Source organism: Sorex fumeus, unplaced genomic scaffold, assembly GCF_029834395.1.
Source record: "Sorex fumeus unplaced genomic scaffold, SorFum_2.1 ptg000009l, whole genome shotgun sequence".
Classification (NCBI taxonomy): Eukaryota; Metazoa; Chordata; class Mammalia; order Eulipotyphla; family Soricidae; genus Sorex; species Sorex fumeus.
The window spans coordinates 30,359,498-30,645,606 of NW_026606066.1; the positions used below are offsets into that span (position 1 = coordinate 30,359,498).

The 286,109-nt window shown below is 40.1% G+C and overlaps 3 protein-coding genes across 3 annotated transcripts in view; 1 reads left to right on the forward strand and 2 right to left on the reverse strand.

Moving 5' to 3' along the window:
- The first annotated feature begins 81,559 nt into the window (after positions 1–81,559).
- Positions 81,560–214,061, forward strand: AGPS (alkylglycerone phosphate synthase). Its single transcript, XM_056110156.1, has 20 exons — positions 81,560–81,926; positions 122,639–122,728; positions 125,494–125,584; positions 128,071–128,191; positions 128,284–128,358; positions 133,434–133,505; positions 135,816–135,895; positions 140,232–140,312; positions 150,293–150,418; positions 154,076–154,184; positions 163,322–163,449; positions 172,901–172,952; positions 178,316–178,392; positions 181,070–181,182; positions 185,892–185,961; positions 188,464–188,525; positions 189,316–189,405; positions 192,926–193,025; positions 195,339–195,396; positions 208,436–214,061. Exons 1-20 carry the CDS (start codon positions 81,592–81,594, stop codon positions 208,555–208,557), a joined length of 2,052 nt encoding a protein of 683 aa, XP_055966131.1. The 5' UTR covers positions 81,560–81,591; the 3' UTR covers positions 208,558–214,061.
- Positions 214,062–222,626: 8,565 nt separating this feature from the next.
- Positions 222,627–225,324, reverse strand: IFT70B (intraflagellar transport 70B). The gene has a single exon (XM_056110239.1). It carries the CDS (start codon positions 225,157–225,159, stop codon positions 223,162–223,164), a length of 1,998 nt encoding a protein of 665 aa, XP_055966214.1. The 5' UTR covers positions 225,160–225,324; the 3' UTR covers positions 222,627–223,161.
- Positions 225,325–285,496: 60,172 nt separating this feature from the next.
- The window catches only part of LOC130019702 (tetratricopeptide repeat protein 30B-like), a 2,659-nt gene continuing 2,046 nt past the window's right edge, over positions 285,497–286,109 (reverse strand). Inside the window, exon 1 of the mRNA XM_056110317.1 lies at positions 285,497–286,109. This exon is cut by the window's right edge and continues 2,046 nt beyond it. The gene's annotated coding sequence lies outside the window, so the exon portion shown is untranslated.

Sequence of the window (286,109 nt, forward strand, 5' to 3'; positions counted from 1 at the left end):
GAGCAATAGCACAGCGGGTAGGGCATTTGCCTTGCACGTGGCTGACCTGGGTTCGGTTTCTCCACCCCTCTCGGAGAGCCCGGAAAGCTACCTAGAGTATCTTTCCTGCACGCAAAGGCTGGAAAACGACCTGTGATGTATTCCATATGCCAAAAACAGTAACAAGTCTCACAATAAAGACGTTACTGATACCCGCTCGAGAAAATCGATGAACAATGGGAGGACAGCGCTACAGTGCTATAATACTAGAAACTGAGGCTCATCTATTAATTAGATTTTTAGTCAGTGCTCTTACTACACAAGGTGTGACTTTCAGACCAGCAGCTTTAATGTCACCTGAGAGCTTGTGAGAAATTCACATTTCAGGGGTCATAGAGAGAGCTCCCTACTATCATGCTTTTCATGCAGGAGGCCATGGTCTCTTAAGCACTGGGGAAGTGACCCACAAACACAGAGCCAGGAGGCACTCCTGAGGAACACTGGTGTGGCACCCAAACAAAAAATAAATAAGCGAATGAAATCAGGTTCTTGTTCTAAAATTGTGGGCCAGAGAGAATGCACAAGGAGCAAGTGTACATTTTCTGCATTCAGGAAGCCCAGATTGTATCCTCAACACCACTGAAAACTATGAAAGAGCATTGGAGAGGGAGATGGAGAGAAAGAGAGAGAGAGAGAGAGAGAGAGAGAGAGAGACAGAGAGGGAGAGAAAAAGAGAGAGAAATCTTGCATAGATTATATTAGAAAAAAAATCTGATCTCTTTGGGCAAGACCCATGTCATTACAGGTCTAGTCTAATAGATTAGTTGTCTAGGTTGACTAAGGAAGAAGAAAAACTCTCTAATGATCTTTGCAAAAAAAGAGGACATCTATTTGAGCTGTGCTATTTTCTAATGTACCCATTTAGATTTTAATCCACTAGAAAAACGAGTAGCCTTTTTGGTGGAAGCAAGCATGTCCTACAAAAATAAGTGCAATAAAATGAACGTATTTAAATGGATATTTAAACTATGCAGTCATCAGTGATTTAGTTTTCAATTACACAAAGGTAATTACACTAGAATCCACTTCATTCACCCTCTCGTGAGAAAATGCTGGCGTACGTGTTGTAATAAGCCGGTGCTTTCAGGCAACGACTGATCTCCACTCCTTGCTGGCCAGGAGCTGAATCCATTCACTTTCAGCAGGTTAGGGTGTATGCTTGGAATATCAATGATGGAAATGCCCTTTGTGACCCTTCTCACAATGGAAGTTACATTTTTACTAAGTTCATGTGAGGCCGCAGGCCCAGCCTCTGATGTGGGGATTGCTCAGCAGGGTGCAGATGGAAGGGCAGAACCCGGGAAGTAGGGCACCCTGCGGGGCACCTCCCTGAACAGTTCTCAAAGTTTGTGCAGAGGATTACTGGGTGATATTCTGTTCCTAGAGCTGGGTGTGTCCGGGTTATGAAAGATTGCTAATAAGTTTACTTAAAAAACAAACTTTCTTTTTTTAAAATTTTTAAATTTTATTTTCATAAAGTTGTTCACAACAACTGATTTTATAAAGTTGTTCACAATAATTGATTACATTCAGTTTTTCAACACCAACCCCACCATCTGGAGCAACAGCACAGCGGGTAGGGCATTTGCCTTGCACGTGGCTGACCTGACCGACCTAGGGTTCGATTCCTCTGCCCTTCTCGGAGAGCCCGGGAAGCTACCAAGAGTATCTCACCTGCACGGCAAAGCCTGGCAAACTACCCGTGATGTATTCGATATGCCAAACACACTAATAACACGTATCACAATGGAGATGTTACTGAGCCTGCTCAAGTAAATCACAATGGGAGGACAGTGGGAGGACAGTGCTACAGTGCTATCCCACCACTATTATACCTTCCCACGACCATTATTTTGTATTGCTTATTATAAAAATAGTAAGTGATGTTGTGTGGCTGCAAAAGCTCCTGGAATTCTAAAATTTTAAATAATTGGGGTCCGGAGACATCTCTGTAGCAAACTGCTCTATTCCAAGATTCATTAGTGAGTCTCTGGATCATAGTCGTTAATGCGCTTAAAAACAAACTTTCTATATGTAGGTGATTATGCGGTAAACACTTTTTAAAGTAAAAAGTTGGACTTGCACAGAACAGATTTCTGTCCTCTCTAGTCTCTATTCAGATACAGTGGCTGTGTGTTCCTTACCTTGAGAAATATTGCCCAGGGAAGTGTAGGGAGCTACAACCAGTGTAAATATGATGAGCTTGGTTAAATCCAAGTAGCACAAAGATGATCTAATACAGCTAGATAATAATGCCTAATTGCAAGTACCTTGCATCCTAGGAGCTATACAGACACATTCTTCTGTCTCTCTGACATCCTTGGGGTAAGTGGGGGGAGCATTCTTATCTCCCTTTCACAGAGGAGGCAAATGGCATTCCTGACAGAGGTTGAATCAGCAGTCCATGTTAGATCTATCAGACCAAAGTCTCATTTTCACCAGTGCTACTGAAAGGCAGCTTATCAGATATATCACAAGGGACATCCTGAGCAAGAGAGAGTGGATTAAGACAGAGCATAGGATTGCCAAGATAGGCCAAGATAGTAGGTGGTCATTAAGGGCAAATTCCAAACTACCACCTCTGCTCATTCTAGAATCTTCTAGCAAGTGATGGTAGTTTCTCAGAGGCAATGCCCTTACTTTGGTCAAACCCTTGAGACATCCAAGCACCTAAGGGAGTCCTGTTCTTAAACTTCGCTGAACAGCAAAATCATTAGGAGAAGACTTCAAATATACCGATTTGGTAGCTCCAAGTCTAGAAAATCTAGTTTCAGTGGATTTGAGGAGAAGCCTGAAAAGCACTTTAAGAGCCGCACCCCATGGGTGCGAGAGGGAGAGTAACAGGCTGGAGTGAAGCTCTGTGAAGTGGTTGAGTCCTTTGACACACGTGGCTTTGCTCGGAGTCTGTGAAAGTTACCCAATTTATACCAAGATAAAGCTGTGACAGGTTCCGGGCCTCTTTGGCCTAACTGCATGGAGAGGATGGCAGTGAACAGAGCACCTTCAGCAGCAAAATCCCAGGCATGTGAGACCCCGAGCACAGGGTCCCTATTTAGTCACTGGGAAAACCCCAAGCGTGAAACCCCAAACACATAGCAATGGTCCCAAAATAAAACTTCTTCAGGGGCTGGAGTTTTAGTACAGTGGGGAAGGCATTTGCCTGGCACGTGGTCAATCCAGGTTCAATCCCCAGGAACCCCATATAGTCTCCCAAGGGCTGTCAGGAGTAATTCCTGAGCACAGAGGAGTAGTACCCCCAAACCTAAGTAGACTGAGATTCCCTCTTCTACTCTCGCCATGTCTCTCACTGAGCAGTGGATTCTTTACTAAACTTTTCTTTCTCTTGCCTAAGATTCACTCAAGAGCAAGTCCTTTCACCAAGCCTGTGCTTGGGCCCCGGTTCTGGGTCTTAGGGTCCCCACTTCATTTTGCCTACAGAAGTCTTGGTCCCTTGAGTACTACTCAGTGGTGGCCCCCAAACAAAAGAAAACCTGAAAGAAACTGATTCCTGGAGGTTCCCTCCCCTGCCCCCAACACCAGTAGGATGATCCTGTGGTTGCTCCCTGAGTCTGACCAACCAAGTACCACAAGGAGTGACCCTGCCTGCACCTCTCTGAACACCTCCTGGAATGCCCCTTTCCTGAAAAATGACTTGAGAACCACTACTGGTGTTATGCTAATCGCATAAAAGAATTTTACCTGGGCTCTACTCAGCAGTAACTCTTCTTAAGTCAACCAGAGGAGAGGGAAGGGCTTCCATGGGGAAGTCTTCAAACTGGAAGCAAAGCAGAACAAAAGGAAATGTGCTATATCAGGAGATGGAAACACTGGTCCCCAAATTAAAAAAAGGGGGGTTGTGCCTATTGTATTCTAGACTAAACACTTAAGAATTCTTCCCTCTAGTCTGTATACAAAAACATTTTTTAAAAAGTGTAAAAATCAAATGCACAGTAAAACAATTTAGTGTCTCAGATCTCAGTATGAAATCCTTGGTCTAGGGTGTTCTCAGTGTAGTAGTTTCAGAATTTTAAACAAAGGAAATATTATGAATTTTGAAAAGTCTCAGGAGACAATGCTGCAAAGGTAACAAGACTCAAGGACATCATCCCCCACTCCCATCAGCTTAACTGGATTATTCTAGACTTAAACTATGACCTTGAAGAGCCTACACTTCCACTTGAAACCACCCCCCTTCCCATTCTGTGTTGGGGAGAGGACAGAGGCGGTTATGTACAGTCAATAACTTTCCTATCTGTCAGTGAGAATAAATAGCTAAAACTGATAAGTTGATAAAGTGCTTTACTTTTTTTATTAGAGAGTTAATAACTTACTTTAAAGCAGACTTTAATTACTGGACCTTGGTAACAACCGACATTTGAATTAATCACCTTAAATCACTGCCAATTTAATTCCTTACAACTTTAAAGAAGAACTTTATACCACTTAATTCTATAAGAAATATTAATGATACAAATAATAGAACACAATTCAATTTATTGTCCATCAGTATAAATGAGGAGAGAATACAATGAGCAATGAAAAATAAGTCTAAAATGGAAGATAATTTGGTTTACAAAGACGATCTCAAATCAAGACATGTTTTATCTGAAATCCTCTTATTTGAGGAAATAATCCCTAAGCCTCATTTATGAGAGTAAAATTTTTATTTAGGGGCCAGAGAACTATCTCAATGGCTGACATGCAATCCAGGTTTGATAGTCCCTAGAGCACTGTCAGGAGCATTTCCCAAGCACAGAGCCAGAAATAGGCCCGGACAGCAGTGAGTGTGACCTGAAAACAAAGCAAGTGAAAATTTCATATATTGTTTCTTTCAATATGTGGACATAAAGTAAAGAGATATTTTGCCTAAGACATAGTCTAGGGCCAAACACATAGATAGTCAACCTTTATGAATTTTATTAAAAGTTTATGATGTAGCACTGTATCACTGTCCTCCCATTATTCATCAATTTGCTCGAGCAGGCCCAGTAACCTCTCCATTGTGAGCCTTGTTGTTACTGTGTTTGGCATATCGAATACGTCACGGGTAGCTTGCCAGGCTTTGCCGTGCAGGCGAGATACTCTTGGTAGCTTGCTGGGCTCTCTGAGAGGGGCAGAGAAATCGAACCCAGGACATCCGGCCCGGCCGCATGCAAGGCAAACACCCTACCGCTGTGCTATTGCTCCAGCCCAAAGTTTATGATAAAGGAAAAAAACAGACAAAGGGGAAAATCAAAAAACATTCCCAGAAGTTAAAGAAATTCTATATGTATTTCAGTTTTCCAGCTTACTTAGATTTTTTTAAATGAGTGATTTAATTAATTATTTTTTAAAAAGGGAATTAGGCCATAAAAAAACTGTACTCAGGCTTACTCTAGGTTCTGTGCTCAGAGATCACTCCTGGCAGTGCTCCAGGGACCACAAGCAAAGACAGAAATGGAACCGGGTAGGTTACATGCAACACAAGTGCCTTACCCTCTATACTATCTCTCTGGACACAATTACTTAGATATTTTTCTTCCTATCTGAATAAAATATTAAATAGAATTTTCCAAGTGGTTCTGGAGAACGAAACAATTAAAAATAAGCTTTTATCTTGAACTTAAAAAGTTTATAAAATTTTTATTCACAAAAGTTGAGACATGGAAACAACTTTACATGCCCACTATAGATGACTGGACAAAGAAATTGTGGTATCTATCTTCAATGAAATATCACTCTGCCATTAAAAAGGCACAACTTTACCTTTTGTGATAATGTGACTGGAACTTGAAGTGATTATACTATATAAAGTAAGTCAGAAAGTAAAAGACAATTGCTTGATGGTTAAAATCAGATAATCAGACATAGGACATAAATAACTAAAGCAAGTGTACTAACAAAACACAACAGAAATGTTAGATTCTGAAAAATATGGTGATTATCTAAGGTGGAAGGGAAAAAAATTGGGAGCAATGAATAAAGAAATCAATTTGACAGTGTGATGAGAATTGAACTTTGATGGTGGGTGCTGTGAAACGCGAGCACACACACAAATACACATTGAGGTATGAAGTTGTACTCTTGAAATTTACATAGTATTATAAACCAATGTTTAATAAATAAAATTTATCTAAATCAAAAACAGGTCATTTGGGCAAACAATGAAAATAGACATTTTCCTGGAAAAGATACACAAATGGCAGATGAACACATGAAAGATGCTCTACTTCATTAGATTTCATAAAAATCAAAATGACAGTGGAGAGGGCTGGAGCAATGATAGCACAGCGGGTAGGGCATTTGCCTTGCCTGCGGCCGACCCGGGTTCGATTCCCAGCATCCCATATGGTCCCCCAAGCACTGCCAGGAGTAATTCCTGAGTGCATGAGTCAGGAGTAACCCCTGTGCATTGCCGGGTGTGACCCAAAAAGCAAAAATAAATAAATAAATAAATCACAGTGGAATACCACTTCACAGCTGTTTGAATGGTTAGAATTAAAAAGATAGAATGAGAGTTGTCCAGGAGGTAGAGAAGTTGTAATCCAAATACATTTCTGGGATAAATGTAAAATGGTACAGTTACTCTGGAAAACTGCCTGGCAACTTCTCAAAGGGCTAATCATAGAGTTGCTATATGACCCAGCAATTTTTCTTTTAGGTGCATAACTCAAGAGAAATGAAAAAAATGAAAACATTCACACAAAAATGTATGATTTGCAAATATTTATAGTGTTTAAGAGAAAAACTTCCAAGTTCTTATCAACAGATGAATGGATAAATAAAACGTGTTTTAACTAGACAACGGGATATTATTTAATAATAAAAAGGAAATAGAGATGCATACAGAAACACAGATGAATCTTGGAAAGATGATGCTGAGTGAAAAAATTTAGATTCAAGTGAGCAGATATTGGATGATTCCATTTGAAATGTCCAAAATAGGCAAATTCTTAGATATAGTAAATAAAAGATCAGTGGTTTCTTAGAGCAGACCATGAGTGGTGGTTTTTTTTTTTCTGTTTGTTCGGGGGAGGGGAATTGTTTGTGACTGCTAATGGGGTATATGATTTCTTTGTACTATTACACAGTTGATTGTGGTGATGGTGGCACATACCTGTGCCTACACTAAAATTGTTGAATTTTTAACTTTTTTTTTTCAGTAGTGCTGATGATGGGACGTAGGGCCTTACGTATATAAGGCTCCATTTCTGGTCCCTATCCCTGGTCTCCTGAATTTTTGCTTTGAATGAGTGAATTGCGTGTTATATGGTAAAGATGCTTATGAGGAAAAAGTAGAAAACATCTTTATCATATTGAAGTAGAAACATTTCGGATCCAAGGCCTGGTTTTTTTCATGCTTTCTCTTTCTCTGCTGAGGTCACCAGAGGAAGTTGCCATTAAAACAGTTTAAACATGAAACCAACACATGAAAAAACTGTCCTGGAGGTTCACCAACACCTCCAGGTTGAAAAGGGAAAAAAAATGTTTAAAAAGAGGAAGGCATTGCTTGAGCTTACCTGGGAGGAAGGGAATGGAGAAGACCTTGGGACAGCAATGGAGGGAAGTAAGCACCCCTCATCAATTTATACGTACATAGGTGATGTATGCACAAAACTATCATTAACAGTGTTGTAAAGCATGGTTCCACAATGAAAATGGAAGAGAAAGAAAAAAGATTTGAAAAATATGCTCTTCATTTGGAGTTTATTGAATTTGGATTCATTGTAGCTTGTCCTGGGAACAGAGAGATAGTACATCAGGCAGGACCTTGCATCTTGCATATGCCCATTTTTAATCTTCAGTACCACATACAACTTCCTGAGTATCACCAGGAAGGACTCTTGAGCACAGAGTCAGGAGTAAACCCTGAGCACTACTGGCATTCCCCCTCCCCCCCCAAAAAAAGTACAAAGACAGTTTGTACTGTCATCGAGTACAGGTTTCTCAAATCCTTGACATCATTCATAGTTTGCACTGAGCAATTAATTAATTGCATGGGGAACAGCCTAATGTATTGCAGGATGTTTAGCAGGATCCCTGGCGTTCCCAGTTGTGACAGCCAAAAATGACTCTAGACATTGCCAAATGTCTCCTGGGAAGCAAAAATCTTTCCTCCGGCCTATTTCCCAGAGTGGTTCTTAGAATATTAGATTTTACCCAATGTTGTGCAACAAATGGATCCATCCACAGTTTAATACATTTGAAAAAATCAGCAACCTAAACAAATATAGTCCCCTCATACTCTTTTATTGAAGTGAGAACACAGGAACAAAATTCTGTCACTGAAGCAACAATCTTATCAAAAGTGCACCCAAAAGGAGAGAAAGAACAAAAGGGAGTGCCCTGCCACAGAGGCAGGGTGGGATGGGGGGATGGGGGGTAGGAGGGATAATGGAATTAGTGGTGGTGGAGAATGGGCACTGGTGGAGGGATGGGTACTCGATCACTGTCTAACTGAAAGCCAAGCACAAAAACTTGTAAGTCTAAAAAAAAATTAAAAATAAAAAAAATTTAAAAAAAGAATGCCACCTCTAAAAAAAAATGTGTCTTCTTGAGCCCCCATCAATGTACTTTTTTTTTTTTTTTTAGTTACTAAAGCTTGAATTACTGGAACTTGAGCCTCCCAAGTCTCAACTTGATATCTACTAAGTAGATTTGGGGTTTGTTTGTGGACTGCAAACTTTGGAAGGTCCCAGTGTAAACTCTCCAGGACATCATCTTCCATCCAGAGATGTGAGGGGTCCTAGAGAGCTCGTCAAGGTGCGCTTGGCATGTTAACCAGAATCAGTGGGCCAAAACAGACAACCCAGCGGCCATGTAAACTCCCTTCTTTGTTTTAATGACTCAATTTGTTATCTGATCCTATTCCCTACATGAAGATAGGCTAATGAGTGAATGAAATACAATGCTGTGAATTTGCAGGTCAGGCCTTAACTCTAGCATTAGTCAGATGGAATCTCTGTCAGCATCTGGACCAAATAAAAAAGGTGTGATAAATAATATCCTCGAGATCAAAGGGAGGCACAAAAGCTATGTGCCAACGAGAGGGCGGGCGGGCACACACCCGAGGCTCAGTTGTGTACCTGGACTGTCACAGCAGACTAAAAACATTCCCGTTTCTTAAAAAATTCAGGTTAAGTTCGGCATTCACAAAATAGGGAAGTGTGTGTGCAGGCGCGCACACACACACGATTAAATGACATTCAATAATATCTCAGAATTTTTAATTTTATCATTGTGGAACACAATTTGAATCTTTTATATTAAATAAACAAAAGTAAATTGGAAGAGTTGCTCCTCATGACACATAAACAAGACATTGAAGGAGCCAAAACAGTCGCCTATGTTTGTGGGGACATCAGTCAAGGAACAATGGAGGTCTGTAATCATATATCCAGGCAAGTACAAATATTGAACAATGAAGTAAAACAGTACAATTTTTATTTTAAAATACATGCCCAACAATTCAACATAATAGATTCTATTTTCCTAACTTGATAACTCTATCTTCCTAATGACCTAATGGCCAAGTTTGAGTGTTAATTCGTGGACTCTTGGAGTTCTGACTGGGACATGGATGCAGGTGCAAGCCAGACCCCAGCCTGAAGCTGGATCTTTTCTCTTCCCATGTTTGGCTCTGATCCAGATGGGTCCCTCAGACATGAAAGTGGCCCCTTTCCCCCCCTCCTCCCGGCCCACAAGTCCATGCTCACCCATGTGCATTCCTCTACAAACAGCCTCATTATGGCCGTCTTTAGGCTGAACACACAGGTGACATGGATAGCCATTGGGTAGATGGAAGCGAAGGAATGCTTGGGAAAGGGCTTTGGTAAAGGAATTCTAAGGTGGTTCAAAGTATCCACGTGCAGTTCAAAAGGGATTAATGTGGGTTCTGGGTAGACATATCCCCTTAAATATGCCCCTCCTGCCAGTCTCTGCACCCAGTGCCAGGGGCCACAGCTAGTGAGAGCCAGAGCAGGCCCCTCTAAAAAGCCTTGTGGTGATATCAGCATTTTCTGGAATGCAGTGATTAGTATAAGAAGTGAATTCCTGGCACATACCTTAGGCCTGCTTCGGCAGGAGAAGGACGCCAGACCAAGCTTGTTCAGGCAGGGAAGATGGATCATGCCTCACTTGCCCTAAAGGGTTCGCAGAAGTTTATCAATTCTTGGCACAGCCAAACTGCCTAACCTGGGAAAGTCTGCACGGATTCGAATGCCAGTTTAGTTAATGATTTAAAGGGGCACTTAGCTTTTTATTTTACGAAGAATATGTCTGGAAGATATGGGCTTTTTTTTTTTATCAAGGCCACTAAACTCTGTCTTCACTGTGAACCCTGCTCCTTCACCTACCTCTGTGAGGTTAAAGACAGCCCTGCCCAACCCTCCCCAGCTCCCTTGCTTGCCCAGCTCTCAGCATCAGGGATTTCAGTAGTTATCCTGATCAGTGCCCTCATTCCCTTGGACTTTCATCTGTTCCTATTTTCCTAATTCCCACCCTGAATGCAATCCACTGTGTACTTTCTATTTCTTGTTCCTACTAGAGAATGTGGATGGAGAAAATTTAGAAATCGGATCCAAGCCAATGTAAACTAGTCCTAGCTGAGCTCTTAGCCTTAAGAGGAAATTCTCTGATTTTTCAGTCAAGGTAGGTGTCTAGAGAACGTACTGATTCCTGGCCCTTTTCCAAAATCTTTCTTACTCCCTCAAGCCCCATCAAAATTCTGCATATCATTTCCCCAAATTAATAAAAGAAATAAAGATTCTACAATATAAGCTCCCACTTGCTCTGTAAAAAAATATTTCAGGGACTTGGGGATCTTAGATGTCATTGCTCAATGCATGGAACACTTGAAAAATGACATCACTCGTCTCTTAGCTTCTAGGTCCTACTGACCCGTCTTCTGTTTCAGTGCTAAATTAACCTGCCTTGCAAATGTGAGGCCATGAACATCCCCAGTGTCTTGCACATATGCTAAATGCAGTCATTGTGGCACTGCTGTCTGGGATCCCTAGCACCCCAACAGGATGTGTGATCCCTAGTAAGCACATATGTGAGCCCCAGTGAGCACTATAACCAGCATGTGTACGAGTACTACAACAAAATGTATGCAACCCCCAGTTATTACAATAACAAGAGCAACAATAGGAAGGAAGGGGAAATATCTTATGTACCAGAGATAGATCAAGAAGCTGGAGCACCGAATTTGCATGCTGGAGCCCAGGTTTCAATCCCTGAACACTGCCAGGAATGAGCTGCAAGCACCAGGCGGGAAGTGGCACCAGAGCACTGCCATATGAGACCCCTAAACCAAAACTCAGAACCAAACCTCAAACAAAAAGAAGTATCATCAGAAGATGCATCCTCTCCTTTTCCTCTGTCTTTTCAAAGAAGAGGTTTGCTTCTCTCTGAGTCCTGGAGTTGTCAAACTCTACCTGCTACGAACAAGCCCCTTCTCTGTCCTACATCTCCTCTCTGTTATTAAAATAGGTGTCGCACTTGCTCTTCACAACCTCAAAACATTACATTTCCTGATCATTTTTACTTACCCCCTCAGTCTATCAGGTATCACCATTAAGATCACCAGCCAGTGCTCACCATTTTCAAGATTTCTTTTTGTAGGGCTGGAGAGATAACATAGTGGGCAGGGAGCTTGCCTTGCACACAGCTGACCTGGGTTCAAGCCCCAACATCCCATATGGTTTCCTGAACACTGCCAGGAATGATCTCTGAGAGCAGAGCCAGGAGTAACCCTTGAGCACCATTGGGTGTGGCCCAACCATTCCCCCCACACCCCTAGTCTGTCAAAGATTTCTTTTGGGGAAGGGGGAATGAGACCACATCCTGGGGTGCTCAGGTATTATTCCTAGCTCTGTGCTCAGGAGTGACCCCTGGCAGTATTCAGGGGACAATATCTGCTGGAAATCAAGCCTGTCACGGCCAAGTGCAAGGCAAATACCCTACCTACTGTACTATCTCTCTGGCCCCATTCCAAGGTTTTTGCCTGTTTGTTTCTGAGTCACACTTGGCAGTGCCCAGGGTTTACTCCTGGCTTAAGGCATCTCTCCTGGTGTACTTGCAGAATATCTGTGGTGGGTGCAGGGATTGAACCCAGGCCCTTTGAAGATACACTAAGCACTTTGAACTATTTCACTGGCTCAAGATCTTTTTTTAAAAACAAAATATAATTAACCCAGAATTGATGTGTGATACTTCTGTAAAAGGGACTCTGAAAATCTTCTCATATTCTGCATTATCTTTTGCTCAGTCGTTTTGCCAGTGTAGGCTTCCTTAATCTTCATCTCCATCTTCTCAGCAAATCACAGGTCTTAGATTAGTCTATAATCCATTTTCTTAGCTCTTACTGCCAATAACCCAAGTTATAAAAGAAAATTACATAGACAACTGACGACACCAATTTTGCTATTTTTTTTTTTTTTTTTTTGCTTTTTGGGTCACACCTGGTGATGCACAGGGGTTACTCCTGGCTCTGCACTCAGGAGTTACTCCTGGCGGTGCTCAGGGGACCATATGGGATGCTGGAAATCGAACCTGGGTCGGCCGCGTGCAAGGCAAACGCCCTACCCACTGTGCTATCTTTCTAGCCCCTGACGTCACCAATTTTGGTTTCTAATCTCAGTCAGATTTCAAATAGTAATAGTCCTTGTACTTGCGCTTCTTTGCTTAATCCTCTTTACTACTTTCCTTGGCAATAATTCTAATCCTGTGGCACTCTGTCCTTATGCTTTCATTCACGATCTTCATTTCACCTCACCTTTACCCTTAAATTTCCCTCCTTTTCTTTCTTCTCTTTCTTCCTCTCTTCTGAAACCTGTGATACACCCTAAATTCCTTTTTTGTTCTACTTTAATCCAATCAGCAGCAGCTTCCTGCTGATACTCTCGTAAACTACCTCCTTTTCATCTCATCATTTTCTTATTTAAGGCCTTCATCACCGCTGCCTGATCTCAGTCTGTTGTCTCCTAAGTTGCACTCACTGAAACTATTCTCATCTCTCTTTTATTCTTCTCTCTCTCTCTCTCTCTCTCTCTCTCTCTCTCTCTCTCTCTCTCATACAGCCTTCACAGTTTCATAGAGGGATCTTTACTCAGGTAAGGGAATAGAAAGCTGGAAGGAAGGAAAATTTAAAAGAAAGATAGACCAAGTTGGAAGCCAAAAAGGGATGATGAAGAGAAAAATAAAGATACGTGCCATTTAACCCTCTCCTATGTCTTTTCAATTATTTTTGTCATTGATTTTTTGTTTCTAAATTAGACCTAGACTCAGTGCTCTGGGGTCACTGTTGGTGATGCTCAGGGGATTGTGGTGCCAGGGTCTGAATACAAGCCTTTCACTTGGGCCGCCCAGTCCTTTGCAATCTTCCTAACTTCTGTCTCTTAAATTCTTAAACAAATCTATGTTGCTCACATTTGCATGTGGAACTGATTTGAATTTGAAGAACTGATTTTGCTTTAAGATGGGCAATGGTACACAGGAAGTCATCAAGTATTTGACTGATATGTTCACTTCATTCTTTCTTTATTTATTTATTTCTCACTTAACAAATATTTATTGAGCATCTATCAGCAGGTACAGGCTAGGTGCTGGATATGAATAGTGATCAAGACAGATACAATCTTGCCTTAAAAGCATATGTAGCTTACAGGAAAAGCAGACAAAGCAAATGAAAATATGATAAGAAGTTTGACAGGAGAAAGTTATAAGAGTATGCAGAAAGAACACCTCCAGTCTTTGGGCACATGACACTTAATCTGAAGTCAGAGGAATTAGCCAGGTATGGGGATAAAGGAGAGAAATTCTTCTAGGAATGCCAGCAATTCCAGAGGCAGCAGAGAACACATAGAGCAGGAAATTGAAAGTAGAGGGGAAAATTGTGAGAGATGATGGAGGATAGGTGAACTGGGTTAACAAAACTTAATAGGTTAACAAAACTTAACTTGCTGGGCAAGTTGAAAAGTTTAGACTTTATCCTAGAGGCAAAGGGAAGCTATAGATAGGTTTGAGCACTTGAGTGACCTGATAAGATTTATGAGATTTTGAAAGACCATGTGACATGGTAGTATGGGAAGTATCAAAGGAATGTACTCTCTCCACTTAGTCTCTTTGGCTGTTGGCTTGCAACCTGACCTTGTCTCAGCATCAACACATACACCAGTGCCAGCATCACCACGATCACCTCTGCTACTACTGGACACTTGTCATTGTCATCTCACCACTTTGGCATTGTGGTGAGAGCCTGCCACCATTATTGAATCAAACACAAAGGGACCTGCATTTTAATTCTGAGATTAGACCAGTAGGATGGTGGGATTCATACTAATGTGTCAGTGTGAATTGAGAAGTAACCTGTGCTGGATGAAACAGGAGAGAAGTGGTCTTGGATTGCTTACTGCAGTTGTGGGTGCTTTTCTGAGACAGTAAGATACAGGGGACCTGACAGTTTTTTGCCCCATCCTACCCCTCCATCAGAAGAAACAGGCTTTCAGAACTTGGAGGGCACAATGGAACCTGTCTGAACTGAGAGGATAGGCAGCAGTGACCTTTGCAGCTTATGACAGCATTAGGACTAGCCCTGATGAGACTAAATGAAGAGCTCTTACTTCATCACAGCCAGCCACACATGATCCATCCCCCTCTTCTTTGCTTCTCTTGGAGTGTCAACCCAAGGAGACACAAATGGTAAGAGGCATAAGGAAGATCTGGAATTGAATTCTGAACAGAAATACTAATGCAGTCTCAGTTGACAGAAAAATCACTGACTTCACTTGATAGAATCTAGATTAAGTTGTGTGCTAGGAAGCACAGATCCACATATTAAGCTGATTTCGTGAAAAGTGTTGTACTTTTTGCATTCCTGAGTGCCCAGGCACTTGTGTATCCATGGAATTCCAATCACAGGGATACTGTATGGCGCATGGGGTGAGAGGAAGAATGGAACCAGGGAATCCAGAGATTTGGCTAAGTTTGATGGTGGCAGAGAGGAAGAAAATAGGTAAAAGAAAAAAGAGAAACTAAACTAATAGTTTATAATGATGCAAATTTACTGAGAGATGATGAAAAAAATGGTTGGGAATGATATACAAAGTTATGACTGTGCCAACCAACCCATGTTAGTGCTTGCCAATCATCAAGGAGGTGAGCAGGAGTGTGTACAGTTTCGATGGGGGAAATGTTCCAAGTTTTTTTTTTTTGTTTGAGTTTAAGATGCCATGAAACATATGGTGGAGTTGGCTAAAGGTAGCTCTCTGAAGTTGAAGCTCAAGGGAAAGGTCTGATCTACTGAAAGATATCAGGGAGCATGTAGACATTATTATAGATGTTCAAGAAAGAGAAAGGAGGATGTGTGAAATGCCTTAAGATATCAAATAAAGAGAGAATGTAAAAGTGTCCCTTGAATTTAGTTGGTGATTTTTCGTGGTTATAAGAAAGAAATTTCAAGGTTGAAATGATGGACAAAGATATTAGTAAGTTTGTAGAATGACCAGGGAAACTGATATGCTAATCATAAAACTTCTGTTTTCTCCTCTATTTTTTTAAAAAAATTATTTTGATAAGGTTGTTCACATTAATTGATTACATTCAATATTTTTATATCTATCCACCACCATTATACTTTCCCACCACCATTACTTCGACTTTTTCCACCACCATTCAAGCCTGCCTGCCAGGCGTAGATGCTAGATAATTTATTTTCTATTGCTTAGTTTGAATATCGAACCCGGGTCGGTTGGGTCGGCTGCAAGCAAGGCAAATGCCCGGCGTTTGCCTTGCACGCAGCCAACATGGCCGACCCGAGTTTGATTCCTCCACCCTTCTCAGAGCCCGGCAAGCTACTGAGAGTATCTCGCCTGCATGGCAAAGCCTGGCAAGCTACCCGTAACGTATTCGATATGTCAAACACAGTAACAAGTCTCACAATGTTACTGGGCCCGCTCAAGCAAATTGATGAACAGCAGGAGGACAGCGACACTGACAGTGACAGTATAAATATCATGAAAGATTGCTCAGCTGCAAAAGTGTTCACGAACATCTGGAATTCTAAAGTTTTAAATGGTTGGGGTCCAGAGACATCTCTGTAGGGAACTAATCCATTTTGAGATTGATTTGGGAGTCTCTGGATCAAGGCTGTTGATGTGCTGAGATGGCTCCCAGGGGCAGATGGTGGGCATGACAGCCAGGACCCCAACTGGGTAGGGAGGCGGGAAGGGCCAGCTTGTCTCTGCTGCTGCCATGTGGCCTGAACCTGCAAACCTGGGTTTTGCTTCTGGAAGCTCATGGCCATTGATTGGGCTTTCATCTAGACCGGGCAGAGAGGGCACACCTGTTCCATCTGAGGTGCCCTGGTGGAATTGGCTTGGTACAGGGTCCAGAGAGAGCTCCAGCAAGCTGCTGTCTTCCAGGATTCACTGCTGTGTCTCTGGATCAAGGCCGTCGATCTGTTTTCTCCTCTTGGTAAGTGGAAAATAAGATCCATTATGGAGAATTAAAAGGGTAGGAGCAAGCATGGAAATTGAGAGAGAAGGATTCTTGAAATAGCCCCTCTGAAGAGCGAAAAGAAAGAACAATCAGCTCAGAAGAATGTGGTAGGATTCCTGGCATCACTGAAGTCCCACTTGAGTTATTGAGCACAAAGTTCAGGCAGACCCTTGGGGCAGAAGCAATGGTATAGGTTGAGTACAGCAATAGCCTGTAGAGCTTTTGCCTTGCATATGGCCAACCCAGGCTTGACTCCTGTCACCATATATGGTCCCCCATGCAACACCAAAAGTAATTCCTGAGTGCAGAGCCAGGAATAAGCCCTGAGCACAGCTGGGTGTGGCCTACAAACAAACAAACAAAATAAGTTCAGGCAGCCCTTATCTGAGAGCCTATTTCTCTAACAGTGTCTGGCTTTCCAGGTGAAAGGTTGGCCAAGCTAGATAATTACTTTTATGGTACATGTTCCAAATTTTGCTAGCACATGAAAATGAAGAATAATGAAACAATAAAGTTGAGCGTGGGACAGAGGCTAATGATATATTGAATGTTATGACTTCTACCGAGGTAGAGAAGAAAATGGAGAGAGCAAACAATGAAAAATAAGAAAGAAGAAAACAAACTACAGGAGCTAATATGCTTGGAATACTGAGAGCAATAATAACCAAATGAGGAAAACTGCAGAAATACAAAGATGGATTCAGAAGAATTGTAGTTTTATTTGTTTTTCTTTTCCTTTTAAGTATTGGGCCACATCCAGTGATGTTCAGGGACTACTCCCAGTTCAGTGTTGGGGTTCACTGCCAGAAGTGCTTTGGGGATCATTGGTATCAGGAATGAATCTGGTCCTCTTTCATGAAAAGCTTGTATTACTGCCTCTCTAACCTGAAGAACTGTTAATTCTTGATGATAAAATGTGTGGGTGTCAGGGCTGGAGCAATGGCACAGTGGGGTAGGGCATTTGCCTTGCGTGCGGCTGACCTGGGTTTGATTCTCAGCATCCCTGAGCACCACCAGGAGCTGAGTGCAAAGCTAGGAGTAACCCCTGTGCATCGCCGGGTGTGACCCAAAAAGCAAAAAAAAAAAAAAAAAAAAAAAGTGTGGGTATTATGGGATTGAGTGATTAAAGTAGAATGGAGAAGCTAATTGGAGATGGAGAATGATAGGAACCAAGAGTTCAAGTATTTTTCACGAATATACCAAGTGGTCCAGAAAAAAGTGGCAAAATTTGAAATATAAAGGGATACTGTGTGCCCACTGCAATATCAATATCAATGCAATATCAATTCAATGCACCTATTCTGATAATTGACAAAGTCAAACAATCTTGGGCATGGCCAGGCAGTCAGCAGAGGACAGCTGGAGTAGTGAGTGTGGTGAAGGACTATGTGGTCTTTGTCCCAGAGGGCAGAGAACTGAGAACCACCGACGGGGTAGCTTGTGATGGAAGGGTGCCAAGAACACTGTGTGCTTGATAGGAAAGTCTAGATTTGTGGGGCTAGAAAGCTAAAGATGAACCTGGAGGCATCTGGGTCCTTGATGATGAAGTGGCTTCCTGAGGTCACAGAGGAAAGGTTTAGAAGGAAAAGACATAAGTAACAATGAATGACAGTTCCTAACAGAGCTTACTCTGCTGGGCATACTTGAAAGACATAAGGGTGGGAAGAGATGCTGAGTTTGAAAGTTGCACTGATACAAGAGGTTGAATCGCCTAAGAAGCTGGGCCTTTCAGGTTTCAGCTCCACCATAGGTGTGCCATTCTTCCCAAACTCCCTAGGCTCTGGAAAAAAAGAGGTAAGTCTTAACTCCAGGACAAGGGTTAGAGCAGAGGAGTGCCTGACTGCAGCTCTTAATCATGTGGGGCAGAATGACTCTTAAGACACCGGCAAGAAGCCAAAGGGTTGGGAAGAGAAAGAATGAACCTTAGGATAATAAAGGATGAACTATGACACTGATTGTGGAGTGTGTGTGTGTGTGTGTGTTTGTGTGTGTGTGTGTGTGTGTGTGGAGACTGTCATGCTAATGGCTGGGGCATCCACATAGCCATCCACATAAGCCAGCTCCCTGTAGCATTAACTCAGTGCCCCTTTGCCTAATAATTTTAGGGCTGAGTTTCGTCTATAAACTTAGAGTCCAGGAGAAGGCATTCAGTAACTCTAGATGCCAGAAATTGTTGGAAAAGGCAAATAGTCTGACTCACCATGGAAATAGCTAATTTCAACTTAAGGAACATCAAAAGGCACCCCTTCAAGGAAAGATGTGGTGTCCAGAATGATATCCTGAAATATTTGCTTTCATTAGGAAAAAAAAAGTAGAATAAAAATTTAAAAAGATTCTAATACATTCCAAATGGATTTTTTAAATAATGAACGACATCCACTAGGCCTCAGGTTGGCGTATTTTTATATGTTTTTTTTTTTCATTTCTCATGCCGAATTTTGTTATGCTCATTGTTTTTTGTTTCAAAGGCAGGCTGCATTTTAAGCTTCTAGCCCATTGGCAGCACATGAACAAATCAGATTTTTTTTTGCAGGACTCCTGAATCCTTGAGTTGGCACAAATAGATGAATATTCTCCATGTCTGTAGATTTAGTTGAGAACCTCTTGCTTGTTCGCCATAAGTTACTGCTTAATGAAGAGTTTCAGTGAAACTATGAAGAGTGAAGTTTTACAATTACTTATTGGGATTTTGATGCAATGAATATAGGACTTCTCAGATTGTTAGATTCCTTTTCTTTTACATTGTTAACTCAGCTCTAAGTTACATGCTTTGCATGGAGTGTGAAACCTTCAAAGGAATTTCTAGAGCCTCAGAGCAGCATCTGTGACATGGTGATGACTTTACATCAAGTTCAAAACAGTGGTGGACAAAAGGAACAGTAAACAGCATCATGAAATATGTTATGTGCCTTACATGGTCCCAGCATATATAGAAAACCAGGTGGCGTTGATGGTACCAGATGCCTAGTGTAATGATATTCTTGACCATGCTTTCAAGCTGGGTGTATGAGTTTGGAACACTGATAATCTGTAAAAGTAAAGGCTGGAGAGATAGCACAGCGGTAGGGCGTTCGCCTTATAAGCGGCCAACAAGGCCGACCCAGGTTCGATTCCTCCGCCCCTCTCGGAGAGCCCGGCAAGCTACCGAGAGTATTCGATATGCCAGACACAGTAACTGATAATCTGTAAGACATAAGAAACGCAACTAGGTGCTAAGTGATCAGTTTACTCATTCACAATCAGTTTGTCACTAATGCCTCATCTCTCTAAAAAAATTAAAAAGAAGTGTTGAGTTTCATACTTTTTAAAAAGGAAGCTGGATAGAATTGGTTGTTCAATGCTGTTGAAGCCTGCTTGCTCCATGGTTTTCCAACATTTTTTTCATCTGTGCTGCCATCTAGAGAGGAAAACTAGAAACACACACACAAAAAAACCTTGAAGTCCCAAGATGGAGTAAGGGAAAATGGTTCCTGTGTGCGCTGGTTTATCACCAGTGAGATGTGTTGATTTTATGCGCCCTTTCCACTGTGACTGTACAAAACAGGACATTCTCTGTTTATCCACTTTTGAAAAGACATTACAGACATTACCAGGAGCCATTTCCTGGATTCAAATTGATCTCTTCTTAAATATATGTGATTCAATTCTGTTGATAACTTTTTGGTAACCCCCACATAGTATCATCTTTTCACAGTGAAAACATTGCTAAAAATATGACTCTCTTGGTTGGGAGAGATAGCACAGGCAGCAAGGCATTTGCCTTGCATGTGGCTGTGTAGTTGTGACCCTGGTTTGACCACATAAAGCTCCTGAGCACTGTCAGGGATCAATCCTGAGCACAGAGCCAGAAGCAGTCCATGAAAACCACCAGGTGTGTCCAGCCCCACCCCACCCACCCCCATCCAAAACAAAACAAAACAAACAACAAAAAAACCCCTCACATCCTCAGTATGGCAGAATTTGGACATAAAAGGGTGGCCTGGTGGTGGTGGTGGTAGTGGTGGTGGGGTGTCTGTGTGTGTGTGTGTGTGTGTGTGTGTGTGTGTGTGTGTGTGTGTGTATGCAAGAAGTCCTTTGAATACACGAGGGCAGTTTCTTGAAATTAGTGTGTTGCATGGAATATGGTAGTTCTATAGGGTGTTCTAGGCGAAATGAAGTGATGGTCAAATACATTTTGTAAATACCCAATAGGACAATGTTCAAACATTGTTCTTTATTACAGACAGAATTTCTGTTACTTTTTAGTTTACTCAAGTACACAATGAACTTTTTTTTTTGTAGGAGTACTGCTATTTATTCAGCCACTGATTAGCTGATTGAATTGGGCATGAACTCCACCTTAATTTTTTTTCTTTTTTTTCTTTTTATATTTATTTATTGAATCACTGTGGGAAAAGTCACTAAGCTTTCAGGTTTAAGTCTAGGACATACAATGATCAAACACCTTTCCCTTCACCAGTACTCGTTTTTCACCACCAAGAACCCCAGTATACCCCACTTCCCACCCCTCCAAATGCCTGTGAGGCAGATGATTTCCACTTAACTCTTCTCTACATTGTTTACATTCATTATTTTGACAAAAGATGCACCATTATTGTTTAGAATTTCCCCCCAATCAGAATTGCTGAAAAGGCATTGTGAAGTATTTTGTTTTCTATAGCTGGTTATGAGAATCATATAATGTCACGCAGCCACGATTTTGGATTTCTGCTAAGAGCCAGATAATTACAATATTGGTTTCTGTGTATCTGGTGTTATGGGCATGCCGGAGAGCTGCTCATGGGGGGTAACTTGTGACCTCGGTAGGGCGTGAAGGACATGCTGGTACCGCCCCCCTTCCCATGAGACTGCAGTTGCCCCATCACTGCTGGCTCGTACCTGGCTTTCCTATAAGCTCTGAGGCGGCAGCCACCTTTCTGCCAAGGGGGACAAAGGTGGAAGGGAGAAACACTCTTTCCCTCCTGGGGAGGCATGGTGCCATAGTTTAATGCATGGTCTATTCACTTTTCTGCTGCAAGCTTCTGGGCTCTGGATTAAGTCCTTTTGCCTCTGAAGCCATGGCCGTGCCAGAGAGCCGCTTGTCGGGGGCAACCCGTGACCTTGGTAGGGTGTGAATGACAAGCCGATACTGCCCCCCCTCCCCCCCGCTTCCCATGAAACTGCAGTTGCCTCATCACCGCCGGCTCATACCTGGCTTTCCAATAAGCTCTGAGCCGGCGGCCACCCTGTATGCAGTCCAGATGCATTTCTGCCAAAAGCCACTGGGTTTCAAGATTCGTTTCTGAGTCTCCAGTATCATGGCTATTAATCAGCTTGACCAGGAGCCAGAGAGGCCATTTGTAGGCAGCGACTCGGGGTCTCAATGGGATGGGGAAAAGAATTGGCTCCACCCCCATGTGGTGAGGCCCCGTGTGTCTCGTCACTGCAGGCCCAAACCTGACTGTCCAGTGGCCTCTGGAGGATGGTGGTCACCAGGCTGCCAGAGGGAACAGGCCAAGGCATGAAACCTATTCCCACCTGGAGTGGCCCAGCGCCAGTAACCTACTGCAGAAACAGGACGCATTTCTGCCAAAAGCCATTGGGTTCTGAGATTCGTTTCTGAGACTCTGGGATCTTGGCCATTAAGCAGTTCGATCAGGAACCAAAGAGGCTATGCCTCCAATTATATAGCTGAGCCAGAGGTGGTTTGTGGGTATGTCTCCCACGTACCTAACTTTTGGCCGTTTACTTTCTTGGTAAACTTTGCCCCAAGTTTTTGAGGTCTGGCCAGAGGCACAGCAGCAATTTTGGGGTATCTGAAAGTATGATGTTGCCATCAGGCTGCTGATGTATTCACCTCACAGGTACAGATTGACCTGCTGGCAGCACACAATGAACTTTAAGAGAGCAAAATAATGGACAAGCTCTCACAAACTCATTTGACCTTGAAATTCTGAATTCAAAGAACTAGTGCTGTGTATATGTTTAGGGAATAATACAAGAGGGCAAGAAGTTAGTCTGCTGTATGCTCCCCCACTCTGTTCTATTCTTTCTCTTTGTGTCTACATATTTTTGAAGTTTAGTTTAGCCTTGGTCAGAGATTGGGGAACTTAAATACTTCGACTCCCCTCCCCCCAACAATAATGCCACAGGAGTAAGATTTATTTAATTTCTACTTCCAGGTTAAAAAAATAAATCTGGTATTACTTGGGTCAGATCCTCTCTCTCATATCAAACAGCACACCATGAGACATTCTTTTCACTCAGCACGCCTTTAGCTTGCTTTAGCTCCATGTAAGGTGCTGTTGGATGGAACAACAGAACTAAGTAGAGCATGACTCTTGACTTTGTCAAACTATGAAATAGGTGGAGTGATAAATTTATACACATTTACAAAGGATCCTCTTTATTTATGTAAATAAATAATGGCTGAACCAGATTCATTAAAACTAATATAATAGAATTTTGTAAAGCAAGCCTATGTTCACTTATGGAAAAGAACACCCTTAAAAAAAGAGTTTTTTTTGGCTACACCAAGGTTTACTCTGACTCTGAGCTCAGGGATCACTCCAGTCAGGATCTGGAGGACTATATCGGGTGGTGGGGATTGAACCGAGGTCAGTCATGAGCAAAGGCAAGGACCCTACCCACTGTACTCTCTCTGGTCCTGAAATGTTCTCTTGTAAGTAGCACCATTATTAAAATATTTCACCCTATTAAAAAATTAAAATGTCAATAGTCATGGTATATATATATATATATATATATACATATATATATATTGAATCACTGTGAATTACAAAGTTACAAAGTTACTTAATCTTGAGTTTTAGGCATATAATGTTCCAACACCAGTCGCTTCACCAGTGTCCTCTATCTTTTACCAATGTCCCCAGCTACCCTCTCTCCACCCTCCAGCCTGCCTCTTGTCCGAATATTCCTTTCCCTAACTTATCCCTCCCCCCGCACCCCTCCCGCATTGCAGCTTCCTTCTGAGGACCAGTTCTCCTGCATTTAATTTCTGTTGCCTTTGCATGAATACTTTTTTTCTTAATTAATTCTAGAAAATGACATTCTTGGTGAAACTAAGTGAGGGATATTTACACTTCTGTTTTAATAATTTTTCTGCACTTTAAGAAAAGGAACATGTAATTCATGCTTATGACTCAAGAAGTAATGGTTGGGTATAAATAAAAATAATGATAAAACATTATCCCTCATAAAGGCTACATATTAATATCATTTTATGGAAGCAATGGGCTCAGAAAAGTCAATTCATATTTTAATAGCTTGTAAATAGTGGGGATGGGATTCAAATCCAGTCCCGCCTGGCTCTAAATACTTGTTATTTATTTCCCTTATGGTGGGGGTGGTTAATATTATAACATATACAAATATGTTACATTCTCTGGTTTCTACAACCTAAAATTATGACTTATTGAAGTGAAATAGGAAAATGTTTTCCTTAAATTTAGAGGATTATATACACATTTGTAGGACTCTGGAGGTTTTATGAAAGCTGTGGGAACAAATCTATTCTCTTAAACATATTAAATCTATTGCCTAGCACATGAATTCTCAATAAAGATTTGCTTAGGGACCAGAGAAATAGTGCAGGGACCTTGCACACTGCCAACTGTGGTTTACCACATGGTTTCCAGAGCATTGCTGGGTGTGACCCTGGCACCGAGGTCCTAGCAGCACTACATCTTTGGGCCCTTGAACTTTCTCTGTTGGAGGAGAATTCCTGGATCTTCTGACCATTACTTAGGAGACCCTACACCAGAAAAGATTTGCTCAATGAAGTACACAAGTGATAATATGTACAATTCGGTGGTGGGCACTTCAACGATAGTGGTGGTGATGCTTTTATAATGTTATTTTAGTTTGGGGGGGCACATCTGAACGTGTTCAAGTGCTATTCCTGGTTTGCTGCTGCCCAATGCATGTGTGCATGTCTGAGTGCCTGCGAGATGGCAGGGGGTGGGATGGGGGGGGGGGGGGAGTTAACATCGGATGCCAGTGTATTGCAAACCGTAATGCCCAAAAGTAGAGAGGATATGGGGGGAATTGTCTGCCATGGAGGCAGTGGGAGGGTGGGAAGGGAGGAGGGGTTTATACTGGGGAGATTGGTAGTGGGAATGTGCCCTGGTGGAGGGATGGGTGTTTGATCATTGTGTGACTGTAAATCAAACATGAAAGCTTATAACTATATCTCACGGTGATTCAGTAAAATTAAAAACTACAAAAATAATGAAAAAAAATCCATCGGATGCCAGGGATTGAACCCAGGCCTCCTGTAAGCATGTGGATGTATGGATGTGTTCTGGCCCTTGAACTATGTCCCAGCCCCCTACCGGTAATCTTTGGTAAGACAAACCGTTTTAGAATCTGTAAGAGTGTGGGAAGGTAAAGATGACGTAGGTTACTTGAAAGGTAAGTCTTCTCTCTTTATGAAATGGCTTCTAAAGCAAATGAATTTCCCAGTCAAATCTTAACAATGAATTGATACGTTGCATATCAATTTTTGGAAGACCGAGAACCTTCTCCAGTGCAATTATTTGGTAATCTCAAGGAACTCATTCCTTGAAAACAGATAAAAGAAGTGATTCAAAAAATTAAACTCGAAAACAAAGACATATTTTCTAGCACCCTGTTGCATAACAACGTTTAGAAAGAAGGAATAAAAATGAATAAAAAATAAAAAATAAAATTAAGCTAGAATTTTTACCTTAAATTGGCAACATGAACTTAGCCATTCGTATCACCTTTTTGTTCCTCATTTTCCTTATACGGAAGGCAGAGACGGTGATTTAGATCGTCATGAAGGCCCCTCCAGATTCCAAAAGCCTGTGGAAGAGAATGGACTTGTTTTTGGCATTCAAAAACAAAAACAAAAACAAAAAAACCCCATGCTGTTTTGTCCACTAGGGGGTATTGTAGTACTAATGCAGTGGCCACCGTATTCCAGTTTATCTCAATCTGCTGATTTCCACTCCGTCCCTTCCCTTCCCCGCCCCCTGCCAACCCCGAATTGGCTCCCAATTCGAGGAAAAGAGGAGCCAATTCAGGGGGAGAGTCCTGGGCGGGGCCAGGAGGGAGAGCAGGAGAAAAGGAAGTCACTTGGGGGACCAGGAGATATTGGGTTCATATCTGGGATTTCCACGTACAAAGCAAATGCTCCAGCCAATTGAACCATCAGCCAGGTGCTGAAAGACACTGCTTAAACTTTCAAAGTCAACAACACCAGAAACGTATAAAATTTAAATTATCAAAAGGATCTGGATAAAGCTAGGATAAATTTAAACTCGGACTGGAGAGATGGTACAGGGGGTAGGGCGTTTGCCTTGCACGCGACCGACCGGGGTTCGATTCCCAGCATCCCATATGGTCCCCTGAGCACTGCCAGGAGTAATTCCTGAGTGCATGAGCCAGGAGTAACCCCTGTGCATCGCCAGGTGTGACCCGAAAAGGCAAAAAAAAAAAAAAAAGAATTTAAACTCAACAAGTCATCTATCTGGAATCCTAGGACCGTGTGTATGGTAAGGTTATGAGATGTCATAATTTTGCTTGTATCAAAAGGAGGATCTTCAACACCAGGAGGATTACCCCATAGCTTAGAGGCCAGCCGGGTATTCTAGGGGAAAGGGCAGCTCAGATAGAGAAGGGAGCACCAAATAAAGGGTGTTTGGAGGATCCTCCCAGGAGGAGAGTTGCATGTTGAAAGTAGACTATGGACTGAACACACACACCACACATGCCACTCAAAGCCTCTTTTGCAGACCACAACACCCAAAAGGAGAGAGAGAACAAAAAGGAATGCCCTGCCACAGAGGCAGGGTGAGATGGGAGGGATGGGGGTGGGAGGGATATTATCCATGGTGGTGGAAAATGGGCACTGGTGGAGGGATGGGTATTTGATCATTGTATAATCGAAACCCAAGCACAAAAAATTGTAAATCTACAACTGTACCTCATGGTGTTTCACTAAAAATAATAATAAAAAAAGAATAAAAAAAGGAGGATCTTGAAACTGTTCTAAAGGGAAATAAATATCTAACATCAAAAGTATAAACTTGAACATGTGCAAAATTTCTGTGAAACAATTATGTAATAAAGCCTTTCTTCCTAAGATGTTCAGAAAAAACACTGCCAAGGTGTTTAGAATAGAACTCACCAATAAAACCCCCTTGGGCATGTGGATTCTTTTGAACTGAGGTCAATAGAGTTCCAGCAGACTCGCAAGAAACTTACCACTCCCTTCACTAACTGAAAGAATGAAAAGTGTGTGTCTGTGTGTGGTATATAGTGTGGTGGTGGTGGTGGTGGTGGTGGTGGTGGTGGTGGTGGTGTGTGTGTGTGTGTGTGTGTTACCCAGAACTGAGCTTACAATCACAAATCACAAATCATCCTGTTAATCGTCGATTGCCTCGAGCAGGCCCCAGTAACGTCTCCTTCATCCTAGCCCTGAGTTTATATTCAAGGCTCTTTAGGAGAATGAGACCCATCATTGTTACTGGTATTTGGCATATTGGGTACGCCACAGGGAGTTTGCCAGACTCTGCCCTGTGGGCAGGCTACGTTTGGTAGCCTGACAGTTTGTCCAAAGTAGGAATGAGATAATAGTAAAAGTAAAGGCCCTCCCATTGATCATCGATTTGCTCGAGCAGGCCCAGTAACGTCTCCATTGGAGACTTTGGTGTTACTGTGTCTGGCATATCGAATACTCTCGGTAGCTTGCCAGAATGAGATAATAAGATGTCATAAGATGCATTCGCGGCCGCGCGGTTCCGGGAGCTGGTTTTTATAGTCTCTGAGTCTTGGCCGCTGATGGGATTACACTGCGCCAGGGGGCCAGTTGGTGGGTGTGACCCCCGCCTTCTGGAATTTGGAGGATCTGGGTGGAGGATGCTCAGCCCCAATCCGAGTAGGCTTGGAGATCTCGGCCCCGGAACCCGCGTGACTTTGTCCCTCTGCCAATACCTTCATGTGTGCGGAGAGTGGTCTCAGCATGGTGGTGGCTGGTCCTGGAGGTCTTTGGCTGCCGGATCCCTGGTCGGGGCGGGGAGGAAAGCTCAACCCGCTCCCCTCCAAGGGGCCCTGGCGGCGAGGACAGTCAGGCGTGGGGGCAGGAGACTGCAGAACTGAGCTAATTATCAGAAATCATCTTTTCGTTGGGCGGGGGGTGGGGGGGAATCTATCTCTATGGTAGGGGAAAACGTCTGTGCTTCAATTGCATGAAAAGCTAACTCTTGCCTTTTTCTAATCAGGTGAGCCCTTCCTCTTTCCTTAAAGTCCCAGGTCCCCACTCAGTTCCTCAGTTCAAGATTTTACCCCTCTTTGCTTCATTGGCATTGGAATCCACATGTCTATATAGATTACCTGTAGGAATGTGATTAAGTTAGTATCTTCCTCCTATTAATCTGTCTGTTATAGATTAGATTATTTAGCCAACTCAAAAACTACTCAGAAGGGAAGGGGGACAGTGTCTTTCTTCCCTGATGATATCTACACACAGTTTGAAAAAGGAGTTAAGGGCTGGGGAGATAATTCAAAGGGCTAGTGTGCCTGCTTTGCATGCAGGAGGTCACAGATCTCCTGTCCCACAAGTCCTTCAGCACTATCAGATGTGGTTCGAAAACAAAGAATGAGGATTTAGATAAAAAGCGAGATATGCCATGTTTTCGAATCAGAAGACTCAATATGGTGAGGTTTTCTAATGATTTCTCTTGTTATCATAAATGCTATACAACGCCAATCAAAATTACATTGGCATATTCTTAGAACTAAAATTTCTAAGAGTTTTAAAATTTCTTGAAATAATTAGTTAAATAAAAAGCAAGAAAAAAATTGCAATCTTTGAGGGGAAAAAAGGATTAAACTATCAGATTTTTCTGCAGTGCCCAGGGGCTCTCACCCAGCCATACTCAGTAAACTAGACTAGATAGGTGGGTGTGTATGTGTGTGTGTGTGCGCGTGTGTGTTCGTGTGTGTGTGTGTGTGTGTGTGTGTGTGTGTGTGTGTGTGGTGCCAGAGACTGAACGCTGTGCTTTGCATGTGCAACACATGTGCTCTGGCGGCTGAGCTATCTCTTCATTTCCTGAACTATAAGATCTAAAAAGAAATTATAATATTATATCTCCTTTTTATTTTTTTCTGGGTCACACCCTGCTGTATTTAGCACCATATGGGATTCAGATATTAAACTGTGCATTGGTTGTGTTCAAGGCAAGCACCCTACCCACTGTACCATCTCTACAACCCTTTTATTCTATTCTTTGAGAAATCGGTATCCTGACTTACCACTTTTTGCTTGATTTTAGTGTCCTACTCTTTCCCACGGCAGTTTTTCTCTCTCCTCCTAAGGCTACCACATGTAAGTCTCCTGTTCCTGTTCTGAAGCACGACATATACAAAGTAAAATATTTAAGAATAAACTGGGATGTCTCATTCCAATCTCTTTTTCAATGTTTGGTCTGATTCACAATTAATGTAAAGTTGACGGACATTTTCATGCCGAAATTTAACATCTTCCCTCAAAAATAAAATAATAAAATGCTTTTTAACAGAGAAAAAATAATCATAAAATAATTGAAATTAAAACAGTATCATAGTCATAAAAATGAATAAACAGACCAATAAAAATAGCAAGTCCATAAACGAACATAAATATGGTGCACCAGGCAATTGTGTGTGTGTGTGTGTGTATACAGTCATGTATACAAATGTGTTCTTCTTATTTTGTACCCCAACAATTTTCCAAGAACATAAACTGAAGAATAAACCTTCCCTCTTCTAAACAGAAAGGACATCAACCATCAACCTCATGTTTGTCCAGCGGGATTGTGACCTTGAATCCAGAAAGAGTGATGCCAATGTATAGACACCAGCAAGTTATTTATTAGAGTGGTGACGATGGTCCCAGAGAAGAGAGTATCTTAGCAGCTGTGCTGCTGTAACACTGACTTGACTTTTCCTTTATGGCTCTAGGCTAAATCCAGGGAACATTGTAACGAAACTGCTCCTACCAAAATGGCTTGGCCGACTTCTGCGGCTAATCTCCTTTATAACTTTTTCTTTCTATTTGTCTCAGATTTTCTGAGCTATTTGACCAACTGGCTCCAACAAATTCCATTTTGTTTAAGCTACCCAGAGTTGATTACAAAAGCATACAACTATGAATCCTGACAAGCGTTGTGTGGGGCTGGAGAGATAGTACAGTGGGTAGGGCGCTTGCCTTGTGTGCAGCTGACCCAGGTTTGATTTCCCAGTACCACATATGGTTGCCCAAGTTCTGCTAGGAGAGATCCCTGAGTACAGAGCTGGAAGTAAGAGGATCAGTGTCAGTGTCCTTTGGTAGCCGTGGGATTGAATCTCCTTGATTCCAGTTTGGAAAATCCTAAAGGAAAAGCCTATGGCTAGACTGGCTTAGGCTGGAGGCCTTCCATAGACTCCTCAGGTAGGACCAGGGACCTGGCCATTTGACCTGCAGCCACATGCATGGTAACACCAGCTCTTCAGAAGGAGAGCTTCTGGAAAGGCAGTATCATAGCCATTACATAGTAAGAAATTAAAAATGTGGGAGGAAATTCCATCTGGACTAGGGGCTCCTGCCTTGAGATTGTCCCTTGCCTACCTCTCCACAGTTCAACAACTAAAGGGCTACATGATGGCAGAGTAGGGGTGGGCAGATTGAGTCAAGCTGGTTGTTTAACTTCAACTGGGGTATACCTTCATTCAGCACAAATGAATAGTCTGCCAAAAAAGATCTTAAATTATTATTTTTTAAAATTTTTATTAGTGAGACACCATGAGGTACAGTTGTAGACTTACAAATTTTTGTGCTTGGTTTTCAATATTCAATGATCAAATACCCATCCCTCCACCAGTGCCCATTTCCCACCACCACGGATCCCAGTATCCTACCCCCCCCACCCTCCCCCCCGCCTCTGTTTATCTTTTTAAATTTTTTTTTGCTTTTTGGATCACACCCAGTGATGCTCAAGGGTTACTTCTGGCTCTGCACTCAGGAATTACTCCTGGAAGTGCTGGGGGGACTATATGGGATGCCAGGGATCAAACCTGGGTCGGTCATATGCAAGGCAAACAACCTACCCTCTGTACTATTGTTCCGGCCCATTAAATTATCTTTAGTCACCAAAATGTCAGTAAAAATTATGAAAATATAAAGTATTCTAAAAGAAGGAACCAAGATTTTCAATGAAAAGAAATATAGTTACAAAATCAAAGAAGTAGAAAACTATAGGGCTATGAATGAAAAATTCCACCGCGAACTCCCACAAATTCTCTCTCTCTTTCTCTCTCCCCCCTTCCTCCCCACTCCCTCTTGCGGTGGGAGATCTAACTCAAGGCCTCAGACATGGAAGGTGTGCATTCTACCACTGAGCTCCATCGCCAGCCCTACAAGATCGAGTTTCTCACCAGCCTGCATCCTTCCCCAACATCACAAATGATCCCACGTGGACTGGTTTAAATGAAGGACAAGTTCTTTAAAAGACTTTCTACTTTTTCTGTCTGTACACAACACTCTGGATGTGATAGCCTAACTTGCTCAAGTTCACCTTTCTAGATAGGGTTAGAAAAGGAATTAGAACATAAATTTTCAGGTTTATCCCCTTGGTTGGGGTAAATATATCATTTTTTAGATGTTAACACATTAGGGAGAATGACTTTTATGTACAAAGCGTACAATGCATAGTATTGTCCTCCTATGAATCAAGGTAAAGGTAAGGTAAGGTAAAGGCCCTCCCGTTGATCATCGATTTGCTCGAGCGGGCCCAGTAACGTCTCCATTGGAGACTTTTGTTACTGTGTTTGGCATATCGAATACGTCATGGGGAGCTTGCCAGGCTCTGCCGTGCAGGCGAGATACTCTCAGTAGCTTGCCGGGCTCTCCGAGAGGGGCGGAGGAATCGAACTCGGGTGGGCCATGTTGGCTGCGTGCAAGGCAAACGCCCTACCGCTGTGCTATCGCTCTATGAATCAACAATAAGGCATATTCAATTTATCAACACATGAACTTTTCCTTATTATTTGTTTTAGCTTTTAGCTCCAGGAGATGTTCTTTCACCAGATGCCCTGGTATTTTAATTTATCTTACTTGCAGAAGAGTTGTGGCACTTTACACACCCAGTTCACCCAGTGTCTTAATTTACTGACTTACTTGGCTTCCTCTATATTTTTATATGCCTCTCTTTTCTTCCACTCCAGTGATTTTATAGGAAAGGCTCTGGGGAGGGAGAAAAGGCCATGGCAGAAGCAGCAGAAGGTTTTGGGCTGAGCCAGGCTGCCTCTCCAGAGGCCCCGCACCAACCCAGTACGTCCAGGTCTCCAAGCACTGCTGGCAGTCCCAGTCCATCCCTGGGTGTAGTCCCAAACAGAACAAACAGATTAAAATGGTAATGGCCAGGACAGGGTGCTTGAGGACCATGGTGTTGGGCGGTGTCTCACACTTGAGCAGATAGTTTCTCAGACTGCTGGTGTTTGCTCCCGCGAGGATATGAGTGCTTGGGACTAGTGTGTCATACCCGCCCCCCGCCCACCCCCCCCCCCCCCCCCACCGCTGCCAGTGGTGGCTGCTAGTGCTTCTCGCATCCAGAGTGTCCAACAGGTTGCTCTCTGGCTCATGCCCAGTGTAGTGGCTTGCCAAGGTCACAGGTACCCTCATGAGCGAGTCTGATTGTGGGGGGCAGAGGAAAGAGCCGCTGGGGCTACCATCACAGCCACACATGTCCCTCCCACACATCCAGGCTTACCTAGGAGGCAGCCAGAGCTCCAGGGCCATGGGCACTAGCAGGCAGAAGAGGGAGGAGATGGATTCAATTAGGGAAGATCTTAAGGGCCAATTGTAATATTTCATCACTTCATCATCTTCTTACCTTATTTGAGACTCTGAAGGGTAAGTTCCTCCACAACATCTTTTCAAAAATAGGAAATTATTTCAGAGAAACAGCAAGCATAATTCTCAAAGAGGAGTGTGTGTGTGTGTGTGTGTGTGTGTGTGTGTGTGTGTTCATGTGTGCCATGAATTGCCCAGGGCCTCATAACCTGTGAAGTCTGGGCCATACCCCTGAGCGGTATTTCCCTGGTCCAAGAGGAGATTTTTTTTCAAAGACCCCTAAGACAAAAACTTTATCAAGAAAATTGTTCAGCAAATGCCTTTATAAAATGTATACTTCTTCTTCCTCATAGCATATGTTCAAAGTACTTCTTAGAGGGACCCAAAAATCTTGCCTAAAAACAACACAAAATAGTCATGGCCTTCTAATTCTACTGGGTGGGGAAGGAAATGTGTGTGTGCGGGGGGTGTGGTGAGGGGAAGGAGGAAGAATTAGTGGTTTCAGGGAATTGGTGGATTTTCAAGGTATTTTATATCAATGGATAGCATAGAAACAGAAGAAAAATATCAATAGAAACAAAAAGCAGGAAACATAAAGACCATTAAGTTGGTGTTATTTGGATTACTTTGAGGGATAGGCTAGATTTATATGAGTTTAGCAAAATAACAATATACTGGTTAGCCCTGTTTCCTTCAATAGAGTTTCCAAGGCAATTCTACAGACTTTCTGGTTTGTCAAGAGCCATTACCTTTACTTGGTAACTAGGGCAATTAACAATAGCCCTGAAATTTCCTATCCATAGACCTGAAGTTTCCTGCTCAGGATCAGGAGAGTGTGTCTAGCACTTATCCAGTTTCACAAATAGTCACTAAGAACTGTGCTCACATCACAGTCACAAGCCAATGTCTCTTTTGCAGACAACAATACCCAAAAGGAGAGAGAGAACACAAGGGATTGCCCTGCCACAGAGGCAGGGTGGGATGGGGGGGATGGGGGTGGGGGGGATATTATCCATGGCGGTGGAAAATGGGCACTGGTGGAGGGATGGGTATTTGATCATTGTATAATCGAAACCCAAGCACAAAAAATTGTAAATCTACAACTGTGCCTCATGGTGTTTCACTAATAATAATAAAAAAAAATTAAAAAAAAAAAAAAGAAAATTCCTGCCTCTCGTCCTTGGTCCCCAGCAAAAAGATAATGCCTTATGTTCATAAAACTGTTGAGTTACAAGTTTTTATTTTAAAGATGAAGAAAACAAAGCTCTGAGCAAGAAACTTATTTTCCTAAGGGTATGGACTAAGACCCAGAAAGAATCCTCTGTGTGTTCTTTCCACTCCCCTCTGCTGATTTACACAACAGCTTGCTTTCTTTGAATACTGAGTTCCAGAGGCTGGTGCTGCTTTCCACAGTTTAAATGGCTGCAATGATTGTTTCTCTTTTGTTATTGTATTTTTTATTCATTTATTGCAGAGAGCATCAAATGACAGTGTTTTTCTTGTATTGAACAAGAATAGCCAAGTATTAAAGAAAAACAATTACTAGGAAGAAATAGAGTCCAATATTATCAGCACCTCTAGCTTGTTAGAGGAATTATAAATTATTTTTACTTTATTCCTTTAATCTTTTGAGGTTCTGTTTCAATTTTTCTACAGTCAATGTAAGTGAAAAAAGCTTGTATTATTTTTTGCATGACTTACTTTATAATCAGAAGAATCACTATCACTGTCACTGTCCTCCAGTTGTTCATCGATTTGCTCGAGCAGGCCCAGTAACGTCTCCATTGTGACACTTGTTATTGTGTTTGGCATATTGAATACATCATGGGTAGCTTGCCAGGCTTTGTCGTTCAGGCGAGATACTCTCGGTAGCTAGACAGGCTCCCTGAGAGGGGCGCACAAATCGGACCTGGGTTAGCCGCGTGCAAGGCAAACTCCCTACCCGCTGTGCTATCGCTCCAGCCCAATCAGAAGAATATATATGCATATGTGTTTGTATGTTTGAAATCTCCTTGCCCTCTCCTGTTTGAAAGGATTCAGGCTTCATTTAAATAGAGAGGAACAGTTGGCTCCCATTAAACAAAGAGAATATTAATTGTCCTGCACATATTTGGGACAGTCAAGAAGGGCACTCATTTGTGCTATTCCATTACCCATGTTTTTAGGGAAGGACGGATTGCTTGCTGAAGCAATGACCAGCACTTTATTCTACTTCCTTTGCATGTTCAGGCCAGAATTTTGGCTTTCTATAAATGTGCAGTTTTGCTTCTTTGTCATCCCCTATTGATGTTCATATGCAGAAATTTTAAAGAAAAATAGCTTCCTCATCTACTCAGATAATTCAAGAAAATTAAAAGTATAAATAATTTGGGGTGAAACTTTTAATTTCATTTGGTAAGTAAGATATTCATTTAACTTCCTTAAAAAGCACCTAAATCTTCAATAATACACACAGTAGAGAAGCAGAATATTAGACTTTTATACATGAAAAATAAGAATTAATTGAAAATAAGCCTCAGCAACAACTAATGATATATATTAATTATATATATGACATATATATATATATATATTTACTCCAGGATGGAGCAATAACACAGTGGTAGGGTGTTTGCCTTGTGTGCAGCCAGTCTGGCCAAGCCGGATTCAATTCCTCTGCCCCTCTCGGAGAGCCCGGGAAGCTACCAAGAGTATCTCACCCACACGGCAAAGACTGGCAAGCTCCCCGTGACATATTCGCTATGCCAGACACAGTAACAACAAGTCTCACGATGGAGACGTTACTGGGCCTGCTTGAACAAATCGATGAACAACGGGAGGACTGTGACCGTGGACCGTGATATTTACTCCATTATAAGTCAGACTGGCTATGTAAAAATTTCCCCATCTATCAACAAAATCCGCCCCCCACCCCAAGTAGAGCTCCAGCAGCTGAGGACCTCTGGAGCCAGCCACAGCCATGCTGGGACCACTCTCCACACATCCGGACGGACCTCCTGCATGAAAGAACTGGCAGAGGAACCCAGGCATGCGGGTCCCGGGGCTGAGGTCTTCAAGCCTACTCGGATCGGGACTGGGCCTTCTCCACCCAGACCACCCCCCCCCCATCTTCCAGTAGGTAGGCATCACACCCACCAGCTGCTGCCAGCGCCAGGTTGGTCCCATCAACGGCCAAGACACAGAGACTATAAAACCCAGCTCCCGGAGGAGAAAAGCACAGAGTCTCCTGCCCCTGTGCCTGGCTGTCCTCACTGGGGCCCCTTGGAGGGGGGAGGATTGAGTTTCTCTGAGACTAAAAACTCAGAAACTAAAAATCCCAGCTCCCGGAAGCTTGTGGCCACATTGGTGGCTGCGCAACATCTTATTTTTTCCTTTGGAGAACCTGGGAGGCTACCAAAAGTATCCTGCCTGCACGGCAGAGTCTGGCAAACTTCCCGTGTCGTACTCAATATGCCAAATACCAGTAACAATGATGGGTCTCAGCCTCCTAATCCTGAAAGAGCATTGAAATGGCTCTTTTAAAATCTCAGGGCTAGGTAGAAGGAGACGTTACTGGTGCCTGCTCGAGGAAATCGACGAACAACAGGATGATCGTGATCGTGATCAACAAAATCAAATGAAAGTTAAACCTTTAGTTTTACTAAAAAGAGAACAAATATGCCACACTTAAATTTTATAATAGTTAATTTATTTCTTTTTCCTCTTAGTTTTTGAATCTCAGCCACACTAGTTACCCTATGATGCTAATTAAAACAAGAACCAATCTCAAAAACTATATATATTTTGCTATACTTTGCTTGTGCCTAGATAGTAACAAGGGCCTAAGAAATGATGCCCAAGTGCCCATTAGTAGTATATTTTACACACACACAAAATAGGCTTCCTCCCCAAGACTTAAAGACTTAATAGAAGAAAAATATTTCATTTAAAACTTGAAAAAAATTACAATCATACACACTTTTAGCCCAATTTGGCCTTATTAAAAATAGTGGTTGGCAATGGAGCAATAGTACAGAAGAACTTTGCACGTGACCCACCCGGGTTCAATCCTTAGCATTCCATATGGTTCCCTGAGCAACATCAGTAGTAATTCCTGAATGCAGAGCAGGAGTAACCTCTGAGAATGAGCATTGTCGGTGTGACCCAAAAAAAACAAAAAGAAAAATGTGATTGTCCTCAAAGTCATATTATTTTCTTTTATTAAAAAAATTGTTATTGTTATGGCTTTGGTCACTAAAACTGATTCTTTGTTATCTCCTTCTTTAGATGCCATGAGTAAAATGCAGTACCTATCCCAGATATGATGCCTTACTCAGTCTAATGATTTTAATGACCTCCTATGGAAAAATCCTTTCTGAAAACACCTATCAGTAATTCTTAAGAAAGGGCTTTTAGGAGCTCAAAGGAAGCCATTCCATGAAGATGGTTTTTACCTTCCCATTCTCCCTACTTGTCTTTTTTTGCGGGGCGGGGGGGTCCTTTCTTACCATTTACCCTGTCTCCTTTCTTCATTCTCTTTCCCCTCCTCTATCCTCCCCTCCCCTCTCCTCTCCTCTGTCCCTCTCTTCTCTCCCTCCTCCTCCTCCTCCTCTCCTCCCTCTCCCCTTTTCCTCCTCTTTTTCCTCCTCCTCTTCCTCCCCCTCCTCTTCCTGCCCCTCCTCTCCCCTCTCCCTTCCCTCTCCCTTCCCCTTCTTCTTCCCTCTCCCTTTTTCCTCTCCCCCTTTACCCTCCTTCCCCATTTTCCTCCTCCTACCCCTCTATCCCTCCCCTTCTCTTCCTTCCCCTCTCTCCCACCCCCTCTCTCCCTCTCCCTCCTTAGGTTCTGAGCTGCACCCAGCACTCTTCCGAAACTACGCCTAATTCAGGTTCAGGGGTTGCTTCTAATTGTTCTGAAGACCAGGAGGTGTCTGGACACTTAAATTTGGGTCTCCTGCAAGCAAAGCATGTGATCAAACCTGTTGAGATCTCTCTGGCTGTTTTATTTAAGAAAATTTATTTTGCATAGGGGCACTCTGGGTCTGGGGGCAGGAGTCACTCTTTGTAATGCAGGCCTGGTTTAGTGCTCAGCTCTACAATGTAACCAGAGCAAAAATTTAATGGAGATGTAGGGAGCTGGGGGAGAGGGAACCCAGGGCCCCAAATATGCTGTGAATGTGTTCTATTATTTGAACCATCTCCTGGGACTTCTGTTTCTTTTTATCTTTTTATCACTTCTTTTATCTTTTTATCGCTTCCCTGGTTCTGTGGGGCTTCACTCATGCGTGCGTGAGTCTCGGCCCCAGTGTCCGAAAAGCGTTCTGGAACGTGGTGGTGGCAGGGTACTGGAGGTAGTGGAGGTAGAATCATCATAAAACACTTAATACAAGATTACTGCACCATATTTGATGGGATTCAAATATGGTTTGAACCTTGGGAACTCCTGCAAGGACGATTAAAGGCCACCCTAAAAGCCTCTATCCCTCTCGAAGAGCCTGGCAAGCTACCAAGAGTGTTCTGCCTGCATGGCAGAGCCTGGCAAGCTATCCATGGTGTATTCGATATGCCAAAACCAGTAAATACAATGGGTCTCATTCCCCTGTCCCTGAAAGAGCCACCAATATGGCAGCGTTAAGAAGGATGAGGAAGGAGAGGCTGATAAAATCTCAGGGCCAAAGTAGGCTGCCAAAACCAATGACAAAAATGACTGTCTGTACTTTCAATGCACGTATGCTGGTATCAGATGCATCCATCGAGGACTTGATGGTGCAAGTGCAAAAGATCAAGTATGACATCATTGGTCTGACTGAGACGAGAAGGCATCAATCACATCATGCCATTTTCAACACTGGGGAAGAACTGTTCCTCAGAACATGCGACAAAAGAGGCATCGGTTGTGTCAGTGTCCTTGTCAACACGAACTTGGCCATAAACATTGATTCATTAGAATGCCTAACAACCCGAATCAGATGACTACACTTGAATAGATGTGGCTCACTGCCGGCAGTTTCTATCTTCATTGTCTACGCACCAACATCCAATTATGATGGAGGAGAAATCGAGAAGTTTTACATGGAGCTGGAGAAGTTCTATAAAGAAAACCACACCTTCTACAAGATCATTGTCGGTGATTTTAATGCCACGATAGGATGGTCTAGAATGGAACGAACAAGGGGAGTGACTGTCTGAGTTCATCATGTTGACCAAGACCATCCATGGTAACTCACAATTCCAAAAGGCCAAATCTAAATGTTGGACATGGGAGTCTCCCAGGGGAGGGTTCCACAACAAAACCGACCACATCATATTCAATCGATGGTCTTGCCTGACCAATGTCACTGTTGTCCCAAAATTCCAAATGGGATCAGACCACCGTCTCCTTCATGCAAAATTCTGCTTCACAGAGTGGGGAGAAAGGGCTGCAAAGTTCAAGAAGAAAACTCCCAGAACAACCAGCAACTGGGAGCTCTTTGGCACTATTGTGGCAACATGGGAAGATGCTGTCATTGACAACATTGACAAGGAATACGAACGACTGGTTAAGCACCTCCATGATTGTGCAAAGAACACTGAGAGATAGCCACAAAAAAATGCCTGTCGTTGAAAACTCTCTAGCTCATTCACCAACATGGCTTGGTGTAAGCCTCAGGTAACCGTAAGCGAACGTCCGAACTCACAAAGCAGTGCAGAGAAGCAATAAAGGAAGACCTCAAAGAGAGAAGAGCAGCAGTGCTGACAGATGCAGCAGAAGTTGGGAAAAGCATTCGCAATGCCCGCCTGTCCTTTGCCAACTAGTAGACCAAGATGACTGCCCTCCGATGTCCTGATGGATCTATCACATCTTCTAGAAGGGCAATGGAGAAGATTATCCATGACTTCTACTTGGATCTCTTAGATAGCCACGTCTACCTGTCCACATACCAAATTCCGCAGGATGGATATGTCATTCCCAATGTTCACCCTTCCGAAATCCAACATGCCATTTCATTGGTAAAGAAGCAAAGAGCACCCGACCCAGACAAGGTCAGACCGAAACACCTGAAGAACCTGCCGTCAGTACTCATCAATACACTGGCTCAGCTTTTCACATGCTACCTGTGGAGCGATAGCACAGCGGGTAGGGCGTTTGCCTTACACGCGGCCAACATGGCCGACCCGAGTTCGATTCCTCTGCCCCTCTCGGAGAGCCCGGCAAGCTACCGAGAGTATTCGATATGCCAGACACAGTAACAACAAAGTCTCCAATGGAGACATTACTGGGCCCGCTCGAGCAAATCGACGATCAACGGGAGGGCCTTTACCTTTACCTTTTACCTGTCTAAATGCAAGGTTCTGTCCCAGTGGAAAACCAGCAGGACTGTACTACTCTACAAGAAGGGAGACATCCACGACATTGGCAACTATCGCCCCATCTGCCTGTTGTCTGTTGTCTACAAGCTGTTCACTCGAGTCATCCTGAACAGGATTGGCAGAACACTAGATGAGGGACAACCATGAGAGCAAGCCGGTTTCCGAAAAAGATTCAGCATAATTGACCATATCCACACAATAACCAACACTGGTAAAGAAGCAAAGGTTTCTTGGGGTTCAAGATGCCGCTCTGTCTAACGTTCATTGATTTAAAGGCCTTTGATTCTGTTGAGACTGAAGCGGTCATTGAAGCCCTAGCCAAACGGGGTGTTCAAACTCAATTCATCAGGATCCTCCGTGTGCTGTATTGTGGATTCACTACCAGAATCTCACCATTCTACAGGGAGGTGATCATTGACGTCAAGAGAGGGGTTCGGCAGGGTGATACCATTTCACCAAAACTCTTCAGTGCCACCCTTGAGAACATCATGCGACAACTGGAATGGGAAGGAATGGGAGTTAAGATAGACGGTTGACAACTACACCACCTCTGCTTTGCTGATGACATTGTTCTAATAACACCAAACATTAGCCAAGCAGCACAAATGCTTGCCGACTTCGACCGTGAGTGTGGAAAGGTCAGACTACAGCTGAATCTCATGAAGGCAATGTTTATGAGAAACGGTCTCGTTCCTGACATTCCATTTGTTCTCAATGGAACAAACATCTCCGAATCCATCAGCTATGTGTACCTAGGTCAAGAATTCAACATGATGAATGACCTAGCACCTGGGTCGCACAGGAGGAAGAGAGTGGCTTGGAACGCCTTCAGGAGTGTCGAAGAAATAGCTAAGAGGATGAAGAACCTCCAGCTCCAGGCACATCTCTTCGATTCCACTGTTCTTCCTGCATTAACATATGCCTCAGACACTTGGGCCCTACGAAAACAGGATGAGAATTCTATTCGGGTCTCCCAAAGAGGAATCGAAAGAGCTATTCTTGGAGTATCACGCTTCACTCAAAAGAGAGAAAGAATCCGGAGTTCTGACCTCTGTGGATGGTCAAGAATCAGGGATGCTGTCTCTTTGCCAAGGCGTCAAAAATTAGATGGGCTGGACACGTAATGAGATTTGGAGACGACTGCTGGACTAGAGCCGTTATGGATTCCATGGGATATCAAAAGATTGCGTGACTGCCCACCTATGAGATGGTCAGACTTCTTGTCAAGACCCTGAACCATCGGTTTGAGGCTCCTCATGTTACTAGAACAAGCAGACGCCATTGGGCTACACTAGCACGTGACAGGGATGAATGGAGACATTACTGGTGCCTGCTTGAGCAAAGTAATGAGTAACAGATGTCAAGTGATCAAGTGATCAAGTGATCACTTCTATTTCTTTTTAGCATCTAGTCAAGAGATGCGAAGAAATATAGGTGAGAGTGGTAGGGAAAGGTTTGTAGAAACAGCAGAAGAGGTTAGGGAAGGAGAAAAAAAAAGATAGCATTGGAGCTTCAGGGCATTGCCCAATTATTTTGGCCATGTCACAGAAACCATAGTTTTTACTATTATCTCCTGAAAATCTGGGTCCAAAGAATCTTGTGAAATAAGTGAACTTTGTTTTTGTGATTTATCCAGGTGCCATGTAGCTCTTAAGTACTTGGAATCTCCTTTTGCAATCTCCTAATCTCTCTTAAGTTCTATAGTATCAGTAACATTTTCCAGTATACCATGTCCTAGAAATAATTGTTGACCGGTTTTGTCCCCTCCTTTGCATCTTGGTTTCATTGCCAATGAACTCTGCTCTGGTGCCTTGTGGTACCATTGCATTTATCATGATAATGATAATAAAGATTTACTTGATATTGCAACTCACTACATAACAGAACTACTGGAGTAAGGTACTTTACAGAAGCAAATTATTACGCTTAAAACACCCACACATAGTTTAAAAGTAATGTAAGTGAGATCTGGCTTTGCTGGAAACTTAGGCCTTAAGAATCGTGAATTGTATCATAGGAATAATCTGACTTTGTGCTAATCTTTTAAGCTTCTTTATCATCATTTGTTGAATATACCCAGGATGTTTACACCCAGTCAGAAGGCCATTTTCAAAACAATATATATAACCCTTAGGTTAAAAAAAAAGCTAAAAATAGATCTTGAGATTTTTTTCATTGAATTTAGGGCAGGAGATAATTTGTCATTTAACACATTCACTTTTGAGCCCTATTATACTAACAATGTTGCTGCCAATTGATTCAGGTCAGGGGTTGCTTCTAACAGTATTGAGAAGACCAGGAGGTATCTGGGCTTGAATTTGGACCTGCTACAAGCAAGTTTTGATCAAGATTTTATTTGATTAAGAAGACTATCATTTTGATTTAGCTTTGGTATCATCTTAATATGTTAAGGTTATTTGGGACTGAACAGATAGTACAGTGGACAGGGCACTTGCCTTGCATATACCCAACCTGGATTTGATCCCTGGCAGCCTATATGGCCCCCCAGAGCACAACCAGGAATGATCCCTAAGTGCAGAGCCAAGAGTAAGCCTTGAGAACAATTGAACATGGCCAACAAAACAAAACAAAACAAAACAAAGGTTAAGAATATGTTCCCATGACAATCATCAAAGATAGTAATAACTTAAACTTCAGACTAACACCTTTGAACTACCATTTACAAAATGATTTATCAGTGACCACTAGTCTTTGGCTATTGGCTTTGGTTATTCAGATCTTAAGTGCTTGCTTTGTAGGAATTTATAAGTTAAGCCAATCCATCTTCTAAAAATATAAATTAGTGTTATGGGAACTCATTCAATGAGTAAATACATTATATTATGTAAAGTCACAAACATTTTTCAGAAGCTTCAGTATGCTAATTTAGGGAAATATAACTTTTTCAAAGGGGTAGAGTTATAGTGAAAAGTATTGTTTTGTTTTGTTTTGCTTTGCTCTTTGGGTCACACCCAGTGATGCTCAGGGGTTACTCCTGGCTCATGCACTCAGGAATTACTCCTGGCAGTGCTCAGGGGACCATAGAGGATGCTGGAAATAGAAACCGGATCGGCCACGTGAAAGGCAAACACACTACCTGCTGTGCTCTCGCTCCAGCCCCAGAACTTTTTTTTTTTAATTTTTATTAGTGAAACACCATGAGGTACAGTTGTAGACTTACAGATTTTTGTGCTTGGGTTTCAGTTATACAATGGTTGAACACCCATCCCTCCACCAGTGCCCATTCTCCACCACCACTGATCCTAGTATCCCTCCCACGCCCCATCCCAAAGTTTATGGCAGCAGAACTGCAGAAACATATCCTGTCAGACAAACTAGAGAATTTTTTTTAGGGGGAAACTAGAGAATTTTTAATGAGAAAATGAAACTAGCTATATTTTCAGAGTAGCAGATTTCTGAAATTTGTATTCTTCTTTTATCTCTTCCCCAAGGGGAAAAGTGCAGAGTAATTCACAGTCCTTTGGAAAATGCTTACTTGTTGTTTGAGTTTGGACTAATTCTCAATAGAACATTAGAACCAAAAATATAACTACCAAACAAGAAACTGGTCACTTAACTAGTTCTTAATGGAAATAAGGAATTCTGACTCCTAATGTCAAAAGTTCTTCCTATGATTATATTGTATTTGATTTCATGTGTGTGTTTTATAGTTGTATTGAATTTCAGCTTTTAAAAACTTTTATATTTAAAAAAATTTATATTTTACTTCTCATTTATATTCTAAATAAGAGACCCTAATGCCTCAGCAATTTTAATTATAGAATGAATGAAAATGTTAAATAGGCTAAAAACTTTAATAGTTTTCTCTAATGTTAAATGTTTGTGAGTGTTTGTACTGATATGCAGACTTACCCTCTATTTTTATCTTATGTGACTAGCCTGTCATTATGCATAAAATGAACTAATTTCTTATTATTTCTCTTCCAGTCATATTAAGGCTGTGGAGATAGCATAGGGATTAAGGCACATGCCTTGTATGTGACTGACTTGATTCATTACACTAAGGAGACTGGAAGGAGCTCTGGAGGCCCCTGAGCTTTTGGGGTGTCCCATGTGACCCTTACAACACAGGACCCAAGTAGCACTGTACTGAATTGCCAGCCTCATCGACTCAATCACTGGGAGGCTCCCCACCCTCTGAACCCACTTCACCTGCAACAGAAACCATAAGAATTGCTGAGGCAAGAACAGGTGATTCTTTGAAATATTAATATATTATTTGGTGGATATACTCTTGTATTTTTATGCATGTCAAAGCTAAATTGAGGTTGTCATTTTCTTTCTACCTAATGCTGGGTGTTGCTTTTAGCCTTTTGGTATTTCAGGGAAGTTTTGTTTTATCTTTCAAGATATATAAGAAAATGGCAACGTACTTTGGAATACTGATGATTTCATAGAACTCAACTTTGAACAGAACTCACCCCCCCCCCCCAGTGTGGTATTTCATTTAGTCCTAGTAATATCTAACAGGTGAATTAAGCAAGGATTAAGATTTAAAAGGTGACAGAGATTATGATAAACAAGATGAGCAAGATAAGGAAAAGGGAGAAATGGGGTAAAAGTTTTACCTGTTTGGAGAGATGGTGCAAAGGGCTGGAGCACATGCTTTGCATACAGGAGTCTGGAGATTCAATCCCTCGTGCTACAGGGTCTCCCCAGACACTGCCTGGTATGGCCCCCAAAATTTAAAAAAAAAAATGTTTTTCCTGAGGTCACATACTTGTTAAATGACATGATAAGAACTTCAATCTAAAGTTCTTGACTTAGGTTGGAGTTGTGAGTACTGGAAGTTTTTTTTTTTAAACCTCTCTCTAGTTTTATGCAGTGTAGACCATTAGGTCCTCACTGCTAAATATGATCATCAGTTAAAAAATAGGCAGAGGCCATTCTCATCTCTGCTATAATGTATTTGGTTTTCTCCTCTACTTCATGAAGAGCTACTGTTGTATTTACCTAAATTATTTCATAAAATGTGGGCATACAAGTCAGAAATCATTTTAAAAAGAAAAAGTTATGTTTTATATCAACTGTAATCACTTTTCCTTCCAAGTTTAGGAGTAGCACTGTAGCACTGTCTTCCCATTGTTTATCGATTTGCTCAAGTGGACACCAGTAACATCACACAACAAATTGTGAGACTTGTTGTTACTGTTTTTGGCATATTGAATACCAGGCTTTGCCGTGTGGGTGAGATACTCTCGGTAGCTTGCCGGGCTCTCCAGAGGGGCGGAGGAATCCAACTCAAGTCAGCCATGTCCGTCGTGTGCAAGGCAAATGCCTTTCCCATTGTGCTATTGCTCCAGCGATAGGAGTATGTGTGATATTCTTTTTTTTTTGCTTGGCAAAAATTATTTTTATTGCTATTTATATGAGAATAGATTTTCTGTTTCACAAAATATTGCCATAAATAATTATTTGAAAGCTACACTTATGTAAAAATATTTGCAGGCTAGGAAACAACTGATCTCAGATATTTTATCTTTCACTGTTGGATTTACATTATTTTCTCACTTATTTTTCTTGAGTATGTATGATATTTTCCTTCCTTATTAATATGTATAATTGAAGAATGCTTTTTTTATTAACCTCTATTTTCATTTTCAGTTACCTCTCATTGCTCATTTATTTATTTATTTTTCTCATTTTGTCTCTATACAGTGAAGATTATCTGTCATATTACTCTTAGGTGTTCAGGCTTAACTAGCCTTGTTTGCGTATCAGGGGTAATTTCCTGAAACACATGAACAATTATGAAATGAATTATTTTATATATAAAAAAGGAAAGAAAAGAAAAGGCATACATCTGAAAATAGTTTTGTGACCATGGATTTAAAGTCATAGATCAAGGATGCATTAATTTTAATTCCTTTGATAGTCTTTGGGGGAGTCTGCCCTTTTGCTGAACTTGCTAGTAGGACCGATGACTGATCTTGGATGGAGATAGGTTCTACTGGATCTCCTTACCCGCTTTGAAGTGACTGGTGATGTTGTGTTATCTCTATTCTTACACTATCAAAACTCATTATTAAGAAAGAATCTGATATTAATAATTTACTCTTTGTGGAATATTATCTACATTATTTGCAGGTTCTTTTACATTTTTTATGAAGAACAATTTATCCTTACACTGATCCTGCTGTCCCCTATTTCATACATACAAATGTACACACATAAATCATACAGAATAAATTTCTGTCTGTGGTTAAGGTCAAGTCAGTCTGTGTGAGTTCCTCAAAAAATAAACATGTGAGAAAGGAATTAGACCTACTGCTATGAACAACAACGCTTTTTCCCTGGGAAAAAGTGTTTGTTAAATTGAACCTAAACAGAAACCCCACAACATTTGGTTATATAAACATAATAACTCATAAAGAATGAAACAAAGGGGCTAATCTCTTCATTCTAAGCTATCAATCATGTTAAAGAAAAAAATTCAAATTTATGTATAGGTTTAGTATAGGTGCTTTAATCTTTAAAGCAGAATAGTAATAATAATGATTATAATAATAATAATAATACTTATTTAGAAGAGACAATAGTGAATTATCTCGACAAGAAGAATATACTCAATATGTTCCACATGATTCCACATGCTCTGATAGCATTAAGAATGATCTCAAAAACAACTGAGTACTGAATGCAGGTGAAGAGATATACATGAAAACCTTTCAGTACTTGTTTTGTAAACCATAATGCCCAAAAGGAAAGAGAGGAGAGGAAGAGAGAGAGAGAGAGAGAGAGAGAAAGAGAGAGAGAGAGAAGTGGCTGCCTTTATGGGTCTTGTGGGTGGGAGAGTGGGCAGGAGGGAAACTGGAGACATTAATGGTGGGAAATGTACACTGGCGAAGAGACAAGTGTTGGAACAGTGTATAACTCAAACCCAATGTGAATAACTTTCTAACTGTGTATTTCATGGTGATTCAGTTAAAGAAAATAAAAAAGATCTTAAAAAGGAATCAGAATTACAGTATACTGAGAGTCTCAATAAAGGCTATAAGAATCAATGGGTTTGCTATGCCGAAGGCCTGGGTTTGGTCCCTGACACCACATAGTAGTGAGCACCACTACTTATCTTAATTTAAAAAGTAGGATTCTCTGGATACACTGTGGAATTAATCTATTATAACAAAAGTCTACCAGTATCAGTTACTCTTAAGTTATTGGGTTGAACTATTTGGAGGGAAGATTTGTATTCTTCAGTTTTGGTAGGAAACCCTGAAATAATTGTAGAACAACTGGTGGAAGAAATCAACACATAAGTATTGACTACAGAGAAGGAGATGAAAGCATAACATTTTGTTTTTTTTGGATGGGTCAAGGAAGAGCTTCATTTATAACATGTGACCAGGTGGGAAGATGACAGAGTAATGTACTCAAAACAATCATCTTGTCTGCTCAGTCACAGAAAGGTAGAGATGAAGTATATCTTTATATATGAGCCACAGAATCCACAAAATTGAAAGCATGAGATCCAAACTACAATGTCCGAACTAAAAAATGTCCCCATGGAGCTGGAACAAATAGCACAGCAGCTAGGATGTTTGCCTTGCATGTGGCCGACCCGGGTTCGATTCCCAGCATCCCATATGGTACCCTGAGCACCGCCAGGAGTAATTCCTAAGTGCAGAGCCAGGAGTAAGCCCTGTGCATCATCAGGTATGACCCAAAAAAGCAAAAATAAAATAAAATAAAATAATGTCCTTTTCAAGGAGGCAGGAGTAGGAGGGGTAACTGGAGATATAGGTGGAGGAAAGTTGACACTGGTGGTGGGATTGTTGTTGGGATATTGTATTCCTGAAACTCTGTTATGAATAAATTTGTAAATCGCAGTGCTTTAATAAAAATTCAAACACATTTTTGTAGGAAAATAACATGAAAAAAAAGAGTGAGTTGCAGATGGGTGGATTCCAGAACAAATAACGAATTCCTCGTGACCTGGTCCCCTGGTACAGGTTGCCTCTTATTTGAAAACCCAAACCCAGTCAGACAAACTGTAGAACACTGTCCTTATTGTTAGGCTTTGGGGCAAAGGGGAGAGTTAGGCAAGGACAAGTGTCCACGAGTTGGACGTTTAGATTTTAATTTGGTATGCATAAACTGAGCCCGGGGGCAGCAGCAATGAACCATGTTTATAAAGTCTCATGCTTTTGCTTAAGATCTCTTATTGCAAAGATATGAAAATTCTTATTTTTCCTTTTGTTGAGATTTTAAGTCAGTTTAAGGTGAAAATCATATGCTGCACTTCCCCCTCTATTGTCACAATTCCTTGATTGTGTTAAGATTAGAAATAAATTATTGCCAGGTTATATGGAAGTCCGAGGGAATGGGACTAGAAGCCTGAACTAAGCTTTGACAGAGATGGGAGCAACCACATCTGGGGGCAGTTGGGGCAGAACAGAATTAAGCAGCAATTGCTATCGTTATTCTCTTCTGTTCTGAATGTGGATTCGCTCAGTAATCCTATGGTTTGAATGTTTGGTAGGGGGACTGTGTTTATATACAAACTAAGCAGATTTAAGTTTCTTAAGAGATTTAAGACATTGAGGTATTTTGAAAGTTGTATATGACTACAAGTTATGGTTTGACCACTTTATGTTTTAGTAACAAGACCATCCCAAAATTTGGATCCAAATATTTCTCACTTAAAAATGATTGTTGCAAATACATTTAAATGTTAATATTTAAGCATTATTTCTCCTTTTCTATCTCACATATTACAACCAGCCTCTAAAGTGACACCTAATGCTCCCTCCCTCCAGGTATTTACATCCTGGTTTTCCTCCCAGAATGTACAAGTCAGACGTATCAACAGAATAAAGGAGAAATTCTCTTTTCCCTTACTTCCTCCTTCCTCTTGTTTCACCCTCACTTTTCATTTATGCTGTGGGAAACCATCTGCCTTATCTTGAGAACATGCAGGCAGCTATGGAACAATCCTCAGCTAAGGAACTAAGGCCCACTAACAATCTTTAATTTTTTAAAATTAATTTTGTCAGGGGTAGAAAGCCCACACTGTGTTTAGAGGGCCTGAGGATTCACTTCAGGCATTTCTTGGCCAAGCAGGATGGAGGGTCAATGTCAGGATCCCAAGATGCTATGCTTCTCTGCTGGCTTGTGAGTGAACTTGAGAGTACCATTTTCCAGATCCAGTTAATGCAGATCTAGCTCATAGCTTGATTGCTCTCTCTTAAGAGATCTTTAGTCAAAACCACCTACCCAAGTCACATCTGGTTTTCGACCCTCAAAAATGCTGTAAGAATTTTTTTTAAGTTTCTAAATTTTGTGTTTTTTAACCAGCAATATAAAAATATTGAAATGTGAAATATTGGCTTTCTATTCTAGTAAGGAAATGAACATACTTGCCGTTTCTGCAGATGTCAGTTAATTTATCACCTTTTTCAAGGGGCTTTACAAAGCTGCTGCAGACAATTGACTTGATAATGCCTTAACTTCCTAAGCATCCAAATTGCTGAGGATAAATGCTTGATTCTAAGGCTGTGTCTCTCAACTTTATTTCTGACCTTATTTCCATCCCGTCCTCCTTGTCTACTGGTTGGCCCCAGTCTTATACCATGTCCCTACCCCCATTTACACAATTTTCTCCTGTGGCTCCCTTGGAATATCTGAGCGATGTACAGAGGAACATATGGCCCTTGATGAGAAAAGCAGTTCTAATATATCTGTTTACTCACACTGGCTAACCAGGGGAACTACTTGAACATGACTGTATCTATTGATTTGTGTTTAATAATGTAAGGTTTTTTTTTTAATCAACTCTCACTTTTACAAAGGTTTGGTAATGGCAGAATCAACCAATACTAGAGAAACAAGACATACCATGGCACTAAAGTTAAGGACTTGCTGAGACTACTAAGTTCACTGATTAATTTACGATTATGGAGTGACATTATTGGCATTTTTGAAATTTTAATATTGGGAAACTAAATGTATGCTAAGATAAATTTCTTTATACTTTACTGTTATTTCCAGACAATTTAAAAATCTTCATACTGGCTTTAAAAATAGTAATGAAAAAGACTATGTTAAAATTTCACGTACAGGGGCCAGAGAGATAGCAGAGAGTCAAGGTGCTTACTTTCTATGCAGCTGGGTTCAATCCCATATGCATATGGTACTTTGAGTCCCACCAGGAGTAATCCCTAAGCACAGAATAAGGAGTCAGTTTTAAGCAGGTTGAATAAAAGTAATCCCATGCCCATTAAAAAAGCACAATTTGTAACCTTTTATGGAAAATCTGAAACACACATATGGTGCACATAAAGAGTATTATACAAAAGTAGAAAGTATGTTGCCATTACACCTGTTTAACATGGTCAACTTTCATCAATTTTCCAATTCCCTCACTGTCTTCCAAGCTTACCACCTGAACTGGATTATTTGGATGCAAATCCCAAATTATCCTAATATTCTGGAGAGTAGTTAATTTTATAATCTCATTTGAAAGTAACAGCATACTGTACATTGTTCTTACCAAAATGGAAAAGTATGAGTTAGTTGGAATATGGATTTATTTTATACAAGTTGCTTAATTGGTCATCAACCTATTTTTATGATTCCTTATAAGTTAAAACTGAAATTTTACACACTTTCATTATGATTTTATATCTCACCATCCTAAATTCTGGATTTTTTTTGCTGGGGAGCTGGAAGGTTGATAGAGCGAATAATGAACAAACCCAGTCTATATACATTTTGATAAGAACTTGGAATGGTTATGAACACAAGTATACATGGAGTAAAGGTTCAAAAAGGCAGGCCAGTGGGTAGCCACTAAGGGCTGATATTCTTGACCCTTAGTGTTTTATAAATACCACTCAGAACTATCACACAAAGTGGTCCATTCACTCAAGAATCCACCCCTCCCTTTTGTAGACTCCCTGGCTGCTGTGGGACCTACCTCTCTTCATGATTATTATTGCACCTGGTATCATGTTTTTCCAGCTGGCTGAGCGCTTCCCTCTAGGAGGCATCTTGATGTTCACCTCTGTCCCAGACTCCTCTTTGCTCTCTGGGAGCTCAATGACCCTACTCTTCACAGGCAATCTCTGCTAGCTAGAACCATAATTAAAGGGATGGATTTAAAAACTGTGTATACATCTTACGAGTGTCAGAAATGACTAAAATTGGAACTTCAGTTATGTCAATTTCAACTCTCCTCCCTCCAGTGGCTTTGGTTTTATTTGTTTATTCTCCAAGAAACACAAAATGTGACCCAGAGATTCCACTCTTTAGCTTCCACTCTCTAACAATAAAACTGTAATTTGAAAAGATATATGCATACCTATGTTCATGGCAATGCTTACTATAAAAGACAAGATACGAAAACAATTCAAATGTCCAATGACAGATAAAGAAATTGTGGTATAGATATACAATGAAACATTATACAGCTGTAGGAAAAGATGAAATTATGCAGATCAGTGCCACTTGAGTGGAACTGGAGGGCATCTTATTAAGTGAGATAAGTCAGAGAGGACAAATCCTGGATGGACTCTTTCATTTCTGGTATGTAGAAAACAAAACAAGGCAATGAAAATATCAAATGACAACCAACCTTTGGCCCTGTATTACAGAACTGGGAACACCAAGTAAGGGGTAATGATGAGGTAGACTGGAAGAAACAAGACAACACTGGTGGAGGAAATACTTTGTTGGTGGTGAGGTTATAAAGGGGTATACATTAAAAATATAAACCCCAATTCTTTTGTAAACATGCAACCTTAACTATAAATTCTAAAAAGAGACAAAAATTTAAACAAAACTAATATGGAAGGAACAGGATCACAGTCCCTGATATGCCTTCATGACAGAAATGAAAAGTATCTGACTGCCTCATATATACCACTATTAGGGTGTTCTATTGTATTATTAGGGCTAAGTCTTTATTTTATTTTATTTTATTGAATCACTGTGAGATACAGTTACAAAGCTTTCATGTTTGAGTTTCAGTCATACAATGATCAAACACCCATCCCTCCACCAGTGCACATTCTCCACCACCAATGTCCCCAATATACACCTCCCTTTTCGATCCTTCCCTTGCCACCATGGCAGACAATTTCCCCCATAATCTCTCTCTACTTCTGGGTATTATGGTTTGCAATACAGATACCGAGAGGTTATCTCTGTCTTAGTAACCCCTTCTCTATTTCAGTTGACTTCTCCCCCGGCTCATGAGACAGGCTTCCAACTATGGGGAAATATTCCTGATCCTTGTGTCTATTGTTGTTGGGTGTCAGTCTCATATTGTGTTATTTTATATTCAACAAATGAGTGTAGTCATTCTATGTCTGTTCCTCTCTTTCTAACTCATTTCACTTAGCATGATACTCTCCATAATCATCCACTTATAAGAAAATTTTATGATTTCATCTTTCCTATTCTACTGTTCCAAAGTTTCTTTAATCAGTCATCTGTTCTCGGGCACACAGGTTGTTTCCAGATTCTGGATATTATGAACAGTGTTGCAATGAACAAACAGGAGCAGATATCATTTCAACTGTGCATTTTTGCACCCTCAGGATATATTCCCAGGAGTGATATTTCTGGGTCATATGAAAGCTCAATTTCTAGTGTTTGAAGGAATGTCCATATTGTTTTTCAAAAAGGCTGGACTAGTCGGCATTCCCACCAACAGTGAAAGAGCGTCTCTTTCCCCCCACATCCAAGCCAACACTGGCTGCTTTTGTTCTTTTGAATGTGTGCCAGTCTCTATGGTGTGAGATGATATCTCATTGTTATTCTGATTTGTATTTCCCTGATGATTTGTGATGTAGAGTATTTTTCATATGCCATTCGGCCATTTGTATTTCTTTTTTTGAGGAAGTTTCAGTTCATTTCTTATCCCCATTTTTTGATGTAGTTGGAGGTTTTTTCTTGTACAATTTTACTAATGTCTTGTATATCCTGAATAATAATGCTTTATCAGATTGGTATTGGGTAAATATTCTTTTATTAGGGCTAAGTCTTACTGAGCGATAAATCCCTTGATGTGTATATAAAGTCAATCCCTATTTCATTAGGTTGTTAAGTATGAATGCTGTTATATCTAAGTATAACTGTTTTTGCTTTTTTTCTAAAGTCTATCATTTGCCTCTATGATGGATGGATTTTTATTCTCTTATTTTGAGTCTGTATTTATCATGAGAGTTTAAGTGTGTAAGTAGCAAGAGATTGGGGTTTATTTCTGATCTATCCAGTCACTCTATGGCTTTTGATAGGGGAGTTCAATCTATTTACAGAGAAATTACTGAAAGGAATTTATTGCCATTTTTCTCTGAGGATTTTAGGTGTCTGTGAAGTTTGATGTTGTTACTTTGATGTTTCCTTGTTTTCTTGTCTTGCATTTTGATACTGACCTTTAATATAATGACCTGATCCCATTTGGCTCTTATTCTAAGTATTTTTGCTTTGAGATTACCATGTAGTTTTCATCTAAAGTTATAAGCTTATTTCCCTTTCATGTTTAAAGCATATATGTCTAGCACTCAGATTGAATCTACATAAATACTTTGCCTTTCCCCCTTTACATGCTTTTTTTTAATGTACCTTTTCACTTCTGATTTTGGCTTCTTTGTTTTTAATGGAGGCTATTTGGTATTTATTACAGAAATATCTTAGAGACTACAAAGATTCTCAGCTGTTACTTGTGTGAGAATTTTTTAAAAAATCACTCTCTTAAACCTGCACCGATAGTCTGGTAGGGTAAAGGATTCTTGGTTGGAGGGTCTTTTTATTCAGTACTTTAGAATCTATTATTCTACTTCCTTTTAAATTTGAATTCATATTTTTGTTTGTTTAAAAATATCGGTTGAGTGATTTTAAAATTGTTTTTAACTTAAACATGATTTACACGGTTGTTCATAACAGAATTGTTTCAGGCAATCAAGCATTCAGTATTTCAACACCAGTCTACCACCAGTATGACCTTGCCTCCACCAATGCTCCAGTTTCTTATTCACCCCCTAAGACTTCCTTCTTAGTAGGCACAGACAAATTTACTTTATGTTGCTTATTACAACAAAGTGGCAAATGGAATTATCAGAAAATAGATCAATAAAAGTCAATTTGTGATCATTGTTATATCTCACAATGGTGTAACAAAACTCTGAGGAATTACTTAGTTGGTTGGTGTTTGTTAAGACTTTTGTGTTATTTTCAGTTGGGCTTTCCCATAAAATTTGTTGTGTTCCTACTGGGCTGTTAGTACTGTGAAATAGGAAAGAGGGGGGTATGTGGCAGTGCACTCCAGGAGTTGTAGAACTGGGCTGTTGATGTATGTTGAAGAAGACCAGGAGTGATGACTGCTTGGCCTCTCTGGAAGGGTGGGGAATCTGCTTGCTCCTATTCAAGAAGGCCTGAAGAGTTTTCAGCCCAGCAATCAATCTAACTGGATGATTTGGTGGTGGCTTGACTCCTTTTCTTCAGTCTCTTCTTGCTTGTAGAGCTTTAGTTGAAAAACCTGACGTGATTTTTATGGGAAGTTTCTTGTACATGAGTTTTTGGCTCTCTTTTCCTGTTTTAAGGAGTCTATCTCTGATTCTTTCCGTGTTGATTATGGTATGTCTTATTCTGTGTGATTTCAATTTTTTGGAACTCTTTGACCCTCCTGTATCAGTGCACATGCTTCCCTCCTTAGATTGGAGAAGTTCTCAATAACTATTTCTTGCACCAGAAATTCTTCCCTGTTCTTTCTTTTCCTTTGCATTCCTATATGCAGATGCTGCTCCTCTTAATTTTGTCAAATATATTTTTTAAATTGTCTTCAATTTAAAAAATTATCTTGGGCAGTGGGTAGGGCATCTGCTTTGCAAGTGGTCAACCCAAGTTTGATTTCGGGCATCACTGGTGGTACTCGGGTATACCTGAGTACCACTAAGAGTAATTCCTGAGTGCAGGACCAGGAGTAACCTCTGAGCATCACCAGGCATGGTTCAAAAGCAAACAAACAAAAAAAAAAACAATTATTTTTCCTATTACTTATTCTGGCAGAGTCTGGCAAGCTCCCCGTGGCGTATTTGATATGCCAAAAAAAATAACACAAGTCTCACAATGGCGATGTTACTGGTGCCCGCTGGAGCAAATAGATGAACAACAGGAGGATAGTGCTACAGTGTTACAGTGTTGTTACTTCACGAATCACGACCATCCTGTTATTCGTCGATTGCCTCGAGCAGGCCCCAGTAACGTCTCCTTCATCCTAGTCCTGACATTTTTAAGAAAGTGCTATATTCAAGGCTCTTTAGGAGAATGAGACCCATCATTGTTACTGGTATTTGGCATATTGGGTAAGCCATGGAGAGTTTGCCAGACTCTGCCGTGTGGGCAGGTTACATTTGGTAGCTTGCCAGTTTGTCCAAAGTAGGAATGAGATAATAAGATGTCATAATAAGATGTTCCGGTTCCAGGAGCTGCTTTTCATAGTCTCTGAGTCTTGGCCGTTGATGGGATTACATGGCGCCAGGGGGCCAGTTGGTGGGTGTGACCCCCGCCTACTGGAATTTGGAGGATCTGGGTGGCTGGATGCTCAGCCCCGATCCGAGTAGGCTTGGAGATCTCAGCCCCGGAACCTGCTTGCCTTTGTTCCTCTGCCGGTACCTTCAGGTGTGCAGAAAGTGGTCTCAGCATGGTGGTGGCTGGTCCTGGAGGTCTTCAGCTGCCGGAGCACTGGTCGGGGCAGGGAGGAAAGCTCAACCCGCTCCCCTCTAAGGGGCACTGGTGAGGACAGCCAGGTGCGGGGGCAGGAGACTGCACTGTTCTCTTCCTGAAACTGAGACTATGAAAAGCAACTCCCGGAAAAGTGCTGTTACTTATTCACTATTTATGTTGTGTACCTTGACGTTGTGTACAATGAATCAGGTCAGTGATTCAAGTTTCTGCTTCTTCCTTTCTGTTGTCCTTTCTGTTGTCAAATCCTACTGCCATATTCTTCACTTCGTTTCTACTTAAATAAGTTCTTTCATTTTTCTCAACCAACCTTTCCTTAAGCTCTTTAGTGATCTTCTCCAATAATTTCCTCATTTCACTCAAAGATTGAATGTTTACTTTGCTTTATAATCTTCCCTGGATAGATTTGAAAGTAGTTGAGGACTTTCCTGAACTTTTGTCCCCACCCATGGAATGTGGTTGAATTCTTCAGTTTTTCAACAGTACTGATGTTATCAACAGCTTGTTACTGTGTTTGGCATATCCAATACATCATGGGTAGGTTGCCAGGCTTTGCCCTGAGGGCAAGATTCTCTTGGTAGCCTGCTGGGCTCTCTGAGAGGGGCGGAAGAATTGAACCTGGGTCGGCCAGGCCAGTGGCTTGCAAGGCAAATGTCCTACCAGCTGAGTTATCGATAGCACTGTTTTAAGTCAACCCAGGAAGCATTTACTACCTCATTTTCCTCCAAATCTTCAAATATGCCCCGCCATGGGGAATAATTATTAGGGGAAGTGGCCAATATGCCAATCTGCCACTGCAACTTTTACATCCTCAAGATGTCATGGTAGATGCATGGTGCCCCCAGCTACCCATTGGCTCACTGGGCACCACCAATGCACAAATGCAAGCTTTGCACTTGGCCCCGTGTCTCCCTTAGTTCCACTCCACGTCTATATCTGGGGGGTGCTCTGGTCTCGGCTCTCTTCCTTGGCTCCCTGGGAATGAGGGTACAACTCCTCCACTGGGTACCCAAATGCTGTTCTACCACGTTCTCTGTCAGATAGACTTCCGTAGATGGTTATAGATTTCTTTGGTTTACTTTCTGGGTGAGGCACTTTACAAACTTCTGTATGTAAGTGACTTTTTCTGTGTTGACCCAGAGAGTTTTCTCACTTCGCTACCCTTTTTTGCCTCTTGGCCCCACCTTCTAAAAAGCATATTTAATTAAAGAATCCTTTAGGGCTAGAGAGGTAGTATAGGAGTAAAGGCGTATGTTTTGCATGTGGCTGACCTGTGTTTGATCCCCAGCACTGCATATGGTTCTCTGAGCACCACCATGAGTAATCGTTAAGCCAAGAGCCAGGACTATGCCCTGAGTACTGTGGGTGTGACCCAACCTCTTCACACCCAAAAGAAACCAAACAAAGAATCCCTTTAGCCATCAGCTTTCAGTTAGCCATTCATAACACCCAGCCCCACATTCCTGTCTTGCAGACTGGCTATTTGTAGTAGCTCTGTATAGAATTTTATTTTGAGATACATTTCCTGCTTTGAATTCTCCTAGGGAAATTTAAGTTCTCCAAACAGTAGTCTCTGCTCTCCTTCCATGCTTATCACCTAGCTCATGGGCAGGTTATACTGCACATTTTGTTGACTGTAAATACTTTCTCTTTTCACCTCTCTCTAGCTTCAAATTATAATGACTCAAATGAAAACATAGACAATTAAAAATATTTAAAATAAAATTAGAAAAAAATTAAAATAAAATAAAATTAGGAAGTAAAAAGGAGAGAGAGAACAAAAGGGAATGACCTGCCACAGAGTCAGGGTGGGATGTGGGGGATGGGGGGGGAGGGATGCTGGGACCCGTGGTGATGGAGGATGGGCGCTGGTGGAGGGATGGGTACTTGATCATTGTATAACTGAAACCCAAGCACCAAAATTTGTAAGTCTATAACTGTACCTCGTAGTGTTTCACTAAAAAAAAAAATTGTGAATGCAAGAAAGGCCCTCCCGTTGATCATCGATTTGCTCGAGCGGGCCCAGTAACGTCTCCATTGGAGACTTTGTTGTTACTGTGTCTGGCATATCGAATACTCTCGGTAGCTTGCCGGGCTCTCCGAGAGGGGCGGAGGAATCGAACTCGGGTCGGCCATGTTGGCTGCGTGCAAGGCAAACACCCTACCGAAAAAAAAAAAGCAATGGTGGAGGGGAGCAGAAATTTGGTGGAGAGTGTGGTGTGGGAGTGTTGCATGTCTAAAACCCTATCATTAACTGCATTATAAACCAAGTGCTCCAAATTAAAAATAAGAAAAATACATGTACGATAAAAAAGAGAAGTAAATGTAAGATAGTATGAATATAGTCATATATTATGTACAAAGGTTTTTTTTTTAAATAGGTTTCAAAAGGATCAAGTATTGTTCCTTTAAGCAGCAAATTTAGGAGTGTAATGGAATATATGGGTGATTAACACATCATTTAGTTTAATTATGTATTTATTGGGGGTAGGCCACACTTGGCAGTATTCAGGAGATATTCCTGGCTCCGTGCTCAGAAGTGATCCCTGGCAGTGCTCAGGGGACCATAGGCAATGCTAGGGACTGAATCGGGGTTAACCCCAAGGAAGAACTTTATCTTCTGCCCTATTTAGCCAGTCCCATGACACATAACTTTATTTACTTATTTATTTTGGAGGTCACACCCAATTGTGTTCAGGGCTTACTCCTGGCTCTGCAGTCAGAGATTGGTCCTGGAAGGCTTGGAGGAACTATATAGAGTGTTGAGGATTGAATCTGGGTCAGCCATATGCAAGGCAAATGCCCTACCCACTGTGCTATCTCTCTGACCCCTTGGCACATTATTTTAAACATTTTACTCAAAGTAGTTTTTATATAACTTCATGGTATAAAAGATGTGATTACTGGTAATAGAAGTAGTGTCATGGTTCAGTTACATTAGAGAGAAAACTTCTTTGCCTATAAAGAATAAGGGTAAGATGACCATATGATGAATGTGTATTCCTATGATGTTCATAGTAGCTTTCATATCACACAAGAAATCTAAGCCGGAGGGGTGAAAAGTGACACCCGCCTTTCAGTAAAGAAAAACAAGAGACTGGCTTTGCAATAAGCATTAGATGATCTTTAAAAAACATGACAAATTTCACACTCACAATATTCTTTTGCTTTTAAAATTTCCCTTTCTTTTTGAATTCTTTTATTATTTTTTCTATTAAACATTGGAGCGATAGCACAGCTGTAGGGCGTTTGCCTTGCACGCAGCCAACATGACCGACCCGAGTTCGATTCCTCCGCCCCTCTCGGAGAGCCCGGCAAGCTACCGAGAGTATCTCGCCTGCACGGCAGAGCCTGGCAAGCTCCCCGTGATGTATTCGATATGCCAGACACAGTAACAACAAAGTCTCCAATGGAGACGTTACTGGGCCCGCTCGAGCAAATCGATGAACAACGGGAGGGCATTTACCTTTTCTATAAAATTATGGCAATAAATTCTGTCATCTGAATTATCTTACTTGATGTCAATGCCTAAACTCAACAGTCATGAGATACAGATCTGTAGTATGGATTAGAAAACTACACCAAATTTTCTCCTGCCTACAAAAGGCACATCTAAATAGTCATGATAAACATAGGTTCTCTGTCAAAGCCAGGAAAACAATTTACAGGCAAACAATTGCTTTCAGAAGGCTGGTAAGGACAGGAGTAGGCATTCTCTCCTCTTTTGCTTCCTATGAATCCCGGAGTCCGCAAACTTCCAGAATTCAATGAAAAACCCAGGTATGTGGGACTAGTGACTGCAAACTCCAGGCCTCAAAGGCTCGTGGATGAGCTGGTCCTTCCTTTTTCCCTGCCCCTTCAGGGTCCTGGCTATCATGTCCACAAATTGCCTCCGGATGATCGGTCATGATCCTCCAAAGATTCACAAATGAATCTTGGAACCAAGCAACTCACTGTAGAAATGCCTCTGGACCCTAATTATTTAAAATTTTAGAATTCCAGGAGCACTAAAACAGCCATGCAATCTCTCATGCTATTCATTACAAGCAATACAAAATAAATCATCTAGCATCTGCCTGTTGGACAGCTTGAGTGGTGGGAAAATTCAAAATCATGGCTGGAGTGATAGCACAGTGATAGGGTGTTTGCCTTGTGCACAGCCAACCCAGTCAAGCTGGGTTCAATTCCTCTGTCCCTCTCGGAGAGCTCAGCAAGCTACTGAGAGTATTCAATGTGCACAGCAAAGCCTGGCAAGCTACCCTTGACGTATTCAATATGCCAAACACAGTAACAAGTCTCAAAAAGAATGGAGACGTTACAGGGCCCGCTTGAGCAAATCGATGAACAATGGGAGAACAATGTTTTGACAGTGGTGGTGGGAAGGTGTAATGGTGATTGGAATGGTGTTGAAATATTGAATGTAATTTATTATTGTAAACAACTTTATGAAAATAAAATTTTAAAAAAGTCTGGTAAGGCCATATTTATATTAGACAACATAGACTTCAAATTACAAAAGGGTTTAAGGACAGGGATCATCATTACTTCAAGTGTCTACATATTAGGAAGAATTTATTCCCTTAAGCATATACACTACTGATGTTGAACCACCTAAATGTTTAAAGCATGAAAAAGATACTGACAAAAGCATAACATAATGAGTGAATTTTAAAAGTCATCTCTCACAGCTGGATAGAGCAAAAAGGTAAAATCTCAATGAGGAAACATTGATTTCAAGAAGAAATGGAATAGATGGGCTAACAGACATGTATAGGCATTTTCACCACCAAAAAGTAGAGTACACATTCTTTTCCAGTATATATCAGAGATTCTCTGAGATAGGCCATATTCTGGGACAAAACATGTCTTCATAAAATCAAGGATCAAAATTGTATCAATTACCTTCTTGAATAAAGTGCTTTGAAAGTAGAAATTAATAATCACGAGGAGAACTGGGGAAAAACTTGAACATTTGTAAAATAAACAATTTAACTACTGAACAACCAGTGTGACTGTTGTTCATCAATTGCCTCGAGCAGGCCCCAGTAACGTCTCCTTCGTCCTAGCCCTGATATTTTTTAAAAAGTGCTGTATTAAAGGCTCTTCCAGGGTTAGGAGAATGAGACCCATCATTGTTACTGGTATTTGGCATATTCGGTACACCACAGGGAGTTTGCCAGACTCTGCCATGTGGGCAGGTTACATTTGGTAGCCTGCCATTTTGTTCAAAGTAAGAATGAGATAATAAGGATAATTCCGGGAGCTGGGTTTTATAGTCTCTGGGTTCTTGGCTGTTGATTGGATTACACGGCGCTAGGGGGCCAGTTGGTGGGTGTGACCCCTCCCTGCCTACTGGAATTTGGAGGATCTGGGTGGAGGATGCTCAGTATCTATCCGAGCAGGCTTGGAGATCTCAGCCCCGGGACCCGTATGCCTTTGTTCCTCTGCTGGTACCTTCATGCGTGTGGACAGCGGTCTCAGCATGGTGGTAGCTGGTTCTGGAGGTCTTCAGCTGCCGGAGCCCTGGTCGGGGTGGGGAGGGAAACTCAACCCGCTCCCCTCCAAGGGGCCCCGGTGAGGACAGTCAGGCACGGGGGCAGGAGACTCTGCACTGTTCTCTTCTGGGAGCTGGGTTTTATAGTCTTTGGGTTCTTGGTCATTGACGGGATTACATGGCGCTAGGGGGCCAGTTGGTGGGTGTGACCCCTGCCTACTGGAATTTGGAGGATCTGGGTGGAGGATGCTCAGCCCCAATCTGAGCAGGCTTGGAGATCTCAGCCCCGGGACCCGCATGCCTTTGTTCCTCTGCTGGTACCTTCATGCATGTGGACAGCGGTCTCAGCATGGTGGTGGCTGGTTCTGGAGGTCTTCAGCTGCCGGAGCCCTGGTCGGGGCGGGGAGGGAAACTCAACCCGATCCCCTCCAAGGGGCCCCGGTGAGGACAGTCAGGCGCGGGGGCAGGAGACTTCTTGAATAAAGTGCTTTGAAAGTAGAAATTAATAATCACAGGGAGAAACTGGGGAAAAACTTGAATATTTGTAAAATAAACAATTTAACTACTGAACAACCAGTGTAACTAAGAGGAAATAAAAGAATAAATAAAAAGATTCATAAGCAAATGAGAATTAAGACATTAGTTATTGGAACATATGGTATAGAGAAAAGTGGTGTTAACAGAGAATTTCATAGCAATGCAAATGTTCACCAGTAAATAAGAAAGGCTCTAAATAATGTAACTGCACAGCTTAAACTACTAGTAAAAGACCAACGAAGGAAACTCAAAGGAGGAAAATAATAAAACTTAGAGCATAAATCAATGAAAAAGAGAAAAAATTTAAAAAAGGTCAATGAAGGGCTAGAGCAATAGCACAGTGGGTAGGGCGTTTGCCTTGCACGTGGCTGACCCAGGTTCGATTCCTAAGCATCCCATATGGTCCCCTGAGCACCACCAGGAGTTATTCCTGAGTACAGAGCCAGGAGTAACCCCTAAGTAATGCCGGATGTGATCCAAAAAGAAAAAAATTCAATGAAACCAAAAGTTTTTTTTTTAAAGAATAAATGAGATTAACAGAACATTAGATAGACTCACAAAGAAGAGAAAATTCTAATAAATCAATCAGGAATGAAAGGGAATATGTAACAGCAAATATAATAGAAATTCAAAGGAGCAACATAGATTACTATGAAAAACATTATACCATGAAAGTGGAGAACCTAAAAAGGAAGAGACATGTTGTTCAACTTATAAAATTTTTCAAGACTGAGGAACAGCAAGGAAATAGAAATGGCAATCAAAAGTCTATCCCAAAACAAAATTCTGAACCAAAATTGGTTTACTAGTGAACTAGTAAACCCAAATGGGTTTACTACTTCCAAACCTTAAAAAATATTTACTTTCAATCCTTCTCATACTCTTCCAGAAAGTCAGGAAACTGAACCCTTCCAAGAAGTCTATTATTCTGATACCAAAAGAAGACAGACATTACTGAAAAAGATTATAGTCTAGTATCTTTCATGACTATAGAAGCAAAGATGCTCAACAAAATATTAGTGAACCAAATTCAACAATACATCAAAATAATCCTATACCGTTATTAACTATGATTGAATCCAGGGATTCAAGAATGACTTAATTCATGCAAATCAATCAACATATTATGCCATATGAATACACGGAAAGATTAAATGATTTATATGATCATATAATTGATACACAGAAAGCATAACAAGATTTAAGACCCATTTGCAATTAAAAGTTTCAATAAAATGAGGATACAAGTAACTTTCCTCAGTATAATTAAAGTCATTTACCATGAACCCAGAGCTAAGATCATCCTCAACAGTGAGGCAGGCACAAATTCAAAAGAACCATTAAGGGCTGGCATGTATGTGGGGGAAAAGGAACCCTCATCCACTTCTAGTGGGAATATTGATTGGTTCAACCTTATAGGGAAAAGATTATGGAGTTGCCTCAGAAAACTAATTGAGCTTCCATAAGATAAAGTAATAACACTTCTTGGCATGTACCCCAAGGGTCCCAGAAAATTGTTTCAAAATGATGTTTGTGCTCCTATGTTCACCTTAGCATTATAGCAATAACCAAAATTGGAGAAAACAAACCCAAATATCCAATACATACATAGTGGAATTCTACTCAGTTATTGGAAAAGATAAGATACACAAGAAGGCATTATGTGGTTGGACCTGGATAGTACCATGCTGAGTGAAATCAGCTAGAAGGAGAGAGACAACACAGAATGATCTTTCAAATATAGAATATAAAGAAATATAAAGAAATAAAGTAAGGGAATAACAAATGATTAAAGGCAACAGAATCTGAGAACTTGCCTATGAGAAGTGAATTTACTAAGGAGTGCAAGGGCAGAGGATTGGAGGAGATCATGGGACATTGGTGGAGGGAAGTGGATACTTCCTTTTCCCTTTACTGAATCAGACAATTAATCATAGTTTAATACTTTCCTGGCATTCACAAACATTGTGAACTTCTTTTGCAGAAGTTCTGTAGGTCTTCATTTGCTGGTACAACTTCTTTTTATGGCTGCCAACAAGTCTTACAGTATACCTTACGGGCTGACTATGAGATGATAATTTCAAAGCTCTTTCTAGGTTTCTAATACTTATTCTCTACTCAATAACTTAGAATAGGTTAACCAGAAACACTTTTTTTGGGGGGGTGAATACTTGGCAGTGCTTACAAGATATTCCTGGTTTCTATATTCAAGAATCATTCCTGGTGGTGCTTGAGGGGACCATATGGTGACAGCACTGAAACCTGGGCTTCCCAGATGTAAAACAAGGAGTAAGTTTATTGAGCCACCTCTCTAACCCAACCAGAACCAATTTTCACTCTCCTATATTTTCAGTGGTCCTGTGATCTTGTGTATATTATCAATTTAACCTTCTTTTAATTTTCTTAAAAATTAAATCACAAGATCAATGAAACCAAGAGCTGGTTCCTCGAGAAAATTAACAAGATCGATAAGCCTCTAGCAAAACTCACAAAGAAAGGGAGAGAGAAAACACTAATAAACCGAATCATAAATGAAAAGGGGGTCATCACAACAGAAACTACAGAAATTCAAAGGATCCTCAGGGGGTACTTAGAGAAGCTTTATGCCACGGAACATCAAAACCTCGAGGAAATGGATAAATTCCTAGATTCCTACAGACTCCCAAGGCTGAACCAAGAAGACCTGGAATACCTGAACAGACCTATCACCATCAAGGAAATTAAAATGGTAATAAAAAGTCTCCCCAAGCACAAAAGTCCTGGCCCAGATGGATTCACTAGTGAATTCTTCCAAATCTTTAAAGAGGACTTACTCCCAATCCTCTTTAAGCTTTTCCACGAAATTGAAATATCAAAAACACTTCCGAACAGTTTCTACGAAGCAAATATCACCCTGATACCAAAGGCAGACAGAGATACCACAAAGAAAGAGAATTACAGGCCGATATCCCTGATGAACACAGATGCAAAGATCCTCAACAAACTACTAGCAAATAGAATCCAACTACTCATCAAAAAGATCATACACCATGACCAAGTAGGATTCATCCCAGGGATGCAAGGATGGTTTAACATTTGGAAATCAATCAACATAATCCATCATATCAACAAAAGAAAAGATAGAAAGCATATGATCATATCAATAGATGCAGAGAAAGCATTCGACAAGATCCAGCACCCCTTTATGATGAAAACCCTAGCCAAAATGGGTATAGAGGGGACTTTCCTCAACATAATTAAAGCCATCTACCACAAGCCTACAGCAAGCATCATCCTCAATGGGGAAAAACTGAGAGCCTTCCCTCTAAGATCAGGGACGAGACAAGGATGCCTACTCTCTCCACTGCTGTTCAATATAGTACTGGAAGTACTTGCAATAGTGATTAGGCAAGAAAAAGATATTAAAGGCATTCAGGTAGGAAAGGAAGAAATCAAGCTCTCACTATTCGCAGATGATATGATAATGTACTTAGAGAACCCAATAACCTCCACCAAAAAAACTCCTAGAACCAATAGACTTGTATAGTAAAGTTGCAGGCTATAAAATCAATACCCAAAAGTCCATGGCTTTCCTATACGCAAACAGCGAGAGAGAAGAAAGCGACATGAAAAAAAAATTCCATTCACAATTGTGCCCCAGAAAAATCAAGAACCTAGGAATCAGCTTAACTAAGGAGGTAAAGGACCTGTACAAAGAAAACTACAAAATGTTACTTCAGGAAATAAAAGAGGACATGAGGAAATGGAAAGATATCCCCTGCTCATGGGTCGGGAGACTTAACAGTGTCAAAATGGCAACACTACCGAAAGCATTGTATAAATTCAATGCAATCCCTATAAGGATACCCATGACATTCTTCAAAGAAATGGAGCAAACACTCCTGAAATTTATATGGAACAATAAGCCCCCACGAGTAGCTAAAGCAGTTCTTGGGAAAAAGAAAATGGGAGGAATCAGCCTCCCTAACTTCAAGCTCTACTACAAAGCAGTAATAATTAAAACAGCATGGTGCTGGAACAAAGTCGGAACTGCAGACCAATGGAACAGGGTTGAATACACTGACATCTCCCCTCAATCATATGATCATCTAATCTTTGGGGCTGGAGCGATAGCACAGCGGTAAGGCGTTTGCCTTGCATGCAGCCAACATGGCCGACCCGAGTTCGATTCCTCCGCCCCTCTCGGAGAGCCCAGCAAGCTACCGAGAGTATCTCGCCCGCACGGCAGAGCCTGGCAAGCCCCCCGTGACGTATTCGATATGCCAAACACAGTAACAACAAAGTCTCCAATGGAGACGTTACTGGGCCCGCTCGAGCAAATCGATGATCAACGGGAGGGCCTTTACTTTACTTACTTTTTAATCTTTGATAAAGGTGCAAGTAATGTGAAGTGGAGCAAGGAAAGCCTCTTTAACAAATTGTGCTGGCAAAACTGGAGGGCTACATGCAAAAAAATGGGCTCAGAACTCTGCCTAACACCGTGTTCAAAAGTAAGATCAAAATGGATTAAAGACCTCAACATCAGACCAGAAACCATAAGGTACATTGAAGACAAAGTTGGCAAAACCCTCCATGACATTGAAGCTAATGGTATCTTCAAAGATGCCACGCCACTGTCTGAGCAAGTGAAAACAGAGATAGATAAATGGGACTATCTTAAACTAAGAAGCTTCTGCACCTCCAAAGAAACAGTGACCAAAATACAAAGACAGTCTACAGAATGGGAAAGAATATTCGCCGAATACACATCTGACAAGGGGTTGATATCAAGGATATATAAAGTACTGGTTAAACTCCACAAGAAGAAAACATCCAACCCCATCCAAAAATGGGGCAATGAAATGGACAGAAACTTTCTCAAAGAAGAAATCCGAATGGCAAAAAAGCACATGAGAAAATGCTCTACATCATTAATCATCAGGGAGATGCGGATCAAAATCACAATGAGATAACATCTCACACCTCAGAGACTGGCCCACATTCAAAAGAACAAAAGCAACCGATGCTGGCGCGGATGTGGCGAGAAAGGGACACTCCTTCACTGTTGGTGGGACTGTCGACTGATTCAGCCCTTCTGGAAAACAGTATGGACGATTCTCAAAAAATTAGAATTTGAGCTCCCATTTGACCCAGCAATAGCACTCCTGGGAATATATCCCAGAGAGGCAAAAATGTATAGTCGAAGTGACATCTGCACTTGTTTGTTCATTGCAGCACTCTTTACAATAGCCAGAAACTGGAAGAAATCTGAATGCCCGAGAACAGATGACTGGTTAAAGAAACTTTGGTACATCTACACAATGGAGTACTATGTAGCTGTTAGAAAAGATGAAGTCATAAAATTTACATACAAGTGGTACAACATGGAAAGTATCATGCTAAGCGAAATGAATCAGAAAGAGAGGGATAGACATAGAAAGATTGCATTCATCTGGGGGATATAAAGTAACAAAATATGAGATTAATACCCAAGAATAGCTGAGATCAGCACCAGGAGGATTACTCCATAGCTTAGAGGCCAGCCGGGCATTCTAGGGGAAAGGGCAGCTCAGATAGAGAAGGGAGCACCAAATAAAGTGTGTTTGGAGGATCCTCCCAGGAGGGGAGATGCATGTGCTAAAATAAAAAAAAAAAAGTAAGGTGGAGTTCATGCTCAATTCAATCAGCTAATCAGTGGCTGAATAAATGGCAGTACGCCTACATAAATAAATAAATAAATAAATAAATAAATAAAATGAGCCAATGAGCCAAGATTTTACTTATACTGCTTAAAAGAGAACAATCAAATTACTTACAAAAGCCAAAGCCAATGTATATGATATACAAATATTAAAATTTATAAGGTAAAGGTAAAGGCCCTCCCGTTGATCGTCGATTTGCTCGAGCGGGCCCAGTAACGTCTCCATTGGAGACTTTGTTGTTACTGTGTTTGGCATATCGAATAGTCTCGGTAGCTTGCCGGGCTCTCCGAGAGGGGCGGAGGAATCGAACTCGGGTCGGCCATGTTGGCCGCTTGTAAGGCAAACGCCCTACCGCTGTGCTATCGCTCCAGCCCATTAAAATTTATAGCGCAAGAGAAATAGTAGAGTGGGTAAGCCACTTGCCTTGCTTGTAGATGACCCAGTTTCAATCCTTTGCACCACACATAATACCTTAAGAGCTGTCAGGAATGACCCCCTAAGCACAGAGTCAGGAGTAAGCCCCAAGTATCACTCAGTGTGGCACAAAAATAAAAACAAAACAAACCAATAAAAAAATTACAGAATAGGAAACTACATACTCAAACACACAACAAAAATTTCACAGAAATTATTATTAGAGACCATTTGGTTATTATTTAAAAAATCATACAAAATAGGTTGAGAAATCAATGAGCTAAGCATTTAAGGAATTAGAAGAGGAAAAAGACAGGAGATTAAAAACAACAGATTAGCAGAAATTAATAAAAAATATACTATTCATATAATAGGATCAATAAAGTAAAAGTTTACTCTTTTAGAAGTAATACAATTGGTGGTCCAGGAGGTCAGGATTAGGTTACGTGTAGGATGACATTGCTTTGTCCTTCCTCCACAAGGAGCTTAGTTTTATCTGGTTACAATCTATGATTTTATATGTATGAGTGAAATATTGACTTTCTCCTCTCCTTATGCCTTATGAACAGTTTATTTTAAAGCAATGCCCTTTTTGTATACGTACAGGAAGACCGTTAACATTATGCTTTGTAACTTAGGATTTGATTGGCTCTGAATATTATTCACTCCCGGGCATCTGCTTTCTCGACTTAAGCCTCAGTTGCCCTTAGTTCCTAACACCCCAAAAGCAGGGTCCCCACGAGGGACTGAATGGACCCAGGGCAAGCGGTGAGCTACCCTGGCATCGAAATGGGCCAGGTCGAAGGGCCACGATTCTTTTTTTTTTTTTAGTGCCACGATTCTTAACTATAAGTTAAGAGTTTGATCATAGACAAATGCTGTCATGATCCAAAAGTAACGATGAGACTAGGATCCTGCTAGGAGTGGGAAAGACTATCTGACCTGAGCCCTGCAGTCCGAGATCGAGATGGCCCTAGGAGGGCAATTCTACAAGTTTAAGATATTTCTTACTGTATCCATACAAAATGATTTATATTATATATGCTTATATGCTTGTCGGACAAGGAGAGGAGAAACACACCCACAGGATTCTGCTCTAGGGTGGGTCATCCTGCTGAGAGAGGATCTGTCCTAGGAGCGGCTTTCCCTGAGGGAAAGAATTCTACCCCTATTGATTGTGACCGCACCTATGTGTAATTGTTCCCCCAATCCCTCATGGAGAGAGATATAATGAGACTGTAGAATGGGCAAAGGAAGGAGAGGCAGAGAAGAGAGATTGGTGTGGATGGAGAGAGGATTGGAATAAACTGCGACTAAGACCAACCGGTCTGGTCCTCGTTCCTTCCTTTGCCTGCCCATCTCCATCGACCTCCCCGGGGTGGGGGAAGAAGGGTGAGACTACCGAACGCAGGCGGCAGGAGAGATAGAGCCACCGCTGCTGTGTGCTGTGCCCCTTTTTGAGTTTACACAGTTATGGATCCTGACGCTGATTAGATCCCTGATTCCACATGGACTCACAGTATCTGCTGGTACGGGGAGCTCTGGAGACTCCTGAGCATCACTAAGAATCACCAAAACTGAACCCTGGGGCTGTGAGAACTGCTTAGGCATCACCCCCCCCCCCCACTGTCCCCTCCATGCCTCCCACTGCCAAAGGAATAATAAAGTCGATAAATATTTGGCAAATTAAAGGGGGAAAAAAGAGCAAAACATAGATGTTGCGAATAAAAAATGGGGCATTATCACTAATATTATAGATATTAAAATAGAAGATACTATGGAAAAACTTTGTCAACACATAAATGTCTTGGGGCCACTACTGGGATGCCCAAGACTTACTCGTAGCTTGGCACTCAGCTCAGGAATCACTCCTGGTAGTGCTCAGAGGACCATATGGGATGCTAGGGATAAAACCTGGGATGGCCTTGTGCCAGGTAAGTGCTTTATCTGCTGTACTGTCTCTCTAGCCCCATTTGTCAGAATATTTGTCAGAATATTTGCAAAGTAAATAAGATATGTAATTTGATAGAAAAACACTGTCAAAATGGAAACAAGCAGAAACAGAATATTTGCTATTTAATTTGAAAATAAAACTCTTCCCATAGCAGAAACTTTAGCTTTAGATCATTTCTGTGGTGAATTCTAACAAATATTTAAGGAAGAAGTAATGATCAAACTTACACAAATTATAGAAATAGAATAGAAAACAAAGGACTACTCACTTAATTGATTCATGCAAATTCACCAAAACCTGTTATGTTCCCATTAGGAAAGTAATAGATCAACTTTATCAAACGTAAATCTAAAGTCTTTTGTTTTTTAGTGAAACAAGATAGTTTTTATTGAAGAAAATTTACTAAGAATGATGTGAGGGAGACAAAGAGAAAAATAATTGTTCAAAAGAGAACATGGGCTTGAGAGAGTAGGCCCAAAATCTTAAAAATTTGAATACTCTTCTTCAGGAATAGATAAAATGGTCAATGCATCATGACCAAGTTGGGATTAGGTTATATATATCAGCCCTGCAAGGTTAGCTGAACAATGAAAATAAACCCACATAATTTACCATACTAACAAAATAAAAGAGGAAAATCATGATTATTGCAACAGATGCAGAAAAAAATAGTTGAGGAAATCCAATATTCATCCTGAGCATCACTGTTGTAACCCTGGAAACCCCAAAGCACCACTAGGTGTGATTTTTATGGCCACCAAAGATTGTTGGGGTGGCCCTGGGGACCCTGCTGGTTCCTGGCATCAGAGTCTGAACAGCACAGCATTTTCTGGTATTCACTCTCAACCACGGGCCTGGCTGTTTGACTAGGATAGCCCTTGGGTCCCCAGAGGACTGCTTGGGAGCTACTCCTCTTCTCAAAAAACAAAACCAGAAACAACCTCTCAGTAAACAAGGATTAGAAGAGAAGTTTCTTAATTTTCTAAAAGCTTATTAAAGTAAACAGCAACCCACTTTGAACTGAAATGTTGAAATGCTGAAAGACTTCTTTTTTTTTTGCTTTTTGGGTCACACCTGGCGATGCACAGGGGTTACTCCTGGCTCTGCACTCAGAAGTTACTCCTGGCAGTGCTCCTGGGACCATATGGGATGCTGGGAATCGAACCTGGGTCGGCCGCATGCAAGGCAAATGCCCTACCCGCTGTGCTATCTCTCCAGCCCCAAGACTTCTTTTGAAATAAGGAACAAGACAAGGGTTCGAAGGAATAAACCATCTCTTGAAAAAGCTCATATTATCTGCCATGGAGGCAAGGGGAGAGTGTGGAAGGGGGGTAAACTGGGGAGGTTGGTGGTGGGGAATGTGCACTGGTGGAGGGATGGGTGTTTGATCATTGTGTGATTATTACCCAAACATGAAAGCTTGTAACTTTCTCACGGTGATTCAGTAAAATTTAAAAAAGAAAAAAAAAGGGGTGGGGGGTATACTGGGGTTCTTGGTGGTGAAATGAGTACTAGTGAAGGGAAAGGTGTTTGATCATTGTATGACCGAGACTTAAACCTGAAAGCTTAGTAACTTTTCCCACAGTGATTTAATAAATAAATATAAAAAGAAAAAAATAAATAAATAAATAAAGGTGGAATTCACGCTCAATTCAATCAGCTAATCAGTGGCTGAATAAATAGCAGTTCTCCTACAAGAAAAAAAAGAAAAGAAAAAGCTCAGATCAACTAGTATTCAGTTGGTACGTAAGACATTCAATAGTTAGATTATGTGATAGGGTCTACATAAGGTAGACAACAGATCCATGAAATAGACAATTGCTATATGGGCTTTATGACAAAGATGGCGATATAAAACAATACCTTTCCAACAAATGGTCCTGAGACAAATGAATACTCTTGTAGCACTGTAGCACTGTCCTCCCATTGTTCATCGATTTGCTCTAGCGGGCCCAGTAACGTCTCCCTTGTGGGACTTCTTGTTACTGTTTTTTTTTTTTTGGCATATCGAATATGTCATGGGTAGCTTGCCAGGCTTTACCGTGCGGGCGAGATATTCTCAGTAGCTTGCCGGACTCTTTGAGAGGGGTTGAGGAATCGAACCCGGGTCGGCCAGGCTGGGCGCGTGCAAGGCAAATGCTCTACCACTGTGCTATCACTCCAGCCCTACTCTTGTAGAAATAAAAGAAACATACCTCTACCATAAAACAAAATCAGTTGCATGAAAAATGTTGGCATATATAAATAAATGGATGGACTTGGAGAGTATCATGCTGAGTGAAATGAGTCAGAAGGAGAGGGATAGATATAGAATGACTGCATTCATTTGTAGCATATAAAAATATATAGTAGAAGACTAATATACATGGCCAGAGACAATAGGGCATCAACCACAAGTGTGTGTGTGGTGGAGGGTAGGTAAGATAGACAAGAGACCAGTATGAAAGTAATAGCTGGGAATGATCACGCTAAACAAGAACAATGTTAAAGTCAAAGTAGAAGTGAAGTAAAAGGGATATTCCTGATAACCTTTCAGCATCTGTATTGCAAACCACAATGCCCAAAAGGAGGGGGGCAGGGGAGAGAGAGAGAGAGAGAGAGAGAGAGAGAGAGAGAGAGAGAGAGAGAGAGAGAGAGAGAGAGAGAGAGAAGAAAAAGCACCTACCACAGAGGCAGAAGACTAGGGGTGGGGTTGGGGGGTGATGGGAAGGAAGCTGGGCACACTAGTGCTGGGAAATGTACACTGGTAAAAGATAGGTGTTGGAACATTGTATGACTGAAACCTAATCATGAATAGCTTTGAAAGAATCTATCTCACAGTGATTCAATAAAAAATATTTTTTAATGTTGACATATACGAATGGAAAAACAATGAGATTTCTAGAAGGTCATGGAAGATTTATCTTCTTTTAAGTAGTGGTGATACACAAATGGTCAACAAACATTAAAAAGAGGCACTAGTTGTTATCAATAATCATGAAAATGCAAACAAAAACACAAAGCACTATAGCACTGTTCTCCCATTGTTTATTGATCTGCTCAGGCTCCATGGAAACCAGTAACATCTCCATTGTGAGACTTATTGTTACTGGTTTTGGCATATTGAATACGCCACGGGTAGCTTGCCAGTCTTTGCCATGCGGGCGGGATACTCTCGGTGGCTTGCCGGGCTCTCGAGAGGGAGAGATAACATAAAGGTTAAAACTAACTCTATTGACAAAGTGTTACAGCAACTGGAATTCTCAAACTCTCTGAGATAGTAGATTTTGTACTTTATTATTATTTTTTAATTGTATCACCATGAGATACATTTACAAACTTTTATGATTGTTTCATACAATGATGGAATACTCATCCCTCCACCAGTGCACATTTTCCACCATCATTGTTCCCAGTGTCCTTCCCACCATCCCCCACCCCATACCCTCCCCTGCTTCTGTGACAGGTACATTCCTTCTTTCTCTCTGATTTTGGGCATTATGATTTGCAATATAGATACTAAGAGGCCATCATATTTGGTTCTTAGTCTACTTTCTTTCTTTTTCTTCTTATATTTATTTATTGAATCACTGTGGGAAAAGTTACAAAGCTTTCAGGTTTAAGTCTTGGTCATACATGATCAAACACCTTTCCCTTCACCAGTACTCATTTTTCATCACCAAGAACCCCAATATACCCCCTCCCAACCTTTCCAATGCCTGTGAGGAAGATGATTTCTACTTAACTCTTCTGTACATTGATTACAATCATTATTTCGACAAAAGATGCACCATTGTTGTTTAGAATTCCCCCCCCCCCAACAATAAGAATTGCTGAAAAGACATTGTGAAATACTTTGTTTTCTATAGCTGGTTATGAGAATCATATAATGTCATGCGGCCGCAGTAGCGGCCCCGCGATTTTGGATTTCTGCAAAGAGCCAGAAAATTATGATACTGGTTTCTGTGCATCTGGTGTTATGGCTGTGCCAGAGAGCTGCTTGTGGGGGGCAACTCGTGACCTCAGTAGGGCATGAAGAACGAGCCAGGAATGACCCCCTTTGCCATGAGACTGCAGTTGCCCCATCACCGCCTGCTCATACCTGGCTTTCCTATAAGTTCTGAGGCGGTAGCCACCTTGCTGCGGGGAGGGGAGGGGAAGGCGGAAGGGAGCAACACCCTTCCCCTCCCAGGGAGGCATGGTGCTGTAGTTTAATGCATGGTCCATTCACTTTTCTGCTGCAAGCTGCCGGGCTCTGGATTAAGTCGTTTTGCCTCTGGAGCCATGGCCGTGCTGGAGAGCTGCTCGTGGGGGGTAACTCGTGACCTCGGTAGGGCGTGAAGGATGAGCCGGTACCGCCCCCCTTCCCATGAGACTGCAGTTGTCCTGTCACTGCTGGCTCATACCTGGCTTTCCAAAGGCTCTGAGGCAGCGGCCACCTTGTATGCAGTCCAGATGCATTTCTGCCAAAAGCCGCTGGGTTTAAAGATTTGTTTCTGAGGCTCTGGGATCATGGCCATTAATCAGCTTGATCAGGAGCCAGAGAGGCCATTTGTATGCAGCAACCCGGGGTCTTGTTGGGATGGGGAGGAAAGGGCCGGTTCTACCCCCATCCCGTGAGGTCCCGCGTGTCTCGTCACTGCAGGCCCAAACCTGACTGTCCAGTGGCCTCTGGAGATGGCGGTCACCGGGCTGCCAGGGGGAACAGGCCAAGGCACGAAACCTATTCTCACCTGGAGTGGCCCAGTGCCAGTAACCTACTACAGGAACAGAACACATTTCTGCCAAAAGCCTTTGGGTTCTGAGATTCGTTTGTGAGTCTCTGGGATCATGGCTGTTAAGCAGTTCGATCAGGAACCAGAGAGGCCATGCCTCCAATTATATAGCTGAGCCAGAGGTGGTTTGTGGGTGTGTCTCCCACATACCTAACTTATGGCCGTTTACTTTCTTGGTAAACTTTGCCCCAAGTTTTTGGGGTCTGGCCAGAAGCACAGTAGCAATTTTAGGGTATCTGAAAGTCTGATGGTGCCATCAAGCTGCTGATGCACTTGCCTCACAGGTACAGATTGACCTGCTGGCGGCACCATACCCCCGGGTCCTTAGTCTATTTCAGCACACATCTCCCATCCTGAATAATCCCTCCAACCATCATTTACTTAGTGGTCCATGCTCCATCCCAACTGCCTTTTCCCCCAGCATGTGAGGCCAGCTTCCAAACAGTGGAGTGATCCTCCTGGCTCTTACCTCTACTGTTCCTAGGTGTTAGTCTCATATTATGCTACTTTATATTTCACAAATGAGTGCAGTCATTCTATGCTGTCCCTCACTTTCTAATTTCACTAACCATGATATCTCCATATCCATCCACATATATGAAAATTTCATGATTTCATCTCTTCTAATAGTTGCATAGTATTTCATTGTGTAGATTTACCAATGTTTCTTTAACCAGTCATCTGTTCTCGGGCACTCGGGTTTTTCCAAATTCTGGCTATTGTGAACAGTGCTGCAACAAACATACAAGTGCAGATGGCATTTTTATTATGTTGTTTTTTGCATCTCCAGGATATTTTCCCAGGAGTGGTATTGCTGGGTTATATGGAAGCTCAATTTCTAGTTTTTGGAGGAATGTCCATATTTTCCAAAAAGGCTGGACCCACTGGCATTGCCACCAACAATGAATGAGAGTCCCTTTCTCCCCACATCCGCACCAGCACTGTTGTTCTTGTTGATGTGTGCCAACTTCTGTGGTGTAAGATGATAACTCATTGCTGTTTTGATTTGCATCCCCCTGATGATTAGTGATGTAGAGCATTTTGATTTTTCACACTTTGAAAGTTTAGCATTTCATTATCTATTAAACATGCATTCTTGGTGATGGGACTGATGTATGCCTAAAACTCAACTATAAGTAGTTTTGCAAATCATGGTGCCTTCATTCAAAAATTGGATTAAAAAAACATGCATTCTCTATGACCTTCTATTCTTAATTCTTAATCCTTAGTTTGTGATAGATACACCATAAACAAAAATAAATTGCATGAAAAATGTTGGCATATATTTGAATGGAAAAACAATGAGGTTTCTAGAAGGTCATACAGATTTGTCTTCATTTAAACACTGAGAAATGGGCAGGGAGCCGGCGAGCATGGGGGTGGGGACAAATAAAAAAACACTGAGAAATGATACACAAATGACCAACAAACATATCTTTGTAGGACCTTGGTAGAAGGACAGTGGATGGGGTACTTGCTTTGGATGTGGCCACACCAGGTTCCATCCCTACCACCCCATATAGTGTCCTGAGCACCACAAGGAGTGATCCCTGAGTGTAAAGGCAGGAGCAAGCCCTGAACAATGTTGGGTTTGCCCCACCCCCACCAAAAGAGGAGTCACATTTGTAGAGAATGTTAATTTTAATTCTATAATAATTCCAAATTGAAAACAACCCAAATGTCCAATAATCGTGGATACATAAACTCTGGGTATGTGCATTTGGTGAAATATTATATAGCAAAAAATGTGTCCTGGAGCCATATGTAATGATATACATGATTTCATGAACAAAATGTTGAGTGAAAAAAATAAGACACAAAAGAATATACCAGAAGATTCCATTTGTATAACTGCCACTAAGCAGCAAAGAATTTTAAATTGCTAAAACCATAATTGAAACAAGGAAATGAGTATCATAAAATAGGACAGTGGTTACTTTTGGCAAGGAGGGAGGGTGAAAGAGTTGGTTAGAAGGCATAAGAGGACTTCTGGGAAGTTCTATTTCTCAATCTACACTGAAGTTGCATGATGTTTGATCTCAGTAATGTATTTCACAATAAAAATACATAAGGGTTCAAGAATTCCTTTATTTAAGCGTCACCAAGCAGCCCTGAGGGTGACTAATGAAATCAAGTTTGGTGAAGAAATTTAGCACACTTCAGGAATTGATTTATTCTATCTAGAATGTCTCAAGTTAAAAAAGACATCATAAATGTAAACAAAGGACATTTTGTTTTAAATTTCACACATCATGGATTCACCCTTTGTCTTTGTGCCTGTGGTTTACTCTCCATTGGGATCTATGTTATCAAGGCCCAGATTTTCCAGGACTCAGAAGAAAATGAACTGAGATGTGATATTCACTGAGGTTTTGCTTTTTGTGGGAATCATCAGAATCTCAATGGGCCATACTTCCTGTGACATTTGTTTCTCTGAAACAAATGTCATTTTTTGGCATTCTTTTTGGGCTTTGCTCTTGTTGGAAACATCTTAGGTTGTCTACATCACAATATTTCACCCAGTAGTATCCTCAGTTTTCCCACATCCCATTTAGGTGAATGCTTAATCAGTCTAGTTATGCTATTTAGATATGGCGTAAGTTTAAATGCTTCTACATCTCATTGCACTTAGTGATGAATTATACACACAGCAGGTTCACAGGAAAATTATTTTATTGCCTCCAAATATTGTATCACTATATATAGCATATATAACATGTATCTGAAATATTTATAACCAAAATTTTAATTTTATTTATTTTTTAGCCAAATTAATAAAAGATTTTATTTAAAAGGATAGAAAGAATGGAGAAAGTTCAAGAAGGTTCCCATAGAATGGGAGGAGTTTTCCTAATCAGGATTCTTATAACCAGGAATTTTTCCCATTGGTACATAAGTTTGGTTTATGTAAAGGTCATCATCAAGAAGAAAAGGTTCTTAAAAATTTTGATATCTGGTGCTGGAGAGATAGTGTAGGGGGTTTGTCTTGTACCTGCTGGCCTGGATTCGATCCCCAGCATCCCATATGGTTACCAGGAGTAATTAACAAGTGTAAAGCCAGGAGTAACCCTTGAGCATTGCCAGATGTGTCCCCCAAGACAATTTTTTTTTATTAGTGAAACACCATGAGGTACAGTTGTAGATTTACAATTTTTGTGCTTGGGTTTCAATTATACAATGATCAGATACCCATCCCTCCACCAGTGCCCATTTTTCACCACCATGGATAATATCCCCCCACCCCCATCCCCCCATCCCCCCCCTGCCTCTGTGGCAGGGGGGCAATCCCTTGCATTCTCTCTCTCCTTTTGGGTGTTGTGGTCTACAAACGAGGCATTGAGTGGTAAACATGTTCAGTCCATAGTCTACTTTCGACATGCACCTCCCCTCCTGGGAGGATCCTCCAAACACCCTTTATTTGGTGCTCCCTTCTCTATCTGAGCTGCCCTCTCCTCCAGAATGCCCGGATGGCCACCAAGCTATGGAGTAATCCTCTTGGTGCTGATCTCAGCTATTCTTGGGTATTAATCTCATATTTTGTTACTTTATATCCCCCAGATGAATGCAATCTTTCTATGTCTATCCCTCTCTTTCTGACTCATTTCGCTTAGCATGATACTTTCCATGTTGTACCACTTGTATGTAGACAATTTTTTAAATAGATGCATGATTTAGACATTTTACTTGGGTTGGAAAGGAGCACCTCTATATATCAGTTTGGACAAAACTGAAGAAATTAGTTAACTACATTTATGTTTAAAGCATGCCAGTATGGTTGATTGAGCTCTCTGGGAAACAAAAATTATCACACTCATAAATATTAAGGAATAATTGATATTTGGCAAGTAGTGTATGAATTTTACATGACTGCAAGCCAATGTGAGCTGCCATTATAATATCATTCTAATGCCATCTAGAAAGGGTGTGAGAAGCTCTACAACTAGCATTGCTTAACTCAAGCTTGAGGAGTCCGTTTCCTTAGAGTACTCAACAAGTCCTTCCTTTTCCTGTTCCTCTTCTTCACCCCTCATCTCTCTGAAAGAGACAGTACAGTGTTAGAAGCACCAATAAACAGCATTTTGACTTTGTGATTCTAGAACTAGACTGAATATTTAATAAACTGAATATTTAGTAATAAAATATTTCTTACGATCTGGCTTACAAAACATGTCCTTCACACTTCTGCCTGACTTTTCTCTGAATTATTAAACAACTTTTGGAATATCTTAACTCCTTTCGCAGTATGCATTAGAAAAAAGATGAATTTAGAAAGAAGATTTCACTGGGCTTGGACATTTTTTTGGGGGGGGATCTTTTTGGGCCATAACCAGCAATGTTCAGGGATTACTTCTGGCTATGCACTTAAGAATTACTCTTGGGGCTGGAGAGATAGCACAGCAGGTAGGGCGTTTGCCTTGCACGCGGCCAACCTGAGTTCGATTCCCAGCGTCCCATAAGGTCCCCTGAGCACTGCCAGGAGTAATTCCTGAGTGCAGAGCCAGGAACAACCCCTGTGCATTGCCGGGTGTAACCCAAAAAGCAAAAAAAAAAAAAAGAATTACTCTTGGCAGTGCTCAGGGAACCATATGGGATGCTGTGGATTGAAACTGGGTTGGCCGCATTCAAGGCGAACGCTCTCTGTACTATCACTCTGACCCCTGGACATTTTCTTTCTCCATTTCCAAGGCTTAACTATGAAATGCCTGTTATGTGAAAAATAACTTTACTTCTCTTGCTAGGTCTGCAAAATGACTTATTGGGCATGGACCCATGAGAGCCCTTTAATTTCACCAAATGCTATTTCCTAGAAATAAAGTTGATTTATTTCTGAGTAGCTTGAAAGGACATCTTTGTTTCATTATATTTGCAGCAAAGTTTTTGTTTGTTTGTTTGGTTAGGGCCTCCAGTGGGCTAAAGGAAGGGCACCATCTGGTAAGGAATGGTGAGAACTCAGGTTGCAACTCAATCTAGCCTATACTAGCTGCATGTTCTCAGGCCACTCAGGGTTTCTGAGCCTCAGTTTCTCTACCTGTAAGATGGAGATGTTGTTAAGCATTAAGCATAGTGCCGGGCACCAGGCATAGGCAACACGAGAAGGATCTCTATTTGCTGTAATGGTGACAGGCAATCAAGCCATTTTGAGTTGCTATTTTTTAAATTTAAATATTTTTATATTTTTATTATGGCCTAGTGATTTACAAAGTTGTTCCACAAAAGAGCTTCAGCCATACAGTGTCTCAACACCAATCTCACCACCAGTGTCAACTTCTCTCCACCAATGTCTCTAGGTTCCCTCCTCAACAGACACATTTTTATAGCTTGGTTATTGAAAGGGAGCAGAGGTAAGCAGAAGGGGGCACACTTAGGTAAATGTTGGTTGCTGGTTGGCCCACAGATCTAGCAGCACTGCTCATGCCTTAATTAAAAAAATTATTTACTTTTATTGAATCACCATGAGATACACAGTTAAAAGTTGTTCATGGTTGGGTTTCAGTATACAATGTTCCAACACCCATCCCTCCACCAGTGTATATTTCCCACCACCAATATTTCACCAATAGTTTCCCTCCCACAGCCCACTCTGCACCTGCTCCCACCCTGCTCCCCCCCAGCCTACCTCTATGGCGGGCTCTTCTTCTCTTCCTCCTCTTCCTCCTCCTCCTCCTCCTCCTCCTCCTCCTCCTTCTTCTTCTTCCTCTCTCTCTCTCTCTCTCTCTCTCTCTCCTTTTGGGTATAATTATGTTTTGCAGTATAGGTACTAAGAAGTTTCATGTTTTTTCCTTTACCTCCTTTCAGCACACCGTTCTTATCCAGAGCGATCATTTCCAACTATCATTGTCTTAGTGGTCCCTTTTCTATCTCATCTACCTCTTCTCCCCAGCACTTTTTTTTTTTTTTTTTTTTTTTTTGCTTTTTGAGTCACACCCGGCAATGCTCAGAGGTTACTTCTGGCTTTACACTCAGGAATTACTCCTGGCGGTGCTCAGGGGACCATATGGGATGCTGGGAATTGAACCCGTGTTGGCCACGTGCAAGGCAAATGCCCTACCCTGTGCTATCACTCCAGCCCCTCTCCCCAGCACTTGAGGCCACATGCCTTAATTTAATATTTTGGGCACCGTGGGTTACAAACTGTTATTAGTTGGATTTCATACAGAACCATTCCAACGCCACGCCCTCCACCCAAATGTCTGCTTTCCTTCACCATTATTTGTCCCAGGTTCCTTGACACCCCCACCCCACCCCCAAGTTTCCTGGGAAGTCTACTTCTCAGTTTCTGTTGCTTGTGGGCATCTGTTATCCCCCTATTCTGTTTCTTCATATCCCACAGAAGGGAGAGATCATTCTATTTTAATTTTCATTTTTTTCAATTGAGTCACCGTGAGATACATAGTTACAAAGCTATTCAAGATCAGTAAAGGATCAAACGTGATCCAACACCCACCCCTCCACCAGTGTCCATTTCCCACTACCAATGCCCCCAGTTTCCCTCCCACCCCCAGACTGCCTCTACGGTTCTGTGGCAGGCACTTTCCTTCTCTGTCTCTCTCTGAGAGATCATTCTCAGTCTGTTCTGTTCCTCTCCCTCTAAGTAACCACTGCAGCAAGATAGTTTTTAGATCTAATAGCAAATTGAGCGATTTCATCTTTTCTTACAGGCGAGTAGTATTCCACTGTGTATTACCTGCCACAGTTTCTTTACCCAACCCTTTGGGGGAAATCATATGAACACGTTTCAAAGACCTAGGAATTGAGCTTCCAGCAATTCCCCATCTGGAAATCTACCTCCACGGGCCCCCCAAAACTCAGTTGAGTGAAAAGGCACCTGCACTCCTACGTTCCTTTGCAGCGCTATTCTCCACAGCCCCAAATCTGAGCACATCCCCGGTGTGCTGGATCAGATGAATGGACATCCCAGGTGTGCTGGATCAGATGAATGGACATCCCCGGTGTGCTGGATCAGATGATTGGACATCCCAGGTGTGCTGGATCAGATGCATGGACATCCCAGGTGTGCTGGATCAGATGCATGGACAAGCAAACTGGGGATACACAGGCCCTTCCCCTGCTCCCCTAAAGCTACTCCAAGAGACCCAGGCCACTCGGACGCCTCTGCAGGCGGCTGGAGTGCGGCCCTCCAGATCCAGTCCAAGTGCCTGGCGAGGCTGGGGCAACCCCGGTTCCAACTCACCTGCTAAGCAGGTGCCCGTCCGCGCGCGAGGCGTGGCCCCGCCGAGAGCCGGCGCGCGGGCGGGCGGGCGGGCGCGGGGGGTGGGGGGGGGCGGGCGCAGAGAGAAAGTGAAGCTCCAGGCGCATGGCACCCGCCGCCCAGTCGCCGCGGTGGCTGCCGGGATGCGCCGCAGCGAATGGTCGCGCCGGGCGCCGCTCTGAGTGACCTTTCACCCGCGCCCAGCGGTCCCGGGCGGCGGCACAAGGCGGAAGCCATGGCGGAGGCGGCGGCGGCGGCTGCAGCGGGCGGGACGGGCGCGGGCTGCGGCTGTGCGGCGGCCCCCGAGCCGGAGCCGGAGCGCGACCGCGCGGGGCGGAGGCTGCGGGTGCTCGCGGGCCATCTGCTGGGCCGGCCGCAGGAGGCTCTGAGCGCCCCGGAGTGCAAAGCGCGCAGAGCCGCCTCGGCGGCCGCCTCGGAACCCACGGCCCCCGCCGCGGCGCCGCACGAGTCGGGCACCATCCCCAAGAAGCGGTGAGCAGCGGCCGCGCCGGGCGGGCCTGTGGCGCGGGCGGGCCGGCCGAGTGCCGGGGGCCGAGCGCGGGGTGGGCGGAAGGCATCCCCGTGCCTGGAAGCGCGGACCCATCCCCGGGCCCGGGGGTGGGGTGGGTGAGAGAGCCGAGGCGCCCGAGCGCGGCCGGGGAGGGGGCGGCGTGGGAGGGCGGGCTCGGTGATGAGCCCTCCGGGAGCTCGTGCCTGGGCACCGCTTGGCCCGGGCGCCTGGTGCTTGGAGCCTCGACGCCGGGCTCGGGGCCCGTTTCTCTCCGCCCCACCCGCGAGCGTCTAGTTTGAGGACTCAGCTTCTTGGAGCGGGCCAGGAGGGGTTCTGATGTGGCCCTCGGAGGAGGTGGAAGTTTGTATCAGCTGGTGGCGCGGACAGATGTTTCCTGAGGCGCTCTGGCTTGGCCGCGGCCGCAGGGGTGGGGTGGGGTGGGGTGGGGTGGGGGTGGGTTCCTGGCAAAAAAAAAAACCACGCTCTGGGCTGGGTGGTTTTGCGGGGCGCGGTGTTGGACCCGGAGGCAAGGAAAGCGAGGGGGTAGGCGAGCAGCTTTCTACAGCGGACACTGGTTTGTGATTTGAGGTGTGGGTGGTCGCTGCCAAGCTCGGATGGAAACAGAGGCGGGGTGGGGGGGTGATGTGGGGCGGGGGGGGCGGGGAGAAGAGAAATATCCTTCTCCGTGGACTAGGGTGTTTGTAAAAGGAATTTTGATTTCAGACTTTTTTTTTTTGGGGGGGGGAGGTTTTAAAACTCTGATAGAAGCAACTCGGAGAAACTCTCTTCTGAGTCGTGCATGAATGAACTTGGGGAAAGAAATGTTGGTGTTCATCGTGTACATCATATACATTGATTTAGTAGCCAGAGATGCTTCTAAATCTGGCCTTTCGCTCTGCCCTGACTTGAGGTAATCGCTTATATGACAGATAGGACTAGGTGCAAAACATTTGGAAGCCTGATGCATTGACGCATGGCTGCCAGGCACACTTGACAGGTTAGAGCTGACAGGTACATCAGAGTGACACCAGGTCCAAGGGCTGAAGTTGGCCTGCTTATGACAGATCGGTTCATTACACTCACTTTGCTGTGTCCAGAGCCTATACTCAGGGATCATGCCTGACTTTGCTGGGAGATCCGTTTGGGTTGGATCGAACCTGGATCTGCTGCGTGCAAGGCAAGAGCTTATCTGCTGTATTACCTCTCTGTCCAGAATAAATTCATTTTTTTTCCCCTTTCTGGGTCACACGCGGAGGTGTTCAGGGGTTACTCCTGGCTCTGCACCCAGGAGTTACTCCTGGCGGTGCTCAGGGGACCATGCTCAGGGATGCTGGGAATCGAACCCAGGTTGGCCACGTGCAAGGCAAACGCCCTACCCGCTGTATTATCACTCCAGCCCCATCAGTTCATTTTCTAATCAGCATTTCTGATTTTGTCCTTTCCTTCTCTCTCTTTCTCTTTCCTCCCTCCCCTCTCTCTTTTAGAAGTAAGGAGATTTTAAAGCAGCATGGTTTCCTCTTTCAAAACTGATTTCCTCTTAAGGAAAAGTTGTATGACAAGAAACCTGGCTGGTGAGCCCAGCAAATGGTCACTTAAAAGCAGTTTTGGATTACTTAGTGGGAAGGCTTTCCAGAATAAAGATTGAGTAAATCTTGATCCTGGTGTTGGAAGTAGCTGGCCAAGGGGGAATAGTATTCTTGGCAGGAAGTAGTGTAGTCATAGGTAAAGCAGTGAGAGACTAGCCAGGAGCTATATGTGCTAGAAGGGGTGAGAATTGATAGTGAGAGATAGTGTTCTTGTTAGTAAAATTTTTTTGTAGGACAAAATCTAAATTTATTTACCTTTTGCGAAGGACATGTTAAGAACTGAGTTGAAGAAGTTTAAGAAGTTTAGCTTATAAAGACAAGGAATATATGAGTTTGAGTTTCTGTTATACTATTCCAGTTGCATGACCTTGAACATTAGCACCTCAGTTCCCTCATCTGTGAAAATGAGGACAATAATTCTTGCTCTGCACTGTTAATGTGAGAATCAAAAAATAGAGTTAAATTAAAATCGAAAAATAGACCAGTTGGTTAAGCCTAGTGCCCATTATATATCCCCGCCCCCCCACCAACAAATGGTAAATGATTTTCCATTGTGTTCACAGGTGGACACCAACTAGGAGACTGTTCTCTCATTGAGAAATGCTGTGAGTCTGAACGGAGACATAATATTGGGAGTGCGCAAAAGATTTAAAAAATATTAGCGGTGAATTTTCCATCACTCCATCCCTGAGTTCTTGATGGGGCCCTGAAGAGTCAGATCTTGGTTTCTAGCTTCATTTGATATTATAGAAACTGTCCTTGACTTTGTCGTTTACCTTTAAAAACTGCTGTATGTACTGTCATGTCTTTGTATGCATTGGTGTGTGATTGTCTCTTAGAACTAAGTAGGGAGTAGAGGTGCTCCTTATGACTGAATTTAAGGACCTTGGTCTGTTGCAATGGTTTTCAGCTGTTTACTTCAGCAGACAAGTGAAAATGTAAATATTTCGTGGACCACCAAGGCAGAAATCACACATTAAAATAGGGTTGTTTTTTCCGTATTTGTTTTAAATTCTAGCATCATAAAATAAAAACTTTGTCCAGGCACACAATATATAAGTAGCAATAGCTTTTTTTCTGTGGGCCTGCAGGAAATTTATGCAGATTGGTGTGAGTCTCAGAGAAAAACAGTTATGAGTTTTCAAAGAAAAAGTATGGGGATGCAGGGGACTTGAGCATTCAGTGGCCGAGAAACTATTTCCCCTGGCCGGCCCTTGGCGATGGATGGACGAAGGACCAGGGGAATGGAGAAACTGGGACCAGCCCCGGGCTGGTCAATAGTCAGTTTATTTCTCTCTTCCCCAACGTAGTCTGATCTCTCCTTTTATGGCACAGTCATAGTCATTTACAATTGATTGTAGTCCCGATCATCAGAATTCCATCATCCTAGTCTCCTCATAGACCTCAAAGTCCTCTGCCTCACTACATTTTCTTCCTTGTCTCATTATAGTCCCATAGTCGTCTACTTCCAGTTATCATCGTTATCTAGTCTTCCTAGTTTCACAAACCCTCTATTCCTCAAAGACCTCAAAGTCCCAAAGTCTTTGTAGTCTCAGTTCTAATCCTCTAGTTTTCAGCATCTAGTCTTCACTTTCTAGTCCCTCTTACCCCTTATAACATAGTTATATAGAAATCGTGAAGGGTGGGGATACAAAGGGTGGGGTTGAACATTATCATAACAACAAACTGATGTAAAGTCAATCCTTCAGGAGATTAACTCAGGGACAGAATCTTTTCTGTGGGTTCAGCACTCCAGATTACTAGGAGATCTGCTCAAATCCAGATACGATCCAGGGTGTATTGCTTTCTCATTTCCTCAGCTAGTAAATTTACTTCTTATAATATTTCTAGTCATTTTGTAGGAACACAGTAAGAGATACGGTAAGCTTAAAGGTTGACTCTTCCTGGGGACATCTCGCTATATATTCCAGACCACAGTCCTCAGGCCAGGTTAGTGTTTCCTAACCCCAGCAGGGTCCTTATTCAGTTACTTCTGTTTGGGTCATGACAGAGTTTGTCCCATGACCATGCTCTTAACAACTTATACTTGTGGTCCTCAGCTTGTCTCCTTTTGATGCCAGGGTAGCTCACAGCTTGCCCTACGTCCATCCAGTCCCGTCGTTGGGACCCTGCTCTTGGAGTTCTAGGGACTAAGGGCAAATGAGACTTAAGTCAAGTAAATATAATGGATGCCCAGTGGTAAATATTATTTTGGAGTCAGTTAACTCCCATGTTACAAAGCATAGCATGAGCTGTCTTCCTGTGTCTATACAAAAAGGAAATTACTAAATAGACCATGCAAATGACATAAAGGAAAGAGAAAAGCAATATAGATCATTAGTGCCTGATGGAATTGGGTGTGCCTCAGGGGCACTGTTGTGGGAGTAACCCAATAAACCTAAGCTCCCTAGGGAGGAGCAAGGACAACCCAGTGTTATCCAACAGCAGTAATATATGTAAGGCATGTGGGGGTAGTGGCTGAAGGTGACTGGTCTGTGAGTGAAAATATGTTTGCGGCATCTTCAAAAACTGAAGAAACAAACAGTGACTTGTTGATGGCGGAAAACTGGCCTTTAGTTCAGGATTAGGTGCACTTAGTGATAAAATCTGTTCCTATAGCCCTAATTGAACTTTGATTCAAAGCATGAGGAAACAAAAAACTTGAATCAGAGGAACATTAGAAACTTCCTTAGAGATGATCTATGTAATGTGTTGCTGATGGGAAGCCAAGGATCTCCTTCCCCCTCCTCCCCCATACATGTTGCTGTTTAGTTGGGCTGCAAAACAATAGCAGAGCTGAGCCTCAAGAGGAGGAAAATGATGAAATGAAGAGGAGCAAGTGTAGTGATTTTCTGGTGTGAGTGTGTCTGTCGCTTATATTTTAACTGTTAGCTGTGTCGAGTATTCATATAGTTCTTTCATTATTTTGGATGAAGTCCTTTTTTGGGGCCACAATTGTGGTGATCAGGGCTTACTTCTGATTTTGCACTCAAGAATCACTCTTGGCAGGCTGGTAAACCATCTGGGGTCCTAGGGATTGAACCAGGTTGGCTGTGTGCAAGGTCAGTGCCCTACCCACTATTCTCTTGCTCAGGTGCCAGAATGCTGTCTTTAGATATAATTCTTTTATCTCATGGCTGCTAATTTATTGTCAGGGGATTGGCGGTGTAGCTTATTGAAACTCCATGTTTTCATTCCTCTTACAAGACCCTTACATATATTAATTTGTTAAACATTTACAAAATAATTGTTTTATGGTTGTAGAGTCCTAGGAACTAAAGGAGGAGATATAAAGAGCACTTGGCCTTGAAAAATTGAGAGTCTAGTTTAAGAGATATACATACTAATGCAATTTGAATGGCGCTACTGTAATACAGGTAGTATAGAAAGAAAAAGTGACAGACTCTAGGAGATCAAAGGAAGCTTTCTGGAGATGGCTTTAAAATAGCCATCTGTTTTCCATGCGAGCTTGATTGTTTGAGTAGCACTGTAGCACTGTCCTCACGTTGTTCATCGATTTTCTCGAGCGGGCACCAGTAATGTCTCCATTGTGAGACTTGATGTTACTGTTTTTGGCATATCGAATATGTCATGGGGAGCTAGCCAGGCTTTGCCATGTGGGCAAGATATTTGTCTTCAAATCAGTGGGAATAGCAAAGCATTGGATATGAAAGTACTTATTATTTTGGTTATATTACTTATTATTAATTAACTTATATTAATTTTGGCTATATTAATTATTCTATTATATATTAATATATATTAATTATTATATATTATATTATATTAATTATTATTAATATAACCAAACAATTTATTATTGATGGAGGTGGAAAAAAGTGAAGAGGAGGGCCTGGCTGGTCGTGGAGACCTTTGGCATGTAGGTTGTTAGTTCATACATGCATTCACTTTCATACACTTGTGCTTGCTTCAAGTGTGCATGTTTAAGTGCTCACTGTGTAGTAATAAGGAAAAACCCTGACGCATTGGATTTTATATTCTCCTTAGAGTGGAGATCATGAACAGACAAGTCTTCAGTATGTCAAACGATGATACAGTGAGGAAAAATGAAGCAACTGAGAGTGCTAGGTGATGGAGAAGCCTTGAAGGAATTAAGTTGGAAGATGTGATTGGATTGCTGACTTAGGTTTGGAAGAAATCACTCCAGTGGCAGTGTTTAGAATGGATTGGCAAAAGGTGAAGATGAACATAGGGAGGTCAGTTAGGATAGTGGTATTGACCTGGTACCAGCTCGTAGGTGTAAAAAGGCTGCAAACCACTGAAATAGTTTGCTTTTGTTGAACAGGTGAGAAATAAGGTGATGGCAGTGAGAATGGAGAGGAAAGGGTCCATTTGAGTTTTGGAAGTTAATGTGTTGCTGATACTCAAAATAATGCAACTGAATACCACTAGAATTTGAAGGCAATAAAATAGAAATGGGGCCAGAGAGATAGTACAGGAGTACTTGTCTTGCACGTGGCTGCTTCAACCTGGTTTCTTTCTTGGCAATTGCATATGGTCCCCTAGCCACTGCCAAGGGTCAGTACTTTTCCTGACAAAAGTACAGTAATGGCCCCTGAGCATCTCCAGGTGTTGGGGTCTCAGTAGCCGGCCTGAGACTTTGACTAAATCCCCTGCCCCTGAGGGAAAGAGCTGGCCCTGTTTGCAGGGGCCCAGGGGCTTGCTTCAATCTAAGTGGGAGAGCCCCCTCTCCCACCGAGCCCCTACAGAAACAGATAAATCGAAACAGGGTGACAGAAGTTTGAAGAATATGAACATTTAAGGTGCTAACAGACCTAAGTTGTTGGTTGTATTTGACTTATGAGTTGGTTTGTATCGCTTCTATTCAGGAACATATAATCTCATTATTTGAAGTTACTGAACAGAGTTTTAAGGGTGACAGCTTGCTTTTGAACCCTTCTGTTTCTTTAAATGCATGTTTTGACATGAGCAATTTCTTTTTGATCTTGCATCTGAGTGCAGTTCTAGATTCTGAAAAACAAAATTGCATTGAATATAATATTTTATATCTTACATTTGGATTTCTAAAAAGACTATTAGGAAAAGAGAAGGGAAAAAAATCCTTTGACAGCTATCCCTCCACACTGATGAACAGTTTTCCAGTTGTAATTGTTTTTGACAATAACCTCATGATGATTTGCATTAGTTAGAACTATTCTTTGGCAGCTTTTATAGGGTTACAATTTTTTTCTGGTTCAGAACAAAGGATATATGTATAATAATTGTTTAAATTGCTTTATTATACTGTCATTTATACAATAAAAACAGCATTTATCAGAAATTTGGAAAGATTTTCCAGAAGGAAAAAAAACTGAATTAACTTCTTTTTCTTTTTCTTTCTCTTTCTTTCATTTTTTTTTTTTTGTGTGTGTGTGTGTGTTCTGCACCCAGGGGTGATCAGGGCTTACTTCTGGCTTTGTGCTCAGGGATCTTCGTGGTGGGACTCAAGGACCATATGTGGTGTTGGGGATCAAACCAGAGTCAGCTGACATGCAAAGCAAACCCCTTATCCCCTGAACTGTTTCTCCAACCTTCTCCAACCCCTGAATTAATTTTTTATAAATATTTCATAGGAGGGTACCCGGAAACACTTATGCATTTATGCAGCAAGGTTTTTGCACAAGTTACTTGGGATCTAATTTATGACTTGCAGACCTTTTGGTAAAATTAGAGCTTATTTTTGTATTTATGCTAAATGAAGTGCTACTCTGAGTTGCTACTATGACTTTTGGTAATAACATAAATAGAAATTTATATTTGTTAAAAGTATAAGCGTACCAAGCACATTTCAGTTTAATTCTTACACTGGTTTTGAAAATAAGATGATATCTTATGTGTCAGAGAAATTAATTTTTTTAATTTCATGCAACTTCAGAATAAAAAGAACTGCATTTCCCTAATTTTTTTTGTCTTTAGAACCCATGGTCTTTTCCTATGCAATATTTATGTTCTGAGGTGTGTGTGTGGGGGTGGGGTGGGGGGGGGTGGTAGGAATGGAGGGAGAGTATAGTGGATTGTCTACTTAGTATTCAGCAAGTTTTATTTTTGCCATGTCAAGTTTCAAGCCTTTTGTGATTAAGTGGATCATGATCAGATACAATGGCATATAATTATGAAGGTTTTAGTTTGTATTATACTTCACGGTCACGGCCCTCCTGTTGTTCATTGATTTGGTTGAGCGGGCCCAGTAACATTGTGAGACTTGTTACTGTGTTTGGCATATAGAATACGTCATGGGCAGCTTGCCAGGCTCTGCCCTGCGGGCGAGATACTCTCGGTAGCTTGCCGAGCTCTCCGAGAGGGGCAGAGGAATCGAACTCGGGTCAGCCATGTTGGCTGCGTGTAAGGCAAACGCCCTACCCACTGTGCTATCGCTCCAGCCCTGTATTATACTTATGGAGTGAATTATAAAATATATGATTTTTGTCTAGATAATTCATAATTTGCTCTGCATGGAGCAGTAGCACAGAGCGCAGGGCAATAGCACAGCAGGTAGGGCGTTTGCCTTGCACACAGCCAACCCTGGTTTGATTCTTCTGTCCCTCTCTGAGAGCCCCGAGAGAGAGAACCCAGCAAGCTACCGAGAGTATCCTGCCCACATGGCAGAGCCTGGCAAGCTCCCTGTGGCATATTCAATATGCCAAAAACAGTAACAAGAAGTCTTTCAATGGAGACGTTACTGGAGCCTGCTCGAGCAAATCGATGAACCACGAGAGGACAGTGCTACAGTGCTACAATTCATAATTTGAAGAAATAGTCACTTTAAAATATAGACCACCTTATTTAATTAATGTGTGTGTGTGTGTGTGTGTGTGTGAATTTTGCCATTTGACTTGTGGGGGAGGAACATATTGAAAATAAAAGGTAAAAGAGAATGAGAACTGTAGAAGATCCAAGGTCAGAAGAGACAGGAGTGACCAAGAAGAGTCATTGAGGATTTCTAGCTGTGATTGGGTAGGAAACCACGTAGACTAATCTCTGTTTGATCTTGTACTTGTCTTAGATTCCAAGTATGATCTTGAGATAGATCATGCTCTCCTGCAAATAAGAGTTTTTTATGTTGGATAGTTATTTGCTCTGGAGCTATCTACTCTGGTCACTTAATACAAAGCTTCCGGTAGGTAGGTGTCATACCCACCAACTGTCCCTGGTGCCAGGTAATCCCATCAATGGCCAAGACCCAGAGACTATGAAACCCAGCTCCTGGAAGAGAACAGCGCAGAGTCTCCTGCCCCCGCGCCTGGCAGTCCTCACCGGGGCCCCTTGGAAGGGGGCGGGTTGAGTTTCCCTCCCCGCCCTGAGCAGAGCCCCGGCAGCCAAAGACCTCCAGAACCAGCCACAGCCATGCTGAGACCATTCTCCACACGCATGAAGGAATTGGCAGAGGAACCCAGGCATGCGGGTCCCAGGGCTGAGATCTCCAAGCCACCTCGGATCAGGACTGGGTCTCCTCCACCCAGATCCCCCAATCTTCCAGTAGGTAGGCGCCAAACCCACCAACTGCCCCTGGCACCAGGTAATCCCATCAACGGCCAAGACCCAGAGAGTATAAAACCCAGCTCCTGGAAGTATGCGGCTGTATTTGGGGCCGCACAACATCTTTTGGAGAACCCGGCAGGCTATCGAATGTTTCCTGCCCACATGGCAGAGTCTGACAAACTCCCTGTGGCATACTCAATATGCCAAATACCAGTAACAATGATGGGTCTCATTCTCCTAACCCTGAAAGAGCCTTGAATATGGCACTTTTTAAAATCTCAGTTCTAGGATGAAGGAGACGTTACTGGTGCCTGCTCGAGGCAATCGACGAACAACAGGATGATCGTGATCGTGATCATCTACTCTGGTCGCTTAATACAAATATATGGGAATTGAGTGAGTGATCTGTTTTTTGGCTGCAGAAAAATAGAGTGCTGTTGTAGTCAGATGAGATACTTTATGGAACACTTTAAGAGTGTGTGCTGGGCTATGAGTGAGAGCTCACTGGGCTGAAAGCATGTTTGTAGGAGGCCCAGGTTTGATCCATGGCATTGTATGATCCCCTAAGCAATGCCAGGAATGATCTTATATCACAGAAACTGGAGTAACCCCCTAGCACTACCAGGTTTTGTCGTCCCCCCCCCCCCCCCAGCACAAAACAAAAGGATTACTGGATTACTAAGTATTACTCCTTTCAGTTTTATTACCTTGTTATACAGATGACTCCTGTTATTCAGTAGATTAATGGGTTAATTTTAACCCCAAACCAAATAAATCATCCTGAGTTTGCTCTTTTGTCATAAAGAGGTAATTGCCTCCCCACACCTCCTGCCCCCACAGCTGGAGCGATAGCGCAGCAGGTAGGGCATTTGCCTTTCACATTGCTGACCCAGCGGACTCGAGTTCAATTCCTCTGCCCCTCTCGGAAAGCCCGGTAAGCTACCGAGAGTATCCCGCCCGCACGGCAAAGCCTGGCAAGCTACCTGTGGCATATTCAATATGCCAAACACAGTAACAAGTCTCACAATGGAGACGTTACTGGGCCTGCTCAAGCAAATCGATGAACAATGGGAGGACAGTGCTACAGTGCTTTTTTTCCCATTTGCACTCTCACTGTTTAACTTTAGGAAGCTAATATTTCCTTTTTTTTTTCCTTTTTGGGTCACACCCAGCAGTGCACAGGGGTTACTCCTAGCTCTGCACTCAGGAATTACTCCTCGAGGTGCTCTGGGGATCATATGGGATGCTGGGAATCGAACCCAGGTCAGCTGTGTGCAAGGCAAACACGCCCTACCTGCTGTGCTATTGCTCCAGCCCCAGGAGGGTAATATTTCTATATATTAGCTTTGTTACTGATAATGCTAATTGGAGACTATGGCTTAGATTTGGATTCTTATGTAGACTCAGATCCCTAGGTAGTGAATATGACCCATAAAATGCCTCTTCTCCAAGAGCAGAGCCTGATTCTTAAAGCCTCCTACAAAGGTACTAAGATACCACAGCGTAATGTTTCTGTAGTAGATTGACTTGAGAGGGAGAAATAGCTACCTGAGTGTTTGGTGCCTTCTTTCAGAATTCACTGGCTTTTTATTTATTTATTTTTTGCTTTTTGGGTCACACCCGGCGATGCCCAGGGGTTACTCCTGGCTCATGCACTCAGGAATTGCTCCTGGTGGTGCTCGGGGGACCATATGGATGCTGGGAAGTGAACCTGTGTTGGCCATGTTGGCGGCATGCAAGGCAAACGCCCTACCTGCTGTGCAATCGCTCCAGCCCCTCATTAGCCGTTTAAATCACTCTTTCCATGAGAAAGGAAGTTTGTATGAGAATTGGGACTCTTGCTCTGCTGAAGACACTCCACATTAGAATTTATAGCCAGAGAATGTAGTTGTTGTGAGAATGTTTTTTGGAGTTTAAGAGAGAAGGCTGAGAACTTGATGGGTCTGTGGGTCAACAGTCTTTTTCCTGTATCATTAGCATGTATTATCCCCATTGTTTACTGAATACACTGATTCCTTTGTAGCACACTTAAGGTCTTCCAGGAGAATCTTGTATACTCTATCTTTGCAGGCCTATGTCTTATTTCCTTTACCTTATTTCCTACACCTGTAATCACATAATGAAATCATATAGCATATACTTTTTTTTCTGACTTCTTTTTTTCTGTATTGTGTCTTTGATTATTTTTCATTCATATTGTTGCATCTAGCTAAATTTTGGTAATCCTCATTACTATTGCCCACTTAATGTTGTCTATTAGTTCTTAGAAACAGCAGCCTTACGTGGAGTGATGCATTAAAAAAACAGTTTTACTGAGACAAATTCTTAAAAACGAGAGGCAAGTTCTCATAGCACATTTCTGGTGACAAAAACATCCCTAAACTTCTGAAGACCCAAGCCATTTCTGGTATTAAGCAATCATATCTGTGCATTCATTTTCCCATCATATTGCAGTCTAGAACTGCAGGTGTCACTGTCACTGTCACTGTCCTCCCGTTGTTCGTCGATTTGCTTGAGCGGGCCCAGTAACGTCTCCATTGTGACAATTGTTACTGTGTTTGGCATATTGAATACCTCACGGGTAGCTTGCCAGGCTTTGCCATGTGGGCGAGATACTCTTGGTAGCTTGCCGGGCTCTCCAAGAGGGGCGGAGGAATCGAACTCGGGTCGGCCATGTTGACTGAGTGCAAGGTAAACGCCCTATCCACTGTGCTATCGCTCCAGCCCAAACTGCAGGTGACTGGAGTTTATTGTGGTAGTGTAGGTGCATGGCAGGAGCCAGCCCTGGGTAGATCCCTTTCCATGGCAGGGCTCACTCATAAACACCCACACATGGACTTGTACCGTTGGACACACCACTGAATCTAATATGCATGTGCATAGGATATGGGAAGAAACTGGAGTACCCAGCTGAAACCCACACAGATTTGAGGAGAATTGGCGAATGATGCAGGCCAAGAATTGGTCTTTTTTTTTTTTTCTCCCTACTTATCATTTTATAAAGAGTCAGTGGTCCCACCGAGCCAGCCAGGAGACTATAAAAACCAGCTCCCGGAACCGCGCAGCCGCGCGACATCTTATTATGACATCTTATTATCTCACTACTACTTTGGACAAACTGGCAGGCTACTGAATGTAGCCTGTCCACATGGCAGAGTCTGGCAAACTCCCCGTGGCGTACCCAATATGCCAAATACCAGTAACAATGATGGGTCTCATTCTCCTAAAGAGCCTTGAATATCATCTCAGGGCTAGGATGAAAGAGACGTTACTGGGGCCTGCCCGAGGCAATCGACGAATAACAGGATGATTTATGATTCGATTGTGATTGATCAATGTTATAACAAAATGGCATTGGATGAAAAGCTGTTATTTAAGGACCAGTTGTATTCCAGTGGATGGATAAGCATTTTATTATTGATGGGTATTTAGGTGATTGCCAGTTTTAGGTTTAAATATTTAATAGGAAGTATATGTAAAACCAGTACCTTTTGCAGATGTTACTGCACAGGATTAGTCTAAAGTAATTAAAATACTATTTTATTTTAGTTGACTGTCACAACTGTCCTCCCGTTGTTCATCAATTTGCTCGAGCGGGCCCAGTAACATCTCCATTGTGAGACTTCTTGTTACTTTGTTTGGCATATTGAATACTCTCAGTAGCTTGCCAGGCTCTCTGAGAGGGGCAGAGGAATCGAACCTGGGCTTGGCCAGGCTGGCTGCGCGCAAGGCAAACGCCCTACCACTGTGCTATAGTTTTATTATTTTCTTATATTAGTTATTTGAGATCAATAACAAGGTATCTTATGTACTAAGTAATTCTTCTTTTTCCTTTTGTGCCACACAGGTATCTTATGTACTAAGTAATTCTTCTTTTTCCTTTTGTGCTCAGAGATGGCACATGCTGAGATGGCTCTACACTTGGGTCCCTCCTGGCAGGGTTGGGGAACCACATGTGGTGCTAGGAACTAAACCTGGGTCAGAGTGTTCAAAGCAAGTGCTTTACTTGCTGTGCTATCTCTCTGGCCACAGATCATTCTGTTATATAATTATAATTATTTTTTTCCTGGTGCCAAGAACCATGTCCAGAGCCTCATTTAAATTTAAGTGCAAGACAAGTGCTCTGTCTCTTTGGGTCAGTGAAGTAACTGCTAAGTGCTGAATGACATTTCTGGACCATAAATAGGTGTATTAAATTGAATTTATAAAGATAATGATTTTCATTTTTTTGGTGCTGCTTAAATGTTACTTATAAACTTCTAAAATTGCAGTTTAAAATTTCAAGTATAAGTCCTTTGTTCAGTTATATATTTAAATTTGTTGGAGTTATTTTTACTGGCCAGATTCTCTCAAATTTTGTAAGTATAAGAAATTTTTGCATACTTCCCTAGAATAAAAACATGAACGTCTTTGATTTTTCTCCTAAGCGGCATACTGTTCCCCACTGAATTATATTCATCTTTCCTTCACAGTGTCTCTTACATTCATTTTGTGCCCCTAACAGGTATTTATTACCTGGTTATTTGTGTTTCAAGTGTTTGGGCTTCAGCAGTGAATAAACTAGACAGATCTCTGCCATCGTGGGGTGTACATTCTAATGTGTGAAACAGCTAGTTAATTAAATGTAAGCACATGATGTTAAAAGTGTGTTAGAAGGTGCTAGACTATAGAAAAAGGAATAATGCAACAGAATATAGCAGCATGTTTTAGATTTTATAGATGTACCTAGAGTATGACAGTTGAGCGAAAAGTGTGACTGTTCTATGAGTATCTCGTTGAATGAGCAATAGTGTATGCAAATATTCTAAGACTGGACACACATGGAGCATATTGGAAAAGTCAAATGGAAACTTGTGTAGCTAGAGTTAATTCAAATTCCTGTGTAAACTATGTACATTTTAAAACCCCAGCTTCTAATTTATTTGTTTGTAGTGTTTTAGGCCAAGTCTCTGATTCAGCCTATATTTTTTGGGAATACCTTTGCTTGCTTGATGCTAGCCTAAGGTCTACTGACTTGGGATCATGTCTTTTTCTTTTGCAAGTTGGGATTAGGGTTATTGGTCTGTTGCCACTTTCCTTTCCACCATGATTTGGCATGAATGGAAGGTCTAAAATCATACTGCTAGGTATCATGTCATATAATATCTAGGCTTGGAGCCTTGAAATCGTTCAAGTCAGCTAGATACTCTCCCCATCTTCTCACCTGTTTGAAACTTCATCTGTAAAGTTCCCTGGCAATTTATTCATTATTTTCTATGTGCTAAACACTGGAAGATAGTCTTGCCTTCTGGGACATGCAGATCTGCTGAAAAAAACTAATGGGTCTTTCCTTAATGCAAGGTGCCAAGTATTCTTAACAGGTATGGGAAGGGAATGGTGACAGGCTCAGTAATGGAAGAATGGTTTTATTTATTCTTTTTTAAAGAGTAGTTTCTCGAGAGTATTACTTTGTTTTTTTTTTTTGGTGGGTACACTGCCTGTGATGCTCAAGGATTACTCCTGACTATTCACTTAGGTATTACTCCTGGTGGTACTCAGGGGACCATATGGGATCACAAATCACAACTCACAAATCATCCTGTTATTCGTTGATTGCCTAGAGCAGGCCCCAGTAACGTTTCCTTCATCCTAGCCCTGAGATGATATTCAAGGCTCTTTAGGAGAATGAGACCCAACATTGTTACTGGTATTTGGCATATTGGGTACGCCAAGGAGAGTTTGCCAGACTCTGCCCTGTGGGCAGGCTATATTCGGTAGCCTGCCAGTTTGTCCAAAGTAGGAATGAGATAATAAGATGTCATAATAAGATGTCGCGGCTGCGCGGTTCCAGGATCTGGTTTTTATAGTCTCTGAGTCTTGGCCGCTGATGGGATTACACAGCGCCAGGGGGCCAGTTGGTGGGTGTGACCCCCGCCTACTGGAATTTGGAGGATCTGGGTGGAGGATGTTCGGCCCAAATCCGAGTAGGCTTGGAGATCTCGGCCCCGGAACCTGCATGACTTTGTCCCTCTGCTAGTACCTTCATGTGTGCGGAGAGTGGTCTCAGCATGGTGGTGGCTGGTTCTGGAGGTCTTTGGCTGCCGGATCCCTGGTCGGGGCGGGGAGGAAAGCTCAACCCGCTCCCCTCCAAAGGGTCCCGGAGAGCGAGGACAGTCAGGCGCGGGGGCAGAAGATGCACTCTTCTCCTCCGGGATCTGTTTTTTATAGTCTCTGATATGGGATCCATATGGGATGCTGGTGTTCAAACCCGGTTGGCCACATGCAAGGCACGAGCCCTACCTGCTGTACTATCTCTCCAGCCCCACAAAAGTATTATTAGGACACCATGATCTCCATATTCATAGTTGAATTTCTGGCATACAATGTTCTAGAACCAATCCCACCACCGTTTTCAGTTTTCTTCCTCTAGAGTCCCCTGGTAACCTTCCACCCAATAGCCTGATTCCTGAATGAGCACATTTCTAAATTTGGTTGTTGATGTTATTCAAGAGTATTTAAAATTTTTTTGTAAGTTTGTTTGTTTTGGGACCACACCCAGCAGTGCTCAGGGTTTACTCCTGACTCTGCATTCAAGATCACTCCTTGTGGACTCAACAGACCACCTGGGATGCTAGGGATTGAACCCAGGTCAGTCTTGTGCAAGGCAGCTGTTGTACCCACTGTGCTATTGCTTTGGCCCCAAGAGAGTGATTTTTGTTTTTTTGTTTGTTTTTTGTATAGTTGTATTAGAATTCTTAATCTGAAGGGAATTAAACAATCCCAAAGTAAACTAATCCCAAAACAGAATCAAGAGAACTTGGAAGGTGGGGTGAGAGCATGGGGAGAGACTGGGATAATGGTAGAGGGATCTTAAAACACTGGTAGAGGGATTAGTGTAGTAGCTCAGCAGGAAATATAAGTAGCTCAGATGTAAAAGTAAAAGTAATACTTCAATACTAGTGTAAATTATGATACTAAAATTTGAAAAAAAAATCAACTGGTGCCAGAGAGATATAGTACAGGGGTTAAAACACGTGGCTTACAAGTGGGTGACCCTGGTTTGCTCCCTAGTACTGCATATCCCCCCCTCCCCATTATAGGTAGGAGTGGACAGATCAAAGAGTAAGCCCTGTGCAATGGCAGGTGTGACCCCACAAACAAGTATTGTATTGTATTTTATTCTGAAGGTGAAAATGATGAGAAAATCTGAATGAGAGTAGAATCAGAAGTGTCAGGGTAAGGTATAACTGGTATGGTATTTGACAGTAGTGAAGATGGGACTGTTCAGCTTTCTGTGTACCTTTTAAGAAGTTTTATTTTGATTGCTGCAGAATACCTAGCAGTTATTTTTAGTTACAGTACATTGGAGGAATAAATAATTTAATTCTGAAATGTTACTTATTTCAGCGGTAGGAGAATAAGGAATGAGTAGTTAAAAAAATTGAAGACAAAGACCCAAAATAGAGATAAGAGATAATCTTATTGTGTCAGGACAGCTTTCAAATGTCACATGTATGTGTAATTTTCTCTAGTTTGCTGTTTTGTTTTTCGCTATTTTGTGTTACACTTTTACAATGAAAACTGTAGCATTTTTCTTAAGGCATATTTGGAAAAAACTTTAATGACTCAAAGAGCTTTGGAATGTGTCATTCATTCACCTCACTCAGTTGGCAGAGGCAGAAATAAAAGATAATTTCTTGTTTGAACTTGTATCTCCTTTCAGAGAAAGAATTGAAAAATGATTGGAATATTCAGAGAAAGATTTCCATGGTGTTTGTGTAGACTTGTATCTTACATTTTAAGAAAGTAGCTTTCCAGGTGTAGGGTGGAAACACAGCCAACCCGGTTCAATCCCCAGCATGCCCTGCATGCCATAAGGTTCCCCTGAGCCCTGCGAGGAGGAATTCCTGAGTGCAGAGCCAGGAGTAACTCCTGAGCATCTCTGGGTGTGACCTTCTCATCTCTTCTTGCCCAGCGGCCCCCCCCCCCCCCCAAAAAAAAAGTAGCTTTCCAGAAATTCTGGTTAAAAAGGAGTTGTTTGAACCTGACTTGTTACAGTGAAACCAGTGTGGGAACTGTGGAAACTATTTAAACCCTGCTGGACCAGAGGGGTTGAGAAGGAGGGAGAGTTGAGGGAATTGATTTAGATTTTCAATTTTGACAGTGACTGTTATCAGAGATGAAGCACACTCCACACTTATTTATATGACTCCTACTTAATGTTGGGACAAATCCCTTTATGTGATGTGATGTGTTTTTAGTTTTGTTTTTTTTTTGCTTTTTGGGTCATGCCCGGTGATGCACAGGGGTTACTCCTGGCTCTGCACCCAGGAATTACCCCTGGCGGTGCTCAGGGGACCATATGGAATGCTGGGAATCGAACCCAGCTTGGCCGCGTGCAAGGCAAACGCCCTACCGGCTGTGCTATCGCTCCGGCCCCAGCTTTTTAACTCTTAAAACTGTATTTTCAGATTTTTCCTAAATGGACAGTTAATTTTACTATTTTGGTGTTTTTGACATGGTGATAATCTCTTTGAAGTAAAAGTTAAAGCTAAAGTTGAAGTTTTTGTTTGGTGGTGCACAGGGGTTATGACAGGGTATTATTTAGGGGATTGTATGCAATGCTGGGGATTGGACCCAGACCTCCCACACGCAGAACATGCACTTAGCCTGTTGAACTATTTCTCCAGTCCCAGTAGTATATATATATATATATATATATATATATATATATACACACATATATATGTATATATATGTAACACTTTCTGCTTTTATTTTTGGTATTAATCATCTTAATGTCAGTAATATTTGGTTTGTTTTGTCTTCACAAAGTATATGTGGCTAAGCAACATAAGTATTAAACTGGTAGTGTGAGTTTTGTTTTTATTTCCAAGTTTTTACCTGCTACCTGCCATTATTTTCAGAGCATACATTCTGGTTTTCTGTGTTTGCCTTCAGATTTTATATACATGGTAACATAAAGGAGTTTCTGTTTTTCAGTATTTTTCAAAGGATGTTTCGTTATACAGATAAATTAAGTCAAGCTAAAACCTGCCAAGCTACCCGTGACGTATTCAGTATGCCAAACACAGTAACAACACGTCTCACAATGGAGATGTTACTGGGCCCACTCGACAAATCGATGAACAAACGGGAGGACAGTGACAGTAAACTAAAGTTGAAAAGAATACAGGTGATCCGAAATGGAGGTTGGTTTCAGGATGGAATTGAGAATAAGACTTAGAGAGCTAAATTTCTTATTCATGTCTACTGTGTGTTTTTCTAAGCAAATCTGCCTTTCCTGCCCTTCTGTCCAAATGGTAAAATTTGGCCACCCTACTGCCTCAAGAGATATAATATCAGAGAATAATTGATTTCCTGAAAAACTGGGTCACACATCTGCATTATTTCAGTTGGTTAGTGTTTGAAAGAAGTGTTGATCTTTGTACAAAATGCTGCCCCGGTAGCTATAAAAGTGACATCAACTTTGGCAGTCTGCTTCATAAGGTGTCATAACCAGATCATTCCAGTCCACGCTATTAATGATTCCTTTTCCAGAATCATGAATGATTCTGGTAATCATTGATGATTCCATAATTTTCCTCTTGGTTTTTACTCTGCTTGCTTAAAAGTATTCTCAAAAAAAAAACAAACTGTTTCTTTCTCTTTTGAAATAGCCTCTTAAAGTCGATCAATAATCAAATCATAAAATCTTCAGTCATTTTCTTGGCTAGTTCCCAGTACTTGGCAGATAATCTCTTTTCTAAGCTTCCATGTAATTACACAATCCTGGCTTTCTTCCTATCCTCTCTGCTTTTTTGACTATATCTTTGCTGACATTTGTTTTCTAATTTGCAAATCCTTAGGATAAGTTTTTTTTTTCATTCCGTTTTTCTTTCATTATAATCTCATCATCCAGACTTAATTTTTCCCACCATTGGGGAACTTCCCCCGCCGCCTCCCCAAGTTTAATTGAGAAAGTATTATTCTGTATCACTATTTGAGTTTAAGGCATACAGAATTACAGTTTGCTTTACATATATTGTGATATGATTGCCACAATAGGCTTAGCTGAACATCCTCCTTGACTTATAAAAATAATAAAAAGAAAAGAAGGGGAGAAGAAAAAATTTTTTTGATGAGAACTTTTCGGATTTATTTTTTTAACAGTTTCGCTATATAACATACAGCTATGTAACTTCTTTGTCTTGTAATTGGAAGTCTGTACCTTTTGATAGCTTTAAAGTTCATCATCTCAGTCAGAAGATCTGCTATCCATTTTCCTTTTCTCTTATACAGTTGTTCCATTGACAGAACAGGTAGATTCCACCTTGTGATTTCCATATTTCACTAACATCAGCCAAAATGAAATCTCACTCATCTCACATCTTGTCTGATCCACCGTATTTTCTCTTCTTCTCTTTTTTATTCAGATAAATATGAGTATCTGTTGGTACCTGTTACATGCTAAGGCTACATGTTAGCATTGCAAAAATAATTGACAGTCCAACATAGATATGCATAGAAGATGGAATGTAGTGAAATGCTGTAACCAGTGTATGCCAAAGGAGACATACATTTCTTTTGAGGAAGATAAAAACCTTATAAGAAAAGTAATTTTTAGGGACTGGAGCAATAGTACAGTGGGTAAGGCTTTGACTTGCATGAGGAAGGCCTTTCTTCATTCCTTAGCACCCCATATGCTTCCCCAAGCCCACCAGGAGTGATCCCTGAGCCATGCAGTGTTGGTCCAAAAAACCAAAACAAAAAAAAAAAGTCATTTTGAACTGATTCTTCATGGATAAATTGGGATTCTCTAGAAAGTGAGAAGGGCATTTGGAATAGGAGATTTGTAGCAAATACAAGACAGACAGACATAAAATGACATGGTGAGTCTATAAAATTATGAAATTATGATAACTTCAGTGAGACTTGAAGACTAGTTAAGGGACTAGTTAAGGAAGATGAAAATGTACTTTGGAGCCAGAATGTAAAGGACATTATGTGTAAAAGAATTGGGATTTTTATGCACATTTTAAAAGCAGGTACTTGTTAGAATTTTATTTTCGTGACACTGGAGGACATGGAAAATACATGTCTTGATTGTTTTTTTTTCCATTGAAGTAATAAAACTTAATCCCTTTAGTTTTTAGATTCAGACTTTTGCTTTTTTTCTGAGTTTCTTGCATATGGTCTGTGCTTCAGTCAGTTTGGTTTATTAACATGGGAAAGTCTTGGGGCTTTTTTCCCTCTGCTTAATTATTGAATTTCTGTTAATGTCCAGAAACACATAAGTTTAGATTGAAGTGAAGTCTTTTGTTGCTGAACACGAGCAGAGCCACCTCAACTGTGTTCTGGGAGCTTAGGAAATACTTAATGCTCTTTATGTGGCAATTAGTGAATATTGGAATCATAGCTTCAAGGTTAAGGAATGTTGGAGTTAGGAGACCAAAAGATTTTTTTTTTAATTACTTTAAGAGGATTAGGTTTTTGGCACTATATTTGTAGAAATAGTAACAGTATTATTTCCCCTACCAGGAATACTCTTAAATCTTTGAAGTTCATAGATCAGTTCAGAAAGCAGTAAGAGTCCATGGACACGGCAAAGGGTTATTACTTCCCCACAGTTTTTTCTTACAGATCTTGCTCTGATACCGTTAGACACAAGTAATTTCATTTTTTGCAGCCTGAGTTGTATTTAAGCCAGGCTACTTGCTAATTTTTTACTATTAGAAGATTCATAAATAAAGCCATGTTTATACTATGACAAGTTAAGTTCACACCATAGCTTCAGAGCTGAAAGTTTTTACACAGTTGGTTTAGTCTTTTTTTTTTTTTTTCAGAAAATAACAGACAAATATAAAAAAGATGATTTGAATGTCTAGCCTCATACTTAACAGAGCCCAGATGGGTCTGTAAATGAGCGCTGGGCTGGTTAGAAGATACAGGTGCTGCTCCTGAGTCTTTTACTTACTCTTTTACTTACTTTACATAATTGAATAAGAACTTCTCCTGGACCTTAGTTTGTTATTACAAAGATAGTAAATAGGACAAGCTGTCACTAAAGTCCATTCTAACCTTAAATGTTAAATTATTTAAAAAGGGATTAGAGAGAACATCTCTAGTTTGTTCGATCAGGTAACACCCAGTTATTGTGCACTTAAGTTTAAGGGGGTTCTATTAGCTTCATCTTATGTCACAGATAGGAGACCTCGATTTAAATCCTAGCTATATCATATCCTGTTTATGTGATCCTGGACACATTACTGAATCTTTCTGAACCAGTTTTTCATATTTTAAATAGTATTAATAACAGGATTACTATGAGAAGGAAATGAGATAATAATTACACATCCCTTGGTTTTATGGTATCACACAGTCCTATTAAAATTGCAGTAAACTTTATAGAAAGGACTACTAAGGATCCAGAGCTATTACAGTAACTGAAGCTGAAGACATCGCTAGGAGATACAGGACATATTCAGCAGTTACCTTGGCATTTCAATATTGAAAATTTAAGGAAGAGTGAAAAACCTCAGAGAATGAGGAGAAAGAGTATTAACAGTTTTCTCATGGTTTCTCTTTTTCCTACACACACACACACACACACACACACACACACACACACACACCAGTGGTGTGGTAGTACCCATTTGCAACTCTTTGTGGTGCTCCGAGGAGTCATCCATGTAACAGTCTGCTTGCTCTGTTGTCTTGGTGACACTTATCTAAACATTGACTAAGTGCATTCTTGTGTTATATGTTGTAAGATTTTCTTGCTTCCCAGAGGCGGCCCATGTGGCCCATTTGTAAGATTTTTAACATTTGCAAATTTGAAAACATTCCCTAAGAAAAGAAAAAATTGTGTGTAGACCTGTGCTACTGTACCCTGTCTTGCTACTGAAACTCCATTTCTGTGTAAACTCAAAAAGACAGCAGCAGTGGTCTATCTCTCCCGCCGCCAGACTTCAGTAGTCTCACGCTGGTTCCCCCACCCCGGGGAGGTCTATGGCGATGGGCAAGCGAAGGAAGGAAACGAGGGCCAGGCTCGTTGGTGTCAGCTGCAGTTTATTTCATGCCCATCTCCATTCTCCTCTGACTCTCCTCCTGCTTCTTCCTCCCCCATGCTACTTCATTCTCCTCCTCAATCTCCCTTCATTCTCCTTCTGGCTCTGGAATCTGCCTTTCTCCTTTTCCTTCTGGAGTCTGGATTCCGATCCCCTGGCCCACTCTTCCTGTCTAGTAAAATCCCAAAACCATGAGGGGTTGGGGTAACAATTACACATAGGTGTGGACACAATTAATAGGGGTAACTTTCTTTCCTTTGGGGAAAGCAGCTTCTAGGACAGATACTCTCTCAGCAGGACGACCCACCCTAGAATGGAATCCCATTTGTCGTGTTTCTCCTCTCCTTGTCCAACAAATATATCTGTCACTGTCACTGTCCTCCTGTTGTTCATCAATTTGCTCAAGCGGGCCCAGTAACGTCTCCATTGGAGACTTTGTTGTTACTGTGTTTGGCATATCGAATACATCACGGGTAGCTTGCCAGGCTCTGCCGTGCGGGCGAGATACTCTCCGTAGCTTGCTGGGCTCTCCGAGAGGGGCAGAGGAATCGAACTAGGGTCGGCCATGTTGGCTGCATGCAAGGCAAACGCCCTGCTGCTGTGCTATCACTCCAGCCCAACAAATATATAAACATTGATGATATTGATCATTTTGTATGGACACAGTAAGAAATACATTAAGCTTATAGAATTGCTCTCCTAGGGCCATCTCAATCTCAGACTACAGTGCTTAGGCTAGGTAGTCTTTCCTATCCCTAGCAGGGTCCTAATCTTGTCGTTACTTTTGGATCATGACAGCATTTGCCTGTGATCAAGCTCTTAACTTATAGTTAAGAATCATGGAACTTTGGCCTGGCCCATTTCGATGCCAGGGTAGCTCACCACTTGCCCTTTCAGTCCCTCGTCGGGACCCTGCTTTTGGGGTTCTAGAAACTAAGGCAACTGAGGCTTAAGTCGAGAAAGCAGATACCCGGTAATGAATAATATTCAAAGCCAATTAAATCCTAAGTTACAAAAGCATAATATTAACTGTCTCCCTGTATCTATACAAAAAGGACATTTCTTTAAAGTAAACTATTCATAAGACATAAAGAGAGGAGAAAGACAATATTTCACTCATACATATAAAATCATAGATTTCTGAGGAATCTGACCTTACAAGTCAACAGATTCTGATTAGGGGAAAAGCTGATTAACTGGTTGGGGAGGAGAGCACAGGGAAGGGTTTACAGATAAACACAGTGGGATGGAAGTGCTTCAGGAGCACTGTAATAAACCTGAGTTCCTTGTGGCAAGGGAGAAAGGACAAAGCAATGCCATCCTACACATTTCCTTTTCATTTTTGGGTTTTTGGTCACACTCGGCAGTAGTGAGGGCTTACTCCTAGTTCTACGCTCAGGTATCACTCCTGGAACAGAATGTATGGATTTTATTCACAGGGGCACAGGGGTATTGGGGATCTAACCTGAATCGACTGTGTGCAAGGCAGGTGCCATATCCTTTGTACTATCTCTCAGGTTCCACCTGTACCTTTTTGTACCTGTCTTCCTGGTGACTTCTCTTTGCCCTTCTGCTGCACTTTTATTCTGATTCAGAACTTGGGGCTGGAGCAATAGCACAGCGCTAGGGCATTTGCCTTGCACGCAGCCAACATGGCCGACCCTAGTTCGATTCCTCTGCCCCTCTCGGAGAGCCCGGCAAGGTACCGGGAGTATCTCGCCCGCACGGCAGAGCCTGGCAAGCTCCCCGTGATGTATTTGATATGCCAGACACAGTAACAACAAAGTCTCCAATGGAGACGTTACTGGGCCCGCTCGAGCAAATCGATGAACAACGGGAGGACAGTGTCAGTGACAGTGACAGAACTTGGCTCAGGGTTAGTGGGTGTGACGGTTTCTTACTCCTCTTCCCCCCCTTTCCTTAAGCTTCAGTTCCTACTAATTTTGATTGGTCCAGGTGGGCGCAACTTCTTCCCGACTTTTCAGTAGGTGTGGATTCTGTTTTCAACTTTTCCTAGTGTTCGAAGACAGTGCTTCCTTGAGTGTCGTCTGTGGATGACCTGCCATGGAGTTTTCTAGGTGCTTTAGTACTTTTTGCATTTGTTGCCTTGCATATGCTTGACCCGGGTTTGATCCCTGGCATCCCGTATGGTCTCCTGAGCACCGCCAAGGATAATTCCTGAGCACAGATCCCAGGTGCAACTCCCAAAACAGAAACAAAAAGAAGAAAAAAAGAGAAAAAAGTAGATCCCAAGATTCCATTGCCAGAGATTTCAACTACTGTCTGGGCTTAGAAAGGCATTCAAAATGCTACTTTGCTTCTTGTTTGCTTGCTAGTGTTGTGGGAGTCAGATTCTGATGCTCAGCCAGTCTGAGTGATGCAGTGTCATCACTAGGTCTTTGTGTGAGAAGTTGGTAATCTATCAATGAGCCACATTCTGGCCCTAAGACTAAGGTGTCTTTTGTACTCTTAGGGACGTTGGGAATCAGTGTTACTGTGATTAGTTAGGTCTCGATTTTAATATTTCTTTTATTTTTCCCTATACTCTTTGCAGTTCACTTTTTCCCCAGCGGGTTTGCCAGAAGCAAAGGCAGTAATTCCAAATACCTGTCATTAGAAGCAGAAGCTCTACTGCCACTTATCCTAGTTCTTTCCTTAAATTAAAACAGTAGCACTTGTTACATCAAGAGTAGTGTGTATATCACACATGTATGGGTTTTATTCTTAACTTTCTAAAGTTTGTCGAGGATTTTCATATGGCTACCCCTGGAAGAAATGGAACTTTTTTTTTTTTTTTGTGGTAAAATAACAAACAGGTTTTTTTTTTTATTATTTATTTATTGAATCACTGTGGGAAAAGTTACAAAGCTTTCAGGTTTAGGTCTCAGTCATGCAAATATCAAACACATTTCCCTTTACCAAAACTTATTTTTAACCGCGAACCCCAATAGAACCCCACCTCCCACCCCTCCCAATTCCTGTGAGGCAGATGAGTTCTAGTTAACACTCTATTTTAACTAGATTCATTGTTTTCGATAAAAGATGCACCATTATTATTTAGAGTTTACCTCCCCCCCCGCCATTAGACATGCTGAAAAAGTGTTGTGAAATGATTTGCTTTCTACAGCTGGGTTTAAGGACTAAATATTGTCATGCGGCCGCTATTGCGGCTGCGTGGTTTTGGATTTCTACTATTTTACTTATTAACCCTGGAAGTATTTCTACTAAAAGTCAGATAATTAAGAGATTGGTTTCTGTGCTCTGGAGCTGCTGGTTTTTTGCATTAAGTCCTTGTGCTTCTGGGGCCGTGGCCGTGCCGGAGAGCCACTTGTGGGGGGCAACTGGTGACCTCGGTAGGGCGTGAAAGACGGGCCGGAATGCCCCCCTTCCCATGAGGTTTTTGTCACCCCCGACCCCCGGCTCATACCTGCTGTCCACAAGGCTCCCATGCGGCTGCCATCTTTCTTTCCAGAGAGGAGAGGGCGAATGGGGCAACACCCTTTCCCCTCTGGGCAGGCATGATGGCGTGGATTAACGCATACTCCATTTGCTTTTCTGCTCCAAGCTGCTGGTTTTCTGCATTAAGTCCTTGTGCTTCTGGGGCCGTGGTCGTGCCAGAGAGCCGCTCGTGGGGGGCAACTGGTGACCTCGGTAGGGCGTGAAGGACGGGCCGGAACGCCCCCTTCCCATGAGGGACAAACAGGTTTTTGTAGACATTCACATAATCTTTGTTCTGTTGAGTTTTATAGTTTTTACATAAAGGTAATTTTATACCTAAAATGACCTTTGGCCTTCTTCAGATTGGTCAGTATAATCATTTCAGTTTATTAGCAGATGGGGTAGGAACAATGAAAGGAAATTGACATTCTCCCAGGGGGTGGTAGAGAAAGCCTGGAATTGGTTGCCTAAATGGTCATGCTGATTAGATTACAGGTGGACAGTTAAGGGAACAAATGGAATTTAAACTATAATCTGGGGGATACAAATGGTCAAGGGAAACTTACATTCTTTTTATTTGCATTTTGCAGAGACAACTTCTTTATATAGATTAAAAACTTTTTTTTTATTGATTCACTGTGAGGTACAATAACAAAGCTTTCATGTTTGAGTTTTGATCATACAGTCATCCAACACCCATCCCTTCACCAGTGCACATTATCCACCACCAAAATCTCCAGTATCCCTCCCCCTCCCTCACTCCACACCTCCCTCTGCCTTTGTGGCAGACAATTTGCAGCACAATACTCTCTTTCTGTACTTTAGTTACCTTCACTATTTAGTTACCCTCACTATATGAGACTACCACTCATACCTGCCGAAAAGGCAATGCTGTAAATGTTAAGACTGTAAAATCTTTCTGAAGGTTGTGTGTTCGCGGGCTCTCTGGATGTCTCTATCTCACCACCCGCATTCGGTGCTCTTGAGCCGCCCTTAGTCTGGATCAGGACGACTGTTGGTCAAGGGCATACGAAGGAAGAAACGAGGGCCAGGCTGGTCGATATCAGTTGTAGTTTATTCCAATCCTCTTCACTCCTGTCTCTCCCTCTGCCTCCTTCTCTCCTGTGCCCTAATCTGGAACCCTTTCTCCTTCTGGCTCTGACTCTGGGTCTCTGGAGCCTGAGCTCCTTCCTGTCTTACAGTCTTAGTTTATATAGCAGTCACTTAAGATGGTGACACAAAGGTGGGTTGAACATTAACAAATCAACAAAGAGAGGTAAGACCACTTCTCCAGGAGATCTACACAAGGATAAAATCTCATCTAAAGAGATTACTCCAGATTACTAGGAGGAGATCTGCTCAAGGGTGGGATCCCAACGAGGGAGGGTGTGTTCTTTCCTCAGCTAGTAATCTACTTAAGTAGTTGTAGTAAATCTACTTCTAATATTTCTAGCGTTCTGTATTCATTCATTCATTCATCATCCTGTTATTCGTCGATTGCCTCGAGCAGGCCCCAGTAACGTCTCTTTCATCCTAGCCCTGAGATTATATTCAAGGCTCTTTAGGAGAATGAGACCCATCATTGTTACTGGTATTTGGCATATTTGGTACGCCACGGGGAGCTTGCCAGACTCTGCCCTGTGGGCAGGCTACATTCAATAGCCTGCAAGTTTGTCCAAAGTAGGAATGAGATAATAAATGTCATAAAAAGATGTCCTGATAAGATGTCGCGGCCGCGTGGTCCCGGGAGCTGGATTTTATAGTCTCTGAGTCTTGGCCGCTGATGGGATTACACGGCGCCAGGGGGCCAGGTGGTGGGTGTGACCCCCACCTACTGGAATTTGGAGGATCTGGGTGGAGGATGCTCGACTCCAATTCGAGTAGGCTTGGAGATCTCGGCCCCGGAACCCACGTGGCTTTGTCCCTCTGCCAGTACCTTCATGTGTACGGAGAGTGGTCTCAGCATGGTGGTGACTGGTCCTGGAGGTCTTCGGCTGCCGGATCCCTGGTCGGGGCGGGGAGGAAAGCTCAACCCGCTCCCCTCCAAGGGACCCCGGCGAGGAACAGCTAGGCGCAGGGCAGGAGACTGCACTGGTCTCGTCCGGGGGCTGGATTTTATAGTCTCTGAGTCTTGGCTGCTGATGGGATTACACGGCGCCAGGGGGCCAGGTGGTGGGTGTGGCCAGGTGGTGGGCGTTCTGTATGAGCACAGTAAAAGATAATGAACTTACAGTTTGGTTCTTCCTGAGAACATCTCACTATACATTCTGCAGTCCAAAGGCCAGGTTAGTTTTCATAGCCCCTAGTCCCAGCAGGGTCCTAATCTCATAGTTACTTACTTTTGGATCATGACAGCCTTTGTTCATGATCATGCCCTCAATTTATAGTTGAATATCGTGGTGAAGACCTCCGGTTCCAGCCGAGGCCATGCTTAAGACCACTCTCCACACTTTCGGACGAGCCTCACACATGAAGGAACTGACAGAGGAACCCAGGTGTGCGCGACCTGGGGTGTAGCCTGCTTGGATTGGGACTGGGCCTCCTCCACCCAGATCCCCGATCTTCCAGTATGTAGGTGTTATACCCACCAACTGTCCCCTGCGTGCCTTGTAATCCCATCAACGGCCAAGACCCAGAGACTATAAAACCCAGCTCCTGGAAGCGCGGCGCTACATCTTATTATCTAATTCTTACTCTGGAGAACCTGGCAGGCTACCAAAAGTATCCTGCGCACACGGCAGAGTCTGGCAAACTCCCCGTGGAGTATTCAGTATGCCAAAAACCAGTAACAATGATGGGTCTCATTTTCCTGACTCTGAAAGAACCTTGAATGTGGCACTTCCTAAAATCTCAGGTGTAGGACAAAGGAGACGTTACTGGTGCCTGCTAGAGGAAATTGATGAACAACTTGATGAACAACAGGATGACAGTGATACAGTGATACTGATACAGTGATCGTGGTGCTTTGACCTGGCCCATTTTGATGCCAGGGTAGCTCACAGCTTGCCCTGCATCCATTCAGTCCCTCATCGGGACCCTGCTTTTGGGGTGCTAGGAACTAAGGGCAACTGAGTCAAGAAAGCAGATGCTCAGGAGTAAATATCATTTGGAGTCAATCAACTCCCAAGTTACAAAGCATAGTATTAACTGTCTTCCTTGTGTCCATGCAGAAAGGACATTGCTTACAAGTTCAGTGTCCTTAGAAGGATCTGATCTTAACAAGCTAACAGACTATGATTAGGGAGAAAAGGTGATTAACTGGCTGGGGAGGAGAGTACAGAGAAGAGTTTACAGATAAATAGAGGGATGGGAGTGATTCTGGGAGCACTGGGATGGTGTGACTGATAGACTTAAGCTACCTGAGGAAGGACAAAACAGTGTTATCCTACACTAGACAGTGTGTTCTGTATTGTTTGTTTTGGATGCAGTATAATGTCAGTGCAGCTGCAAGAGCAGCCGTGTGCTCTAGGAACTCTAAAATTTTAGTTATTAGGGTCTGAAGAGATCTCTGTAGCAAGTTGCTTGGGTCTGGGGTTTGTTTGTGTGTCTCTGGATCCTGGCCGTGTGGGAGCTTAAGTAGATGGTGGCCGGATGTGGCCACAAAGCTGTACACAGCACAGTTATTTCAGGCATTCAGATATTCAGTGTTCCAACACCAATTCTACTGCCATCATCTCAGGGTCCTGTCGGAGTGGGGAAAAGGAGGAGTGCCCACTCCTCCCCAGTCCTGTGAGGCCTGGCATTGGTACCAACGCTGCTCCCTGGAGCTGATTGCTGACTTCTAGGAAATGGCGGCCGCCAGAGTTCCTAGGAGGCAGGTGGAGGGATGGCACCTACCCCTGTATGGAGCAGCCCAGAGGAAACAGCCTATTGCAGAGTCCAGGGCCATCTCTATCTCTCTTGATAGAGATTTGGATGCTTCTTTTTCTTCTGTAGACTAGCACCTGAGGGTGACAACCCATGGGGTGTTTGGTTGTGTGGGTATATCTATGTGTGTATATATACCTGCTGTAGCATAAAAATTAAAATATATTTCTGCAGTCAGTTAAAAATGCCTAATGGTCCAATTTATACTTTCTAATAGATTATTATTATTATTTTTTTTTGTTTTGGGGCCACACACAGTGGTGCTCAGGGGTTACTCCTGGCTCTGCATATGGTGGAATCACTCCTAGTCAGCTTATGGTACTATTTGGGATGCCAGGATTGAACCTGGGTCAACCACATCTGTAAGCAAGCACTCTACCTGCTGTATTCTCTCTCTAGCCTCAGAGTTTTTGAAATTTATTTTTATTTTTTATTTTTATTTTAGCAACTTGATTTACAAAGCTGTACACAGTACAGTTATTTCAGGCATTCAGATATTCAGTGTTCCAGCACCAATTCTACCGCCATTATGACCTTAGTTCCAGCATTGACCCTAGTTTCCCACCTACCCCTCAGACCTGTCCCCTCAGCAGGCACAAATTTACTTCGTTACTGTTCTAACAAATGGCAAATGGAATAGATCAGAAAAAGTCAATTTGTGATAATTGTTCTATTTCACAGTGCTGTTACTGAAGTCATTGTCTGAAGATTTACTGTGATGGTTGGTGCTGGTTGAGCCTTTTGTGTTCTTGTTTTCACCTGTGAGCTTAGTGGGCCTCTAAACTACTTTCTCATCAAATTTGCTATGTTCCTACTGGACTGTTAGTCATATGAAATATGGAGGAGATGTCACATGACTGCATATGTGGTGTGCATTCCAGGAGCTGTGGAGCTGGGCCATTATATGTTGGAAAAGGTCAGGTGTGATGAGTACTGGGCCTCTCTGGGAGGAAGGGAAATCTGCTTGCCACCATTCTGAGAAGGCCGCAGAGATCTAGCTACTTGGACAGTTTGGTGGCTTGGAGGTTTTTTGCTTGATGAATTATTTTAAACCATATTATTTTGTTTAAATAATATTTCTTTCTTTCTTTCTTTCTTTCTTTCTTTCTTTCTTTCTTCCTCTCTTTCTCTCTTTCTTTCTTTCTTTCTTTCTTTCTTTTTCTCCCTCCTTCCCTTTCTTCCTATTTAATGTAGAGAAAGGTGACAGCTGTTGATACAATTCTAAGATTAAAATTGATTAGATAACCAAGTTGCAATATTAATATCAGTAGATCATGAAAAGAAATTTATGTGAACATTGTTATATCTGATATCAGGTTGGTAACTCCTTTTCTAATAATTTATTATTAAGGTTTTTGTTGCTTCAGAAGCTGTTGCGTGGTTCAGACATTTCCAAATCTATGGTCTGATCTGGGCAATAAGGCAGCAGATGAGGGCTGGGGGGGCAGGGCTGCTGGGGCTTCTGGAAGTAAGTGGGGTATGGAGGGGCTGCCCACTTTGACTTTGAAAAAAAAAACTCTAGAGTTCTCAATCCTGGCACCAGTACCTGAAATTATTTGGAGATTGGTATCTCTGCGGAGAATATTTGTGAGGCGGTAGATTTGAGCCCCTAGCACTAGTTGTGGGAGTGGGGGGGAGGGTGCTGTTGTCAGAGCCTTCCATGGGCCCTGAAAACCATGTTGAATTTCTAACTGGTAGAATCTGGTGGTAAGAGAAGGTTGGGGTAAGAGAAGGAACCTCAGAATATTACTCTTGAGTGGATTATTCTGTTGAGTGGTAAGACAGGCCTGGCCTCATTTACCCCAGTCTCCCATTTTTATGCCACTTTGTGTAAGATTTCCTCCACCCCCCTTTGTCTCTATATCCCTTTTTCTTGCATTCATTGATTCTTAATTTATGGCAAATGTAACGGGACTCAAAAAATATATTTTTGGAGGGGGAGTGGAGGAAGAGAACTCCCATATGGTGCTCAGGAGGCCTAGGAGGCCTTTGGGGATGGAGATTCTTGGCTAGCCAGAATCTCACACTGGGCCAGTGTGAGAACCTGAAGATGCTTTATTTTTGCAGTGATGGGGATTACGTGGGCCACCCTACTGGTGCTTGGGGGCCTCCAGGACTGCATCTAGCAGTGCTCAGGGCACCTTGTGGTGCCAGGATCAGGCTGGGGTTACCTGCATTCAAGATAAACACTGTCATTAACCCCTGGAATATTTCTCCAGGCCTCAGAGATAGTTTTTGAACCTTGAAGTCAGATTTTAGTTTTTCCAGGGTACCAATTTCTTGCAGAGTATGAAAAAGCTGATTGTAGGAAATGAAGTAATATATTTGGTTTGCTTTTTGTTTGAAGCTGACTTAGGATTCATGGAATGTGAATTCTAGTTATAAAGTAGTTTCTTCGAGGGGACTGGGATGTGGCCCAAACGATAGAGCTCGTGCTTTCATGTCAGAGGCTCTGGGTTCCATCCCTGGCATCACATTTCTCTCATTCCCCCCTTTTGGGAGTGGCTCATAAAATAAACAATCCCAACAAAACAACTTGTGAAGGCTGCTAAGGAACCAATGAGGGGTTTAGGGGTTTGAGAAACAAATCACTAGAATTTTGTTTGAACAAACTGCACTAATTCAAGGGGGGAACAGTTTATTTACTTCAGTTTCAGGGATGTGGTTGTCATACCTTTAGTTCATATTTGATCTGTGGCAGATTTGAGGCCTGAGGGCTTGAGGATGGCTTATTAGCCACAAGTGCCTCCTTGCAACAACGAGGCCATAAAGTCTGATCTCAGCTGCCACACCTGTGTCAAGGAGCTGCCAAGCAGCACAACAGAGTGGGCCGTCCCAGGTGAGCACCACAGCCCAGTGTGCTTCCTGGTGTGCTGATCTCCGGGAAGCGTGTACGCAAACAGGTAGCTTTGTATCTCCCCCCCCCCCGCCCACTACAGTGAAGGGGAATCAGTTCGTAACTGGGGAAACCTCGTTTTCATTTCCCTCCTTTCTGATGATTGTCTTCCCTCTCCTCTGGGCACTCGTGAATGTTTTGAACATATGCATATGAATTATGTAAAATATGCAGTGTTACTTCATGGTTGGTACAGTTTTAGCTTTAGTGGTATTATGCTATGGATCTTCATAGTTCTCCTTTTGTGTTCACAGTTTTAAAACTCTTTTTCTGTATCTAATGTACCTAACTGCTTCTGATTGCTGCGTAGTATTTTATGGGATTTACTTCGGTCACTAGTTCATTTCTCTCATGATATCTCCAGCTACTTTTCAAACTGATCCATAAAATATATCAGGCATGATTCCTAATGGAACTGTATACGTTTTTCCTGATTGTATTTTGAACTGGGTCCCTGAAATGGCATTTTCTATGGAAATGCAACGTCTCTACTTTATGGATGGCTTCCCAGAAATTCGTGTGGATTCTTTGTCTACATGTTCTTACTGTCACTGTCACTGTCCTCCCGTTGTTCATCGATTTGCTTGAGCAGGCCCAGTAACGTCTCCATTGTGACAATTGTTACAGTGTTTGGCATATCGAATACGTCACGGGTAGCTTGCCAGGCTTTGCCATGTGGGTGAGGTACTCTTGGTAGTTTGCGGGCTCTCCGAGAGTGGCGGAGGAATTGAACTCTGGTCCGCTGGGTCGGCTATGTGAAAGGTAAACGCCCTACTTGCTGTGCTATGGCTCCAACCCATGTTCTTACTAATAACTTTATATTGTTTGGGGAGGGGTGGTGTTGGGTCATACCCCAGAGTGCTCAGGATCTGCTCTTAGTGGTGTTTGGGTGATCATATGTGGTGCCAGGGATGGAACTGGGGTTGGCTGCATCAAAGGCAAGGGCCTTAACTCTATATGTATAATCAGCCCCAGGTTTACCATACATCTCACACTTATTTTGTTTTACGGTGACTCATGGAAAAGAAAATGATCAGTTACTATGTTGGTACCTGGAGCTTTAAAATTTCAAATGGAATTTCAAGTGAAAAGGAATATTCAGTGAAATTGTTGGAATATAGCTCTAAATACTTTAGGCCTAACATTGGTTTGTCCTTTCCCCCTTGCCACAAGGAGCTTAGGTTTATTGAGTCACACCCATCACAATGCCCCCGAGTCACTCCCATTCCTTTGTTTATCTGTAGCCACTTCTCTGTGCTTTCTTCCCCAGTTAATCAGCTTTTCCATCTAATCACACTGTTAATTTGTAAGGTCAGATCCTTCTAGGACACTGAACTTGTATTGTAAGTTATCCATTCTTTCTCCTCTCCTTATATCTTTTGAATAGTTTACTTTAAAGCAATGTCCTTTTTGTATAGATATAGGAAGACAGTTAATATTATGCTTTTGTAACTTGGGATTTAGTTGGCTTCAAATATTATTCACTCCCAGACATTTGCTTTCTTGACTTAAGCCTCAGTTGCCCTTAGTTCCTAGCACCCCAAAAGCTGGGTCCCAATGAGGGACTGAATGGACCCAGGGCAAGCTGTGAGCTATTTTGGCATCGAAATGGGTCAGGCCAAAGTGCCACGATTCTTAACTAGAAGTTAAGAGCTTGATCATAGACAAATGCTATCATGATCCAAAAGTAACGAGACTAGGACCCTGCTAGGGATAGGAAAGACTAATCTGTCCTGAGCACTGTAGTCTGAGATCGAGATGACCATAGGAAAGCAGTTCTATAAACTTAATGCATCTCTTACTGAGTCCATACAAAATGATTAATATTATGAATGCTTATATGTTAGTTGGACGAGGAGAAGCACACCCATGGGATTCTGCTCTAGGGTGGATTGCCCTGCTGAGAGAGTATCTGTCCTAGAAGCATCCCCTGAGGGAAAGAACTTTACCCCTATTGATTGTGACCACACCTTTGTGTAAGCCCTAACCCCTCATGGGGGGGGGGGGGGGATGCAGATTTAACTAGACTGTAAGAGTGGATTGGGGGATTCAGACTCCAGAAGGAGAAAGAGAAGGGGATCCAGATTCCAGAGCCAGAAGGGGAATGAAGGGGGGGATCGATTGAGAAAGAGAATGAAGTAGCATGGGGGGGGCACGGGGTGGGAAGCAGAGGAGAGAGACAGGAGTGAATGGAGAGAGGATTGGAATAAACTGCAACTAAGACCAACCAGCCTGCCCCCATTTCCTTCCTTTGCCTGCCCATCACCATCAACCTCCCCAGGGTGGGGGAAGTGGCCCGAGAAAACCGAACACAGGTAGGGGGAGAGATAGATTGCTGCTGTCTTTTTGTGTTTACACAGAAATGTTCAGGTTTTTGTAAGAAGGCTCACCATCTAGAAGGCAAAGATAGCTCCACCCTCATCCCGTGAGGACACACGTGTCTCGTCACTGCGGGCCGAAACTTAACTGTCCAAATGGCCTCTGGAGGTTAGCGGCCACCGAGCTGCCAAGAGGGAGCAGGCGGAGGAACAGCACCCTTTCCACCCTGGGGTGGCCCGGCACCAGTAACCTACTGCTGGGACCAGATGTATTTCTCCCAAAGGCCGCTGGGTTCCAAGATTCGTTTCTGTGTCTCTGGGATCGTGGCCGTTAAGCAGTTTGATCAGGAACCAGAGAGGCCTTGCCTCCAATTACATAGCTGAGCCAGAGGTGGATTGTGGGTGTGTCTCCTTTGTGCCTAACTTTTGGCTATTTACTTTCTTGGTAAACTTTGCCCCAAGTTGTAAGGGTCTTGCCAAAGGCACAGTAGCAATTTTTGGGTATTTAGAAGTCTGAAGGCACCATCAGGCTTCTAATGTGCTACTTGCTCTGCAGTTACAGGTTGACCTGCTGTCTGCACCATACCCCATAGTTATTTTTTTCAAGGAAAAGTAAAAAGTAAGTAGTAAAGGCCCTCCTGTTGTTCATCGATTTCCTCGAGCGGGCCCAGTAACGTCTCCATTGGAGACTTTGTTGTTACTGTGTCTGGCATATCGAATACATCACGGGGAGCTTGCCAGGCTCTGCTGTGCGGGCGAGATACTCTCGGTAGCTTGCCGGGCTCTCCGAGAGGGGCGGAGGAATCGAACTCGGGTCGGCCATGTTGGCTGCGTGCAAGGCAGACGCCCTACCCGCTGTGCTATCGCTCCAGCCCAAGGAAAAGTATTGCTAATAGTTTTCTTTTTTATGTTTCCCTGAGCACCACTAAGAGTCTCTCCTGAGCACATCCAGTGAAACCTCCTGAGCTCTGCCCCCAGGCAAACAAAAACCAAATAATCATGCAAAGTAGGCATCAAATATTTTTAAAAAACTTTTAAAAAGCCAGCAAAAGGGATGCCAGTGTTATTTCATGTATAGGAATTTTCTTAGTAAATCTTTTCAGGGTTTTATTGATTTAAATCTTGCTCTCTAATTCATTCATTATTTCTTTTAGGTTTTCTGGGTCTTGGAATATTATACAAGTAAATAATAAGGTTTTAAATAGAACAGAAATTGTTAAAATTTAAAATTCTTTTTCTTATGTTACATGTAGAATTGATTAAATTTCATTGTTAAGTACCCCAGCATTGGAACTTTAGTTTGATACTTTATCCTCAATTTTCAAAATCTCTTGAGATCATAATGCACATTTTTCACATTGTTTAAATTGAAAGAGAAAAAATTTTTTTATTTGAGTAATGAAATCTTTTTTACAAGAATTTGAATTATTGTAGTAATGACTTGATATAATGCTTAAACCATGCATTTCTATCAGAATTCTTAAATTTATTAGTATTAGAGCAGTATTATGTGTAGAGACTTGAAAGGAAAAATCTCCCATTATAGTAATAAAGAAGGCAACTCTTTTCATAAGATTAAAACTTTCACGTAAAAATTGTGTTACAACACTAGTGGAAATGCAAATATAGTAGAATACTGCCACCTTGTGTTTATATGATGCTATTTTATGTCTTAGTTTTCTTTTGTTCATCTATGCAGTGTGCTTTCCCACTCTTTGTTATTATGGTCAGGTGTGTAAATGTTAATTTTTTTCTCAGACCAGAAAATCTGCAAGATCAGTTTGATTAATTGAACTTTATAACCCAAATCAGTTGAGAATTGAATCCTTTTATTTAAATAGTAAGAAAGTTGGTGAAAGTTGGTGATCAGTATTCATTTAAGTGTTGCAGTGCTTTGAATTCATTCAGAACTGCAGAATTTATTATAGTATAACAGAAATATGCTCTCCATGATGTATTTGATATGCCCAAAACAGTAACAATATCGGGTCTCATTCCCCTGACCCTGAAAGAGCCTTCAACATGGCAGAGTTGGAAAGGACAAGAGGAGAGGCTGTTAAAATCTCAGGGGTGGGATGAATGGAGACTTTACCGGCGCCCACTCGAGCAAATCGATGAACAATGGGATGACAGTGATAACAGAAAAAGGAAGTATAGCACATGCAGCTTACTTTACCTGTACAGTCATATTATTCGATTTTAAATTTTTCATTTAAATCAAATTCAGAAAAATTATTACAGTAAAAGCACGTAAATAGTGCTTTAGAAAGATGGATATCAAAATGTTCTTTAAAGCACTTGGTTGACTTAGTAGGATTTCAGGCATTACCTCTCTAAAGAATCACATTTGCTTTCTAATGAGAGTGAGGAGTTTTAGTTTTGAAAATGTATATGCGCTGATGCTCTTGATAAAACTAACACACTTATAGTCTGTGTATAACATAATAATCTATGTATTTAATTTTTTATTTTTGTTCTTATTTTTCGTGTGTTAGGGATTGAACCCAGGGCTTCTCACATGAAGACACGTGCATTACTACTGAGTCATATCCTTGGCCCTATATTACAATTTTAACATAATTGTATAGTTGTGTTTATTACAGAATATATTAGTCATTTGAAGATGTGCGTGTATATAAAAATTTAAAATCAGAATCCAGGAAGTTAGTCTGTTAATCTAGCTTTATTTGAAGGCATCAGAAGATTGGTTTGGGGGGTAATGTAGAGTTTAATTATATGGTTGACTGATAAACTATATTTGGGGACATTATTGCATTTCAGATGCTACATTTTATCTTGAAGCCTTCCAAAAATTGATATAAGTATGGTAACACAGGCTGAATTTTCTAATTGCGATGAAAAATACGAAAGAGAGAAAGAGAAATGTACAATAGTTTAGAGTTAATGTATTCTTTAGTCTTTTGCCTAACTAAAAATGTAAGGTCAAAGAATCTTTAATATGAATTTTTTTTTTAACTCTTCAGGATGGTAGCAGGTCTTCACTGCTTTCCTTGATTCGTTTTTCTCTTCAAGTGCTGAGTGAGCAGTTGTAATTGGATTTAGCTTTTAAACTTAGGGGCCATCTGGGAATAAATTTTGTTTAAAGTTCTGAGCATAGTCTTAAGGGAAATGATTGAATCTTAATTTCTGTAAACATGCCAAATTCAAAGCTTGTATTGAAATATTCCCCAGTCGCCAGTAATAACAATGCAACGTGAATGTAATAGTTTAGTTGTATTTGCTGTATATAATACTTGGTTTCATTTTTATGTTAGTTACATGAACTATTCATATAGTGTACAGAATTCATGAAAATGTTTACATTTACTAATTTTGCATTGCACATACTAAAGTTTATATACATACTGTGTAAGTACCATGCACTAATCAGTTGCATCACTGGAGCATGCTAAGTTTGTGTACATATTACAATATATTAGGTAAAGATGTCTTTAATAAAAAGACATACTTTATACTTTTATTATAAACTGATGTTTACATTTTTTGTGTAGTGTGAATACTTTTTGTACTGTTTTATTTCCATAATAGCTTTTTTGTAAGAGCAGAGTGTGAATATTATGAAAAAATGAAAATCATAAAGCAAAGTGGTCACTGACCCATTCTGCTTTGGGAAAGTATACTTTTAAGAAAATCAGTGTCAGCAGTGACATTAGTCATGAGATTTTTTCTATAGGAATTTTTTAGAAGCTTTTTTTAAAAACCTTTCTCTCTACATAAAGTTTAATAGAAGAAAAATATTGGGTGATCGTTTATAACAGACTCATCAATAAATCCAGTCTTCTGGATTGATGTTTGAGATAAAAACTGTCGTTTTAACAGTGATGGATGCCACCAAGGCTACACCTAGTGGTGCTTGGGTCCAGTGTGGCGCTGGGATGGTGACCACAACTCTGTGCATGCCAGGCATGTACTTCAGCCCTTTGAGCTATCATCCTGGCCTTAAAATTATGGTTTTTTTTTCCCTCTCTTCCCTTTGTATTGCTACTGTTGTGATGACCAGGAATCAGCTGTATGCCTGACTGTGATGTTTGTCAGGGTTGCTTTCCGTTATTGTGGTGCTCATGTGTTACTGACTGCAGTGTGGTCAGAACTTACTGTGCCGGGGATCACAGCAGGCTGCCAAGACTGGCTTGGAGCATGTAATAGTCACACCTATGACCTTATGTTTGCAGGACAGACAGTCTAAGCCACTGAGCTATTCCTCTGGGCCCACAAACTATAGTTTTAAACAGAAATATAACTTAAACATGAAGTAGTTTCTTTTTAAAAAAAATTGTATGTAAAGATGGAGGTCTGAATATATAATTACCTATATTTGTTTTTTTTGTTAATTTGCACTTCTTTGGAAAACTTTAAAAATGGGTGAAAAGTGTGCTTGTCTGTTGGCATTTTCTTTTTCAAAATTGTGGAGAAGTAGGATACTTCCAATGAATAAATCTCTATTTTAAAAAATTGAGTGCAGGACTAGAGAGATAGCAGAGGAAGTAAGGCATTTGTCTTGTATGTGTCGGTGGCAGCCGTGATCCTGGTTTGAATCCCCAGTACCACATATGGTCCCCTGAGCACTGCCAGAAATCAGTGCTAAGCACCATTGGGTGTGACCCAAAAACCAAAATCAAACAAATAGAATTAAATGCAGCAAATAGCTTTCTGTGTTGAGAAGAGTTGTCAAGTATTTTCATCACAAATTTCACATTGGATTTGCTGTTAGTAGATTTATCATCAATTGATTTCAGTGGCACCAGGCTAAAATATTTAAAAAAGATGAACTCAATACTTTGTGTGGTTATTTTGTTCTCCAGAGGACTAGATTCCATTCTCATATTATGTGCAATGTTGAATGAATGTGTTATTGAGCTCGATGAAAAAATTTTTGAGAAGGCACATGGAATTAGAACGATTTAGAATATTTGTGAACCCAGCCCTAGCTTTTTGGTCTACTTTATTTACAATTTCTATTACTATAATGTCATAATGAGTTAACCTACTTTGTGAATTAGACTTTTCATCATAAGCTTGCTAGTTGTGATTTTTTTTAACTAATATACATAAGTTTTGCTTGCTGTGAAATTAATTGCAAAATCTTTTTTTTTTTTTAATTTATAAATTCATGTCTGGGCTTGAGAGATAGCACAGCAGGTAGGGCGTTTGCCTTGCATGCGGCCCATACGGCCGACCCGAGTTTGATTCCTTCACCCCTCTCAGAGAGCCTGGCAAGCTACCGAGAGTATCTCGCCCGCACGGCAAAGCCTGGAAAGCTACCCGTGAGGTATTCGATATGCCAGACACAGTAACAGCAAGTCTCACGATGGAGACGTTACTGGGCCCGCTCGAGCAAATCAATGAACAACGGGAGGACAGTGACAGTGAAATCCATGTCTGACAAATACTGTTTATTCACAGTATGTAAAGAATTTGCAGCACTTAATAGTGAGAAAAAAATTACATAACTTGGGCAGAAGATAGTACATCAGAGAACAGAAAATACTACATCAGAGAGGGTATATGGAATGGGAATTAAGCCCACAAGAAGATGTACATTAATAACCATTATGGAAATGCAGATTAAAACCACAAGTTGTAACCACCACACTCTTGGTCAAAATGGCAGCAATAAACAGTTTAGGCAGTACCAAATACTGGGGTGGACAAAGAGAAACTAGAGTTCTTGTAGTAGAATTAATTGTAAAATCTTTTAGGCCTTGCAATAATGTAAACTTAGTAACATGTACCCAACAAAGCATATTTGTAGTCTCAGCATATCTTTCTTGTATTGTTTTCCTTTCAATGCAAAATACTTGGTGGTTGTAGCTCTTTGCGAAACAAGATTATTTATTCATGAGAGTGATTTCATATTTAGATATATTAACACATAGAAAACTTTGTTTATTAATTTTATTTAAATTAATATACTAATAGCATACATTTTTTGTGAAATTTTTGTGAAAGTTAACAGTCAATATTTGTTTTGAAATGTTCAGCACCAGTCTCATTTTTATTTTTATTTTTTCTTGTTAGGCAAGAAGTTATGAAATGGAATGGATGGGGATACAATGATTCCAAGTTTTTCTTAAATAAAAAAGGTCAAGTTGAATTGACTGGCAAAAGGTAACTCTGTTTTTTTTCTTTCAGTTGTTCCTTTTTGTTCTCTTCTTCCTGTGAAAAATTTATTTAACCATAAAATTTAAACATAATAAACATGAAAGTTTAATTAACATAATAGTTTATTTTAAATAATGACTATACTAATATTACCAACATTTTACTTTTTAATTTTTTCAGTAATGTTTAAATTTCTGATGCTATTGTGTCACTTCTAAGTAGCCTACTAGGCTGGAGAGATAGTATTCTTGCACGGGCCTGACCCAGGTTTCCCCTGCTATGGTTCCCCAGCCCCCACCAGGAGTGTTTCCTGAGCGCAGAACCAGGAGTAAGCCCTGGACACTGCCAGGTGTGTTTCCCCCCGCCCCCGCCACCCGCTGTTACAGAATATGGGCCCAACATGATCAGTCTCATGATATTATTATTGTAATTGGCCCATATAACATTAATTTTTACCATTTTGTAATTACGATTATTCAGCATATGTTCACGTTTCCCCAATGTCTAAAAATGCTGTTTTATAGATAGTACATTTGAATTAACCTCTAAATGAGGTCTATAGTTATCCCACCACCCACTTTTCATACATTGACTTTGTTTTTGCTTGGTTTACTTTGAAATTAATTGATTTAAATAAATTCATTTTGAGTCTGGATCATTTACATGAGTATAGATCGTGGAAGATTTGCTATTTTATATCTGGGTAATATGTTTTTTAAAAATAGGTTTTCTGAGATATATTAGGGGAGAAGTGATCTTTTGTATTTTTGAAAAATTTTTCGTAGTTTATTGTTAAGATTTCTAGGTACTGAAGAGATAGTACAGTGGGTTGGGTGCTTGCCTTACACAGAGCCTGCCTGGGTTTGATCATTGGCATACCATATCGTCCCCTGAGCACCACCAGGAGCAATTCTGAGTGCAGATATGGGATCAGCTTTGAGATTTGCTGAGGATAACCCACAAATAAAAAAACAAGCAAAAATTTCTAAAGAATATTGTTATTGTTACTGTACCATATACAACATAATTGTAAGATTTGTTTTAATTCTAAGGAGCTGCCAGAGTAAGGACAGTGAGTATAAATATGTTTCACTTAAAAAGTGAAAAAATTTAAGTGAAATTTTTTTTGAAAAATTTCAGAAAAAATTCTGAATAGCTCTGAAAAATTCAAAATACAGATTATGTATACAATTGGATATAAAAACATATAAAATTGTACATAAAAACAGTAAAGCACATGCCTTACATTCATGAGAACCAGGTTCAATCCCCAGCACTGCAAAAAAAAAAAATAGTGAGATGTATCATAGGTCTGCTCTTTGACTAGTAAAATGGAATGATTTTCTTGCAAAGAAAAATACATAATACATAACTTCTCTGAAGGTTTAACATTTCTTTATTGATAATCTCAACATAGCAAAATCCCATTAGGTTATTAAAATTTACCTAAGCGTATTATTGACCAATGAATATAAATTCGTCTCCTGCCATAACTTGATGTGTATACCTTTTATTAAGATTGCAGATTGTAGGAAAAACAGAAATCCTCACCATATAGTATGGTGTCTATTGCTGTGTATATTCATCTATTGCCTCTGTACTGGTTAGGATGACTGGAGCTCTAGTGCTGTCACAGGGCAGGTACCGAGGCAGTAGGAAGTAAAAGAAAATGCTGTAAGAGTACCACAATTTGTGCCTCATATTTGGGCTGCTGACATCAGCTCTGAGAAGACTGTGAGAAAATTTACAACTACCTTCTCTTCTAAGCCAATTCCACTCTGGGCTTTCCTATTTGCATCAGGTTACAGTGACCCCTAGGCTATAGTCTTTCTCTGATCTGTAAATTTAGATCTGTTAGATCTGTTAGAAAAAGTACAATCGAAAACTCCATAAATGGTGTGTGTGTGTGTGTGTGTCTGTGTGTGCGCACGCGCGCGCGTGCATGTGTGTGCCCATGCCCATGCGCTTGGTGGTGTTTGGAAGTGACACATTTTGTGTGTATGGTTTTATCAGTGATTGAACCCAGGTCACTTGCATGCAAGGCAAGAGATGCATCAGGCAAGATGTAGACAAAAGGCATGGTGCTTCAAGCTCTTTCCAAGCTTGCTGTTCTTTGCTACATCTTTGACTTGCTCACTAACCTGCAAATTCTCCGAAGCCCCTTTCTCAGTTTTTATGGAGTCTTCATTACATAGGCACAAATGGTTAACTCATTGGTCACTTGCAGTTGAATTCAGTCTCTAACCCTGTTCTCTTCTCAAGTGGTTAGGGGAGGGGGTTGAAAATTCCACCCCTTCTTGTTGAGCATTTCTGGCAATCCTCCCATCCTTGGGGTTTTTCAAAAGTTACTTCTTTAAATAACAAGAAACAGTTTTGTTATTCACCACATTTAGGAAATTCCAAGACTTTGCGGAGGATTCTAAGCCAGGAACAGGTGAGGAATGCCCAAAATATATGTTTCCTTTAAGTCACAGTATCATGAATCCTATTACTTTTATTACAGTTTAGGTAATGTGTTTGAGATATTTATATACAAAATATATATGGGACATTTGGTTTTGCTTTTAATTTTATTTTGCAGGGGAGCAGGAACACACACAGTGCTGCTTTGTGGCTGCTCCTGGCTCCTTTGCTCATGGATCACTACTGGGTGGTACTCAGGGGACCATATATACAGTGCGGGGGATTGAATCCAGTTTTCTGCACCTGCCCTCTAAAGCCCTCATTTTTAAATAAAGATGCTTTAATGTTTTACCTTCATTGTACCCTAGGTACCCTCTTAGTGGCATGGTTTTACCATCCTTTAAAGAATGGATCCAAAATACCCTTGGAGTAAATCTGGAACATAAAACTACCTCTAAAGTAAGCATCTAAGAATGATTACTTACTGTGTGTCTTGAAATTCCAAATTAGACTTATATTTTCTATCACTGTATTTACTACAGAAAAGTAAGAATTAAATGAAAATGACAGAAAAGTGAAAATTTAATGATATGAACCATAATTGCTTATGTATAGTTTTCTGAAAATTAGTTTAGAAATTTTAAGCTGTATCCATATGAAATGAATAAAAAAGCATTTTTTGATTATCATGATTTTTATGGTGGTGATGATGATTTGACAACAGCATTTTGTTTTGACCTGGATGGAATTTTATATATCCTGATAACTGGATATAAACTTAATATGTGCAGGAAGTTTATCCTATGTTTTCTACTATCCAGCATGTATTCATGAGTGATACTATTGGGTATTCATGACTGCTATCAGATTTACTTATAAATATGTAGCTAGATTTTACATTCAAACCAAATGATTTTAGCTTTTCTAAAATAAAACATCTTTTTTCATTAATTCCATTACTTGTTATTACCCTTTTTGACATACTCCATACAGTAAGTATATTCCAGTACTCTACATATCATAATCATAAAAGACATTTCATGAATTTTACATGTACTTTTCTCTTTTGTTGAACCCAAATCCAAAATACCCTTGGAGTAAATCTGGAACATAAAACTACCTCTAAAGTAAGCATACTTTAAAACAGTTGCAGTTTGTAAAAACTTAACAAAATAGTAATTTGTATATTTTATTTGAATTCTTTGGTTATTTCCTTCTACTATAGGGTAAGGAATTATGAGAACAAGATTTTTTTTTGTTGTTTATCTCATAGCTCTATCCTCAGTACCTACCCTGTAAGAGGCAGTATTTATTGTATAACTGAATACTAAATACAGAATCTCTCTATATTTTTATATAAATATGACAGATTTTATTTTATTATTTATTTTTATTGACTCACCTTGAGATACAGGTACAAAGCTTTCATGATTGGGTTTCAGTCATACAACCATTTCTCAACCAGTGCGCATTTTCCATCACCAATGTCCCCAGTATCCCTCCCACAACCCCTTCCCCATCCCACCACTGTGTCTGTGGCAGGCACCTTCCTTCTTATTCTCTCCTTTTGGGCATCATGGTTTGCAATACGGATACTGAGAGGCCATCATGTTTGGTCCTTAGTGTACTTTCAGCACACATCTCCCCTCCCGAGCAATTCCTCCAACCATCATTGACTTATGGTCCCTTCTCCATTCCAACTACCTTCTCCATCAGCACATTAGGCAGTCTTTCAAACCGTAGAGCAATCCTCCTGGCCCTTGTCTCTACTGTCCTTGGGTGTTAGTCTCATATTATGTTATTTTATATTCCACAAGTAAGTGCAGTCATTCTATGTACCTCTCTTTCTGAGTCATGTCACTTAGCATGATAATCTACATATTTTAATTTAAATATAATGTATTTTATGTATTGTATTTTCTTATTTTTGCATTTTTATGTTATTATCTATGCCACACCAGTTTTTTAAATATTCAGCTTAGTTTGGTTAGTTTTTCCTGACCATTAGATATTTTCACAAAAATTTTCTCATCTATATTCCTTATGATATGTGTGTAAATTTGGTGGTGATAATGTCATTTGACAGGTAGAACCAAGGTTCACAAAAGTTGGATTACTTGTGAAATGGTATTTAGCTTCAAAGTTGAGGATTTATTTTTCATACTACATGTAGCACAACAAAGCCTGGCAAGCTCCCTGTGACGTATTCGATATGCGAAACACAGTAACAAGTGTCACAATGGAGACGTTACTGGGCCCGCTCGAGCAAATCGATGAACGATGGGAGGACCGTGACCTGACCGTGACTACATGTAGATGAAATTATTAATTTTAAGACTATATTGCAAGCCTTAAAGCAGTTCTCTGAAAAATCTATTACTTATTTTTGGAAAACTGTTTCCCAATCAATTTAAAAACGATCATTGAAGTACAGGAAATTGCCAGTTTTACTCACCTGTGAAAATGTGGCTATGTAAAATTCCACTAGCTTTCTCAGTCTCCTTAATCTAAAACTCTTGAAGAGTTAAGTTTCTTCAGTTTGAAGAAGGTGAATATGTTGCTTATTCTTGAATACAGTCATTTTTGTTTTGGGGCCACACCCAGTGGTGCTTGGAGGGAGGACCACATGTTGCTGGGTTTCCTGGATCTCTGGCATGCGTATGCTCCTGTGCATTGAGTCCTCCTTCCAGCCTGATTGCAGTCTAGAAATAGTGAGACATGGACATTCAAACAGACAAGTAATAGAAGGCTTCTGTCACTTACAATAACAGAATGTGATTTGAATGTTATATTTACTCTCACATTAAGTTTCCATATATATCACTGGTATTTTTATGTTTCCATATTCACTGGATTTTTAAAAGTTCAGAGTTATTCTTCCTAACAGGGATAATCAAAGTTTATTTTATACTTTGTAAGCCAAAGAAACCAATTTTATTTTTTAGGCATCCATAAATCCTAGTGATACACCTCCTTCTATTGTAAATGAAGATTTTCTTCATGACCTTAAAGAAACCAATATTTCATATTCACAAGAAGCAGATGATCGAGTATTTAGAGCTCATGGTAAGCCTTTATATAAGTGCTCTCTGTTTTAAAATTTTTTAATTTTCTATATTTTAAGATGTTTTTGCATTTTCTTCTTAAACACAAAACAGGTCATTGTCTTCACGAGATATTTTTGCTCAGGGAAGGAATGTTTCAGCGAATTCCAGATATAGTTTTATGGCCAAGTAAGTTTTCTCTTTTTTGGGGGAGGGGATATATCATTAATTTAGTATTGTTAAAATCTCAGGTAAATTTTGTATTGGAAACATGTGCGTTTTAACTTGTGAGTTTAAAAAAATATAAGTTGCTGTGTTTTTGGATTTTACTGAAGGTCATATAATTATTGGTCCTCCTAAACTATTGGTTTTATGATTGATTTTGTTGCTGGTGATTATGTCTTCTTTTTTTTTTAACAGTCTCCTGTATTTTAAAAAAAATTTAAAATTTTAATCTAGAAAAAAGCCACAACTATTGTACAGTTTTAAAATTAAAATTTTAAAAATTTAAAAAATTTTAAAATTAAAATTGATTAGGTAACAAAGCTCCAATATTAAATCAGTAAGTATAAAAAATCAGTTTATGTGAAAATTGTTACATATGATCACAGGATTATTAAGCCCTTCTCTAAGAATTTATTAAGCTGTTTGTTGCTAGTTATCTGAGTTATTATATTTGTTTGTTGGGTTTAGTCAGTTTCTATATTACTTTCCCATCCAGTTTGGTGTGCTCCTATTGGAATTTCAGCATTGAGGAATTAGGAAGTGCCCTGAGGTCAAAGAGACTGTAGGACCTGTGGCAACTGTGGGAGGTGGGTGTGGCTACCAGACTTTGTGAAATCTGGGGCTAGAGGGGGCAGGTTGCCCACCTGGACTCTGGACAAACACTACAGTTCTCAGGTTTGGACTGGGTGAAATTACTCACAGTCTGGCATCTCTGCAGACAATATTTGTGAAGTGGTGGAGTTGAGCCCTTGGCGTGGCTGCAGTGGTATGGTGTGGGTGCTGCTGCCAGAGCTTCGACTGGACGGGTATTTGTCTAGCTTGCTCTCTGAGGGTGCTCCACAGTTTTCAGCTGTGGGACTAGTGTTTCCATAAGTTTTAGCTGCTTGGAGTACATCTCCTGAGAGATTTAATCCAGAATCCAAGTCTTCGTTTTAATGCAAATACCCATACCATAGTTAGAGGTCAGTAGAAAAATATCTTTTTGGTTAATTTTAAAGCTCAGTAAAATTAACATAAATGATATACAGAAACTTTTTATGTGGTATGCCAGATTGAACCCATTGACTCATCTCACAGTGCTCTACCATTAAGCTATAGCACCTAAAACACCTTTAGTTAACGTTATTATTATTTTTTAAAGGTTTTTTAATTTATTTATTTTTGCTTTTTGGGTCATACCTGGCAATGCTCAGGGGTTACTCCTGGCTCTGCACTCAGGAATTACTCCTGGCAGTGCTCGGGGGACCATATGGGACGCTGGGAATTGAACCCAGGTCGGCTGCATGCAAGACAAATGCCCTACCGCTGTGCTATTATTTATAACATAATAATTATAATTATTATAATTATTATAAAAAAGTAATTTGTTGATATCGACTTGGGAGTTAAAAATTATGATGTTCAAATTGTTTGAAATTAGTAGTCTTAGGTATGTATTGACTTTCATATAAATAATTAAATATAAATAATTAAAATTTGAGAAGTTAATTTTATTGAAGTATTCAGTTTGAGATAGAGCTTAGATGAGTTTTCTGATAATATTCTTTTGCTGATGATTCTGTATGCTTTTTCTATATCTTTTGCTGATCTATATATGCATATATTTTCATCTGTGTTTTAGCAAAAAATTGAAGGCAGGACACATAGATTTCTTACTGTCTATAACCACTTTTCTAGTTTCATTTTACATTTGTGTTTGTTTCTATGCTAGACAATAAAGTATTTCATCTTCAGAAACATTGGGTCATCCATGTGTTGTTAGTTCTTAAATGTGATGACTTGTAGTTTACAGGAGATATCTGAGGAAAAATACTTTTATATGGAGGTAAGATAGAGTAAAATGCAAAGGAAAATTCAAGGAATTATGTAACTCAAATTAATTTATTGTGTTACTTCTCTGGTACTTGTAAAGGTAAAGGTAAAGGCCCTCCCGTTGATGGTCCATTTGCTCGAGCGGGCCCAGTAACATCTCCATTGGAGACTTTGTTGTTACTGTGTCTGGCATATCGAATACTCTCGGTAGCTTGCCGGGCTTTCCGAGAGGGGCGGAGGAATCAAACTCGGGTCGGCCATGTTGGCCGCTTGTAAGGCGAACGCCCTACCCGCTGTGCTATCGCTCCAGCCCCCTGGTACTTGTGATGTGTATAATTTGATTTGTGTACACACATATTTTGGGTCCTCCCCAGCAATTCTTGGTAACTTGGGGGGCCACTCCTAGTGGTCCTTAGGGGATCAAGTAGAGCCAGAAATACAATTCTGGGCCTCCAACATGCGAGGTTTTGCTTCAACACTTTGAGCTATCTCCCAATGCTATATATTCTTCTACGTATTAGGAATAGATGTGAAATAAGTTTTTTTTGTTATTATAGAAATCGAGCTGTTACGGGATGAGAGGTGTATACATCCTGTCCTCCCGTTGTTCATCAATTTGCTCGAGCGGGCCCAGTAACGTCTCCATTTTGAGACTTCTTGTTACTGTGTTTGGCATATTGAATATGTCACGAGTAGCTTGCCAGCCTTTTCCATGTGGGTGTATATCCTAAAATAATACTATTTTTTTTTTTGCCTTCCTCTGTGTGTGTGTGTGTGTGTGTGTGTGTGTGTGTGTGTGTGTGTAAGTAATTTTAGGCTATTTCTTACTAACATTTGTGTAAAGGTTTCTTTTCTTTTTTTTTTTTGCTGGAAGAAAATAAAAAGCAAAACTGATCAGTTTTTGTTTTGCAGAGGAGGCCTAATCGTCTTTTGGTATGAATAGAGCTTTCAAGCAGACCTCCTACTTAATTTATTCATGTGTCTAAATGTTAAAAATGTGAGAAATGATCATAATGAGAATTTGTGACTTTAAGAAATCCAAGTGTATTTTCAAAGTTCATATTTCTGAAACATGGGGTTAGTTAGTTGTTTGCACAAAAGTTTCTTTGCTCTGTAAGATCCTTTCCATTTAGTGGTTCTCTTTCAACTTTGCCCCTTCTTTCCCCCATCCCAATTTCTAATTCAGGCCTTTAACAGAAAAAAAATCTGGATTTTTGCAGTAACCTTATAAGTTCTAATGCTTCAAGGTTCTTGTCCCTCCAAGGCTTCCATACACTCCTGAGAGGTTAGTTTTTCTAAAATAATTCCCTTTGCCATCATGTTCCAAGAATCTATACAGTGTATTGATGTCTGAATCAAGTTTATAGTTTTATTCTTTAAATTTTTTCAGTGTAAGGACCATTTGAGAAATATTCCCAACATAGTATCAATTCTCAGATGCCTTTATTTAACTTTAATGTAAATTTCCTATTAATGGTAAAATTCAAGTGATTCTTGGAGGGCAAGTTTTGTGATAATATGGAAACTATGGCATTCCATAGAGTGGAGATCAATAATCTACTCTAGAGTTTGACATAAAAATATATACTCAGTCCTTGGAGAACTATGATGGATATCCTTAAGTCCAACTTTAATCAGAATCTGAATTCTATGTACTGCTTTAATGGGTTTGTCTCAGAGTAAAGCTCGTAATACTACATGTAGCTTCCCTAGTTTAGAGTAGGTCTTAAAGCAGGGTTTTTTTTACCACTTTGACTTTACTCAGTGATTACTAGTCACCATTTATTTTCTGATGTCCTCATACCATATTCTGATGTTCTGATACCATTTTAGGCCTCTGAATATTATGTGCTAGTTACTGTTTCAGTTTTTGAAAATAAACAGTGAACAGAAAATTCCCCTTCTCAGGTACCATGTAATTGGTGAGAAGAGTAGAAAGAATGGGTAAAACAATACAATAAACTGGTGAAAAGTGCTATAAAGAAAAAAATTAAGATAATAGAAAGATAGCATAGACAGGGTAGTAATTGAAGAGGTGCCATGTTAGGTAATATGCCGAAGAAAAGCTTCTGATTGGGTAAAAATTTTTGATTGAACATTGTCTTTTTAGAAGTTTTAAAGGACATCTTCAGCACAATATAAAAAACTCCAAATGTTCACAACCCACTTTGTTTTTTACAAAGAAATTTGGCATGAAGTCTGGGATGATTATGTTGTGATCATTTTAATATTGATCAGTTTTGGTATTGTGATCAACTTTAATATTGCAGAGATGGAATTTACCTACAGTAGGACTTTTTTTTTTTGGCTTTTTGGGTCACACCCGGCGATACTTGGGTTACTCCTGGCTCTGTGCTCAGGAATTACTCCTGGCAGTGCTTGGGGGACCATCTGGGATGCCGGGGATTGAATCCAGACTGGCCACATGCAAGGCAAATGCCCTACCCATCATGCTATCACTCTGGCCCCCTATAGTAGGACTTTTTAAACTTTTTCCACTCACGATTCCTTTTCACCCAAGAATTTTTTTCATGACGTTAGATATATAGATGTATAGTTTATACAAATCAAACATTTACTAATAATAAATCATAAGAAATTATTTAAAAAACATCTTATAAAAGTTAGGCCATGCCTATATGGGGTCACACCCGTAGCATCTGCCTTCAGTTGTAGCACACTGAAAAAGGTACAGCATCACTTTTGTGGAGTGCCTGTCAAATGCGTAAACTGAATTTAATCATGGGGAAACACTACATAAATGCAAATTGAGGGCAGGCACTTAGTTAAATGACGGACCAGTGATCTTTCAAAGTGTCCAGGTCATGAAAATCAAAGATAAAGAAGTACTCTCAACTTAAAAAAGACTAAGGAGACATGATAACTAAATGTGTTATGTGATCTTGGTTCACAAAAGGATACGTTAGTGGATCAGTTGCAAAACTTGAGTAAAACTTTGTGTCACTCAATTGCTTGATTGTGATAATTGATCTTTTATTATGTAAGATGTTTACATTTGTGAATTTTGAGAAACTTTTATAAATGTGTAATAATTTTCAAGCAGAAGTTACAAAGATAAATTGCTCTAATATAGCAATTCAGTATGCTCATGAATGAATAAATGAAGAAATTTTAGATACTAAGAGCTCCACAGACCTTTATTTTTCAGACTTACCATATTTTCTTCATGTCTCTGTGATTAATTTATTTTCTCTTTTTTTCAACAGCATGTCACGATGATGTAGTTAAGATCGTGAATTTAGCATGCAAATATAACCTTTGTATCATACCAATTGGTGGTAGGTATTGTGTCTTTTGAATCTTAATATATCAATTTGTTCTTTTTGTTGTTGTTGTTGTTGTTTTTGGGCCACATCTGGCAATGCTTTGGGCGTACTCCTAGCTCTGCACTTAGAAACCACTCTTCGGGGTGCTCCTGGGACATTATGGGATGCTGGGGGATTGAACCTGGGTCAGCCTTCAAGGCAAGCATTTTCACTGTCCGTTAGTTTTTTTATTTAAAATACTCATATGAAATATTTGTGCAGTCTGGAAGAAAGCATACATCCTTGTGCTTATGGTAAGCACATTCTGAGAAATTGGGTTATGCTGTTTCTATTTTAAGTACATCTGCTTCTCTCAGCCACATGATACACCTTTGTTCCTTAGCATTCTTCTGCATGGATCATAGCTGAAGCAAGCTGTGATATAATACCTAAATAAGAAAGTCAGTGTTCCTGCCTTTGTAATTTCCTTTTTTTTTCTTTTTGGGTTACACCTAGTGATGCAAGGGGTTACTCCTGGCTCTGCACTCAGAAATTACCCCTGGCAGTGCTCAGGGGACCATATGATGCTGGGAATCAAACCCGGGTCGGCCGCATGCAAGGCAAACGCCCTACCCGCTGTGCTATCACTCCAGCCCTTCTTTCTAATCTTTGTTTATAGAGAAAATAATATTTTTTGAGGACTAGTGAACATACCTAGTGCTGACATAGAAATACTATGTAATATAAAAGACCATTCTGGTAATGATGACCCAAGTAATAAATATCTCTTTCTAGTAAAAATTAATGTTTTGCATTTTAAGACAATTTTGATCTCTTGATCAACTTTCACAAACTGAAACTTACACAAGCAGAAGTAAATTACCTTATCTAAGCTATAGGAAATTAACTGCTTTGTCTGGATTGGTATTGACAGTATGCAAATTGAACCCTAATAAAGAAGCAGCCCTCAGTTTCTCTTCAGCTGATGCAGTGTTAATGCCAGAAACAAACAAAAAACATGGCCCAACAAAACTGCACTATCATACCACTGTTGATGAAATAATTTTCTGATTTCAAGTAACTGACAGACGATGGCTACTGGCCACTGGCATGTTCTTATTGGACGATTGATGATCTCACTCTGAGACATAAACCTGAACTTTATAATTAGAAGATCAGTACTCTGTAGAACTTCCCTCCCCTCCCCCCATAATAAGAATCAGGATGATTTCTATTAGGTTTTCTGTCTAAAACTCATAAGAAGTATACCTGTTAAGAACTTATTATGGTATGTGGAGATCAGATCTGGTTAATATTGAGAATATTGTGTTATCACATAGTAGTATCAAGAAACTATTTTTCCTTTGACAAAAATTAAAATGAAGAGGAACCAGTAGTAAAGGGGTTAAAACACTTGCCTTTCAGGCAGCACACCCTGGTTTCATCCACCACATCGTGTGATACCCTGAATATCACTGGGAGTCACCTCTGGAAACCAGTGTTAATGGAAAATAAAAGTATGTTTAACCACCTCGAACAGTAACTCACAACCCTTGGGTCATCTTTGACTGTATTGTTTAAGTACTTCCAAATACTGTTTATTCTATATCAGAATATTTTTTTCACCACAAAATATACCATGTATAATCTAGGCAGTTTTAACTTATTGTGTTTTAATGAATTAAAGCCTTTATGTATGATCATGTAAGATTACTTTAAACAGTAAATGGATTTCATAATTATGGTAGAAAAAGTAATGACAGAGTGTATAGAAGAAGATAACTAGTTGTATAGAATAGGTATGTTTTTCTTTAAACATTTTTTATTGGCTTGCTTGCTTTTTCAAATGTGTTTTCTCGTGAATGTCTCTCTCTCTCTCTCTCTCTCTCTCTCTCTCTCGGTCTCTTTCTCTCCCTCTATCCCTTCCCACATCTCCTTAAATTTCTTTCAATAGAAACTATTTTGCTTCACATAGACTACACAGATTTATTGAAGTAAGGATTTTTTTTCTTCTTTAAACTGTCTTTCCGCAAGTCATTATCATAGAAAAACCTAGACATATTTTTGGAGTGTTATACATTCTAAGGTCTTCACTCACATGTGCCCAGGTCATGAAGGTATGTTCCATTGTTTATAGCTCCATATTTCTTCATTTTGGCATGCAGCATAAAGTATAGGTGAGTTTGCTTTTAGTGTGTTAATATTTACAGGTTGCAGTTTGCAAGGCAGAAATAGATACTAGCTACCTAGCAGGCCTATCTATATGTTTATTTTAGGAATTTACTTTAGTAATATAGCAAAAAATAAATTATCTAAACATAAAGTTGTTTCTTTTTTTGTCAGGAGGAACAAGTGTTTCTTATGGCCTGATGTGTCCTGCAGATGAGAAAAGAACAATTATTTCTTTGGACACCTCACAAATGGTATGATTTAAGATCTCTTTATTTTTAAATATTAATTCTTTTAGAGAACATTTAAGATATATTTAAAGATAGTGTTCAGCTTTAAAATAGTTTTATGATAAAAAAATAGTTTTATGGTTCAGTCTTAGCTGTCATTATAAGGAGGATATTTTGTTGATTTTATTTTAAGTGTATTTTGTCCTTGTCTTCAGATCTCCAAAAGTTGACTTCACTTTGTCTTTAAGGCACACATATTAATGGATTCTGGCAAATTGTGAAATGAAATCTATTGTTTGTAAAACATGGATTGGGATGTTGGTACTATAGATGACCTGATTGTATTATTTAAAAAATTACAATAATAGCTAAAGGTTAACTTGAATCACCAAAAATTACTTGTCTCCTAAATTTTTACTAATGCTACTGCATTTTTGTTGTACGAGAATAGAGTAGCTGAGTTTAAGGATACTATTTTTAAAAATTTTGGTTTTATTGAGCTTCAAAGTTAAACACCGTGCCATTTGAGTTTTAATTTGGCTATGCGCTTTATCTCTATATAATCAACAATGTTCCTGATTCCATAGTCTTTCATTACAGTTTTACGCTTTTATTTTAGTTAAAGTTGGCAGACTTTAATTTGAAGATTTTAAAAGCATTGTAGTAGAATAATATATACCCTTTTTTTTATATGAAGTAAATAATGTTTTTCCATCTTGGCTTTTCTTTTCTCTGTTACTTTTTTTTTTTTTTTTTTGCTTTTTGGGTCACACTTAGCGATGCACAGGGGTTACTCCTGGCTCTGCACTCAGGAATCACCCCTGGCGATGCTCAGGGGACCATATGGGATGCTGGGAATTGAACCCGGATTGGCCGCGTGCAAGGCAAATGCCCTACCCGCTGTGCTATTGCTCTAGCCCCCTCTCTGTTACTTTTTAAGCAGATCCTGTTGGTATGTTATTTTATGCTTAAATATTTCTTAGTATCTCTTTTAAAAAGGACATTTTCTCACTATAGTAATATCACTCTTGGAAAAGTTAAAGAGTAATTCTTAATACCAACTTCACATTAAAATTCTCCAGACTCAAGATGTTCTTTTACAGTTTTGTCTTTTTTTTTAAATTTTTATCAAATGGATATTTATACAATGCCCATGCAAATTTTTGATTACTTACTCCCCTCTTTTATCTGAGACTGCTTCCCTCTGTTTTAGATATTATTGAATATGGATAAACTAGGTTATTTCATAATTTTGCCTGTAGCTTCTTTTGGTGTTAATTGACCCTTTATCTGTCTACTACATTATTTTTTCAACTGGAACTTAAATATTAAGTCCAGTTAGCTTCTAGTATTGAAAATAATATCTCATACTTAGTGATATCACTGTCACGGCCCTCCCGTTGTTCATTGATTTTCTCGAGCAGGCCCAGTAACATTGAGATTTGTTGTTACTGTGTTTGGCATATTGAATACTTCATGGGGAGCTTGCCAGGCTTTGCCGTGAGGACTAGATACTCTCGGTAGCTTGCCGGGCTCTTCGAGAGTGGCGGAGGAGTTGAACTTAGGTCGGCCATGTTGGCCGCTTGCAAGGCAAACGCCCTACCCGCTGTGCTATTGCTCCAGCCCACTTAGTGATAAATTTTATATCACATCAGAACTCCATAATAGCTGTATGTATACTTTCATCTTAAAATGTGAATCAATTTGATCCTAAAATTGATCAGCAAATTTAATTGATTTGGCCTGATTATTCTAGTGTAATGTTTCCCAGCAACTGTTGTCCTTATGCCAAATTTTAAGAAATTCTCTAGAAGATTGCTTAAGAATGGTCTTTTATTGTGTATGAATTTGTGGTGTTTTACTATGTGCAAATTTACTTATAAATCTGTTACAGAATGTATCATTTGATAGTAATACTGGAGAAGATTCAGTGAGATAAGTAAAATCTTTGAATAGATGCCTAAAATTTTGTGGTAGAATTTTTAAAAAACCTTTAATTTGCCATTGGTTTTCTAAAACTACTGTACAATTTTAGTATAGTTTTATATCTCTGTATGTGTGTTAGCTTCACACTACCCATCACCAAAGTTCTAGTGCTAGCACACTAACAAAAATTGACTTGTTTCCTCTGGTAGCTACCATTTTTAGGGGGTTATTGAGGGGAAAGCCTGACTATACTTAGCGTTTACTGCTGACTCTATTCAGGGATCACCCATGGCAGTGCTCAGGGGATAATAGATAGTGATAGACGTTGAAGGATCAGTTTGTTTGTTTTTGGACTATACCTGGCTGTGTCCAGGGCTTATTCCTGGCTGTTCTCAGAGATCACTCCTGGCAATTCTCGGGGGATCATATGTGGTACCCAGGATCAAATGCAGGTCGGCCATATGCAGGGCGAGTGTCTTACCCACTATACTATTGCTCAAGCCCCCACCTTTTTTTTTTTTTTAAATCATTTGTGTTTTGTGTGGCAGAGTTTTTGTTTATTTTGTGCTCAAGGCTTGCTGCTGGTTGTATGTTCAGGTGTCACTCTGGTGGTACTTAGCAGACGCCATGTGGTGCCAGGGATCAAACGGGGTTTGGCTGAATGCAAAGCAAGCACATTAATTTCTGTACTCTCTCTCTCTCGTCAGGTTGGCACTTATGTTTATGATTTGCCCTGAATTTAGTCAACAGTCATGCACCATGTCTGTATATATTTTACATACTATACTTCTGATACAATGCAAAAATCAGTTGTGTCAGTTTTCTGCCGAAACACATTTGATAATTTAAGGCCTATTAACCTTAATTTTTTTTTTTTATTGCTTGTTAGTATAGAAAGACCATATGTAACAGGGAACTTTGTACACTTTCTTTAGGCTTTTCACAAGCACACATAAAAATACTTTGCTGCTTCCTTGAGTTTCTTTGTTCTCCCAAAATGTGGTTGATTCCTTAGTGGCTCCATAATTAGCATAGAGTGCCTCAGGAGTCTATTGGGGGGGCTGGAACAATAGCATAGCGAGTAGGGCATTTGCCTTGCACACGACCGACCCGGGTTTGATTTCCAGCATCCCATATGGTCCCCTGAGCACTGCCAGGAGTAATACCTGTGCATTGCTGGGTGTGACCCAGAAAGCAAAAAAAAAAAGGTCTATTGGGGAGAATGTATGTAAGTCATTACAAGACACCCCCAGTATAATGAATTCTTTTTGCTTGATACTTTGACATTTTTATGTAGTGCTATGGGACTAAAACCTAATTTTTTCCTGTGAAATTATAATTATGATTTTATTATGTGACAGTATAACTATAATATTACATAAAAAAGTACATTCTCATTTCATAGTATTTAATATTTATCATAAGTTAAGTAGGGGCAGTTATTCACATGTGTTTAATTTGGGATATTGGTGGACAGTTTCATAAGTGCAGTTTTCATACTGTGTATAATATACTTTTTAATTATTAATTAGAATTAATTAAAATTACCTTAATCATTACCATGAAATTGAACTTATCAAAGGATAGAGAAAGCATTTCTGGAATTCAAAAACATTTTTATTTGGAAGATGTTATTTGTCACACATATGGTTGCTCGTTCAGATAGACTAGGGGCGGAGGGTAAGAGAAAGGGAATCAAATTCATAAAGATTTATGTATGTTTGTATAAACATTTGTTGTGACTAGAGGTATAATATGGAGGTAAGGGTACTTGCCTTGCATGTAACCACCCTGGATTTGATTTCGGCACTCCATGATTCTCTAAGTACTGCTGGAGCAACCTCTAGGATTTCTGGTTATAACCCCCAAGCCCCCAATTCCCAGGAAACTGGTTTTGGTAGATATGCATTTTGTACATTGAGTTACCAAATGATGCACAGTTTCTTCTTTTTTAGTAGGAAACAATGATGCAGTATTGTTTTGGGTCTTGGACTCTATTTTGGATTGAAAATAGGCAAAATTGCCAGTTACTATATTCAAATATCTTTGTGTATGTCTTAATTTTTTTGACAACTATCTTATGTCCTTAGGTATGATTGCTATTAATACTAGTGAGATAATATTTGCAGAATGCCAGGAACTATGTATGCTAAACTTCTTTGATACAGCATTTTGTGAACAGTATTAATCCTTAACAGTACCACTATGAGTAGTTTGAATCAAATTAATATCTGATTAAAGACAAAGTCTGTGTCATAAACCAACCCATGTGCAGTTACAGCCTATGTTGTTAAATTAGATGTAGCTGGAGCTTTCTAGTAGGAGTAACCCTGCTTGCTGAGTCTTAACTGACTACTTTGAGGTTAGATGCTGTATTTCTGGAGAATGTATCAGTAGCTCATAGAAATGAGGCTTTTCTTTTCCTTTGCAACAGAATCGTATCTTGTGGGTTGATGAAAACAATCTGACAGCTCATGTGGAGGCTGGCATAACAGGACAGGAGTTGGAAAGACAGGTATGTTATTTCTTAAGAGTTTCAAAACTGGTCTCTATTCCCTTTCCTGAATGAAGTATCTTTTGTGTACACTCATTGAATGAATATGTTCAGTATCTATTGTGGGTTGGCATTGAGCTAGATGCCAAGGACGTAACAGCGAATCCTTCACCTTGGATAGCTTAAATTTATGAGGATAGAAAGACAGGATAGGATAAAAAGGAAAAAAGATAGGATAAAAAGACAATTCACGTCACTGTCATCCTGTTGTTCATTGATTTACTAGAGCGGGCCCAGTACCGTCTCCATTGTGAGACTTTGTTACTGTGCTTGGCATATCGAATACATCACGGGTAGCTTGCCAGGCTTTGCCATGCAGGCAGGATACTCTCGGTAGCTTGCTGGGCTCTCTGAAAGGGGCGGAGGAATCAAACTCAGGTCGGCTGGGTCAGCTGTGTGAAAGGCAGACGCCCTACCTGCTGTGCTACCGCAGCAGCCCAGACTAAGAATAACGGAGTGAAGGCTAATTCCATGTCAATCTACTCTTTTGATGAGGTTGGGGCAGGAGGTGTTGGACCAACATAGGAAAGAGGATGGGGTATTCTAGAATTGAGACCCAAGGATGAGTGGCAAATTAGCTGACTAAAGGAGTTGGGGTGGGGTATAAAAGATATGCACGTCGAAGGATGTTCTTGCGGGCTCTCCAGGCAGCTCTCTGGTCACCCACGTTTGGTGCTCTCCAGCCGCTATACGGACCAGATCGGGATGGCTGTTGGCGATGGGCAGGCGAAGAAAGGAAAAGGACCAAGCTGGTTGCTGATTAGTTACCATTTATTCAAATCTCTCGTCTCTCCCATCTCACACACTCCCTCTCTTTTTCACCCTTCATTCCTCGCTCCTTCTTTCCTAGCTCTCAGATCCCTTCTCCAATCTTACATTCTTAGTTTATATAGCAACCATATAGGGTGGTGATACAAAGGTGGGGTTGAACATTAACAAATCAACAAAGAGAGGTAAGCCCACTCCTCCAAAGTTTGGCTCTTCCTGAGGATATCTCACTATGTATCCCAGACCACAGTCCTCAGGCCAGGTTAGTTTTCCTAACCCCAGCAGGGTCCTTATCCAGCTACCTCTTTTGGGTCATGACAGACTTTGTCCATGAAAGTGCTCTTAACTTACAGTTAAATATCAGGGAGCTTGGCCTGGCCCATTTCCATGCCAGGGTAGCTCACAGTTTGCCCTGGGTCCATTCAGTCCCTCGTTGGGACCCTGCTTTTAGGGTGCTAGAAACTAAGGGCAACTGAGTCAAGAAAGCAGATGCCCAGGAGTAAATATTATTCAGAGTCAATTAACTCCCAAGTTACAAAAGCATAATATTAACTGTCTTCCTGTGACCATACACAAAGGACTTTTTTTTAAATTATTTTTTTAAAAAAATTTTTATTAGTGAAACACCATGAGGTACAGTTGTAGATTTACAGATTTTTGTGCTTGGGTTTCGATTATACAATGATCAAATACCCATCCCTCCACCAGTGCCCATTTTCCACCACCATGGATAATATCCCTCCCACCCCCATCCCCCCTTCCCACCCTGCCTCTGTGGCAGGGCATTCCCTTTTGTTCTCTCTCTCCTTTTGGGTGTTGTGGTCTGCAAAAGAGGCATTGAGTGGCAAACATGTTCAGTCCATAGTCTACTTTCAACATGCATCTCCCCTCCTGGGAGGATCCTCCAAACACCCTTCATTTGGTGCTCCCTTCTCTATCTGAGCTGCCTGAAAGGACATTGTTTTAAGGTAAACTATGCCAAGACATAACTTACAAGTTCAGTGTCATTAGAAGGATCTGATCTTACAAGCTATCAGAATCTGATTAGGGAAAAAGGTGATTAACTGGTTGGGGAGGAGAGCACAGGGAAGAGTTTACAGATAAACAAAGGAACGGGAGTGACTGGGGCACTTTGATGGGTGTAACCTGATAAACCTAAGTTCCTTATGGCAAGGCTGAAAGGATAAACCCGATGTTAACCCTACAGTGGGGGAAACAAAGCAGCATGGAGAGACTGTAAAGGCAATTGCTGCTTTTGGAGATCTGTACAGAGTAAGACTGAATCAAGTGTGTGCTTCTGGGGGAATATGCATTCTTGGTGTTTGTATATTACAGGTTTAGATAAAGAATGAAACATAAAAAAAAACACTGCTTTATGAAGCCCTTTTAAAAGTTTGTGCTTTGACTGGAGTGATAGTACAGTGAGTAGGGCAGTTCACCTTCTTCCCCACCAGGAGTGATCCTGTGTGCATAGCCAAGAGTTAACTCTAAGCGCAGCTGGTTGTAACCTCCCCACCTCTCCCAAAACCTACCATCACCAGCACCAAAAAACAAAGCAAAACAAAAATAAAACAAAAAATAAACCAGAAAAACAAAACCCCACAAACAAAACACCTTAAAGTTTGACTTAGGTAGTCCTGAGTCAATGGAGAATGGGCTGGATGGATTAAGAGGCTGCTGTGGTGATGTAACTAAAGCCAATAGTGATCTGAAATAAATGGCATGGTCAAGATGTAATATGTTAGACATAGAATTTGCAGAAGATAGGCAAATAAAGCTAATGGTTAGACATTGCTATTTGCTGTTTTTTGTATGATTTAATTGAAAACCCGCTCACCTCATGAGTGAATGGAACTCTTTTTTTGGGGGGGGGGCGTCACACCCGGCAATGCACAGGGGTTACTCCTGGCTGTGCACTCAGGAATTACTCCTGGTGGTGCTCAGGGGACCATATGCGATGCTGGGAATCGAACCTGGGTCGGCCGCGTGCAAGGCAAACGCCCTACCCGCTGTGCTATCGCTCCAGCCCTGGGAGTGGAACTCTTAAGGAGTCCTCATTCTTTGGGATCTTATTGAATTTTTGAAAAACTTTAGCTTCATTTTATAGATTCTGTGCAAATAATTATGAAGATGTTTTGCTTCCTCTAGCATCTTCAACATGTTCAAATAACTTTTGCTCAGCTTTTGTTTCTTTTTTTTGTTTGTTTGGTTTCTTTTTTCCCAGCGACACACATTATGTTCAGGATTTACCTGGTTCTGTGGTCAGTGATCATTTCTGGTGGGATATAGGGACCATCTGTAATACCATAGATCAAATTGCAAGCTCCTCGCAGCATATTTGATATGCCAAAAACAATAACAACAAGTCTCACAATGGAGATGTTACTGGTGCCCGTTCGAGCAAATGATGAACGGGAGGACAGTGCTACAGTGCTACAACTGACTTTAAATATCCCTTCTACGTGCCAAAGATTCCCAAATTCCTATCATCTCACACTTCTTTCCTGAACTATTTATATCCACTGCCTAACTTTGTTTCACAGTATCACAGTCACGGTCCTCCTGTTGTTCATCAATTTGCTCGAGCGGGCTCAGTAACGTTTCCATCGTGAGACTTGTTGTTACTGTGTTTGGCATATTGAATACGTCACTGGTAGCTTGCCAGGCTTTGCTGTGCGGGCCAGATAACACAGCGATAGAGCCTTTGCCTTGCACGCGGCCGACATGGCCGGTCGACCAACATGGCCGACCCGAGTTCGATTCCTCCGCCCTTCTCAGAGAGCCTGGCAAGCTACTGAGAGTATCGAGCCCGCACGGCAGAGCCTGGCAAGCTTGGCAAGCAAGCTCCTCCTTCACAATATGCACAAAATAAAATAGACATTTCAAATTCAATATTAAAATGAATTTCTATTTTTTCTTCCACACTTTGCTTAGGGCCAAAGAATCATTCCTTTTGGAGTACTATAGTACTATTAAGATATAGATATCATAAAACAACTTGTGGTTTGATTCTCCACATTGGAAAAAATATATATACTTGCAAAGATGTAGCATAAGAATACAACCATAAAGTCATCATCACAATAAAGATTACACACATCATTCCAAGTATTTCTTCTTACCTCTTCATCGTCATCTCCATTCCTCTTATTGGGCACCTGGCAATCACTGATCTGCATTCTGTCTCTGTACAGAGTTGTTTCATTATTTTTATAACTTATTTAAAATAAAGTCAAGTACTTGTCTTATTCTGGGGAGATGTGGGTGCATACTGGAGAATATATTTTCCTTTGGTAGACATAATTCTTATAAAGTTCATATTGTTGGAATTTTCAGTAGTTCATTTCTTTTCTTGCTCAGAAAGTTTTATAGTTTTGCTCCTGATTTATATGTTCTTTGTTGATTGCTAATTATTTCTAATATAAGGCTATTACAAATAAAGTTGCTGTGACATTGGCATGCAAGTTCTTTTATAAGTACTTTTCATTTCTCTTGGGTAAATATCTAAAAATAAAATACTTAATTCAAATGGTAGATGTATGCTTACCATTTTGAAGACCACCAAAGTTTTTCTCTGAGTAAACATCATCTTCCTTGCTAATACTGATTATTTGTTAGTCGTGCAGATTTTAGTTATCTTGGAAGGTTTGTTATGTCACCACATTGTACTTTTAATTTACATTTCTCTAATAACTGGTGATTAATAACTTTTCAGATGGTATCTGTCATTCTTATACTTTGGTTAAATGTCCATTCGTAGTGGGGGTTTTTTTTGTAGTTTTTAATTGTTTTAAAATTTTCAATTTTTTGAGATTTTGTTTTTTACAATACTGTTTGATTGTTTCACATGCTCCTAATTCCACATCACACCAGTGTACCTGTTGTTTTTGGTCTAGGTTTTTATTTTGTTTGTTTTGTTTGGGGGCCACATGTGGTTGTGCTCAGGGCTCAGTTCTGGCTCTGTACACAGGGATCACTCCTGGCAGGATCAGCGGACCATATATGATGCGAGGGGATTGAGCCCAGGTCTGCTGTGTGCAGGGCAAGTATCCTGCCCTCCTGTAGTTCTGGCGCTTTTTGTCCAGTTTTTAAATCAGGCTGTTACAGAGTTTTAAGACTGCTTTATAGATTCTGGATATAAGTACTCTTCAGATTTGTGCTTTGGAAATATTTTCATTATATGCTTATCATTTCATCTTTTAATAGAATCTTTTGAAAAGTAAATGTTTTAAATTTTGATTTCATACATTTAAAAAACTTTAAATATGTTTATGCTCTCTTACCTAGAAGGCTTCGCTTAATCTGAGTTTACAGAGATTTTCCCCCCTAAATTTTATAGTTTGCATTCAAGTCTATAGTAAGTTTTGAAGGGGTTTTTTTTTTTTTGGTTAATGCCTTTCCTAAGGACAGTGAAAGATTTTTTTAAAAATGACTATCCAGTTAGAATAGCACCATTGATTGAAAAGAATATTCTATCTTCACTAAATTGACAGTACACAATAATTTTTTTAAAAACTCTTTTCAATGTGTGCATTTAGTTCTAGATTCTTTTTTGTTGATCTCTTGTCTATGCCAGCACTATACTGATTGAATTACTGTAGCTTTATTATAAATAATTTCCAGTGTTGCTTTTACTGTTTGACAGCTTTTTTGCGTTCATTTCAGAGTTTTATAATTAATTTGCCAATTTCTGTGAAAATAACAACACAATGATCTGTTGGGATTGCATGAACTCCAAGTCACTTTGGGAGGAAAATTTATTTATGTTAACAGTATACCTTCTTCTGATTCGTAGACATGGTATACTTTTTTTGTTTTGTGGCTACACCTGGCAATGCTTAGGGTTTGCTTTTGACTCTAGGCTTAGGGACCATATGTGGTATACCTGGGATTGAACCTGGGTTGGCAGTCTGTAAGACAAGTGCCTTAACACTATACTATGTCTCTGGCCCCAAATCATGGTGTTTTTTTTTTTTTTTTTTGCTTTGTGGGTGGGCTGGAGCGATAGCACAGCGGGTAGGGCATTTGCCTTACACGCGGCCAACATGGCCGACCCGAGTTCGATTCCTCCGCCCCTCTCGGAGAGCCCGGCAAGCTACCGAGAGTATTCGATATGCCAGACACAGTAACAACAAAGTCTCCAATGGAGACGTTACTGGGCCCGCTCCAGCAAATCACGATCAACGGGAGGGCCTTTACCTTTTTTTTACCCTTGCTTTGTGGGTAGTGTAAACTATAGAGCTTGTTTTGTAGTAGTGTATAGTAGTGTAACTATATAGTAGTGTAAACTATAGAGCTTGTTTTGGAGCTACATAAGGAAACAAATTAAGAATAAACATGATTGGGTGGGGCTGGAGCGATAGCAAAGCGGTAGGGCATTTGCCTTGCGCACAGCCAGCCCGGCCGAGCCAGGTTCGATTCCTCTGCCCCTCTCAGAGAGCCTGGCAAGCTTCCAAGAGTATTCAGTATGCCAAACACAGTAACAAGAAGTCTCACAATGAAGACGTTACTGGGCCCGCTCGAGTAAATTGATGAACAACGGGAGGACAGTGTTTTGTTTTTTTTTTTGTTTGCTTTGGGGGGTCATACCCGGCAATGTATAGGGGTTACTTCTGGCTCTGCACTCAGGAATTACCACTGGTGGTGCTCAGGGGACCATATGGGATGCTGGGAATTGAACCCCGGTCGGCTGTGTGCAAGGCAAAGGCCCTACCCTCTGTGCTATCACTCCAGCCCCACCCAATCATGTTTATTCTTAATTTGTTTCCTTATGTAGCCCCCAAACAAGCTCTGTAGTTTACACTACTAGTTAGTAAATATTTGTTGTTTTAGTTTTAAACAAGGATTTTTTTTTTTTAAAAATGACAAACTTCCTATACCCATTGAGCTTCTTGACATATGGATGGAGCATAGAATTTATTTTACTGAATTAGTTAATTTTTGGTTTTGGCCCACACCAGACAGTGCTCAGGAGTAACTTTTGGCTCTGCACTCAGGAATCACTCCTCATGGTGCTCAAGGGACCCTGTAGGATTCCAGGGATTGAACCCTAGTCAGCAGCATGTAAGGCAGGCACCTTAACCACTGTACTATCACTCCAACCCCAGAAGTTATTTTATTTAAGAAGAGTATCTGGCTAAATATTGAAGTAAATCTCTTGACTTTTTATTAGCAGGTTTTATTGGTACATGCCTTTGTAGTAGACACATTTTTTTTGGATTGTCAGTTTGGGCCATGCCTGGTGCTGCTCTTGGCTCTGTGTTCAGAGATCACTCCTGGCAGGACTCAGGGAATCATTCATGTGTTGAGGATATGACTGGGGTTGGCTGCATGCAAGACCAAGCACCTTAACCTGTACGCTATATCTCTGAAGCCCCAGGCATTTTTAAGAAATACTGAATATATATTATCATAGATAGCTTTTATTAAACACTTAATATATGCCAAGAATTATTTCTTATTAAATTAGCACACTATAGAATGCATACTTATTAGCAAGGTTAAATGACAAGCTTTTAAAGACAGCTTAAATGATTAAGAACCATTACCGTAACATCATGGTCATGGTCACAGTCCTCCCATTGTTCATTGATTTGCTCTAGTGAGCCCAGTAACGTCTCCATTGTGAGATTTGTTACTGTGTTTGGCATATTGACTACGTCACAGATAGCTTGCCAGGCTTTGCCGTGCGGGCGAGATACTCTCGGTAGCTTGCCGGGCTCCCCGAGAGGGGCAGAGGAATCGAACCTGGCTCGGCTGGGCTGGCTGCATGCAAGGCAAATGCCCTGCCGCTGTGCTATCGCTCCAGTCCACCGTAACATCACTTAGTATAAAGGTAAAGGCCCTCCCGTTGATCGTTGATTTGCTCGAGCGGGCCCAGTAACGTCTCCATTGGAGACTTTGTTGTTACTGTGTCTGGCATATCGAATACTCTCGGTAGCTTGCCGGGCTCTCCGAGAGGGGCGGAGGAATCGAACTCGGGTCGGCCATGTTGGCCGCTTATAAGGCGAACGCCCTGCCGCTGTGCTATCGCTCCAGCCCTTAGTATAAAGTTGTCAAATTTTAACAAAGAAATTGATGTGAATATTGGAACTGCTTTTTAAAAAAAATTATTTTTAATGTTATTTCTCTTTTTTTTGGAGGGGAGGCTTTTTGGGTGAAGCCTGGCAATGCTCAGGGCATAGTCCTGAACCTGCACTCAGGAATTACTCCTAGAGGTGCTTGGGGGAACCATATGGGATGCTGGGAATTGAACCCAGATCGGCTGTGTGTTGTGTGTCAAGGCAAAGCACTCAACCTGCTATACTATCACTCAGTCCTAGTATTCTCATTTTCTTGATTTATATAATTCCTAGTTATAATAGATACTTGTAATTGGAGAAAGCAGTGATATAGCCTGCCAGACATGAGACACAAATTAATTTTATGTCTCTTGCATATAGTTAGAGCAATAATTTATGATTTGCTTCTGTATAGGTAATGTGGAGAATTTACCAAGAGAATGTGTAACAGTTTCATATTCAATACTAATCTAAGTTTTTCCAGTAATGTCTTTTCTTTTTCTTCTAATTTCAGAAAAATTGAGTAACAGTAGTGTTTTGAGATAAGTAGTATGAATGGATTGAGAGTTCGAAGAGAATATTTTTTAAAAGTCTTCTCGTTTTCATTTTTTTATTCAGTCACTTATCTAGTTGTATGTGGATATTTATATCTTAAAATTAAATAAATATGTTGAACATCTAGTGAGATGAATCCTAATATCTAACAGTTGATGCCTTCTTAAGTTGTTTTCCTGGCAACAGAATTAGAAAAAGTAATTTGGCTTTTATACAAAAGTTGATACATGTTTAACCTAATTGGCTCTCAAATTTTGGGTAACAACTTTCATATCACATCATTCTTAATAGATGCAATACTTAATAGAAACATATCTAATATATTTCATAGATACAAACATAGCTGACATTCTGCATCTCTGCCTGACTTACTTGAAAAATAGAAGCAGTTGCTTAACTGGGTGGCTATCCAAATGGTCAACACAGATTGATGGGCTCGAGTGCAGTAGACGGTGGGTATACAGATGGTGGTGTCTGTACCATTTGACATGAGATGGCTGAGTCTTTAAAATGATTTCAGGGGAATGGCATTGGTGTTGTTATAGTAAAGGGCATCCATTCAACCTCAGGTGCTGTGCAGATGGCAAAGCCAACCTAATATAGAAAAATGAGAAACAAGTGACTGTTTAATGTACAGGAATGCATGATCTGCATCACAACTAAATGATGGTTTTACATGTAGGAAACCTAGCCAGATGGCTGTACATTAAAACACATGACTTCTTTGAGAGAATTAAATACAGGCAATTTGCTTGGATTTTCTTCAGGTCTGCTGCATATTATATTAGACTAGGGAGAATAGAGATTGAATGCTTTATTTTTTCAATGTAGGTGAAGTTGGCAATTATTTAAGTATAATCTGATGGCTACAGTATTTAAATTATATCTGGTGGGAGAATGATATAGTTGACCTTAAAAAAAAAAAGGACGCAAGGAAATTGGTTAGTCAACTTGCAGAAAATATTGTCTTTAGCCCACGTTTTTAACTCCTGTAAAGTTTTCTACTATGCAGAAACTTTAAATTTTATTTATTTTGGGTTCTGAAACATATCTAGTGTGCTAAGGTATCTGGCTCTATATGCTTGGTCCTCTGGCTCTTTAGGGGTACATCTATATAAATACTTTTATCATATTAAATCTAGTTTTTAAAATTTTTGGTTAAGTATGATGAATATGTGTATAGATATGATGAGTCAAAATACGAGTGACATGTAAAATTTTAAAGTAGATAGAAGTTACTGTAAGCAGGAGCAATAGCACAACGGTAGAGCGTTTGCCTTGTGCACAGCACAAGAACCGGCCGAGCCAGGTTCGATTCCACCGCCCCTCTCAGAGAGCCCGGCAAGCTACCGAGAGTATCTTGCACACTTGGCAAAGCCTGGCAAGCTACCCGTAACGAATTCGATATGCCAAACACAGTAACAACAAGTCTCACGATGGAGACGTTACTGGGCCCGCTCGAGCAAATTGATGAACAGCGGGAGGATCGTGATGCCAGAAGTTACTGTGTTGTGAAATAAGATCTCAGTAGTAAAGTACTACATTTTTGTTTTTCAGCTTAAAGAAAGTGGATATTGTACAGGTCATGAACCAGATTCCCTGGAATTCAGCACTCTTGGAGGATGGGTATCTACTCGGGCATCAGGCATGAAGAAAAATATCTATGGCAATATTGAAGACCTGGTAAATTTTTTCTCGTTATTATATAAAGATTAACATAGTATAGAAATTATTGTAAGATTATTAAAGGCTTTTAAGATTCTAATAGCAATGTCTTTTCCCAGAGTACACTTTGTACAGAGTATGTGGTCATTACCTAGCCTTCTTCCTTTTCCAGTTACTTACACTTAAGCTTTCTACGTGTTTCTTAGTATCTGACTTACAAAAATCATTTTATAAGCCTTGTGTAACCTCTACAATTCTGACAGAATTTTATTTATCCTTTTGTTTTTGCTGCTCTTTTCCTTAGGATATTTATATTTTTCTTTAAAAACTTTGTTTTTAAATTTAGATTTAGGAAGCTACTGAAAATGGACGACTCAGACTGTATGATCTATAATGTATTGTTCCTAACTTTATTCCTAGGAAGATTTCATTTATAAAGTTTCAACATTGTCGTCAGTATCTTCATTGGTGGAAATATAAACTCTGTTTAAATATACTGGGTTTTTTTTTTTTAAGTTTATATCCAACAGTTTTTCTTAAGTATATATTATGAATATACTTTTTCTATACTGCGAAGAATTGAACCTAGAGCTTACATACTTGATACATGAGCTCTTCCACTGAGACACAAGTATATTAGGGACATACTGAAAGTGTATTTATATTATTTTGTTTTTAAAAATTGAGGAATTGGGGGCCGGAGCAATAGCGCAGAGGGTAGGACATTTGCCTTGCATGCAGCTGACCTGGGTTCAATCCCCAGAATCCCATGTGGTCTCCTGAGCAGGAATAATTCCTGAGCGCACAGAGCCAAGAATAACCCCTGAGCACCCTTAGGTGTGGATCTCCTCCCCCGCTCCACCCAAAAAACAAAAGAATAAATTGAGGAATTGTAAAAAATTTTTTTCTCTGAATTAGAGTAAGTTTCCTAACCATAACAAAAAGAACACTAGTTCTAAAGGGAAATAATTTTTTTATTACTAAAATAACTTGAATTCAGTTTTAGAGGAGAGAATTTCATCTTTTTGCTATTGAATTATTATAGGGCTTTACCAGATTTTAGCATATAATTGATAGCCTGCTACATTTAGAATTCCTAGGGCATGTAATTTATTTTAATCTTTTTGGCGATGCTTAAAGGGTACAAATTATAAAGGAGCATCTTAATGCAATGAGTTGCTTGTATAAAGCTAGTTTCTAATAGAAAAATGTTTTAGTCTGTTTATAAAAATGTAAATAAGTAGTATAAATTAAATATAAGTAATGTAAATATAAGAAATAGAAAAATAATGTAAATTGTATTTTGAAAGTTTATATTAGACCATGTTTAACCTCTTAAACTTTATATTGTCATTCTTTTATAGTTATCTTATTGCATGTGGGGCTGGAGCCATAGATAGTACAGGGTAGGGTGTCTGCCTTGCATGTGGCTGATTTGGGTTTAATCCCCAGCATCCCATATGGTCCCTCCCGTCAGCACCGCCAGGAGTAATTCTGGAGTGCAGAGCCAGGAGTTAATACTGAGCATCACCGGGTGTGACCCAAAAACCAACACAAAACAAGAAAATTATATTGCATATGAGTTAAGATTTTCACCCTAATTTTTTTTTTTTTGGTTGTTGTTGTTTTTGTTTTTGTTTTTGTTTTTTTTTCCCCCTCACCTTGCGCAGGGCTTACTCCTGCCTCTGCATGCAGGGATCATACATTCGTGGTAATGCTTGAGGGACTACATAGGGTGCTGGGGGTTGAACCCAGTTTGATGGCAAGCAAATGCCCTGCTCTCTGTACTATCTTCCTAGCCTGAACCATAATTTTGAAAAGTGAATATATAATTCTCTTAATTCATTTATTAAAGTAACTTCAATGAATAGTATTAAAGTATTTATTAAAGTAAAAAAATTAGTGACTAAATTAGTGACTCTCAATTTTAGAATTACTAACCAAAGAAAAATATTCTCTTAGAATTTATTAGTTGTTTTATACATTTTATTTGAGATATGATGATTTGCAGTACTAATAGTGATAGGGTTTGTGCGTGCAACTTGTTCCAGCACCACACTCTCCACTTTGGTGTCCGCTTCTCTTCACCAGTATTTCAATCTTTTTAGAAATTTCTTTAACTTATATCCTTAAGCGTTACCTTTGGGTCAGTTCCTAGGTCTTAAATTATGGGATCAGTGTGTTTGTACTTTTTTTTTTCCTGCTTTTTGGGTCACACCTGGCGATACACAGGGGTTGCTCCTGGCTCTGCACTCAGGAATTACTCCTGGCGGTGCTCAGGGGACCATATGGGATGCTGGGAATCGAACCCGGGTTGGCTGCGTGCAAGGCAAACGCTATTGCTCCAGCCCCCTGTTTGTACATTTTAAAAGTGTTTGAATTCTTACAGCCAAATGGATCTATATTTCGTGTCACTTGTTTAGGAATGTTTATTTTACTGGACAGTTTATGTATTTTTAAAAATTGGTTTATTTCTTTTAAATGCTAGTGAATTTTTTAAAAAATACCCTTGCTGAACACAACACTCAAAAGGAAAGAGAGAGAGCAAAAGGGAATGCCCTGCTACAAAGGCAGGGTGGGGTGGGGAGGTGGGAGGGCTATTGGGATCATTGGTGGTGGAGAACGGTCACTGGTGGAGGGATGGGTACTCTATCATTGTATAACTGAAGCCCAAGCACAAAAATTTGTAAGTCTACAACTGTACCTCATGGTGTTTCACCAATTAAAAAAAAATGCAAAATAAAAAAATATCCTTGCTTGCAAGTTTTATTCTTGAATTGCTTATTGATGTCTTCTATTCTTCACCTTCTTTTTTTTTTTTTGTTTTGTTTTGTTTTGTTTTGGGCCACACACAGCTGTGCTCAGAGCTTACTCTTAGCTCTACATTCAGGAATCATCCCTGGTAGTTGCTCTGGGAGGAAGGGGTGGTGGTTGAGGGGGGGAACATGGGATGCCAGGGATTTGCCTTACTGAACTATCGCTCCAGCCTCCCACCTTCCTCTTTAATAAGTGTTTTTATTCATCTTTTAGAAAAAATTTAAATACGTGTTGGATTTTTACCTAGCAACTTGTAATTTAGATCTCAGGAACTATTTTTGAATGAGATAGCCTTATATACTTACTCATTTGTGTGTAATGTACCTCACACATACATATTTTTAACTCACCACATCTTTTTTAAGCCCATTTTTGACTTTATTATATGTAATACTTCATTCTTTTTTATTCTTCTCTACTAAGTGAGCAAAGTAGGTAAGTTGTACATGGTGATAAAAATTACAAGTTTTTGGGAGTTAGAACTTTAAGCATCTAAAGAGTGCTTCACATGAAAATTATATTTCATAAATAGTGATATATAATTAGAAGGCTGAACCTATTGTGATTTTTTTCCCTTAGTTACATCAGAACATAGATTTAGTTTAAGAAGAAATTTTTAAAAATATTTAAGCCAGTAACAATGTTAGAATGATTTTTTTTTTTTTGCTTATGTAAAATTTATTTCAGTACGAGAATAACTGAAATATACCAGAATCTTGAAGGGCAGCACCATTTATCACTATACTTGTTATTTAAAAGCTAGTGTTTTATTTAAATAGACATGGATGTGTGCATACACACACCCACAACATTAACTGGTAAATGTATAAAATTCACATAGTACTTTGTATTAAACAGGTGGTTCATATAAAAATGGTAACACCTAGAGGCATAATAGAAAAAAGCTGTCAAGGACCTCGTATGTCAACTGGCCCTGATATCCACCACTTCATCATGGGATCTGAAGGTAAATAGAACTGCAAATTTATTACGAAAAATAGATGCTAGCAACTAAGTTTTGTGAAAATCTCATATTGTGATATCCAGATCTTTAAATTTAGAAGGATTGTCTTATATGTTTAAAGAGTGGCTTTAAAAACTTTAACTTAGTACTTTATTAAGTTATATTATGAAAACATTAAGTTTACTCTTGCATTTTGCTTTGTTTTTATAGACAGATTGGTTTTGGTATTTTTGGGTTTTCTTTTCCTGTAAAGATTTTTAATAGTAACTTTCTGAATAATAGCTTTTAGTGTTTTAAATGATTTACTGAAAAAAAAAACCCAGTGGTTTGCTTTTAAAAAATCATTTTATAGTCTTTCAGTGTCATTTGAATGATTAGGGAAAGGATTATTTATATTTTTTGTTAGTGTCTTGTCTCCTCCTACCCTCCTCTCAGTGTCTTGTCTTTTTATAACTATATCTTTGTTACTTTTACATATATGTGTATATATATATGTGTGTATTTGGTGAAGTGGAATTTAAAATACTGTTGATTCACGTATCTTTAAAATCTTATACTGAGCTTTTATTTTACTTAAACCATTGCTTGCTTACTCAGTGCTGGGTAGATTATCTAAAACATTCCATCTTACTCAAAACATTTCATTGCTATACATAAGATAAAAATTTTCCTTCTACTTTGTGAACTTACATAGGCATTGTGAATTATAAGAATAAAGTCAGTTTGGACTTTATTATTTAATTCTTAGGTAGAGAGAAATAAAATTAAATTTCGAAAAATAAGATATTTCTAATTTTTCACAGGAACACTTTTATTGAGATACTGTGATTTACAGTACTGTTAACAATAATTTGACATATATGTAGTTTATAGGAAATCTTTGCCAAACTTTCCATGGTGGTACAATTTTTTTTTAAGAACCATTTAGCTATGATTTGGATGAAAGAGAAAATTTAATAAACTCACAAATTTGAGCATACTTTTAATCTTTTACAGTTATATGAAAGAGCAAGATTACAAACTATCTACTTAGAGCACCTTGGAGTCAGCTCACTGAGTTGTTAAGCTTTTCCTGATAATGAAAAATGAAGAGGCAGCTTAGATCTTTTTTCAGATAATTAATAGTGCACTTTTTCAGTATATCTCACCAGTTTAATTTACCTTTTTATTTTAACTGAGTCACTATGAGTTACAAAGTTACCATGAGTTTCAGACTTTCAGTGTTCCAAGACCAATCCCTTCACTAGTGCCCACTTTCCTTCAGACTCCCTACCCCAAACCTCCCGCCGCCTGCCTGCCTCAGTGGCAACACCCTTTCCCCCGTTTTCTTTAGGCGCTGTAGTTTACGTAGCACTGTGTCATGCAGATCACTTTAGTACTTTAGTGTTCCTTCCCTTCCCTGTCCATTTTCTACTTGACCAAGTGGCAAGTTTCCTACTGAAGACCAGTTGTTTTTATTATGGGCATGCTATTCCCCCTTGAGGTTTCTTTATATCCCACATACGAGAGATCATTCTGTGTCTGACCCTCTCCTTCTGACTAGTTTCACTCAGCATAACATTCCAGATCCATCCGCATAGCAGCATGTAAACAAAGATTTCATTGGTATTATAGCTGAGTAGTATTCCATTGTGTAGATGTATCATAGTATCTTTATTCAGTAATCTGTTCTTGGGCAGTTGGGTTGCTTCCAGATTGTGGCTATTTTGAATGGTGCTGCAGTAAACGTGGGGCGCAAATGTCTTTTCCAGATTGTGTTTTTGTGCACCTGGGATATATTCCAAGAAGTGTAACTTCTGGGTCATATAGAAATTAAATTCTTAGTTTTTTGAGGAGTATCCATATTGTTTTCAAAATAGTCTGGACCAGTTGACATTGCTACCAGCATTGAACAAAGGTCCTTTTACCCGCATCTATATCAGCACTGGATTTTTTTTTTTTCCTCTTTGGATATATGTCAGCCTCTTTTGGTTTAAGGTGATATCTCATTGTTTTGACTTACAGTTCCATGATGATTAGTGATGCAGAACATTTTTTTCATATACTTATTAGCCATTTGTATTTTCTTTGAGGAAGTTTCTGTTCATTTCTTCTTCCCATTTTTGTTGATGGGGTTGGAATTTTTTTCTTGTAAAGTTCTACTGGTGCTTCATGTATCTTGGATATTATCAGATAAGTGGTAGACAAATGTTTTCTCCCAGTCCTGGTTGTGTCTCTATATCCTGGTCATTGCTTTCTTTTTTTTTTTTTGCTTTTGGGTCACACCTGGTGATGCACAGGGGTTACTCCTGGCTCTGCACTCAGGAATTACTCCTGCTGGTACTCAGGGGACCATATGGGATGCTGGGGATCGAACCCAGGTTGGCCACGAGAAAGCAAACGCCCTACTTGCTGTGCTATTACTCCAGCCCCGAGGTGCAGAATTTCTTAATTTTAAGTAATCCCATTTGTTAATCTTTGCTTCTGCTTGTATGGCTCTTGAATCCTTAAAGATGTCTCTAACTTCCATGTTATGAGAGTTCTGCCTGTATGTTCCTCATTGTAACTTAACAGATTCAGATCAGATATTGAGGTCTTTAATCCATTTAACTTTTGTGCATAGTGTTAAAAAATGTTCATTTTTTGGTATGCGACTGACCAGTTTTCCCAGCACCACTTGTTTAAGAGGCTTTTCTTGCTTCACTTCATGTCTTTTCATCCTTTATCAAAGATTAACTGCAATATATTTGATGATCTATCTCTGGATTTTCAAAGCTATTCTACTGATTTGAGGACCTATCCTTATTCACATACCATGCTGTTTTGATTATTCTGCTTTGTAGTACATTTTGAAGTTGGGGAAAGTGTTGTCTCCATTTTCTTTTACATTAAGCTTATTATTCCATGTGCTGGAGCAATAGCACAGTGGTAGGGCATTTGCCTTGTGCGCAGCCAGCCCGGCCTAGCTGGGTTCGGTTCCTCCGCCCCTCTTGGAGAGTCCAGTAAGCTACCGAGAGTATCTCGTCCGCACGACAAAGCCTGGCAAGCTACCCGCGACATATTTGTTAAGCCAAACACAGTAACAACAAGTCTCACAATGGAGACATTACTGGGTGCGCTCGAGTAAATTGATGAACGATGGGAAGACAGCGACAGTGACATTGAATTTCAGGAACATTTGATGTATTTCTTTGAAAAATACCTGGGATGGTTAAAAGTTTGCCACAAGTGATGGGGTGGAGTGGGGTGGAGAAGGGCAGTTGGAGTATTGAACGGACCACTATGACAATAATGGTTTAAAGTGATCACTCTGGACAAGAACTGAGTGCTGAAAGTATGTAAAGAGATATACATGATAACCTTTTAGTATCTGTGTTGCAAATTATAATGCCCAAAAGGAGAGGGAGGGAGCGAAGGAAAGTGCCTGCCATAGAGACAGGTTGGGGAGTGGGGTAGCAGGAAGGAAACTGGGGACATTGGTGGTGGGAAATGTACACTGGTGAAAGGATGGTGTTGGAGCGTTGTATGGCTGAAAACAAAATCATGACTGAATAATTTCATAACTCTGTATTTCATAGTGATTCAATTAAAATGTTTTTAAAAAGTAAAGTATACTGGTTAATTCTTAATAGGGACTGTATTAAATCACATTTTAATAGTGTGACTCCTCCCAACCCATGAACAAGGAATATGTGCCTATTTCCTTTGTAGTCTTTTATTTATCTTGGTAACATAGAGGTTTTTCACCTCTTGTTAAACTAAATCCTAGGTACTTGATTTTCTGAGGTACAATTGTGAATGGAATTCTTTTGTTTGTTTTGAGTCACATGCAGTGATGCTCAGGGTTTTCTCCTGGCTCTGAGCTCAGGAGTCACTATTGGCAGTGCTTGGGGACCATTTGGTGCTAGGGGACCATACAGGATGCCAGGGGTTGAACCCGGGTCAGTTCATGTGGAAGGCAAGTCCCTTGCCCACTGCACTATCTCTTCAGGTTGGGATTTTTAAAATTTCTCTCCTCTATTTCTTGATTTGTGTATAGAAAAGCCAGAGGGTTGTTTCTGTTTTTTGGTTTTTTTTTCTTTTTTCACTATCCAAGTTGATTGATTGTAGGAAATTTTTTGGTAGAGCCTTAGGGCTTTCTAAGTATGGTGTGTCACCTGCGAATAGTGGGAGCTTTTGTTCTATCTGGATGCCCTTTATATCTCTTTTTTGCCTAATTACTATGGCAAGGACTTGAAATACTTTGTTGAGTAGTAGGGTTATCAGTGGGCACTTTTGTCTTATGCCTGAGTTTATTTTTAACTTTCTATTTTAATTTAATTTTTTTATTGAATCACTGTGAGATATTTACAAAGCTTTCATGATTGGCTTTCAGTCATACAATGGTGCAGCGCCCGTCCCTCCACCAGTGTACATTTCCCACCACCAATATCCCCTGTATCCCTCCTGCTATCCCCACCCCTATGGCAGTTGTGCCTGATTTTAGAGAGATTTTCAGTTTTTCACCATTGAGTTTGTTTGCTGAGGGCTTGTGGTAAATAACTTTAATTATTTTGTGAAAAGTTCTTTCAACTCCCATTTTGTTAGCTTTTATCATGGATGGGTAGTGGATCTCTTCAAGTGCTTTCTCTGCATCTATTGAAACAACTATATGATTTTAAATTACATTGGTTGATCTATGTATGTTGAACTTTTCTTGCATTCTCTGCTCTACTATTTCTTCGGCCTCAACTTCTTTATTTTTCATTCTCTATTCTTTCCATGTTCTGTAGTAATTACGTTGTTCTCATTTGAATTTCTTTTCTGTTTTTTGATACTTTATAACTTAAAACTTAGCCTTCATTTTTGGGGCCAGAGTGATAGTACAGCTGGTGCTATCAGTGTTTGCCTTGCACGCGGCCCACCTGGGTTCAATCCCTGGCATCCCATATGGTCTCACAAGCACTGCCAGAAGTAATTCCTGAGTACAAAGCCAGGAGTATCTCCTGAACATTGCTGGGTATGACCCAAAAAGCAAAAAACACACAAACAAACTTAGACTTCATTTTTAGTATCATTTTTGTTGTTTCATTTCTTTTCCTCAGCTTGTTTATCTCTTGTTTTAGGTCTTGGCATTTTGTCCACGTATGTTTTTTGGTATTTGCTTTTCTGATTCAAGTGTTTTTCATATTGCCAAATATTTGTTTGATAATTTGTCTCTATTTTGGGCCACACTCAACAGTGCTAAGGGGCTATTCCTGGCAAAGTACTCAGGGGGTGCTTTTGTCAGTGCCTTGGAAACCACGCATTGCTAAGGATCAAACCTGGGCCTCTGGCATGTTAAGCATCTTCTCAGTCCTTTGAGCTATGTCTTTGGTTGCAGTTGCTTAATAATTTCATTAAGCTTGAAATGTACAGGTTTTTTCCTTTTCAAGATCATGGTTGGTTTGGGGGAGGGGCAACTTTCCACAAGCATAAACATTTTATTTATATTTTTCTCACTTTTTACTATTGTGGTTTTTTTTTTCTTTTTGGGTCGCACCCGGCAATGCACAGGGGTTACACCTGACTCTGCATTCAGGAATTACTCCTGGTGGTGCTCAGGGACCATGTGGGATGCTGGGACTCGAACCTAGGTCAGCTTTGTGCAAGGCAAATGCCCTACCCGCTGTGCTATCACTCCAGCCCCCTATTGTGTATATTTTATGAATTTTTACTACTCTTTTTTATTGTTGTTCTTATTTAAAATAGTTTCCTAATTTGAGACTTTTCTCTTCTTCATCCCTACCTTCTTTTATACTTTATTTTTTTCTTTTGTGAATGGCAGTAATTTTGGTAGAAAAAGAGGTATTTATGTCTCTTTCATTTCTTAAAACTCCTTAATTTCCCTCATTTATTCCTCACTGCCTTGATCCAAGGAGTATCAAGCTTTTCTAAATATTATATACCGTAAGATTATTCTCTTACTTAAGGCTACCATTTCTTATTCTTGCCATTTTCAAAACCCACCTTTATAGGCAGGGCAATGGATTACTATGTCTTGCAAAGTAATATTTTAGCATTACTTCTATGCTGCTTTTTTGCTCCTTGGACTTGGATTTTATTCCCTTTTTTTCATTACCTGTACTTCCCTCTGTCTTAGGGAATCTTTCTTTTTTTTTTAATTGAAACACCATGAGGTACAGTTGTAGACTTACAAATTTTTGTGCTTGGGTTTCCGTTGTTCAATGATCGAGTGCCCATCCCTCCACTAATCCCAGTATCCCTCCCACCCCCCTCATCCCCTCCATCCCACCCTGCCTCTGTGGCAGGGCATTTTGTCTTAGGGAATCTTTTAAGCTTCCTTAATTTCTTCTCTTAGAAGCTTGCAACAACTTGAAAGCTGTAGAAGTTTTGCTGACATTCCTTTTTATCTTTTATAGGTAATTCGAAGGGTCCTTTATGGTTTTGTTGTCTTTTTGGGCTTCCCTCCCACCCCCCGGGAAATTAGAAGGGGAAAGAAAATTCAGAGTAAAATTATTGCCATTTTTCTCAGCCTCCAGTCTCGTAAGCCTAGGAGGGGTCCTCACCATTGTGTTTATCCAGGCAGACTAGCAGGCCTAGTCTTTTCTCCTTCTTCATTTAATTTATCTATGTCCTTCCAATAGCCTCTTACCACCTACTCCATTGTTTCTGAAAATTTAAGTTTGAACTTCCCATGTTCTAGGGTGAATAATTTCCTTTGGAAAGAGATTAGAGTCTATTTATGATTTGTTTCTCTCCCCATTTCTGTGCCTTAGTGCTGGTGGTGGAGACTGTGGCTTCCTTCCCTTCCCCCATAAAACCCCCGTTCTAGCAGCTGAGTGCTAAGGGAAGAGAGGAGGAAAATAGATACCTGCCCTTTATAGACCAGAGCAAAGGCAGTTGTGACCCAGAGTTAGTGTGTCAACTAGAGTCAAGTTTCTATCCCACGTAAGACTGTCTGCATGAAGTGGGAAACCTGCCCTTCTCGGGCTTGGCCCTTTCCTCAAGAAAAGGTAATTGAGGGCAAGGTGTTTTTTGGACTGCAATAAAATCTTTATATCCAGAAGAGAGGAAAGCACATGTCCATACAAAAATTTGTACATGCATGTTCATATTAGCATTCACAGTAGCCAAATGGTAGAAACCTAAGGAAGTTTTAGCTCCACTTCCTGACTTCCAGGGATGGAGAAGAGATTCGATGTTAAGTAATCACTAGAACTCAGTAGTTCTCTTACGAAGAGAGAACTTCCTAAAAATCCTTAAAATGCTGCTTCAAAGTTTCTGGTTTGATAGGTGAATGCAGAGAGGGTTTGGGAAAGTGGTGCTTCTGGAGATGCATGGAAATTTGGCACCCATTTCCTTCACTGTGTCTTGTCCATCTAGCTATTCCTGAATAGCTTTTGTGGTTTTTTTTTTTTGGTTTTGTTTTGTTTTTTGATAGCCTGGTTATTTAAGAAAAGAAAAAAGCTCAAATGTACATAAGTTGATGAATGACTAGCAAAATGACTTATACCGTGGTTAATCAATAATTAAGAATAAATTAAAGTACACATATCAGTAACGCATGTTATATTATATACCATGACTGAATCTTGAAAATACTACCAAAGTGAAAGAAACTTGTCACAAACAAGATACCATTTATATTAAGTGTCCCAAATAGTGCATCTCTAGAAACAAAGAGTAGTTTGTTTGGCTACCCAAGGCTGGGGTGAAGGTTTGCAGGGTGGGTGGGATGTAACTTGTTCCAGAGTCAGGGGATTTGGGTGGGGGGGAAGGGGGGGCGGGAGTGCAGCAGGGAATGATGAAATAGTTTAAGATTATAGTGATAGTTACAAATATTTGTGAAAATAATTGAAAACATCGAGTTGTAAACTTTGCATAAATTATATGGCCTAAGAATTGTATCCTAAGAGAGAAAGTATTACTTTTATTGTCTTTTAAAGTTTACAGACATATCTTTTTTTTTTATTATTCAAATGATTAGGCCAAGTGTTCAAAGTTTTTGTGATTTAATTATAATGGGGTCATGTTTGATGTTTTTGTGAGAAGTCATTTATGTTTAAACATTGTTTTCCGATATGATATTTTTTACTTTTTAGGAGTCAGTAGTTTTAAGTCCTTTTTTATTTTAGGTAGATAGAAATTTATTATGAAATTACTTTTTGTGATACTTTTATTTCTACTATTGTAATTCAGTTCTGTAACTTCAGAGATTTTTCTTGCTCTCTTCGTGATTCTCAGAGAATTTGCTAATAGTATTAATAATAATTTCTATCATTTATATATCAGCAGTCACTGATCTGAAATTTTTTAATAAATATAATAGTTTTTACATTGTCTCTTAAAATTCTTAGTATAGGGTTTTAGATCTTATAGGTATTATTTATTCATATTTCTTTTTAATTTATCTACCAACTCCTTTGTTTACTAAAGAAGAGAACATTTGTTTACAGTAGTGACTCTTTTGTGCTAAATGTGTTACAATGATTTTGTCTCTGAGTATTTGTTTTGTTTTTTACAAGGGCATATTAATAATACCTTTGTTTTTGTATGAGTTCTTTGAAGAAAAAGCACAGTATTATTCCTCTTCTTTAATCATCTATACCAAAGTACCAAAGTATACTTATTTCCTGAATGAATATGAGATATAAAAACCTGTTGATTTTTAAATTGTTTTTCTTTTCCAAAGTTGAATTACTATAAAAATTATTTAAAGATAATCTCTTGGGGGCTGGAGAGATAGTACAGAGGGTAGGGTGCTTCTCTTCCATGCAGCCTACCTGAGTTTGATCCCCGGCATCCCATGTGGTCCCCCAAGCTGTGCCAGGAGTAATTGCTGAGTGCAGAGCCAGGAGTAAGCCCTGAGCATCGCTGGGTGTGGCCCCAAAACAAACAAAACAAAACAAAACAAAACAAAAACCCTCAAAACTCCTGGGTGAAAGATTACATATCTTTAAAATGTTTTAAAATATTATAACTAAAAAATGTAATCCAAAAGCATTTGTTTAGGATTATAAAATTTGCCTAGTTTTTCTAAAAAGACATTAGTTACTATAAATCAAAGAGATTTAATTATTAACATGGGATTAATATTAGACTAAATAGATAAAAGTTTAAAATATGATTTAGAATATTGGCGTGTGATATATTGGATTATTCCCCCCCTTCTTTTTCAGGAACTCTTGGTGTGATAACAGAAGCTACAATAAAAATCAGACCAGTCCCTGAATACCAAAAGTATGGCTCAGTAGCTTTCCCTAATTTTGAACAAGGAGTAGCCTGTTTAAGAGAAATTGCAAAACAGGTAAAAAAAAAAAAGAAAGAAAGAAAGAAAGAAAACAAATCCCACCAATTTATAATTATATTTTAAAAAAATTCTATTGCATATTTGACTTATGTGACACGTACAATCTTCATATATAGTTCTGATATACAGTTCTCCTCCACCTCTTTACAAAAAGGTAATGTAAAGTCATCCCTTTAAGTACAGTTGCTGTTTCTCTCAGTAAATGTAAACCTGTTTCTTGATTAAGAGTGCTGTAAAGCCAAGGTAAGACTGATGATTTTGAATGATTCTTTTATTAAATGTTTTTTTTTTAGTTGTTCGGGGTAAGATATTTTGTGACTAAAGTAATATTCAGTTTTTCTTAAGATATATATTGAATTAAAAGGCTGAATATCAGTGACGCCCACCTTTAGAAATTATGTATAGGCCGCCAAACTTGCCAATTTTTTATTTTGTTTTTTGGGCCATGCCCAAGTGCTCAGGGCTTTGCTCCTGGCAGTGGTCAGGGGACCATATGGAGTGCCATGGATCGTACCCAGGTCAGCCAAACACCCTACGGCTGTACTAGTCCTCCGATTCGAAAACTTTATCAATTCTTAAAATCTGTAGGGTCTGCTACTCCAGACCGTACTTTGTTTTATATTACCGAAGAAACTATAGCTTAAATTAAGAAATGCATCATAATTTAGCGCTGAAGTTGCCTTTAAGATAAAAGAATTTCCATTTCTTCTTTCTAGAATAATATCAAAGTTTTAAAAAACTAATGCCATGGAATTTTAGTTTATGTTCAGTTCTGTATTTAACATCGTAGAAAGTTTTGCATTTCTTTAGGCATTTAGTTCATTGTTTGAACTACATTGGTTTTTGTTTTGTTTTGTTTTGTTTTTAAGTATTTCAACGTTTCCTAGCAGAAAGGAAGTCAGGTGAATGTACTCGCATTCATGACTTTTATCCATCAGCTATACCCAACTAAATCTTAAGGTTAGGGAGCTTTCCAGTGTGACCCATCCCAGAATGAAATGGAAGGAAGATCTGAAAGAAATGCTCATCTAGCAAGTACAAATTCTGTTTTGCCTTCTCACATGTTCTGTCTGGCAGTTTCCTGCCTATTAAACCAAAATCAACAAAAGAGATTCCCCCAAAGAGATTGTACTCGATTGTTAATTTCTGATGTCTTTCAGTGAGTATATTTCCATTTGTCTTGTTATTTATTTTCTATGTTTTTCACTTGTATGTTTTTCACTTTCATCTTTGTCAAATTTAATTTACATTTTATCTCTTTTTTTTGGGGGGGGGGGGGGCGGGCGTCACACCCGGCAATGCACAGTGCACAGGGGTTACTCCTGGCTCATGCACTCAGGAATTACTTCTGGTGATGCTCGGGGGACCATATGGGATGCTGGGAATCCAACCCGGCTTGGCTGTGTGGAAGGCAAATGCCCTCCCCGCTGTGCTATCGCCCCAGCCCCTACATTTTATCTCTTATTCAAATTTTGAGTGACATTTTATTACTTGATATTTATTAATTTTATTAATTGCTCCATTTTTGTGGCAAAAGAAGCATGAATGTTGCATCAGATTTTTTTTCTAGGTAACAATATGATGTATAAGGTAAAGTCAATTTGCAGAATTTTTTTTTTTTTTTAATTTTACTGAATCACCATGAGATAGTTACAAGCTTTCATGTTTGGGTTGCAACCACACAATGATCAAACACCCATCCCTCCACCAGTGCACATTCCCCACCAACAATATCCCCTTTCCCACCCTCCCCCTGCCTCCATGGCAGACATTATTCCCCATAATATCTCTCTACTTTTGGGCATTATGGTTTTGCAGATATTTTTAACAAAAGATCTTAATGAAATTATAGGCAGTCTGTCTTTGCAACTCTGCCTTTCACAGTATCTCTACCCAGGAACACAGAGGGTAGATTTAATTAAAAGGTTTTCTCATCTGGTCTTTGGAGCAGAGGTGGACATAGTCTGTGCCTTAGTTGGAGTTTCATCTTTCTCTTCCATATTGCAGACATTAAAATATGGAAATATTTTATTATTTTTTTTTCTTTTTGGGTCACACCCAGCGATATTCAGGGATTACTCCTGGCTCATGCACTCAGGAATTACTCCTAGCGGTGCTTGGGGGACCATATGGGATGCTGGAATCGAACCCGGGTCGGCTGCTTGCAAGGCAAATGCCCTACACGCTGTTCTATCACTCCAGCCCCAAAATATGGAAATATTTTAAATTTCACTAAAGAGATATGTAAAATATGTCAAAATTGTGTATAATTTTATTAAAATGGAAATACTGGATTTAAATATAAGTTATTGATACAATATGATGCAGGTTTTTTTGTTTTGTTTTGTTTTTTAAAGAAAAAATCATTTGGGGGCTGGAGCGATAGTACAGTGTGTAGGGTGTTTGCCTTGCCCAAGGCTGACTCAGGTTCGATTCCCAACATCCCATATGGTCCCCCAAGCACTACTAGGAGTAATTCCTGAGTCCAAGGCCAGGAGTAACCCCTGTACATCGCTGGGTGTGACCCAAAAAGGTAAAAAGAAAAAACAGTTGAATATTGTTAGAAAACAACTGAGAAGAGCTGATTGTGCTAATGAAAAGCAGGGAATTAAATTTTTCTTCAGCCTTCTGTAAGTTAATTTAAAAATGATCCTTTTGGGTCTGGAGAGATAATATAGGAATTAAGGCAGATAATTGCTTGTTTCTTATCCCCATTCAGTCCCTTGCACCACATTGTCCCTGGAACATCACCAGGCAAGTTCCTAGAGGTCTAGAGCTCTGGTGACCCTCGTAATCCTGGCACCACTTAACCTGAGCAGCAATGACATCCTTGGGGTCCTGCAGTGAACTGAAGGCCTGGTTGGCTGAGAATCTCCAGGAGCGGTCCTTGGGCTTCCTGGGCACTGCCCTCTTTATAAAAGTATCTTTTAGTTTGTTTTTAAAAAATTCTTTGGATATGTATGCAGTGACTATAACTTGAGTTCATTCCACAAAATCATCTTGAATGTTATCTTTTTAATAGATAAGATGATAATAGAAATGCCACTCTGTGGTAAAACAGGAAATTCCTTTACAATCTATATTTTTAATAATTTGATTCTCTATACTTAATATTATGCAGTTTTTAAAGACATAAATTTCTAACTAGAAAACTTACCTTATTTGCAACTGATTAAAAAGCCTGTGGATATAGTATTTGATTTTCAGTTACTGCTCTTATGAATGAAGTAATTGCAAGAATAGTTACTAGGATTTGCAGATATTCCACTATTAGGGGAATCTACATATTTAAATCTTACTGCACTATACATGTAGAGAGGTATTAATGTTTAATTTCCCTGGAAACAAATGCAAGTATTAGGAATATTTATGTCTTTGTTTTCAGAATGTATTAGTCTCCCCTGTATCAAGAATGGTACTGTATGTGCTGTTTTTGCTTTGTAACAGTATTCTAAAACAGAAAAAAGAAGAAAAACCCAAACTATCAGGTTTTGGCACTGGTCATTGTTCAATTTGTGCTTTGGAATTTCAACTGATAGCAAGAGAATTAAGATCTATTAAAGTAGATGGTACATGGTTTATGAATGTGCCAAATTCTTGATTGAATAATGAGTTGGCTGCTTGTAATTCCTCACTGTCATTTCATAGCACTTCCATTTTTGCAATATTTTCAGACTCAAGTTGCTTTTAAAGGGAAAACCATATTTTGGATCAGTGTGTTTTGGAAAGGAGCACACATGATTGCTCACAAATAGCAAAGTGGGCTCTGTGTATTTTCTTCATTATTCTTACTGAAGGAAATAAATTAAGTAACCTTAGACTGGCAGCAGGAGAATCCTCCTAAGGTCTTCCATCTGATTCTTGGTCCATGTGAGAGATTGTCTTCTTTCAGTACTTGACTGCCTTATGAGGAGCTAGAAAGGAAGACTTAGTAGAAGATTAATGTGATTCTATCTTATAAATGGCAGTCCAGTATAATCTCCACCTTTACTCAGTAGATGGGTAAGTGACTTTTAAGACTTTATTAAAAAAAAGATTTTTAATTAGATTACCAATGTTTGATATAATATTCTATTCTTTTTTATATTTGTTTAGAAATGATACTGTGTAAAGTTAAAGGGAGAACAGTGTTGATATAGTTCAAAAGAAAATTTGGGTTCTTTTTTCCCTCTCCTAGTAGAAACTTTAGAGTATGCTCTGTGGTATCTAGAGGATCTTTTGGTCCAGTAAGAAAGAGAACTGTAGGTGTTGCAAATTGGCCTGCATTCCTCTGAAATTTCAGGATCAAAGGAGGTATGTAGAATTAAAGATTAAAATTAGAGATTAAAAATTGCTCTGTGACTGGGGATGTGGGGGGTGATCCCAACCACTTTTCTTTAAAACAACTTTAAACTGATAGTGTAGTTTTCTCCTAGTGATTTAAACTAGAATTTGGGAAGAAAAGCATAGTTCAGATCAACATTATACTGTTTTACCTATTCAATTTAAAATTTGATTTTTCCTGAGGAGTTTCAAATACATTGAAAATAGTTAGATTAGCTCTTAAACTATAAAACATTCAAAACTTCTTTGTATTGAGCAGCAATTATGGGGAATACTTTGTTAGAAAATGGATTTTTTTTTAAAATGTGTTGTATTTTTTTTCTCCCTCTGAAGCAGAGCTGACATTAACCAAATGTTTGACTAATTTATGATCTAATAAAATGTATTCAATTTAAGGACAGTTAACAAGAAGATTTTTGACCAGAAGCTATTCAGAACAAGTTACTTTAGCCTTAATAATGTGGAAAATGTAAAATCACAACCTAAGACTCTTAGGCATTAACTTTTGACTCATCTTAATATAAGTAGAAAAAAAATCATATTCCCTATAATAGAATCATTTTCTTTTTTAAAATCAGCAAATAATTCTCATTAAAAATAAGAAATTTTTTTCATTAAAAAATTGCTGTTTACAATGTTATTCCTCCTGTGAGTCAGTGTGTAATTTTCAGTTAAACATTTGTCAGTCTTAAATTTTGTATTATTTCATATGTATTATCAGTCTTATGTATTAGAGGAAGCACAGTTATCTGCCTACATTTTAAGTTTTGAAGTCTAGAAATCTGTATTCATATTTTACACGCTTCTTTTTACATTTACTTGTTTTTGAACATTTGAATTTAATTTTTTAATTGAGATACAGTGTAGTGGGTATTATGTATTTTAAATAGACTGAATTCTTGTCTTCTCATAATCACTAAGGATGTTGCATATATGATAAATGTTCTATGTTTAAATTTTTGTATAGTTGTGTAAAAGCTAATACTTTAAAACCAAGTGCAGTGTGAGATCAGTGTAAGGTCAGTAGATGATTTCCAGAATAGTCTTACGGCTCAAGAATTTGGGTTATTCTGACTGAAATCTCCACAGAAATCTTGATTTAACTTTTCTGTTCGGTTGCCTTGGAATCACTTGCTGGCGGTGTTTGTGGGACCTTATTGTGGTGGTAGATTCAAACAAAACTGGGTTGGCTGCATGCAAGACAAGCGCCTTACCCCATGCACTATCCCTCTGGCCCTTATTTACTTTTTAAAAAAAAGTTTAAATTTATTTTTGTTTTTACTATTTTAATTGACTCAGTGAGATATAGTTACAAAGTTGTTCACAATTGGGTTTCAGTCATATAACGTCCCCTCACCAGTATACATTTCTCACCACCAGTGCCCCCAGTTCCCCTGTCCCCCACACTGCCACCTCCATGGCAGGCACTTCTCTCTCTCTCTCTCTCTCTCTCTCTCTCTCTCTCTCTCTCTCTCTCTCTCTCTCCCTTCCTCTCTCTCTCTCCCTCTCCTGCCTCTGTCCCTCCCTCTCTCTCCTTTTGGGCATTTTGGTTTGCAATACAGATACTGAAAGGTTAACATGTATCTGGTTGACTTTTTGAAGAAACAAACCTTTGAATTTAAAGATGATGCATATCTTAACCAGGGTAATTTTGTGGTTATATTTTATGCACTGTCCTTAAGTTAAAATAGTATCCTGCAGACATCGAAAATTAAATTTCTTGCCAAAAATTAGTAAAGTAGGAGACACTTCAAGTAATGTGTCTCATCTGAAGCACAAAATCTGGATTTTTTTTTAAAAGAAATAAGACTTTCATGAAAACAAATTTTGTAGAAATGTTTTAATGTTCCTAATAAGTAATTTTGTGGGGATAAAATTGTTGCATTAAGAAATGTGTTGCTTTTTAAAAAGTTATTGCAGAAAATTCTACTAAATATGACTGATTGTAGTTGGTTTAAAGAACACTGAAGGGAAGAAATTACCAGCAATTTGACTTAGTCGATCATATGGCTGTGTTTTGAGGTCAATGTGACCACCTCTTTTTTCAGACAAAGCAAATGTATAGATATATTTCTTTATCAGTCCATAATGAGTTTCTTATCTTGAAAAGATTAATACTAAAGTATATTTGAGCATAATAAGGTAATATGAGAAATTATAGTAAGGGAAGCTTACTGTATGAAAAAATATTTCATTAACTTCAATTTAAATAAACTTTTTGTTTTAGTGCTTTTTACATTCCCTGAATTTATTATTGCCCACTATTAAAATTACTTGGTAAAAATATTTTCTTTTGGTTAGTTCTGACCACCTGCCACTAGAGGTCACTTTAACTCAAGGACCCTTGTTATCCAATTTTCTTTTGGTCCAGGGAAAACTCAATTTAGCATAATTGAATAGCCTGGAGGTGAATTTCGAGCCAACATTTTTAGAAGTTGTGAAGTCCCAGACCCGTAAAGGAAATAGTTCAACTTTTTAAGTCTCCCAAATAATTTTATAGCATAGAAGCCTGATCTAACTATACAACCTGCTTAAGAATGGTCACATGGAGAGGGAGAGGATGGATAACTCAAAGGACAGAGTGCCACTTAGCCTGCAGGTGGCTCAGTTTGATGGTTCACTGAGCATCTTTAGGCGTGTCCTCCACGCCACCAAAATTAATTAAAAAAGAATGGTGACATTGTATTGGCCTTTTGGTTATAAGAACTTCTGTGTCCTTGTTTAATTTAAAATATTATGAAACTTTCTGCTTCATGTTTTTACATTGATACACAGTAGTTAAAAATGGTCAACTACAAGATCATAAACCGGTCGATATTCTTTGTTTTAATTTGAGTGCTTTGCTTATAAGAATTTATTTAGAACAACTGAAAAAAACACTTACTGGCTTTTTTAAAAGGCACTTTTTAAAACATGCTTAATAAAAGCTCTTTGATTGTGATAAATTTTTAAAAGTCATTATTGAAAATTAATATTTTATCTAGATAAAAAAAGCTGTTTTAACTTTTTAAAACAATGGTACTTAGCCTTTGTGTAACTAGTTAAAATCACGTACAATGTCACTAGATATTGGTTGCTATTTGTAGGAACAGCCTGGGTGTTTTCTAACTTAGTTTTCTAAACTTTTTATTTGAAAATATAAAGCTTGAATAAATTTTAGAATATAGTACAATGATTTCTTGAATATCTGTCTTGGTATTCACTAGTTGTTAACATTTTACTCTATTATATACACTTGTGAGCTTTTTCTGCATTGTTTGAAAGTTACATGCTATTTAGAGATCATGATGCTTCATCATACTTCAACATACTTCTCTTACAATAAAGATATTCATTATAATCACAATACCATTATCATGTCTACTAATAAAACCAGTAGTAATCTTAATGACATCTAATTTCATTTTGTAATCTAATCAAACTAATTCTAGTTATACTCAAGGTATAGTTTATAGATGGCATTTTCAAAGCAAGATTTTATGAAGGTCTGCATCTTGTATTTTACTTGTTTCTAAAATTAAATTCCACTAGAAATTAACAGTAGCAAATATAATATACTCTCTTGGATTTTTTTTTTTTTGATATGTGTGTGTCTATGGCTGTTTCATCAACTTGTTGATACAGAGGAAATGGAATCTTGGTGGCAGTAGGTGACAGAGTTTCCAAGTTGGTGGTGGGAATTTTAGGGGTTTGGTTTTGTTTTTAATTCTAATAATTGGTGAGTTTGATCCAAAACAAAATGTGTACTTTTGTTTGATTAGATTACGGAATGAAATTTTGTTTATGTATAAAAGAAACTCTGGATGTTGTATGTTCATGTATCTAGTTAGACATTGGTATGACCATTTTCAATAAAGCATTTCAATAAAATTGATTTTCCTTTATGTTTTAGAAATTGACAATGTTTTTGTTTGGGGCTATACTCAGTGGTGCTTAGGGCTCGTCTCAGTGGTGCTGGATGATAGTGCAGTGCTAGGGACCAAACCTGCATGGGGTTACCTTATGCAGAGCATATACTTCAGCCATTTGATCTGAAAAAAAACCTCAATATAAGTTTAACTATGTTTAAAATTTTGCCTAGAGGACTAAAAATGGCACTTAGGGGACATACAATTTTTATGGTGATATGGTTGCTAACTTAAATCATACTAGTTTTTGTTTAAGTGTTTTGGTGTCACGAAAATTAGTATAAATATTAGCTTGTTTTTATTTCCTTACAGCTTTCATTTGTGCATATAGTGGTGCATTTTCAGATACATAACCTTATATTTGAAAGTTCTGTTATTTATGTAAAAATAACTGAAATATTTGAGAATGTGTTATAAATATTTCATGTTCTTGAGATAGAATATATTAGAACAATGATAACTTTCCCATTTAACATGATTTGTGAGAAGACCTGAAGGAAAAAATCCTTCAATTATCTATAATGACATTGCAGAAACAATATTTGAAGCACTTTGGCCAACAAAATTTTCCTCACTTTTTCTTTTGTGAATGGCCAGAGAGATAATACAGTAGGGAAGTAGGGAAGATGCATGCTTTGCATGCAGATGACCCGGGTTCAATCACTGGTACCCCATCTGATCTCCCAAGTATGCCAGAAGTGATCTATGAGCTCAGAGCTAGGAGTAAGCCCTGAGCACTGCCTTCTGAGGCCCCAAAACCAATAATTAAATACAGTTTATGACAACCTAATAATGCCTAGTACATTATGGTTCTTAAGTGGCATAAAGCTGTTGACATTGAATTCAGTTTTTAAAATTTTTACTTTGTTTTAAATAATTCATTTTGGGCTCTAGCATCTCTTTCAGGCATTGCCATAGGTATTTTCCAGGTATCTTGTTGCGGGTGAAAGATTTGGCAACACTCATTTTATTGATGTGTATATGTATTGTGTATGTAGATTTCTAGAAAACACTTGTTTTTAGAAATCTTTGTCATAAAATGTCAAAAAATTTTGTCATAGGGTTGAATTAATTTAAAAATTAAGTTTTCCCTGTATATATACCCCTAGAACTAAGCTCTTGATGTCTAATACAGAAAAATCAGTGTATGTCTTATTTGCCTAAATTCTTTACTGCATTAAATTTGTATCATTTTTTCCCCTTCCTTTCTAAAATAGAGATGTGCTCCTGCATCTATTCGCCTCATGGACAACCAGCAGTTTCATTTTGGTAAGTAAGGTGTGGTCATTCTAAAAGCTCATTAAATCACAAAAACTTAAATCATAAATTTTTTATAAAAACTTAAAATCATGTGCTGGGAGAAGGACTAAGTGTAGAGTTTGCAAAGTGAATGTTACAGTGTCCGTCCTTCAGAGAATTATGAGTCTAATAAGGGTAAGAGTTGCATAAGTAATGAGCATAAGAGTATTAGGGTTGCTATGAAAGAAAACTGCTTTATACACTCTGGGGTGCCAGGGAAGGTAGATCCTCTTTGATTTTGCTTGAGGAATTGGTGCAGAGAATCAGGAAAGACCTTTACCTCCGTTCCCCTGCCTTTTTTTTTTTTTTTAAGTATCAGCAGATTTAAATTTTTTCATTAAAAATTAAAAAATTGGTTTACAAACTGTTATTAGTAAGATTTCTTACATGCACTATTCTAGCATCATACCCTCCATCCAGGAGTTCCATTTCCCTCTGCCATTGTCCCAGTGTTCCTCACTCATCCACCCTCCCACACCCATGGTAAGCTTCCTATTGAAGACCTCCTATTGAAGTCCTCACTTTCTGTTGCCTTTGGGCATTTGCTATTCCCTTTTTTCCCCCTTATCCCTTATTTGAGAGATCCTATGTCAGTCCCTCTCCTTCCGACCAACTTCACTCAGGACAAACTTCTTCAATATGCGTGGCTCTGAAGCTGACTCTTAAAATGGTGAATAAAAGTTTGCCTGAGATGGTCTCTTCTCTCCTAGCAAAACTGGTTCACTTACCAGAAAGCCTTTCAAAGTGCAAAACTTTAGTGGTATACTTAAAGTACTTCAGATAGTTTTGTGAACTCAGTATAGGGTGAAAGTTGTTGGAAGAGTTAAAGTTGCATGGTTAGGCTAGCAGAATACCTTTGTAGAAGGAATAGAACAGCTTTACCTCTTAGAACAGCTTTACCTCTTAGAACAGTATTCTGCCCTTATTCAAGATACACTTGAATGGTGCAAGCGTGGAGGCATTAAAAGAATTTAACAATTTTGTTAACCTTGCTCAAAGCAGCAGCAGTGGGGTCAGAGTGGAAGAAAGACTTTCCCAAGGTCACCCTGCCAACTGGATGTGTAAGATTAAAAAACATAAAGACACCCTGTTTTCTGGATTATTGAGTGGATAAATAATAGTCTAGAACAGCATTCTTCAACCTCTTTATGCCTACCGATCGGTAATTTTCTGCATCTCAGTCCACAAGACCAGCAATTATAAACAAGATGATAGACCCATGATTTTCACCCTTTTCATGCCTGTGGGTTGGAAGTCTGCACCAATGATGTGAGGATCATTGTTCTAGCAGAGATAATGATTGGGGAAGAAAGACATTGCAGTGGGTTGTGCTTAAAGTGCCCTTGCAATAAATATTCTGGTACAGTGTTTCTTTTTCTTCCTTCTTAAAGTATTGAAACTCTGACACAACTTATCATCTTTCCATTTCTACTTTCATTAAAAATAATAAAGGCCCTCCCGTTGATCATCGATTTGCTCGAGCAGGCCCAGTAACATCTCCATTGGAGACTTTGTTGTTACTGTGTCTGGCATATTGAATACGTCACGGGCGGCTTGCCAGGCTCTGCCCTGCAGGCGAGATACTCTCGGTAGCTTGCCGGGCTCTCCGAGAGGGGCGGAGGACTCGAACTCAGGTCGGCCATGTTGGCTGCGTGCAAGGCAAACGCCCTGCCGCTGTGCTATCGCTCCAGCCCTTTCGTTACTTTCGTTACTTCTATCTTTTTCCCTTTTGCTGAAATTTAATTTGAAATTTATGTTTTTAGAATTTAAGTTCCTGCAAAACAGTTCTTGAATTTATGTGAAACAAATATGAACAATTGTTTGATAATAAATACTCATGTTAAAATAGATTTCTTTATTGTTCGAAGAATAACCTCAGTTTTTATTTAGGGATAATAACATTACATAAAAATTTAAAGAAAGCCAGGTCCAGCATATCATTTGTTTTAAAATCAAATATTTTTAAGTAGTCACAACTTTTAAATTACTTAGCACTGTAGCACTGTCCTGTTGTTCATCAATTTTCTCGAGCGGGCACCAGTAACTTCTCCATTGTGAGACTTGTTGTTGCTGTTTTTGGCATATTGAATACTTCACAGTGAGCTTGCCAGGCTCTGCCATGCAGGTGGGATACTCTCGGTAGCTTGCTGGGCTCTCCGAGAGGGATGGAGGAATAGAATCCTGGTCAGCTGTGTGCAAGGCAAAGGCCCTACCCACTGTGCTGTTAATGATACTATATTATGATAAAAGTTTCAGAAAGCTATAAGTTATGAAATAAAAAAAATTCAGGTGGAAACCAAGCTCCTAATGTTTTGACTGCATTTAAATGTCTGTATTTAGGGGCTAGAGTGATAGCAAGTGGGTAGGGCTTTTGCCTTGCACGTGGCCAACCCGGGTTCAATTCCCAGCATCCCATATGGTCCCCCGAGCACCGCCAGGAGCAATACCTGAGTGCATGAACCAGGAGTAACCCCTGTGCATCGCCGGGTGTGACCAAAAAAAAGAAAAACAAATAAATAAATGTTTGTATTTAAAAGTCTGTATCATAGTTTGGTTTTTTTTTTTTTCTTTTTTGGGTCACACCCGGCAATGCACAGGGGTTCCTCCTGGCTCTGCGCTCGGGAATTACCCCTGGAGGTGCTCAGGGGACCATATGGAAGCTGGGAATCGAACCCGGGTTGGCCGCGTGCAAGGCAAATGCCCTACCCGCTGTGCTATTGCTCCAGCCCCTGTATCATAGTTTTATAGGGCCATATTTCTGATTAATAAAAAGGTTATTTATTTATACGCTATATAGTAAGTTATGTTAGACACACTTGTAAAATTAACTGTGAGTTGGTCAGATTTTATTAGAAGGGACCATAGCAAGTCAGAGATTTAAAAAAAAAAAAGATTGTTCTGGGCCTCCACTATTCCTGTTCCACATTCTCATAATGTAGAGTTCCCTTTAATCTCTTTCTCCCCCCTTCTGTCCTCTTTTGACTTCTAAAATGATTCTTTAGAAATATAGACCGGTTATGCTTCTTGGATGTCTCTATTTTCCATTTCTCACCCTTCTATTTTGAAGCCTTTTCATCTATGTATCTTGCTGCGGCACCATCATCAAACACCTAAAGAGAAACAGCTAGCCCTACTAAGGGTGTCAGAGATCAGCCTGATTGGTTGGTGAATGTTTGTACTGTATTAGGTATAGTATCTGTTAGCAAAATACAGAACTTACTAGTTATCCTTAGTAACATACATTGGAATCATTATTATTGAAATGACCTACAGATTTTTTTCTATAAACAAAAGATTGCCATAATTAGGTAATAAATTTAAAGCTTCTTATTCACTATTATATTTCCTATACCTAATCAAATGGCTGGCATTTACCGGGCTGATTTACCGTGCTGATTTATTAAGTAAGCAAAAGAGATGAACTAGTCTGCATAGTACATAGCACACTTTGTAATACTAAAACATATTATCAGTAGCACAATTTATATAATATTCCAATTGGCACCAGAAATGAGTATCTGAGTATTATTTTAACTTTATAAATCTGAAATATCCTTTCATTCTAACTTTATTTGCTGAAATGATATCGTTTAAAGCAAAACATGTGTTCAAGAAGCCTTTCTGATTAGCTACAAGATAAAAATTATCTCCAAACTAATTTTTATATATTATCTTGGAGTTTAAAAGTCCTGCGAGGTTGATTTCGAATTCATTTTTTTCATGTGTTTTGCTTTGTTCACTAATAATTTGAGCATCCAACTCTTAGCCTCTGGTTAAGATGTATGTTATCTGGTCCTTACTATAATTTGGTATCATAGTCAGTGAAAATGCAATAAATTTACAGATTAATAGTCTCACTTTAAGAAAGTAGTTGAATAGGGAAGAAGGCTTTGTGGTGATAGTTGTGTTGCCGCCTCCCTGCTTTTTAAAAGTTTCTGTGGAAAGCCTATTTGTTGTTTTTATTGTTTGTTTCTTTGTTTAAAGCAAAGATCTGCATTTTAAAAACAAACAATGTTCCCAGCTCTTGAAGACTTTTTTCTTTTTTTTAACTGATGATCTTAAAATTCTTTATAGAATTCTGGATCAGTGGCATGCTGGGTTTTTCTGAACTGGATTAGAAAATTGCTTTTCTGAAGACAATGAGAAAACAAGTCAAAAACTTGCATTCTCATAAAGTACAATTAATAGGCAAAGATGTATTTTAGCAGACTCTGAGACACATGTATGTTATTTCTACTGTTTTAATTATCTGGGTGTGATTAAGGCAAAAATTACAATTTTTATGCCAAGAATTTCGGTGAATTAAGAACTAATAAGAAAACAAACTTAAATTTGGCATGTACTTCATAGTTAGTTTTAATTCTGAATGGTTTCTGCACTATTGGAAAAAAATAAAAGCAAAATGAGCCATGATAGGGTATTCTTAATGAAATAAAAATTGGGTGATTTTACTATGTATGAACAGCTATATTTGAAAGTTAACTTACACTCTATGTAGAATTAATTACATGTTGTAATTTGATTTAAGAATTAAAAACTGATATTTGTATAACTGAAACATGAGCACAAAAGTTTATAAGGCTGTAACTGTACCTCACAGTGATTCATTAAAAATTTATTTATTTATTTATTGGTAAAAACTCATTAAAATTTTTTTAAAAATTAAAAAAGTAAAAATTAAAAATTATCTACTTTATGTCAAATACACAATTATCATCTGAAAAATCCAGAAGGTAACTCTGGCTGCTGGTACTTGCCCTTTTTAATTGGAGCAATGGTGGAAACAACCTCCTTAGAATATCTGTAGGGAAATTGAATAAAAGGAGGCATTTTCCAGAAAAAAAAATTAAAAACCGGGGCTGGAGCAATAGTATAGTGTACAGGGCATTTGCCTTGCACGCAGCATCCCATATGGTCCCCTGAGCACTGCCAGGAGTAATTCCTAAGTGCAAAGCCAGGAGTAACCCCTGTGCATCGCGTGGTGTGACCCAAAAAGAAAAAAAAATATTAAAAACCCAGGAAGGGATTTTGTAAACAAAAACTTATCTGTGATTTCTGGAAGAAGAGAAATTATTAATATGTATGTTGTATATGTAGTAAATAGAGATCTTGAAGATTTGCACCACGAATTCTTACTTTCTTTAAGTCTCCTGACTCAGTGGTCAGGGGTGCTCCCAGGGATGTTCAGGAACCAAACTGGATCCTCCTGCATGCAAAGCATGTGCTCCAGCCCATTGAACTATTTCTTCAGTCCCTTAAATAAAATAAATAAAGCTTCCTTATTTTCTGATATTCGGAATTTGCTTTAATTTGTCTAAATTTTTCCCCTCTAGGTCATGCTCTTAAGCCTCAGGTTTCCTCTATTTTTACATCATTTTTGGATGGATTAAAAAAATTTTATATTACAAAGGTAAGGATTTGTACAAAATGTTAATGTTTTAAATGGTTGGTGTATTGTTTTTATTTCTTTCTCATACAGATTAGAAGTATGCTTTCCATGTTTTGCACATTTCATAATTACTATTTTTCATCTTGGGATACTTTGTCAAGTAAATCAATCATGCATTCAGTTTCAGAAACCTTACTTTTCCGGTTTGAACTTGCTAAATAAAAAAGAACCCCGCTGCATTAAGCAATTAACTTGATTGCAAATTACTTCCTGAAAGGGTTATACCATCTTAGACGACTACTAGCAGTACAAGTATGCTATCATCTTTTTTGTTGATGTTGCTGCCTGCTTGCTCTTGCATATGGGATTTTTAAACCTATTCGCTCCAGGGGAGAAACAGTACTTTATTTCAAGTGGTATATCTTGACTCTTCACGAGAACAAGATTATTCTCCTGCGTTTTCTAGGCATAATTTTCATGTGGAGTAGTTGAATATGGTGTTTTGCCAGGGGCAACAGCTTTCATGTTTTCTCCCGTGTTTTGGTGTTTGTCATTTAAGTTATAAAATTATTAGTCAGACAACTTCCTTTTTAACAAGAGGCTTTTGTTTGCATAAGAGTTTTAATGTTTTATGGAGGATATTTTTTTACTTTATTTAGGGTTCTCCTGACTCAGTGGTGAGGGGTTTCTCCCAGGGATGTTCAGGGATCAAAGTAGATTCTCCTGCATGCAAAGCATATGCTTCATGAACTATTTCTTAGCCCCTAAAAATTCCAATTTTATCTTTATCTTTTAAGTCCTGTAAATAATTCTAAGTCTTCTTTCAGATACATGATTTAGGGACAGTTTTCTTTTCTTTCATTTCATTTTCTTTGGCTTGCATGGAAATTTTATCCTTATTATTGTTTGAATATATTTCAGTTTTGTGATGTGAGATAAAGATTAGCACTGTCTGTAGCCTGTCCTCCTGTTGTTCATCGATTTGCTCGAGTGGGCCCAGTAATGTCTTCATTGTGAGACTTGTTGTTACTGTGTTTGGCATGTTGAATATGTCAAGGGTAGCTTGCCAGGCTCTGCCGTTGGGTGAGATACTAACGGTAGCTTGCCAGGCTCTTCGAGAGGGGCAGAGGAATTGAACCTGGGTCAGTCTCATGCAAGGCAAACGCCCTACCCGCTGTGCTATTGCTCCAGCTTGAGATAAAGATTAAAATTAATAAAATTAATTGAAATTAATTTTATCTCCTGCTCCCTCAATTGCTTACCAATTATGACTGGTTGGTAGTTAACTAATTAATTAATCCCTGTTTCTTCTCTTAAATTGATCAGACTTGGCTAAGACTTTATATATTTATCTAAGAAATGCACCTTAATGTAATTCTTAGATTTTTGTTCTAAAAAAAAAATAAGTGGATAAAAAAGTGGATTTAATTCTTCCTCTTTTTCAGAATTTTCCTTGTTTAATGCCATCATCTACATGTTACATAAGATACATTGTGGTTTTAGCTATGGCTGGGATTAGTCACTGTATATAATAAGGGCAAGAATTGACATTTGTCATACTTTGTGCATTTCAGAAACGTGTCTTTTCTTGTCAACTTTTAGAATGTTTTCATAAAGAAACTTTTTAAGATTATTTTTTGCTCAATTAATAATTTATTAACATTTATTGTTTAATTAATATTTAATATAAAAGCATTTCTCAGATTACCTCAGTGAACTGGAATTTTTTTTTAAATTTTTATTAGTGAAACACCATGAGGTACAGTTGTAGACTTACAGATTTTTGTGCTTGGGTTTCAATTATACAGTGATCAAATGCCCATCCCTTCACCAGTACCCATTTTCCACCACCACGGGTCCCAGTATCCCTCCTACCCCCCATCCCCCTCATCCCACCCTGCCTGGCAGGGCATTCCCTTTTGTTCTCTCTCTCCTTTTGGGTGTTGTGGTTTGCAAAAGAGGCATTGAGTGGCAATCATGTTTGGTCTATAGTCTACTTTCAGCTTGCATCTCCCATCCTGGGAGGATCCTCCCAACACCCTTTATTTGGTGCTCCCTTCTCTGTCTGAGCTCCCTTTTCTGTGTGGCTAGCCTCCAAGCCATGGAGCAAACCTCCTGGTACTAATGTCCGCCACTCTTGGGTGTTAGTCTTCTATTTTGTTACTTTATGTTCCCCAGGTGAATGCAATCTTTCTACGTCTATCCCTCTTTCTGACTCATTTCGCTTAACATGATACTTTCCATGTAGTAGCACTTGTATGTATATTTCATGACTTCATAAGATTATTCTTAGATATTTCTATTTATATTTTATATATAACATATTTAAAAAGATTGCTTAGTAAGAAGTTGGTGTTGATATGCAAAGATGCTATTGGTGGTTTACTCCCTTTTCTCACATACCGCCATTTTATAGTATTCTATTATTTTAGTGGTTTTAAGTGAGACTTTGTAACAGGTATGATTTTTATAAGTTATTTGTTTTATTTATAAGTTAACATCAATATTGTAGCCTCATGGCATACTTTAAAATAAAATGTTTTTCCGTGCATTAAACACTCTTTTTGATTGACATGTAAAATTCCAAAGTTTAATTTTTAAAATGTTGGTATTTCCAGATTAGGAGGAAAAGAAAAGTATCTATTTTAACTTACTGAATTGTAAGATAAGACTTATTTATAATAATGTTCTTTTGTAGTTTAAAGGATTTGATCCAAATCAACTAAGTGTTGCTACATTACTGTTTGAGGGGGACCGTGAGAAGGTTCTTCAGCATGAAAAACAAGTGTATGACATTGCTGCAAAATTTGGGTATGCCTTTAAATTCATAATGCTGGAGAGAATTCAAGTAAACTTCTGATAACTCTTGAGAATTGGTTAATGTATGCTTTTTAGTATTAAAGTTTGTGATAATGTACCATATTGAACTTAAAATATTGTATTGATTTATTTGCAAAAATTTTGCAAGTCAAATTGCTTTGACTTGCCTAACATAAGATTATTTAGAATTATTTTTCCAGTAGTGCTAATTTTATATTTTGTAAAGTGCTCAGATAAAATAGGAAAAAGTTCAGAGTAATGTTATTGTTGATTGATAATAGTATATGCACTATATATAACACAATGGGTTAGTGTGTTTTTAAAAGAAATTTATGCATAATCAAATGTATTTGATAAATTATCTATACTCCACCCCCTGTCACTTACTGTTTTATGCTGGTATAAAGGAACAGAAAACATTTCACATCTATAGCCAACTGAATAATGATTGGGTGGATTTCTGTTTGTCTGCTTGATGGATTGTAAGATTGATTATGGGAGCTGTAAGGAAAATGTCATTTATCAGCACTACATTTTTTCTTTCAAGTACGTAAAATTAAGTTTTCTGAATACCAGTGATTGTTTTCTTTTTTAATTTCAGACCTTAAAATATATCAGGCACATCATGCTTAATCTGAGTTCTTTGTAAAAACTTACCTTTCGGGTTTTTGTTTTTGTTTTTTAACTTTTAAGCTGTTTCATTACAAGAACAAATGAGCACTTGAAGTCATGTAGCAGTGCTTCACTTTTATACATCTTTCTAATCAGTAATATTTATTTTTTTTACTTTCAGGTCTATTTTTTTCTGAATTTGGTGTTAAAATGTACTATTAAAATACATAATCCTGGACTTAGTGTTTTAGTTTTGTTTTTTACTGTTTTTTTGAGTATTACAAATGATCTCTAGATATACTTTTATCTTGTTCTAAAATCAGCAAGTAGAATTTTAATTTCTTTAATAAAATATAAAATTCATCTTTCACTTTTATCTTCTACATAGCCTTTTCTGGGGATTATTGATATTTTAAATTAATTAAGAATGCACTACAGATATTTATTTAGTGACCAAAATGCTTGAATTTGTGGTCATCTCTGATTTCTTTTGAAATATGTATGTTTCTCAGAGGGAATTTAGTGCTATATGTACTGTTTAGTTATGTGGCATATACACAGTTGATTAGAATCTAAATCCAAATTAAAAACTAAGGGAAATAAAAATCTTTTATATTGACTCTAGCCTTTACTGTTAGACACAAGTTTTGAAATTTTTATCTTTAAATATTTAAGTATTTAATTGGAATTTTAAAAAATGTTCAGAACTTGTTGGAAAACAGGTGCTTGTTTATTTATTTATTTGTTTTTGGGGCCATAGCCAGCAATGCTCAGGGCTTACTCCTGGCTCTGTACGTAGGCATTATCCTGGCAGTGCTTGGGGGACCGTATGGGATCCTGGGGATTGAGCCTATGTCAGCCATGTGCAAGGCAAGCGCCTTACCTATCTCCAACCTTCGAAGCTTTAAGTTTTTGAATCACTGTATTTAAGGTTAAGTTTGTATGGTTTTACCTCAATGTTCCTTTACAACATCCAGTAATACACATTCACACAGTTCTATTTTTTTTAAGATCTATAATTAAAAATACAAATCAGAATCACCGTCAAGCCTCTATTGTTATGTGCACATTTCTTTTTTGGGTGGGATAAGAAAATCATAAACTTTCTCCTTTGCATCATCTTTAGCTTCTAGTTTATGCTAGTAATGATACTAGATATTTTTCCTTGACATCTTTTATTCCGTCTCATTTATATGTAATTTTTATGTGAGCCTTTAATATCTTTTTATCTTTTATTAGAGAGAACCATTTTGTCAGCTTTATTTAAATTGAGCTGTCAGTTGTCATGAATTTTCTTTTCACATAATGCCAATTTTCCTTTTCTCGCTTAATATCATCCATTTACAATTTAAAAGCAAAGGTAAATCTTCCTTGAGATGAATCCAAGTCTCTTTAGGTATGATACTAATGTACTAGATCTGTTGACTTAATTTTGGCAGTTTGTACATAGTAAACAAAACTTTTCTCTATGGCAACATGAGAGATTGTTAATTTGTTGTTTCTTTTTCTTTTCTTTTTTTTTTTAAATCCCTGTTCCCAGCACATAACTAGCTTTAAATGATTTCAATGAAGTACTCCAACAAATTAGGACATTTTTGTATGTTATTTCAATTGTCTTTTCTTCTTTTTGCCTTCTTTTGTTCCTGAGACAAATATTGGCCCACCAGAACTTAATAGCAAAATGTTGAACAATCATACTTAGATTGTTTGTGTTTCTGGTGAAATACTTGAATTTCTTGTAAGAGTCAAGCAGAATAAACATTACCTGTCAACAGTCATGGCAGATGTATTGGCATTTCCCACTGAATGTAAGGTAGTACATTATTGTTATTTTCAGAGTCTGTGTTTCAGTTCTTTAATGTAATTCAACATGAGGCTGATTAGGTTTCCTAGATGATCCCTTTATATAAAATGATTGTTTCTCATTCCTCTTTCTTTAGTCTTCAGTCCTTTCTCATGAAATAAATACCTTTAAATTTAAGAACCTTTGTTAATTGATGTTTGGAATTTGTGGCAAGGAGCAGGAAGTTGGGAAAGGATGTTGCCACTTAAACATATGTAGTTTATAACTGTTTGGAGTGATTATAAAGGTGGCACATTAAAGCATTTAACTTCCAAGCTCTACTATTGTTTACATAATATATCTTGGTGTAATTCTGACTAGAAGATATATAGTCTTGAAAATTAAAAGAAGAGAGAGAGGATGGGGGAGAAAGAGATGGAGGGAGGGAGAGGGGAAAAAGAAGGGGGGAGAGAGGGAGAGAGAAAGAGAGAGAGAGAATGAATGAGAATTCCAAAAAGCTAAATTTTCAGTGTTTCCTGTTTCAGAAAGGTACATTCAGAGTGACTCCTTTTCAAGATTTATGAATTTAGGATGGATATCCAATTTCTTCCTGTTGTAGAAAAGAAAAGAAAGGAAAATGAATGTTTCTAACATGGGTTTGCAAAGTTAAACAGATTTGGCTGACCCCTTAACTTCCTGAAACCTCACTGGCAGTTATTAGTAAGAGAATGTAAAGAAAAGGGGCTTAACCAGGGATAAAGAATAGGACATCTTCTTATCCTGTGATATGAGAGAAGGCACTACTAAATGTTTAGGTCCTTACCTCTCACCATGTACCTACTTAGAATGTACCTTCTCAACGGATCCTAGTATTCTCCCAACTCTTTCCTGATCATCGTTCTCTTTTATTTAGTTTACAGGACCTAGGTTGAATGGTTTCTGTTTCCTGTATTACTAATGTTTTCTTCTGTTCTCAGTGTCGGACTCTGTTTCATATCAACCAGGCCATTGGCTCAGTCATTTTTCTCCAAGTACTTGCCAAAATAATTTTCTATTGCCCCCCCGTCACTTGTCTAACTGTTTCATAAAATAAAATATAACCAAATATTATGTGAGAATGTATATTTTGTCTCTCATTTAAATGGTAAGTTCCATGGACCAGAAAGATAGTACTGTGGGTAAGATACTTACTTGCTTTACACGTTGCTAACCTGGGTTCGATCCCAGGCACCACATATGGTCCTCCAACCTCTGCCAGGAGTGATGAACCCTGAGCACAGAGCCAGGAATAAGCCCTACACACACACACACACACACACACACACACACACACACACCCCTAAATGGTATAAATGGTATTTCCCTTGCATATGGGAGGCCTGTAAACAACAACAACAACAACAACAAAAACAACCCAGAAAGTAGATACATAGATAATAAACTCTGAATATTATTGTTCAAGTATTCAAAAAACTTTTTTTGGTCTTTGGAAGATTAATCCAAAGATTAGTCTTTGAAAGATTAAGACAATCATGGTAAATGATTGTCATTTTTTATATAAATAGATTTACAAATGTGACTATTAAAGCTATGATAGTGTTTTAGGTATCTTGACATTATGTCTGTATGGTATTTAGGTGTTTTATTACAGATTGTATTTCAAGCTTGTGATTGTATTTCAAGCTTGTGAAGTTATTTAAGTTCTTTGACCAATCCTATTCTTTTCACAAAGGTAGAAATAGTTCATGTAAGTCAGTTTTTCTTTTTTAATTCAGTCTTTTTTTTTTTATTATTATTCACTGAATTACAAGTAACTCATGAATACAAGGTTTCAGGATTACTAGGTTTTAACACCCATCCCTTCACCATTGTCCCATTTCCCTCCCCTAATACCTCTCTTCCCAACTCAGTTCACATTTCCCTCCCATACACCTGCCTGCCTCTATGAGAAGCACTTTTTTTTTAAAAAAAAATTTACTTTTGGCACTGTGATTTACAGTACTGTTGCAGTAGAATTTTATGCATAGTGTTTGACTGCCTTTCAGCTTCCCTTCATTCTTCTGGTTGGTCATTTCCTTCCCATAGAGTCAATTTTATTGTGCTGGGTAGATACAAGCTTTAATAGCTAAATTGAAACCTGTAAAAATGGTTTCAGATTCTTATTCTCAAGCATATTTTCTTACAGATTTGATATTTATGGTAAATAAAATTAAACGAAGATGATATATGCCTTTCATGTATGTTAATTCACTAAGCATTTATTTTAAAGCATCATATTGGTTAACAGTTTATTCTTTACTTTTAGTGGATTGGCAGCTGGAGAAGATAATGGACAGAGAGGTTATTTGTTGACTTATGTCATTGCATACATTCGAGTAAGTTAGCTCATATTTCCTTTGTTAATTTGTGTTGCAAGTAATATTTTTTCTTACATTGAATGAATCAAAATAATTACTTTATCTTAAATTTTTGTCTGTTACATAGTACATTATGTTACTTGAACTCAAGATTAGCAGTAGTCTTCATAGTCCCCATTGTAGCACTGTATAGCACTGTCCTCCCCTTGTTCATCGATTTGCTCGAGTGGGCGTCAGTAATGTCTCCATTGTGAGACTTGTTGTTACTGTTTCTGGCATATCAAGTATGTCATGGGTAGCTTGCCGGGCTTTGCTGTGTGGGCGAGATAATCTTGGTAGCTTGCCGGGCTCTCCGAGAGGGGCAAAGGAATTGAACGCGGTTCAGCCACATGCAAGGCAAATGCCCTGCCCGCTGTGCTGTCGCTCCAGCCCCCCATTAAGCCTTTTGTATTTTTTAGACAAATTTAAAGATTATTTAATAAAACTGTCTGCACTTTAAAAAGGACTTCTTTCCTCAACTTGAAGTTGAGTATGCCATTTCTAACATTGGTCAGATTTGAATTGTTTCTATTTAGCAATGCTACTTTGGCTATAATCTGTTTCCAATTTTTTTGTTTGTTTGTTTGCTTTTTTGGGTCACACTCGGGGATGCTCAGGGATTACTCCTGGCTTTGCACTTTGCACTCAAGAATTACTTCTGGCACTGCTTGAGGGATCATATGGGATGCTGGGGATTGAACCCAGATCGGTCGTGTGCAAAGCAAACACCCTACCTGCTGTACTATCACTCTGGCCCCCATAATCTGTTTTAAAATGTTTAAATCTTTAGCTATTTCTAAAAGTTAGTAGTTAACTTGATCCAAGTAATTATTGGATCATGAGTGATAATTACTGTGCATAATAAAAAAATAAATTATGTGTACTTGCACTCAAAGTTTTTTCAATTCTAGATTTTCTGTTTGGGAGAAACATTATTAGTCAGAAGAGGCTGTTACAGTTTTGAAATTTTACTAACTTGTTTATTTTTTTTGACTAAAAATCATATTGTGTGTTTTTCTATTGCTGAACTTTAAAAAGAATCTTGCTTGTTATGTAATTTGAAGTTTATTATTTTTTAAAGGTTATTTCTTATATATCCTGTTGAGAATTGACTCCCTCAGATAACTAAATTTTCTAATGTTTCACTTAGAAGTTTTGAATGAAATATATAAAATTAATTTTAATTCCTTAAGAAAACTTAAGTATGTTCTCATTTTAAAAATAATTTTTAGATGTAAATTTTAGATTATAGTGGATTTGAATTGTATGGCTTCTAATGTACTCCTAGGCTGATTAAAAAAAAGAACATTTATTGCCTAAGTGCTATGTTAGAAGTTGTTATTTAGAGAATTATATATGTAGATTATAAATGATAACAAATAATGTTTGGTCTTGGAAATAATATTTACCTCCACAGAATGCTATTCCCATTTCTGCCTTTGTAAATATTTTGGTATCTATAAAATTGTTAGTCATTTTCTATGAACATACTGATTATTTCTCCATAATAATGAATTTGGAATTTTAGAAAACTATAATTATAATAAATATAGAGTAGACACAGTTTGTGGAGCAAGTGTCTTAATTATTAAGGTTCTGTTTAATTAAAACAAAACCTTAATTATTAAGGTTCTGTTTAATTAAAACAAAAGCAAGTTAGAGATGGGGGGTGGGAGACTTGTTTTTTTTAATTTTTATTAATGCTTGCTCAATAATAACGCCAAATATAGCTTACTGAATAAGTGAAATCATTGCCGGAGACCTACATTTTCTTTTTGTTTTGGGGTCCTACTCAGTGTTGTTCAGTTGCTACTCCCCATTCTGTGCTCAGGTGAGACTCTCAGAAGTGCTGGGGACCATGCAGTGCTGGGAATCAGCTCTGTGCCTGCAAAGCCTGCACTCAGCCTGTCGAGCTGTCTCTCTACCCCCAAAATACATGTATGATCAGCAATTTGTATAATTTTATTGAAAGCAAACTAATTTAATTGAAGGCAAATTAGTTTTATTAATTTTATTGAAATTAATATATATTGATTTTTTTTCCCACCTCATATTTTTGAACTTCTGAGGTTGTTTGTTACTCTTTCCAATTTTATTATTAAACTGTATCCGGTTTGGAGAATTTAGTGTTAAAAGTACTTAGTATTTAAAAATTTCGTATTAAAATCTTTAGCATCAGATATTATTGGAGAAAATTTGAGTTCCTGTCATTTTAGGCACTCTGCCTGGTATCAAGAGGAGGATAAGACCGGTGAGATTCTTGTTCTCAAAGATGTTTTGTCTCACATTGAGGGCTATCTTCTGGTAATTTTATGAGGTTAATAGTAAAGATCCATAGATGGAAAGCTAGAAAAAAATGTAAAAGATATAGTAGATGTATTATTAATGTGATGGTTATATGAAATACAGTATTACTGATTTTGTGTTTCTTGTAATTTCTTGTGTGTGTGTGTGTGTGTGTGTGTGTGTGTGTGTCAACAGGATTTGGGATTGGAATACTATGTTTTAGGAGAATCTTTTGAGACTTCTGCTCCTTGGGACAGGTAAAAGATCACAAAATACCTAATATTATTAAAATATGTTGTATAAGTTGCCTTTAGTATTATTATGTGAACACTAAACATTTTATAAACAATGGAACAGCTAATCACTGTTATTTAAATTAGTATCTTAAGAATGTCATATTTGCAAGCCATTTGGGGAGGGGGTGGATTTGAGGTAAATTATTCCACACTTGATAGTGAGAAGCACTATTTCAGTTTCTGCTTAAGTCGTAGATCACGTACCTTAAATATGTATGTCTGTACCCTACCATGCCTCTGCCCTCCTGGCACTCCTGGGTGTGGCCCCCTCATAGCAACAACAGCAAAAAGATATTTTTTTTTCAGAAATTGACTTTTGAAGTGTAGAAAACTGCCTTCTTGAGTATGTTCTATACAATGGCAAAAAAAAAGTGCAAAAAAAGAGGAAAAGATGGAAGTTATAAGTGGAAGACTTAATTAGAATAATCAAGACTCTTATTTATTCTGGAAGGATTAAGTATGAAATATTTTTTGTTTTTGCTATTTTTGGTGGGCCACTCCTGGTGGTGCTTGGGGGACCATCCAAGTGCTGGGGAACTCCGTGTTATCTGCAAATAGACCCAGGGATTCCTGCATACAAAGCATGTGCTCTAGGTATTTGAGGTATTTCCCTTGCCCCAAGTATGAAACTTTAGGTTAAGAATTTATTTTTATTTATTTTTTTTACTTAAGGATTCTAGATAAGCCAGTATTTATTTGAACTTTGGTAACTTATTTGAAACTTAATGCTGTACTCAACTTTATTTTCTAGGGTTGTAAATCTCTGTAGAAATGTAAAAGAAAGAATAATAAGGGAATGCAAAGAAAAGGGTGTTCAGTTTGCTCCTCTTTCTACATGCAGGTGAGTTTTTGATTGTTTTCTCTGCTTCTTGTTTTCAGCATGGTTTGGGGAGGTGGAGGAGGCTGCTGTTTTTTAATGGAGTAGTATAATTTGTCGTTAGAGGAAATGCTTCAATCTGTTTTTAAACTTCATTCGATTCCTTGTTGGGAGGTGTCCCTGGGATTTCTTTATATCCTGAGCCTTTTAGAGGTAGAACACTCTTCCCTGAAACAGCCTTCTGCCCCTTTGACAGTAAAGAGCTAAACACCTGAACTCCTAGAATAAGAGAAGGACTCATTCATTTACTGAAACTGTAAATGTCATATTTTGTCAATAAACTGTATGTTACATAGTCACCATTGTTCTTTTCTTCAAAAGATAAGCGCACTTTCACCACTTAGCAGTTGTTGATCAAATATGTGAACATGGGACTTTATTCGTGCTCATGGAATGATGTTTAATTCTTTATCTCCCATAATACTGAAAATGGGCTGGAGCGATAGTATAGTGGTTAGGGTATTTGCCTTGCATATGGCTGACCTGGGTCTGATCCCTGGCATCCCATATAGGTCCCCAGAGCACCACCAGAAATAATTTCTGAGTGCAGAGCCAGAAGTAACCAACTCCTGGTATAACCCAGTAATAAAAATAAATAAAATTAAAGTTAAGCTGTTGTTTATTAACAAAAATTGTTTGTTAATTGTAAATTTTTAAATAATGGAGTCTGTTTTAAATAACTGAAAAATTTGTGTTCTTTTTGTTTTGGGTTTGTACTTTTGTTTGATTTTGTTTGTCTGTTTTTTGTTTGTTTTGGGTCATACCTGGAAATGCTCAGAAGTTACTCCTGACTCTGCACTCAGGAATATTCCTGGTGGTGCACAGGGATGTGGGGGATTGAATTTGAGTTGGCCACATGCATAACAAGCACCCTACCTGCTGCTCCAACCCCAAATATTCTTTTATGCAATGACAGTTTAACAGATTGTGGAAATGTACTTATTTCTATACCAACTAAGGGAACGAGTGAATCAGAAAATCCAGAAGTTGCTAACTTGTTGCTTTCCAGTAGATGTTTCTTTGATCATTTGATCATTTAAGTTTTGTTCTGAATTTAAAAGCTTATTTTAAGGGGATTGAGACTAAGTCAGGTGGCAAAGCACATGCTTCTCCATCACTGCCAGGTGTATCCTCTAAATATTTTAGAAATCGTTATTAGAAATAATTTCTTCTCTAAAAAGAAAAAGAGGGAGGGAGAGTGGGATAATGAGAGGAAGAGATGGAGAGAGGGTGGGAGGAAGGAAGACTACTTCAGAAAACTTGACTTTATAATGTAGAACCTGGATTTGCTAAAAGGTGGCAGTGTCTATTGACATTTAGTTGCATTTTCAACTTATTAATAATATTGATTCTCAGGAATTATGTGCGTTTTGCTAATTGTTGTAGTCATTTAGTTCATGTAACTTTTAAAATTTGTGTGTGTAGTTAGCCTTATTGATAGTGCCCTCATAATTAAAAGGAATCTCCAGTTTTCTAAAACTTTGTAAATCTGTGTCTTAAAATGTAAGGGGATCTTTTTTCTTTTTCTTTTTTTTTTTTTTTATGAGTGTGAATTAGCACTACAAGAAAAACACAGCTGGCAAATTCACAGCGGTATTGTTAAACAGTTCATTTCTTCTGTTCTGAGGCACCTAACATTTGGCCTAAAAGGCCATTAAAATTTTAGATTAGATTCTGTTTGTATTATGTAGTAAAAAAGAGTATTTCCTCTGTTTTTGCTCCTTCTGTTAAATTAAATTCTATGTGGGATTCTCCATAGATTGCATTCAAAATTTGACTGTGATTACCTTGGCTCCCTTCTAAATGCTTCATCTAATTGCATTTTGAAAGCCCAGCTATATCTCATATTTGTGATTTAATCTGAAGTTCTTGATATCCATTGTAAACACATGTACGATGTGTATAAATACAGACCCAGATCTGAAAACCTTCAGACTATTTTAAGACCATCTCATTGCAATTTATGTGATCAATCCATTTTAAAAATTCTTACTAATATTATGACCTTAGTAAAGATGCTGTATTGTACTTATCTGACAGTTTTTGGTATTTGAACATTTCATTTATTTTCGAGTTTGAATTCTCTTATTTCTGTTAATTTTGGGGAAACTTGGAAGACTTATAACAGGTCACCAAATTCCATCTAGTCCTCTTCAGTTGCAGTGTACCTTTAAAAAAAAATAATCCCAGGGCTACAAAGATGGTATATGGGTTAAAGCCCTTACCTTGCATGCAGTTGACTTGGACTTCAATTCTTGTCATTACTATATGCTCCCCAGAACACCACCATATGTGGTCCAAAACTTTTTTGTTTTTTTTGTGTTTTTTTTTTTTTTTAATTCTTCTGAGAGGCCAAAATGATAGGACAGTGAGGAGCGAACTTACCTTGTATGTAGCTGACCTGGTCTGCTTCATCCCTTTCACCCCATATGGTCCCCTGAGTCCATCAGGAGTAATTCCTGAGCACAGAGCCAGGAGTAGGCCTGAGCACCACTGAGTACGTGCCCCTCCCCGCCCACCCCCCCCAGCCAAATCTTTCTGAGAAGCAGGGATTTGTTTATCTCAGGCCATCTGAAGAAACATTGACATCATTTTTTTAAATTAAATTTTCTCTAGGTAGTAATCCATATTAACCAAAACAAATTGTAAAAAATACAGTCTCCTAAAAAAGAAAAATAAAGAAGAAAAGTGTCTGCTATAGATGCAGCCTGGGCACGGGATGGGGGATTGGGCGGAGGGTAAGTGACGATACACACATGGAAACTGGGGACATGGTGGTAGGAAACATCACTAGTGATGGGATGGGTGTTGGAGCATTGTGTGAACAAAACTCAATTGTGAACAGCTTGTGTATCATCATGGTGTTTCAGTTTTAAAAAAGATTTTTTTTTAAAGTACAGCTTTCTCTAAAAAAAATACAGAATCTATGTTCCTTCAATAGACTAGGCAACTAGATAGAGAATTAGATTATCACTAAGTGAACCATTCAGGTGAGCTTGGCTTTAATTGTAGATGTTAAATATGAATTCATAGTGAATATCCAAAGATAATGGAAACAGAGAACATGAGAACTGGTTTAGTAGGAGGAAACATTCCACTTGAGGGGTTTGGGGGAGAGTACAGGAAGGGGGCAACCTCTGTGGTGGAGAGAAGTGTTCATCCGGGAGCGGGAGGTGGTGCTGAAAGGTTGTTAAAGTGTTATGTGTAAAATGTGTAAAACCCTATCAGCAATAGTACTGTAAACCAGAAAAACTTATTTAAAAAAGAATGCCTCTCATAGAAGGAAACTGATAGGATGAAGGCTGATGGAGGTAGGGAAGTGAACACTGGTGAAGGGGTGGATATTGAAGCGTTATATGTCTGAAACCCAATCACGAGCAACTTAGCAATTTCGTGGTGGCTAAATTTAAAATAAAAGATGTCTTTTAAAATCTGATTTCACTTAACATAAAGACTAATGGGGTTTTTATCTGTTTATTTTTAGGGTGACTCAGACTTATGATGCTGGTGCATGTATCTACTTCTACTTTGCCTTTAACTATAGGGGAATAAGCGACCCATTGACTGTGTTTGAGCAAACCGAGGTAATTTTATACACATAAATATTGCTCCTACATTCTTTTACTAATTTAAATGGACCTTGCTCTCGCTTTGCAAAGTTTAGATTTACTCTTGAATCACTCATGACTTGCCTGAATATTAGGCAAAGAAATGAGAAGTTGGTACATTGGGTATGCTGGTTCTATATTGAATTGTCAATTTAAATTAATATTCGGTTATATTAGAATTTATATTTCATAGACTGGGATTTTTTTGTTTTTTTAGCATACATACTATCTGATGCATAACAAAAGACAATAGTGACAGTCTGCTTTCACTTGGATAGCCCATTCATTTCCAACTGGTAGCAGCTGTTGAGATCATTGGCTCTAATGTGTCTGTGTTGCTGTGAAGTCACAGACCAAGAAAGGTTTGTATTTTTTTTTAACTGTGTTGCTGTAAAGTCACAAACCTAGAAAGGTTTGTATTTTTTTTTTAACTGAAACTTTATAGAGACTATTGAGCTTCATTTGCTAGTACTTTCTATTACATTTCTTAAATGGCCTGAAACTTTTTCTTTTTTAAGACTTTTTGTTTTATAGTCAATATTTCATACTGTAAGTATGCCTAGCATTGAAGAAACAGACTAAACTAACCTTATTGTCCAATTGTTTGATTTCCATTTCATACTTGCGAGATGCTTTTTAGTGGCATGCTCTCAGGTCAGGCCCAGCTCACAGACAGTGTTGAGTTTCTCTGCCTCCCCATCCCACCCCAAACAAAATAAAGAACTTATCAATCAAATGTATATAGCACAGCGGTAGGGCGTTTGCCTTGCACACAGCCAACATGGCCGACCCGAGTTCGATTCCTCCGCCCCTCTCGGAGAGCCCGGCAAGCTACTGAGAGCATCTCACCTGCACGGCAGAGCCCGGCAAGCTCCCCGTGACGTATTCAATATGCCAGACACAGTAACAACAAAGTCTCCAATGGAGACGTTACTGGGCCTGCTCGAGCAAATCGATGATCAACGGGAGGGCCTTTACTTACTTACTTACTCAGCCGTTCAGCATTTTAGTGTTAACCCTGTCACTACCCAGAGATCACGTTCTCTACAACTTGGTTGAAGTTATTCCTTCTTTCTCAATTTAAACTTAAATTCTTAGGTGCTACTGATTTCAGGTAGTTAATTCTTTCACATATTTGTTCATTCAGCGATCTCTTATGTAGAGCAGGAGCTAGCATGTTTATGATTCATTTGAAAAAAGGCTGAATCCCAAGTGATGAAAATTTTTATTAATTATTTTGCAGTGAGATGTGGTCCTTCTGTCTCTCCCATCCCATGTAACTCTTGGTGGTTTTATATATACCTGAGTAATTCTGAGAGGTACAAGGCACTTACAGTATTTCATCTCATGGCTATGATATACTTATTACTTATTAGAAATTGGATGTAATTTCAGTTTTTATTACCCTTTGTCACACTGTAATCAGTTATTCTGCATTTTGTTTTAAATATATATCTAACTTTAGTGCTCTGTCAGGAGCCTAACCAAGGCCTAATGTAATAGGCTAATCAAAAAAGGGTTGTTGATATTTTTTCTTCACAATTTTATAAACATAGGCAACCAGATAAATTCAACCAGGGCATTGGCCTAAAGAAATGTTCTCTGTGTGTTCTCTCTTTTTGTTGATCTCTGATAGCTTTGAAAGTAATCTTGAATTTGATCCTCACTGGGTATTAGGTGGGTATTAGATCAGTAATTTAAAGTCTAAGTATCGATTTGTTTCCCTTTGAAGTAAGAGTAATTGTAAGTGTCCTGTTAGTTTATAGTGAAAATAGGTTGTTATAGATAAATTGGACATAAAATAAGCAGTCAATAAATGTTGGTTTCTATTAGCTTCACTCTCCAAACTACTGAACTGACTGGTCAGGCAGATGTTGGTCTCTGGTGCTTATTGGGATACTAGAGAAGGAACCTGGACCTGTCCTCACAAAATTTTTTTGGTCATTGTTAGCAATTTATGCTGCTTAATTGATCATTTTACCTTATTTTTCTTTCCTAGACTCTTAGTGGCTCTTGTACACATTGTGATTATTCACCAAAAATCTTAAAAAGCGTGTAACATTTATAGCTTTATAAAACCTTATAAACTTTTATAAACATAGCTTATAAGTACAAGATTTTGTAAGGCTACATAAATCTAACAAATGTTTTGTTTTTAAAATGCCATTAGCCACAGAGAAAGGAAAATCATTCTAATTATTGAACCCAGGAAGTAAGTGCCTCCTTTAAAAATTTGCTCTTCCGCTCCTCTTCTAAATGAAATCTAAGCTGCATTGTCTCTGATTCTAGGCCGCAGCTAGAGAAGAAATCCTTGCTAATGGAGGGAGCCTGTCACACCACCATGGAGGTACTGTTTTGGACCAGGGGGAGGGTATTGGATTTCTAATATTCCTACTGTTTAATAAAATTTGTGGTTCAAAAAGTGAGGCAGAGAGTCATGAATATTTTAAGAGCACTTGAAATTCCTTCAACATTCTCGTGTCTTAGACTAGTTGACAATGAGGTAATTTAGGTGTGGTTGGTAGTACCCACAGAAGCTTGTTTTGATAAACCTAAAACATGTAGCCTGTAGTCGACTGAGTTCTCAGGGTTTTTCTGTTACCCAAGAATAACCCAGCTTGCCTGAAAAGTATTTGACTGTTCCAGCCAATATTTCTAAGGGGGTTAACTTGGGGAGAAACCCACAGAAATGTCTTTCTGCCACTGTTGAAATGTAGCTGGACATCAGATGTACTGTATTAGCATTTTTTTTCCCCCACCGACAAAAAAGGACAGGATATGAAAAGGTCTTTCTTCAACATTTTAATGCTGTTCTATTATTAGTTGGTCGTCATTGTGTTACTAAGTTTTATCATATCACATCTCCAGTAAAAATAAGTAAAGGCACTTTCAGTTATTAAGATTGTAAATTTTTAGAAAAATAGGAATTGTATATTTTTAAATTAAAAAAATTTTATGCAAGGTGTGAGGATTAATAACAGCCCAATTAAAAACATTTTCATTCTTGCTTCTGCCTTCGATTCTCCATATTCCTTTCACTATTTCTTTCTCTACAGTGTTCAGCATTCTGTAACAGGTTATGTATTTATCCAGTTTTTCCAATTGTTGTATTTTGACTTACAATAATAGTATTACTGGTTTCGGCACCTAGTGTTACTCTATCACACCCACTACTGAATTGCCAGGATTCCTTCACACTGGCTCTGGTCCTCCTTGCTCTCCTTCACCTTGCGTTTGGCAGCGTCTTGGCACTATCTCGGACTTTGCTTTCATTGCCCATTGCATAGTCTATTCATATCTTAAAAACAATATATTGCCTTCTATTAGAAATTAAGAATGTATAAGGGCAGGGACTTCTGTTTTGGGTGTTGCTTATGGACCAGCACTAGAACTGGATGTAACTGCTGTCAGCCTTCTGTACATGTTTGTAGAGTGAGCCAAGGGATTTGGGCAGATTGAAAAGATGCCTATCAGGCCTGAGGAAGATTCCAGTAGTGGGTGAATGAAGTAGAAAAGCACTTCTCAACATTGTATCATTGTATTATTTTAATTTTTCACTGTCACATTGCTTTTTCTCATCCCTACAAGTAAATTTCTAACTTAACTGACAAGCTTTAAAGGGAATGAATTTGTTCTTTTCCTCTTCTTGTTAGCGTTTGGTAGAGATATAACAACTTTTAGGATGACAAAATGAGGGGAGAAAAGAAGATATACTAGAAACTTTTCAAGTGGAAATGAAAGGTTTTGATTAAGTGTCTAAACCTGATTTGAGAAATTTAAGCATGAAATATTGCACAAAGTTACTTAGGTTTTTAGCATCTTCTTTTAAAACGTTTGGAAAACCATTTGTTGTATATTTAAAATATGTTTGAGTTCTGGATGCCACCATGTAATATGTTGAGGAGCTTCCTAATAAAAATATTAATACCTTGAAATAGTGATGTTTATCAAATCACACATAACAGATTCATCTACTTATTTTATTTATTTTATTTTAATGGCTAGTTTTAAATAGTTTACATGAAGGAGGAGGCAAAAATAGTTTAGCCATAGTTTCTTTTTTCTAAAGAAGAAAACTTTTTCCTCTGTAGCCTGTCATGTTGCTTTTTGGTGAATTCAGGTGAATGACCAGCAATGTATGTTTTCACTTTAAGATCACCAACTGTTGGTTACATGTTTGTGATGGTAAATGCTAGGGACATGTTCTGCAAGAGGGTATAGACGGCTGACTAAACCATTTATATAGAATGAAATAGAGACTTAATTGTCATAAAGGTAATTGGGCTTTAGCTGAACTATTTTGTTTATTGTGAAAGGATGTTTTTAGTGTACTCAAACCTCAGAGAAGCAGAAATGCTATAAAAGGTGGAAATAACCAGATGACCTGTAGTATTAGAGAGAAAAGGTAAACCTTTACCCAGAACTTTATTCCTTTAGATTCTGTGAAGATATTAAAAAATTCCATCCCATAGAATCTACATGTAAGTTGCTGAAAGTCTGTATAGCAGAAGTGTAGCTGTCACTTAACTCAAATAGATGCTGAGAACTTAATAGGTTCTAACAGAACCTACATAAACATACGTGAAATGAATTATCTGTAGACTGTCAGTACATGAAAAATACATGCAAGTTTAAAAAATAAACTAGCACAAATTTGTTTGAAAGTTGGAATTCCAATTTATGAAAGTTATGACAATAAACCACATTTATCAAGTCGATCGAATTTAATGAAAATAGAACAAATAGAAGTTAACACAAATAAGAGAAAGAGAAGTTAATGAAAATTATAGTTGGAAAGTCTTAAGCGTTCTTAACTATACCCTAAAATCGTGATTGTTCAGTTCTTTGTAGCGGGGTAGGGGCATGCATGGGTCTCCTAAGCAGTGGCACCCAAGAGTCCCTCCTGCCCATTCTCAGCCAGCAGAGCTGGTGGTTTAAGCCCAGGGCCCAAGCATAGTTGCTGCTCAGGCTCTGTGGGTTGACGCCCTGGTGTTGGAAGACCTCAGTGTTACTTGGAGGCCTCCAGAGCTGCACCCCACAATGCTGTGGAATGCTCTGGGCATACCTAGTGCCAGGGATACATCTAGGTGAGCCGTATGAAAGGCAGAGGCCTTAGTCCCTATGATTGATAGGGCTGGATAAGCCTCCAGCCTTAGCATTGTTCAGTTCTTGACCCCAGAATAATAAAGGTCAGTTGCGCCCTATGGTATTTCTGCTATAAAGTAGGGAGTAAAGCAGTGCCTGAGCACTGACCCAGGAGTCAGACTCTCAGCCCTGCTAGGTGTGGGCCCCGAACAAAAACCAAACATTTTAGGTCTGCTAGGCAGCAGGGTTTCAAAGAACAGTATTCTTGCCTCTGAAATGGGTTATGTAGTCCAGTAAAATAAATATTTTAGCATATCAGAAAGCTGCTGACAGAACTATAATATCACCACTTAACCAAAGTAAAAATCTTCTTTACTTTGAAAAGCCCTAAGTGATACAGTTAATTAATATCTACATGTGGAAAGACTAAGGAAAGGGGAGATGGAATTTATAATTTAACATTTATAAACTCTAAATTTTTCTAGTTGCTCTGCATAAATTAATTTCCACTCATGCCCAAAATTCTGTGGAGCAGATCTTTCAAATTACATGTCATGGTTCTAAGTTTGCAGTATCTTGCCCAGTAGTATTGACTGTAATACTGAACTATATTGGCTATAGTGACTGAACTTCAAATTGAGCCAGTAAGCCTCTTGCCTTACACACGGCTGACCTGGGTTCAATCCCTGACATTCCATATCGTCCTGCAAGGAGTGATTGATTTGAGTGCAAGCTGGCAGTAACTCCTGAGCTCTGCCAGATGTGTCCTAAAGACTAAAAAATAAAATAAACTTGGAACAGGAGCAATCATACAGCAGGTAGGGTGTTCGTTTTGCATGTGACTGACCTGGATTTAACCCCTGGCATCCTATCTGGTCCTCTCAGCACTGCCAGCAGTAATTACTGAGTGCAGAGACAGGGGTAAGTCCTGAACATTACCGGTATGACCCAAAAAAGGACAAATAAAAATAGAAAAATTAAATCTGGCCCTCTGGCTCAGTGTACCTGTCCTTTAACTTAGTAGGCAAAAATCTAAAAAATCGAATTGACAGCCTTTGAAAAGAGGCACATAAGTTTAAAGTAGATGGAACGAAATATTGAATATTACTGTTTTGCCATCAAAAATCTAAATCCTCTTATTTCTTTGTCCTGCTTCAGATGTTAAAACAGACATGACTCAATATTTTAATTTCCTCATTGCAGATATTTTTTAGTTTTCTCAATTCTCTCACATAAGTCATATTTGACTTTCTGATTGTTTTCATGCCTCCTGGGTGCTAACATGAAGATTTTAAACATATCAGTGGTATCAGTTATAAAAGAAATGCAACTCAGATAATGTTACACTACAGCTTCTTGTATAATTTATGTACATCTTCAGGTTCTAGCCTTAGAGGCTTTTATTTGGTACCAGGAATTTTGCTCCATGGCTTGGAGGCCAGCCATACATGCTAGGGGAAAAGGCAGCTCAGATAGAGAAGGGAGCACCAAGTAAAGGGTATTGGGAGGTACATCCCAGGATGGGAGAAGCATGCTGAAAGTAGACTGTTGACCAAACATGACTGCCACTCAATGCCTCTTTTGCAAACCACAACACCCAAAAGGAGAGAGAGAGAACAAAGGGGAATGCCCTACCACAGAGGCAGGGGGGGGATGGGGGAGTGGGGGGTGGGAGGGATACTGGGACCCGTGGTGGTGAGAAATGGGCTCTGGTGGAGGGATGGGTATTTGATCATTGTATAATTGAGACCCAAGCACAAAATTTGTAAATCTACAACTGTACCTCATGGTGTCTCACTAATAAAAATTTAAAAAAAGAATCATTTATTTGCGCTTGCAGTTGAATATAGCAGTGTTTGATTATATGTTACTTTATTGAGACCTTCTGCTTCATTAATTAGAAAACTTCCATTTCTTGTTTTTATAGTTATATCCTATGTATATAACTATAAAATGTGAAGGTGTGGAAGCAAATTAAGCTACCTGGTTTGTGTCAGTGCTTAGAAAAAGAGACTAGATAAGCTTGAGCACAAAATATAATTTGGAGGTACAGGTAAGATGAAGATCTTTTCCCTTCGACTCAGCGCCAGGCCAGCTTTCTCCCTCTATTTCTACTCTCCCTCAGCGATGACCTTAGTCATTTCCAGGCCTTAAAACACTGCTGATGACTCCTATGTCTGACGGCATCTCCTCTATGCCACCGTTCACCATCATTCTCATATGTCACTAATTTTTCCAGGTGGGACTAGTGCAGTAGCCTTACTACAGCTCGGTCTGCTTCTTGTTCCCATACTGTCATCTCTCTTTGTTGTCAGAATCATTTCCTTCAACACTTCGTATCAGTGTTTTCTCCTTCTATCTAGAATAAAACTTAAGCTCCTTATCAGGACCTTCAAGGAAAAACATTGTCAAACTCTCTGTCCTTCCTCTCTTATTACATTTCTCCTCTAGCAGCAGTGGCTTTCTTGTTCTTTCTCAGACATGTCAATCCCTTATCAGCCTAAACCATTTGTGCCTTTTTCTAAATGTTCTTTCTATTCCCTTCCCTGAGATGGTTGCCTGGTTTGCTTTCCCCACTGTTTACTTCTCGGACAAAAATGTCACCTTAGTGTGCCTTCCCTGTTCTCTGTGCAGCTTATTTGTTCCTTATTTAAACATTCAAGTCTTGTTCTTAGCTAGAGTGGACTATTCTGTGTAGTAGATGCTCAATTAATATGTTAGTGCTCACAGAATTTGGAGTAGTTTTGTTAATTTTTGAATAGCATTGATTCTTTCATATTAGAAAGGCAGTGGTTTTTCATAGACCATAATGTCTCATGTTACTTTACCTTTAGATATTTAAATATTAAATATATAAATATTTAGTAAACCAGACAGACCTGGTTTGACTATAGGCTCATGGGAAAGGCTCAGTTTATTCCATTATAAGTACCATTCCATTCTGGAAGAGTATATTGTCAAGCATCTGTAGAAAAGTAAGGTAAAATAATGTACATTCCTCTTACTTTTTAAGGCTGACACATTTAATGTTCATCCATAAGATGGATTTGTATGTGTGATTCTATTTCAAGATTGTATTAAGATAAATAGAGGGTTTATCTTAAAATTAAAAGAGATTTATAAACAGGGGGATAAAACTTGGGCTTTGTAATCAAATCTGTATTTCACTCGTGGCTCTGAACTTAAATGTGATCTTAGTGAGATCATAGGGAAATAACCTTTCCGAGTGTAAGTGTTCTCATGTATAAAATGAGAATATTAGTACTTAACCAGTAGATTAGTGTAAGACTTAAAAGTGACCAGCAGTGTAAGTTTTCCAACTGCCTTATATATAGGTAAATAGCTATAGCACTTGGTTTATAAATTCTGGCCTGAACCATTGAAAAAAGGAGTTACAGTTTGTTTTACCCATATGGTCTTAATGGATTTTCATCTGTAACCTGCAAGTTGATCTCACTCTGTAGCAGTGTTTCCCAGAAGTTGGTGATACTGCCCCAGGAGGGTGCATTAGAAGGTTCTAGGTGGGTATTCAAAACTTTGAATGCAATTAGGGGCACTTTCTATTTGTGTGTTTAAATAGAGTTCATTTATAGGGGATGTGGAATGATGTTACATATATATATATGTATTACATATATGTGTGTGTATATATATGCATATATGTGTATATATCACGGTCACAGTCCTCCCGTTGTTCATCGATTTGCTCGAGCGGGCCCAGTAACGTCTCCATCGTGAGACTTCTTATTACTGTGTTTGGCATATCAAATACGTCACGGGGAGCTTGCCAGGCTTTGCCATGTGGGTGAGATACTCTCGGTAGCTTGCCGGGCTCTCCGAGAGGGGCGGAGGAACTCGGGTCGGCCATGTTGGCTGCATGCAAGGCAAACGCCCCACCACTGTGCTATCGCTCCTGCCCATGTGTATATATATATTAAAATATTTTTTTCCTGAAAAGAGGAAAGTAGGCAAATAGTTTTGGGAAACTGCTCTATAGGAAGTTCTGTTATGGTCTATGTGAAAGAGGTAAAAAATTACTGGCTGTAAGATTTACTATAGAAAAATGTCTATTTTTATAAACATTCCTCTGCTTAAAGTTCACTGTCTGATTAGTGAATTTCAAATACCCTGTACTGTTCAGTATAATTCCATAAAGCATATATCTTTCCATGTAAATTATAAACTGAGTAGGTTTAATTGTCTTATTAAACTGAATCAGTACTAGGACTTTTGAAGATCACGTCTTTTTATGTGTAAACTCAAGCTGCATCCTTAACTTACAACTCAAGCTGATCTCATAGTGAATAGTATATTTACTGACATTTGTTCAAATTTTCAATACTCTTAGTACCATTTTTGAGTTGTAGTGTAGAAGGGCTGGGGGTTGGGAGAATATTGATGTAATTTCTCTAAGAGGGTTTGGCCTGTAATTGTGATTAATAACAGTCGCTTTCACTATCTGGAAACAGACAGGCTGGTTTGTCTGCCTACAATCATGCTGTGATAAATGGAGCTATTTTAACTTTTGGTTTTGTGTATCAAAGAAAACAGATGTAGTCTGGAACTGGAGGCTATAGGAAATATAAAGCCTGCTTAACTTAATCTTCATAGTGCTTGTTTTTATAACTGACAAGCTGGTCAGTTTAAACAGCAGAGTTTATATCAGCCATGTATTTTCAATTTATGACTTAAGTTTTAAGTTGTTCATTTGCTAAAATTATACTTAAGTCTTTGTCAGGAAGTTAAAAACCTTGATTAAATATAACCAGTCTTAGGTTAAGTACTGGTGTGCTCTCTTAACTGAATCAGAATTATTTTCTATTATTTGAGAATAATGACAGAGAAATTACTCCTAGCCTATTTTTCAGCTTTTACAGAATTTAATAGTATTCTAATTAATTTACCTTAAATGTAAAATAGACTTCAGAAGAATAAGGAAAAGATTAACTTTAAGGTAGTTTGTTTAAAACCTATATTGTGAACTAAAAGTGTTGGTAAGGAAAAAACAAAATCACCCCTATTTGTAGATGACTTGTCTATGTAGAAAATCCCCAAGTATCTACAAGATCAAAACTGCAGAATACAAGACTACAATAAAATTTAATTGCATTTTATATAATATATACAAAAATATATTACGCAAATTTACACATCACCTATATTCTGAAAATTATGCCAAGAGTAAGCCCTGAGCACGATTGGGTGCGACATGAAATCATTCAACCCCAATTTTTTAAAAATATCTTTTATAAGTTTTTTATTTTGTATGCATTAGATAAACACTTTAGAGTTAACTATTTTCATTAAATTTTATTTTTTAATTTACCATTGGTTTACAGTATTATATAAATTTCAGGAGTGCTAAATCTAGATTTTTAAAATTTAAATCTGAGACCTACAGACTAGTGCTAAGGATTCAGGATGCGCAAACTAAAATTTTTAAACCTGACTTATAAGGGTAATGGTTAGGTGTTTTTTTGAGCTTTGGATAAATTCTCTTTCTGAGCATTAGCTTCAGTCATTTGTATGAGTGACCCATTTTATAACTTCTTCTAAAAATAAACAATGTTTATTATATGTTTTAACATAAGTGTTAAAAATAATCATATAATGGCTTTTTGGCTTTTTAACTTAGAAAGTTTCTTTTTTTTTTTTTTTTTTGTTTTGTTTTTCTGGGTTTTGGGTTATGCATACCTGGTTATGCATACTCCTGGCTCTGGGCTCAGGTATCACTCTTGGCTGTGCTTGCAGGACCATATGGGGTACAAAGGATTGACCCTAAGTCTGCTGCATGCAAGGCAAGTAACGCTTTGCACTATCTCTCCAGCCCTGAAAGCTTTAAATTCAGCTAAAAAGAACTCTGACTAATAAAGCTCAGATTTATTTCTTTTAAGATGGGATTATGGGTAGTTGTTAAATGGTAGTTTTTGTTAATAAAAATTGGAAATAGTATTCATGAAATTTCTTCTTCGTGAGTCCTCTTAAACAACAAAAAAGTTGTTCCAAATGATTTTAGTGGCTAGGCAAGCCACCATGTTCGCATTTCCCCCACTAATACTTACTCTACCCTATTCCTTGAGTATATGTTAGTAATGTCATTTATTGCCATGGATCATAATATAAAATGTATTCTTCTTGAAGCTGTTAGGAACCAAAGAATGTGGGCCCATATTTTCAGACTGGCCCCCAAAGCTTTCATTTTCTCTGCTCTAAAAATAGTTTTTATTTCCCCACTGTATATTGCAGAAGATCACAGAGTGCTTCTTTTATTTGGTTATCATAGAAATTAAATTCTAAAAGGCTGAGCTGCACTTTTCAGGGAGGGGGGTTCCCCACACCTGGCAGTGCTCAGGTTCACACCCGGCTCTGCTCAGGGGACTCCATGTAGTGCCAGGAATTGAACTTTGGTCAGCAACTTGCAAGACAAACACTGTACCTGCTATACTATCTCTCTGGCCTCAAGCTTTGTCACGCCTCTCCCCCACCCCCACCCCTGCTTTTCCTCTCTCTCTCTCTCTCTCTCTCTCTCTCTCTCTCTCTCTCTCTCTCTCTCTCTCTCTCTCTCTCTCTCACACACACACACACACACACACACACACACATTGCCCCTTCTCCTCCCTCCTCTGCCCTTTTGAGCATTATGGTTTGCAATACAGATACTGAGAGACCATTGTATTTGGTCCTTTACCCACTTTCATCACACATCTTCCACCCAGAGCAATCTCTTCTCACCATCATGGTTATAAATGTCCCTTCTCTGTTTCAACTGCCCTCGCCCCCAGCTGAGGCAGGCTTCCAACCTTGGACCAAAATCCTCCTGGCCCTTGTTTCTACTGTCCTTTGGTGTTACTCTCATAGTATAGTTTTGTTTTGTTTTTGTTTTTGCTTTGAGTCACACCCAGCGATACTCAGGGGTTACTCCTGGCTCTGCACTCAGAAATTACTCCTGGTGGTGCTTGGGGAATCATCTGGGATGCCGAGGATTGAACCCAGGTTGGCCGCATGCAAGGCAAATGCCTTACCCACTGTACTATTGCTCTGGCCCCTGTTTTGTTTTTTATATCCTACAAATGAGTGCAGTCATTCTGTCTGTCCTTCTCCTTTTCAAGCTCTACTTTTAAATAGGAGAATCCCTCTCATCTTGACCACTCTTCTTACTTTTCTATAGTGTTCAGTATCTGCTCGCCTATGTTCCTTATATTTTTGAAAATACATTTAAGATTAATACATCTAAGACTCAGATACTTTGCTTAAGTTCCTCTGGCATTATATATTTAGAATAATCATTGTGAAATTCAGCATCCCTGTCTTCTTTATGGAGGTATGAAGTTGACCATTTGTAGCTCTAGTGTTGGATCTCAGGCTAGCTATTTTTGTTGAGAATGTTTGTGGAAAATTAGGAGTCAAACAAATATTATTGACTATAGTGAATGTAGCTATGAATATCCCATATCTGAGCATCCAGGGCTAAAGATATGAATAAACTTCACGTGGTGTGAACATTAACATACGTACACACTTTTTTCAGTGGATGACTTCACATACAAGGAATGTTAAAATAGCCTTAGCCTCCCTGCTCTTTGATTCTTTTATTCATCCAATCTTCCCATTTCCACAGAGCATGCTACAGAAAGAAAAGAGAATAATTTCTTCTTTTTCTGAAAATAAACTGTGCAAATGCTTAGGCAGCCTCTTTATTGTTACGTACATACATGCATTACACATGCACATACTGGTTCTAAATGTCTAGCAGAGAAAGTAAAGAGTATACTGAAGAGGGAGTTATTGTCATTGTTGCTAAAATCTAGAATAAAAGCCTATTTTGAAATTTGATCCCTCTTTGGCATTAGGGCCTTTAGTGTTTTGTTTTAATTTTTCAGTTCAGCTGAGACAGCCACCGAAAGTTCTCTAAAATTTTATGAAGACGATTTCCAGCAATTGTCTTATTACGGAGATTTTTCCCCCCCTTCAGTTGTTCTGTCTTATTCTACAAAGTAGTTGAAATTGGTAAGCAAATTTAAGAAGGTTCATGGTACCTTCGATTGCCTAAGTCATGATGCCTGACTTTAGTTCAAGTTCTGTGATCACAGACAGAAGCAGCTCACAAACCTTTGCTATCAAAGGGTTAAACTTTTTCATTAAATATGTTCATAAGGGCCACCGCTATGCTGGCTATACTTTTTTTTTTTAAACTTTCTAGTTCACTAATCAAATGTATTTTAGATTGATTATTGTAAAAGTATAAACCATAGAAAATTTGACAAGATAGATGTGTAAATTATCCCTCTGACAGAACTAATGATGCACTCCAAGCACCTTCTGTTTCCCAGCGCTTGGTAAGCGACTTCATTAAATATGCAATGGCTGTTGGGTGGCTTCGCCGATGGTTCAGTTCCTCGTGGAATTGCATTATTACTGGAGGTGTAAAACTCGCAGACAAGCTAGCTGTTGGGCATCCTGCTGAGGTTCTAATGTGCTCCATCTTGTTGGAGCAGTTGTTTGCAGTCTTTTCAGGACAATTACATCCATAACCACAGGACACATTCAGTGAAACTATATTACAGATAACAGTTGAGCCTGGCATTCACCGCTCCTCTCTCCTTCCTCGGCCTGCTCCATGTGGGTAGCTTATAATGATGCGGCTTCTGCCAGCCTGAGCTTGCTTTTCTTTTTTAAAAATTTGTTGTAACAAATCTGGAAATAATTGATTTCTGGCCTCTTTTTAAATGCCTTAAAGTCATAAAATATTTGAACTGAAGAGGGTGTAGGGTCTCTAATCCCTGTGCACGTGAAGGAAACTGAGGTTGAATGCTTTCATTGAACAGAGGCATTTTTACCACAGACAATCTTTTGAACATATTTAAGTTGATAGTGATTGCCTGCATACGCATTTGTACTGCTTTATGGTTTTAGACCTCTTTTCAATAAATTTTTATTTCTTGGATTTTTTTTTAACATGCCATACCTCATTTTCTCTGTCTTAACTCCAACAATGTTGTTTTTAATTCAAGAAGCCTCACAGAAATATTTTGCTTTGTGAGATACACTGTTTATTAGCTTCATGAGAATGTAATAATTCCTTGGAGAACTGGACACAAAAGATGACTTAAATTGAGCTTAAAATGGTCCTTAAGGTATCCAAAATGCAGACACATTGGTGTATCACTGCAGCCTGATAAATGGGAGTGCATTTTCCAATGACAGGCTGAATACTTCAGTGAGAGAAGGTTTCCCATTTGGGTTGGCCAATTAAATCACCGTTGATGACTCCAGATCATTAATGAACATTTGTGGAAAATGACCGTTTGAATCTGGTTATTACCAAGAAGTGGTGGGAAAATACTAACCACAACTAGTCATATCCATATTAAAAGATGATCCATTTCACTGCAGATAAATCAGCATATTACTTTCAGTGAAAAAGTTGATATTTCAGAATACTTTCTGCATATCCTTTCTTATAAAAGTTCTTCTTTTAGAAACAGTTATGTTTCTCATTGAGCACCTTTAAAAAAGTAATTTATGCTGCTCATAGTTATGTTACTTTGTTATTCTCAGAATAAAATAGCAGGAGCTAGAAATAAAAGGGGGAACTTATACAGTGTATATAAAAAAGCATAAATGAATTTTAAAATGAATAAAATATTTTATTTACTTGGTACCTAAAATATCTAATTCTTGAAAAAAGATAGGAATAAAGTCTCCGATTTGGGAAATGCAAGTTTAGTTAAGAGTAATATGAAAAGACACTATACATGAAAGAGTCAAAGAAGTTTTGCTTGGACCTATTAAATGTTCTTTTTCTTAAATTTTTTTCTAAAATTAGGATTTCTTAATTTTTTAAAAAAAAGCTTTTGTTTCTCTTAAAATACCTACCTTGTCGTTGTTGCTATAGTAATCCAAGATATTACCTGGACATGATGTTTCTTTATTTAACTTCATTTTCTCTAAGCTTTGGCATGTTTGGGTAGTTAAGACAGGAGGCGGGTTCTTTTGAAATGCATGTTTTTCTCATTTTGTGCTTTGCAAAATGGGCTGTAATCTTCATCCAGGCTTTCCTTCGTCTCCATTTCAGAGTTTACAGAGGAAAGAGAGGCTGTGGAGCAAGGCTTCCCCTGGGAGTTCACTGGACTTAATGAGCTTGATAGTCTGGTGGGCTCAATAAATCAAATAAAGCAAAACATTTCTCATTTTTGAATAAAAGCATTTATCACACAGTGTTTGTTCATTCATGGTCACAAGATTGATTGGTTCCCAGCGTCATAGTGTATATTGAAGCATTTTTGATTTTGTTTTTCCAGTGGGCAAGTTACGGAAGCAGTGGCTCAAGGAAAGTATCTCTGATGTCGGCTTTGGGATGCTGAAGTCTGTCAAGGAATATGTGGACCCCAATAACATCTTTGGAAACAGAAACCTTTTATAAATCCATTACCGTTGTTATGAAAAAGTCACCTTTTTTTATTCGACTACGATTATACCAGTAATCAAATATATCATGGACTATATTTCAGCCACATTTGTTTATTGGTTTAAAATAAGTTTTTTCATTCTGTACTTTGTTCTGTTCCTACATCTCTGTATTGTCAGATGGAATTCCTCAATCTCTCGTCTTAGGTGCATCAGTTTACAGCCACCTGGTCGTCATTTCAGGTTTCAGTCAGGCAGCGCAGGGCTGCCAGTGGTTCAGAGGAAGATGCTGTCAGTTGTTCAGTGTTGATGCTTCCTCTTTCAGGGGAGGGAAAGGCAGATTTTCGTGTCATTTATTGCTTATCTTGCCTCTTTTTTAAAAGAATGTTTCTAGAAAGCAGGTATCTAATGAAGGATTCCACTGAGTGCGACACGTATCATTTTAAGAGCGTCTTTTTCTTGTGTGAGTATGCCCCGCAGGGAGGAGACTCACGAAAGTGCACCCTGTTACCAAGGATGCCCCAGCGCTGTGAGGTGCTTGGCCTACAGTTTTCTTTTAAACTAGCATACCATTATAAAACCTGAAATCAGTATACAAATTATTCTGTTAGGGAACATTTTTTGTTGTCCTTGTTTCTGCTCTTGAGGCGGTATTATACTGTGTTGGTATCACTGAGGCAACCTATTGTTATATCCTAGTTCATTCATAGTGTGTTTTCTAAGAAAAGCTGACATCACTCATTGTACGTGAAGAACAGGTTTACCACGAAATGAAAGCTTTATTCAATTCTGAGTCCTGATGTTTCTGATTCCACATTCTTGTCACTGAGATGCAGAGGAAGCTGCTGCAGAAGCAGAAGATAGACTCTACGCTTCAGGTCTCCACTTCAAAATAACTGTGTGACTAAAGAAACAGTATCATTCAGCCATTGAATTTGAAAACCTCAATAGTTTCATGGCAAAATCTTTTTTAATTCACCCAGCAACACGATAAATTTTCATAGAAAAGTAAAGTTTCAATTTAGTTTTGAGTAATGGTTTGATGCCTTTTTTGAATTACTGGTTTAACATAAATTTTAAAAAATTTAATGTATTAATAATATGCATACCAATATCAAAACTTTGAAAATCATATTTCTTAAATAATAGGGAGAACATTAATCACATTTAGCAAACATTTTTACATTCAAACCTGGGTATTAAAATAAGAGAAACAATTATTTTGAATCACTGTCAAGGTTCATGATTTACATTTTGAGATGGATTCTTTTCTTAATGCAATACTTAACTTTTGATAATTTTTTAAAGTAATATTTGATCAGATAATGTAAGTCAAAATGTCGACAGTTCTTTAAAAGGACACATTGTCTATGTAGCAACAGCTCCAAAATATTTTTGGGCAGTTTGATATCTTTTATATCTGAAGTAGCCTTAACCAGAAAAGTGAAAATTTGAAACTGACAAAATGGTATTTTCAAGACTTCAAAATGCTAAAATAATTTTTAGCTAATAAAATTGGCTTAAGACTAATAAACTAAAATCTGTAAACAAATCAAAATTAAATACCAGTTTGACAACAAAATCTAAGTACTCATTAGAAGCTGCCACTTCTCATTAGTGATTTACTTTTAATTATAAAATTTCCAACAAATCTTTGCTTGAAGCCTTTGATTTCTGAAATAGTTGGATACTTGAGGAAATTACACTTGCCTCTAGAATTATAAAAGAGCTCAGCTTTCTAAAATGCATCTATTTATGAAGGTAATTTCTCTAATTGGTGATCAAAATGTTTAATTTGGTACTAATATCTCACCGAAGTGTATTTCTGAGTAATTTTTAAAAAATAAAACCAGTTCATAAGCAGATCCATTCCTTTCATGTGGTTGTTCTGACATTCTTTCCCAGGGAGTTCAGATTTCAGCAGTCTCAAATCTTTATTTGACATTAGGAAACTATAAATGTAACCCCCGAAATTTTTATTCACTGTTGCAGATGAACATAATAAAAATTAGTGATAGTGATTTCTACATTTCCCCCATCCCCCACGTATGCTAGGCTCCCCAACCTTAATTTTATAGTGATGACTACATTTTATAGTTGGAATCATTTCTACAGGGATCATCTTGAACTGCATGAACATTCGTCAGCACGGCTTCACGCTAATGTAGTTGATCAGGAAGCCTTTCCCTACCCTGGCACATACCAGCTTCTTGGAGAGAGGTGCCTCAGCTCATCCTTAATTTCGTTGAAGAGTAAGTCTTGAGTGTACCCAGAAGTGTGGAAAGCTTGCCTTTTATCCCTGAAGTAGTTGATGGTGGCTTCATCAAAGCTGAAGCTCAGAAAACATTGTTTCTGTTAGGGTTCTTAACTCATTTCAAATAAGTTCATTTAAAAATTTAAAAGCTCACTATCTGGTTTTGATTTTTAGAACTACCTAACACTGGTCATTCTCAAATTTCGGATATATCGTATGATGATGTCATAGTGGGCCAGGAGTTTTACGGGGAATGAAAGTTGCTGCCAGTGAGCAATGGCACTGAAAACTAAAAATTTAATATAAACAGGTTTTACTGACCCTTAGAGAAACTGTTGCCTTTATGTTAGTGCAATTTACAGTGCACAAGTGAATTTTGCCTTATGCTGAGTAGCCTGAGCTTTTTGTTCAGTGAGAATTGTGAGAGCCACATGTTTATTGTATCTAGCATTTTATCTAGAAGAAAATTAAATACTTTGCTCCCTTCAGGAATGAGAATTTTTTTCCCCAAAATGCATACACTTATATAGTACTATTACTGGAAAATTATTTGTGGTGCTGGAAGCCTTCCAGTGTTCATAGTTGTACTGATCTGTCTTGGAAGACAAAAGTGCTTTAAAGGATGAGCATCAGTGCATATACTATAATATAAATGATTGTAAGGAATACTCTTTTTCAGAATATTCTCTCAGTAACAGTTAAATCCTAGCTTACATTTTTAAAAACTCATTTTTGCATGTTGGCTCTAGAGATTCTTCTTTGCTGCTTTCTTTTCTAGCTACAGCTTCTTAACCATAGCTCATCAGAAAAGTCCTGTAGTCCCAAGGTAAATCATATGAATCATCTCTGTTCAAATGGGACTGTTTGGCCAAGCCTCTTTTATCTAAATGTATGGCACAAATATTGGTTAATGGATTGATTCGTGGAATGTGTGTGCTGGTGCTTAAGGCTGCCAAGATGGAATTCAGGGGAAATTCACATTTTCAGAAACACTTGAGACAGAAGTGGACAGCATACGTAGTTTTGTTTACCACCTAAAATTTAGTAACTTTTATTTTAAATAGACTTGGCATATCAGAGGAAATCAGACAGTAATAAGAGCCAGTTTATTATTAAAGAATCCATAATCACTTTTGTCTTTATGAGTTATGGAAACTTGACTTTGTGAAAGACTTTATATCACTGTTTCCCCCACCCCCACCCCACTCCCCAAATGAACCACATGTAAACATACTCATTTAATTCTTATTCATTTTAAATTCTGGAAAAGAAAACAAGTAGAAACACTGATGCTAAAATCCAGAGCTTGTAAAAAGGTATTTTAAATTGTTGAAATACAGTGTCTTATATGAAGGATGTAAGTTACTCATCTTTCTGCTCCCAAAGCCAGTGTTTGTCTTTAGTTGTGAAATTGACTGTAAAAAAATATGTGTAATGTCAACAGACTCTTGAAATTTCTAATAAAATAGACTTGGGTCTATGACAGTTTTTTTCTTCAATGGGAGTGAAGCTATTTGACCTGTTTAATATGTGTGGGCTTTTTCCCCAAACTTCATTCATCCTTAAAATTTATAGTTTTTGTAACGGAACATAGTCAAGTGCATCTAAATGCAATGACATCCTGTTGAGTATGTTGTTAGCTAGGTTTTAACACTCATTATTTTTTTTTAATCAATGTTACATTCCTAGGAGGTTTTTCATTTCCTGTGAACCTGAAACATTCCCAACTGAATCTTGGAAGATCCTCAAAGAATTTGCACCCTTGTGCTTTTTTAAGCACAATTCCTTAACAGACGTGATACGGGCCACCGATTCTTAAAACACTCAAGCCAAAGAAGCCTCACAGAATTAATTTAGTTCTGTGAACATGAAAAGATTTCTTTTTTTTTTTTTTTTGTTCCCAAAGGAGATACACTTTTTTTCCTCAAGGAGAAAAATAGTACATGAAGTGTTATTCATAATATTTTTCAGAGACTAAAAAGCCAATGCTGAGAGAAAGGAGAAAAACATTTTAGGTTTGGGTTATAATTGGCATTTCTCTAATACATATATATATACATATATATGTATATATCTTATTGTTGATAATATTTTTCATGAACAACATGAGCATCCTGTAAAATCTTGTACCCAAGTAATCTCCTTCACATATCCAAAAAGGACATGAAATGCTTGTACTGGTATATGGTTGCTATAAAGAATTATATTTTGAGTTACTTAAGAAATATTCCCGAAAGCTCACAGTGCCTTGTTGGGATTTTTTTTTTTTCATGAAATAGCCATTATTTAAAAAGTGTAGGAGAAGATGAATATTTAAAGATAGAGGTGGCTTAGCAGTTCAGGGCTATTCCTCTTCAAGTGCGTGTCAGGAATTAAGTAGTTCTGTGTGGAAATACTGATAATCATTCCTACCGTGTTGGTTTGGGTCACCTATTTTAGTGTCTTAAAGCATGTGGTGAATCTCTATTCTCACATCCAGTCACTGGGATTATATGTGTTTTTGTGGTTACAGTTTCATTCCTACTCTCCCAGTTTAGCAGCCCTGAGGTGTGATTTTGTGGATGTGGCATACTCACTCAGTCCTGGAGCCCCCCAGCCCCGTACTTGCTTTTGGATGTTTACCACAGCTCCCTAAAGAGTAGCACCTGGGGCGGGGGGTGGGAGGGCGGGGGGAGGCCCACCCTACACCATGTGTCAGTCCTTTTTTTGTGTGATGGTGCCTTCAGAAAAATATTTCTGTTCCTGGACAATGACAGATCTTAGGAGAAATATGTGTAGGTATATTTCTGTTTTGTTTTTGATTTGGGAGGGTTTGTTTTTGTTTTTTGCTAAGCCTGTGAAATACTTTGGCTCTGATACAACTTGACTTGAATAATATCTTATCCTGAGTCTTCCTCCAAGGCAGTACATACTCCTGCCAGTACTGTAGTAGTCTTTTGGGAACTACATGTGGGCAAGCACTTATATGTAAGCCATTATACTGCTGTAATTAATGCATACAAACAATTCTCCTCCTTACATTTATAGTCTAAAAGTGGATATGTAGTGGAAAGGGAAATTCCTAAGATTCCAGCATAGCTTGTTGATTCAGATTGAGCCATACTGTTTTTCCATAAGGGCTCACGCGTAGTCTCTATACTGTGCTTTCAGTGTATGTTTAAATTCTCCTTTTATTGTTTTTCCTAGACTGTACTGTTCTGTACGCAAATGCCCATGTGTTATTTTTAAGATGTGCTGGGAAAAAAATAAAACAATACCAAAACTACTTCTTGTTGTCAGAGTGGTTGCTTATTTTATGTGAATTTAATGAGGACACAAGACCAATCCCGGACTGGGGCCCCCACTCTCAGGGGAAGATTGCTGGGCTTTGATCTGGGCATGGGATCTGTTGAATTCCATCTTGATACATTTTAGTATTTGTCACACTAAGTTTCAGGCTCATATTGTTTGAAGAAAGAAAATTACTAAGTTGCCTGTCTAAGCTCAGGCTGTATGAACCTTAGCTGTAATCTTATTTCTGCCCGGACACAACTGCTGTGTACCCCATAACGTAAGCAGATAACCGTTTGCGGTAACCAAGTTGGACTTCATTGCCTTGTTAGAATTTGCCAATTAGACTAAAGTAAGTTTCCTACTCATTGACACAACTTCTCGTAAAAAGGAACTGTTCGTGTGGGGTTGGAAAATATAGTGGGTGGGGTGCTTGCCTTGCACATGGCTGACCCAAGTTCAGTCTCCAGCACCCCATATGGTCCCCTGAGCACTGCCAGAAGTGATCCCTGAGTATGAGCGAGTGTGGCTCAAAAATAATGAAAAATTGTTCATGGGACTGGAGAGCACATGCTTTGCATACAGCTGGGTTCCATCCCTAAGCTCCTGGAGAACACTGCCAGGAAGAACACCCCCCCCCCAATCCCAAACCCTGCCCTGCCTGTCCTTTCTACGTGTGCCCTTTGCCCACATTTCCTTGCAGGGTGATTATATTTTTAAGCCTCATTACTTGACATTCCTTTTCATTATAAAAATTTTAGTCCCAGATCTTCAAAATTGTAGAATCTTGACTCCTAGCCCCAAATACTTTTGACCCACCCAAATGAATCATCAGTAGATTTCAAACACATGCTATCTGGTTCTCCGCCAAGCAATGCTATGTATGCAATACACAAAGCCAGGTGTCATCCTGGTAACTGTGCAGACTACTGACCACTTCCATCTTTCTCCAGGTTGTTCAAAAATTACCTTTTTCTTTAAAAGATAACCAAAATTTATGCCAAACACGCAACTACACTTACTATTTGGCATGATTAATTGCCAGAATGCAATAGCCTTAGAGCTGCTGCTCCCATTTTCTATGCTATCCAGTTTTAAAAAAAAGCAAGCAAACAAAAAACTAACGGGGTATGCTTACTGTCATCACAGTTATTCACCTTTGCCTATTTTGCCTCAGAATCTGTCTTCCCACCCCAGGATTCTCATAAAATGATTTTTCTACTGCATTTTCTCGTGATCTGTTGATATGGCCTTATGTAGACAGATGAACAAACTGATATCCACACTTTTGTAACATTCTTCATAACTCATTGTGCCATATTACAGTAGGGAACAGACTTTTTAAATGATGGGAATTTTTAGTGGTGAACTTTGTATATGTGTTAATTTGCTGCATGCCTGAAATGTGGTATGCAGTAATACTTGAATCTAAAATTATTACCAGTGGCGGGGAAGACTATACAGGTGGTCTTGCTGGAGTCACTTCTGAACAGAGCCAGAAATAGCCTCACCACCATGGGGTGTCGCCCAGAAGCAAAATTACTGGGGTCTTGTTTGATTGGCTTGAGTGGCAGTGGAACTAAACCTTCATGGTCATAATAATTTCCAGCTAGATATAAATCCAGTCATTGTGCTCAATCTTGAACTGGCATAGTGCTGTGTGCCAGTTCATATCTCAATAATTCTGAAAAAAAAATTTTTTTTAATTATTGGGCTGGGGAGATGGCTAAATGGACCAGAGTGCATGTCCATAAGCCATACCCAAAGCAAAGCATTGCAAGTGAAGATAAAAGATGAATGAAATTTGTCGCAAAAGCTCTGAAAAACTAACGGGCAGGTGGAGTTTTGAAGTCTAGGAACACAGTGGGAAGAGTTCTAGTCTAAAAATGTTACACATGACCATTTTACCAACTACAATCACTATTTAAGCCCAATGTTATCTTTTGAAATGAGTATCTGTGAGACCTCTTAAGTCAGTCTTGGTGATTCTGATTGGGTTTTTTTTTTTTTTTTTTTTGCTGAACTGATCATTACATTAATAATTATTTGCTAGATACGGTGCTGGGTTTTCAGCCCTAAACAAGGGGTCATGATCACTCGCACAGCCCTGTGAAGTGAGTGGTCTCATCCCTGTTTGACCTGGGAAATAAATGAGCTTCCTAAGTTTATGTTCAAAACTCCCTGTTAGCTGGGTGCTGTCATTGCACAATATGAATGGAGCCAGGTTTGACGAAATCTGGTGGCTCTACCCTGGCAGCTTTCCTATGCCAGGCTGCTATGCTGTTTAACTGACAATACTAATGTTAGTTACAGGCACTCTGCCCAAGGGCCCACATGTGGAGTCCTCCCGGTTATGAAGTAAAAGCTGCTGTCCCTTAGTCTACATATTGTGAAAATACCAGCAAGTCCTATCTCAGGAGCTGTCTAGCTCTGTCTTGCTCACAAATCACAGTGCGCTGCATTCCTGCTTTAGCTGAAACTCACAAAAGGAAGTGCTGCATTTTACTGACTTCATACATTTATCACTATCATTGTATCTGAGTTGCACTTAAGCCTATTTCTACAAGTTACATATCTCCCATGGAGAGATTGGGAATGGAAAAAACTTGAATTTTATAAAAGGAACGTTTTCCTAGGTTCTTGGGAAGGCAAATTATAGTTTTAAAACTGCTCGTTTAACAATTAAGGTTGCTATTAAAGGATTTGCACTACAGTCGGACCCTCAAAAAGCTGCATCTGATTACTAGAGTGAATGTGTCCTTAAAAGTCACGGTGCTGATGTGTTTATGTACCAAAGTACCCGAAGTTTCTGGTTATTTACAAAACTAGTCAAGTACTAGTTGACTAATCCAAAGTAGTAATACTGAGAACATACATAAATGTAAAAGACCCAAATGCTACTTTTGAGTCTTTGGGGTGGGTTAGTAAGGAATGAGGATGGCTAGGGAGCTTACAAGTCTCACCATTGGTAGGATTCTTTGCGTGATACAGAATTCCCTCAGGGAAATACAACTGCTCAGATATTTCCAGACTATATTAAAAAAAAAGAATGAAGAACTCAAGCTAAACAAGTGTACCCAAAATGGTAATGGTCACCTAAAATGAAAGGCTTTTCTTTGGCGATGTGATCCTTTTAAAATTAGATAATACTAGAGCCAGGGATATGGTGTAAAGAACTGGAGCACATGCATTTTATGTGGGAGCCCCATGTTCAGTCCCTGACATCACATGGTCCACTGAGAATCAGCAGGATTAGTGCCCAAGTACCCCATTTCGAATTAAATAGGTAACCACACTGTGCTTAGCTAGACTGACTTCCAGCACTGATAGTTTTCTGGATACCAGTGTGGAAATGAACCCAAGCAAGAATTGTAAGAAGTCAGAAGTCACTCCATTCAAGTTTGCTCTCTAAGCCATTTATTTACTTTTTTCTTATCTTACTGTTCTTGGCTTATTTATTTTTGCATCTACCCCATTGCCTCTATAAACAACTTGTTTTAACCTTGGATCAAGCTTATTATTGACAAATTTGTACAAATTCAATGAGATGCTTCTTTGAGGTCTGAAGGGCCCTAAAATATGTGGGTTTTTTTTGTAATTGGTCGTATTCCTATATACAATAAGAGAAGAAAGATCTTCATCAAAGAGTCTATCCTATTCAAAATAGTGTCCAGAAATATCAAATATGTAGGAATCAACTTGACAAAAGAGATGACAGGTCTGTATCATGAAAACTAAAACACCTAAGAAAGAGAAGAAGGAAGACCTTAGAAAATGGAAAAATATCCTGTGCTTTTGAACCAGAAGAATCAATAGTAAAAATGGCCATTCCTACCTAAACTACTATATAGAGTCAATGCAATCCTATCCAAATTCAGATGACTTTCTTCAAGGACTTAGCAATAATAAAGTCTGTATGGAACAATAAAAGATCCCAAATAGCCAAAACCATACTAAAAAATGAGAAACTGAGGTACCTCATTACCAAATTTGGAACTATGCTATAAAAACATGATACAGCATAGAATATGGAATAGGATAGACTTTGTCTGACAAGTAGGTCAGAGTAGGATCTCCAAGGGCAAACCCCCACATACATAGTTAATTTTTGACACAGGAGTTGAGAGTCATGCTCCATTTCATAAATGGAGTAAAAAACAGCTTCTTCAACATATGGTGCTGGAAAACTGGATAACCAGATGTAAAAACTGGATTCATATCTTATACATTACACAAAAGTCAGATCTAAGTGGATCAAAGACCTACCTTGAGATCAGACCAGAATATATAAAGTACCCTGAGGGAAATTTAGGCGTATGCTCCAAGATCTGGCCCTTATGTCAAAGGTGTCTTTAATAATACAAAGCCACTGGCAAAGACAACAATAAAAAGTAAACAAATGGGATTACACCAAATTAAAGAGTTTCTTCGTGGCAAAAGAAACACAGGCTAAAAGCTAAGTGAATGGAGGAAATAGTTGCACTCAATACACTAGATTCAGGGTTGATATCCAGGATATATAAAGTACTCATAAAGATTCAACAACAAAATCCCAAACACCATAAAAAATGGTTAGTGGAAATGAACAGAGACTTCTCTGAGGAAGACCAATGAATGAAGGTACACGAAACAGTGCTCATTATCACTTCTTATTGGGGAAAATCCAAATCAAGACAACAATGAGATATCCTCTCATGCCAGTAAGAATGTCATATGTGAAAAATACCGGGTACAATCTGTTGGGAATGTGGTGAATTAGGAACTCCTTATCCACTGCTGGTGGGAATGTTGCTTGGTTCAAACCTTATGGAAAACAGTATGGAGAGCTCTCAGTAAAGAAGAATTGAGCTGCCATATGACTCAGCAAGTCCATATCTGGGTATCTTCCCCCAGGATAAAAAAAAAATCATTCAAAAAGACATGCACACATTATTCGTTGCAGCATTTACTGCAATAGCTGATATGGAATCAACCTAGGTATCCAACAGTTGATAAGTGGATCATGAAGATGTGTGTATATATACAGATATATACACAGTAAAGAATGATGAAATCTTGCAGTTTGCTGCAACATAGATGAAACAGGGAGATATCATGTTAAACGAAGTAAGCCAGAAGAAGGACAAACACAAGTTGATCTCGTTTATATATGTGGTATGTAGAATAACTGGATGAGGATGCAGTGCTTGAAAGGGGTTTCCTAAATCAATCTTGCTCCCAGAGTATAGGGAGGAGGGCAGAGGGAAAAAAAAATCAAGGGGAGAAAAAGAGAAGGGAAGTAAAGGGGAGCTGAGGTTAAAGGGATCTGACTGCATTGGTGGTATAAGAGAGTGGTAGAGCTAAGTATCCAAATCACTGGGTCAACAACGCAGAAAACAAGTAATGCTAACTCCAACCACCAAACTTGGAAATGTGTCTGTCAAGGTGACGGGGGCGGGGGGATAGGAGGAGAGGATTGATGGGATAGAACCTGGGAACTCTGGTGGAGGAAAGATAACGTTGGTGGTGGGATTGGTGCTGGAACACGGTATGTCTAAAATCCAACTATTCCCTTTTATAAAATTGAAAAACAGAATATTGACCAAAAAATGTGAGTGAGTGAGAAAGTAAAAGAGAGAGAAAAAGAGAGACCTTTCTAGTGATTATTTCTGTCTGCCGGATAACCCTCCTTCATCCTGTGTTTCCCCAGCTCACTATCATCTTCTTTGATGAATGTCACTTAGCCTCTGGTGGACACCTGCCCTCCACAAATGACATTTAGAAGGGATGTCGGTGCTATAATGGAGGCCAGACCCAAAGAGAGGCTGTCAGAAGTTATATGAACCCTTTAGTTGGTGTGTCATGTCACCTAGCAAAGGAGTCCGTGCTGCTCATTTGGTCCACACATTTAAAAATCAAGCATGGGGCTGGACAGATAGCACAGCAGATAAAGTGCTTACATGCTTCTATCCCCAGCACTCCATTGGGTTCCCTGAACCCTGTCAGGAGTAATCTCTGAGCATAGAACCAGGATTAATCCCTGAGAACAGTCAGATGTGGACCAAATAACACCCCCCCCCCCCCACATACACACATACACATACACATACACACTCCAAAAAAGAAAAGTAAAAAGTCGACCTCTTGATTATGGAAATGGAAGTTGTGCTGTGTACAGACATGCTTATATTCTGAACCCATGGAGATGGGGGAATTGATGACGATTATAAAATACCTGATTTTATAAATTTAAAAAATATCTGATCTTTTTAAATTATGTTATGCAGATAACACCAAGACACTTTTTCTTGGGGACACCCCTAGTGATTCTTATCCAGGGGGGAGGTATATAGTTCTGGGGACTGAGTCCAAGATATTGCATAAACAGGTGTTATACTTATTGAACCACATCCCGGATCCGCTGCCAACAACATTAAAGATGTAAATCCCTTTAGAAATGTATGTATACATGTATTTATATATCAAATAATAGGAATTTAAGCACTTACAACAAAGGTTTTAGGAGTGCAGAACCAAAAATTTTCATCGGCACTTTCCTCTGAAGTATTCCCTGAAAGCCTTCCTTCAAATGACGAGACACAGAGTGACTAAAATCAGATGCTGTTCATCTCAATAAGTAAGCACAGTGGAGTGCTCAAAAGGAGCATTTGGAAGCAGCATAGAGGAAGGAGATAGTTTGGGAGTTAGGTTGCATACCTAGCATATGCAAGGCCTTAAGTGTGGTCACTGGCACTGGATGGTTCCCTGGGCACTTCTGGATGTTGCCTGGCCGTCTACCACACTCCACCACCACACACACTGCTGGACCCCATCAAGCACTGTTTCACTATGAGTCTGAGCATTGAACTGACTGGCCTGGTTAGCTATTGTTGGGAGTAGCCCCAGTCCTCCTGCTGGTGAATTTACTGACCCCAGCCCACCTCCACCACGATAAATGTGTCTTGAAATTAAGGGGCATTAAATGCTGGGGAGTTAGGAATGCCCTCCCCCTTCCCAGGCTCCTCCTGTGTGCCCACACAGGCGTGGTTCTTGAGCCACGGGGACAGGCAGCACTGTTTCAACCTGAGCGGGTGACCTCGCAGGAGAGCTGGTTAGAGAAGAGCTGCAGGCCACATGTGGCTTTATTTCCTTACATGGTGCTGAAGCAGTTTGAATTTTCCAGTGCATTACTAACCAGGAAATCTCAACTTCCCAGTAGCAAAGGGGTTAAAACTGTTCCAAACAGCTTTTTATGTTTTGAAAAGCTAAATTGCACATACATGCAAACCACAATCACAGAGCACCTGGGTAAATAAAATCTGGTTGAAAAAGGACAGATTATTTGCAAAAGGGAATCTGGAAAACATTTACTTTTGGGTAGTTAACATTACTTACACTTTGTTTTTTTTTTTTAATTTTAAGGGAAAAAACCATAATTTAACATGACTGTTGAAAATAAGATTTCAGTTAACTTTCAATACCTAAAGGGGTTGTAAAGCCTTCAAGGTGCACAGAGCTACTATACTCTAAAGTAGCAGCAATTTCACTACCCACTATTAAAGAGAACATTTCCTAGAGCTAGAATAGTACTATGGGAGGTGCAGAATTATCATTAAACATTGATTATCCTCCAATAAGTCTTCAAAAATCAATGGTTAGGATAAAAAAAAAGTACTTAATTCAAAACATGGCCATAGGACAGGTTTTCTGATGTATATAATAGATTTTGAACAGCCATGAGTTGATGTTGCAGAGATTTTATGTTGAACATAGTTCATCTAGATTCCCATGTGGCCAAGTAAGTTTTCCTGCAAGGGAAAAAAATATCATAACCTCATTGAGACAGAAGTTCATTATATTTATATAGAAAGCTATGACATTGAACCATGAATTGCTAATTTTATAAGACTTTCAAAATCAGTAATTTCATTTAATTCAAACCCAAAATTTTCTTCTAAGCCAGGTGAAAATGGGGTAGACAGTTGTATTTATGAACAGAAGAGAGGTGGAGAAACAAATAGTGAACACTTACCCCATTGAGAAAATGTAAAAGCTTGGGCAGATTCAATGGGATTGCTATTTGAGGACTATGGGCATGAAACTCGTGTTATAAATCTATCAGAGGTTTGAGATCACCTTTTCATTTGTGATAGAGTGGGTAGAGAGAGAAGTAGGAGTGAAGTTTGCAGGACCAGAGGAATAGTGTAGAAGTTCATTCCATATCTACAATATAGAAACAACTCTAGCATATTAAATTGCAAAACATAAAGATCAGTTCTCAGAAATCATTTACTATGTCACCACTGAGAAATAAATGAGAGCAAAACTGTGATGAAAAGCTGTAAAAATATTGTTCTTAAATACAAATTATGGGGGTCAGAGATAGTAAATGAATTAAGGCTCTTGTCTTGCATGTGGCTGGCCCTGGTTTGATCCCTGGCACCACATTGATCCCCTCTGCCCTGACAGGAGGATCATTCCCTGAGCACAGCACCAGGAGAATACACTAGCACAGTCAGCTGTGACCCATAAATCAAATCATGAGCAAACAGAACAAAAGAAAATAATTTGAATAAGATTTCTTTGACAAATATTTATTTTCCTCTATGCCAGAGCACCATAATTTTGTAAAGACCAAAATTTCCCCCAAATTTTACATAATTAAAAAATTTTTTTAATTGCTTAAGGAATTTTGATTACATAAAGCACTACATGTAATTGAAACCCTCTCCCCAATGTAATGTCTATATAAAATGTATTAAATAGTTTTTTATACAATCTGAAATATTAAAGCTTAGAAATCCTATACATTAAATACTAAATTCTGACCTTTATACTACCAAGTTCCTAAACAATGTGATCATTATTTAGGATCAAGGAATCTCAAAATACAGTGAAGCACAAATAATTAAGGGGTGGGTCTTCAAGTTCTAACAGAAATAATCCAGAGAGTTCTGAATTTTTTTATAAATATTACCAAGTATCAAAGTTCTTGATTTATGAAATTTTAAAAGCAAAGGTTAACTTGATATAACTGTAATTATACGAAGTTTGACTAATGTAAAGCTATAAAGGATAGATAAAACTGTATAATTATAAAGCTACTGCCAAATATCATTAAATATTCCATCCTATAATTTCATAAATCAAGGCTCTTAACTGTCTGGATTCGTATGTGACTGTATTCTTTCCAATATGCATTCTTTCTTCTTCCAGAGGTTGTTCAATAATGGCAGGTATGTTTCTGCCATAAAGTTCACATTGTTCAAGAAACTGAATACATTCTTGAATGACACTGTCACGGAGCATGATTGTGTGTTTTGACATATTTTCCAGTAAGGATAGGAAGCATCTCTTGGCATAATACCAGGTATCAGTTCCCAGTTTTTTGTTATAAGGTTCTAAGCTCTTGATAACCCGAGAAATACCAAAGTCATAATTCCCTTTGGCACAATACAGTGTCCCTATCACCAGGTTCACAATGCAGAGATGGTAGATTTTTTTGTCGGGATCATCGTAGGAGAGCTGCTCTTCCTCCTTTTCAATCTTTCTCATCAGCTCCTCGGCTTCTTCATTTTGACTTGTCATGATATAAGAAACACAGAGGTTAGCCAACACAATAGCACTGACATTCAGAATGTTGTCATAGTGCTTCTTGACTATGGGCTCATAAAAACCAATCGCTTCTTTGTATTTGTTCTCCTGCATGAACAGAACATGAGCCACATTCAGTTTCCACACATCGTGGTCGTTACAGAATTCCACGGATTTGCGGAAGATCTTCTCCACCATCGAGTAATTTTCCAGGTTCCAGTAGATTTTGGCTTGGGCCATCAACACCGGGATATACTTTTCAAGAGCCTCATCATATTCATTCACTGACTTCTTGACAGCTTCATCATCTCTGTTGTGTCTTGCTTCCTGTACCTGTATGGTGAGTCTCCGGAGCTGTTCAGTCAGCATCCCTGCCAGCCCATCAAGCTTAATGAAGGCCTCTTCAGGAGCTGTCTGGCAAGTGATCATGGCATCCAAGAAGTCGTAGAGGTATGGTGTGAGGAACTTATAGGTCAAATGGGCATTTTCTGCCAGGACATCTGCGGCTAGGTCAAAATACTCATACTTGCAGTAGAGCAGAAGCAGGTTGCCGAAGGTCTCTGGGGGGAAGGGGTTCTGCTGGAGCAGGAACTGTAGTTTTTCGAAGCCTTCTGTGGGCCTGGCATCCATGTTCATGAGCGCCTGGTTGTGCAGAGTCACAGGATCCAGCTCTTCCTCAGCCCGAGGTGGCATGTCCGTGAGAGCTTCCTGGGCAGCCTCAAAATTTTTCAACTGATACTCGATGGCTGCCTTGAGGTTGAAGGCTTCCACCAGAGCTGTCTGGTGAAGGATCAAGGTGTTGCCCACACTGCGAACGTCAATGCCCTCTGTGGTCATGCCCACACCCAGCTCTGGGTGCTGGCGGATGCCACGCTCAATGATGTCTGCGATGTGCTTCAAGGCTGGGGCATAGAGCCGGTTGCTATAACAGGCCAAAGCCAGGTTGTAGGAGAGGTCAGGCTGATAGCCTGAAGTCTGCAGGGCTGCAGCGAACTTGGAACTGGCGGCCTCATACTGGCCCTCCTTGTAGAGCAGACAGCCCAGGTTGACCTGGCCGTCGGCATCATTCTCCCCAGCACTCTCCTCTCCCCCGTCGCCACTCAGCAGCTGCTCCACCAGGCTCCTGGCCCCGGGCAGGTCACCCTCGCTGTACTTGATGGCCGCCTGGAGCCGCAGCACCTGGGCGTGGTAGGCGGGGTTGTCCAGGAGCAGGAAGGCGACCCGCGTGGCCTCGGGGTACAGGCAGGCCTTGTAGAGCGCCTGGGCCTGGTACAGGCGGTACTGCTCCAGCTCCGGGTGCAGGTGGCTCAGCTGCTCGTAGCACTCCGCGGCCAGCGCGAACTCCTGCAGGCGGTAGTAGCAGTAGCCCAGCAGCGAGAGGCCGGCGCGGCTGCGGGGGCTGCGCTGGAGCTCCCCGCTCAGCAGCTGCACCGCCTCGGCGTGCCGGGAGTCGCGGACGAGCCGGTACACGACCGCCGTGAACTCGCCATCGGGGACCTGCGCGGCGCCAGGCCCCGCCATGGCCGCCGGCGGGAGGCGCGTCCCGGTTGCCCCGGCAACGAGCGCACCGGAAACGGAACACCGAGAAGATTGTGTTTCCGTTTTCTACTCCCAAAGTAACTTTGAAGCGGAGCGCTTAGATTAAAAATGGAAAGTTCTCACTCGTGTGCCTCCCTCAATAGCGGACCTGACTTCTGAAGACTTCAGGACGCGGAGCCGCGCGTCCGAGCGGAGAGGAAGCGGCCCGGGACCTAGAGCCGGAAACTCTGCTTCCCGGCATGCACCTGTGCAGTCACGCCGCGTCGGGGCGCGGCCGCGCTACCTGCCGGGAACTGGAGTCCTGGACTGGGAACCCCGTGTCAGCTGCCTGCTCTGGCTGCCTGTCTTTTCTTGTCCTATCTAAGGGCCCTGTTGCACCCCACGGGTGGAGACTAGGAGGAGGAAGTTCCAGGAGTAAAAGTCTCTTTTATTATTTATTAGCTATCTTGTGTTATGCGTATAAATAGTTTGATTCCCTGTTTGTGTGTTTCCTTTTTTCTTTTTTTTTAAAATGAGACAAGCAGGAATGAAAAGGCAGACTCAACCTATAGTTCTCTTTGGATTTGAATAGTTCCTGGCGTCTTGCGGTCGGTAGGTTTTCTGAACAGTTGTAAAGGGGACCTACAGCCTGTTTTTATCGTTTCCAGGTAACAGGAAAGAGTTCAGATATTTCTTGATTGAGGGAGTCGGATTTGTTTGTTTGTTTGTTTGTTTTTAACTTTTATAAGACTTTCCCAGCTGCACTATGTTTGTGTTTAAACTGGGCTCTGCACTTTCCCATGATTCTCCAAATTTCTGCTTTATTCATTTTTGTTTAATAACTGAGATTTTCAAGGTTCTTGATACTTGAATTTTAGACATCCTATTCTAGTATCAATCCCACCACCAGTGTTAACTTCGCTTCATAATTGTTCCCAAGTTCCCTCCCACAATCCTTTCCATCCCTCATTTCCACCATCAGCTTGCCACCTTGACAAACACATTCTAAAATTATGTTGTTGTTGTTTAGATCTCATGTTTTCAGTATTGCTGACTAAGTCATTTATATATACATAGCATACAACTTTCTTACATAACTGGTATACCCTCCCCCACCCAGATCCTTGCCCCCTGCTCCCTTCTTACTTCCCTTTCTCATCTTTTTACACCATCCATCCCACCCCACTCCCACCTCCCTTACTTTATCTGTCCTCCCTATATCGTGCCACCAATTTTACTGCCAGTTAGAGAAATTGCAAGATCCAAAGCAGTGCTCTCAGGATGTACTGCTAGTTACTCATTTAACCAAGTCTGTGATAAACATCTGAGACAGATATTGCTCTACCTCTGACCCATACCCCTCTCCCTGTTGCATCTTTAGAGATCTTTAGAAGAGATTGTGTGACTAAGGAGTTGAAGAGGTAGTGCAAGGGTAGGGTGCTTGCCTTGTACGCAGCTGACTGAGTGCAGACCAAGTAGTAACTATGCCCAGAGCACCACTGGATATGGCCCCAAAACCAAAACCAAACTGAACAAGAAAAGACTATGACTGAATAATCCTTGGGAACATTTATGCTCACATGATGAGAAATATGGTCTGACTGGGGAGGTAAATCTTTTTCTCTATTTCCATCCAAGCCTATTAATATTTTATGCAGTAATATATTTTCTTCTTGAGTATATGCTACTTTTGATTGAATATTTTGTTTTGAGGTTTGTAGTATTATTTTCCAAATTAATTCATTAGGTAGAACACACATCATTATGTCTTATTAAAAGGAGTTCACAGGGAAAACATGAATGTTGGGTACTGCCGTTGAAAGGTTCCTTTCCCACTGTTGGGCTTTACCCAAAATCACTTCATCTGAGCTTCATTCACTGTTCTCACTTTCAGGATGAAAGCATGATGTCCTGTTCTTTCTTTTGTCCGAGGAGCAGTGCCTTTCGTCAGAGAGAGCTGCTCTGTGCTGGGTTTCATTTCTGTGGGACAGTTAGTAAAATAGTAAAGAGGGTAAGAAAGTTCTGTGGATTCCACAGTCAGAAGATGAAGCTACCGAAAAAGGAGATGGTGTCAGCTTCTGAACACCTATTCTGGCTTGAAATATCTCCAAATTTCAAAATCTACAAAATTTTCAAAAACATGATTTTGATATGAATGTTTGCTATTCAGAAACTGGTATTTGGATGATACTAGAAGTTGAAGGTAATGTAAAAGCTTTAATTGATAATTTCTCTTAGTAAAGAATTCCCATCAACGTAATGTAATCCCGTCAACTGCCAAGACTCAGAGACTATGAAAACCAGCTCCCGGAACTGCGCGGCCGCATTCGCAGCCACGCGACATCTTATTATGACATCTCATTCCTACTTTGACAAACTGGCAGGCTACCGAATGTAGCCTGCCCACACGGCAGAGTCTGGCAAACTCCCCGTGGCGTACCCAATATGCCAAATACCAGTAACAATGATGGGTCTCATTCTCCTAAAGAGCCTTGAATATAATCTCAGGGCTAGGATGAAGGAGACGTTACTGGGGCCTGCTCGAGGCAATCGATGAATAACAGGATGATCTGTGATCTGTGATCTGAAAGAATTGCATAACATTGTTTTGCTGTGGATGTGCCTTTTATCTTTTATCTTTTAGAGATTTTTTTCCCTCTCTCCCTCATAGCCCTAACCATCTATGTAAAGGACTGATAAAAACAAAACACCAGGGAAATAAACAAAACATTGATTGAGTCTTGAAAATATCTCTAGGTGACCAAAAGACCAGGAAGAGTTAGGCTAGATTTTTAGAAAATAATCTGAAGCCACATCTCTGTTCTGCCATCACCAACATTAACGTCACACAACAGGTTCTTAATCTGGCTAAATTACACTTCTCTTATTGGTGAAACAAGGGCCCAAAGATTATACAAAATGTCTGTCCTATAGTAGTCACTTGATACAGTCTTACTATTTTGTTTTCAGGTCACACCAGGGCATGTTGCTGGCTCTGTGATAAGGAATCACTGCTGCCAGTACTCAGGCACTGAGCTCTTGGCTCTGTACTCAGGGATAATTTTTGGCAGTACCTGAGGGGACTGGAATCAAACCCTGGTTTGATCAAACCCTGGTTATCCTTAGGCAAGGCTAGCACCTATACTATCCCTCTAGCCCTACATACACGTTTTATTTTATTTTAAATTTCTGTTTTTTCATTAAAATTTTCAATACATCTACTGGAATGTGGCTTAGTGTTAATGCACATCCTTCTCATGTGTGGGGTCCTCAGTTCAACCCATGGAGCCACAGGAAAAGTTTTTTATTTGGGGAGGTAGATAGCCATACCTGGCACTGCTCAGGGCTTACACCTGGCTCCATACTCAGGGATCATTCCTGGCAGTGCTTGGGGCACTGTACAAGATGCAGGAGATTGAACTCAGGTCAGTCACATGCAAGGCAAGCAACTTACCCACCCTACTATTGCTCTGGCCCCAACTGTTGGTTATTAAATTTTATTTCATTTTTATTTAGCCACTGTAAAATTACAAAGTTATTCATGATTGGGCTTCAGCCCTACAATGTTTCAACACCTGTCTCTTTACCAATGTCCTCTTCCCTAGGCCAAAGCTCCCAACTACCAGTTTGCTTCCATAAGAGGCACTGTATATAATATTACATTTATTACTGTCACTGTCACTGTCCTTCCGTTGTTCATCGATTTGCTCTTGAGGGCCCACTAACATCTCCATTGTGACACTTGTTACTGTGTTTGACATATTGAATATGTCATGAGTAGCTTGTCAGGCTTTGCCGTGCAGGCGAGATACTCTCGGTAGCTTGCCGGGCTCTCTGAGAGGGGCAGAGGAATCGAACCTGGGTTGGTCAGGTTGGCCATGTGCAAGGCAAACTCCCTACCCACTGTGCTATTGCTCCAGCCTATTACATATATATGAGCATATATGTTGAATATAACATATGTACATATCACTGTGTTTACAATACTCATGTGGTTTTATACATAGCACTTTACCACCGTTCAGCACCACTTCCTCCTTCAGACTGAATGCTTCCTTCTACCATAGACATTGCCCCTTCCTGTGAAGTTCTACAGCGCCTTATATATCTTTGATATTAACCCTTTACCAGGTCAGGTCATCATTTCCTTTGAGGTGCAGAAGTTTCTTAATTTAATGCAGTCCCATTTGTTTACTTTTGCCTCCACTTGCGTGGTCAGTTGTGTTTTATCCATGAAGATGCCTCTCAGGTCAGTATCACGATCTAAAAAAAAAGACCCTTAGAGGTGAAGGGTGTTGTTCAGTGGCTAAAAATACCTGTTTGGTAATCATGAGGTCATGAGTTCAATTCCCAGGCATTCCTGCCCACATGCATTCTTGCAGTCAGTCTGCTGCCTTGGATTGTAGCCTGATGCAAAGCCACGTGTGTGTGAGCACCACAACTCAAGATGTATGGATTCAAGAAGTTTGGAGATAGCCTCAGGGACCCATATAATATATGCAGAAAATGGTCAGCCACTACAACTTTAAAAATATATGAACACTTGGCAAGTATGTGTGCAAGCTTTACAGGTAAAGTGTGAAGTCATGACAGCAAAGCATGTGCAGACTTCATCCATGCTAAAACAACAGCAACAAAGGAAAAGGAGTGGGGAATTGTTCCAACCCCCCAGAGGACCCCAGCCCAGCGAAAGTAGATGGGGTGATAAGCTGCAGATGACAAGAGTAGGAGAATGGCCACAGAAGATGAACCTGTAAGAAGTTTATCATGTCCAAGATGGGAGTAATTTGGAAATAATCTCTCTCTCTCTCTCTCTCTCTCTCTCTCTCTCTCTCTGTGTGTGTGTGTGTGTGTGTGTGTGTGTGTGTGTGTGTTTGGAGGGGAAATACTGGTGCATGCCAGGTGAGTTAAGACCAGTATCACAGCCCCTGAGTCTGGTATCCTCCAACACCCAGTGCCCCAGCTGCTCTACTTTGGGCAAATGACCTAGAGACCAAATTAAGTTCTGAGAACATAAACCAATAAACCAGAGCAATAAATCCAACCTTAATAAAAACAGAACAGGTCCCCCACATTTTACTTTCAGCTGGAACATTATTAAGTGCACTTCCATTGCATTTTATTAAGCACATTTGTAATAACCTGTGGGTTTTTTTTTTTGTAATTGAGAAGTATTGGATACTTCATATTAGCTCTGTGGATGCTTAGATCTTTGTTAAACAAACAATGGAAATTTGTAAAACATGATGGTTGTTACCTGATAGAACCTGGAAATAGGTGACTAAAAAAAGGACCCCCATTTGATTCCCCCCAAAAGTAAGCAAATGGGTCTAGATGAGAAGTACCATCTTTGTGAGGTTGGAATTGGGGCTGTGTGCTTTGCATTTCATTTTTTTAACTGTAGGGAGTGGGGGAAAAGCTCTTCATTCGTCTGTCAAGTCTCTCAAATTTTCTTTGAAGCTTAAATACTAGGTTGTAAGATAGTTTTTGCCACACTTGGTGGTCTACTCCAACCTCATTGCTGTGATCTCTCTCAGGGCTGTCAGGGATCCACTCCAGGACTCATGCATGCAAAACACATGTTCCAGCCCATCAGACTATCTTCCTGGTCCTTTTATTTATATATTTAGTGGTGCTGGGAGTTGAACCCAGAACTTTGCTCTATTGATGAACAATAGCACTAGGCCTTAGGTTTGATTCTAAACAATCAACAAGACAATAGTATTAGAATCTCCTTAAGTGGCTCATAGTGTTGTTGAAAAAGGATATTCAGATGGTATATATCATAGTCTTCAAGAACCATGTCACTGATGTAAAATTATGAAGGGCTTGGAGCATGGTTCTAAATATAGTATCTGAAAATATATAATGCTATTAATCTTGATATTCATGGCACCAAAGTTGTACAGTTCTGTGGTATTTAAAAAGTTTTACTAGCCACATTACAGGTTATGGGGTTGTGAGGTTTTGTAAATAAACTAAGGAGTCAGTAGAATGAGTATATTTAGAAAATAGATTTAAAAGCCCTTTATTGCTTACCTGAAATTTAATTTTTAAAATATTGGGAGAGGGTGAAGAATGATAGTACTGTAGGTAGGGCTCTTGCCTTGGACACAGTTGACCTGGGTTTGTTCCCCAGCACCACATATGGTTGTCCCAAGTCCCACCAGGAATGATCCTTGAGTAAAGAGCCAGGAGTAAGTTCTGGCTATCAGTTCCTGAAGTACCGTATCCCTCCCCTTTCCCATTAGCACACTCGAGAGTTAAAGAAGCCACTTTAACTAGTAAGATGAAGGATAGGGGCCTTAATGGCTATATAGATTAATTCTGAGTCATTCTCAAGAGTGGCAGAGAGATTCAGAGATAACAAAGCTGAGAGAGGCCTCCTTGGACCGGCTGGAAATTGTTTAGCAGAATGACAGACCAAGGCTCTGAGGGCACAGAGGAAGTCCCCCTGCCCCTTTCTGGGCTTCCTCCTTCAGGGATTGGTGAATAGAAAATCATGTGGGCTCCTGCGGACAGATGATGCTATCCTGACAGACTCCTCTTTAGCTTGGCTTGTCAGCTGCTGGAGGAGGAACCTCCCCCCCCCCCACCCTCGCTGAAGGATGGGGGACTTAACTACAGGCTGATTGATGGACCCCCTCTAAAGTTGCCCTAGAGTTCCTCAGGAATAACTCAAGAGCACTGTGCTAAGTGGTAAAAGAAAAGTCAAGGGAGAAATCTTGGTTATTGGGCCTAACAACTTTGAAGGCATTGCAAGTAGGTCAGCCTGGCATTAAGAAGCATTTATTCCGGGGCCAAAGTGATAGTATAGTAGGTAGGGTGTTTTTCTTGCACTCAACTGACTTGGGTTCGATCCCTGACATCCCATATGGTCCCCTGAGTACTGCCAGGAGTGATTCCTGAGTGTAGAGCCAGGAGTAACCCCTGAGCATTGCCGTGTGTAGCCCAAAAAGAAGAAGGAGGAGGAGGAAGAGGAGGAATAATAAGAGGAAGAAGGAGAAGGAGAAGGAGAAGGAGAAAGAAGGAGAAGGAGAAGGAGGAGAAGATCATTCCATACACACATCCAGTGCACCCAGGGTTTTTGTTGCGTTAGGACCTAATAGGATGTAAAAATAATGGCTTCCTGACAAGAGTAGGAGTATGAACAGGCCCACAGAGATTGGAACTGCCAGCCGCACTACACTTGTAGACCCTGAAAGCTACAAGCTCTTGGGGTCCACAGAGAACTCTCTTTGAGAGATCACTGAACAAGTACATAAGCAAGCAGAACTCCCCCGATATTAAAAAGAAAAAAAAAAGAAAATTGTTTCACAAACCCGATTATTCCCATCACAGAAGCTCAGGTCTCTGCCTTTCTTGAGGCACACTAAGTGTGACACCCACCAGGCAGACCAAACTCCTCACAGAACCTTGCTGAGGTGTGTAAGGTAGCAGTTGATTTGGGCGGACACCCAAAAAGCAAATCCATTTTGCAGATGGATGTCTGTCGTTAAATCCTGTCACCCATGTTAGTATTTTTCTTGCAATTAAATTGTTGGGGGATCTGTGGGAGTGAATGCGCAACAAAACTGTCCACAATAAACCATGTTGAAAATCATCCAATCAAGCCCCAAAGCCATGAAGAACATGTTGCTTTATTATACAAAGGGTTAACACTCTTTAGACAGCTTGCTTTCATTTTTTTCTTTAAAAATGTGTGCTGCCAATTTCGGTAAATTGTGTAAAGTGACAGTGGTAGGATTGGGGTGGGGAGGTGAGGAGATGTCCCTTGCCAATGGAACTCCAGGAGGGCTTTGCCAGTAACATCTTGTCTTTCTTCTCTTTTTCAGGACCCTTGGAGAGCCCAGGGTCTCTAGCTGCAATGTTGGTCTTGCAGTGCAGAGCTGATAGTGAGGTGCTTGGATCTGGCAGTGCTCAGGAACCATGCAGGACTGGGAGACTGAACTCTGGGCCAAGTGCTTATACATCACATTCTCTGTAACTTGAGTCATCTCCTGGCTCTGCAGCCTCATTTCTGTGGCACCCTTTGGCTACCCTCTGAAAGATGATTTCTCAAGGGACTTGGAGAGGTCAGGGAGAGAGAAATGGGTCATAGAAATAAGGCAGACAATGAGAGAAAACCTTGACATTTTGGAGATGCAGAAGATCGTGTTTACTGAGTCATGTGCTGTGTACATTGGAACTCCTTTCATTCTCTCATGCTGTGTTCTCACAGAAAAGAAAATCTTGTAAAAGTTCAAGGACACGCTTTTACTGATCTGCACTTTGTGGATTTAAGCACAAGTCACTTAGCTATACGAGTGTCTAGGAAATCATTACACTTAAAAGCCAAAGAGCTGATAAACATTTGGAATTTCTAATAACTTCTAAAATGTGACTGTTTATCTCCATTTGAGCTTCATTTGGAACACTCCTATCTTTCAAGTTTGAATTTTCCTTTCCTAAAATAAGATCCAAATAGAGCCAGCATGCTATTCAACTTGCCTTTTATCTTTTCTCCCCAGTTGTTTTAAGAGCCCATTGGATTTAGCATGAAATGCATGCTGAGAATGGATAAGAATGCAGAAAAATTTTTAAATACATTTTTAAAAAGACTAGAAATGATGTTAACAGTAAGAATAACATCAGATGTCACAGTCTCATCTCAAATAAACAATAATTGTGCTCACTCCGTCTCACCACGCACTAGCTTAAGTTCTGCCCTGGGAACAACACAGACATGCCAGCCAGGCCTACTGACCTCGGGCATGAAACCAGACCAGCACTGGGTGAAGATAGGACCTAGACAGTATCTCTTTGCCTGATCTAAATAGATTCAAACTGTGACTCAAGGATGATTTCTGACCGAGAGGATGTGCAGACAACTAATCGTAAATATTTTATGAAGATAAAAATTAGATCATGAAATTTAATTTTTACTTCTCAGCTAGCAGGGCTGTAGCGATAGCACAGCGGGTAGGGCATTTGCCTTGCACGTGGCCAACCGGCCAACCCTGGTTCGATTCCTCCACCCCTCTCAGAGAGCCCAGCAAGCTACCGAGAGTTTCTTGCCCACACGGCAAAGCCTGACAAGCTACCCATGACGTATTCGATATGCCAAACACAGTAACAAGTGTCACAATGGAGACGTTACTGGCCCGCTTGAGCAAATCAATGAGCAATGGGAGGACAGTGACAGTGACAGTGACAGCCAGCTGGCAAGTGTGATCCTAGAGCCCTGAGCTGAACAATTCTCAAAACAGACCTCCACAACTGTTGGCTGTGACCTCTTTAACAGGGGCTGAACTGTATCCTAGGGAGCACAAACTCATAGTTTTGATAAACAATTTCAAAAAGTAGAGAACTTTCTATTTAACAACTTAGGGCATGAATGAACAACTAAATAATGGTATGGGTTGAGACCATTTATTTACTCTGGATCTCTTGCTTCTATAAAATCAGGCAAGTAGTTAATTTAATAAGGTTTCCTCTGAGTTCCAATATAAATCACTCTCACTGTCACTGTCCTCCTCCTCCCGTTGTTCATCGATTTGCTCGAGCGGGCCCATTAACGTCTCCATTGTGACACTTGTTGCTGTGTTTTGGCATATCGAATACGTCATGGGTAGCTTGCCAGGCTTTGTCTTGCGGGCGAGATACTCTCAGTAGCTTGCTGGGCTCTCTGAGAGGGGCAGAGGAATCGGACCTGGGTTGGCCAGGTCTGCCACGTGCAAGGCAAATGCCCTACCTGCTGTGCTATTGCTCCATCCCTCCAATATAAATAAATAAATTATTTCCATGGAGAGTACTAGATGCTTGGAAGAGATGCTATTTCTTAGCTCTTTCACTTCATATATATATGTATATGTATACACAAATACATATATATCCTGTGGGATGTGATTGGAAGAAAAATGTGTCACTCCTAGGCAGAAATGATTAGAAGATAGTTGTTTTATTTTTATATTTTCATTACCCTGTGATAATTGGAAGAATGTTTCAAAATCCTAGTCTGTGGTAGAAACACAATAATTCTTGAATCAGTCCATGAAATACTGCCAGCTGAACAACTGGACTAGACAATTATGTACAAGAAATAACCTTCTATGTCTTCATTTTTTGTTTGAAACAATTAACATGTCCCTGATTAATTGAGACAGAAACCTTACACATACTGTGTTCAAGGCATTGCATTGGGTAGCAGCGATCCATCAATGAGTTACACACCATTCCTGCTGTTCAGGAGTTCAGCCTGGCAGGCAGAAGACACCAGGGAATGGAGAAAGTTGGTGTCCAGTGTGACCAATACAATATAAACATGGATGTTGTGTAAGAAAATAAAGTCTTGGGCATCTCAGGGCACACTTCTGGCTGAGGTAACATTTAAGTCAAGTCCTGAATTTAATGAAGGATTGGTGCTATGAACTGAATGTGTGCCCATGAAACTCCAAAATTTAAGGCATGACTATCAGTGTGGTGATATTTAGAGATGGAGTCTTTGGGAGGTCATTAGAGTTCAATGAGGCCTTGAAGATGAATCTGTGTCCTGTAAAAGGAAGAGAGACTTCTCACTGCTATTTGAGGACACAGTGAAGAGAGGACCACCTGCAAGTCAGCAAGAAAATGACACTTTGATTTTAGATTTCTATCTTCCAGAATTTTGAGAAATAAAGGTGTATTGCTTAAACTACATAGCCATGGAATTTTGTTATGAAAGTCTCATTTGAATGAGATGGATGGCATTTTCTAAGAAACCAGTCTTTGTTAAGGTCTGGAAATAACAGAGCATGACTTATTCAGGGGAGCTCGGTAGGTGCCAGTGAGGATGGAGATGTGACCTGAATTTGGATATGCAGGAAGGGATACGTGTTCCACTAAAGCCTTGAGTAAGGCCTGGGGAGGAGCACTTTGTTAAGTGCTTGCCTTTCAGTGACCCGCAGGGATGTCTAATGAGCAGGGAGAGACCTAGAGGTAGCTCGTAGATCTATTAAAGATCAGCAGAGAGAACAGATTGCCCTAGAAATGGTGTGGGTTCCAAAGCATCTTTAAAGAAGAAGAGACCCAAATACTATCCAAATCTGTAGATCAGTTAGATTTGATAGTTTTAGCAGAAAGAATAAGCTGCTTTGTAAATTTTAGGTCACTTGTCAATACCATTGTTAATTGGATATGAGCTTCAATTCTGAAATTCACCAACTCTCAAGTCCATACATCCTTCAGGGGGTTAGTGATAGCTGATGCCTGAGAGACACAATCATCAGGTGGGTCCAATATTAATAAACTCCTCATTCCAGTTAGATAAATCATTATTTAAATTGTGATTTTTGACTTGGCAACTGACTAAAGGGAATAAATCAGAAATTTCCCACCACATTTTTTAACCACAGCATCTGTTGAACTTTTGGGGGTTTTTTGTGTGTGTGTTTTTTTTTTTGCTTTTTGGGTCACACCTGGCGATGCACAGGGGTTACTCCTGGCTCTGCATTCAGGAATTACTCCTGGCAGTGCTCAGGGAACCATGTGGCGTGCTGGGAATCAAACTCGGGTCAGCAGCATGCAAGACAAGTGCCCTACCCGCTGTGCTATCGCTCTGGCCTCTGGTGAACTTTAAAAATCATCTTTATTCTAGACTTTTCCCTACCCTCAAGTCTTCACCCCCAAAAGGAAGGAAAACAACTCACCTATCTTTCCCTCCAATCTTGTCTAATCCTTTCATAACTCAACATCACAGGTCTGCTATAAAAACCCAGCATTACAACTGGGTCTATTCCCTGTCTGTTTGGCAGAGCAAGCAATTCCATGTCACCACAAGTAGGTGGTGACAAATAAAGCTGCCACCCTCCTCTTGGCTGCTGTGTTCAAAATGACACATTGGACAAGTAGATCTCAATTGCCTCCAATTTTTTTCATAAAAAGGCTAACGTGGTCGGCAAATACAGTAAATCTTAATTTCTAATATAAATTTCAAAAAGGAAAACAAACAGCTCTCCAGTTTAAACTAGAATTTGATCATCAGATGGTGAGGATTCAAATACTAAAGACGTGAAGCAATCTGAAAACCTCTTCCAGCAGCTGCCTGCATGGATGAAGGTTCTACTTTCTTGCCTTGAAGCAAGTTTGCCGTCTTCCTGGGAAACTTTTTTGGAAAATATTAAAAAAGATGCAGACAGGGCAATGTTACGTTATAAAAGGTATTTCTGGGACAAAGAGATGATCAACAAACTCAGTACATGCTATGTGTGCAGGAGGCCCAATTTTGAATACCAGGACTTTATGGTTAGCCAAGCACCACCACCCTGAATGCACCCGATCCCCAGTAAACCAAAATAAATCTGTTTCTTACCATAGAATCCCAGAATATAAAACTGACTGCCCATAATGTTCAAATTAACAGGTTTTATTGAAGAGTCTCAGTGTGACCGGTCCACACCAAATATTTTTAACTCCCACAACTTGGAGTCAATGAATTCTCTTTCTAGCTCTCCTATTCTGGAAGCACAGTATTCTCCCTCTTTTTCAATATGAGCAGAGGAAATGACTTAGAGCCTTTAAAATGATTGTGCCAGGCCAGAGCAATAGTTCAGTGGGTGGGGAATTTGTCTTGTGTGCAAATGACCCAGATTTAATCCCTGGAACTTTTTTTTTGTTTTAACGTATCACTGTGAGGTACAGTTACAGACTAGCAAACATTCATGCTTATGTTTCAGACATACAATGATCAAGTATCCATTCCTCCACCAGTGCCCATTCTCCACCATCAATGATCCAAGTATCCCTCCCCCCCATCCTTTCTTCTGGGGCGGCCCAGAGATAGTAACCTACTGCAGGGTCCAGACACATTTCTGTCAAAAGCCACTGGGTTTTGAGATTTGTTTCTGAGTCTCTGGGATCATGGCTGTTAAGTAGCTTGATCAGGAGCCAGAGAGGCCATTTGGGGGTGGCAACTCAGGGTCTCGTTGGAGTGGGGAGGAAAGGGGTGGCTCCCCCCTCCCCATCCCGTGAGGCTCCGCAAGTCTCGTCACTGTGGGCCCAGACTGTCCAGTGGCCTCTGGAGGATGGCGGCTGCCAGGTCGCCAGGGGGAACAGGCCAAGGCATGAAACCTCTTCCCACCTGTGTTGGCCCAGTGCCGGTAACCTACTGCAGGGACCGGATGCATTTCTGCCAAAAGCCGCTGTGTTTCGAGATTTGTTTCTGAGTCTCTGGGATCTTGACCATTAAATGGCTTGATCAGGAGCCAGATAGGCCGTTCATGGGCGGTGACTTGGTGGTCTCATTGGGATGGGGAGGAAAGGGCTGGCTCCACGCCCATTCCGTGAGGTTCCATGTGTCTCGTCACTGTGGGCCCAAACCTGACTGTCCAATGGCCTCTGGAGGATGGCAGCCACCAAACTGCCACTTCGGAGCAGGTGGAGGGACAGCACCCTTCCCCCCAGGGGTGACCTGGAGACAGTAACCTACTGTGGGGTCCTGATGCATTTCTGCCAAAAGCCACTGGGTTTTACGATTTGTTTCTGAATCTCTGGTATCATGGCCATTAAGCAGCTTGATCAGGAGCCAGAGAGGCCGTTCAGGGATGACGACTCGGGGTCTCGTTGGGGTGGGGAGGAAAGGGCTGGCTCCACCCCCATCCCTTGAGGCTCCCTGTGTCTCATCACTGTGGGCCCAAACCTGACAGTCCAGTGGCCTCTGGAGGATGGTGGCCACCGGGCCACCAGAATGAACAGGCCAAGGCATAAAACCTATTCCCACCTGGGTTGGCCCAGCAGCGGTAACCTACTGCAGGGACTGGAAGCATTTCTGCCAAAAGTTGTTGGGTTTCGAGATTTGTCTCTGAGTCTCTGGGATCATGGCTGTTAAGCAGTTTGATCAGGAACCAGAGAGGCCATGCCTCCAATTATATAGCTGAACCTGAGGTGGTTTGTGGGTGTGTCTCTCACAGACCTAACTTTTGGCCACTTACTTTCTTGGTAAACTTTGCCCCAAGTTTTTGGGGTCTGACCAGAGGCACAGCAGCAATTTTGGGGTATCTGGAAGTCTGAAGGTGCCATCAGGCTGCTGATGCACTCGCCTCACAGGTATGGATTGACCTGCTGGCGGCACCAAACCCCCAAAATCCTCTTTCTTAAATTGATAAATCATCTTTTTTGGGGGACCAAGATGGTACTAATACAAGAATGTGGGAAGCTCTATGAACTGAACATGATGGCCACTTAATACCCCTATTGAGAACCATAACACCCAAAAGGAGGGAGAGAGTAAAAGGGAATGTGCCTACCACAGAGGCGGGGTGGGGGAAGATTGGGGGGTGTGGGAGGGATACTGGGAACATTAGTGGTGGAGAATAGGTACTGGTGGAGGGATGGGTGCTCGATCATTGTATGGTTGAAACGTAACCATCAAAGTTTGTAAATCTGTAATTGTATCTCTCGGTGATTCATTTAAATGTTTAAAAAAAAGAAGAATATGCGAAGCTAAGGTAGACAGAGGAAAATGTAGGCAACACCCTCCATGACATTGAAGCTAAAAGCATCTTTAAGGATGAAACACCACTGACCAATCAAGTGGAAACAAACATAAACAAACTACATTAAGAAGCTTCTGCACCTCAAAAGAAATAGCGACCAAAATACAGAGAGAGCCCACTGAATGGGAAAGAATATTTACTCAATGCCCATCTGATAAGGGGTTAATATGCAGGATATCCAAGACTCTAGTACAAAAAAAAACCCTCCAACCCCATCAAAAAAATGAGGAGAAGAAATGAACAAAAGCTTCCTCAAAAAAGAAATACAAATAGCCAAAAGGCACATGAAAAAATGCTCTACATCACTAATCATCAGGGAGATGCAAATCAAAACAACAATGAGATATCATCTCACACCACAGAGACTGGCAGACATCGAAAAGAAAAGAACAACCAGTGCTGGCACAGATGTGGGGAGGAAGGGACTCTCTTTCATTGTTGGTGGGAATGCTGACTGGTCCAGCCTTTTTGGAAAACAATATGGGAATTCCTTTAAAAACTAGAAATTGAGCTTTCATATACCCCCACAATACCACTTCTGGGATTATATCCCAAGGGTGCTAAAAAGCACAGTGGAAATGACATCTGCACCTGTATGTTCATTGCAGCACTGCTCATAATAGCCAGAATCTGGAAACAACCCAAGTGCCTGAGTGGTTAAAGAAACTTCGGTACATCTACACAATGGAATACTATGCAGCTGTTGGGAAAGACGAAGTCATGAAATTTGCTCATAAGTGGATGGTCATAGAGTTCACATGATAAGTGAAATGAGTCAGATAGAGAAGGACACGAGGGTATGGTACCACCAGCAGGTCAACCTGTAGCTGTTGGGTGAGTGTATCAGCAGACTAATGGTGCCTTCAGACTTCCAAATACTCCCAAATTGCTGCTTTGCCTTTGGCCAGACCTCAAGAACTTGGGGCCAAGTTTACCAAGAAATTAAACAGCCAAAAGTTAGGTATGTGGGAGACATACCACAAACCACCTCTGGCTCAGCCATATAAGCTCTTTTATTGGCCTTATTTCAGAGACCCATAAATCTCAAAAAAGATCAAAAGATGCAGTTAGACCCTGTAGCACAGAGGTAGGTGGGAACCCATCACTGAGAGCCCCAGGCCCACTGGGATTGGGACTGGGCCTCCTCCCCTGAGGTCCCCAGTTTTCCAGTAGCTTGGCAGTCACACTCACAAACTTCCCCCAGTGTCACGTAATCTAATCAATGGCCCAGATCCAGGGACTATAAACTAAAACTCCCGAAAGGGAGTGCCACAGAATGTCCTGACCCCATTCCAGGCTGTCTTCATCAGGGCACCCCAGAGAGGGGCAGGTGAGAACTCTCCCTGCCCCAAAGGACCCAGCTCCATAGCCAAAAACCTCCACAACCCAACCACCACCACGCTCTAGGCCACTCCCCACGGACTCAGGCCGAGCCTCACACATGAGTGAAGTTCTAAGAAACCCAGGTAATGAGGAAATTTGTGGCCTTGGACTCTGGGCTCAGTGGGACCAGGAGCAGAGATCCTCTGCCCACTTTCCCCAGTCTCTGGTGACCCAGAGATCACGCCCATAAGCCACCTCCTGCTAGCACTAGATAATCTCACTATCGGCCACCGTCCAGATCACAGGGCTTCTTCTCCCAAAAGGGAGCATAACATGAGGCCCCCATGACTGTGCCACTGGATTCCGCGCCAGGCTGTTTCACACAGAGCATCATGGGGGGGGGGGGAGGACTGGTGAGAGCCCTCCCCGCCCCAAGGGACCCAGCTCTGACAGCCAAAAACCTCCACAACCCAACTGCTGCCACGCTCAAGGCCACTCCCCACATGCTCAGGACGAGTCTCACATATGAGTAAACATATTCCTGGACTGCGTGGCTGTGAAACATCATAAAACACTCCCTACCCATTCTCCATAATTACCACACCACATTTGATGGTAGGAAACAAATCATAGAGGGAAGTATATATATAATATATATGTGTATATATATAAAGGGAAGTATATTTATATGTATATATATGCACATATACATATTTTCAGATATATATACCAAAGCTCACATCACCCAAACTTTAACAACATGTTAGTGATATCCTATAGAATGTCTTAATGGCTCCTGCCAAAATAGAACAATCTTCACACTGTTTCCTATATAAACACTTTTTTGTAAGCATGTTCAGCAGTTCTTCATAACAGACAATATGAAATATATTATTTCGGTTGTGTGTTGGGACAGAGATTGGGGTTTAGGATGGAAACATCCCGAATTTGGTGGTGGGAAGGTGTAATAGTGGTGGGATTGGTGTTTGAATATTGAATGTAATCAAACATTGTGAACTAACTTATTAAATGAAAAAATTTTTTAAAAAGTAATGAGTAGTTCATGCCCAATTCAATAAGCTTAAGAATGAAAAGCAGTGCTCCTACATTATAAAAAAAATAGAAAGAGAAGGACAGACATAGAATGACTGCACTCATTTGTGAAATATAAAATAACATAATATGAAACTGACACCCAACAGCAGTAGAGACAAGGGCCAGGAATATTGCTTCATAATTGGAAGCCAGTCTCACGAGCTGTGGGAGAAGGCAGCTGGAATAGAGAAGGGATCACTTAGTCAATGATGGTTGGAAGGATCGTTCAGGATGGGAAATGTATGCTGAAAGTAGATAAAGGACCAAACGTGGTAGCCTCTCTGTATCTATATTGTAAACCATAATGCCCAAAAGCAGAGAGAGAGTATGGGGGAAATTGTCTGTCATAGACACAAGGAGAGGGTTGGGAAAGGGAGAATACTGGGGACATTGGTGGTGGTAAATGTACACTAGTGGAGGGATGGGTGTTCTATCATTGTGTGATAGAACTGAAACTCAAATATGAAAGCTTTGTAACTGTATCTCATGGTGATTCAATTGAAAAAACAATTAAGAAAAAGAATGTGGGAAGCAATATAAATGACCATCAGTAGGGTTTTGGTTAAAGAAATTGTACTCTTGGGGCAAGAGAGAAATTAATTAAGGCACAGGCTTAGCATGTGACTGACACTAGGTTAATCCCTAGCATTACAAGGTCCCCTGAGGACCACAGAGTAGTTTCTAGCATCGCCGAACCTGAGCAGAACTACATCCTCAGGCCCTCACGTTGAACCACTGGCGCTCTTGACAGAATTGTTGGAAGGGGTCCCTTGATCTTCTGAGCACACTTGTAGTGCCCATGCCAGTATCACTTGTCATCCCGTTGCTCATTGGTTTGCTTGAGTGGGCGCCAGTAATGTCTCCATTCATCCCTATCACCAGCTAGTGTAGCCCAATAGCATCTGCTTGCTCAGGAATACTAAGAGCCTCAAACCATTCATTCAGGGTCTTGACGAAGAAGTCTGACCATCTTGTAGGTGGGCGGCCAGCTGTTCTTTTGACGTCCCATGAAATTCAGTCAGTAACAGCTCTAATCCAGCGGTCATCTCTGAATCGCATTACATGTCTGACCCATCTGATTTTCGATGCCTTGGCAAATGAGACAGCGTCCCTGATTCTCGATCGTCGATGGAGGTCAGAATTCATGGTGCCCATGCCAGTAATAAACAAATAATTGTACTCTTATAAATATTGGGCTGGAGCGATAGCACAGCGGTAGGACGTTTGCCTTGCATGCAGCCAACATGGCCGACCAGAGTTCGATTCCTCCGCCCCTCTCAGAGAGCCCGGCAAGCTACCGAGAGTATCTCGCCCACACGGCAGAGCCTGGCAAGCTCCCCGTGACGTATTCGATATGCCAGACACAGTAACAACAAAGTCTCCAATGGAGACGTTACTGGGCCCGCTAGAGCAAAATATTGGGAAACTATACAGCTATGGACTAAGATACTATAGATCTGTATATTTATTGATTTAGAAAGAGGGCCACTACAGATCACTAAGTTCAAAACTAGGTATGATTCTATCTTTGAAAGCAAAACTAATTTAAATGTCACCTGCTTTATCTTTCAGTTACTCAAATTTCAGTTACTCCGTACTCCTCTATCTGTTTTTCATTTTTGTTTGTTTTGGAGGGCCATACCTGGTGATGCTCAGACTCTTCACTCAGAAATAACTCCTGATGGTGTTTGGGGAACCATATGGGATGCCCGGGATCAAACACAGCTCAACTGTGTGCAAGGCAAACTCCCCGTCTGCTGTACTGTTGCTCAGGCTCCATCCTTTCTTTTTCACCTTCCCAAGCATCTCCATGCTCTGATGTGGGCATGATGCTTCTGTAAGTTCCCAGACATGGCCAGGGCAGAGCCATGAAGCTAAGCCCATTGCCCTGGTCACAATGTTGCATGTGCCCTTGAAGGTGCTCTGAGGAGTTTTATTGCTTGGTCTCCTAGCATCTCGAATCTTTCCGACTCCTCTTCCTCCTCCGCTTCCAGTACAATGAATCCTCCCCATACTAGCTCCAGCAAACATGATGAGCAGGGTATGATCCCTGCCAGGGGAAGGCTCTCAAACTGCCTTTCTAGGAGGTTTCTATTTGACTTGTCCACAATAATGCCTAGAAACTGGCCTTTCCCAGCACTTGCTTGGAAGCTCATTTGCAGTGATAAGGTTCAAGTAATCTGTATGTTGCACTAGGATTGACAGTGTGGAGAGAGAGAGATGAATGAGAACACTGGGTATAGATCCCAGCTCTGTCACTAGTTGGCTATCTTGGGCAACTAAGGCTCTAAGGCTACTAAGCCCTGAGGCTTAGTTTCTTTATATAAAATGAGATAACAGAATTATTTGCCACATGGAATTTTAATAAAAGATAAATGACATGTGATCTATGTTATTCACACATCATAAAAATCTCCTACAAAAGCCATTATTGAATACATGTCCAATCCTACCCCTACTTTGCTAGAGTCAGTGATATCTGACTTATGAGAATTTTTAAATTTGTTATTAGAATACAAGAAAGGTATTGGATGGGAATAAGCCCGGCTTGATCGTGAAGGTCTGACCTTCAACAAGCCCTTGACCTTAGCAATGACCATGGCTCAGGACATTTCTCATAAGGTTCAAAGGTGAAAAAGTGGCAACACCCATGTGGAGCAGGTACCTCCAAGTAGAACTCAAAGCTCACCCCAATTTCTCATCTACCCATTCAGACACGATCTGGAAACTCACTGTCACATATATCAGATAGGATTGGCCTTGCCTGAGACATAACATTATACCTTCCCAGGAAATTGAGGCTGACATGGACAAATCACTTGAAAATGCTGAGGGATATTAAAGAAATGTATACCTTCTCAGTATAGTGGATAGGGAAAATGCCTTGCATAGAGTTGATTCTGGTTCAATCCCTGGCACCACATATGGTCCACCGAGCTTTGCCATAAGTGATCTTGGAAAGCAGGGTTTGAAGTAAACTTGGAGCACCACTGGCTGTGACCAGAAACTAAAATAAAAAATAAATATGTACCTTTTCTCTGACTTTTTCACCCCTGGGGCTTTCTGGGAAGAATGATCTGTTCTGCTGCAGAGATTATTATCACTTTTGGGCATGTGGAGTGTTGTGGATTTCCTGTGTGGAATAGTTTCTTTTGTGGGTGTCAGATAAGTTATGAGGTGGTAACAGGCTCCTGGAAGTGCAATCACATCAAGTTAGATGTGTTACATTTTAAGCTTTCATTGGAGTTCAGGTTAATTTAATTTTTATCTCCTTCCTCCGCTCCCTTCTCTCAGTGTATTGAGATGTAAGCCTTTAGTCCCATAACTCTTATGTCTTCTGTGCTCCCAACTAGGTTTATATTCTCATGTGCACAGATTTCATTTTAACCCACATGAGCCCAAATCTTTTAGAAACTCAATCTGGGTCAGAAGGAGGAGAGGATCCTGCCGCTCAGATTTCGATTTGATAAACCCTCAGTGACCCCTGGATGGCAGTTCCACTGACGAACCATTGTTCTCTCATATTTTATCCCTCTTGCTTTTGATGTAAAAATAATACCCATCAAAAGAAATTTGGAACAGAGATGCAGAAAACAGAACAAAAAAGTCACAAATTAGCCTGTCATTCTGAGGATGGCTGCAAACAATTGGTATGGCTTTCATCTAGGATCAGATATGTGATTTAACAAAACCAAGGCCTTCGCATTTATGTTCTTTCGAAAAGCACTATTTTTTACACAATTTATTATAGCCAGGTGACTCTGAATAGTCGAACATTTTCCCTCTTTAGTACACCTTCCCCTGCCCACAGAACACCAAGACTTCCTTCTGCACCAGCTCTTCTGTGTGGCTTTTAGGTTGAAGCAATAACTCATCTTCCAGACTGTCAGAGAAAGTTCTACGTTGGAACTATTCTGCGTTTGAACATGATGACATATTCAAGAAGGAAAAATATCACATAAAAATACAAACTACTTCCATGTCAAAAAGGCCCAGAAAATCAGGACCTTGACTGAAAAACTTAGCCAGCAGAGCCACTTACTTCTTTCTGCACATGTTCACAATTTGGATTTCTATTATCTCTTACTTCTTATTTATTAAACCATCTTAGGGCCACAAAATATGAGCAGAAATTACAGAGCACTCCCATCTAAACTTTTCCCCACTAGTCTCCCCACCTTTAAAATATCCCACCAGTGGGGATACATTTGTTACAGGGATGAAACAGTGTTGGTATATCATTATCAACCAAAGCCAAAAGTTACATTAGAGTTCCTGCTTACTTATGTACCTGTTATGGGTTTTGACAAACATTATGACAGTTATTTATTTTTATGTTACCATACTGAATGGTTTCACGGCCCTAAAACCTCTTGTGTTCCACATGCTCATCCCTCTCTCTCCCAAACCTCAGGATAAACTGAAGATTTTACTATTTCTATATTTTGTTTTTTACATTATGTCATAGAGCTGGCACCTTTCAATATGTAGTCTTTTCTGATTGGCTTCTTTTACTGAATAATAAGGTTGCAACAATATAGTATCAGAATATTTATTAAGATTCGAGATTTCTATGACTCATTTCCTCTTAGTTCTGCAAAGCATTCTATTGTTTGGATGTAATATCATTTAAGAATCCATCCACCTATTAAAGGGCATCTTGATGGACATAAATTTTCATCTATTTTGGATCTGTACCAGGCAGTATTATTTCTGGTTCATATAGCAAGGATATGTTTAGATTTGCAAGAAACTGCCAAGTGTCTTCCAAACTGCTTTGCCATTTTGCACTCTCACCTGCGTTTATGAATTTATGATGCTTCCATTGCTCCATACTCAACAACACCTGGGATTGTCGGTGTTTTGGATTTTAGCCTTCTAATAAATAGTATAATTGTGTAAGTATGTTGTGTATATGTACAGAAGGGAAAAGCTTTTCCTGGTTGGAGTTGCCTGAAATGTGCTTATGAATGTGAATCTAAATATGTTATTTTTGTTTTCTCTTCTTTTTTTCCCCCCTTTTTTAAATTTTATTGAATCACCGTGAGAAAGTTACAACTTCCATGTTTGGGTTAAAATCACACAATGAATGATCAAACACCCATCCCTCCACCAGTGCACATTCCCCATCACCAATCTCCCCAGTATAACCCCCCCTTACCCACCCTCCCCCTGCCTCCATGGCAAACAATATTCCCCGTACTCTCTCTACTTTGGGGCATTATGGTTTGTAATACAGACACTGAGAAGTCATCATGTTTGGTCCATTATCTACTTTCAGCACACATCTCCCATCCCGACCGATTACTCCAGCCATCATTTTTTAGTGATCCTTTCTCTATTCCAGCTGCCTTCTCCCCTTCGCACATGAGGCAGGCTTCCAGCTATGGAGCAATCCTCCTGATCCTTGAAGCGGATGTACACTAACTTCTGACTTATCCCACTTGCCCTTAGTTTCCGCAGCAGACTTGGGCCCCTGCCGGTGGATAGTAAATATTTGCGGCTGCAATATCTAGAACTGTGGGAGAACTGATTTTGAGAGATTCAGACCAGCATTTAGGCATCTGGATACTCATTTAAGTACAGATATGCACAAAGAAACCATGGACACTCTTTGGTGCCAACTTGGGACCACAGTAGCACAGGCTTTTGAATCTCACATTCTGAGGACATCCAAATATCGGTGTGATCTATCAGTGATAATAAATGAGTGTTTTTGGGTGCTGTTTTATTTTGATCAATAATCGGCACTATAGTGTCTTTAGGTTATAGACATTGACCCGAAGTCATTCTTCCCTTGCAGCCCACAGGGCCTAGCTCCATACGCCCATCCATGAGCAAAGGTGATGTTGGTTTTGCTCACTATCCCTTCTTGTTATTTCACTTTCTATCATTGTTCTCCTAGAGTCAGTCTTTCTTTCTTTCTTTCTTTCTTTCTTTCTTTCTTTCTTTCTTTCTTTCTCTCTTTTGAAGTAAAACAGATTTTATTTGTAGGGTTTTTTGAAGGGAAGGAGGGAGAGAAAATGGGAGAGAGTGGGGAGTAAGAGAGACAGAGTAGCTTGCTCAAGAGGGAATGCGGACTTCCAAGGTCGGGACTCCGAATTCTTTCTCTCATTTAAGTGAAACGTGATATTCCAAGCATAGCTCTTTCAATTCCTCTTTGGGAGACCCAAATAGCGTTCTCATCCTGTTTGCGTAGGGCCCAGGTCTCTGAGGCGTATGTTAATGCAGGAAGAACAGTGGAATCAAAGAGATGTGCCCAGAGCCGGAGGTTCTTCGTCCTCTTAGCTACTTCTTCGACGTTCTTGAAGGCGTTCCAAGCCACTCTCTTTCTCCTGCGCAGCTCGGGTGCCAGGTCATTTGTCATGTTGACTTCTCAACCTAGGTACACATAGCTGTTGCATTCGGAGATGGTCGTTCCACTGAGAACAAATGGAATGTCAGGAACGAGGTTGTTTCTCATAAACATTGTCTTCATAAGATTCAGCTGTAGTCCGACCTTTCCACACTCATGGTCGAAGTTGGCCAGCATTTGTGCCGCTTGGCTAATGTTTGGTGTTATTAGAACGATGTCATCAGCAAAGCGGAGGTGGTGTAGTTGCTGACCATCTATCTTCACTCCCATTCCTTCCCATTCCAGTCGTCACATGATGTTCTCGAGGGTGGCACTGAAGAGTTTCGGTGAAATGGTATCACCCTGCCGAACCCCTCTCTTGACATCAATGATTACTTCTTTGTAGAATGGTGAGATCCTGGTAGTGAATCCATAATACAGCTCACAGAGGATCTTGATGTATTGAGCTTGAATGCCCTGATTGGCTAGGACTTCAATGACCGCTTCCGTCTCAACAGAATTAAAGGCCTAGGAAAGCATAAAAGTACACATATCAAGAGGGGAGATGCTCAGGCACCACATGTGCTCGACCACGCGGGCGCAAGAAGCACATGGGCTCGGGCAGCATATGCACCTAGAATATTTCTTTTTTTGGGGGGTGGGGTCACATCCGGCAATGCTCAGGGGTTACTACTGGCTTTGCACTCAGGAATCACTCCTGGGGGTGCTCAGGGGACCATATGGGATGCTGGGAATCTAACCCAGGTAGGCTACATGCAAGGCAAACGCCCTACCCACTGTGCTATCGCTCCAGCCCCCTATAGTATTTCTTAAAAGTTCCTCACATTTATTGGATTTCCTGCAGGTAAATTTGTCACTCATTTTATTTTTCATGGGATCAATGGTGCTCAGGAGACCTGGAGACCCTTTCTGGAGTGTGAGTCCCTTCTCCACAGCATTAGGAAATAGTAAGGAGTCTACAGGATTGCACATAGTAAAGTTTGGCGGGCCTGTGGGTTAAACCAGCAAGGCAAGCACCTTCAGCCCTGTACTCTCTCTTTGGCCCTACCCAGCTTTTGTGTCATCACTGTATGGATTCTGTATCAGCACTATCATTGATAGTGGTAACTAGTGTTTGTTGAAAAAAATAGCATAGTTTTGGTTGAATACAGACGTCTAGAGTTTGCTAATAAAAACTTACTAGCACTTACTGACCAGGTTTTGTTTTTTGGAGCTATTATTGCATCTGTGTTGCAATAGCAGGAGTTACCATAGGTTTGCCATCATAAGTCCATGGCCATGGCCCAATGTGGGAGCCAAAACACCCCCATCCCCCTATGCTGCTTATTGTCAAAGACACACCACAGATTGTAGCAATCATATTGCTAAGGCTTTATGGCATCCATAAATTGGAACTACTGCCTCTGACAGTTATGGGCCTGTGTCAACACCAGATCATATAGACTCTCCTGGAATGTGTTTGAGAATATACCACACTAGTTTGGGAAGTTGTTGACATCAGAGGTTGTAAGTTAATTAGATGTGACCCCAAAGAATTATGGGTCTTGCCATCTAGGAGAATTTTTTTTCTCTCTCTCTATTAAATTTCTCTCTGATTTGATTTCTTCCCATAGCAGGCACTGAATTGGCTGCCATGTTTGAAGATAAGAAAGCCAGGGTAGAGGAGGAGTTCTTATTGCTGAGTAGGTGACAATGATGCATGTGAACCATCATCCTTTTCCCCTTTTGGTGGTTTGCAGTAAGGATGGTTGAAGACTTCTAATGGGAGGTGGTCGTGGCCATAAATTGAACTATGAATAATTTCAGCATAACCTGCAGGTTTTGAGCAGATTCTGACCATAGAGGATTGTCCTGTGGCTGTGATGTTCCTGGGACCTATACCGTGACTCCATTCTAATGGCAATGCCAGCTCCCTGGACTGTGTCCCTGTGTGTGTGCATGTTCACATATGAACTGGAAATTTCTCAAGGAGTTAGTTTCATAGAGAGTAGTAGAAAGGAGAAAAGGTTCTCACATACATGGCCACCCAGGTTATGTACTCCAGTGACAATCCGGGGACTTGATTTGCTTAAATGGGAAATGAACAGGAATCTTGAGGTTTGGAACAGCAATTAAAAAAATAAAGAAAGAACTACCAGGGTAGGACTGTATCCACTATGTACTCATGGTGACCTTTCTCCTTATAATGAAATTGTAATATTATTTTCAGTGTTTATTGGGGTAGTGCCTCCCATCCTTTCATGCAGGCAAATATGAGGGAAAAGTGAAATGACAGAGTTTGCACAATGCAGAAAGCACCCAGGATGAAGCTCGGGAGGAAATGAAACCACCACAAGAGTTTGAGGCAGAGGGTTTATGTATTAAACCCAATTAAAACCCCCACCTTAGGGGCCAGATAGATAATACAGGGGGTAAGGCTCTTGACTTATGTGACTGAACCTGTTTCAATTCCTGGCACCCCTTCTGATTTCCTGGGCACCACCCCTCTCCAATGACAAAGAAAAAAGCCTCCCTACCCTGTATATAATGGTCAACTAACTCTCTTTCCCATTGGCCTACGCCTAAACCTTTGCGGTACACTTTCACTTTGTGATAAAAATTCTGCTAACTACCCTTAGTTGAGTTTCTCAGCTCAATTTTTTTGCCTGATAAGAAAAGAATTAAAGAATTAGAAGCACACAGTGCAAGAGGGTACCCTGATTCTCCAGAATTCTTTTGTTGCCTTAGTTTTCTTGCTGCTAATATCTTGTCCCATACAGAAAAATGGAGAATCTTCTCTGAGCTAGCAGATGCCTCAGAAAAATAAATGCAAAATGTTTATTTTGGAAAAAGCAAGGGAGGAATGAACTTGTTCAGTTCTGTCAAACTGAAGGTAAAATGTCTGCCTGTCACACTTTCAAGGCACAAGTCACTTTTCTTGTTACCTGTACTGTGGTGCAGGGCATTGTCCTAATTTGACAACCTGTCTCACATTTATGGCTAAAAGAATCCAGGCAGCTGACAGACAGAAGTAGACATCCTCTCTCCTGCACCCCCGCCCAAATCAGAAATGAAGTCAAGTGAACAGGGAGAGCTTCACAGAACTATTGGCAAACTCCTCTGCCTGTCACTGTTCATTGAGTTATTCATGGAGCACTGACCAAGACTCAGAAAGAGAGACAGAGAAGTCCCTCAACGTTCAGATCATTTACATTCAAGTGGAAAACAAACACACACACACATACACACACAACCACATAGGTATGTGCACAGAAATAAGGTCAACCCAACATAAATGGATGCAAATGAGTGATGACAGACTAGGTGCCTCAGGAGTTCAGAGAAAGACAACAAAGATGTTAAGAGACTCAGATATTTAGAAAAATATAAATTAAATTCAGATTGGCATGATTCAGATGGAGAGAATGTTCTAGTCAAGGAAAAATGGGAATAAAACCAAGAAAAACAGGAATGCGGTGATATGTTCAGATTGGAAAAGAGAGAGAAAGGATATTAGGTAGATAAGACTGGAAAGGATGGAATGTGAGGCCCCAAGGGCTGAGAATTTTGTCTATCATTTTTAGCAAAACTTAAAGAAGGTGCTGCCAATTCGCGTTTATTGAGTATTGTGGACAGTACAATGAGGCTGGAAAGAGCTTAGGGGCCCGAGCAATAGTCAAACAGCAGCAGGTAGGGAGCTTCCCTTGCATGAGGTAACCTGAATTCAATTCCTGGTGTCCCATAATGTCCTGAGCCTGCCAGGTGTAATCCCTGATGCAGAGTCAGGAGGAAGCCCTGAGCACTGCCAGGTGTGGCCCAAAATTAAAAAAAAAAAATTAAAAAATAAGAAAAAAAGTAAAAATAAGAAATGGGAAGAGTTTAAGTACCTCAAACCGTGTTCAGAAATGTGGAAAATTGGGGTGGCACTTCGACTGACATGACTGCTCCTTGTAATATGAATGACAATTTAGAGAACAGGCACACTAACATAAATCGCAGGGGACCCTCTAACCTGCCCCACTACTTCTCTGAGACAACTAAGGGACTGTGCCTCCTGGGACGAACCTCTCTGTACTTTTGTGTGGATACTTTTCTGCCATGGTGATTTCACTGTCAATCTTTGTGGCATATTCTGATACCTAATAACCTCCCTGAGTTTATTCCAGTAACTCCTGGAATGCCCAAGCAATGACTCTTGCTTTTGTCCCAGGTTCAGAAAGCAGGCCTCTGGTCCTTGTTCTCTCAAATGCAAGAATTAAACATCTGAGGATCCCAGCTAAAGATACATGGCGGAGGGCTTGAGAATAAAAATCAAACTGTATGTGTGTGTGTTCTGTTGAAGCAAGCAAAAATAAGACACTCTGCTGGAAGAGTCAGCAGCAAGCTTGACTGAGATGACTCAAGAAGCCCTTTAGCTTAAGCTGCTAGGTTTTTATTTGGTTCTGTGTGATAAGGAGCATGTGGTTTACTGATGGCAGCAGCTCCTTAATAAATGGTACAAGACAACCTGGCTACATTGTCATTGACTTAAGCCAGACAACAGAGGCAAAAAAAAAAAAAAAAACAAAACAACCTGATCTCCTGTTGCTTCATCCCAGAAGGCAGAGTTAATAGCCCTCTGGACGGCTTTAGAATTGGTAGAAAGTAAAGCTATCAGCATCAACATTGACTTGAATATTTGGAATACCCTAATTAAATCTGGGCCATAAACTCTAGCCCTTTGAGAAACAGCCTTATTGTCAAAAAAGGGGTCATAATACATTGCAGGGTCAACAAAAGGGAGAAAATAAGGTTGGCTAAACTAGCAAAAGAGGCACTGAAATTCAAAAGTCAACTTCATGTGCCCTACCAAATAGAGAGAAAACCTGTGCATTCAGAGAAGGAAGAGCAGAGGCAATGGAAAACTGAATTTAGAAGGAGGCTTGTGGGAAATATTGGGAAAACTAGTTTTGCCCCAGTTGTCCCAATGAAAGCTTATAAAAGAGATACATATATGGGGCCAGAGAGCTAGAGATACAAGAACTGAGATGCACTGCTAGGATTCATTTCTCCAAGGTCATAGAGGCCCTAGATTCAGAAGAAGAAAGGCTTCACCTCTTCAAGAGAAAGTAGCTGAGAGCTTTCTGAAAATGTTGACAGAAGCCCATTGATTTTCATCACATTTGACCTCTGCTTCTCCTGAGGAACAAGTTGAATGTAGGGAGTGGGTGGGTAGCTCACTTTGTGACTTTGTCCAGTTTTAGGGAGTTTCCTGGCTGGCTCACCAATTAGTCACAGGTATGGATAGATCCTGGGTTCTCTTTCTTGTTATTTTTTTTTTTTGGAAGGGGAGGCACACCTGGCAGAGCTCTGGGATCACTCTTGGCAGTGCTGAGAGAATCATATGCAGTGCTTGAAGAGATTCCTGGTGGGACACATTAAAAGCAAGTGCTTTACCTACTGTGCTATTTATCCAAAACCTGTTCACTCCCCATTCTTTTCTTGGACAGAATTCCATGTCTAAGGAGCTCAGGTGAAGAAAGTTTAAGGATGAGGACAAAAGAGCCAACAATGCACAAGTGTTTTGCTGAAGCAAGCAAGATAAAGATGTGCTGCTGTAAGAATCAACAGTAGGCTTGAGTGAGATATGTATGAACTCTTTTTTTGCCTAAGTTTCTAGATTTTTATTTGTTTTAGTATACTAGGATGGGAATTTTAATGTCACATGACTAGAATTTGCATGTCTAGATAAGGTTGGCAGTTTCTTTAGAAGAGTTTTTGATCCTATCCATACTATAATAGTTCCCTTAGTTCCAATTTTAATCTGATGCATGCAATACACCCCCTTTTCACAAGCCTCCATTCAAACTTTACTATGTCACTGGGGTTATTTCTTCTGAGATTATGCAGCATAGCAGGTTATGCAACCTTGTAGTTGGGGTGGGGGATGCGCCATTCTGGAGTCACCTACACACCCCTACACTGGGTATGTAATTTCTCCTTTTTATTTAAGACCTTCGATTTGCTTGAGCGGGCCCAGTAACATCTCCGACCTTCATTTTAAAGCTGTCAGTGACTTTCTTTAAGGGCGAAATTTTGTTTCTTCACTTTATGGGCTTCTCTCTCTTCTCTAATATTTCCTCAATAAAACTATTATACTTGATTATTTGTCCTCTCCTGGAATTCCTTTGTGTGAGACACACAAATAAATCTAGAAAAACTCTGGGAGGAGATTGAGACTGGCTTACTTTTTCTGCAAAGAGCATCGCTTTACCTCAGTCTAGCACCCTTGTTCCTCCCAAAACGGACCAGCTCCCACACCACCTAGATCAATTGGGCCTCAGCTGTGGCTTGACAGCTACCATAACAGAGCTGACAGGGCATTAGTGTCCACATTGTAGGAACTCAGGAAGACTTTTACCGGTATGGAAGTTCCCTGGGCTCACTGCACTGGTGACACTGTGGCAAGACAGGCAGGAATTTCCCAGCACTGTCTTTATGTGGCTCCTATTATCATTCTGCTTTCAGTTTGCACTTCACTGACAGTAACATCAAAGAGATGTCAAGGTTTATTTCACAGTGTGCCCCTTGTCTTGGGAAGCTCAGGCTACTATATTAAAACATCTTAGGCTGAGTTAGACATCAGAAATTTATTTCTCACTTTCTGGGGGCTCATCCCAGATCAAAGTAAGTTTTTATTTTTCTGGCAAGGCCTCATTTCCTATCTTACAGATAGCCACCTTCCCAAGGAGTGCTCACACGAGAGAGAAAGCTTTCATTTCCCCTCCTCTTCATATAAGAGAAATTATCCTACTGTATTAGGATACTGCCTTTACAAACTTACTGTATCTTTATTACCTTCTTAAAGGCCTTTCCTCCAAGTAGAGAAATGTAGGGATATTAGGTCCCCAACTGCAAATTATGGTAGGTACATTTTGGTTCACAGATACCTCAGAATCCAGACACTATGAGAAGATAAGCTTTTGTTTGCTTGTTTTCATTTGGGGGCAACCCTGGCCATATTTAGGGTTTACTCCAGGTTCTGTACTCAGGCATCACTTTTGGTGGCCTCAGGGAACATATGGGATGCTGGGGGTTTGAACCGGGGTTGGCTGCATGCAAGGCAAATGTTTTCCTCTCTGTACTATTGTTCTTGCCCCCAAATAGTTATTTTACCCACTTCTTTGGTGCAAAAAATTGTAGGATACTAATAGTGCTTCTAAAAACCTTCACACAAACTCATGAAGAAGGGAGAAACTTGCAAGAAGATTGGAAAGTAAGCCAAAGACAGTCACACAGGGCCCTGCTTCCATGCTAAAGTTCTCTTGAATGCAATGAAAGCCCCTGAGAGGGCATCATATGGTCAGGATTTGGATTTGAGACATCTCTCTGGCTTCAGTGTGCAAAAATATCAGAGGGACCGTCTGAAGACAAGAGACTAGAAAGATGCAGTTGGAGGTCTGAAGGGCTGCATATGGTTAAGAATTATTTAGGTGATATAATGAAAAGAATTGGTGCCTAGTTCAATTTGGGGGAAAGAAGGATAAAAATGGAGGCTCCAAGGTGACTCGGGTTTTTGGCTCAGGTTTTCAAGAAGTGGAGTAGTTCCAGGACTCCCACTCCTGTTCCTATTCACCAACAGAAATCAGAGTCTTTCTTGTCCTTGAATCTTTTAACTCTTACATCATTATTTTTCTGAGGTTAAATATAATTGTTTAAAAGATAGAGCAAACATCTACAGACATGTAGATAAAGGAATAGTGAGTTTGAGGCAGTGGAGACCTGTAGCTTTTGACATTCTAGTTGTCCAAGTGTCTTTGGCTGAAAGAGTCCAAGTGTCTTTAGCCCTCCTTTGTGTCCTATAAAGAATCAAATTTATTAATCAAATTAAGCCAATCTGATTGGCTTTGTTTGGGTCATGTGTTTCGAGCATAGCCAATCAGATATATCAGGAACAGTGAACAGCTTGATATTGAAACAGAAAAAAAATGTTATGAAGTGATTAGCATGACTTTGTGTCTCCTGACCTTGATTCCAGGACCTTCCCTTCTTGCACATTTTATAACTAAGCTATTTAAGTCTTCATTTTGATTTTATGAGCAATCCTGTACCCTTTAAGCAAATTCTTTTTCAAAATAAGAGAAGGGAAAAGAAAATCTTTGCTTCTGTTGCCTGTAATTAAGGAATTTTAGATGATACACAGAGCATAGGAGATAAGACTCTATATCTTACACTGTCTCTGCTGTCTCTGTTGATCCTGTGTTGGTCTGCATAAGGACCGTGGAGATGCTTTTGCTGCCATTATGGCCACTTCATGCTCTGTGCAAGTCCTGTGCCCATCTGTGCCATGGACTTAGGCACGTTTCCTGCATGTCTAAACCATTTCCCCTCCACCCTAGTCCTAGATGACACCCTTGTGGAATTGCTTCAGCTGTCTTGCCCAGCTGTCAAACTGTCGGGAAAAGGGACTCATAAACCAGTGGATGGTGGGAGACCATCTACAGGCCTCTCCCCAAAGAGGGAACGGGAAGGGTACCAGAGACTCTGACCACTAAAGGAAATGTGACTGTGGAGGGCCATGAAGGTGGGAATGACAGATGGAGGGGCCTCAGGTGAGTTTTGCCAATGCAACATTAGCTTTCTCCACATTTTCTAAAGGTTTTATTTTCCAAGTTCTGCTGCCAAAACTTTCTGAAATGCCAGACCCCAGTGCCAGGGTGAGCTAGAAAGCCAGCCAGCCCGGCTGCAAGTGCCAGACAATCACAAACACAGTCCCTAATAGCAGCTTGCCTGCTATCATGGAAACTTTTCATTTCTGCCAGACTGACGTGGGCATCCAGGCAATCTTCCAGGCCTCGTGGCCCACTGTCTTGCTCTGAGAGGCAGCCCAGGCTGAAGCTGGCCTCTGATATAGTTGGGGGGCTTTTACAAATGGGCCTCCAACCCCCCATTCACGTAGACTGTGACTACTGGGGAGCTTCAACTCTCAGCGTCTCTAGCAGCCAGAAGTGATTGCAGAACATCTGTCAGTAGTTGGATCAGGACTCACTTCTGCCTCCTTCTATAATTCTTTGAGCTTCTTCTAACAAAGAAGACTCCCAATTTTTTTTTCTCAACATCTCCCTTCTAAACTTTTGATGTCAAAAGCACCAACAAGCCCGGGGAGATAGCTGGATTGCATGGTTTGCATGTGGGAGACCCAGGTTAGATCCCTGAACAAAGTCCCCTGAGCACCAGGGATGATCTTCACAGATGGAGTCAGGAGTAACCACTGAGCACCACCAACTGTGCTATAACTGCATTCCCTGCCTCCCCCCTACCCCCGCCCAATGCAACTAAAAATATCAACATAGAGATTTTAGGGTCTTATGTTGGGCCTTATATTTTGGCAAAGAAACAGCAAACCCATCAGTAACATCACCATAAGAGTTGCTCTGAGCAGGCACTTACTTTCTCGTGGTTGAATTCTAGCCCATCAGTAATCCTGACAGCCCAAGGCATACTTTACCCTTTCCTGCATGTCTGCTCTGTTTCAGGCTCCAGGTGAGGTGCTGTCAGAGGGACCCTCAAAGAACTTGCCTATTTCTGATCAGGGACAGAGACAGATAATGGGAATCTAGACTAAAGGGTTAAAGCTCTACTCAGGTTCATCTCAGAAACAGAAGTTGTGTGGTGGGAAAGCTTGGTTCTAAATTCCATGCACTCCATGATAACATGTATGTGTGCCACCAGAGGAATAATGGGGCCACAGCTGGCAGTTTTCTGCATCCTCCTCTGTAGTCCGAGTTCCTGCAGCCTGTGGTATCTCTGAATTTCCAGGGAAGGGCAGGGAGAGATTCACCTTTGACTTCATGCCTCATAATGCTTGATAATTGATAGGCTGATTGGTTTGTACACAATGGAGCTTTGGGGCTTTCCGGAATCATTTAAGGGATTCTTGTGAGTTTCAAACTTCAAGGCATAACTCCGTCAACTGTTATTGTCCTGTGGACTCACTCAGCTCCTGAAGTTTTAGTCCGTACTGCCTGAATCTGAATAAGACAAAAGACACAGGAAGCCACACTAGTGTTGTCTTCTATCTCCTGGAAGCACCCACACTCACCCCCACGAAACAACTCCAGTGCCCCCATGTAAGCTCTTCTACTGGCCTTGCTTCAGAGACCCATAAATAAATCTCAAAAGAAATCAAAAGCAACAGTTTATCTTGGTCACTTGCAAGGTTGAAGAAGACTAGACTAGATTGGAGAGGAACAGGTTTGCCTGGTGCCTGTCTAAACAGGCAAACTTGCTGTTTGCCTCTTGCTCCCACAATTTCAAATCACTACTATGCCTCTGACTAGACTCCACCATCCATCTCAGGACAGATCTCACTAAGATAATAATCTGCTGGGAACTCGGGTTTGCAGGTTTTATGACTGAAATTACTAGGCTTTCTCAGGGTTCAGATGGGCTACTTGCCCCCCCTCCCGCCAATACACACACACCTCCTTGTAGTTCTGGAAGCCCTAGCATTCATGTCCACACCCTAAGCAGCCAATCAGTTAAAAAAAAAAGCTACTCCAGATGTAGCTTTTGAACACCATGGACAAGCATGATGACCTCTTAGGACCTATATTGCAAACCATAATGTACAAAAGGAGAGAGAAAGAGAGAGAGAGTAAGAGAGAGAGAGAGAGAGAGAGAGAGAGAGAGTCAGGTGAGGAGATGAGGGGTGGGGTGGGGGAGGGAAACTGGGATATTGGTGGTGGGAATTGTACATTGGTAGAGGGGGTGGTTGTTGGAACATTGTATTATTGAAACCCAATCATGAACAGTTTTGTAATGGTCTACTCATGGTAATTCAATAAAAATAAATAAATAGAAAATAAAGTCAAAAGCAAAATATGGCATTGAATCTGAGTATCCCTGTCAATGGGAATATATGTTATGTTTAGCTGAATTCTCACAGTATATGTGTTAGGGCATATCTTTCCCTTCTTGTGGATTTGAAAGTGAGACTCAGAGAAGTCAGGAATCCTTGGGCGAAGGAGCTGGGATGAATCCTCCTGTATTTCCAATTTCCAATTTCTCTCTGCTGTGCTGTCCATATTTCTCCAAAGCTCAGCTGTCTGATGGAAACCCATTCACTGGGCACTTCAGGATCTTTGGGTTGGTTTAAGCCCCTTTTTTTGTGTGGCCTGGTATATGTTTACATGTGTATGTGTGTGAGCATATATGTGTGTAAGTGTGTGTGCATTTGTGTGTATATGTTTACATGGATGTGTGTTTGAATGTGTGCTGTGTGTGCTATTTGCCTGTGCTTGTGTGAGCATGTGTGTGCATGCATGTGTGTATTTGTGGCCAGCTGGAGGAAGTTTCTGGAATGTGGCAGCAGCACTTCTGCAGGAAGCATATCTGCATGTAGCATCTTGGCCAGTAAGGTGCCGTCCGAGGGACTTCGAGGAAATAGGCAAAAATGGTGAGAATTCAGAGGCTTCAATCCATATGAACTCTACCAGGTTTGGGATCTTTGGGGGAAAATACTTGCATAACTTCTCTGAGTCTTAGTTTCTTCATCTGTAAAATGGGATTTAAAATACCCACCTTGCAAGTTTGTTGTGAATATTTGGAGTAATAAATAAATTCCTAGTGATATGATAAATCATTCATCCATCCATCATGTTCGCGTTTATTATGCATTAAGCGGTGTGCTAGGCACTGAGAGAGGTTTCAGAAATTAATAAAACATGGCCCTTGCCCTGCAGGCATTCAAGTCTAGACAGGGAGATGAAAAATTTAACCAATGCATTAAATCAGGGTGAGAAATGCAAACTAAAATATGTACCAAGTTCACTGAGGTCACCAAAAGAGGATTGAGATCCAGCATTCAGAAATTACTGTGAGAGGGAAGGAATATTTTGATAAGATGATTTCCTTGTGAAGAATCACTGGTTACACTTTATTCACTCATTGATTAAATGATTTAGATATGATACAGGGACCAGAAAATTAAGATACAGTGCCTATTCCTTTTCTCCCTGCACACTGATTATGTTCAGCTGCCAGAAAGCATTGTTCAGAGCTAGTGGCCAACGGCAACCTCCAAACTCACCTTTCTACCTCCAGATCTTCCAATCGTTTTGCTATTTGTTGACTCCAGTAATATTTATCACAGCTGTGTAATGGTTCACTCTTTTCACTCATTTCACCATCTTCACAAAACATGGTCTAACTATTTCCCACTGCTGCTGCTGTTGTTAAGAAGGGGGTGTGCACACACACTCCTTAATTCTCAGGAGAGTTAAATGCCTGATTGTGACACTCACACTCTCAGACCTGGTGCTCACTGGGAGGGGCTATGGCTCACACACTTGTGTCGTGAAAGTTACACTCATGGCTGCGGTACTTGCACATCATTTAGTTGCACTTCTCCTTGGGACAAGGAGTTCTCCTTGTGACAATGTTCATTCACCTAGTTGTGTGATGGAGCTTATACAGTGTTGTGACAAATGTGGGTCGTTCTGGGGGATTAAACTCATGGCTCATGATTGCAAGACAGTTGTTTTCAGTGACTAAGACACCTTCTCCTCCTTGGTTTTTATTACAAACAAATGACGTGTGGGAAGGATAGAGTAATTTTGGTTTAATTTGAGTGAAAGTCCTAAGGTCTTAGAAGCCTAGTTTTCTTTTTTTTTAATATTTTATTAGTGAACCACTGTTAGGTACAGTTACAGACTTACAAACTTTTGTGCTTGCATTTCAGTCACACAAGGATCGAGTACCCATCCCTCCACCAGTGCCCATTTTCCACCCCCAATTGTCCCAGCATCCATCCCAAGAAGCCTAGTTTCTTATTCAAGGTCAACTCAAGTTCAATCCTTCTGGATCTAAGTCTAATACTTTCTTTTGAATGGGGCTCCCAAGAGGTGATCAAGAAAGCCCATAGTGATTCTTGGTCAACCAGGCTGCTGGTTCAATACAAGGACCTGAGGACACGGTGCTGCTCTCATTCTGTGGTGCCAGGATTAATGGGATACCCCATTAATGCTCAGGGGCCTCCAGGGCTACAGTTGGCAATGTTTGAGTGTTGTTAGATATATGCATTTGTATGTAACTGCAGATTAAAGCAGGGTTGTCTACCTACGTGCAAGACATGCACCTAAACACCTGTACTATCATTTTGGTCCCTGGTACTTTCCTGTGAGCTGTATTACGGATTCACTACCAGGAACTCACCATTCTACAAAGAAGTGATCATCCATGTCAAGAGAGGGGTTTGGCAGGGTTTTACCATTTCACCGAAATTCTACAGGGCCACCCTCGAGAACGTTATGCGACGACTGGAATGGAAAGGAATGGGAGTGAAGATAGATGGTCGGCAACTACACCACCTTCACCTTGCTGATGACATCATTCTAATAATACCAAACATTAGCCAGGCAGCACAAATGCTGGCCAACTTTGACCATGAGTGTGGAAAAGTCGGATTACAGCTTAATCTCACAAAGACAATGTTTATGAGAAACAGTCTCGTTCTTGATGCTCCATTCGCTCTCAATGAAATGAACATCTCCGAATGCAACAGTTATGTATACCTAGGTCAAGAAGTCAACATGATGAATGACCTGGTACCTGAGTTGCACAGGGGAAAGAGAGTGGCTTGGAACGCCTTCAAGAGTGTTGAAGAAACAGCTAAGAGGACAAAGAACCTTTGGCTCTGGGCACATCTCTTCGATTCCACTGTTCTTCCTGCATTAACGTATGCCTCAGAGACCTAGGATGACAATGCTATCCGGGTCTCCCAAAGAGGAATCGAAAGAACTATGCTTGAACTATCACGCTTCACTCAAAAGAGAGAAAGAATCTGGAGTTCCGACATCCATTGACGATCAAGAATCAGGGATGCTGTCTCGTTTGCCAAGGCATTGAAAATCAGATGGGCTGGATATGTAATGAGATTTGGAGATGACTGCTGGACTAGAGCCATTACCGACTGGATCCCATTGGGACGTCAAAAGATCGCGTGACTGCCCACCTGCGAGATGGTCAGACTTCTTCATCAAGATCCTGCCCGATCGGTTTGAGGCTCTTCGTGTTCCTAGAACGAGCAGACGCCATTGGGCTACATTAGCATGTGACAGGGATGAATGGAGACATTACTGGCGCCCGTTTGAGCAAATCGATGAGTAACGGGATGTCAAGTGATCAAGGGACTTTCCCTTTTATGCCTCTCCAATAAGACATTAGACTCGAGTAATAGCATGACTTCTTATTCCTCAACAGTTGAGAACTCTGAGTTGTTACAGTTTAAGAGAAGCATCTGTTTAACTAGGGATTTTTGACAAGTCTGGCAACTCTTGCCAAATGTGAGATTAATTAGGGAGTGCAACTAAGTCTTGTTCAGTCCCTTCTCCACAGGCCTTTTGGGTTAAACCACTAATGTTGGCACGGATGCTGGGAGAATTCTCCCAGGCAGGGGGAGATTCTTGGGAGAACACCTGGCAGCCAAGGTTTTCCCTTTCTCCTCCTCTGAGAGGTGGCCATGAGGGGCAGGTCACAGGGTACAGACTACACAGACATTGGAACCACAAATAGCACTGTTTCATGGAGTTGTGGGAGAAAGTTTTGATTCCTTCTAGTTCTGGTATTAGAGTAATTGTCTTCTAGTAGCACTTGGTAACTTCTGCTTCATTAGTTTCATGGATTCCTCCCATATGTCCACTCATTCATGTCTCCATTTGTTAAACAAATATGAATCACTATGTAGACATTAGGGACACAAGTAAGAATGAGATGTGATCTTGGTTTCTCTCTTCAGATCTGGACAACTATGTATGTTTTAATTCTGTGTCCATTTCATAGATACCTTCCTCCATTTCTCAAGGCAACACCACTCACAGTCCTTCTGGCAAATGTAGCTAAAAGTGGTATCTTGTGAACTGCCCAGGCTGACTGGATCTGGGCTGAGCAGTTAATTCAGAGCACTCATTCAGTTTTCTGACCTATTGCAGGTCCTGGCAGTAAAATAAGGTTTTTATCAATCCAGTCTATACTCCTAGATATTTGAAGTGCGAACTATATGGAAATGGAGGCCATCCAGGAGCAAGAGGCCCTAAAGCTGACAGAACACATGTGTCAGTTCAAATGATGGGAAAGAAGCAATTAAGGAACAGGGGTGCATGGTGAATAAAAAGGCAATTTCTCTTCTCATAGAATAAACTTCTTTCAGATGCTTCTTTCTTGGACACAAGATCCTGTATAATGTAGGTATTTGCCATGTGCTGGCTTTCTCCATCTCTCAAACCCTGTTCAACAGCAGAGTTTAGCACAAGCACCAGTTTTTCCAGAGTCTTGTCCTTGACTGACTGAGGTCCCACGTACCAGCCAAGTCAAAGTAGGGAGTCTTTGTAGTTTCACAATTCTCACAGCACATCTCCTTACCTCACTGTCTTGGGTTCACTAACTATCTGAGTAATTTCTTCATTCCTTTATTAAAAAAATTTAGGAGCACTACCAGTGTGTTAAACTATGTATTAAATGCTATAGAATAAGATACAACTCTTACCTGTATTGCAAACCATAATGCCCAAAAGGATAGAGAGAGGAGGGGGGTAAAGGAGGAGGAAAAAGAGAGAGAGAAGGAGGGAGGGAGGGAGGGGGGAAGGGAGAGAGATCAAGAGAGAGATAGAGAGAGAGAGAAAGAGAGAGAAGGAGAGAGAGAGAAAAAAAAAGTGCCTGCCACAGAGGCGGGGGTGGGGGGATGGGCCAGAGGGAAATTGGGAGAAATTGGTGGTGGGAAATGTACACTAGTGAAAAGACAAGTGTTGGAACATTATACGACTGAAACTCAATCATGAACAACTTTGTAACTGTGTATCTCTCAGTGATTCAATTTAAAAAAATTTTTTAAATGACAATTCTTGACCAAAGTTGCCCCCCTCCCCCGCCCCACAAGGGAAGACGTATGCAGTTCAGAGCTCATAATCCTGTGTTACAGGAAATGAGATCTTTGTAATCGTTGATTACTCATTGATTGTCTCAAAAATCTAATTTTATTGCAGATGAGTGCTGTGTCTTTGCCACCTCAGAAAACTGCTGAATGAATAAAACATGAGAAGATATACCTGACTGCTGAGATTTTGCTAGTTAAGATGGAAAACTCTTTGAAAAGACTTTCTAGTGTTTCCCACCTTTGAACTTTGCTTTTAAAAAAGTATCAGCACAACTTACAACCAATAAAAAATATTTGGAAATACTTAGAAATTTATAAATTGCTCAAATGTGGGGCCAGAGTGATATTACAATGGGTAGGGTGTTTGCCTTGCATGTGTCCGACCCAGGTTCGATCCCGGGCACCACATATGGTCCCCCAATCCCCTATGAAGTGATCCCTAAGCTCAGAGCCAGGAATAACTCCTGAGCACTGCCCACTGTGACCCCCAAACAAACAAACAAACAAACAAATTGCCCAAATGTTGTCGTGCTGAGAAAATAGAAACTTTGAAGACTTAAAATGAACTGCTAACTCCTATCTTTTAAGTTTTACTTTCTTCCTCTGCAGCCTTTCTAATCACCTTTTCTCTTAGTGGAGGGTAGGGCAAATGTCATAGGGAGGGAGGAGAATGACATACCATCATGACACAGGGGCAGTTCCTTTTGTTGTTGCTGCTGAGGGAGGAAGATAGGCCACACTGGCTCTGTGCTCAGGGGTGATTTTGGAGGTGCTTGGGGAATTCTATGTGCTGCTGGGAATTCATACCAGGGTTAGTGGGGCACAATGGTAAGTCATCAAACAAAGGTTAGGCGCGTACAAGGCAAGTGCCTTGCCCCTTGTACTATGCCTCTGGCTAAAAATCCTTTGTTTTAGTTTTTGGGCCACACTTAGCTGTATCTTCCATCAGCTGGGACACACTTTCCTTTCTCCACCATGCTACTTCCACCAGGTACTTCTCATATTCACCACAGGACCAGGAGACATGAGTGCACCCAGGGTCCTGCCTCTTCCCTGCTGGCTTTTCTCACTGTTCCCAGCTTCCCAGCTCTTCCCCTGGGGACTGTAGCATCCTGAATTTCAGAGGCTGGGAAACAGGTAAATAGGGCTGGGAAGACTTTTTGTTGAGGGGATCACTGACCAGGGTGGGAGATGGGCCAGGTGAGGTTGGTACTGGAGAGAAAACCAAGCTAACCAAATACTTAATATAACATTATTACCCCAATATAAATATCAGCATGCGAATATAAAATAGCATGCTATCCTGAACACTGAAAAGCTGAAGCCACTATTGCAACCACTTCATAGGTACTACACAAACATTTGATTACTTGATCACTTGATATCCCGTTACTCATCGATTTGCTCCAGCGGGTACCAATAACGTCTCCATTCATCCTTGTTGTGTTCTAGCGTAGCCCAAAGGCATCTGCTCATTCTAGGAACATGAAGAGCCTCAAATCGATCGGGCAGGGTCTTGACGAAGAAGTCTGACCATCTCGTAGTTGGGCAGCCACGTGATCTTTTGACGTACCGTGGAATCCAGTTGGTAATGGCTCTAGTCCAGCGGTCGTTTCTAAATCTCATTATGTGTCCAGCCCATCTGATTTTCTTATGCCTTGGCAAAGGAGACAGTGTCCCTGATTCTTGAACGTTGACGGAGGTGGGAACTCCGGATTCTTTCTCTCATTTGAGTGAAGCGTGATACTCCAAGCATAGCTCCTTTGATTCCTCTTTGGGAGACCCAAATAGCATTCTCATCCTGATTTCATAAGGCCCAGGTCTCTGAGGCGTATTTTAATGCAGGAAGAACAGTGGGATCGAAGAGATGTGCTCGGAGCTGGAGGTTCTTCGTCCTCTTAGTTATTTCTTTGAAGCTCTTGAAGGCATTCCAAGCCGTTCTCTTCCTCCTGCACAACTCAGGTGCCAGGTCATTCATCATGTTGACTTCTTGACCTAGGTACACATAACTGTTGCATTCGGAGATGTTCGTTCCATTGAGAGTGAATGGAACGTCAGGAACAAGACTGTTTCTCATGAACATTGTCTTTGTGAGATTCAGCTGTAATCCATCCTTTCCACACTTATGGTCGAAGTCGGTCAGCATTTGTGCCGCTTGGCTGATGTTTGGTGTTATTAGAACGATGTCATCAGCAAAGCGGAGGTTGCCAACGATCTTCACTCCCATTCCTTCCCATTCCTCCCGTTCTCGAGGGTGGCACTGAAGAGTTTCGGTGAAATAGTATTACCCTGCCAAACCCCTTTCTTGACATGGATGATCACTTTTTTGTAGAATGGTGAGATCCTGATAGTGAATCCGTAATACAGCTCACGGAGGATCCTGATGTATTGAGCTTGAATACCCTGATTGGCTAGGGCTTCGATGACCGCTTCCGTCTCAACAGAATCAAAGGCCTTCTTTAAATCAATGAACGTTAAACAGAGCGTATCTTGAACTCCTGAGAAACCTCAATGAGCTTGGTTATTGTGTGGATATGGTCAATGGTGCTAAATCCTTTTTAGAACCCAGCTTGCTCGCATGGTTGTCCTTCATCTAGTGTTCTGCTAATCCTATTCAGGATGACTCTAGTGAACAGCTTTTAGATGACAGAAAATAGGCAGATTGGGCGATAGTTGCCAATGTCGTGGATGTCTCCCTTCTTGTATAGTAGTATAGTCCTGCTGGTTTTCCATTGGGACGGAATCTTACATTCAGACAGGTAGCGTGTGAAGAGCCAAACCAGTGTATTGATGACTACTGATGGCAGGTTCTTCAGGTGTTAAGGTCTGACCTTGTCTGAACCAGGTGCTATTTGTTTCTTTACTGATGAGATGGCGTGTCGGATTTTGGAAGGGATAATGTTGAGAGCGACATAACCATCCTGCGAAATTTGGTATGTGGGCAAGTGGACGTGGCTATTAAAGAGATCTGAGTAGAATTCATGAATAATCTTCTCCATTGCCCTTTTGGAAGATGTGATAGATTAATCAGGATGTCGGAGGGCATTCATCTTGGTCCTGTAGTTAGTGAAGGACAGGCGGGCGTTACGGATGCTTTTCCCGGCTTCTGCCACATCTACCAGCACTGTTGCTCTTCTCTCTTTGAGGTCTTCCTTGATCGCTTCTCTGCACTGTTTCCCGAGCTCGGACGTTCACTTGTGGTTGCCTGAGGCATGTGTCAAGCCACATTGGCGAATAAGCTCAAGAGTTTTTGAAGACAGGCTTTTTGTGTGTGTGTGTGTGATTAGCTCTCTCTTGGCATTCCTCGCACAATCATGGAGGTGCTGAACCAGTCGATCGTATTACTCGTCAATGTTGTCAGTGACGGCATCTTCCTATGTTGCTGCAACAGAGCCAAAGAGCTCCCAGTTAGTGTCTTTCTGGGAGTTCTCTTCTTAAACTTTGCATTCCTTTCTCCCCGCTCTGTGAAGTAGAATTTTGCACAAAGGAGAAGGTGGTCTGATCCCGTTTGGAATTTTGGGATAACAGCAATATCAGTCAGACAAAACTGTCAGTTGAATATGATGTGGTCAATTTCATTGTGGAACATCTACCGGGAGACTTGCATGTCTAATGTTTATATTCGGCCTTCTGGAACTGTGAGTTACCATGGATGGTCTTGGTCGACATGATGAACTCAGACAGTCTGTCACCCTTTTCGTTCCATTTAGGCCATGGGTCCCGATGTGGAGTTCTTCGACTGATCTTCTCGGTCCTATCTTGGCTTTAAAATCACCAACAATGATCTTGTAGAAGGTGTGATCTTCTTTATAGAACTTCTCCAGCTACATGTAGAATTTCTCAATTTCTCCTTCATCGTAATTGGTTGTTGGTGCATAGACAACGAGGATAGAAACTGCTGACAGTGAGCCACATCTATTCAAGTGTAATCATCAGATTCGGGTTGTTAGGCATTCGAATGAATCAATGCTCATGGCTAAGTTTGTGTTGACAAGGACACCGACACCACCGATGCCTCTTTTGTCACATGTTCCGAGGAACATTTCTTCTCCAGTGTCGAAAACGGTGTGATGTGATTGATGCCTTCTCGTCTCGGTCGAGACCAATGATGTCATACTTGATCTTTCGTGCTTGTACCATCAGGCCCTCAATGGATGCTCACATGCCAGCATACGTGCATTGAAAGTACAAACAGTCATTTTTGTCTTTCTTCGTTTTGGCAGCCTACTTCGGCCTTGAGATTTTATCAGCCTCTCCTTCCATGTCCTTCTCAATGCTGCTGTATTCAGGGTCAGGAGAATGAGATTCATTGTATTTACTGGATTTGGCATATTGAATACACCATAGCTTATCGAATATTATTATTTGGCATATTGAATACATGATAGCTTGCCAGGCTCTGCAGTGTGGGTGGGATATTCTCGGTAGCCTGAAAACACAAATAAACTTTACAGGTGTTCCTATTCAGGCATATGTGCTGGTATGATACTCTCAGTAGCCTGCCGGGTTCTCTGAGAGCGAGAATTAGAGAATAAGAAGTCGCTTCTGGGAGCTTGGTGTTATAGTTTCTAGATCCTGGCCGTTGATGAGGTTACACGGCAGTTGGTGGGTGTAACTGTCTAGCTACTGGAAGGTCCAGTTCCGAACCATGCAGGCTTGGAGATCTCAGCCCCGGGTCCCGCACACCTGGGTTCCTCTGCCGGTTCCTTTATGCGTGAGGCTCATCCAAGCGTGTAGAGAGTGGTCTCAGCATGGCTTTGGCCGGGTCCTGGAGGTCTTCAGCTGTCGGGCCCTGGTGAGGACAGTCAGGCACAGGGGTAGGAGACTCTGCTTTGTTCACTTCCGGGAGCTTGGTGTTATAGTTTCTGGATCACTACACAATGATTATTCTATTTTATTTATTATTTGTTAATTTTATTTTTCAAAATTTTTTTTGGTTTGGGGGCCACACTCTGGGGTCTACCTGTTTGTTGCAAAGCAAGCACCATACTCACTGTTCTATCTTTCTGCCTAACAATGATGATTTGTAAAGACATTTACACTATTTTATATGGTAGGATACACTGTCAGTGTCATTGTCCAATTCAGTCATGGTACATCTTTTTTCTCTCTTTCAACTGCCATGATCCAGGACCCAGTCTGGAATTAGATGAGATGATCAGGGGAGAACTTGGAGGGAAGCGAGCCGGCCAAGCTGGGCATCACACGTGGCAGGCTTCCCAAGTGCGGGGCCTGGCAGCCTTCTGGTGCCAGCACAGAAGTAAAATCTGGCAGAAAGCAAAGCTGGAAACTTTCGTGAGGCAGGAAGATTTCCCCAAGGCAGATGTTTTTGCTTCTTGGCAGCCTATTCTGGGAGGCAATAGCAGAGAGAAGAGCTGCTGTCATTTGGAATGACTGTGTCCCTGCAGGGAGATTGGACTGCCAGCTCTGGAAATGTGTTCAGCTAGTTCCCTAGTCTGGTTAGTTTCCTGGAAGTTGAAAGTCTCATTTCTCTGAATATGCTTCCCTTTAATTATTGTGTTTTCCAGGGCTCAACCAGTCCAGAGCAATCTGGACACAGGCCCCAAAGACAACACCGACACCAGTGTTGTATGATAAGAGTTCCACACATGCATGTGGCATGAATCTGAAATATGTTTATGTGAAGATTACATGCTGTTACAGGATATCCCTGTCACAGTTGAAGAGCACTGAGGCCGGACCTTTCGTTGCCAATGACAGAGCTGGGCTAGCCATGCTGTCATTAGCGTTGTGTTTTTTGTCACCACCCAGACAGCCATACAAGAAACCAAGACAAAGTACCATTCCAGAGGCCTCTGTGTGAGGGTGTGTGTTCAGTCACTTACTTAAAACGTAAGCACAGGCCAACGAACCATTACTGAAGCACATGGAGACTATCACTGCATTTGAATTTGGGGTTGTAAGGAAATTTAGCCATTAAGCACCTGAAATCTCAGCTGACAAAAGAACATCATAAAGTTTTACAACTATGGCCAAGAGATTGCAAAATGGAAGTTCTGTGAGAAAAAAAGGGAAATATGTTACATGCTTGTATAGTTTTGTGAAGGTGATTACTGGAACCTTAGTTATTACCTGTGACTGGAAGATTCCATTTCTACAAAAAAATGGAGTTAAGAATGGGAAAAACATCAGTTACTGTACCTTTGATCCCAAACCTATTATATCCCAACCATACATTTTTTTCACAAGCATTCACAATGTGAAAACGATGCACTAGAATTACAGATATTCAAAATTGTGTTGCGGGGCTGGAGAGATAGTATAGCGGGTAGGGTGTTTGCCTTGCATGTGGCCGACTCGGGTTCGGTTCCCAGAATCCCATATGGTCCCCTGAGCACTGCCAGGAGTAACTTCTGAGTATAGAGCCAGGAGTAACCCCTGTGCATCACCAGCTGTGACCCAAAAAAAGCAAAAAAAAATTGTGTTGCTAATCTTTTCACCAGCAGCAAAAATGACCACCATAAGAGCTTCCCTATTGATTACGTGTTCCATGGCATTCATTTGAATGAAGCAAACTCCATTCAGGATGTGGAAAAATTAAAGCACCTTGATCTTTAGTTCTGAATTTAGTTCTGTGAAGCAAACTGAGATCCAGAAGTCCTGAATGAACCAGAATGGTTTAGGAGAAAGCTTGAGTTGGCGTACATTAAGGCTTGCTCTCTTGAGGGCCATAGACACCACAAACAAAGCCTTCTCTACTGTGTTCTGCTACTGTATTCAATGCTCTGACTCTGTCTTAATGTTTCTAGGGCTTCCTAAATAGCCTAGAAATAAAACTAACAGAAGAGGGTCATATATTTCACTTAACTAACTTAACAGCTTACCAAAAGTTATTTCTTTTCAAATAGTTCATGAAGGGCCTTGGCTGTAACTTTTGGTGGCAATAGAAATACTTGAAAATGAATCCATCAGCTGCCCTTTAAGTCTCCAGACTTTAAGTACATTAAGAATGAAACACCACCCTAAGTGCAATAACCTTTATAGCTCTACATTTCTTCTCCCCAAAATAAAAAGAACAAAGTCACCACTCTCATAACTGGAGAAAAACTCAGTAGAAACTCAACACTCTTTTTTCAGTGGGAAAAACCTGATGTCATATATTTTGTTTAATAAAGACTGAGTTGGCTGTACACTAAGCCAATTTAAGAATTTGATGTGTAATTCACAGCCTTAATTACATGGAGAATAAGTGAATGGGTTCATTAATGCTGTGAAAAGGAGCAGTGACCTACCTGCCAAGTGGCAAGGTGGAAATAATTAATTTGGTCAATTAAAAAGAAACAGATAATTTAAAATGCAACGGCTTCCAGGTGGTGCCCTGCATCCTGCTATCTGGAATTGCAAATTTTAACTGTCAGATCTGGTCTTCTCAATAAGTTTTCCTCCTCTGTTCCTTTTCTTTGGGCTGTGGTTCCAATCTAATTGAAAAATCTTCTTAGACTATAAATCACGACCTGTTTCTTTTTGTCTAAACATTCTAAAATATTTATTTATTCTAACATCTTCTCTAGAAAGGCTCCGGGGTGTTACTGAGTCCCCAGAATCTCCAGGATTCTTTTCTCTCTCTGTTAGGGGTCTGTTCTATTTTACTTGCCATTAAAAATTATTTGCCTTTTTCTAGGGGTTTAATCATAGTTTGAAAGCGCTGGCGTCTGAGCCACACTGTCTGGGTTATCTAATCCTATTTATGATCCTATATAACCTTGAGGCTTGCCAAGGCTTGGCTGTCAGCACCAAGCTCTAAATACACAGGGTAGAGTATTTGCTCTGTGGAACCGGAAATTAGTCAAACAGTTATTTTTCGATAAATGCTCATAATTCCTCTTGACATTTACAAGCACGTAGTAGTTTTTCGCTGTAGTACGATCTCAAGAATGGTTCAAGTTGTGGCAAGGGTTACTTGCGGCTTGGTGCTGGAGCAGGATACTACTTCCCCAGTGCTTGCTGCGTGAAAAAATGCCCACGCGGCTCTATCCACGCACTGCACAGACGCACAAAGAAATAGTTTAGGGGCCGAAGCAGGTATAGCAGGTAGGCCGAAGCAGGTTTTGGATCCCCAAAACCAACAAAAAGAACCAGCTTATAGTCCCTTTCAGCTTGTCCAAGCTCAGTCCCAAGGTAAAAATTAATGCTATGTTTGTTTTAACTAGATAAAGTTTCTAAAAGCAACAACCTTAGGTTTTTGAATTGCTTAAGGGAAAGCTGTTTTTTTTTTGGTTTTGTTTTGGTTTGGTTTTTGGGCCATACCTGGCAGTGGTCAGGGGTTACTCCTGGCTCTGCACTCAGGAATTTTTCCTGGCAGTGCTCAGGGGACCATGTCGGATGCCTGGCATCGAACCCAGGTCAGCTGCGTGCAAAGCAAATGCCCTCCCTGCTGTACTACCACTCCAGCCCAAGAGAAAGCTGTGTTACAGGCGAGACTTTCCATTTCTGTTTGAACATTGCATATAAGAAAATAGTCTTTGGCACAGTCTATACCTTAGATGATCTGCTTTGGGAATTCTACCTTCTTTCACCATATACTGAATTTGCACCCCTCTCTCCCTCTGTCCCCTGACCCCCAGTTATTATTCCCATCAAATGCTGCTGTTGTGAGCTGCAGCTTGAAAGTTTCCCTTTCCTAGGTATTAGGGATAGATGGGGATGGAGATGGGTGGAAAGAGGCCTTTCCTTGATGTGCACAAACGGAGTAGTGCAGATTGTCAGCTCAGCAGGGGTTGTGCCCCCAGCCATATGTGTGCAGTGCCCAGAGAAACGGAATCAACAGCTGCAGTGGGGAACCCAGTTCCTGGCAAGCAGGTAGATTCAAGTCCTCTTGTTTGCAAAATACAAGCCACCAGAGGGATTTCCCTTCCTGCGGTTCCAGCTCGTGGTTTCATAAAGGCATAAAACATCTCTGTATTGTGGTTTATAATGATGCCTTGCATGTGTAGTGTGGTTTACAGTTTCCAGAACACTTCACACGCATCCTCTCCTCGGAGCCTCTGGCCCTGCAGACAACAGAGCGCAGATACTGTGTCTCACTCACCCCAGGTGGTGGCTTGAGGTTCAGGGAATGAAATGGGGGGTGGAGGGCCACAGTGCTGGTCTCTCCCTGAGCCCTGAACTGTCCAGTCCGAGTTAGGGTGTTAGTGTGTGCGAGTGTGTGTGTGTGTGTGTGTGTGTGTGTGTGTGTGTGTGCACGCACGCGCACATGCTTTTGTGTGCATCCTGGGTATGTAAAAAGGGCTGGTTTTGTGTAGTTGAAGTGTAAGTCCAATTCTCTTCTTTGTGTAAACAGCAGCTACCGCAAGCCCTCTCCACTTTTCTTTGGCTGGGGTGGAGGTGGGGATGGGGGTGGTGGTTTGGCCTCACCCAGAAATGCTCAGGACTTACTCCTGGCTTTGTGCTTTGCGATCATTCCTGGCGGTGCCAGGATCTGGGTCTGTCCTGGGAAAGGCAAGCATTTGCAGTCCCTCTCCTGCTCTTTTTGAACTGCACACCTGAAAGTGACATCGGTTTGGCTCTTGAAGGCACTGCCAGCATCCAAATCATTTCCATCTCAGATTCAAAACTCAACTAAGAAACTGCGAGCTGGGGTGACTTCTTTGGTGATTACAGTTAAATGGGATTATACCCGGGTATAATAAAGGTATATAGATATTCCTGGGTTGTAAAACTGTCAGGAGACTTTTGTTCGTTTTTGGTTTGAGGCCACATCTAATGGTACTCAGGGCTTACTCTTGGCTCTGTGCTCAGAGAGCACTCTTGGTGGGATTCCAGAGGTCACATGTGATTCTGGGGACTCAAAAGGGGTCAGTACATGGAAGGTAAGCACCTACCCTGCTGTATTATCCATCCCCTAGAAAACTTTGAACAAAATCTCTGTTTACAGAGGACTGAGAGTTTAAAAGTTTACTAGTGAAAATCTCTAGAAGTGGAGTCAAGGCCTAGAGTCAAAAAGGTAAGTTCGCAGGACCAGAGGGATAGCAGAGGTGTTAGGCATATGTCTTGCATGAGGCTGAGCCTGATTTGTTCCATAGCACCACATGACTCCCTTAAACACTTGTTAGGCTGAGATGCATGCTGAAAGCAAATAAAGGACCAAGGAGGGGCACTGGGCCTTCTGACCAACTCCCAACAAAAAGAAAAACAAAAGGAAAAAGAAAACAAGGAAGAAAGAAACTCCTATTTGGACAAACTGAAGGAAACATTGAGTCTGTCTTGGTCTTCAGTACTGTTGAAGCTGGACAGATAATTGAGGCGAATACTCTCCCACGCAGTTCCTTTCAAAGGTGAACAGAAGCACCTTTTCTCCACTAGGCCACAACAGAGGGTTTGTTCCTTTTGGCTGCCTGTATATGGATTCTCTCTTGAAGAGGTCTAGTCACTCTTGCCTCATTTTACTTTCAACCTTAGTCCTGAGTCCTTGTTCTCTGTTGCTGTTGACCTGAGGCTAATACTCTGTCCATAAGTGTATCCAAGGTGCCATGGTTTTAGAAAGAACTATATCATTGTGGAAAATCTCTCCCAGACTCAGCAGAAAAACCAACTGGCAAGCTCTTAGAGTTGGAAGGACTCAGGTTTATTATACCAGAGGACCAGCAGAGCTCTTGCTTGAGAGAGTAGGGCCCAAACAACAGTGAGAGTTCTGTTTAATAAAGTATCTGATGGGGGATGGGACATTTGGAGGAGCTGGCAGGAGAGTACACAAAAGAAATTCTCAAGCATATTAAGTGTAAAGCCAGGGAGAGACTATCTCAAGGCCCTGAGTATACTGGGAGTACATTAAGTGGTTACCAAGTGAGACTATGACCATCACAAAGACATCCAGAATGTGTCCCATGGTAACATATGTTGCTCAGACTCAGCTGACCAAAGACAGCTCCTTCACTCTGGTGTTAGCCTGTTCAAAATGTGGTCAAGGGTCTATTTTCCTCATCAACAAAGCAAAGGAAAATCCAGGACTAGAAGTCACTTGGACTTTGCCTGGAACCTGAAAAGGCCAAGATGTAGAACTCTAAGATTCCTTATGGGTTCCCAGAGCCAAACTGAGTCAAGGTCGACTCCTCATCCCTCAGAAGCGCATCACTTCCCTTTGCAAAAATCTCTGCTCCTGTGCATTCCTGTGGTCCTCAGGAAAAAAGGTTAGTGAAGACTCAGAATAATTGGAGAGGTGAGGCTCCTGGCACATGGAGCTGAGGGGTGGATCTCAAATTCCCTGTCACATGCAGTCTTAACTCCTAACCAGGTGATGCTCATTTTCTTTCTGCCACTCTTCCCCCAGCTGTCACTGATGCTCAGGTTTGCTTTTCATGGACATTGAGAAGTATTCACCAACTTGGCAAAGTACTACCCGTTATCTTCTGACCTTCTTCCCTCTCTTCCTTTTACTCTAGAGGCAGCAAGCCCCATTTTTGTGCAGAATGATAATGTTTGGGTTTCGTTCTGGGCAGGAGAGGGCAAGAATGAAAACTATTGAGGGAGCAGCTCCAGATGTCCCCATCTTTTTTGGGGCCCGTTGTGTGTCAGAATGGGTTTGGTCCCTTGTCAGTCCTTTCTGTAGTCCGTGGGGTTTTTTAGCTGTAGAAATAAGAGAGAAAAAACTAGAGTTAAGTTGAATTTATCTGCTCAAAGAAACCATTTTCAGACCCAGAGCAGAGCTTTGCTGAAGAAGATGAAGTGTGAAGTGAGTTTTGAACGAGATGCAGCAGAACACGGAGCTTCTTTGTTTTTTGTTGCACCATAGGGGACACTCCGAGGGTTCTTACATAACTGGACCGGATATTTCTCTGCGGGGTCTGGTGATGTGGTGACCAAAGTGTTTTTGGGGTGGGGCAGGGAGAAGCTCATGCAGTGCCAGGGACTGAATTCGATCCTTACCCACCCAGGTCAAGATCCTTACCCCTAAGCCCAGCACAAGTGCCTTGATCTTCAACTATATCATTTTTGACTTTTTTTTTTAAAAAAAAACTTCTGTGCTAAATGACAATTTGGGGTCTCCTGTTCACAGATCATTCAGCATTGCATAGCAGTGACAACAAAGGATTAAGACAAGTATGGAGGACCTCCTGCTTGCATAGCCCTGTGTGTGTGTGTGTAGCAGCTCTGGAGTTGGCCCTGGGTCCCCCAAGAGAATGAACCCAAGTGTATTGAGTCTGTCTTTAAAATGCTTCAGCCTCAGTTCAACACAGAGGCAGAGCCAGAACCCTGCAGCTACACTCTCCTCACAGAACAGCAGGAAGGCAGGAAGGCTGGATGGCAGGGCCCAGGCTCCCAGGTTCCAGGGTCTTCCCTCTGCAGTCACTATGGACTCCCCTTTTTCCTCTCCCTCCATATAGGCTTTCTGGAGGAGTGGCTACCTGCTGGCAGGGAACTGCTTAGTTCTGTGAAAAAGTTTCCCTTATACCTTCCTTTCTTCCTCCCGTCTTCCCCTCTCCCTCCCCCTCCTCCTTTGCAAATACAAAGCACTTTGCAAGACTGAATTTTTCAGGGGGTGGATGGCAAGTTCTGTGGCCTTTTATTAGATGCACAAGGTAATTTCAAACTGTGATTACATGATGTCTGGCTTTCCTGAACTCAAATTTAATATCCTGAGAAGTGGGGACTTTATTGCATGGTTGCAAGGCACCAGAAGTCAGAGCAAGGTAATCGAGGAGAGCCGTGGTGGTGGACTGAGAACTCTCACTTCTGGCTGGATCTACTCAGTGTGCTAACTAACATCCACTTGGCTTTTTAGGTATTTTTCATCTCCTTGATTATGTTTCTTATATAACAATTATAAAAGTTTATATAATTAAAGACAAATCAGTCATCATTCCACAATCTCAAACCAGTTTTTTATTTTTCCACATTACCTAATTGTATTTGATTTTATTCTTCTGTGGGGCATCATCCCTGGTGGTGCTTGGGGGCCACCAGGGCCACTACTGCGGTTACTGTGGGTGCCATGCTTTGGGAGCCCGGAGATTGAATCTAGGGCCTCACATAGGCAAGGCATTAGCTCTACCACTTGAGCCATATCTCCCTGAAACCAGGTTATATATTTTATTTTTGTATTCATGGCAAACTTAAATACCTTTTTTTTCTCGATGCAGTTGAATTTTAATCTTATGTGCTTATTAAAGTAAGACATTTATTAACTTAAGGAAAATGAATGCACAGCAAAGTATATGTGAGCCTTAGAATTGTCTGCAAATGGGAGCTAAATATGATATAATAGATTAGAAGCAGAGGGCCTAGAAAAATAGGACAGGCACAGTGGTCAGGAACTATCTGGTCTTGTGGCATTGTTTTACAGAAAAAAAGAAACTAAGGCTCAGATGTTAAGTGACCTGCCACACTGCTACTAAGGAAGATCAGGGTTAAACAGACTGCAAATCACTATTCTTTTTTTTTTTTCTTTTTGTGTCACACCCGGCGATGCACAGGGGTTACTCCTGGCTTTGCACTCAGGAATCACTCCTGGCAGTGCCCTGGGGACCATACGGGATGCTGGGAATCAAACCCAGGTCAGCCGCATGCAAGGAAAACACCTGACCCGCTGTGCTATCGCTCCAGCCTCTGCAAATCACTATTGATGTAGAAACCCAACAGTTCCCTTTCCAAACTAATTTCTTTCTGTGAGAGGAAGTTCTCTGAGTGTCTATCTACCATTTGTGATAGCAGAGAGTGAGAACTGATGCTGTTAACAAATCCATCCAGCTCTAAAACAATGCTTTCAAGAAGCCAGGCCTGCACCTGGGTTCCTGCCTAGTCAGTCCAGAACTATTCACATTAGGAAAAGGCAGTAACAACACCAACACTCCGTTATTTTTCAAGATGTATTGTTGGCTGGTTTACTATATCCTCAGAAAAGCTTCAAATGACATCTCAGACCTAACTGTGTTTGTATAGTCAGCCACTAGATCTATACATGTATGAACATAAAGAAAGAGGGCGTGAGGGAGGAAGAAGCTCAAGCCTCCAGGATTTCAAGCAGAGTGAGGTGCCCTCTACTGGCGAGAGTGCTAATTTCCCCCAAATTAGAAAGCTTGAAGACGTAGGCAAGAATAGTCATAGGATCAGAACAGTTAAAACAAACAAAATAAAACAACTCAAAACTTTTCAAACACGGAAACATATTCAGAAAGTTCAAAATTGCTTTCTCAGAAGTTTTTGTGGTGACATTTCCCTGAGAAAACTTTCATACCAGGTCGCAAATATTTTGATATTAAAATGAAGACAGTTTTCTGAAAGTAGAAAGACCTCAACAGATACTTCCTGCAACAATAATGGGTAAAAACAAACACTTTTGTTCTGTGAGGAAGAGGGTTCTCCCTTAGCCTCATGTGAAATTCTGGCTTTCATTTGCTTAAACTAGGTTTCTTGATCTTGAGTCATTCAAGTACCACTAACTTGAATCCTTCCAAGGTCAAGTGCCACGTGTGTTGTTGTTTAATATTTCTCTTTAGCCAGGTCACTTTGATATTAGCCTCATCACATGCAATAGAACCATGGCATTTTGGATTTAGTGTGTGTGTGTGTATGTAAACACATGCACACAAAACAAATACATCGTTATTAAAAATGTTTTGTGTCAACTCCATTCACGTCATCTAATGATCTCATTTGTTTACTAGGCTTTAGAAATTCTTCACAATGTAAGTCATGTAAATATGGTAGTCATAATATCCACCTCAGGCAATGACTTTATTGCTTTTCTTCACCTTGCCTTTCCCTCATGCTCTGTCTTGAGGTCTTCCTGCATCCCTTTTCCATTCTTTCACAGTCTTTAGCTTCAGTATTTATATTTCCTTTCCCCCAGTGAGGTGAGGAAAACTTTCCCTCCCCATTACCCACCAGGGACTGTGCCTCATTTGATATCAAACTCCATGAAATGTTTCAACTCTATATTGAAACAAACTGGTATTTGACAGAAGGAATAAAAAGACCTTTGTGTTCTTGTCTTTTTCTAAGAATCAGGGCTTGCGAAATGTTGAAAAGAGATGTTATTTTTATTTCATCCTTAGAGTCAGCCTTCTCTGAGGAAATGGCACATAAACACAGAAAGTCCAATTTATAAAAACACATCTAATAAATTATTCCTTAGTAATAGAATGGAGAGTCTGTTTTTCTCTGGGCACTGGGAAGGTCCTCAGACCTAGTGGAGGAATGGAGATGAGAAAAGGACTGATATTTTCCCTTACAAACATTCCTGTGGGGTTAATTCAAGCTATATTTCTTCAAAAATAAAGGCGACCATTCTCATTATTTACTACTGGATAAATCTACTCACTTCCAGGGTAGGTATAATTTGGTATCCCTGTGATTATGTAAAGATCAGCTTTGAAATCTCTTTATAAGCACTTTTCTTTGCTTTAGCCTATTACGATCTCACGGTTGAACACTTTTTTGGAGGAGGGTAGGGCATATCCAGTGATAATCAGGGACTTTTTTCTGGCTCTGCACTCAGGAATAACTCCTGGCAGTACTCAGGGGACCATATGGGATATTAGGGTTCGAATCCAAGTCAGGCGCATACAAAGCAAGTACCTTACTTGCTATACCTTTTCTCCAGTCCCTGACCATTCTTAATGAGAAATGGACAAATAGACTTTTACACAAAATGTTTGTATTTTTTCAGCTACTTTGAGCTTTGACATCTCAGAAATAGTTGATTCAAATGCAAACTATGTTATGTAGAATATGAGTATTATTAAATTAAATAGAAAACACTTCTTCCATAAGAAAAGATTTTGGAGAACAAAGTTTCATTTGGGTAATGTTAACTTGGTAGTTTTAGAATCATACATGGAAATTTTTTGCAAAATAGTTTATTATAAGCCAAGTATAAATAAAAACTAAAATTGTAGCAACATAATTCTATATACCTTCCCATTCTGGGAAATTTCAAGTCCAGTGAGGTGAGGAAAACTTACAATCCTAAAAATAGTTGACAATAAAAACACCAATACAAGACTTGTGGACGCTTGGGGAGGAAGAGGGAGGCTGTGTATTTACTAGGGCTCTACAAAGAGCTTCTTTCTGATGGCAAACAGATGGGAGCCCCATAGAGAGGCAACTTTCTGCTGCAGCTATCATCTAGGGCCACTCCATGCCTTTGAAATGACATCAGTCAGGAAATCAGTGACTGGAGTTTCAGATTTCATAGAAAGCTTTTCTTTGTTTTCTGTAGGCCTGAAGATGGCTGGAGGAGGCAATAAATTCTGTCTTAGAATCCCTCCTGGTAGATGTTTAAAGAGATTGTATGAGTAAATCAACCAGCCCAAACCTCCAATGTGATATGGACCATCCGGTTTGAATTTGAACCTTTCATTTTTCTTCTAGAGAACTGATGTGAGCCAACAGCTTAGATGAGTCAGCCCGCTAGGTGAAATGCAGTGCTGGTGGGATTATTGAAGCCTATTGTAATTGTTATTTTTTTCATGAAGTCTTCCCTAAAAATAGGTTTTTGAATGGAAATAACCAAAGCTGGAATAGTTCAATATGAGATTAGTATTTCTCACTACAGACACGGTTAGGTTGTATCACTTTAACAGTGGGGTTTATTAAACATGAATAAACACTGCTGTTGTTTTCATTTTTATTCTTCTATTATTGTTATTTTACTAAAGCACCTTACATGAGTTTGGAGGAAATTCTACACTTGAGGAATTTATGTTTTCCATATGAGTTACTGTATGCACTGGTGTTTCTCTTGTGGTTTTGCCAAAAAACAGTGAGCAAGCCTTAGACTCTGGGCAGCCCTGTTGGTAGGGCAATTTCATTCTTCATGAACTTGTATGGAAGGAAGTGTTGTAATTATATAAAATATATAAAAGTGTACCCCATCTCAGGAATAGCTGTTGTGGGTTCAAAAGACTGGATGCACATTTCATACTAACAGTTTCAGTCAACGGTTTTACCAAGATTCACTTTGACTCATTTATAGGAACCTAAGGAGTGAGAGTTGGTCTAAATAAGAGTAGATGCTGGAAGTATAAAAGTACAGAAAAAATTGTCACTTTTAGGCAACTCATAGAATTTATGACTCCACTAAAGTGTGAGTTGTCTAGTTGTTTATAGTAATTAAATACAGAAATATTGAACTTGAACAAATTTCAACAGTAAGATTGAAACCTATCCTACTCTACAGGAAACGCAGAGCTGGGTCAGGCATTAGGATCAGTAATACAGCAGATCAAAGATGTAATAAAAATTCAAGTTCTCTCTCTCTCTCTCTCTCTCCTGTGTATGTGTGTGTGTGTGTGTGTGTGTGTGTGTTTGTGTATTTCATATCTATGATCTTCACCTTTATAGTGGCAGCAAATTCAGATCAACAAATGCTCAGGAGGAAAAGAAATTTTATTCGTTCCCTTTTTTTCCATGTATGAAGAAAGCTTCATGTACAGTAGCTTTTCAAAAGACTTTTTATGCCTTGGTAAGGATTGGGCCACATGCTTACTCCTAAATCAGTTACAGGAAGGAGAGATGATAGGGGGTTTAGACCAAAGGTTCTCATTCTTGCCCCCATTTGGAAAATAGAACAAAATACTGATAATACTTTGTGATACTGGGGTGCAGCCTGGACCATTCAGAATTTTAAAATTGCCTCAGGTCATTTTAATGTGCAGCCATGCATTTGAGACTCATAAATTTAAACAAAGCGTCAGGGGTTGAGGAGTGGAGGAGGACTAAGAAATGGATTATAAATCTCCTTAACCACTGAAAATTGTTATATGTTCATCATAAATTTAAAAAGATATATGTGTATATGTAAACATACACATGGGGTTGGAGTTGGGTTTGGAGGAGTCGATACCAATAGGGAGGCCTGATGAATGTGCTCCAGGTTAGGAGAACAAATTGGGGGCAACCGAAGTCAAACTTTTTATGAGAATGATTAAGACAATGCCCATGCAGAGTTATGTTTGACTTCAGCAAAGCCTAATAAACTAAAATGTGATGATAATAAATGATCACCATGAGTCTTTGAAGGGAAAAATGTATGAGAACATTCAGAATTTTGGAGGCCGTCTTCAAAAAGTTTCTATTAAATTCCATTAGATATTTCTCTTTCAAATTCCTTCTCAAAATCAGAGATTTCTAAAGAGTTCTTGAATTAATTATAGTAACATTTCATTGCTGAGATTGTATAGATTTAAAAAACTGTCTAAGTCAAAATACTCTATTGCAAACCATGGTGCCCAAATAATTTAATTTATAACATTATATAACTTCAGGCATAATACATTACAACTCAACACACAAACTTATGATCTTCAGAAATCTATTTTCTATCTACTAACATACATTTGCTCGAGCGGGCCCAGTAATGTCTCCATTGGAGACTTTGTTGTTACTGTGTCTGGCATATCGAATACTCTCGGTAGCTTGCCGGGCTCTCCGAGAGGGGCGGAGGAATCGAACTTGGGTCGGCCATGTTGGCCGCTTGTAAGGCGAACGCCCTACCCGCTGTGCTAATTACCCAACTTATGCAGTCCTCATCACTCTTTCTTTCTAGTAAGACTGATTTTGTTCTCATAATCTCATAGAAGTTTGTTTTTGCTTTGCTTCTTTGATTTGATGGCTGTTTTTCCTCTTTTATCTTCCAGAGGTGAGTGAATGCATATAATATCTGATTTCGTTCATCTGACTTAATTCATTAGCAAAAGTCCTGTAGGTCAATCCATATTGTTACAAATGTCAAGATTTTACCTGTTAAAAATAACTGAATAGTATTCCATTAAATTTTCCAATAATTTTTCCCTGTGAAGGGAATTCATTTTCTAATTACACATTCACAATGATATTTTTGCTAGTATTTCAATATGTGATGGATCATTCTTGTCCCAAATCCCTGAGAACTGATTTAATAAAAATCAGTTTAATTAAATTTAAAACCTCAGAAAAAACTCATTTAACAGATTCTAATATAAAACACTAACCATCTAATCTTAAAGACTCAAATCTCTTCACTACACTACCCTTCAGCAGAATATTAAAACAAGATCACATTGTACATATGACTTATTTCTTATCTTCTAGTCAATGACTGGCTCTGTCTTTTTTTTTTCTTGTCTGGGTTTGGGGGCCCACACCTGACAGTGCTCAGAGTTTACTCCTGAGGAACTCAGGAGCTACTCCTGGTGGGACTCAGGGGATCTTATGGGGTTCCAGGAATCAAACCCAGTTCAGCAGCGAGTAAGGCAAGAGCCCTACCCGACTGTACTATCACTTAGGCCCTGGAGTATTTTAAATATAGAAATATTGCATATCAGTTACTGTTATTCTACTGAGATCATTAGAGAGTTTAAAAAAGAAAAAGGGCTTATAGCAAGTATCCAAATAAACCTTAGTATATTCTGCTATCCTATGAGTCCTCTCTTTTTTGGGCCATACCCAATGGTGCTCAGAGGTTACTTCTAGCTCTGTCCTCAGGGATCACTCCTGGTAGGCTCGGGACCATATGGGGTGCTGGGGATTGAACCCGGATGAGCCTCATGCAAGGCAAATGCTCTACCTGTTGTACTATCTCTCCAGGCCTCTAAGTTGTCTTAAATTTTCCTCTGACTTTATAAAATGCAAATTACTTTTATTGATAAATGTTATCTTGATTTGTAAAAATGCATGGTTAGAGGATTTCTGTTGTACCTTGGTCATCACAGTGCTAACTTACCTGACCCCTATTGCTGAAAGGATGGTATGTATCTTTTACAACTGCTTGTGGTTTCAACTGCCACCTATTAGCAAAGTGTTCCAATAATTGACAAAAAGGAAAAAAGAAAAGATAAAAAGGAAAAGAGAAGAGTGAGGATAAGTAAGATAGATTTTCCATTTCTTATCTTGTGATATATTCTGTAGCAGTAAGCACTGCTATCTCTTAAATAGTCCCCTTGGAGGCAGAAAAAGAAAACACTCCAGAAAAAAGCTAGAGGGTTTTTTTTTGTTGTTGTTCTACATAGCTTTGTCCTTTTGCAAAGTTTGCATGACCTCTCTTTTGTGTTAACTTAAACAAGGGAGGAAGGACTGATGATTCGATTTGGTGAGTTAGTTACAGTAGTAGCTCTGGCATCTGTTACTCCCACTCTGTCATCCATTACTTCAGTCCTGTTAATGGCTGCAGACATTTGATTAACTACTGAGATGTGGACATGAAGGGGATCCAAGGTGGGCTGTGAAGTAAATTACAGAGCTAAATATCTGTTTCATCTTTACTTCACTTGCTTCTCTGTTTCCAGGCCTTTTATTTTGGCAGACTGGCAGGTGAAGGTCTTCACCTCAGGTGCAGGAAAAGCTTTAACTATTTAAGGACATTGATTTAAGATATATATTATAGCACCTGTTAAGATGATCGTGGAACTGGAAGTTGACATTAAGAGTTAAAAGCAAATTTCCTTTCCCCCCACAACAAGTGCATACAAATGGAGGACGTCAAGAAAATGAAATATCTTTAAATAATTATGTTCTTTTTTTTCGTGGGGTCTTGCAAGCAGTGGACCAATCCTCCTGGCCCTTGTTTCTACTGTCTTTGGGTATTAGCCTCATGTTTATTTTTTTATTTCCCACAAATAAGTCCAATAATTCTATGTCTGTCTCTCTCCTTCTGATTCATTTCACTCAGCATGATACTCTCCATGTTTAATCCATTTATAAGCAGATTTCATAACTTCATTTTGCCTAGCAGCTGCATAGTATTCCATCGTATACTTGTATAGCTGTATCATAGTTTCTTTAATCCGACAGTTACATATAAAAGAGCAAAAGGGCAAGGGGTGGTGGCAAAAATAATAAAGCACTTGATGCAATAGAAAATAAAATGCCTGAACAAAATGAATGGGGTTTGCAGTTAAATGTCAAAAAACTATTGGGAGGTTTTGAATATGAAACAGAATTATAAAAGTTTAGAATACTTTTATTCCATTGGTTGTGTCATTAGGAAAATAATTTGATAGGGTTATAGGAATAGTGTAGAATATCCCTTTTCCATGAAGTCAAAGCATGGACAGAAACTCCAACAAGACTATGTCCCAAGTAATAACAGGATAAGAATTAAGAAGAGTGTTCTAAGGCTATCTCTGTTCTTAATTATTGTTAAAATATCAATTATAAAAACAAATCTATATTAATATTCAAATTATAAATGGAACAAGGGAAAACCATGAAATTTATTTGTAAATTGTTTATTATTTCCAAATCCTAGCACCATATTTGTCATGTAATGGCACAATATTTGTTATGGCACAATATTTCCAATGCATTTAAACATTTAAAGAAATCACATTGATAATATAAGGAATATTTTGTTAGAGCATTATAACTATTTCAGAACTCTGCTGATACCTACTAAAATTTAAGTAGAACATGCCTTAAAATTAATGTAATTATGAGAGTAAACACAATACTGGAAATAATAAAGTCCAGATGTTTTATAATGTCCCATACATTCACAGTGTTCTGGAAATTATGGTTCCTCATCCTAGGATTATGTAATTCAGCCATGCAGATTCCTTCAAGATAAAACAAGCATGAAATAAACAAAGGGGAAGCATTATAGGTATAATAACTTTCCTTATTATTCTTATACTTTTTCATGAGCCTGTTTTTTAAAAAAGGCTTATTTATTATAACAGGTTTATTTTTTTAATCTCATTTCTTGACTCTTTCAGTCACATCGAAATTACTGCAATTATAATCTTAGAGTATATTAATTTTAACAAATAACAAATGTAAAGATGCAAAGGAAAAATGCAGATAGAAAACCAAATACATATAATAAAACCAGATTTAGAAAGGCCAT

What these genes read in the sequence shown, in the direction of transcription:
- AGPS (XM_056110156.1), top strand. Translation starts at nt 81,592, where the DNA reads ATGGTCGCGCCGGGCGCCGCTCTGAGTGACCTTTCACCCGCGCCCAGC. An exon ending in AACATAAAACTACCTCTAAA is followed by an intron (nt 125,585 to 128,070) that starts GTAAGCATCTAA and finishes TTTATTTTTTAG; the next exon opens with GCATCCATAAATCCTAGTGA. An exon ending in TTGTATCATACCAATTGGTG is followed by an intron (nt 133,506 to 135,815) that starts GTAGGTATTGTG and finishes TTTTTTTGTCAG; the next exon opens with GAGGAACAAGTGTTTCTTAT.
- IFT70B (XM_056110239.1), bottom strand. Translation starts at nt 225,159, where the DNA reads ATGGCGGGGCCTGGCGCCGCGCAGGTCCCCGATGGCGAGTTCACGGCG.